The sequence below is a fragment of the Colletes gigas genome, unplaced genomic scaffold, assembly GCF_013123115.1.
Source record: "Colletes gigas isolate AHSC1104 unplaced genomic scaffold, ASM1312311v1 Colletes_gigas_Sc00021, whole genome shotgun sequence".
Lineage (NCBI taxonomy): Eukaryota > Metazoa > Arthropoda > Insecta > Hymenoptera > Colletidae > Colletes > Colletes gigas.
Window position 1 is genome coordinate 777542 of NW_025106650.1, and position 288358 is coordinate 1065899.

General features: G+C 37.6%; 14 protein-coding genes and 1 pseudogene across 56 annotated transcripts; 7 read left to right on the plus strand and 8 right to left on the minus strand.

Moving 5' to 3' along the window:
* Positions 1–725: 725 nt before the first annotated feature.
* LOC122401038 (indole-3-acetaldehyde oxidase-like) lies at positions 726–22129 on the plus strand. The gene is made up of 25 exons (XM_043402920.1): positions 726–925; positions 12145–12194; positions 12866–13046; positions 13597–13728; positions 13819–13975; positions 15956–16163; positions 16284–16504; positions 16572–16674; positions 16817–16941; positions 17015–17137; positions 17211–17378; positions 17685–17966; positions 18042–18146; positions 18419–18632; positions 19106–19289; positions 19394–19690; positions 19803–19885; positions 19959–20152; positions 20307–20465; positions 20541–20669; positions 20741–20871; positions 21172–21427; positions 21532–21628; positions 21701–21811; positions 21910–22129. The coding sequence occupies exons 1-25, from the start codon at positions 900–902 to the stop codon at positions 21975–21977; spliced, it is 3804 nt and encodes a 1267-aa protein (XP_043258855.1). The 5' UTR covers positions 726–899; the 3' UTR covers positions 21978–22129.
* A 118-nt stretch (positions 22130–22247) lies between these two features.
* On the plus strand, positions 22248–159875 carry LOC122401035 (plasma membrane calcium-transporting ATPase 3). 20 transcript variants are annotated; one of them, XR_006259415.1, is made up of 17 exons: positions 83880–84031; positions 84275–84567; positions 85523–85800; positions 85886–86083; positions 86484–86710; positions 87436–87571; positions 87659–87793; positions 89266–89301; positions 90591–90967; positions 91961–92445; positions 93052–94097; positions 94573–94787; positions 95487–95638; positions 105123–105255; positions 108851–108919; positions 117915–117999; positions 154899–156839. XR_006259415.1 is itself a non-coding variant. In XM_043402916.1 (16 exons), exons 3-16 carry the CDS (start codon positions 85644–85646, stop codon positions 156919–156921), a joined length of 3591 nt encoding a protein of 1196 aa, XP_043258851.1. In that variant the 5' UTR covers positions 83880–84031; positions 84275–84567; positions 85523–85643; the 3' UTR covers positions 156922–159875. The 20 variants fall into 20 exon arrangements, 16 of the variants coding, with proteins under 16 accessions (XP_043258846.1, XP_043258840.1, XP_043258842.1 ...); XR_006259416.1 differs by having other exon boundaries at positions 156697–156820; XR_006259417.1 differs by lacking the exon at positions 154899–156839 and adding an exon at positions 123408–125900.
* An 8102-nt stretch (positions 159876–167977) lies between these two features.
* Positions 167978–170855, minus strand: LOC122401048 (CXXC-type zinc finger protein 1-like). The gene is made up of 7 exons (XM_043402957.1): positions 170719–170855; positions 170209–170330; positions 170037–170127; positions 169748–169968; positions 169087–169663; positions 168538–169013; positions 167978–168200 (listed from the first exon to the last, which is right to left on the minus strand). Exons 1-7 carry the CDS (start codon positions 170746–170748, stop codon positions 168056–168058), a joined length of 1662 nt encoding a protein of 553 aa, XP_043258892.1. The 5' UTR covers positions 170749–170855; the 3' UTR covers positions 167978–168055.
* A 2801-nt stretch (positions 170856–173656) lies between these two features.
* On the minus strand, positions 173657–177630 carry LOC122401047 (kelch-like ECH-associated protein 1B). 2 transcript variants are annotated; one of them, XM_043402956.1, is made up of 8 exons: positions 177573–177630; positions 176525–177482; positions 176070–176372; positions 175744–175908; positions 175006–175673; positions 174688–174936; positions 174298–174596; positions 173657–174206 (listed from the first exon to the last, which is right to left on the minus strand). In XM_043402956.1, the coding sequence occupies exons 3-8, from the start codon at positions 176361–176363 to the stop codon at positions 174019–174021; spliced, it is 1863 nt and encodes a 620-aa protein (XP_043258891.1). In that variant the 5' UTR covers positions 176364–176372; positions 176525–177482; positions 177573–177630; the 3' UTR covers positions 173657–174018. The 2 variants fall into 2 exon arrangements, with proteins under 2 accessions (XP_043258891.1, XP_043258890.1); XM_043402955.1 differs by having other exon boundaries at positions 176525–177626.
* A 252-nt stretch (positions 177631–177882) lies between these two features.
* On the plus strand, positions 177883–197172 carry LOC122401046 (ubiquitin-like modifier-activating enzyme atg7). 3 transcript variants are annotated; one of them, XM_043402953.1, is made up of 9 exons: positions 177883–178099; positions 193906–194127; positions 194230–194701; positions 194767–195083; positions 195165–195465; positions 195527–195874; positions 195950–196065; positions 196187–196481; positions 196561–197172. In XM_043402953.1, the coding sequence occupies exons 2-9, from the start codon at positions 193931–193933 to the stop codon at positions 196621–196623; spliced, it is 2109 nt and encodes a 702-aa protein (XP_043258888.1). In that variant the 5' UTR covers positions 177883–178099; positions 193906–193930; the 3' UTR covers positions 196624–197172. The 3 variants fall into 3 exon arrangements, with proteins under 3 accessions (XP_043258888.1, XP_043258886.1, XP_043258889.1); XM_043402951.1 differs by lacking the exon at positions 177883–178099 and adding an exon at positions 193681–193832; XM_043402954.1 differs by lacking the exon at positions 177883–178099 and having other exon boundaries at positions 194034–194127; positions 194219–194701.
* Positions 179637–187729, minus strand: LOC122401043. 3 transcript variants are annotated; one of them, XM_043402949.1, is made up of 9 exons: positions 187545–187729; positions 186617–187143; positions 185531–186546; positions 184596–185463; positions 184162–184511; positions 183677–184049; positions 183535–183605; positions 182802–182939; positions 179637–182684 (listed from the first exon to the last, which is right to left on the minus strand). In XM_043402949.1, exons 2-9 carry the CDS (start codon positions 187097–187099, stop codon positions 182003–182005), a joined length of 3981 nt encoding a protein of 1326 aa, XP_043258884.1. In that variant the 5' UTR covers positions 187100–187143; positions 187545–187729; the 3' UTR covers positions 179637–182002. The 3 variants fall into 3 exon arrangements, with proteins under 3 accessions (XP_043258884.1, XP_043258883.1, XP_043258882.1); XM_043402948.1 differs by having other exon boundaries at positions 179637–182939; positions 183535–183602; XM_043402947.1 differs by having other exon boundaries at positions 179637–182939.
* Positions 188210–193337, minus strand: LOC122401045 (cyclin-G-associated kinase). Its single transcript, XM_043402950.1, has 7 exons — positions 192935–193337; positions 192208–192269; positions 191549–192134; positions 190700–191484; positions 189906–190631; positions 188736–189845; positions 188210–188649 (listed from the first exon to the last, which is right to left on the minus strand). Exons 1-7 carry the CDS (start codon positions 193056–193058, stop codon positions 188542–188544), a joined length of 3501 nt encoding a protein of 1166 aa, XP_043258885.1. The 5' UTR covers positions 193059–193337; the 3' UTR covers positions 188210–188541.
* A 101-nt stretch (positions 197173–197273) lies between the features above and the next one.
* Positions 197274–214413, plus strand: LOC122401049 (transcription cofactor vestigial-like protein 4). Of its 4 annotated transcripts, XM_043402960.1 has the most exons (6): positions 197274–197577; positions 197741–197770; positions 199288–199593; positions 211548–211718; positions 212569–212772; positions 213420–214413. In XM_043402960.1, exons 3-6 carry the CDS (start codon positions 199536–199538, stop codon positions 213497–213499), a joined length of 513 nt encoding a protein of 170 aa, XP_043258895.1. In that variant the 5' UTR covers positions 197274–197577; positions 197741–197770; positions 199288–199535; the 3' UTR covers positions 213500–214413. The 4 variants fall into 4 exon arrangements, with proteins under 4 accessions (XP_043258895.1, XP_043258894.1, XP_043258896.1 ...); XM_043402959.1 differs by lacking the exon at positions 197741–197770; XM_043402961.1 differs by lacking the exons at positions 197274–197577; positions 197741–197770 and having other exon boundaries at positions 199247–199593.
* An 8313-nt stretch (positions 214414–222726) lies between these two features.
* Positions 222727–228569, minus strand: LOC122400959 (sorting nexin-13-like). Of its 7 annotated transcripts, XM_043402759.1 has the most exons (11): positions 228422–228552; positions 228008–228251; positions 227782–227894; positions 227597–227696; positions 227441–227527; positions 227224–227348; positions 226372–226933; positions 224739–226292; positions 224488–224676; positions 224188–224402; positions 222727–223966 (listed from the first exon to the last, which is right to left on the minus strand). In XM_043402759.1, the coding sequence occupies exons 3-11, from the start codon at positions 227892–227894 to the stop codon at positions 223636–223638; spliced, it is 3276 nt and encodes a 1091-aa protein (XP_043258694.1). In that variant the 5' UTR covers positions 228008–228251; positions 228422–228552; the 3' UTR covers positions 222727–223635. The 7 variants fall into 7 exon arrangements, with proteins under 7 accessions (XP_043258694.1, XP_043258692.1, XP_043258696.1 ...); XM_043402757.1 differs by lacking the exon at positions 228008–228251 and having other exon boundaries at positions 228422–228569; XM_043402761.1 differs by lacking the exon at positions 228008–228251 and having other exon boundaries at positions 227820–227894; positions 228422–228554.
* A 724-nt stretch (positions 228570–229293) lies between these two features.
* On the minus strand, positions 229294–229437 carry LOC122401122 (annotated as a pseudogene).
* A 158-nt stretch (positions 229438–229595) lies between these two features.
* Positions 229596–231471, plus strand: LOC122401099 (general transcription factor IIF subunit 2). Of its 3 annotated transcripts, none has more exons than XM_043403038.1 (6): positions 229596–230111; positions 230184–230497; positions 230574–230698; positions 230765–230908; positions 231007–231174; positions 231390–231471. In XM_043403038.1, the coding sequence occupies exons 1-5, from the start codon at positions 229963–229965 to the stop codon at positions 231160–231162; spliced, it is 888 nt and encodes a 295-aa protein (XP_043258973.1). In that variant the 5' UTR covers positions 229596–229962; the 3' UTR covers positions 231163–231174; positions 231390–231471. The 3 variants fall into 3 exon arrangements, with proteins under 3 accessions (XP_043258973.1, XP_043258972.1, XP_043258974.1); XM_043403039.1 differs by lacking the exon at positions 231390–231471 and having other exon boundaries at positions 229604–230111; positions 230184–230335; positions 230408–230497; positions 231007–231334; XM_043403037.1 differs by lacking the exon at positions 231390–231471 and having other exon boundaries at positions 229597–230111; positions 231007–231334.
* Positions 231472–232391: 920 nt separating this feature from the next.
* LOC122401100 (mannose-6-phosphate isomerase) lies at positions 232392–234673 on the minus strand. 2 transcript variants are annotated; one of them, XM_043403040.1, is made up of 6 exons: positions 234377–234673; positions 233756–234086; positions 233378–233693; positions 233134–233301; positions 232747–232949; positions 232392–232669 (listed from the first exon to the last, which is right to left on the minus strand). In XM_043403040.1, the coding sequence occupies exons 2-6, from the start codon at positions 234071–234073 to the stop codon at positions 232463–232465; spliced, it is 1212 nt and encodes a 403-aa protein (XP_043258975.1). In that variant the 5' UTR covers positions 234074–234086; positions 234377–234673; the 3' UTR covers positions 232392–232462. The 2 variants fall into 2 exon arrangements, with proteins under 2 accessions (XP_043258975.1, XP_043258976.1); XM_043403041.1 differs by lacking the exon at positions 234377–234673 and adding an exon at positions 234273–234335.
* A 273-nt stretch (positions 234674–234946) lies between these two features.
* Positions 234947–236107, plus strand: LOC122400989 (60S ribosomal protein L30). Its single transcript, XM_043402816.1, has 4 exons — positions 234947–235056; positions 235145–235190; positions 235503–235648; positions 235889–236107. Exons 2-4 carry the CDS (start codon positions 235170–235172, stop codon positions 236064–236066), a joined length of 345 nt encoding a protein of 114 aa, XP_043258751.1. The 5' UTR covers positions 234947–235056; positions 235145–235169; the 3' UTR covers positions 236067–236107.
* Positions 236108–238821: 2714 nt separating this feature from the next.
* Positions 238822–240445, plus strand: LOC122401010 (O-glucosyltransferase rumi homolog). 2 transcript variants are annotated; one of them, XM_043402861.1, is made up of 6 exons: positions 238822–238948; positions 239012–239183; positions 239224–239446; positions 239566–239844; positions 239913–240145; positions 240234–240445. In XM_043402861.1, the coding sequence occupies exons 1-6, from the start codon at positions 238822–238824 to the stop codon at positions 240436–240438; spliced, it is 1239 nt and encodes a 412-aa protein (XP_043258796.1). In that variant the 3' UTR covers positions 240439–240445. The 2 variants fall into 2 exon arrangements, with proteins under 2 accessions (XP_043258796.1, XP_043258798.1); XM_043402863.1 differs by having other exon boundaries at positions 239245–239446.
* A 152-nt stretch (positions 240446–240597) lies between these two features.
* On the minus strand, positions 240598–281782 carry LOC122400960 (matrix metalloproteinase-14). 6 transcript variants are annotated; one of them, XM_043402768.1, is made up of 10 exons: positions 281099–281782; positions 257997–258120; positions 251716–251820; positions 250120–250271; positions 249719–250021; positions 249414–249579; positions 249185–249321; positions 248670–248990; positions 247786–247867; positions 240598–242508 (listed from the first exon to the last, which is right to left on the minus strand). In XM_043402768.1, the coding sequence occupies exons 1-10, from the start codon at positions 281204–281206 to the stop codon at positions 242363–242365; spliced, it is 1644 nt and encodes a 547-aa protein (XP_043258703.1). In that variant the 5' UTR covers positions 281207–281782; the 3' UTR covers positions 240598–242362. The 6 variants fall into 6 exon arrangements, with proteins under 6 accessions (XP_043258703.1, XP_043258700.1, XP_043258704.1 ...); XM_043402765.1 differs by having other exon boundaries at positions 247654–247867; XM_043402769.1 differs by having other exon boundaries at positions 242374–242903.
* Positions 281783–288358: the final 6576 nt, after the last annotated feature.

Below are 288358 nucleotides of genomic sequence, written 5' to 3' on the forward strand. Positions count from 1 at the left end.
TAATATTGACAATAAAAATGGACTCTAAGAAACAGATATCATTTGCAATATTATAAATAAAATAAACATGACAAAATCCCAAATTGAGTCAACACTATTGATTGGATTTAAAAAATTGTTAATATTGCCAGACACACAATTTCAATATTTTACAAATTAATATTTTTAGAAATTATGCGATTTAAAAAAGTGTGTTTTTCACGAAAAATAAGAAACTTTGTGATTTTAGCAATTATTTACCAAATGAATAATATTGACAATAAATTATTTACCAAATGAATAATATTGTCAATAAAAATGGACTCTAAGAAACAAATTTCAAATTTCATTTGAATTATTATAAATAAAATAACCGTGGTAAAATCTCAAATCGAGTTACTTCATTATCTTTAGTAAATTTATTTATAAGAATGTTAAATTGATTTTCATTTAATAATTTAAAACAACATTGATTGAACTGTTTCATCACTTAACAATCATGCCATTTGAGTTCAGTCTCAAATGAGTCGAATCTTGGTGTGTTATTTGCGATGATATTAATAAAACGTAGAAGAAAGAATGTTCGTGGATAATTTTATATATCGAACAGTTCTGGACAAATGTTTCCAATTTGCTACGTAACTAATTAGTTGTATGTTTGAAACAGAATCGGATGAAATATTCCATTTCTGCAACTATCGTTCTTGCAGGTGGTGGGAGATGCGACGCAGGAGCGCAAAAACAACTGCTGCAGGCACTTGAAATGAGTACCACACGTAACTTCCATTAAAGTAGTTGCTGTCTACGCGACGTGCGTGTCGTTTACAGTCGTTTCTGGTGAACTTTCAGTCACCACATTCACTTGCGCTTCTTTCCAAACTCGTATCCAAGAATAATTTGCATCGAATACACCAGCCAGCATGGATTGCCATAGGAACGGTGTTGGGTAAGTGTTCATTCTTCTGGATCGACTGCTACGTAACTCGAAATTTCGTCGGCAGAGAAATTCACGAGTACATCGGTAATACTAAAACTCTTCCCCTGAGAGTATCTATTATTTTATTAAGATGTTACAAAATAAATTCTTCCCTTGGTCCGATTTCAAGGAAATTAAATTTCAAATTGAAATTCCACTTGAACTTAAGTTCGAGTCAACTTTTAACATGTTTCTTCATTTAGTTTTAAATTCAATTTGTAAGTTTTGACTAAAATTCGAGTAATCTCAGCCCACGCCAAATAAGAAAATATACTTAATATGCAAATATAAAATGTAAAGTATAAAAAACTGGATATAAATTCAGAGATAAATCTATCTGTTCCTAGAATAAATATAAAAAAATATATTTCATATTTTGATATGATATATATTATCTTGTTTTGATAGACTGAGGTATCTCGAATTTCAGACGAATTAAAATTTTTTATTTTATTTTTTCGATTTGTTCGTGACAAGATTGAAGATTCTATTTCTCGACTGTTAATTTTCATGTAAAATTGCTATTCTAAAAATGCACGAATTTTAATTGTTCCACGGTCTTCGTTTTTATAGCAATGGATTCAGAGTTTCATTTTTTTATCATTTATTTGGCTGAAAAATAAATGGAGTCTAATGGCTAAGTAATCGTTGATCGACCTTTTAGCTATATTTCAGTGTCGATCGAAGTAGATCGGTATGCACGTTCTACTATAACGGAGGGATCGTAGAAAGGTGTAAGGTATACGATTCTTCAACAAGCTTCATGCACAATAATGCAAGAAGCAAAAGAGAAAGTCGCGGAGCTGCATTGATACGGAAACAATGATTTCAACGTGATTATGTTTTATGTAAGAACATTGTTCAGTGAGCGGACGGTCCTATTTAACCCTAATTCCACAGGAATGTGACTTTCTATTACATGCCAAGTTCGAGCAATTCCAAAGTTTGTAAATTTTATATATTACTTATATAACCTTTAATAAACTATAATACATAAAATATCATTGGTGCAGAGTAATGATAAATATTAATTTTTTATAAAATTTTCAGTAAATTAAAAAAATAGAAAAGTAAAAGAAAAGAAAAATAAAATACTAAAGGAAAGAATATTATTGTAACACGTATCTTATTAACACTTTGGCTGCCACGTCATCCATATATGGGTGACAGGATTGTTTACTATTAGAACAATTAATTCTCAGGATGAAATGTTAAAATTTAAATTTGAATAGGATTAATGAATTTTAGTGAGGTTACGAAAGTAAATGGTAAGACTTTTAAGTTATGTAGTTTACGATTGTTTAAAATCAAAGTTTTGGTCCCGTAAAGAAGTGTACAGTTTTGGTCTGGCAGTCATTGTGTTAATATGATAAGTATGATGTAGTATTTCACGAACTGTGAAAGTAGATTTTGACTCGCGCGAAATGATACATCAAGAAACAAATAAGAATTCTGAGTTTCGAGAGAAAAAAAAAATACTGCTGAGTTGTATCGTTGAATAACTTGAGTTAAATCGAATTTCATTCGCGATAAGATCGTATACACTACTTTATTTACCTTTTATTTTTTTTAAAAACCGATGGAAAACACTCTTACAGGCTAGTTTCGAAGCGATAAGGGCACTATGATTGACACTGGCGTAATCTTGAAAATTGTACAGTAATCGAATAGTATTTAAATTTTTGTTTTGGAAACGTAGAAGTGTCTAAAATAACTGACGTAAAAGATTGCAAACATTATAAACCATGAATATTTATATTCCTTATTAGTGATATGCAGTCTTGCTCCATAATAATTAGTTAAAATTTATGGAAAGAATTGCAAACATTAAACCGAACAAAAGAAGAAAACGTCTACAAGCTTCTTCTTAGGTAACTCGCATAGATACAGATAGTAATTGCATTATAATTGAAAACATTACAGAAACTAACAACACTAGTAACACCGGTTTTTTCAACTTGTTTTTACTACTGAGTTATAATTTATTCGAGACCAGAAACATTTTCTTTGTTCACGAGTTTGTAATGTTTTGATTATTGAATATAATATAATAAATTCTTTTACGAGTGTGTTGTTCTTCAAGTTGAAATCAATAGAGTGTAAATAAGTTGACAACAATAGCAAATTTAAAAGATCTCAACGAGGAGGACTAAGTAAAAATATTGAAAAAGATTCGAGAATTCCAAACCTAGAAATTATAAATAGAAATGCAAATATTACAGCTTTGATGACTGTTCGAGGTTTATCAACCAATAAAAAAATCGTTTGAAGTGTTTAAAATTCAAATAAGGGGAATATTTTCATAGAATCTAAATATTTAGAGTTTTCAGAAAATGGTATTTATGATCGCGAAAATGATTAAACTTGATTTTTCTCTAGTCTATTGTCGAGTTCGCCATTATTATTCTAAACTCTGTAAATGTTTCCAATCAGTTCTGATTCTCCGTCTATAGAAGGTTTATAAATATTTATGTACATGCAAATAATGTCACGCTGAATGACAACGATCAAGAGAAATTAATATGGAAATATGGTCGATATGTAACAAAGTTAACAGACATTTCCTTGTGAAATTGCTGTCGTATAATTTATAGAGAAATCTAAATTGAATTATACGATTGGGAAGCGGTGTGCAGAATATGAAGCAAAACATTTTGCAAAATGAATGGCCCTGGAAGATAACGAAAATAAATAATTTCACCATTGAACGTAAATCACTTGCTGGAACAAAAAAGACTGCTGTGGATGTAATAAATGAGCGATAAGAAAACATTGGCTATGATAATAATCGATGGACGCCAGATACGCCAAACACGTTGTATTAAATTTTACGGATCGCTCACATTTGTTTTTTTTTTTTAATTTTCCTTTTTAAGCTCCCATATCTGTTATTTCTTCTAAATTGCTACTGTCGAATCAAGACCACCATTTAAATTTATTATGATCTATTCGTCATTTACGATTCGCTTTAAAAATTGAAATTAGACATTCAACGAACGAAAGAAGAAGAACAGCGATTAAAATGACGACAGAAAGAGAATTTATAATGTTAATAACAAAGCGTTAGAACCAATTAAGCGTTCCACGAAATTCTTCTTTTCCATTGGCCGCCATATTTGAAGAAATACTAACAACAAACGAGGTCTTTGTCTTTGCTCGTGACCAACAAAATATTTTCCTAGCTCGACAATCGTTCAGTCGGTACTTTATCCTCGTTGCTATAGTTTTCGATCATCGTTTTACAATCTCTCGTGTCGTGCCCATCACCTGTGTCTATTACTACCTCTTTTTTTCTCAGGTTCTTCACTAAGGCCATTTTACTTCATAATTAAAGGATGTTTCGTAATAGTATTATCCATGTTGAAGTTCTGTAGAAAGTGTGCAGTTTACGATTAACAAACAAGTAAGACAGTTGATAATCGAAGAAATTGCATTCCATTTTTCTATGGTTTTTTTAAACATGTCTTTCTACTTTTTAACACACATGTGCTCTTTTTCACAAGATTCCTTTGCTTTATACGGTTTTCCTGTTTTTTCTTTTTTACACGAATGTGATTTACGGAATTAAATAAATTTTATTCTCAGAAAAATTCGTTGATAGATTCTAACGTACGAAAGAAACCTATATACAAGTTAGTTATATTTACGTTAGTTTACGAATGGATCGTCGAAAGATTATATATTATGTAAAAGAGTATCTCCTTGTAAGATGATATTACTGCAAATTACGTAAAATAAGAATGCTGGTTTTCGATGACAGTTAACGTCGGCTAGCAAGAAATGTTTATGGCGAGCACAAAGGTACAATTGACACTCCCATTGTTAGAATAAATTGCCTAGAAAGAACAACAAATTCATTCTGTCGTTATCGAGGCTCGCCAGTTAGACCCCTTCGATTAAACTGTAATGTGAGATATTACAGAGCTGCGCAACGATTACTGATAACCGCGGTATTGTTAAAACGAAGTTGCATTTTCATACACACCGGATCTTCGGACTGTAATTGGCTTTAGATTCAATCGTCGTAACAAGGACCAAGTGTACATCAGATGTTTATAATTTTATGTCGATGGTCGAGAAAAATACTGTTTCTGTTGCTCAATCGGCATTTTATGAACGTTGTTACGTTCATTCTGGATTCTAGAACCTTTCGAAAGCTACATTAAGTCTGGGAGTATTTGGATATTCAATAAATATTCAAACGGTACGAATAAATTTCGAATATTTTATACGGGGTGTTCGGGAACCCCTGGGAAAAATTTCAATGGGGGATTCTAGAGGCCAAAATAAGACGAAAATCAAGAATACCAATTTGTTGATGGAGGCTTTGTTAAAAAGTTATTAACATTTAAAGTTCCGCCAGTAGTGAATTTTTTTTCTCGAAAATGCGCAGGATTTCGGGGGTACGTCTATCCGCCAAAAGCGATTGTAATTGGCCCCCACAATCGAAAATAATTTTTCCAGAACGATTTGAAATTTTTTTTTCCGTCGAAAAATTTCACACCTTCTCGAATTTTTTTCTTGAAAGTGGGTAGGATTTTGGGGGTATGTCTATCCACCAAAAATGATTGTAATTGACCCCCGCAACTGAAAATAATTTTTCCAGAACGATTTGAAATTTTTTTTTCCGTCGAAAAATTTCACACCTTCTCGAATTTTTTTCTCGAAAGTGGATAGGATTTCGATGGTATGTGTATTCACCAAAAATGATTGCAATTGACCCCCGCAAACGAAAATAATTTTTCCAGAACGATTTGAAATTTTTAATTTAATTGTTAATAACTTTTTAACGAAGCCTCTATCAACAAATTGGTACTCTTGATTTTCGTCTTATTTTGGCCTCTAGAATCCCCTACTAAAATTTTTCCCAGAGGTGGCTGAACACCCTATACAGGGTGTTCGGCCACCTCTAGCAAAAATTTTAATGAGCGATAGTAGAGGCCAAAATAAGACGAAAATCAAGAATACCAATTTGTTGATGGAAGCTTCGTTAAAAAGTTATTAACGTTTAAAGTGCCGCCCTTACTGAATTTTTTTTTAAACTATACTATGTGGTCTAATAACGAATTAAAGTTCATTTTTCTTGAGGGGGAATGGAAGGAACATTTCATGGGGCTGCTGGGAGGAGTGGAAAATAGGGTAAGGGTGGGGGGAGAGGAGGGCAGGAGAAGGGGGGAGGAAGAGGGAATAAGTAAGGAGGAAGTGAGGAGGGTGGTGAGAAGGTTGAAGGAAGGAAAGGCAATGGGAGGGGATGAGATCCCGAATGAGGCTTGGAAGTACGGGGGAGAGAGGGGTTTAGAGTTGGCATGGGAGGTATGTAGGAGAGTGTGGGATGGGGAGGGGTGGCCGCAGGGGTGGAAGGAAGGGACTATAGTACCGGTGGCGAAGAAAGGGGGCGGGAAGAGGGTGCAGGATTACAGGGGGGTTACGCTGATGCCGACCTTGTATAAGGTGTATGCGGCGGTACTGTTGGGGAGGTTGGAGCGGGAGGTGGAGGTGGGGGGGGATGATTCCGGAGAATCAGGCGGGGTTCAGAAGAGGGAGGGGTACGGTGGATCATATCTACGTGTTAAATTTTCTGATTGGAAGGCAGGTCGGGAGGAGGGGGGGGAAGCTGGTGGCGCTGTTCGTGGATCTGAGGGCGGCTTTCGACTCGGTGGACAGGAGGACTCTGTGGGAGGCGATGGAGAGGAGAGGGGTGAGGGAAGGGTTGAGGGAGAGGGTAAGGGAAATTTATAGGGAGACGAAGAGCAGGGTGAAGGTGGGGGGGGGAGGTAGGGGAGGGTTTTTGGACGGCGAAGGGGTTGAGGCAAGGGTGCCCCCTGAGTCCGACGCTCTTCAATTTGTTAATAGCGGATGTGGAAGAGGAGATGAGGAAAGGAAGATGGGGAGGGGTGGAGGTAGGGGGGAGGAGAGTGTGTGCGCTGGCGTATGCGGATGACCTGGTGGTGGTGGCGAAGGACGAGGAAGAGATGGGGAGTATGATTAGGCGGCTCGAAGGGTACCTGGATAGAAAGAGGTTGGAGGTTAATGTGGAGAAAACGAAGGTGGTAAGGTTTAGGAAGGGGGGAGGAAGGGAGAGGAAGGTGGAGTGGAGGTGGAAGGGGAAAAGGATAGAGGAGGTGAAGGAGTTTAAGTACCTGGGGTACGTGTTCAGGAGGAACGGGGGTCAGGAGGCGCAGGTTAGGGATAGGGTGAGAAAGGCGGGGGTGGTAATGAGGCAGGCATGGGGAATCGGGAAAAGGAAGTTTGAGAGGGACTGGGGAAGGAGGATGTGGCTGTTCGACACGTTGGTCTGGACGGTGGCGGGATATGGGGCAGAGATTTGGGGGTGGAGGGAGAGGGAGGAGATGGAGAGGATGCAGGAGAGGTATATAAGGTGGTCATTGGGGGTGGACTGGAGGACGCCAGGATATATGGTAAGGGAGGAGACGAAGAGGAAAAAGTTGAGGACGTGGGCGGGGGGAAGGGCAGGGAGATATGAGGAGAAACTGAGTAGGGGAGAGGGAGGGGAGTTGGCTAGGTGGTGCCTGGAAGAGATAAGGGAAAGGGGAAGGGAAGGGGGAGAGGAATTGTCGGCGTGGGAGAGAGACAGGTTGGGGTGTAGAGGGTTGGGAGGATTGAGGGGAGGAGAGGGAGGGGCAAGTGGGCGAGCGGGCTGGGAGGGATGGGAGGAGGAAGATGGGAGGAGGCAGGAAGAGGAGAGATGGGGAAAAGTGGTGCAGTCGAGGTATAATAGGTGGTACAGGGAGTTGGTGGGACGGGAGTTACCGGGGTACCTGAAGGCAGGGTGGGGAGAAGTGAGGTATGGAAGGCTAGCTAGGTATAGGATGGGGAACGAGATGAGGGGGGGGAGGTACTGGGGGGATGAGGAAGAGAGGAGATGTAGGGTATGTGGTTGGGAGGAGGAGACATGGGAGCACGTTTTGGAGAGATGTACGGGGGATGAGGCAGAGGGGAAGGGGATCGGGGAAAGGATAAGGGAGATTTTGGACGAGGGAGGGGGAGGGGAGGGGTGGATAAAGAGGCTGGAGGTCAGGAGGAAAGAGAAAGAGGTGGAGAGGGGGGAAGGGGGGGATGAGGGGAGGAGTGAATGAAGGAATGGAATGCAAGGGCGGAAATGGAAGTCGACGGCGGGGAGGGCGAGCGGGGGTGGAGGAGTGGGAGAGAAGGGAGGAGGGAGAGAGGGAGAGAGCGAGTAGCGTAAGGTTAGGCTAAGAGCGTGCGGCGAAGGGAGATGAGAGAGAGAGAGAGAGAGAGCGAGTAGCGTAGGATTAGGATAAGAGCGTGCGGCGAAAGGAAATGAGAGAGAGGGGAAAAGCAGCGGGGGGAGGATGTAAGGGCAGTGAGGAGTAGAGTAAGAGTAGAATAAGTAGGATAAGTAGGATAAGTTAGGTTAAGGGAGAGATGGAAATGTAAGGTGGGGAGGAAGTGTAACCCTAAGGGGAAGCAGGAAATAAATCTATCTATCTATCTAAGTTCATTTTTCTTGAATTAAATATTTTAGGGGAGAGGGGGCGTTTATTAGAAGGAAGAAGAAGGCTTCTCAGATTTAAAAAAAATAGAAAATAATATCTCGAAATTGATTATATTACGATCGAAAGTGAGCCATTGATCCATTTAAAATGCGACCTGACAATTGCACAAATTTTATCACTACCTCTACAATATCCTGACCTTAGAATATATTTATACCTCATAAATTAAAATTCGGTTAATTATTTATATTACGGAAGTGAGCCATTGATTCCATTTAAAATGCGACCTGGCGATAAAACAAATTCTTTATCACTGCCTCTACGATATCCTGACCGTAGAATATATTTATACGTCATAAATTAAAGTTCAGTTTATTGAAATCTTCGAAAACATTGATTAGATACATAACAACACATAATCGTTTAAAATCCCTCGAATAATCCTTCAATTTGATTTTATCATCCAAAGGAAATGTCTTTAATTTAAAAATCAAGTTCTTCTTCTTTTCTTTCTTCTCTTACTTAATACTACATATTTGTGATACAACCTAACAGTGAAGTTTGTAATAGATTCATGGCTTCCACAGAGAAGACGAATGTTTCTTAAAGACACCTGTAATTATGTACAAGCAATTATTGCGCTGACGCTTATGGTTTCCACTACACGCACATGGCAACAGCAATCGTATGACTAAGACAGTATGTTGTACTTTGTATCATGAAATTCTTCAATCGTCCAAACCAAAACATTAACAATCACACAGCATGTCACGTTTAACAAATGGTTTATCAGTCCTTGTCTTTAAAAGGAACAAGAGTATCGCAATTTCTTCGAATTCAATCACTGACAAATACAAAGGTGTTTGACTCGTTGTCCAAAACAATCGATTATCTGAATCTTAATCGCTTCGAGCAATTTCGTTTCTATTACTATTTATAATTCTTCGAATCCCTGAAATTTCGAATGTTTTTCATTAATCTCTCCTCCTCTGAACTTCTTCGATATTCAAAGAATTATTAATATAGTTTTTATATCATAAGCATTGTTGCAATGTTGGTTTTCTCCGCACGATTATCGAAAAAATCAATTATCAGAACGGATAATCGACGTTCTGTTGCACTTATCGTCGTTGGACTTCTTCCAATTCGTCATAATCTACGTTTGTAGCTTATCGAGCAATGTGATGTAATCGAATAAACGTCGCGAATAAATTGCTACGCGTCGGTTTTATTCGTTATCAAACGTACGAATAAAATCTTGCCTATCTTTGGTTTACTGCCACTCGTTAGCCCACGTGATTTTCGTTCGTACACATCGGTGTTCAGAAGTGCTTCGTACCTCACGATAATGTGTACCCACTCGTTAGACATCATAAGTACTGTGGAGTCCGTTTCATCAAGATGACTCCTTGAAACCCGTGTGCTCTTTGTTGTAATATAAGCAGTGCGAGTGTTTGAATTCTGACACATCGATAAAAAAAAATGTTCAGGATAGGTTCAGATTGCGTGCTGAGCACCGACATTTTCGTCAAGTTAGTACAGTGATTTTTCATTCATACAGAAACGATTTCTAAAACATTTCACCGAAGCAGAATAAAAATCTTCGTTTTAAACTGTTCCAAATGATGGTGTATCGTGTTCCAAGTGTCGTGGAAAGCTTAAAAAAATAAAGTGTACTCTCGTTTGTAACTGTTGACAAATGTTTTATATTCGCAGTCACGACGATTTCATTCTGTTATATTTAGACACGTGTAACGATTTCTAAACTGAGTATTTTACCGGTGCAGAATACGAATTGTTTTTTTAAATTGTTGTGATGTTTTATTGTGTTTTGTTGTTATTATTCTCTGCTCGTATTCTTGTCTATGACTGTTGAATATAGCAATGTAATAGTGTTTGCAATATTGCTCACTTCACGCATGGAATACAGAGTTTTCCTTTCAATTGCTCCGATTTATTTTATTTTGTTTTAATTGTATATGATATATTTGTTTCATTTGTAATAATGTGTTTGTTTTTTTTTTATTTATTCTTTTTCACGTTGCCTCGACCGTTTGTTAGCGACGATATTGCATCATGGTGGTCTATATTTCGTGGTACATGTTAATTTTCCTTCAAGTACTCTAATGTGTTCTTCGATTCGTTTCTGTTAAGGCCCATGGGTCATATTATGTTTTCTTCTTAGCAATTCTTTTGTTCTGTATTCGTGTTCACTTTATAAACAGAGTACGGAGAACTTGAACTGTCGTAAGAATTGCTAAACTTCGCAATAGAATGAATCAGCTAAACCTAGAATGTCTATTAAACGATAAATATAAGATATCATCGTCTCAGATACATTTGATTGTATAAATTTTTATCGAGTAAATTATTAATAGCTTATCATATAAAACTGATAGTTCACCGAGTGCTTTAGGTTTTAACGTTACGTGGCTGTCAAGGTCGAATACCATAGATGAATTCTGCACCGCTTATCAATTATATAATTGCTCCATTATCGAGTTCGTTGAGATTTGTTACGCTCGATAGTAATTTTCATTATTATCGTTATCTCGTAGTTTCGCAGTATCTACAGCGCCATCTAAATCGTTGTAGTGGTTTAGAGTTTTTGAATAGAAATAAAAAGAAATCAATCGTACGATTTTACATTGTATAATAAAAGTATAAAATAGAATAATGAGAATAATACAAGGTGTTCGGCCACCCCTGGGAAAAATTTACATGAGCGATTTTAGAGGCCAAAATAAGACGAAAATTAGGAATACCAATTTGTTGATGGAGGCTTCGTTAAAAAGTTATTAACAATTGAATTCAAAAATTTCAAATCGTTCTGGAAAAATTATTTTCGGTTGCGGGGGTCAACTACAATCATTTTTGGTGAGTACACATACCTCTGAAATCCTATCTACTTTCGAGAAAAAAAATCGAGTAGGTGCTGAAATTTTTCGGTGAAAAAAAATTTTTCAAATCGTTATAACAAAATTATTTTCGGTTGCGGGGGTCAGTTACAATCATTGTTGGTCATTACACATACCCCCGAAATCCTAGGTACTTTCGAGAAAAAAATTCGAGGATGTGTGAAATTTTCCCACGGAAAATAAAATTTCAAATCGTTCTAAAAAAATTATTTTCGGTTGCGGGGGTCAATTACAATAATTTTTGGTAAATCGGCATATCCCCAAATTCCTGCGCATTTTCGAGAAAAAATTCAATACGGGCAGAACTTTAAACGTTAATAGCTTTTTAACAAAGCCATCAACAAATTGGTATTCTTGATTTTCGTCTTATTTTGGCCTCCAGAATCCCCCATTAAAATTTTTCACAGGGATGGCCGAACACCCTGTATAATTTATAAGCTTATAATAATATAAGCACCATCTAAATTGTCTTAGTGGTTTAGAGTTTTTGGATAAAAATGAAAAGAAATTAATCGTACGATTTTATATTGTATGATAAAAGTGTAAAATGGTATAATGAGAATAATATAATTCATAAGCTTATAATAATATAAGCACCATCTAAATTGTCTTAGTTTAGACAAATGTTTAGAGTTTTTGAGTAGAAATGAAAAGAAATCAATCGTTCGATTTTACATTGTATGATAAAACTGTAAAATAGAAGTGTAAGATTGAGAATAATATAATTAATTTTCCTGTATTTCGAACTCATCGAAAAATTTACATCGATTATTTCGTTAAATTTGTGTTGCAGAGATGTGAAGAAATCGGTGGAACTCACTATCAATGGATCGCCCTATACTGGTATATTTTCTAAATAATATAAATATTTTTAAAAACACGAGAGATCGCGAAATAAATTAATTAGATCGACTGCCGGACTTTTATGAAAGCAAAAAACGTATCATTATACAAAATCATTATTTACTACTTAAATATTGGAATTTAGTAAGCTATACACGTATTTGAATTGTGCTAAATTAAACTTGTACACCATTGGATTATTTTCAGTTATACTTTGTAGGATACACTTCATTTTTATTTGTTATTTCAAGATGAATGCAGACAAACTAAAGCCTTAACTTTATTTCAGAAAAATAATTGATTGCTACTAGCTGCCATTGTAAAAGTTACAAAAACTGTATTTAAATACTGTATTACAGTGTATAATAATTTTTTTATGATGCTGTAGTGTCGTCTAAAATAAAAGATTTGATATTCTGTAACAAGTGAAGTTAAACGAAAGCACGTAAAAAGAGCAATAGTATCGACGAAAAAATAATATAATATCTCTAAAATAGGTTCTCTACAACGTGCGCCGGTCACCAGTGACCACCATGGCGTTAATTACGCTCGTGACGTAGAAATAGGGATTAACGGATTTTTTCTTGAAAATGAACTAATCCTTTCCTGAGGATAATGATGGCAGAGGAAAACGACGACCATAGGAATTAAAATGGCGCAATTTTTTTCAGTCACGGAAAGTATACCTCCTGGAACATCCCTCAACGTCTACATTCGAAATTATGCGAAACTTTCGGGGACGAAATTTATGTGCAACGAGGGTGGTTGCGGAGCATGTATCGTGTCGGTGACTGTCAAGGGAGAGACTATGTCTGTGAATTCTTGCCTAGTGCCAGTTATAATCTGTGATGGGTAAGTATGATTGTTATACTCTCAAAAAATTATAATTTTTAAACTAATAAACTCTCAGACTCGAGCAGCGATAGATATGCTTTTAGAAATAATCTCTGTTTAATCTAATCGTTTCTCTTTACATTCTACATTACATTAACAAATTTATTGTAATTAACAAAAAATACATTGTTATGTAGCCTAGTAAGAAAATGCAAGAAAGAGAACTGATTATGTTTAGAGAATTAGGCCGACAAAATGAGACCCTTGATCCAGTAGAGTCTGGGTCCATTTCGAACGAGCTACTTTTTTCAGAGTCTTGCAATTTTGATTTTTGCTATATAACAATAATAATGTTAATGCTGAGTGAGCTTGCAAAATTAACGACATTAATGAATAATGAATTCACGAATACGATAACGGAAAAATTAGATCAGAATTCTTGTAATGAAATGCGAAATAGTAAAATTGAGATTTGGGTCAAAGTGGACCCGGTTAAGGGGTTAATTACTCGCACGCGTGCCAAGTCGAGTAAGCAAAAGGTTCAGATTCTTGAATCTTATTGTTATAGCTGGTGCATTAAAACCATCGAGGGATTAGGTAATAAAAAAGATGGCTACCATGTGTTGCAAGCATCACTGGCGAACAAGAATGGTTCGCAGTGCGGTTATTGTTCCCCTGGTATGATAATGAACATGTACAGGTGAATTATACTTATTTAGATTTTTTCTCCGGTGCACTTTGAATCAAACTAGTCAGGGGCAAACGTAATCGATAAGACGACACTATTTAGCCTTTTGCAGGGCAAACAGCTTACCATGAAGGAGATAGAAAATTCTTTCGGTAGTAATATTTGCCGTTGTACAGGATATAGACCAATTTTAGACACCTTTAAGGGCTTTGCTGTCGACGCTGACAAAAAACTCGCCAAAGATATTCATGACATCGAAGTGAGTACATTCCGTTTATAAATGCACTGCTGGAAACAATTTGGGTTAGTTCCTGAATGTGCAGGGTGGCGCCAAAATAGGTGGTTCTATTTTGATAGCGTATTGTACTATTCTTAACACACAATAGTTTAACTTCTAATAAGAAATAAAAAAAAAAAGGACAATGCAAATATATTATGACTTTAACGAAAACAAGTAATACCATATTATAGTAAAAAATCTCGAAAAAACGATTGTTATATGTATATTGCGACGAAAATTATGATGAATAAAACAACTATAAAATTACTGAATTTTGAAAAATACATGCAATACATGTATATGTTCGACCACTCCTGGGAAAAATTTGAATGGGAGATTCCAGAGGCCAAAATAAGACGAAAATCAAGAATACCAATTTGTTGATGGAGGCTTTGTTAAAAAGTTATTAACGCTTAAAGTTCCGCCCGTATTGAATTTTTTTCTCGAAAACGCGCAGAATTTCGGGGGCATGTCTGTTCACCAAAAATGATTGTAATTGACCCCCGTAACCGTAAATAATTTTTTCAAAAAGATGTGAAATTTTTTTTTCGCTGAAAAATTTAGGCATTAAAAATTTGTTTTTTATTTTTAGTAATTTTGTTTGACGTTGTATGGAAATTTTGTCTAATACTTTTTTGTAGGTATCCATGAGCTCTACTTCAGAAGAAACTTTCATTGAAATATGTTCACTATTGTAGGAGTTATTGTTGTTCGAAAACTGGTCCATTTTTATGGTGTTTTTCTCACTTTACGGGGTCAAGAAACATGTTTTTTAATATGGTTACAATTTCTACATATTCTACAGCAAAATATGCGTCGTTTGCTTTTTAAAACATTAAAATCGTCCAATCCGTTCAGGAGTTATGATGTTTTAAAGATTCATTTCTGGCCAGAAATTACATTTTCGGTAAGGAATTTTTTTCTCGAAAGTACGTAGGATTTCGGGGATATGTGTATTCACCAAAAATTATTGTAATTTACCCCTGCATCTAAAAACAATTTTTTCAGAACGATTTGAAATTTTTTAATTTTGTCGAAAAATTTGTCCACCTTACTGAATTTTTTTCTCGAAAGTGCGAAGGATTTCGGGGGTATGTGTATTCACCAAAAATGATTGTAATTTACCCCTGCAACTAAAAACAATTTTTTCAGTACGATTTGAAATTTTTTAATTTTGTCGAAAAATTTGTCCACATAACTGAATTTTTTTCTCGAAAGTGGGAAGGATTTCGGGGGTATGTCTATTCACCAAAAATAATTGTAATTGACCCCCGTAACCGTATATAATTTTTCCAGAATGATTTGAGATTTTTTGAAATTTCAGGGAAATCGGAATGTCAGGGTCAGACGTAGTTTCGGTAAACAATTTTTTTTCTCCAAAATGCGTAGGATTTTATGGGTATGTGTAATGACAAAAAATGATTGTAATTGACCTCTGTAACTAAATATATTTTTTTTAGTATGATTTAAAATTTTTTAATTTAATTTTTTAATAACTTTTTAACGAAGCCTCAGTCAAGAAATTGATATTCTTGATTTTCGTTTTATTTTGGCCTCTAGAATCTCCCATTTAAATTTTTCCCAGTGGTGTCCGAACACCCTGTATATCCTGCACAATACTGTTTGCAAATTATCTGCATATTCCTTACACATTGATTTCATATGTGTTTAATATTCAAAGATATTTTAGCTGCATAGAAATCCACAGTCTAATTGTCAGATAATAATATCATTCTATACTAATCGCACAATCTATTTCGGCGCCGGCCTGTCTATCGCTGATAGTAAGAACATTAATATTTTTACTAAATAGCTTATGAGATATCGGGAGCTTCAGAAATCCCAAGTACTTCATCGACAGATAAAACTATACGAGCATGTAATCCTTTAATTGTTTCGAGAAGTGTACTTATCAGATACGTAGTCGAAATTGTATACAATCGTATTTTCGCTATTCAGGAACTGTACAAGATCAAAAAATGCAAAAAGACTGGGAAACCCTGTACTAACAATTGTACCGCGGTCGTTCAAAACAGCGAGAGCAAGATCGACATGAAGTTAGACGGTGCAGAGTTTCACAAAGTATTGTCAGTGAGCGATCTGATGGAACTCTTTGAGAAAAAACCAAATGCAAGTTACATTTTAAACGGCGGCAACACTGCTAACGGTAAATAACCATATGTTTATCAAATGCTTAAAAAATATACAAATTATTTAATTAACGTGTTCTGTGTACGTCATCTTGTATTAACATATACTTATGAAATATTTTATCGTTTTGTTTCAGGTGTTTACCGAATACAACAGCCCGATATGTACATAGCCATTAATGATATCTCTGATTTACGCCGCATAAACAAAAGTGACGATTCCTTGACTATTGGCGGAAATGTTAGCCTTACAGTGGCAATAGAGACCTTCAAAAAACATTCCAAGGATCCAAATTTCGAATATTTGCTACAGTTGGCCAACCACATTGATCTAATCGCTTCCGTGCCCGTGAGAAATGTACGTACCAAGACTTTGAGATAACGAACGAAGTGCATAATAATTGTTTGGAATAAATTGGTCGCAGATTGGAACCGTAGCTGGAAACTTGATGATAAAGCACCAGCATCAGGATTTTCCCTCGGATCTTTTTCTGATACTTGAAACTTCGGGCGCACAACTGCACATAGGTAAACGGGTTTACTTACCCTTCATTTCAAACGAAGATTAAATAAATGTTTATAAAAAAGTCATCCTATATTAACAAAAAAGCATTTGAAGTACTTATCAATATGCTTACATCAAACTGTATCTTTTCTTTTTTGCGAACAGTGGACGCGAATGGCAAGAGCATTATGAATTTAATAGAGTTTCTGAATTTCGATATGAACCACAAAATTATATACAGTATTGTGCTACCATCACGTAGCAGCGAATACGTCTACAGATCTTATAAGGTACATCTTTCCTTCTTATTAAACCTTTGTGAAATTATTTAGAAACAATTTCACCGATAGAATTTGATCCTAGATAATGCCACGGGCTCAAAATGCTCATGCGCACGTTAACGCTGGATTTCTATTTAAATTGGACGGAGCTGGTAAGGTCTTAACGAAACCAAACATCATAATAGGTGGAATAAACACGGACTTTGTGAGTAAAAGAAACATTAAGTAATACGCGTAAAGAGGCGCCTTGCATTTGAGAACTGAATTGGTTCTTCCAGTTGCACGCATCTAATACCGAAGCCTTCCTGGTTGACAAAAATATTTTGAACAAGGACGTGGTCAAACAAGCCATACAGACATTGGACAGCGAATTACACCCTAATTACGTGTTGCCCGATTATTCTCCAGAGTTCAGGAAGACCCTTGCCGAAGGACTTTTCTTCAAGGTACTTTTTAGATGAAAGATTTCGACTCACGTTGAAGACTAAACAGCGGATTTTTATGCAGTTAAAATAATGGAGATTCTACTGTATTATGAATTAAATTTCTTATCAACTATGATTTAAACTTCGTTGTAAATAAGACTGATATCAGAAGAAAGTATGTAACACGCTCGTTTATGTTATTTGTACAAAATATGCAAAAAATATGTACTTCTATAAGAATTCGCTATCTAGTCGTGACAAATGATTTAGACTTGCGTTGATAGACTAGTCTGATTGTGAATCGATATTCGATGCGTTCTTGTTTAGTTTGTTCTGAGTATCAAACCGGAAAACGTGGATCCCAAAGCACGCAGTGGCGGGACCATTTTGCAAAGGGAATTATCATCTGGAAAACATGACTACGACACAGACAAGAATCTATGGCCAATGAACCAACCTCTGCCAAAAATGGAGTCTGTGTACCAAACATCAGGAGAAGCGCAATACACGAACGACGTCCCTCCCATGCCAAACGAAGTTTCCTGCGCGTTTGTTCTTACTACGGTGGCCAGCGGACATGTGGAAAACATCGACCCATCCGAAGCATTGGTACTGTATTTTTACTATGAAATCGGTTGAAATTTTTCTTAGAAAACTATTCTAAACTATTATACATTATTGCAGAAAATGAAAGGAGTAGTGGCGTTCTTATCTGCCAAAGATGTCCCTGGGAAGAATTTGTTTATCAGCGGGGCCACTCAGGAAACAATGTTACCCAATGACGAAGTGGTAAATCGAACAGTAGATTTACAATTTTTCCATGTTTAGAGATATCCCTAACGCTTGTTCAAATTATAGTGTAAAAAGTAAGAATACAGTGAGTCCTTCGTATTCAAGGTTTGATACAGTAAAAAAGAAAAGAACGTGAGCATTAAAATAGCTTGTCGAATTGCACAAACATTGTAAAACAAAATTATCGAATACGATAATAACACGAACATGGTAGGACACAAATGGGTTAAAATTTTCGAAATGTCTGACTCGTTCGTTCTGATCTGTAGTTGTTTGTGGATAAGAAAATCGAATATGCCGGACAGCCTGTTGGAATGATCGTGGCTACGTCACATACCATTGCAATGAATGCAGCAGGGAAGGTGCAAGTCTCTTACGTGGACGTTGCAACGGATAAACCGGTGCTGTCGATAGAGGATGCCATCGCCTCGAACGAAGAAACTAGATTTCTCCCAATGTCTAACATTGTCGCCCCGACCAAAGGTGCGGAGATGAAAACTTATTTTTAAATCTTATTTATTTGCTCCAAATACAGCAGGATTTATATTCCTGGATATTCTATTTTCTGCTATAATATAATAATATAATATAGAGGTATCAGATAGTAGTAAGGTACTATCAGGTAGTAGCAACCAATTTTTGGTTTTAAGAAGAAGATAAGATCTTGTCTTTTAAAACAAGCCTGCAATGAAGTTTTAGGCCTCTGCTAAACTCATAATTAAATTTGACATTTTCTTAATTGACTTTGTAATTAATAATTCACTTTCTCCTCAGTAGATTATTATTTGCTTCTATACTGGCTGCTCCTTCATCTGCTACAGTGAGCAGTTAATTGTTTTTCATTGAAAAAACTGATGAAAATCGGACCACGAATGTTTCAAATGCCTATGTTATACAAGAAAGTGTTGAAATTTTCATTTTCATTGTTATTCTCTATTTAATACTATACGTTGCAGGAACCGACACGAAACATGTGGTAAAAGGCGTTTTCCGATGTGGCAGTCAATATCATTTCACCATGGAGACCCAATCGTGCGTTTGCGTCCCAGTTGAAGACGGTATGGACGTCTATTCGTCGACACAGTCGATGGACCTTACTCAAGTATCAATAGCTGAATGTCTCAGTATAAAGAATAACAGGTAAAATATTAGTTTTTAAATTTCATACTTTGGGCCCCAGTTGGTATAGCATCGTAAAAGCTCTTGTATGGACGATGTTTGATTAATTGCAACAATTATTTTAGCATAAATATCCAGGTGAGGCGGCTGGGTGGCGGTTATGGCTCAAAGATATCGCGTGCCACGCAGGTGGCTTGTGCATGTGCGCTGGCTTGCTTCAAATTAAATCGTCCGGCACGATTCGTCATGTCCATAGAGAGCAACATGATGGCAGTAGGTAAACGCTACGATACACGCCAGGAGTACGAAGTTGGCGTGGACGACAACGGGTTCATTCAATATCTAAATTCAAAGCAATGGACTAATAGTGGCAGTAACTTTAACGAGTTTCACACGCCTATAGCGTCAGAACATTTCAAAAGGTGAGGATTGCTGAGCGTGCACAGCCTGAATTAATTAGAGCATCGCTAATAAATATAATTGTGAACTGAGAAAATGGTCAAACGATTGGATTTCATGCGTTGAAATTTCCAGCTGCTACATCTTCAACACCTGGACCATACAGGGCATTGAAACCAAAACCGATTTACCGTCCAATACTTATTGCCGAGCACCAGGTATATCAAATATTTATTTGTTTGCCTTTCGTTTGTTGGAAATGAAATTTACGTTTTTATTTGTGGGATGCAGGCTCTACGGAAGCTGTCGGCATGATAGAAAACATAATGGAACATATTGCACATGCTATCGGCAAAGATCCGTTAGAAGTTAGGTTGCTGAACATGGACCCGATCCACAAAAGTATGTTGCTACCTATGATAACGGAATTGTGCAAGAATGCAGACTATGATACGAGGAAGAATGCTGTAGAAGCGTTCAATAGCGTAAGACATTCTTACAATTTAATTATTTTATATATTATTTATTCGTAAACCTGAACGAAAGTTATAATGGCGCTACCATAACGAATGGTTGAAACTGACATTGTTTTAGTTATCTGGAGAATATGTACGTAGAAAATGAAAAATTCTGTTGTAGGAAAATCGATGGAAGAAGAAGGGAATATCTCTGTTACCCATGATGTATCCATTCGAATTAATGGGACAATTTCATTCACTTGTTTCAATCTATGCTCGTGATGGTACTGTTTCTATCACACACGGTGGCATTGAATGTGGTCAGGGTATCAATACAAAGGTATACAAAACAGGAAGTAATAAACTGATACGAATGTACAATACGAAATAGATAATATTATCTTTTTCGCGGCAGGTAGCTCAAGTAGCAGCACACACCTTAGGAATTGACTTATCGTTGGTTACTGTTAAACCAAGCAATAATCTGACATCTCCAAATACTTTTGTCACTGGTAGTAGTGTCACTAGCGAGACTTGCTCATATGTAAGATATTGCATTGTATCCAAAACTATAGGTTTCGTTAATATGTCTATATCGCAAGTATTTGACTGTAGGCAACAATGGTAGCTTGTCAAGAACTTCAGAAAAGGTTGGAACCTATCAAACAAGAGCTAAAGAATCCATCTTGGCAAGAATTGGTGATGGCAGCGTTTCAGAAGGACGTTGATCTATGCGCACGTCACATGTAAACTTGTTATAAACTATATACCTGATATTATGCTGCTAGTGTTTAATTTCGGCAGTAGCATTTCAGTAAAATGCTAATATTGGACTTCTTTACTAAGTAGTAAAAGGAGATGTTCCAAATAGTCTCTAGAAACTACATTTTTGTCGTTTCTATAATGCTCTTATATTTCGTTGTCGTGACTGTAAAATTTTATTATTTAGTATCAACTATAATCAATACTAAATACTACATATCCTTTTTATAATTTTTCAAGTGTCTCAATGATTTTTAATGAAATATTTATTGTATATTCTATAGGTATAGCCTGAAAGACGACGAGTTAAAGCCTTGTTCCATATATGGAGTCACGATTACAGAAGTTGAAATCGACGTATTAACGGGACAACAGATGATACATAGAGTAGATATAATGGAGGATGCAGGGCGTAGTATGAATCCAGAGATAGATCTGGGACAAATAGAAGGTGCCTTTGTGATGGGACTTGGATATTGGACCAGTGAAGATCTAATGTATGACCCAAACTCTGGGCAACTGACGAATTATAGAACCTGGGTTTGTTCTCCTTAACATTACATTATTGCTTCGACTAATTCTTCTGATTTAATACGCATTTTATAAAATAATTTATACATCATGGAAAATGTCTTCATTTACAGAATTACAAACCACCAGGGGCTAAGGATATCCCAATCGATTTTCGCGTATATTTTCGTCGAAATGCACCTAATCGTATGAGTGTGCTTCGTTCGAAAGGTAAAGATAAACACGAGCCAATGTACTTGTTTGTAATTATAATACTTATGCATTACGTATTACCTGTTACAGCAACCGGTGAACCACCTCTCTGCTTGAGTTACTCGGTACTAGTTGCAATTCACAATGCAATCACTTCAGCCAGGAAAGATGCTGGAATCAGTGATTCATGGTATAGATTGGGTAAGCATGCTATAATGATTATTTACTTTAGAAAATAGAGTTAAACGGAAGAATTACAAATTTTGTGCTTGTTAAATTACATTGAATTATTTTTATAGATGGCCCTGTTACTACAGAAAAGATTTTGTTACATAGTGTAACTAACAAGGATCAACTGGTGCTTTAAGATAAGAGTTGACTTTTGAAATAAAATATAACTGTTGCTTGGATTCTGTCCGAATCTATACCTATCCGCATCTCCAGTGTTTCAATTTATACTTTCTTAGAAATGATATTTATATTGATAAATGGAACATTTACTTTTCCAGAACTCTATTATAAAATATCATTTGATGAAATAAGCATTGAATAAAAATATTAAGCAAAACATTTATCATTCATTTGTATAAATTACTTAATTATATTTTGCGTAATAATTACTTTCAATTTATTCCAATTCCCGGGGGAATTTGGTTACAAAGCAAATTGTAACCAGAATTTCCTTAGCTCCTGTGTGACAATACAGATTATCGAAAATGGTGGAAACTAAACGTAGCGAAGTATTTTTATACAATATCGGGACGTCAAAAATAATTTCACGCGAAATTTTTGTTATGAAAATGGCCAATTCTTCCGTGGTTTTAAACATCATCGTGATGTTACAAATTTTTATCGTTGGTTAAGAGTTCGCCATTGTAGCTCGAAGTAGGACGGTTCTGAGGGAGTTGCGCAGTGCAAAAATTTGCACACACTGCGCAACATGCTGAGAGGTGTTCAGTTCGCGCGCGGCAGTCAGTGAGTGAACATCGTGATTGTTTTTTGACTTCTAACACAACAAATTTATGTATTTTTTAATGAACAAAACTGTATGAAGTGACAAAATTCACCTTCACCGTGAAGAAAGATCGAACAACGTTGCAGAGAACCAAGCAGAGTGCATGCTGTGGTCATGGAAAGCGTTGTGGGACATCATCGGTGAGTGACGCCAAAGTTCTAACCACGATATATTTTCATGTAATTCGAATACAAAATTTCACATAACACAGAATTTTGACGAAACGAGGAGACAGTGCATTTTATTTCTGAATTTTTTAAACATTTCGATGTTTTAATATGTATTGCTGTTGCTGATTTATTTCTTGACGTCAATGGTAGTCATTCGAAATGATACAAGATCTGCCATATTGTCCCGCCGAGTATTTGGCGGTTACAAGTTCGCTTCACACGCGCGAATGTTCTCAAATATCTGATTTTTAAGCGAAAATGTTTTTGGTTTATTTCTCATTATACGTTGGGATTATAAGAAATACTTGAATTTAGTGGATTCTGATATTTCGGAAAGATTTTACGAAAGCGTGTACTTTGAAACTATCAAATGTCTGGCTATGAATACCCGATTCATTTACTGAAGCAGTATTCTAATCTAATATATTAATATAACCGGAAACCATAATTGAATGTCGTAATCGTCATTGCTAATCACATCTTGAACGTGTTCATTCAAACACCAGTTGCTTTGTGTATATAAATTTATGTATTGGTTTAAATTCTTTTCGATAGTTTTGAAGAAATCGTTGGCAAATAAGATGGCGGTAAATTCAAATGCGATTTCCTCGTTACTTACTGATTTATACATAAATTATCTCTGTGTTAACTTAAACTTTATATTTTAATAAATTTATATTTTCTAACATAGAAAACTCGTTAAAAATATAAAACAATATAAATAATAATATACAAAATAGAAATTTCAATAATTTTAGTTTCGTTGGCAGCCACTCGTTATAGCTGTATCAACTTTTTTGTAAATATAGTTCTAAATGAAATATGTTGTATATCTTAACGTTTTTATGTGATATCACGAGCCCCTTTATGGAGGTGACAAAGTTCGATGCAATTACGCGAATACGTATAACTATCGGATAGCGTCGATGATCGAGAAACCGCGTGGTTTCGTTCCTAGGGTTTCGTTTTCCACGACGGATAGTGCTGGCCTTTGGTCCGTTCGTTCCTTGTGCTTTTATTCTCCACACACTCTATCGGCTATTTTTAAGCACTCGTTCATCACGCACCCAGTCTTTGATCCGACGGTTACGAGGCTTCGTCAAAGCGATTTTTCCGCAGGTGCTGCACTCGATCGAAATCCGACCATCGAATCTCTTATCTCGTATGCAACGTGTCCGATTACTTTACACTGCCAGCAATTTGCGAAGGGGGAACGTATCTCGTACTTTTGCAACTTCTTGGTAGGTTTATTGCATACTTTTCGATAACATTTTTCTATTAACTTTTCGCTTTTTGGCTGGTTCAACGAGTTTCAATTTTGTTCTCCTCCAGAATGAATACTTACCAACGAATTACTTATTACAATTACACACGTTTATCATTGGTAATCATCCGTGAACGAACAGGAATTTATTTTTTCTTTGAGGGTTGAGAATGAAGTCGATATTTTTCGTGAAAGACGAATTATTTTTTATTCGGATAAATTGTTTGCAAACTGTATGTTTCAGTTTATACAACTCTTACATAGATTTATCGTGGAAGTATAAACTGTATAAGTTTACAAACTTTGAGAACTTTTTCATCCAATTGACATAGACGTATACAATTTATAAGTTTTATAAATTGTTTCTTTTATGGCGTTTTCAGGGTAAATGCCCCACTGTGCGACACCTGACACATAGAAAGTTGTAAGTTTCCCCGTAAGATAGCGCCACATGCATCTTGCAAAAATTTCGCGTAAGCGATGGAATCCTCGCATACTTTTACCACGAGAGAAACGTGGTCTTAAATAGGTTATGTCCTACAAAAAGCTACGCTCGCAAGGAATGTCTCGTCACTTTCTGATTATCATTGACCAACAACAACGAAAATGCACGAACGGGTTGAATAAAAACTGGTACGTATTTCCTTTGTTCAGAAAAATTAGTCTCACGTGTCAGTGGTGTTGGTGTTTGACGTCATTGTGCGTCTCACTGGTAATAAAGTTAAATTAATTGTGTTAATTCGCGGCAATAAAATTAATTTCGCTATAGTTGAACGCGCGTCAAAATTAGCGGCGGAACGGCTTTAATGTATACGTTAACTAGGCGCGCCTGACGTCAGCGTACGTTGCGTTTCGTTGGTAACCTGTTTAAACTGGAATCAACTGATAGCGTATCATAGTTTTTTTTCGTTTTTTCATCCGGGGTCCGCGCTGATGTAAGCATTTTTCGACCTCATCTTTTATATTCGTCTTACGAAAAAGGCATACCGAGTGCTTTTCGATTATTGTCATTTTAATCGCTGATTCGCAAATAACGTGATCAAGCATTATCGAATATTTTCGTCAAGGTTAACAATTTGTAAATTATTTATAGGTTTCGTACTAAATCTTCGTGACAAAAGGTTTATCAAATCGTACGTCCGATTTAATAGGTCGGGATATGTATGTACGTTGTTTGTAGTTTCCAATTTTTCCGACGCGCGTTCGAGTATCGTGGAATCGATTCATCGTCGACGCAGCGTCCATAATTTATTAGGGTTGGGTACGTAATCGCGTAGTCGAATGGGTATCGCGTAGGAACCAGAAAATATGGTCGAGAAATTTTTCTTGGCAGAAAGTATTTTGAGGTTTCGGAAGGTTCGTCGCGCGTGCGCGTTACGCTTTCTGCAGACGCAATCAAAGATCACCGCTCTTAATGCGGTGATCCGAACGATTCTCTTGGAGAAATAGGAAAAGCTAGAGCATCGAATTTAGGATGTCGCATTGTTGGCCCGATTACCGTCTATTCGTCGACTATCGATACAACCATCGAACGACCAAATTCTTATTTTAATTACGTCAACGTCTAGCAGCTTAAAGAAGTCATCTTATGTACATTAACCTCTATGTCAATGACCAAAATACTCATGGTTGTTCACTAAACGAGACATATACATGGATGCTCAAAAATGCTTTGTTTGAATAAGTTCGAATAATGATTATGCTCTCATTCTACTGTTGTAACATTCTGCTTGAATTGTCAACGACCAATTAGCGAAGAGCACGCAAATTCATTTTTGAGATATTAGAATTGCCTCCCATTAAAAGTAAACAAATAGTTCTAATAAAAAATTTTTATTTATTTCATTCATAAATTGCGAGAGTCCTCCTATAACACGGCATCTTATAACACGATAAGAAAATTGCGAAAACCTTTATACAACACTGTACTTCTACAGCACTGGATAGCTTGATTTTTGCTTAACATATTTAAAAACTAAATTATCTTAAAATAATGACGCGAAGGAATAATGATCTAGCGGTTTTATATAAAAAAATATAAACAAATTACAATTTATAAAATTAAGGTTGCGTTAAATTAAAATAATATTTTTTGTTTTGTGTTATACATATTATACATTTATATTTTGCATAAAAATTAAGTTGCTTATGTAGAATTAAAAAAAAATTTTTTATTAAATTTTCAGAATGTAACTCCCCTTTTTGTACTGGCTCTGGGCCTCATATAACACGGTTTCACACAACACGGTATTTCTTAGGAACCTATCTATCGTGTTATAGGAGGCTTACCTGTACATATCTTTGAGAGTGTTATAAATATATAAACATAATTTGGCATATGTTCGATTAACTATGTAGTAACTTTTCATTGTTAAGATATTTTTTATTTTACTTTTCTCCGATTTTTAGTGATAATTAATGTTCACTATAGAGCAAAGTGATACGTAAGGAAAGATATAGAAACCGAAGAAATTTTATGAAAAAAAATAGCAAGATATTGGAATAGCGGTATGTAAGAAATCAACCATGAAGCTCATATACGGGTCAGGGACTTCGAGAACTTAATTCCGCGATGTCGGAGGTATTTTCTCGGTCAGCGTTAAAATACCATGAAACTAGTCGTCTCGGAAGCATCAAACAGTTATTAAGAAATATCTGAGATCTGAATCGTGCGATCTTTTCGCACTGGAAGGTTTTTAAGGTTTTTGACGTTTGTTCGAGCGTGCGCGTTCGGTGTTTCGTAGAGGGAGGGGGCCGGAGTGAAGCATCACTGGCCTTAAAGGACACACATAAACACGCGTAGAACTCGGACAAAAATACATTTTATCAGGGATACCGGAGTTTGATCGTTGGCAGAAAAAGAAGGAAGAAAAAAAAATATATTAAAAACTAATCGAGTCGAGTTAATTTCTGTATAAAAACTGTAACGTACGAAAGGGAGGATGCAGTGTGAATGGGGTAAAAAATGAAATAGTACAAATAGGATGGAAGAAGTAAAAGGAAGGCGGTAGAAAACGGGGGTAGTATGTTAGAGGGTTGGGTGGTCGAGGCGAGGCAGCGTACATGCGCACCGACTCGGAATGTCTCGAATAGTTTAGGCACGGCAGTCGAACGGAGACCGTAGTACCGTACGGACCGTGCAGTGAATTGCACCGAATTCGTGCGACAGACTTCGGTCTCTCCCTGTCTCGCGCGCATCCTCTGTCCGTGTCTTTTCTCTCCCTCGCTATACATCTTTTTTTTTTGTTCCTCTCGGTTTCTCACTTTTTAACACTGCACACGTACGTACACCATCGAGACAATTTACAAAGCAGAAAAAAAAGAGCAACGAAGGTTACGCGCGCGCGATCCAGTACTGTTGAGAGCTGACAAGAACGGTCGTGAAGGGGTACCATGAGGTAAGGGGAACGCTTCTCGACTCCGCCTGTGGTATACTTTTCTGTAGCGATGTAATCGACGGTATAATTGTTTATGTTTATCGAATATCGGTCGATAAACGGCATCCCGTAGGTGTTGCTTGGTTAATTTACTTTATTCAACGCGGTTTATCGCCACGGGTAAATGCTTTTTCGAATCTAACCTCGATATGTCGCGTGCGTTACGAAATAGAGGTCAGAGATTCCAACCAACGAGATCCATTTCCCTTCCGGAGCTATTCTCCTCAGCTTCCAACAGTACGCGAAGGGTACGTTAGGGTACGTGGAGGAAGAGAGGGCGATAGAGGGAGGAATCTGTATCTGATGGCTTCGTACGCAAACGGACACGAGGCCACCGAACATTATCTGTAAAACGGAAGCACGCTTGCGTGCGCGCGCACGCAAACGAGACTCGTCGATGCGCGGATGTCGTGCGGCTCATTGTTCGCTGATAACACGCGATAAGTCTGGGTTGGTCGGTCTATATGAAAAGGCATTCATTAAGGAAAAAGTATCGGCCATTCGGTACGCGAATCGTCGTCGAATCGTTTGATATATTAACCGTTGACTGGAAATGGAGAAAGAGGATCATCTTATTTTCTTTCCAGTCCCTCTACCTACCTTCCACCCTTTTTTATCATCCTGTCTCGTGGGTCGAGTCAGTTAGGGTGCGTTCAGACCCGAGTCGACCGCCAAGCCGAGCTATCTAAAGCCACATTCTCGCTTGTTGCTTATTATTCTTTTGACGAAATAGGACGGGTAGCGATCGAACAGGGAAATGTTTGTATCCGAGCTCTGTCCTAGCGACGATTTGCTTCTAGCTTGAGGGGAGTTTTCGTGTAACAGGTTCAGAAATAAATTAGGGATATTTTAAGGACGAATTTGCTACAGTAACGGAGGTACTAAGTATTTTATAGGCCACGTCAAATGGCAGTAGGTGTATCTTTGAAATTTCGTTAGAAACTTTAAACACGTTTTCCTCGAAACCACATTCTTTAAATCTATTATAACTCAGGACTAATTGACTGATCCATTTATTCGTTATATATTTCTCCACGAAACGAACCAAAAATTTCAATTTTACTTTTTATTTTTCTATCGATAGAAAGCTCACTTATGTAAGGAAGTAAAGTAATTTTTCTTTCAAACGTTACACTTTTTAGTACTTCGTTTTGTTATCTTAAAACCAGGTTCGATACCATAGACTATGTAATTTAAAAAAAATTGTTTTTTGCAATCGAATAAGTGTGACAAGTATTAGAAACAATGCAAACAGGGGCCACATCGTTGAGGAGGTCAATAAGATTCCACGTTAATTAATAAATAATATAAAAATTAATTTTTGTAATTTAAAAATGTCTCCCTCTACCCTCGAAGAAAATTCAATTCAAATTAACAATAGTTTCTAAAAAAAAAAATGACTGATTCAAAGTTTGATTTTTGAGACAAATTAACGTTTTTCTGACAACTAATAAACGGAATTAAAAATTAAAGAAAACACTGGGGAATCGACGCATCAGGTTATGTAATAAGTCCGTTTGTATCGACGGTGACATTTCAACACTTTATTATAAACTTTTACTGCACAGTGAAACGATTAAAGACACGGTTCACGACTGGATGTATTAAAAGCAACCATACAAAAGAATTGTGTCGGTTGTATTTAGAAAAGTAGTTGTTTTCTACCACGATAAACGTACGGTCCCTTATAGGTTTAACGACGGGGCAAAAGGGTATAGCCGAATAAGGGGTTCAAATGTGCCCCCAAACCGAATGGAACGAGCCACGGGTCATTCGATAGCAAAAAAAAAAAAACCCCTGTGTGCAAACTTTTAACTTGAAATCTCGACCGTGGGGGTAGTAATGGGGTGAAAACGAAAATCATGTTTTTGAATTATTTCTCTTGACCTATTGAGTAAAAAAATGTAAAAAAATTCAGAGACATTTCGGGTACCGGGGCACATACTTTGGGAGATTTTCAGATTTTTTGATTGAAGAACCAGGTAGTGAAAAATAAAAAACAGCAAAAAATGCCGAAAAATGCCGATTACGTATTGAAGGAGGCCCGGAACTACTTTTATACTTTTACAGTAAACAGGTATTACTATTACTATTACTCTCAATTTTTTTCAGATTTTTCATTTTGGTGCGCCGCAGTGAAAAAAAATAAAAACCGAGTTTTTCCTCGTTTTCTGCGTATTAGAGTAACTTACACGTTGAATTTTTATGCATCCTTCAATATATAAGTGTTTTGTAGACTGTTTAATGTTTCTACACTAAGCAGAATTACATAACAATTGAAACAAATAAAATAAAGCCAACCATTGGGTGTATATATCCTAAAAAATCAACGATATTTTCAACGGCGTCGATGGCGCAGCGTTAGAGTGTCCGACTGCTGAAGAACCGCTGGAAGTTTTTTACCGTAGGTTCGAGTCTCTCTTCTGGACTTAGTATTTTTTTTTCTTCATTATTTTTTTTTTCAAATTCTAACTATATAACAATATTTATTTATAAATGTTCTGATAGCATTTTACAAATATTTTAACCTGAAATATGTATAAATATAGTTTTGGAGTGTTTTTTGCGTTTTTATTTTTTTTGTCAACCACGATTATTGTTTAACATCTCTTACACTGAAATTAATGTGAAATGTTAGTTTTCAAATCTCTTACCTTTGACTATTGTGAATGGATCGGAGCAGAAGATTGTATATTGGCTTACTATTACTTCTTCTCGCCCTTCCATCAAGCAGATCTTTCTTTCTCGTTCTCTTCCTTTGATAAATATGAATGTTTGCTGCGGCTTCAGTATCTAACGTAGACATGTAACGGTTATTATCCTTTCCTTACTGCTGGTTTTAAAGATAATGGAAACACTTGTAGGACCAACCTCTACGGACCATGCCAAGTAATTATGTATAAATCTCATCGCATACAGTAGCTTGAACTGAGTAATTAAAAAATACATTGTGAAACCCGAACGCGACAATCACCCATTGACCTGAACGGTCTGGGACCCCACCCAACGAACCTTTATTTCCTTCGTAACGCAGGTAGGACAATTAATCATTTTTCCCCGTGGTTTCCATCGAGCAATGATACTTCATTCAAAAATAAGCATGAAACGATCAAACTGGTACTTAAAAATGGGTTTATTAGAAAAAAGTATCATTGGCAGAGAGTGGGTTAATAGATTTGGCGTGGAATGGCCCTTACATGTCTACGTTAGATACTAAAGCCGCAGCAAACATTCATATTTATCAAAGAAAGAGAACGAGAAGGAAAAATCTGCTTGATCGAAGGGCGAGAAGAAGTAATAGTAAGCCAATATACAATCTTCTGCTCCATTCACAATAGTCAAAGGTAAGAGATTTGAAAACTAACATTTCACATTAATTTCAAACAATAATCGTGGTTGACAAAAAAAATAAAAACGCAAAAAACACTCCAAGACTATATTTATACATATTTCAGGTTAAAATATTTGTAAAATGCTATCAGAACATTTATAAATAAATATAAAGCATTGTTATATAGTTAGAATTTGAAAAAAAAAATAATGAAGAAAAAAAAATACTAAGTCCAGAAGAGAGACTCGAACCTACGGTAAAAAACTTCCAGCGGTTCTTCAGCAGTCGGACACTCTAACGCTGCGCCATCGACGCCGTTGAAAATATCGTTGATTTTTTAGGATATATACACCCAATGGTTGGCTTTATTTTATTTGTTTCAATTGTTATGTAATTCTGCTTAGTGTAGAAACATTAAACAGTCTACAAAACACTTATATATTGAAGGATGCATAAAAATTCAACGTGTAAGTTACTCTAATACGCAGAAAACGAGGAAAAACTCGGTTTTTATTTTTTTTCACTGCGGCGCACCAAAATGAAAAATCTGAAAAAAATTGAGAGTAATAGTAATAGTAATACCTGTTTACTGTAAAAGTATAAAAGTAGTTCCGGGCCTCCTTCAATACGTAATCGGCATTTTTCGGCATTTTTTGCTGTTTTTTATTTTTCACTACCTGGTTCTTCAATCAAAAAATCTGAAAATCTCCCAAAGTATGTGCCCCGGTACCCGAAATGTCTCTGAATTTTTTTACATTTTTTTACTCAATAGGTCAAGAGAAATAATTCAAAAACATGATTTTCGTTTTCACCCCATTACTACCCCCACGGTCGAGATTTCAAGTTAAAAATTTGCACACAGGGGTTATTTTTTTTTTGCTATCGAATGACCCGTGGCTCGTTCCATTCGGTTTGGGGGCACATTTGACCCCCTTATTCGGCTATACCCTTTATTGCAGTTTGCTTGGCATGTTTTACACCACTCATTATATTCAACAGACCTTGCCTTATCTGATTTTTACTCATGTCGTTTTAGTACCTACCTGCTATAATCAAACTCATCTTAATTGAGACTCTTCTTTCATTTTTTATTTGAAATGTGTAGAATGGCTGAAACCATAGAAACAATTTAAAACAATTTCTTCGTATTTCATAAATATCGTAATAATAAAATAATAAGAAAGGTGTAAGAAAGATCTAACCACACGCGTTTTACAGTAGAATAGCTCCTTAAGAACCACTGGACTAACTGGTCTGATTAGTTATGGTATAATCTCCTTACTACAGACCAATGGCCTAACTGTAGGCCCAGAGTCTCGTATGGTTCTCGTAAACCTTCTTTCGATTCTCGTATATTTATACAGTTTATTAAATATATTATTTATTAAAAATAATACTTAACGAAATTAATTACGGAGTAAAAGTACTGAATATAAACTGAATTTTAATTAGTGTCCCAACTTCAAATTCATAAACCTTCTATCAGTAAGTAACGAAAGCAAAATATACATTTATACAGTAGAGATTTTCGTATCCAAACACAAATTGTGAATGAGATACTACGATCTTTGCAAGCTTAACAAAATACACTATACTTGCCAATAAAGCTTAAATTCCTATTTGATTGTAAGAACAATTTAGAAATGAAAATTTGTTAAGATTCTATCTTATCGTGATAGCTTTCTTCGAGACAATATATTAAAGTTTAACAACTAAAATAAATAGTTTTATGTCAGAATATTTTAACTAGTTATTTATTTTAATATTTTAAAATATGATTTTAATAGAGAATGAAACTCTCATGGTTCTATTATTTCATATAGAAAATGGATTAACGTATTTCCAATTGAATGACTTATTTCTTGTTTGTTATTTTTTATTTGTTATTTGATGTTGGGAAAAAATGTTACAATTAAGAAATAAATGTTATTTCCTCAAATAAGCAATATTTCAATTTACTCTTAATTGACCAAATGAAGAACCTCAATTGAAATAAATTATTTATGAAATACCAATTAACATTATTCGAAATGGTTAGTTTTAAATTACTATTTGAAATAAATGTTGTTCAGGCCTGCATTCGATCCATCTTCTTGACTTTGTAGGAAGGAGATTGTAGCATAACTAGTCAGACAATCCAACTTCTCCGTACAGTGCATATCAGGTGTTAGGGGTAGCAAGGGTAAATTCAACAAAGACGTGGCTAGAGAAAAATGCTTTTTAAACATTTTACATAAGGGCCAACTCTCCAAAAATATAAAAGTAAAACGAACACAAGAATCTTTTGTTAAGTTTGCCCTCATAGAAAATGTTTGTGACGCGTTGTTCTCTTACTATGCTTTGTTGAATTCGTTCTTACTACGAACACTATAAACAAGCAGGTTCAGAAGCAGATAAAGGAATATATTTATTAGTGTTTTAGTTTGCACTTGTACAAGTAAATAATTAATGCGTTTATACGATTAAAATATCAATAAATACATTAGTAACAAATTTAAAATTTTGCAAAATAGAGTCGAAAAATATACTTTTACGTATTTTGTTCCTGAGCAGGTACTTACCTTCATTTATCAGACAATGCATTATTACATTTGCATCGATTACATTATGTTCATTCCGTTAGACGTTTTCTTTACTTTACTATCTCGATTTGTGATTAAGAATTGTAGGTGTACAAATATGATCATAATTCGAGGATAGAGTCGATCCTCGTTTAGCGGGTTCTGGGTCTATTTTGACCCATGCAAACTGTTTATTTCAGAGTCGTGAAGTTCTGGTTTTCGATAGACAATTTTATAGTTAAAGTCTGTCCTCCTTCATTAAATTGTTTAAAATATATTATAATTTTAGGTTAAAATCGCTGTGTTTGAATTGAGAAAAACATCTTTCACAAGTTGATTCACAATTGAATTCACCAAACACATCACATATGTTTTTCACAGTATTTTTCACGCAAATAATGATTGTTGCTGTCCATCTTAAATATTAATTTTCAACAAACTTGTAACCCAAAGTTGTCACTTTTGATTGAAAATAACAATTGACGGTTTGAAATCTGCCGTTTATTAGCTCAAACGATTCAGCATCCAACTTTTGCCATTGTTTTTATGCCCCATGTTCACAACTGAAATAGTTAGCGCATATTATGAAATAACCTATATTTATTCACGCTATATGGGTGTGTGCCATTCCTCCGATGCGACGTGCAAAAACCGACATCGGACTGTTCCAGTTCGAGCGTCTTGGCGAACCATCATCGTGTATCATTTTAACTGCTACGAGGTCCCTCGAATAGCGTCACATTACAAACTAAATGACCGGCGTCATATTATTTAAATCTATTAAAATACCCATTTATGTTTCATATTCTTATCGTTACAAAATCGTCATTAATATTATTTTAACAGTGGATTTACGGCACCACGAGAAATCAGTAGTATAACACGCAAATTATAATCAGACTGGTATGGGTTTAAAACTAAATCGATGGGCGTTCATAGAGAATGGAATAGAATCATGAAAAACAATTTGATCGTATATTTATGTTTAATCATATAATTATTTAATTCAGTGAAAGTTTATTAAACTTTCGAAGAATACGAAGTTTAATTCCATATCTTTTCTTCTTTGCTTTCACGTTTCACAGTTGTTTGAAGGAGAATATGTATCTCGACCGTAAAGTTTAAAGCATCTCGTGTAATACGTAATTTCGAACAACCGAGACTCAACTGTACTACTTTTTTTGGCAATCCCAACACATTCGGGAATCCCGACAGGAACCGAGTCGTCCCGACTATCGGGGTTCTCGCGCACCTCTACTGTTTACTTCTATCCGGAGCATTCGAAACTATTCGAAATAGTCCCAGCCGTGGTTGAAATACGTTCAAGTGGTTCGCGACCGATGCACGCAAAGCGTGGGAGCGAAACGACAGCTATAACGAACGCGTTGTGCGCGCGGAGATAGGTTAGGAAGACAATGCATTCCTCGACTTAGGGTTAGTCGTTCGTAGTCTCGTCGGTTGGTCGTTAGGAGAAGTTAGCACGCGTGCACGCGCGGACGGTGAAGGATACGGGAGAATCGGTGTTGCGGAACGATGTCCTCGCCGCTTCTAAAGATACCAACATACCCGTACCGTAGGGATGCGATAAACCGAGTGTGCCCGGGGGTATAGGTGTTCTCCGAGTTTGAGAGAAGCGGCTAGTAGGGGATGGGGGGAACGGCGGGGGTGGGGGAACAGAGGGAGGAGAAGTGATTTTCCAACGGTCGTCGGCATAGTAGTGCATGCGCGGCGCGTCGCGACGCGGCGCCTCGCGGAGAAAGAGTAAGAAGTAGCGATTTCGTCCTCTCCTCGGTTTCTTCTCGTGTGTTTCCTCGTAGACGTCGCTGCACCACCATTCTTACGCGTTCCCTCGAGCCCGTTCAACCGAGTCCTTTTCTCTCGGACTCTTCTCCCCCCGTGTCCCTGTTTTCTTCCTTGCGAAACTCTCTCTCCCTACCCCCAGTGTTACACGTACCTCTCTCACTACACTACTTGGTGACTGGATTCTCTCTGGTACACGGTTATCTCGGTCGAAGGAGGAAACCTCACCTCTCGCGGGGGTCGTCGTGTGTATTTTCGTGCGTTGCTCGCGCACGGGGTCTGCTCGTTCCGTCACGTACGGTCGCGCGCGCGTGAAACGAAAGAGAGGCAGTCGATCCCCAGAGGCTGCTGCTCTTTTCTCTCGTGGTTTCTGTTTCTTTTTTTTTTTAAATATTATTATTATTATCGTTGTTAACGGTGCGGATAGAGCTCGGAGCGCAACGCGCGCGAGAAATCCGAGGATCGTTTTTTTGGCAGTCCTCCTCCGTCGTCCAGGCAGCAGCGGCGACAAGCGGCGGCAGCCGGCAACACCGAGCGGGCGGGCGGGCGTCCGTGACACGATCCAGGGAATCGAGCGATTCGTCGTTGTTCGTGGTTGCAAGTACGAGTGCTCCGAAAGCGCGAATAAATGTGTCGGTCACGGTACAAGACGTGAAGCGGGGGCATACACGGCAAGTGAGTATATTTTTAGTGGCAAGCGCCAAGCGCTAAGCAGAGTGGTATAAACGGCGCGCAGTGGCCTGATGAAGCGGCGTATGTGACATCAAATTTCTCTCTCTTGCCACCTCGAAGACACCGAGACATCTTGCAGACCATCCGCGGTGAGTATTGCCCGTCTACCGTCGACCAATTGATTCGCCATTCCGGACACACGCAAACAGCTCCCCTACCCCGCCCCTCGGTTCTTGCCCACCCAATACCAACCTCCGCAGCTCCCTCTTGCCCCACGGACCAACCGTCGTCGTTTACCTACCGTCTATGCATACACGCACGTGAAACTTCCTCTGTGTATTTCTACTTACGACGACCGTATCTCGGACCGTGCGTCTCTCTTTTTCTCTTAGCCGCGTGGACGCCTACGTTTCTAACCTATCTCTCTCTCTCTCTCTCTCTCTCTCTCTCTCTCTCTCTCTCTCTCTCTCTTTCTCTCTCTCGCTCCACCCCTCGCACCCTCTTCGTTTTAGTTACGTTTAGACAACCACCTCCCCTCCTCCATACCCTCTGGCGATCTTTCTACCGCCTTGTATCCGATCAGCAACCCTAACCCGGGGACTTTCGATACACACGATACGCGCAGGCAGGCGGATGTCGTGTGCACGGATCCCTCGCACGATAAAGACATTACGCGAAAAATTATGTAACCGGCGGCACGGGCGCACGGGCGCACGCTCTCTCGTCCTTCGGTTTCTTCCTCGTGTTCCTCTTCTCTTCCTCGACCTACCTACCTACCCCCAGAGCGAACTCGGTTGCTCTTGCCCTCCCTTCGTTCCTCTCTCGCTTCCCCTCCGTCCCCTCTACTCTGTCGACCGCCCCTACGGCGCTCCTCGGGCCTCCCACTTCTGCCGCCGTTCGCGGTTGAACATTATTTCGGGAGTGCCAGCCAGCCTGCCAGATCCCGAGAGAGACAGAGCGAGAAAAAGAGACTGGTTCTCCTTGTACGCTCTCTCCTACACCTCGTGTCCCGGGATCGGGCAGGCGCATTATATCGCGACGGCTCGCGCGCAGCTTTTGCTCCGCGCCGCGTTCTCTCCCGCATTGTTGCCCGCCTGCCTGCGTGCCTTTTCTTCTTCTCGTCCGCGTCTTATCCACCCTTCTGGGCGACGAAACCCGCCACCCGGACGTATTCGCGAATGGCTGTGTTGCCTCGCGGTGCCCGCAGGTTCATGCCCCCGCGAACCACCTCCGGGCCGTCGCGTCCTCGGAACATGTGCGTCCATCGACGCGCTTCCGGTTCCCTCGGCCAACCCCTCGCGTTGTTTCCCAGTGATCGGTACAGTGCAACGCGAACCCGTGATATTCTCGTCGTATCGGGGTAACGTTGGCCGTCGTGTTTCCTCGAGTTCTCGCGATCTTGGACGTCCGTCCGCGTCGCGGGTTACGTAAAGGGCGGGCGGGCCGCGGAATCGGGAGCAGAAACTGGCCGAATCTAGGAAGGAATACGCTGTCACGGCCGACCCTCGACGATTCATAGGTAAACCGAAACGAGACCAGGGAACGTTTTATTATTTCCAAATCGTTTCTTTTTCATCAAGAACCATGCTGTATTTTGATAAACAGTGCACGGCGTTCGTAGGGTTCCCGATGAATCGGGGTCGATAGCTAGACAAACCCGCCGGCCGGCTCGACACAGTGGAAAGGGTCGTGATTAGTCGGACCCGAGTAGTCTCCGTCCCTTTAACTCGGTCATTCTCGTCGAAATAATCGTACATAAAATTCCTACCCCCCTCCCCGGCCCCTCACCCCTCCCACGGTCGCGTCGCCTGCCCCCACTGCGAGCCCGCGGGCGCACGCCTTTGCTCCCCGATTCGCTTTGTCCTGAAATACATCGAAGGCTCTTTCTCTCTCCCTCTGTCTCTGTGTCTCACACGACCGCTTTCCGTCCTCCTCTTTGTCCTGCTTTCATAGTATCGACCCAATACGGTTGACCTAGACTCACTTGCAAGGAAGTGTACTCAACCTTTGACACTTACTCGCGCTGACGAAACCGGCCGCGATCGATAGCCCGTCAAAACTAATTACGCACGTGGAAATCGTGGTGGATGTTTGTCACCCGGTGCCCCGTTTCTGGAGAACGTGTTACTTTTTGAACGTACCATGGTCCCTCCCCTCTCTCTCACTTCCCCTCTGGTCCCCTCCACCTCTTTACACATCACTCGCTTACAAGGGGATCGCGTGTCGTTCGGATTACCAATTTGGCCCAAATCGTTCGCGTAGCGTTCGACGAAGCTGTAAACGTGATTTTTGGTAACGTTAGCCGTTCTTTAGACGCGATGTTATCCGAACGGCGAGCTGGGAAGGGTGGATACACGAGATATGTAGGTTACCGTCGTTAGAAACTCGGGTTATAGGTTCCAACGTGTTCGTAGATTCTGGAGATCTGTACGCTTCCACGAGAATAAATGTTTACGCGATAAATAAGGAAGAAAAAGCGATTAGGTGCAAGAATCTGTTTAGGGACTGGTTGATGTTCCATTACAGTTTTGTACGCCTTTTCGATGAAAGGTTAAACGGTAGCCATGAGTATATCGACCTATCGACCTATATTAGCGACAGAGGCGTGAGAGTATGGAAAGAATTACGTAGCTGTGTTGTGTGATTCGTGATAGGGAATCGAGAGGAATACGTACGCTGTGTAATGAAAAAGAAACCCTGAAATGAATTTGCGGTGATTCGATGTGGAAAGATCACGTGGTAATTTGCCCGCTTCTTTGTCTCGCGTCTGAAACATTTAACGGTTCATTACTTTCGGATATAAGCTGATGGAAGAACGCGGACGGTCATTTTTTATTTCGGGACTGCTTTTAACTGCCAATGGGTTAACGTAAATTTTTTATTATTCACAAATTCTCTACTCCAAATTCAGCTTTTTATTAACACTTTGACTGCCACGTCGCCCATATATGGATGACAGATCTTTTAACAGTAGAACTGTAATAATGAATTCTCAAGTTGAAATGTTAAAGAAAATATATTTTAATAGGCTTCGTAAATTTTAACGAGGTTACGAAAGTGTAGTTTACAATTGCCTAAAATGAAAGTTTTGGTCCTGCAAACAATTTTAGGATTTTAGACTGGCAATCAATGTGTTAATTACATTAACCCTTTTGCAAATGAAATTGATTCTCTTGTTTTAAATTACTGAGGAGATTAGTGACTTTAATATAGGAGCAGCTGAAGAAAATTAGTTGTTCGGGGCATATACAGTGACATATCGTTTGTAACAAACATAATAAGACTTACTTTAAAACTATTAGAGTGGGTGTTCTATTACTAGTTTGGAAACTTTATCGTCGTATCTACAACATGATTATCAATCGGTATTAAACAAATAATTCATGTACATCTTTGTATCGCGTATGTAGGTAAAATTTGGAATATTTTAACAATAAATTTGGGTCCAATTTTATTTTCATCGAGCTTAAGGAAACAGCTTTCTTAGAAAAACTTAATTCGACGACGAGGAAGAAAAGAATTCTAAGCTGGCCGTCTGTGCCACGACGATTCGTATGAAAATACTGCCCACGTTTACGCTAAGTTTATCATTCCTGGAAGACATTTCCTCGAAAAAAAGACAATAACGGAGGCCGACGAAACTAGAATACCTTGCGAATCGTGAACAACGCTATGTCGTCATCCCCATTTCGAATCGGGTTCTTTTCGCGTACACGTCGACGCGACTTCGTTCCAGGGCAAACTATTTCCCACGAGGAATACTTCCTACCGATTCGAACAAATATCCGTCGATTTCTTTGCGAGTTTCTTACGTTCCACTGCTTTTCGACTTACTCCCTTTTCCATTATGTTTCGTCGCGTTCCTGTTTCAATTTAAATTGAAGTCACAATAAATCTGAACGATTATGTCGTCAACCTCTCATTTCGTCATATGTAGTGTTCAATTAAATTTTAAAACAGTTTTTCGAACCTCGACGATGTAAAACAATGTTTTGTCCTGGCTGTCGTAGGCTTCTAGACCTGCAATATTTATTCTAGATCTTCAGATCGGTGGAGATCTGTTTAAAAAAAAGTTCCCGCAAAATTGCCCTTCGATCATTTTTTTTAAGATCTAATGTTTGTATTTTTTTTTATCGTAATTTGCACATCATGAGGAGTAAAAGTCATCGAGTCAAAGTTCTTCCAATAGAATTTTTAGAAAACTCCAAGAGTAGAACAAATGTATGTTTTCTCCATGTAATCAGTCATATTTAGTGAATCCTACTAAATTCCATTGTACCTTTGTTATTGTTTTCGTAAATTACGATAAAAGAGATATACAAATTAGATTGAACGATCGTTCTAAAATAAAATTTTAAATTGTCCGCCATTTTGGTAAAACCCATGATGTACAATATGAGTTACATTTCCTTTATAATATAATGAATAAATAAGTGTTTTATTTTATAATTTACATCGCTTCAAAGTATTAATTCGGTTATATTTTACGTTCATTAAGGGTCCAATACTCACGAAAGCTTTGCTTTAATAGTCGAAATGTGATTAGTATATGTTGAAATAAGTATTTCCGTAAAAAAGAACATTTTTTCGAAATTTCTCTCAGTTATGATACTCGTTTCTCGGTTATAGGTCGGAAGGTAAAAATTTATTCATACATTCAGCAATATTTTAAGCGAAAGAAGACCGAGTATTGGTCTAAACATTGAAATAATTCACAAGTCCCTCGCTACGCGTGCGCGGCAATTCCACACGACTGTCATCAGCAATTCTATCAGTCTTATTTTAGGTTATAATCGACAGTCTCGGGGTGGAATCGATCGAGACGAATGCACGTACCGCGAATTTATCGACATGCTAGGCGTTTCTCTGTTTCTCTCGGTGAAAACGTCACCAGGAAAACCGTTTCTCGAAAGAATAGTTAAAAAAGTTAAAAATACATAGGCAGTTTCCTCTTTATTTTAATCAAAACTGTGATATACGAGGGTTGTCTAAGTTTATTAAGACGTAAGACCACTATAAAAACCTGAAATAAAACGTTTTTTTGCAATTTTTTTTTTAATGGATGGAAAAGTAAGAGGATAATAATATTCAAGAATGTTATTAACCATGTTGTTAAGTGTTAAAAAAAAATATTTATTCAAAAATAATGCAAAATAGCGTGTTTTGAATGTGAGGCGCTCTATGACACGCAGTGTAACTGATGCAAATTTGTATCTGGAAAAAAACAAAAAATTTTCTCTTAATCTACATGAGTATAGCTAAAGAAATACGTAGGAGATTTTTGAAACATTAATTTTTGTGTGATTGGCAAGCATTTGAAGTAGAAAGTTCAATTTTATGCAAAAAATGGGGCAATCATTTGTCAATAAATAATATTAAAATTAACTTATCGAAGATCCCGTACATATTTCTCTAACTATACTCATGTAGAATGGCTCCAGTGTCGTTATTTTCCACTATTTTTGAATAAATATTTTTTTTTGTAACACTTAACGACATGGTTAATAACATTCTTGAATACTATTATCCTCTTACTTTTCCATTCATCAAAAAAATGCTTTATTTCAGGTTTTTACAGTGGTCTTACCCTTTAAGTCGTGTTATATGAATATGGAAACCATGTTTTCAAAATATCGTATTATAAGAGGGTCGAGTGTTTGTCAGAAAGAATTTGTATGCAAATGTTAAATTATTAATTTGTCTTGTGTTTGTCGGTCTATTCTTTCTTTCGTCGGTTTTCTGTCCTTCGTCCGCCATTTTAAATAAGCACGCGTTATGGAGCGCCCTGTATTTCAATTGCCAATTCATTCGAACATCCCCATCCCAGTCCAGGAGAAATCTTTATAACGCCCAGCGTAGCAGTTCCCAACAGGATATCCGATAATTTCAAATTCGCAGCGATCAAACGTTTCTCGTGCGCAGTAATTTTCGTTCTGTCAGCGGCGCGATTCCCGATGGTCTTCTTTATAGGTTATAATTATCGGCGCGCATGAAAAGTTGCGTTCCCGTTTCTCGAGTACCAGTATCGCTCGAGATTCCATCGAGACGAGAGTACCACGTGCCTGCAGGTACGAGTACACACAGATTTTTCGACGAGCTAAATTTTACCCGAAACCGTGCCCATGAATTCCATCATAATTGCGATCGAAAAATGACGGAGTACAGTAATTCTTAACTCCTTAGATCGAAGAATTGGAACTCGTAATTTCTCTCGAAGAGAGTACAGTTTGAATACAACATCGAGCATGTCGGGGATAGCGTAACAGGGAACGTATGTAACTTCAAAGCGACGGTGATCGATGCAAATTCAAATTCATCGTTGTATCTTTACCAGAGTAATATTAAAATAAACCGATGCGGATTTCTGACGAATACTAATGTACCACGCATTATCCAAATAATTTCTGTATTTTCAAGAAGCTTTCGACAACCTATGATTGAAACTAATTTTCATCGTGGAAACTTCGCGAACGCGCGTGCAGCGGATTTTTTAACTCCGCAGCCGGTCGCGGTCGTGCCAAAGAAACATAAACAGAGAGACGGTGGGGACGATCGAGCTTCCCCGATTCGAAATTCTAACTTGGAACGAGGGATTACCTGGCGCGATTATCCGCTCGTAGATCCCATCGTACGGCAGCCACGTGTCCACGGGGCGACGCGTACTTAACGGATTTCTCGAGCAGCAAAATTTTACCAGGAAGTGTATCTAGTTCCCGGCGCGGACACTCTCGTGCGGCTGGTACGCATCATGGTGGATTAAAAATAACTAGACACGTGTGTGAATCCGGCCGAGCGTGCGCCGCGTCCAGAAATAAAGCAGCGGCCCGACGATTAACTTTTTCGAGGCGAAACTTTACCTAGCCCGTTTTCGTGATGCATCGTTAGTCCGCCGCGCCGGTGGTTTTCCTTCTTCCGCGGCGATCCTCGTCGACGGATATATCGTTGTCTTCCTGTTAACAGGACGTCGGAGGTTATTTTAACGCCCGGGCCGCCGGCTCGCGCGCGTTTCGCGTTCCCTGGAATCGCACTTTTTCGGCAACTGCCCCGCTGCTCTGTGCGTTTGTGCGTGTCCCGCGCGCTCTGGAGCGGCGGTTGGTTCCGCTGTGTTCTCTAGCCGTTACGTTTTCGGTGGCGCGAGCAAGTGTACTGTGAAATTGGTCGATACTGCGGAAGGACCCGTTAGGTGGGGATTTTTAACGGTTTTCCACACTGCGATTATCCGAATCAACGTTCGAATTATCGCTCGACAGGTATATCTCCTTGTTTTTTTACTTTCCTCTTATTTTTCTTTCTTTTTGTTGGTCGTTTAATCTAACTATCTTTTGCGGACTGTGTGTATAGGGATAACTCTTTCATATCACGGTAGAAGTGTATTTGGAATATCGAAGCATTTGAAAGACTATTTCTATTTAATTTTTAACACGGCGAATTAACTATTATAAAATTTCTGAAAGAACGCTCGACAGGTATCTCTTTGCTTTTTTCTTTTCCTATTCTTATTTTTCTTTCCTTTTGTTGGTCATTTAATCTAACTATCTTTTGCGGACTGTGTGTATAGGGATAACCCTTACATATCACGGTAGAAGAAGTGTATTTGGAATATCGAAGCATTTGAAAAACTATTTCTATTTAATGTTTAACATGGCGAATTATTATAAAATTTCTGAAAAAACACTCGACAGGTATCTCTTTGTTTTTTTCTTTCGTTTTGTTTGTAATTTAATCTGTAACTACCCTTTGCGGACGGTGTGTATAGGGATAACTCTTTCATATCACGGTAGAAGAAGTGTATTTGGAATATCGAAGCATTTGAAAAACTATTTCTATTTAATGTTTAACATGGCGAATTATTATAAAATTTCTGAAAAAACCGTAATTTTAATATTTTTGACTAGATCTGCCGAGTAAGGAAACTTTCGGTCGTTGCAATGATAGTTAACATACAGCAAACCTGTAGAGTGTATCATTCAATTTACTCGTATGTGTATTAATTCTATGGTTTTGTGTCAATTTTGGGACCATTTCGAGAATATAAAATGTGTTATGAAATGTTAAGTTTAAGCTTAAAAGGATAATATAATTCGGAATACTCTAAAGCAAATAGTGCGATTGAGCTGGTTAGGACTTATGACTCTATTATGAATTTCTAAGTCTGACATGACACCCAAGAAAGTAATTTTTATTGTCTTTTTTTTTATTTAATTAAATGAAAGTAACTACACTGCTGTTACAAAATATCTGCACAGTAACAAAATGGTTACTTCACTAAAAATTTTAGATACTTTTCGTTTCTCGTTATTACTGAGAGTCTTAAGTATAACAATTTATCAGTTTCTCAATTAGATTATGCAATATTAGTTATTCTGATTCTTTGTTGTTGTGTAGAAAAGAAGATTATTTACTAGATACGTTCACAGAAAAACTTCGTTTTCATTACAATATAATAGTAACATAGATTTTAAAGAGAGTCTTAAGTATAACAATTTATCAATTTCTCTATAATATTATGTAATTTTAGTTGTTCTTATTTTTTGTTATTGTTTTAAAAAAAATGATTATTTACTAGATACGTTCTCAGAAAAACTTCGTTTTCATTACAATATAATAGTAACATAGATTTTAAAGAGAGTCTTAAGTATAACAATTTATCAGTTTCTCTATTATATTTTGCAATTTTAATTGTTCTTATTCTTTGTTTATGTTCATAGAAAAACTTCGTTTCCATTATAATAGTAACATAGATGTTAAAGATGTAAGGTGTTTCGAGAAATCCATTAGTTTGTTTTATCCAGTGTCTGGGTTATATTTCTGAGTATAGTAGGTTTGAAGTAGCAAATAGTGGAACTCAAGAAATCTTTACGTTTCCCATGCTATTTTAACCCCTTCCTATACAATTACGTGTCTGACTCGTTTCACAATAATGAGCCTAAACTCGCCTAATATATCAAAATCAACACATTTTCACACTCGTGAAATAAATCTGTTCTTATTTCACGAGCATTGCGCTTGTGAATAAATTTAAACAAAATTAAATAGTGTACTTTTGAAAAATTACTTGTAATTAAACCGTCATGCTTAACGTACCTTTTTCTGGGTACTTCTGGATACCATAATTATTATACGTCTCACTGTGTCCGTAATTTAATAAACTTTTTCTTAATCTCTACACTCGGTAATTTTAGTATTAAAAAATTCTCTCTAATTAGTAGGATACTAATGCAAACTGTGACAAGTTCAAAGCAAATTCTAAGTTTGACGCAGTAAACATACAAAACATAATATGTTTATAAAACTCGATACTTTCTAAAGCACCTCGGTACATTTACACGGAAATATTGTTCAAAATACTGCGAAAATATCAACAATTAACGTTGCATTTTCGCGTCAGGGTCTGCTAATGGGTCGAGCAATAATGCAGAACGCAATTAGTTTTAGTATGAAAGCGATTCGTTCTTGTCACGTTTGGCCTATTATCTGTATTACAAATGCAACTCGCTTGGCGATGTTATAAGACGAGGGATTAATAATAGGGAGGCGTCGCCTAATGCATAGCAGTCACTCATACTTATCGTATTTTTCGAAAAATAAGGATCCAAATTTAGTTACTGGCACACAGATCTAGTTACGAATTTGAAAAATGTTAACTGTAACTGTAAGGATTACCAAAATTTCTATTTCAATAAAACTTCATGTTACCATATAATATAATGTTTGTTTCACGTGTTTACGGTTTTCATAAAAGTAAATACATTTTTTAGAAAAGTAACTAGCCTGTTATACGGGTATTGCCAATATTAATTTGCGTAGAAATTAGCACTAAATAGGAAACATTATTTTAAGTGGATATTGACGATTTTTCCTTTCTTCGGAGCATTCGGGAACTATTTGCGACGAAAACTGAAAAGTTTCGTGAGTTTTTTTGCATTATTTACGTTTCTCGTGACGCTATATTGCTGCGGTGTGTGTGATCTCGGTTGACTGTAACGTGCTTTGCCTATAGTTTCTCAAGTTTCGTGATTCCGTTGGGAAACAAGTTTATTGACGGCGCCTTTAAGCAATTTTTCGCCGCATCAGTGACTTCCTCGTCGGTTAAAAATCTCTCCCCTCTTTTAGAGCTTCAGTCAATGGTCCCGACGTGCAAGAATCAAATCACTAAAGGTCTATTAGAAAATGAGTGCACGAAATTACGGGCACGACGATCTTTTTAAAAATCGTTCAAATGAAATACAAATAATACGTTTCCCAAAATTCTCAATTATATTTTCAATCGCACTATTTCGAGTACGTGCTGTTTCTGTTTTCAATTTTATTTAGCAATGTAATTCATTCCAGTTTGTTACGTTACATGTTTATCGTCTTTGAATCGAGCTTGAAAATAAATATAATTTTTATATATTAATTTGGGTCAAATTCAAGCATATTTTGTCGACACTTACTTTTTACGAATCAAATTTTATCAGTCGAAGATTGTGTAACAGACGTCATATTGTATTCACCTATTTTTGTAGAAATCTCGACAATTTTAACGACAATCTATCGCTCGATTGTTGGGTTATGGGTTGCGGGGTTGAGCATTAATTTAACGCCAGTTTTAGTTGCCAAAAATTTGCCCAAATAATATAATAAACGGATACACGGAAAATAAGAAGCAAATAATAGAAACAATTGTTAACGCGCCCAAGACTGGACTACACGGTATTAATTACGATTTAATCCCTTTTTCTGGCGATGAGCTCATTGTGCATTATCGACGATCGAAACGCTATTTGGTTAATGCACGGTACACGAGTATCGTCTCTTTTCAGCCACCGAGGCAAATGGCTCGAAAGTTTCGAGATTCCATCGGAATGAAATATCGTCTTCGCTTTGGCTGTAAGCCACTTTTGTACGAGAATGTATATTGGCGACAGAAGGGGGGGAGGGGGGTATCCTTTGCTCTCTTATTCGAAACTTTTCTATTCGTAAGTTTGCGCGTGCAACCGACAGTTATCGTCATGCTGGATCCTCTATTTTTCATATTTCTTCGTCTTTAAATCCCGCGATCGTAAAAGTTCACCTCGGGTAAATAGGTCAAAGACGATACCGCGGGAATTATTCCGTGAAATGCTCCGGGACATGGTTATTCGAGATTTTACGCGAAAATTTACGAAAACGTCCATACGTCCCGTATTTCTGCTCCCGATCTTTGATGCACTCGAGCTCGATTGCTTTCAATTCCATGCGTCGACAGTGAATTTCACGTATTCCCGTTCGACGTCGGTCGTCTTTGTATAATTAAAATAGAGAGAGAGAGAACAAAAAAAAAAAAATAGAACTCCTATTGGGAAACGATTACGAGAAATAAATACGAAGTCGAAAACGTCAATGTTTGCCGTGAACCCATTAAATCCCGTGCGGGTTGATTGACAAACACGATAGGTCTGGTTGTTTAGAATAACAAATACGATGATTCACGTGATCTGCCGCGATGTGTTTGCGATCGAGGGCCGTCCGGGAAAAAGGTCGACGTTCATACGATACAAATTTTTCGACGACTATGCGGCCCCGGTGCCATTTCGATAACGATTGCTTTTATCATTTCGAAGCTACCGAACCGAAACTAATCGAGTGTACAAACTGACGGGGCAATCACGTTGATGGATAATCCAGGATAATGTCAGGAGTGCTGGAAATGCTGCGAATTTACGTAGTTTCTTCGTATTTAGCATACCACTGCGCTCTCGAACGTAAGGCCTGTCCCGGAATAATTCAGCCTTTTAAAAGCAGGTTTGAAGGTTTAGTAAATGTTAACACATTGCCAACCGGGGATATTCTAGTCTGAACAAGGACACTTTTCGAATTTTATGAAAGAAAAACTAATTAAGATATTAGTTTGACATTTTACATTATTTGTTCGTATCTTGCTAAGTTACGTAACTTCCTACAAAAATACGTAGTAGCTTACTCAATCGTTGATAAAAAGAATCCGAAAAACGAAATAAACGATTAAACCACGCGAGTGTAATTATGGTCCGAATTTAGAGAAATTTGAAAATTCGGAAACTGATAAAATGGCGACGTTATCTCGAACATATTAGATACATTAGACCGTTTATTTTCGGAACCTAGATCCATTTAGTTTTTCAGTATCATAAATTTTCTTTTCCTAACATTTACTCTTTAGTTTTACTTCCAACGAAGTTCAAAAGCAAAATAAACGATCGTTTGAACTCGTATAGTTTTGTGAATAAAATTGTACCGTATCTAGGTTATAAAAAAAGTCTACTTTTTCTTATTTCTGGATCGAATTTTCTAGAAGACGTTTCAATTTTAAGGTGTCTCGAGTTCGAAGTGTTCGAATGAAATTTAAATTTAAATTCAACTTTCTCCCACTCGCGTGGAGTTTGAATAAATTGTCCGTTGAAAGTTAAATTTTAGAAAAGCTGAGAATATTGATCGAATGCGATCCCAAAAGGGTTGATGTATGTCGACTCACAGTCTCGTCTGTTGGTACTTTGGCACTCTTCGCGGGCGCAGACGCTTGACGCGAATGTCTGCCAAGATTCTTGATTGCCGCAAATCATCGTAATCTTTAAATATTTATACGCATCATTGGCCAGCTAGACTGTTTAAACGTAAGCGATCAATCTGCTATATCATCGTCTCGATGGCCCCAACGAATGATTCTATCATAATTTCAAAATTGAAGGGTCCGCGGGCAAACGAGAAAGCGTTAATTTTATCGAGTGTTAATCGCGAATGGAATTTTATTCCGAATTTCACAGCTACGGTAAAACTTCATTTATTGGAACGAAATTTACGTCAATGTTCGGTTTGATTAACTTTTGTCGGACCCCTATTATCCCACTTGTATGACCCACATAGGTTTCACCAACCAGAATTCATCGACACCATTTTTAACCAACATCGGTATTATCCAACAAAAGTATTAATCGCAAGAATAGACTTGTTTCCTACAAGTCTTTATATGCGTAGTGATTTATTAAAGCATCGATTCGATATAATGAACTTAAATTATACGGTATAACACGGTATTGTATCGTAGTAACCATCGTACGAGCGACACTGAAACACCCTGTATATTAAAATGTAAATTGTAAAGTTCCTTGTAACAAAAGACCAGCTGTATCGATCTGTGTATTAATAGATATTGGGTTTCGTTGAAAATGGTATAAAATTACGATATTCTTTATTATCTCAGATTCCTTCAATGGTTCTGCCTGACCCAGTTCTGTTTGTGGGGCAACCTATATTTACATACACACGTATGTATGGTTAATCTTCGCTATTCTGTTAAGTCGGTGCACATGAAATGTTAGATTTTTCAAAGAAAAATCAAGATTATTAATAGTAGTTTAGTGCTAGAAAATTACATAATTTAAACGTTACGATTTAAATATTTTTTCAAACATTATTTACAAGTTCATATTTTTATCATTTCTTACAATGTTGGATTTGTCGGAAATAATCTCTTCTGAATTTTTGTTTGTTCATTTGGTTACTTCAATCATAATTACATTTATTTCTCATGCAATTATACTCAATCGCCTTTCATGAAAACCTAATCACATTGCTATTATTCATGGTTTCTCAAAACGATTTTAATTAAAGTCCATAGTAACATGTATTTCATTTTAGCAAAGATTCAGATTTTTCGTAAAACATAAATTTTCAAACTCCCTAAATAGGTGATTAGCCTCAAATTTAATGAGTTTATAAACCACACGGTTCTCCATTAGATGGTAGGAATCAATCAACAAGTAATACTTTCTTTTACTTAACAAAAATGTACTGATCTCTTTATTAAAATTTTATAATATTTTAATATAAATTAACAATAGTTTTTACCAAAGAAAATTGACAAATATCGGTTATTTTTAGATCTATTACGCGAGGATCCCCTCCCTCGAGGCATTTAATTTGTAACGCCAATCAGAGTCGTCGTTGAACGAAATATTAATAATTATAATCGACGGGCAAAGCTGTATTTATAATACGCTCGGGATGAAGCCGTGTAATTACCTGACGCGTACGTTTTCAAGGTTACCTAGTTCGTAGAAAAGATTACGCGAAGATGGGAGGAGTTCCGTGAATTTCTTCGGTAAGATCGCGGCGCGAATTTTATCTCGTTTTCCCGTGCCAGGTAGGGATAATTCTGTCCGCAAGGTCGATAGCTGTTAAGAACGGGTCTGTTGTTGTTAAGAAACGGCCGATATATCCTTAACCCGGTAAACCAAGGAAAATCGGTTGTATTTCGTAATTCCGGAAACATCTCGAGACATGTTTAACACTTTTACTGCCATGTGGCCTATTCGTTTTCACTATGGGATTAAAAAAAAAATTTAATTCCCATGTCGAAAGACAGCAACCAAGATTCATGTATTTTAACGAGGTTACGAAAATAAATACTATCAAAGGCGGGCTATGGAAGTGAAAATCGGTTTTTAATCGACATTAAACAAACGTACTGTACACCTAATACAAGAAATCTCTCAAACTTTCGTACGTAGAATAATCACAATATTAATACAACTCAGTTGTGTAAAAATAATTTTTGGGCTATTATTTTTTACATATTTTCAGATTGTTTATATTCTATTTTATTCTAATATTTTTATTTTTTTACATCGAGTTTGCCTTCATTTTAAAGATGTAATTGTTCAAATTTTCGTACGCAGAATAATTACATGATACATATTAATATAACTCAGTTATGTGATATGATTTTTTGGGTTGCTATTTTTTATACAGGGTGTTCGGCCACTCCTGGGAAAAAATTTTAATGGGAGATTCTAGAGGCTAAAATAAGGCGAAAATCAAGAATATCAATTTGTTGATTGAAGCTTCGTTAAAAAGTTATTAAAAAATTAAAATAAAAAATTTCAGATCTTTCTGAAAAAATTATTTTTGGTTGCTGGGGTCAATTACAATCATTTTTGGTCAATACGCAAACCCTCGATATCCTACGCACTTTCGAGAAAAAAATTCTTTACCGAAAATATAATTTCTGGCCAGAAATCGTTTCCCGAAATTTCATGCGTATCTTTAAATCATCATAACTTTTGAACGGATTGGAGGATTGTAGTGTTCCAAAATGCAAACAACGCGTATTTTGGTGAAGAATAAGTAAAAAATCCAAAAATATTCGAAAAGTCGTTCTTTAACTTTGTAAAATTAGAGAAACCCCATAAAAATGGTTCCATTTTCAAAAAGCCATAACTTCTACAATAGTGAATATATTTCAATGATACTTTTTTCTAAAGTAAAGCTCATGGGTACCTACGAAAACGTATTAGACAATTTTTCTGTGGGACATCAAACAAAATTATTAAAAATCAAAAAAGAGTTTGTAGGAAAATCAACACGGGGTAACTGCTGAAATTTTTCAGTGAAAGAAAAAAATTTCAAATCGTTCTGGAAAAATTATTTTTGGTTGCAAGGATCAATTACAATCATTTTTGGTCAATACACATATCCCCAAAATCCAAGCCACTTTCGAGAAAAAAATTTGAGAAGTTCGACAAATTTTTCGGCGAAATTAAAAATTTCAAATCGTTCTAAAAAAATTATTTTTACCTAGAGGGGGTAATTACAATCATTTTTTGTCATCACACATACCTACAAAATCCTACACATTTTCAAGAAAAAAATTCTTTACCGTAACTACAATGTCTGACCCTGACATTCCGATTCCCCTGAAATTTCAGAAAGTTTCAAATCATTCTGGAAAAATTATTTACGGTGCGGGGGTCAATTACAATCATTTTTGGTCAATACACATATCCCCGAAATCCAACCCACTTTCGAGAAAAAAATTTGAGAAGTTTTTCGACATGACAATTTGAGAAGACAAATTTTTCGACAAAATTAAAAAATTTTAAATCGTTCTAGAAAAATTATTTTTGGTTGCGGGGCTCAATTACAATCTTTTTTGGTGAATACACATATCCCCGAAATCCTACGTACTTTAGAGAAAAAAATTCTTTACAGAAAATATACTGTAGGACCGGAAATGTTTCTATAACTTCTTAACGAAGCCTCAATCAACAAATTAGTATCCTAAAGAAATCTTATTTTGGCGTCTGGAATCTCCCATTAAAATTTTTCCCAGTGGTGGCCGAACGCTGTTTATTTTCTCTGATAAAAGAGAGCGATTTAACTAGATCTATAGTAACGAATGACTCGTAAAATAATTCCTTCGTTTTCACGTTTCGCGATAGATGTATATACAGTTAGATCGTGAGAATTAGAAAATCAAGGAGAACTATTAAAAAAAATAAACACCGAACGAATTGCATATTGAAGCAGATACGTAGAAACATTGCTATAAAAGAATTTTTCGTTCCCAGTCAAGGTAAAATGGACGATTTTTAGCATTGTTCTTTTAGCCCGGGAGCGCACGCGTTAAATCTCTTAAAATTAGCACGACAGCTGTTCGCTGGACTGCGCCCATTAAAACGCGTTGTTTCTTCCTTTGTTGGTGTTTCGCTTGGCTGAACAGGGTAAACTTTTCGTGTCCCTCTTTAAGTGATCCACGAACAAAGAAGCTTTTGAGAGACACTGGTTTACGTTATACCGGCGTGTGAAGAGAGAGCATGCTTTAAAGTGCAATTTCCGATACATCTCGAGGCCTCTTCGGCTGCACTAGTGTCCTTAACACGGCACATAGTTGATAGGGATCGATAGCTGGGAATTATTTTTGTACTGTCTTTGGTGACCTATTTTTCATCGTTGTCGTCGATTTCTGCCTGCCCGTTCGCTACCGATTACGCGATTTTTTCGTGGATCGTGCTGTACACGGTTACACGCCCCCTTCACTCGACCCTGTCCTCGAAGAATGACGAACCCGGTTTTTCTTTCTCTTTTCCGTCGTTACACAATCCAGTCTAGATTCGTAACCTGTTATGGAAGACCAACAAAGCGAAATCAAGGACGCCGCTTATTATTACTAAGGGCTTCGATACCGATCAATACCCGTATAATCCAGTAGCGTACATTTATCTGCTCGCTTTCTCTCTCTTTCTCTCTTTCGAGCCACCCTCTTCATCCACCCTCTCTCACTATCTCGTTATAATTAGGGATGAGGACACTCGAAATCTCGAAACCCGTCGAAGCTGAAAATCAGAGGTTTTGGAAAGAAGCTTCGATAATAATCGTTTCAAATTCTTACTCATTTACGAAAATCAAGAAACAATATAGTTTTTAATCAAGATGACTTCCGGTTTACATATTTACATTACACATTCTTTATTTACTTACAGTATTCTACCACAGTGGTAGGTCTTTTTTCATCATTTTTTGGCAAAAAATTATACAATTTTTTTTTGTCGAAATATCTCTCACATATTTATTGAAAATAGATGAGTTTGGCCATGATACTAAAATAAAAATAAAAAGTAAATTCTTACAAAAATGGTCATACTTTGAAATTCGATCATTTTTACAGACCACAAAAATATGAAGGAAAAAAACACTAAATTGATTTTATTACTGCAATGATACGTGTATCAATTTTGCATGAAACTTGTTATAACAATATAATTCTGGAATTGTCTAATGTTTCTTTTTATTATTTTAAAACAATGAAACATATTTTTCAAATCATGTATTATAGAAATTAACCCTTAAAGTCCTGTATATCCTCAAGGTTTCAAAATTTCAAATCATCCCTGTTGAGTCAGAAAACAAATTTCCTTCGTCGAATAAAAAATTGCTCGATGAATAAAATACAAGTTCCATATACATTGTACCGTTCATTGGCGACAGGTTGAACGTTAGAAAATTTCACACGAGATTGATGGCGCATATAAGAATAACCAGGAAGGTTGTATTGTTGTTTAGTTATAGTCTGTCGTGTCAATGCATAAGTGCATCTAGAGTCGACTGTTCGCGCAAGAAATCTATATTTGGCGGTTCAGCGGTTGAGAATTTATTATCAGGGACTAGGTTACGTTTGCGATTGCAAGTGCAAAAGCGCGTGGAACTATTTATTTCATTCCTCGGAGTGATGCAATAGCGCAGTATGGACTCGTTCTCAGGTGCCTTTACACCTAGTTAGAAACTGAGGAACAAATATTTGTGTCAACTTTCTGTCTTGTTTGCACGCGTACATACTTCAGAAAAATGTTCCCGGTCTTCATTAACACGTATGAGGAAGGAAAAGTTGCAAATAGTCTATAACTTTCTCGATCGTAGGAATCCTAAATTTATACACGAAGAGTTCTTGAAAATTATTTTTATTTTCTGATCCATAGGAAGGTATCGTAATTGAGACATTTTAAGATTCCCCCCGATCACAGTTTTAGTTGACAAGTTCAATAATTCTATTTTAATCACTGAAAATTTATCGAAAGAAGTTTAATCATACTTCCGTGAAAACTAAAATTATTTCTCGAAGTATCTCGTGACGTGGTTTTTGGATAAAAACTATTAAAACAGATGTTGATTTAATTAGATTCCACTGAAACTTTATATTTAAGTTAAATATTGTTATCATTCGTTACTGTTCTACATTTGAAGATTAGTTTGAAATTGCTTATTGATGTCGCAAGAAATCGCTCTAAACTTGCAAGTGGCAATATATCAGCCCATGGGGACATTATAAATAGTGCAGCTGCTATAAATACTACTGAGAGGCATTCTCTAAATTCTGTAGGCTCTCGAGAGTCCTTCCTGGTAAACGAATTCCAGCCCCTAAAGATACTTATTAAATTCCAAAAGCATTTCCTCCGATCGTGCCCGATAATTAAACGCAAAATGCCCCTCTAGTTGACTCGTCGACGTTGTTGTTGTTGTTGTCTATGTATGTCCGTGCCAGAGTAATGCACGTTTTATCAAAATTCCGTTAGACTTCGATATCGCGAACAATGGCACAATTTACGTCGTATCAGATTGAGTCCCGATGGAGAAATCGCGAGAAAGGGAACTTCTGAAGAGAAATTCCTTTTTATCGAATTTCTGCACTGCTTTTCCATCGATATCAGCGTTATCCGTTATTTTCGATACGCCCTCGTGTTACGCGAGCAATTCAGTTCTCGAACTAAGTCGTAACAACATCGAAACGATGAAGGAAAAACGAATAAACTAAAATAAAGAAAAAAAAAAATAAAAATGTCGCACGTCGATCGACGGGCAATCTGGATCGAATCAGCAAGTCGTAGATGAATATCCAAAAACCACGTCACGAGATACTTCGAGAAATAGTTTGATTAATAGGATGATTAAGCTTTTATTGATCAATTTTCAGCGATTAAAATAGAATTATTGGACAATTATTGGACTTGTACTGTTTGTCAACTAAAACTACTGTTCTAGAGATTTAAAAAATACCATTTTAGCAAGAGAATCATTTTTCAAGGGGGTATTGTCACTCGAAGACGTTGATTTTAGGCGATTTTAAAATGAAGGTCATAGAATTATAGATCAAGAGTTTTTAAGGCTTTCTTGCATGTTTTGAATGATTGCCACGATTTACCTGAAATACGATACAAGGGTAGGATATAACTTGGTAATGGATCGAATACGCTTAAAATCCCTGGCGCAACGCATGAGAAATCCGAGGGATCTGTAGGAGACACCAACGATATGTCGAATGTGAGGTACGAAGCACAATTTCGAGGTGAATTGAACTCCCAAATCGCAGGTTTCGCGAGTTAAGGGTATTGAACATCCACTTTAGTTTATAATCAAACCGAATAGGATCCCTAACTTTATGGGATCGTGTAATGTAACACTTCCGGAAATTAAGGGACATACAATTTACGCGGCGCCACTGCTCCAAATTCCACGGATCGCATTGGAGTTCGAAGCAGTCATACACGTGTCTAATGTCTTTAAATATTTTGAATCAAAGACCAACCATCGTACAGTTTACTCGGTAAATTATTTGTGAACGGTATAAATAAAATAGATCCAAGATGGGAGCTCCGCTATATTAAGGCAAATATACCAATAACTGGTCAGGATAGATAACGTTCTAATACTGTCTCTTCACTTAATGTATGTAATATTCGTGTTCATATAAAAGCTTGATTATAAACTCAAATCTAGTTTGTACTATGTAAGTGGTCCACAGTTTAATGTATTATGCCTGTGTTTTAAGAAAATGAAGAAAAACTTAGTGTTTCCAAATATTTGGACTAGAATGGTCCCCAAAATTGGGACCGTTTAGGAACGTGGTGAAATCGGTACGGACGATGGTTAGTCTCGCGAGAAGTGATCAGTCGTAAGCGGCGAGCGATCGGTTGTAGCTGTGAATCGTTTGTCGAACCGCAGTGACACCTAGCGACGAGGATAGAGATTCCTGGGGGCTTGTTCCTCTATCCTCGAGATCGATGCGTATTTCTGCGCGCGATCTGAAAAAAGACAAAGAAGTGCGAACAGAAGGCCGCCGAGCGGCGCGTCGGACGCTTTTAATTTCCTGTTCATTGACGTCTGATGTGAATTAACCTTATTGTCGTTTAACGGTTTATTTAGCATTCCGGTCTAATCTTAACCCGCGTATTAAATCGCTCATAATGGTGTCACGATTGTTACGTTCGTTGTAACACTTTCGCCGCCTCGCGCGATGTCCGGTACACTTGATGCCCGAGTATTTATACAGCGGCTGATGGCTTCAATAGGATGCGTTCCATCGAGTCCGATATTAAATTAATATTATCCATTAGCGCGCCGCGGTGACGCAGGAGGTTCTCGTTAACCCTGGACTGGTTAACTGGGTTACAGCAAACGTGGACACTGTACAATTAACAACTAATTGCTATGTGAACGAAAATTTATTTTACTCTTTGTCCGGGGTCCTCAGGAACTTCTCCTTCTTTCCTATTTAGCCTTTCCTGCTGCGACGAAGGTTGTTCGGGACAGGATGTTTCTTCAACAATGGCTGCCTACGGCTATAAGATTTGCAAAATGTATCTTTATTCGTTTTTTTTCTAATTATTTGTCTCCAATCATAAGATACCGATTCAACTGTAAGTTTGTATACTGATAGATTTCGACGCCATCTTTGCAAAAATATAACGTCGTAGAGCCACAAGTTCAATATTTGTCGAGTTATTCATATTGAAAGCTTCTTAGAGACTTTTAGGATCTAACCGATTTAAGGAATGGGTAAGTTTGATCAGACTTCCCCAAACAACTAACGAAAATAATCTGGGACATAATCTAAAATAGAAAATTACAAATTGCTAATGGAAGAACATTCACTATACAGAGTGTTCGGCCACCCCTGGGAAAAATTTTAATGGGAGATTCTAGAGGCCAAAATAAGTCGAAAATCAAGAATACTAATTTGTTGATGGAGGCTTCGTTAAAAAGTTATTAACGTTTAAAGTTCCGTCAGTACTGAATTTTTTTCATGAAAGTGGAATAGGTAGGATTTCGGGGGTAGGTCTGTTCACCAAAAATGATTGTAATTGACCCCTGTAACTAAATATATTTTTTTTAGTATGATTTGAGATTTTTTAATTTCGTCTAAAAATTTCAATACCTACTCGAATTTTTTTCTCGTAAGTGGGTAGGATTTCAGGGGTATGTGTATTCACCAAAAATGCTCGTAATTGACCCCTCTCACAAAATATAATTTTTTAAATATGATTTGAGATTTTTTAATTTCGTCTAAAAATTTCAGTACCTACTTGAATTTTTTTCTCGAAAGTGGGTAGGATTTCAGGGGTATGTGTATTCACCAAAAATGCTCGTAATTGACCCCTCTCACAAAATATAATTTTTTAAATATGATTTGAGATTTTTTAATTTCGTCTAAAAATTTCAGTACCTACTTGAATTTTTTTCTCGAAAGTGGGTAGGATTTCAGAGGTATGTGTATTCACAAAAAATGATTGTAATTGAGTCCCACAACCGTAAATAATTTTTTCAGAATGATTTGAAACATTTTGAAATTTCAGGGGAATCGGAATGTCAGGGTCAGACATTGTAGTTTCGGTAAAGAATTTTTTTCTCGAAAGTGCGTAAGATTTTGTGGGTATGTGTAATGACAAAAAATGATTGTGATAGACCCCCCTAGTTAAAAATAATTTTTTCAGAAAGATTTCAAATTTTTTAATTTAATTTTTTAATAACTTTTTAACGAAGCCTCAGTCAAGAAATTGATATTCTTTATTTTTGTGTTATTTTGGCCTCTAGAATCTCCCATTAAAATTTTTCTCCAATTTTGACCGAACACCCTGTATTACAAGTGGCCTATAATAAGGCACAGTAAACAAAGATCTAAATGATATAAATGCAATCTAATTTTCAAACGATCTAATAGTGTACGTCGCTGACCATAACAACCATTCAAAACAAATTACAGCGCCTGCTTGAAAAAATAAAATGTCACTACTCCAATTGAGAATTTAAAAGCACACGTTTTACCAGGCATTGGAAAAAATTCCAAAATAGTCGGTAGAAAATTCAAGAAAATTACGGTCATCAGTTTTCCTGGACTCGGCCCATGTAATAACCAGAGCACGCGAAAAGTGTTCCGAGTAAATATAAAATTTCTTTCGTCGTGGGAATAAATTAATGTCAGGTTAATCAGGACATTGTCCACGATTTTGTCAGTGTATTTGGCGGGGAGGGAAAAAGCATGACAGGAAGATGGTTGAATTCAACCAGACTTGGAAGTTCAGGTTTTTGTCGTACATGATAATACGAGCCACGTATCGATCGGCCATCCAGCCAAGATTCGTGACGTAATAACACTCTATGCGTCACGGTTCAGGAATACGAGGTATCCTGCTAAAGCTTCCAGTTAGCAAAACTGAATGTTTTGTGATTCGATTTTTTTTTAGGTCGACAATTCATTTCCCTTCGCTATGTGATGCTCTTAAAAAGAGTTGCAAATAAATGTATCTAAAATATAATGCTCGATCGGACCAGAGCACAAAAAACGAAACAATTTTAAAACCTCTTAACGCTTTGAATGCTATGGTGGTCACCGGTGACCGACACTCTGAGTTTACCGAATATTGAAAATTTTGAATCTTGGAATTAATGGAATATACATTTGTTGTTTTATATATCTATTCTATCCAAGATAATCTCAAGATAGATTGAAATTGCTCAAATAAAAAATATTACAAGGTTGTATTCTCTTCTGATTTTAAGCATCGAAAAATTATAAACGATTTTCGTTACAAGTAAAAACAGAGCCCAGACTTGAATAATATGTTTTTCGATTATACAAGTCTTCAGAAATGATTAAACGAAATATTTGTGATATTTTTTACGCAACGCCGAAGTCGCGGATCGTTTGTTTTGCAACGAAATATGCGCGTTCGCGGTGTACCGCGAAGTATTAATTTCGAAACGCGTCCCGATGTTTCGAGGATGTCTGTCAGCCCACGGTTTGTAACCAAGACCGATTTTGGGCGTGGACGATGTGGGCGACGGCCCAAACGTTAGGGCGGCCGGATAAAAATAAACAGCCCACCTAATCTATAGAAATTTCAAAACACTTTGCTGCACGGTCGTCGTGCACTCGCGCTCTTTTACACATTTTTCCAGCCAATAAACGATTTATATACTCGTTTGCTGCTTCCCGAAAAAAGGAACGCTCGCGGCGACAACATTTTCTCAACAATTTTTATCGATGACCAAAGCTAAACGATCGACAGTTTTTTTTTTTATTACATTACCACTTCTACGTAGAAAACATTTGAATTTAAAGAAAAGACTTCAAATTTGAATTCAAACAGACTGTTTTTAAAATACTCTCGAAATAGAGATATGTGTAGATATCATTGAATTTTGTTATTTTTTTCACTGGATATTAAAGTCGCGTCAATTGCTTGATTATTAGCGATTAGACTATTTTACACTATTTTGGTAACGTTCTTTTAGTGTCTTTTTTTCGCCACCGTAATAAAAAATATTGTAGTTGCGATATTTATGGATCAATGTACATGTGACTTAATTACAAATATTTCTAGATATTTTCATTTTCTATTTTCCTCGTGTTTTTTAATATCTTATTTTCGCTGTAGATTACATATTTTCACACTGATTGCTGTAGAATTCATATTATTATATAGTTTTCTTTTTCTTTCGTAGATAAGGTTGCACAAATGAGTATATTATTGTTTTCTTACACTATCAACTTTGAAATTCGTTTTAGTCGATGCTCAGCCATGTTTTAATTTATTTAAACTTGTATTTTCGTCAAATATTATCCGTTTGAAGAGACAGTTTTCTGTGGTAAACTATTTTTACGTAGTTTCTTCTTTATTTCTTTATATTTTATTTTAGATATGCATTCCTATATTCATGATAGGTAACCTATGATATTTTGAAGAGAACCTTCGATCTAGGTCGAGAACGTGAAGTGTATATTTTTGTTTACTCGAATTATCAACAAATTTAAAGCTGTTTTTAATTAGTGCTCGAGCATTCTTCGTGCTTGAATTTATTAAAATTTTTATTTTCGTCGAGTGCTCTGCCGTCCTAATCAAGATATAAGTGGAGGTTTAGTTCTTTCGCTATTTCAGCGATGGATCGATCCTTCCTCCGACAGAAGAAATATGTCTGAAAGGTCGGGAAGTTGGTTTGCTCCTTTTTCACTCTCTTGTAAAGACCACGTTAAATAGCAGTGGATACAGGAACTTTTCGAGCATTTCAATGCAATTTGAAGTGTACCTAGCTTTGCAAGACGCTATACAGTACTAATATCTTTAATTTTATATCAGTAACGAACGAAAATCTTATCTAGATATAAATAACGGTGATCGATTACTCGTAAAAATTAGAATCCGAATTACTTTTTCTGTTCTTTATTTTTATAAAGTTTAATACATCGACTACACCTATATGTACAAACTACACGAATTATGTACTATATAAGTTGAGTAGGAAACCAATATGGATCATTCGGATATAAACATTGTTCACAGAATTCTTATAATTCTCGCTTTATCGACGGCGAACTTTGTAGCGATCAATGAAAAGTGAATATCAAATTGAAACTCGTGACTTCCCTAGCTACGACAGTCATGCCAACATTGTAAATATTTATATCAGTATTTCGCAGAAACATTAAATTTGCAACTGTGTCTGTATGGTTTCTTTCAGTAAAAATGGCATATGCACTTGGGGGTACATTTTTTATTAATACTAATTAATGCAATTATTCCACTTTTCTGGTTTTTCGTAACCATTGTTTAGTGGCTTTAGACAATATTTAATAAAATATCGTTCCTCGTGTCTGATTTACACGCGTTCGTATTGTAAAACATAGCTACTGCTCATACTTTCGTTGGATACTGCAATGAACAAATTTCCTGCAGCTTAATCCCTCAGTTTGCTATTGAAAATCAAGTTAGTTCAAAGCCTCTAGATTTGCTAATACCAGCGAGTATAGCACTTACTGGAGTTGCATTGGGGCGCTAATAGCCAACGCTTGCTGGAAAGTTGGTACTTTTTTTTTTACGTAGGGAAATCCTCATGGACACCCCGAGGCCCCTAAATGGAGGGGGAGAGGTCCTCGAGGTAGTGCTGAACTCTTACTGGCTAAAACCTCACGGTGACCGGTGAACTCTAGGCATCACAGAGTGCCCCACCACGCCATGCCTGTCGAGGCTCATCCCGGGAGTGAAAAGTTGGTACAAGTGTCAATCAACCCAATCTGAAAGAGGTTAAACCAAATTCCAGGGACAAATCCACTCAGACCACAGGAATACCTATAAGGTAACCCAGGTCGAATTTGAGCCTGAAGAAAGAGTCAATTTAGAGATTACAAGTACACCGGTACTGGATAAGACATTTGCTACTACCAACATCTCTAGACGACTGCTATAATGCGACGTGACAGAGCTGCAATTGCAAGCTTCTGGGAGCTGCTGCCCGATCAAAGGAATGTGACGGACGCTGAGATCGTTGCCATTCTTGCACATATACCTGAGGAGGTGGAGTTGACTACTGATGTCTGGATTGAGGCTGTGGAGCAGCTCACTGATGACAGTCGTGCAAGTAGAATAGATTGCCTGGTTGGGGAGACCGACTGGTGAGCAGCTTGCCCATATGCTGTCACTGGGAGGATTGGGTAGCAGAGATTGGAAGCTGCTTCTGGATGCAGTGGTAGTGCCTAGCACGGCAGACTTTGAGCAGAAGGTGCTAAGAATGACTGATGCGTGTAAATATCAAGGTTTTGATCCATTGATACGATCGTTTGCGTTGCACGACTCGATGTTCGACTCGAGTTTTGCTGGGTTGCGCGCGAATCTCCCTCTCGTTCGTACCGTGATACGATGAATCGTCTCTCTTGGATTGATGAGATGCGTTTCGAAGATGCCTGAACATGTCGGCGATTTTTGGCATCTTCGTGTCCACGAGATATCAGTGCTGGTGAAGTTGACGTCGGCTCGGACGACTGTCGTTGATCTCTGCCTCAGCTGTTTCCCTTCTTCTTGACCCTTAGATCCGTGGAACCGTCGTGGAATCGTCTTCTCACTATTTCGAATGTTTGTTCCACTCACTGTTAGATCAGAAATGTTCGTGTCTTTTAATGTCTTGCATAGAGTGTCCACACATCACTGATATTCGGCTCGAAGGGCCATAAAATATGTAGCGACCTCGCCACTCGTGATCGCGCGGATTTCTTCCTCACTCAGGCTCGTAAATCCCCAGCCCACCTTACGGGTTCGCGGCGCGTTATTTTACCAAATTAATTTTAAAACAACTGTTGATTTTTTTGTGAATTGAATGATGGACTTCGTTCTAACTGTCTTGTGCGGTTCTGTTCAGACTGGCTCTGGGCGATCGGGGTCCTGTCCGGACATAAGTATTGGCACAGCATGGTTGTGGTGATACAAATGCTTATAACTACTAAACAAATTGATTTGAAGGAAAAACTTTTTGACATATTTGTTTATTATCTATTTTAGTTTATTACATAACAGAAGCAATAATATATGTATTTTGTTATTGATTCACAAAACAATAACAAAAATATACTTATTGAACATTTTATGAGTGGACAAAAGTATTGGCACATGCATATCAGCATTTTGTTTTTAAATTTTCGATCGTCATTTTAAAATGTAGGTAGGGGACTCCCCGATTGTCATTTTTAACAACGATCATCCCAAAGTTCAGTCATTTATCAACAGAAAAAGTAAAATAAAGTAATAATGTCAAGAAAAGTGAAAGATACCACAAATGAAGAGAGAAAAATAATACTAAATTTATATAAAATGCAAAAATCTTATAGTGAAATATCACAAATTGTTAATAGAAGTCGTTTTACTATTAAAAGCATCGTAAAACGATTTACAGTGGCTCACGGTGGAAATCGTCCACCACATTCACTTTCTTAATTTTAAAATGTAGGTGAGGGACTCCCCGATTGTCATTTTTAACAACGATCATCCTAAAGTTCAGTCATTTATCAACAGAAAAAGTAAAACAAAGTAATAATGTCAAGAAAAGTGAAAGAAACCACAAATGAAGAAAGAGAAATAATGCAAAAATCTTATATTGAAATATCAAAAATTGTTAATAGAAGTCGTTTTACTATTAAAAGCATCGTAAAACGATTAACAGTGGCTCACAGTGAAAATCGTCCATCACATTCGCTTTCTTAATTTTGGCCAAAATATGCATTATTTGAACATGAGATTTTTGTAATCAACGTAATAATGTTTCATCTGTATTGTTAGTTATTTCCATATAAAAAGAAACCCAAATATTAGCAAATATATGACGCAAAATGAATATGTGTAATGACATCTATGAAATTTGAGTCACACTAAAAATCGTCCATCTATAATATCCGGGGATTCCCCTAACATATGTGTGTTCAACTGTTTTTCACATTTTTTCGCTCAGTAAGCATGAGATAAGCATGGTTATATCACGCTATTTCATTAATTTATCGATTTAGAATCTCAAAGAAAACAAACAACGATGGAGATACGAAAATTAGTAATTATCCATTATAATGAAGGTAAATCTCAACGTGAAATTGCACGAATTCTAATTAGAAGTCGCACTACAGTAGAATACATTCTTAAAAGATATAAAAGTGAAAATCGCATATCAAGCAAATTTAAAAAAAATAAGAAGATTTTAAACAGTCATAATGAGCCCCAGAAATAGCTGCAGGTGTTGAAATACATTTAAATAAAAAGTTGCACCCAGAAAATATTCGTAGAATACTACGGAAAAATAATTATCATGGTCGAGTAGCAAGAAGAAAGCCGCTCATCAGTGCAAAGAACAAACTTAAAAGAATCCAATTCGCTCGAAAGTACATTAATCGAGGCTTTTCGTTTTGGAGAAACGTTCTTTTTGCAGACGAAAGTCAATTTCACATTTTCGGTTCAGATGGGAGGAAACCAAACACAGAATTAAGTGTGAAGAATATCACTCTCACAGTTAAAAAAGGCGGCGGTTCTGTATGTGTCGGTGCATTACATTTTACCGATAGATGGATGTACTTAGATATTTTAAGGAAGAATTTGAAAGAAAGTGTCGACAAATTAGGGATTTTGAATACATTCCATTTTTATTAGGAAAACGACACTAAGCATAAGTCTGCAATCGTTCGGGAATGGTTACTCTATACGCCGGATTTAAATCGAACATATATAGTATGAATTACAGACCAAAATTTGGCAACATTTTATAACAAACAAAGAACCGTTGAAAATAGAATGGAATAATATTTATTCTGAATATACCGAAAAATTAGTTAAATCGATTAATAATAGGCTTAGAGAAGTAGAGAACAGTAAAGGAAACCCGACGAAATATTAGAAATAAATTTTTTCATAATTAGTGTTTAAGTTTTTGGTTTATTCATTGTGAGGTTCATTTCATACATCTACATTTAAAATGGTGTAATGTAATTATTATTTTACAAAAATTTGTATTTTTGGGTTATATTACGTAATAATAAAAACATACATATTTTTTACTCGTATTTAGAGTTTTATAATGATTGATATATATTTAACCACGGTGGACGATTTTCACTGTAAGCCACTGTACGAGAGGATACTACGAAGGAGGTTTCCTCGAACGTATAAGTACGGTACCAGCTGCCATCTTGGTGCCGTTTTCGTGTGACTTCGTACACAATCGTCGAGGTTCGGTTTCTCGTGTCATGCCAAGCCCCGTACATAGTGATCCATTCCAATAGGTAACACACGGTTCCGTATCACAGATTCCAGGTTTCCAGTAGTTGTCTCTTTGTGCAATTCTGTTTGTCAGCCATCCTATTGCTATCGAGTAGCGTTCGAAGGCCCATCGGCTATTTTCGCCCGAAAATACGCTCCGCACTGGCATAATGTGTGGTGCAAATCATTATTAACCCTTTGTGGTCCGAAACATTTTTGCTATTTCGTTCCAAAAGAACCTTTTTACCCTTTACGAGTTTTAATCTCAAACGATTTATCTAATTATATAATTTTATGAAATTTAAAATTGCTATATAATTTACATAAAATATTATATAATTTTCACTTATTCTTAGAGTAGTTTATAGATACCAAATACAACTATCTATATACTAATATGAGAGCAATGATTTCGAAGAGTTATTACGAGGAAGTGCCATGTTTTAAATTGACCATCATGAATCAGAAACGAATTAACCCATCGACTTGAAATTTTGGCTACTTGTAAAATAAATATCAAGCTTCCGTCTGAAGCAGGATTAACTCTAATAAGGGCTCTCCTATCGGAGTAATGCTTCTCACCACGTTAAACATGGCGACTCTACCGATGTCATTTTTACCACTCAAAATTATTATCACTCAGTTGATTACAGCTATTTCATTCAACATGTGGTATTAATAGCAAGAATAACCAGTACACGCAATCGTGCTAGTCATTTCAGTAATTTGCCAATTAATACTAAAACCACCAAAGCAGTCAAAATGATCTCTTCGTAATTTCTAGTAAAATTTGTAAAAAATTTACTCGACCGAATTTTTGAAAATTTTCTGTAATCGAATGAACAAACACTTATTTCCATTGCATTGTATATTTCTTCACATATCTATCGTTTTGATTTCTTTGGTGCAAATAAATTCATTATAATTGTCGGTAGTTCTAGCGTTAAGAGACCATTGTTTCCCTAATAATGTAAAAAAAAAATATGGAACAGATCTGTGCATTTTTGAAACTTTATTTGAAATATTACATCGAATAACGTGAAATAACTTGAAAAATGCTGCTTTTGAGTTTGAAGAGGATCCTCTTCTTGCGACTGATGGTAAACGCTCCGCCATAAACACCAGAATTTGTCTTGGGGAATCCGAAATGCATCGTTGGGTTGCACGGGAATCGGGGCTGGACTCTGGGTATCTTTCACGGGGCTATTCGAAGCGATAAACTTTCGCATGCCATCGATACCGGACTTCCTATCGTTTCTTTGAAATGGGATCGAAGGTACGCCGGAGCGGAATAATTTGATTAAAATGGCTGGATTCACGCGAGTGAACTCGTTCGGTAGCCGGGCCACGTAAATGTGTTTATTGTTTACACGGAACCTCGTTGGTCAGCGAAATAATGAATTAGATTCTTTCTCCGTTAACGCCTAACAGTAACATAATGCGTCTATCGCTGGCAAATTGGAACATCAATCCCAGATTAACCCTAAATAGACCGAGCCTCCAGCCTTATAAAATATCAACGGGGAAGAAGGAAAACTCAACGAACTCGCGTCGGAAATAATATTCGTTACTGTTATAATTTTATTTACGCTTTTAAACAATTTTCCTCTATTTATTTTTGCATTGTAAATTCTTTGATCCAATCTCCGAAACTAGTTTCACGTAACGAGTCCGCTTATACGCTTGCAGTTCCGTCGGCATTTTTAATTTGCTTCGACTGAGATAATCTTTACATTTGGAAATGTACTGTTTAATGAAAAGTTTACTGTTTCTTCTTTTTTATTTTATAATCAAGTAGCGCTTTAAATGAGGGAAGCTTGCAGTCAACGCTAAAGGCTGAAACAAATTCGGTAAAAATGATAGACGCTATTAAAATGAAAATTTCTTTGTTGGTGTTTTAAAACAGTTTTATCAAATAGAAGTTTTTGACCTTTCTTCGTTCTAATGAACCAAAGTCGAGACACTGTGCTCAGTGTCGAGCGTTTCGCGATAAAAGTTTGTTGGCATAAAATGTACGGTACGCCCACCGGGTACAAAAACAATGGCGAAGCAGTTAATGCGCCAAGCCTGTTTAGATCCTACGATAGGAATTCTTCGGTTATGTATTCAACGGTGCGCGACTTCGCTATCATTGAACACGGATACGACGGGCGTACATTGTGAATCATAAATGTCGTTTCGTGTACGTGCAAGGCGCATGCCCCTTCCACGTTTCTCTCGTGCTCCTTTCAACGTTCCCCTAAACGCGTTCCCTCTTTATCTGTACAACGCGAGTCAATATTTGCTGCGCGCTTAACTGCCACGTGGTGGGGACACACCGTCCCGGAGAACGAACTTTTCATCAATAATGAGCGTTAATGAAACCGAGACAATCACGTTAACGTTGAACCGCGAATAATTAGAAAGTAAAAGGGAATCATTGTTACGCTTACGTGAGTTATGTTCTATTTGAGAAAATGTTGCTGGCCCCCTCTACCAAACTCGTAATTGTCGATTAATTAATCCGTTCCACTCGAATGAAATTAATCAAAAACAGGAGTGCAATTTTTTTTTGTTGGAAATTTTCAACGCGATGCAAATTAACGCTCCCTCTAAACGGTTTTAATTTAACTAAACAAACGTTCTTTTGTTTATTTTAACGTAGCTTGGTCGATGCTCGTTTCAAATTTCTCGAAATTCGAAATTTAAGAAATAAATAATATTTGAGAGCAAACACTATTAAAAATAATTATGTTTCATGCAATAATATTCATACTATACTTACGACTAACTATTTCTTCTGCTATGGCCAAATTCTTTGCCACGGTTTTTTTCGTACATTTTCGTCTGTTGCTCGATACTTACTCAAAATTACGTTTAATCCACTATTCCATGAAAAATCGTGTACCATCTATTTTGAAGCGCTCTGTACATTGTTTACGATACGAATCTGAATACTTTACGCCGTGTAAAGTACTGTTCGCGCGAAATACGCAGAGGATACGACGTCAGAAAGAAATCCCGGGAAAATGAAGTAGTTGGTAGGATAGTGAACTTCGGAAACTTTTAACAATGAGTCACAGTTTACGAGTCCACTCGCGTGTCGTCTATAGATTAGAGATTGATTTCTCGATACCGAATTCCTCGAGTGATGTTTCCCAGGCAGTAAAGCATTTTTGCGCGCGAAAGTAAAACTGTAACTAATATCGTAATACAAAGAGACGCAGATAAAAACCGCTGGGAAGATAAACTTATCGCGCCGCTGTATCGTCTGCACAGTGACGTGCAAAAGTATCGGGCAGTCGTATTTTTTCTTAACATATTATTTGTACTAATTTTATGAAACCTAAAACCAAAGTTAATTATCGAATGATATACATATTTGACTCCTTCGAAATCTGGATTTCTTGATCAACCGCATTTGTAGTTCGTACGATTTTTCACTTGTATTGTAGAAAAACAGTACATGATTTTTTATTAGGAGAATCTTATTTAACAGTTACATATAACTGTATTATCAATTTAGATAATATAGGATAAAGTCTCTACGCTTTTATGTTTTATAAATGTAGACTTCCCATAATTTGATATTAAAAAATTATCATTTTCTAGATAACACCTTCTATTGGTTCTATTTGACTCTTTTTTGACTTATTCTTTCTGTGCATAGAGGTTTACATTACTTAAAATTGCAAAGAAAATGAAACATTTTTTTATACAACTCGTGTGAAAAGAGTTGTTGGGAAAAATAGGTGAAAATATATAAACTTGCAGTAAAATTTCAGTTTCTTATTATTTGACGCGTTTGGCATTGTTCCTTCAAAAACACGAGGAAACAGATTTAATTAATGAAGATAAGAATGCTTTCGGAATATACCTATATTGCTTTCCCATCACCCAGACATTTTGTATATTTATATCGGAAGATAAGACTAGCTATGGTAGATCTTCAATGTTTTGATTACGAAACCACTCTTGCAATACGCGTGTTGAGTGTATTAGAAGCGTTATCAGCTGAAAAATCCAACTCCTGTATTCCATAACACGTTCAATTTCAACGAGTACACATTTTTTCTTTTACTTCGTCAATCAAGTTCAACACAAATTGCTAAATAACTAAAATTTAGTGAAAAATGATGGTTCTATCGAAGCTTGAAAGAAGCTCAAGGAAACTTTCTTGATTATGTGAGTACACAAATATTTTTGTTCGCGTACAATACAACCGAATCTTCCCTAAACAATTATAACTTCTAAGATCTTCAGCGAATAAGTGACTGCCATACGAAGAATAAAATTTAAAAAAGGTTTCGTACGAAGCTTCGATTCCGAGAAAATTGAATTCGAAAATTTATTTCGCGTATAATAGAGTTCGATTTGGACGTCGCTACAAGTAGAAACAGTGAGCAATGGACGGACGGGTCAGCCAAATCCTATTCAATCACACGCGTATCCGAGAAATTTTCAAGTACAATTATCTGGAACACGAAGGATTATAAGAAATAAATTCTATTCTATATTATCAATTTATTTTCGCGTAAGGAATCGCTCTCTGGTCGATTGGAAAAACTATCGGAACGAATAAGCGTAGAATATCCAGAATCATTGACGCTAGAAGTATCAAAGTGGTCAAAATTCGTAATTTCTAATAAAAATTGTACAATATTTACTCGACTGGATCTTCGAAAATTAACCATAGTTTTCTATAAGGGAACGACTAAACATTTATTTTTATTGCATTATACGTTTATTCAAATATCTATCGTTTCAACTTCTTTGGTACAAACCTCGTTATGGTCAGACCACGTATGGTAAAATGTTAAAAATAATTATTCAATAAAAAATAAATTTCGCAAATTTTTTTTATTATAATCGTCAAATACGACAAGTATCGAACCCGAATAAACATATAGTAAGTTGAATGGACGATGACTCGTAGCCATCGAAACTGGTGGAGTCACGTACACGCAACATTGGCCGTCACAGCGTAGAAACTACCGGTGTCGTTCGAGTATTTTCACGATCGACTGTACATTCCCGTACTTTGCGTAGGATTTTCAGTCACGATCGTTCTACGGTCGCGATTTCCATGAAGCCATTACGTTTAGCGTGACGAATACTGATTGGCCGTTTAATATCACAGTATCGGCGGACTCGCGTTCCGTGAAGAACTCCTCCTTTCAATTATGACACACGTTACAAGGAATCTATCGTGTTATTCTCGTTCCCGGTGAATCACGGGATCGGAGGCTAGTTTTATTCACCGCGGAGCAGGCGGCCATCGGATAGAAGAGCCCGAAAGTTCGTAAATTTTTGCGTCTCGTGCACGGATCACACGAGCCATGTATCATTTTTCCAAGGGTATCGCGATTTAGTGGGAGTAACGCGGATCGAAATTGTTGCAATTTAATGGCGGCAAATTCCACGAAGCGTTATTTTACTCGGTCGTTTGCAACGAATCCTATTTTTTTTTTTTTTTTCGTCGACGCGTTTATGAATTAAATTCACCCACGGCCATTTTATTTTTTCCCCTGTTTTATTGCCGCCAGGTAACCGAGTACACGCAAATTTAATCGAAAGTTTATCGAGAGCATTAAAAACTTAGTTGCCAGAGATACCGATTGCTGCAAAGCACAGTTGATCAGAAATAAAACGGCTCTTATCTCGCCTTATCAGAGACAAATCAATTAACCCTCGAACGATCACGCGAAAGCACAATTTTTATTATTTATTCGTGACGTCAAACGATGCTAGATAAAAAAAAGAAAAACGAGGGTAGTGTATTGTACTTATCGTATAATGCAAATGCTAAAAAGTATACAAGATAAAAGGAATCTTAGGCGCTGACAGGCGATACGATTCAATCTCCGTCTGCTAAGGAGATATTCTACTGCAAAATCGATTCTTTTTACGTTTTCTCGAGGAACAATTACATATTCAAACTCCTTGTTTCCTTCATATTTTTGTAGTTTACGAAAATGGTAAAGAAAAAAGCAATAACTACTTGCTCAATCGGTACAAAATTTGTACACGTATCATTATAATACTGAGATCAATTCGGTATCTTTTTGGTTCACGAAAGTGATCAAACTTCAAAGTATTGCCACTTTTTTACTTCAAATGTGTAGAATGGCAAAAACCATAATCGTGATTATTCTATTATAAAAAAATTTCTCAAGTATTAGTAAATACATGAACGTAAGAAATTCCAGGGGAAAAAAGGTAAAAAAAAATACGCGTTCGTCCTCTCAAATGTATAAGATAGCACACACGAAAGTGCCCGAATAAGAAAAGAAGTCTGCGATTCGTTTAAGAATTCGTAACGATCCTGCAGATGGGGCACATAAATCCGGAGTAGGTATTTTATGGTCAAGTCAATAAAATATTTTTATTGCGCGTTCGCGTCTGGCCGAGTGAAATTGCTTTATTTTCCAAGTTTCCATATTACGTTTAATATATCGTTTTATTTGTATTCCCTTCAACGTCCGCAATAAAAGAATCGCGTTCGAAAATGTTTCTATTTTCAAGATTCATAATACCATAACACTCCACGGAATAATTAGTTTATTTGCTCGAATGGCACTAACGTTTAGAAGGGAGTCTCCAGTGTTTCAGAGGCCCGATTTTGTGTACATCAGTCGATCGATGATAATCAATAATTCAACGCTAAATAAAGTACAAAATATAGCGTGTCTACTGTTCTACTATTTTAGTTATTTATTTCGAATGTAAATAATATTTTAATCGATGGGTATGGAACGAAAAGAAAATAAAATAGCGGCGAGTACTTGGTTTTTTAAGAAAAAATAGTAAACCTGTTATTTTGCAACGACTTGCTATAAAGTAAAACTAAAATTGAAACTAATATAGAGTGTCTACTGTTCTACTATTTTAGTTATTTATTTCGAATGTAAATAATATTTTAATCGATGGGTATAGAAGGAAAATAAAATAAAATAGTGGCAAGTATTTGATTTTTTAAGAAAAAATAGTAAACCTGTTATTTTGCAACGACTTGCTATAAAGTAAAACTAAAATTGAAACTAATATAGCGTGTCTACTGTTCTACTATTTTAGTTATTTATTTCGAATGTAAATAATATTTTAATCGATGGACATGGAACGAAAAGAAAATCAAATAGTGGCGAGTTCTTGATTTTTTAAGAAGAAATAGTAAACCTGTTATTTTGCAACGAGTTGCTATAAAGTAAAACTAAAATTGAAACTGATATTGCCTCGTAACAGTATATCAATTTTATGATGAGGTTGTCGTGTTACACAATTTGGTAATTTAATTACGTGTGTTTGCCGACAATTGCAATGGTCACCTCCATGTTACAGTTTTTAAAATAAAATTAAACGTACACGTAGGTATGTGCCAGAATCCTTGGGGAGGTTAAATATACCACTTGTCTCATTTAACAAGTGCCTTCATTCCTAAATCTTAGCTCAAGAAAATTCTACAGACGCGTCTACTTGCATTTTCGTGAATCAATAAAATCATTTGTGAAACTTTTAAATCACGTGTATATTCTCGAAACTACACGCAGATTAAAATTTTTTTTCAATCTTATGTCATTGAATTCTTCGTTCGATAACGTACAATAAAAAAAAGATTTTTTTACGCTGTTTAGATTCTGAAATACTCAAAAAACGTACTTTTAGCACCCCACTTTGGGGATATTTTTCACCCTTTCAAACTGTACATTTAACCGATAAAAAGAAATATATGTGAAATATATTTTTTAATTACTTTTCCTATAAATTTCATCAAAATTGGAAGGTTCACGCCAATTGATATGAATCATTTTGAATTCGAAACAGGAAAATGTCAAACAAATTTTAAATCTTCCACGTTCTCTGTGTTTACATTGTATTATTCATTTTTGATATGCTAATTCCAATTTACGATTCGAGCAAACACTCGCAGGAATGTTGTTTAGACCCGTATAATAACAACAAAATCGATGCTCCCGTCGTAGAAATGGCGACTTATCGTGCTACTTACATATTTAATGATGGAGAAAGGTTTATACTGCTTATTATATGAGCTGAACCACGCAAAACTGTTACAAGGTGGTTTCTCGGGGACCATTAGCGATGTCAACAAAAATTTTTATTAGCATTCAAAGAGCAAGACTAATTGTAAGATCTGAACACACCAAAATTATTCATGAATAGTTTATCAAGAAAACGAATTTACTTTAATTTCTTTGGATAAGCATCAATTCTAGAGTACCTAAGAAAATAAAATCTATCCAGAATGTACACCTTGCTGTTCTTGTTATCTGAGATTTCAAAATGTCAATAATTATAGAACAAGAGCCAATACGAAATTTATTTTAAATTAAATTAATAATTTACATTTCTGACGTATTTCATCATTGGCTATATACTTTTAGATATATCTGCGAGGTTGAGCTACGTTGTAAACAAGATCTGGTAGCATTTTAAGTGGAGGATGCTACTCAACGCTTAAACGTTGCAAATTACAATAAATTTGCAACACGACCTTCATCAATAAATTGGCAAATTCGTTAAAAATGATAGTATCAACATTCACATTTCCTTATTCGTATTTTTCCCTTTGCGAGTGACGCCCAAGCCGCAAAAACAGTTCAAACAACCACGTATTATGCGAACGTAGAACTTCGAAACCGTCAAGAAGAAAATACAATACGACTCCAAGCCACATCCTTAACGGAAAAGAATGAAATGAAAAACACATTGGATGACGCAAAAGAAATCAACATGTACCGCAAGATAAAAATCACCACAAAACAGTAGAGTCGATACAAGGTTCCAGTATCTTTAAAATTTTGCATATTTTTTTCTAGAAAGTGGGTAGGATTTCGAGGGTAGGTCTACTCACCAAAAATAATTTTTCCAGAACAATTTCAAATTTTTTTTCTCGACGAAAAATTTAATAAATTTGTTTAATGCTCTACAGAAAAATTGTCTAATACTTTTTTGTAGGTACCCATGAGCTCTACTTCAGAAAAAAGTTTCATTGAAATATATTTACTATTGCAGGAATTATGGCTGTTTGAAAATTGGACCATTTTTATAGAGTTTTTCTAACTTTACGGGGTCAAGGTACAACATTTTCAATATTGTTAGAATTTCTACATATTCTCCACTAAAATACGAGTTGTTTGCATATCGAAAAATTAAAATCCTCCAATCCGTTCAGGAGTTACCCCATTTTAAAGATTCGCATGAAATTTCATGGAAGCATTTCTGGCCTCACATTAGATTTTCGGTAAAGAATTTTTTTCTCAAAAGTGGGTAGGAATTCAGGGGCATGTCTATTCACCAAAAATGCTTGTAATTGACCCCTGTGACTAAATATAATTTTTTTAGTATGATTTGAAATTTTTTAGTTTCGTCTAAAAATTTCAGTACCCACTCGAATTTTTTTTTCGAAAGTGGGTAGGAATTCAGGGGTATGTCTATTCACTAAAAATGCTTGTAATTGACCTCTGTGATTAACTACAATTTTTTTAGTAAGATTTGAAATTTTTTAGTTTCGTCTAAAAATTTCAGTACCTACTCGAATTTTTTTCTCGAAACTGGGTAAAAATTCAGGGGTATGTCTATTCACCAAAAATGATTCTAATTGACCCCCGCAACCGTAAATAATTTTTTCAGAATGATTTGAAACTTTTTGAAATTTCAGGGGAATCGGAATGTCAGGGTCAGACATTGTAGTTTCGGTAATGAATTTTTTTCTCGAAAATGCGTGGAATTTTGTGGGTATGTGAAATGACAAAAAATGATTGTAATTGATCCCCCTAGTTAAAAATAATTTTTCCAGAAAGATTTGAAATTTTTTAATTTAATTTTTTAATAACTTTTTAACGAAGCCTCAGTAAAGAAATTGATATTCTTTATTTTCGTCTTATTTTGGCCTCTAGAATCTCCCATTAAAATTTTCCCCAGGAGTAGCCGAACACCCTATATAATAATTCGTATCTTTAACTATTTCTTACACATTTGCATATTAAGTGCATCGCGTAGTTTATTGAAAATAAAAATTTCCCGTAAACGCATATACGTCCGCAGTCCAATTATTAGTCATTTCGAGTGGGAGCACGTGGCGAGATGCGTCGAACGATCGGATCAATAAATCGGTCAGTGTCGTCGCCGTTCGAAATTCCGCGTCGCGTCGGGGACGCCCGTCGTCGCGATTCCCGACGAATCCCCGTCGAAAACACGAAATTTTTGGTTCATTTTCGGAGCCAGACGCCGGGCGTAATCGCCTCCCTCCCCCTCCCCTCTCTCGTCGAGCGTCTACGTTCAAATATATATCCGACGTCGTGTTCCCGTTCCTTTTACACGGCCCGCGCGCGCGATTGACGTCATAATACGACAGCGCCGAGCGCATTAGCGTCATGCACGTTTACACAATACTTTACTTCAGCACGTTATCAATCCTTTTGGTTTATAGTGGGAACCTGGTATCTTGAAATCTGTCAGGCCTTATTATCTGCTGGCTGTGAGAAGGTCGCCAGTCAGCTATTGCTCCTTTCGTGCTCTGTAGTGCCCTTACAGCTTGCACGCGCGCCCGCGCGCGTCCCGTGTGTGTGTGCGTGTGCGCCTGTGTGTTCAAATCCGTTGCTCCATCCTCTGGCCGCGAATATCCGTTTAACCGTGCCACCGACGGAACGTCTTTTTCCGGAAGACGATTTTCCCCAAGTCCTCCTACGGCCTTCGGTTTATAAATATTCGTGTGTGTGTGCGCGCCACGCGGGAGTCGCGAGCTGAAAATTTCGAAAATGTACTAGCTAATCTTTCCTCGTAAGTAGGATTCCACAGTCTACTTTGTTCGACGCTTGAAATATAGCTTTTGTTCGCGGTGGACGATATAAATTTCGTCTACGCGCGTACGTGTGCGTATAAATTATTGGGTACCATAAGTTCGTGCCGTGATTGATATTCTGAAATTTACGAGGATAAAATTTGTAATTTAATAGAAAACAAACAAAATTTGTCGGTTCGGGGGATTTCTGAAATTTTGAACGTACTAACATCGTGAATTCATAAATAGATTTTGTGTCGAGGCTCGATGTTTGGAATTCCCAATATTTTTGTCAGCATATAGTGCAACCAACCTTCATAAGCAGACGGATGTTTGTGCATTTATGGGAAATATTAAGTCTTAAAAAATTACAGAATGCACTTAATATGCAAAAATGTAAGAAATAGTAAGATACGAATAATTAAATTTGGTGGTTGAGACGACTCTCTATAAAGCTCTCATTTCATTAATTCTAAATAAAACTCTTCTTAATAAAAATATGAATTTGCATAAAGATCTACAGTCTACGTATAAGAAATAAATTACAACAATCTCCATACTTATTAGTAGGTAAATGATTTAAAGATGTCCACCTTTTAACGAAAAGCATTGAACTATATTTTGATAAAAGAATCAAAGAAATTTCGTATCAACGATGTAATAGCTTTGCCAAAGGAAAGGGAGATATCGAACGAAAAGAGGTTTACTATTTTTCATGAAATTCCATTGTATGTTTGAAATACTACTTTGAATTGTAGTACAAAACTTGGCACGAATTTATGAGACGACCTAATACGGAGACGAATGTTTGTGTATAATTGTGCGAGGGAAAAGAACGTGCGTTGTCGAAGCACGAAGCAATGAGAATTTTGAACGTTTTGAGCGACGTTTTTTCGATGAATAATTTGAATTTGGTAATTTATTAATTCTGTTGGAAAGGTAACGTTTTGAGTGACGATTCGCAGCGAACTAAAATTAGAGTCCCCCGGGCGGATGTGGAATTCCAACTGGGGGATTCTGGTGGTTTTTGGTGAAAGACAGCGAGTTTTTTTTTTTTTTCGTTCTTTATTTCCTAGACGGCTCGTCAGCCAGAAAGGAACGAGTAATGAGAACGTGAACAGTGAATGGATTGTATGGTTCTCAGTGACGCGCGACCGCGTATTGCACGAGTAATTGCATACGAATGCACAAATGCATGCAAATGCTTATGTGCTGTAAATCTCGCGTGTTCCGCAGCTTAATTATCACTCTCTGTAACCAGTAAGGCCGTACCATTCGATTTTCGAGCGCAAGCTTCCGGACCGCGACCATCCTCTTTTCAATTCCATTCGGAAAATTTGCTCGAATCGCGACGAACCCTCGAGCGGAAAGAAAATTTTAATATTTCCTCTATGAATTTTATCGCATATACGAGTGATACTTTTGCATATTTTATTCCTAGTAAAATAGAGGATATTTAGACGATTTCAACGATCTGACGAGGTCGTTTAACACGATTGCCACGGTGGTCACCGGTGACCGACACTTTGAACTTACAACGTGTTGCAAAATTGTTTACAACGAAAGAACCTTAATACTTGTAAAATTGTAAATAACGTTACTTTAATTTGGAATATTGTAACTTAAATTCACTATTGAATTATCGAGTGTTTCTATGTTTATAATTTGACCAAATGTTGAGAACATTTTTGGACATGGAAAACTGGTGTGGCGTCAACAAGAAATGAAAGAACGAAACAATGATTTCTACATTACAAGAGACACTTGAATCAATATTTGTTCGCACCAACCCAACGTTGCAATAATTGAATCGCGGAAGCCATTTTATCAGGGTTCGTTGAAATCGTCTAAACATCCGCTATTCTACTAAGAATAAACAAAGTATAGCGTGCTGTTCGATAAAATTTAGGTGACCTTGAAATCTCAAAAAAAAAAAAAAGGAAGCCTGAAAATGATTAACGACGCTAGTGTTTCTTCTCGAGAATTTCTCGCGACATTTTACAATTGTTTATTTCCTACTTCTCGAAAAATTCAGTATTTTCCAAGAATTTAAAAAAGATACATTTATTCAAAATATACAAAACAAAATCTAAACAGATGTTACGAAAAATCTGATACTAACCATGATTCCTATGAGGATACCGAAAAGCTTAGACCTTTATTATCGTAAAAAAAAAAACAATTAACGATAGCAGACGGCCTTAAAGAATTTAACATCGATCCAGAAGAGAATTTTCGAACTTTAACGAAGGAAGTTTGTATTTTTTAATTTACTGGTAAAAGGACACCCAATAACTGGTATATTTTTCGCATACAACTGAATCAACCTCCACTCGAAACGAAAAAAAATTTGTTATAGCTACTGAATTTGTCACAAAATAGTCAGCCGATTATGTTCTTCAAGAAATCATTTTAAAATAAAAAATGTGCATAATATAGATGTGTTTCGTTTGATACAAAAGTTTCAAATAAAATATTTACCCTAATTTCTTGAGAATTCCCGAGAAATATAATCCGATTTCTCGTTTCTCACAAAATACAAAATATCTCTGAAAGAATATAATAATATTCTATTCAAATATAAGATATTCGAGGCAGTCATTGGGCCAATCGTGTACTTTTTCTTAATCTTTCAATGCAACGTGTTTAAAGGTATACAATTTGTTATTGAACGAATTTCCCTGTCCAAGGATATCCTCGATATTTTTCCATAATAATCTTATATTTCTTTACAAAAATATAAGTCTCACTTATCTTACTTTTCTTCTAAATTTGTTTGCCTTATCCTATCTCTTCACTAGGCTTGTTTGTCACTGACTTTACGACGCTTCTTTGTCGTTTTCTGTTTGTCGCGTTCCTTTAAACGAAATTGCCATCGGATCATTCGTATCTCGGCAGAGCATTATCAAAATCATGAACAATTCCGTTCACATAGTTGCATATTACTTCATTTGAATGCTTCAAATTCTAAAATTTAGACGAAAATAACAGATAAAAATAGCTTAATATATCGTACAATATTGTATTGCAAAATACAGAAAAGTAAATACATTGCTTTTATCCATAATTCAAACTTTAAACAAATTTTTAAGAAAAATCGGCAGGGTATAGGTACTGAAATTTTTCGACGAAATTAAAAAATTTCAAATCGTTCTGGAAAAATTATTTTTGGCTGCGAGGGCCAGTTACAATCATTTTTGGAGAATAAACATACCCACGAAATCCTACGCACTTTGGAGAAAAAAATTCAAGTAGGTGGAGAAATTTTTCGGCGAAAAAACTTTTAAATCGTTCTGGAAAAATTATTTTTGGTTACGGGAGTCATTTGCAATCATTTTTGGTCAAAACACATAATCCCGAAATCCTACGCACTTTCGAGAAAAAAATTCATTACTGAAAATATAATGTGTGGCCAGAAATGTTTCCTCGAAAATAGGTTTGAAACATCATAACTCCTGAATAAATAGGGGGATTTTAATGTATTTTGGTGAAGAATATTTAGAAATTCTGTATTACAGTATGTAAGAATTACAAAAATTGTTTCAACGATGAACATAATTCTTTTTCGTGTACACGTTGCCCAATGATGTATTACTTCAACAAAATGAATCATTCATAATTGAAAATATTCTTACCGCGTAACAGAAATAATTTTGTTTTTAAAAGTACATGTACGGTTTAAAATAAAATATTATCTATTTATTAATTAAAATACTATTTTATCCAGGTCTGAACGGAACTAATGACTCACTGTAAGATGTCACTATTTATCATATCTTGAAACGCGAATGACGTCAAATGAAATCATTGAGAAGTTTAAATACGAACACTTACGTGGCTCAAGTTTAGCAATGCGATACGAAATCATTGCAACAGAAAAAGTTAAAGGGTTTATCTAATTACTTTCCAGATATTTATGAAATTTTATGTTTCGAGTATAGTTTACGTTCTTCCAAGCTACGAGAATTTTCTCGAGTATAAATAATTAATTTCGTAGCGCACAATATATACAAAAAGTTTATATTCATTGCTAACGTAACATTTGTTTTAACCATGTTAAAACAAACAATCGAAAAGACTATTATCTTGTAGCTAGCGTTTAAAATAAACTTCGACTTTGTCACCAAATTTTGGAACTTATATCGATATGTATATTCATATATCAAGTTGTCTTTAATTCGAACGATAGAACTTCTATTTATATGCGTGTTAAATTTCAAATTTATATTCGTCAATTTATAAAATGAGAGTTCGATCCAGAATCCTATAATATTGCCAGTTTTTCGAAGTGAGTCGCAATCTGTACAAGGTAATGCTTTTAGCACTTTAATCTTTAGAAAGTATGTAAAAAAGAAATTGATTTTTTATTACATCCAAGCCAAACAGACTCCTTAATCATTTCTGTTTCGTTCTGGTCGATTACAAAATTCGATAATGCATGTCGATGTCTTGCAATATTATTAGTCACGTTAGAGGCGATGATTTCGCCGATTACACTTATCAGTCATTAACATACTTTCATAATCATTCGCTTTTTATCGAACGGTGGCTGATAATCGAGCGTGAAATAATAGAAACGATCATAATCCCACGAGTGTGTCGTTATCTGTTCGTTTGTAGCATCGACCATTGCTATTTAATAGTTTTAAAATCACATCGATTGCAAGAGGCTACGATTAATTCGACTCCCGGTGTTGATTATAATCGCGGGATCGCTATCACCGAAATCACGACACGGATCGAGCAAGGAGCACTTAAAGTAAATTAGATGAGAAGTAATGGGCATAAGGAGATTAAATTTCTTTCTTTTCTCTCTCCTTTTTATATTTGCTCGGCTCAATCTCCATCAACGCAACGTCTCCTTTTAATTTCGACGTTAACATGCGACAAACGAATAAATCAAACAGACCGTCCGTGATTTCACCTTTCGCGAAGAACAGTGTAAAGGTATCGAAGTAATGAGAAAATTGTCCAGAGACGGTCTTAACACACTCTCGACCGCTATTTCTTCGACGAGATCGACGATTTTTAATTATTATAGTCATTTTAAAAAGCGCGGAATAAAATCGCTATTATTTTTTTTAGATTAATCTATACTCGAATGAGATATTCTTATATTTTGATATAAGCGACTCTAACTGGATCGATACTGGAAAATAATCAAGAAATCATACTCGTGCTCGAAAACGAAAAGTCTCGTTCCAACATTCGATACTCGATATAATTTTTCAATTAAACAAACGCTAGAATAAATACGAAAGGAATGCAAAGCTGACGTGCTGTGATTTGTAATTATAGTAATCAAAGCGAAATGAAGTTCTTCTGAAAGAAAACTCTAACGGATTAAAAGGAAGAGTAATAGTAACAAATTACGACACACGATAGATAATTTTTATTTATTTTTGTAACATTTATCTTTAAGTTTTTTGGAAAGTCTTTAAATAATTTATGAATAATAGCCTGTTTCTCACTTCTGTTTGAAGCTCCTATCTATTAATTCGTAATTGTGATTCGATTGCACCGTAGTTCACGATTATTCCAATTTAATTGTATTACTTCTATATTTACGTTCTACTTGTAATCACGAGATACGATGGCGATTCAATCATTTTGTAATTATAATTCCTGAAGTAGTTCGATTGTAATTGTGCACAGCAGTGTGGTGTGGATCGAGATAATGATTACACCGAGTTTGTGTTGTGCTTTACTGACATTGTTTGTAAAGTTTGGTGCTGGCCATTGGTTAGTTATCCGATAATTACATTCGGGACACGATCCACCAATACTAACTTCGTTTTTGTTACTTTCCCTTTTTGGTCCAAGCTTCCGAGAAGTAACGATGTGTGTGTGTGTGTGTATGTGTGTGAATCTTCTGCAGTCACGTGACCATGTGTGTCGAAAAATTCGTTACGTCGAGCTTCGAGGGGACAAGGATTCTCTGATTACAAACCATACAGTGCATTCTTACGTTACAGAGCACACCACGGCTTGTAATGCGAAGTTCGGGGACTCGATGTATTTGTTCTTGGATGACAAAGAGTGGCCCTTATTTTCGCGATCGCAAAAGCAACGACAAGTGCATTAGCTGGGCAAACACGCGTGATTAGTTCCCTGGAAAAGAGGCGTTACGGTACCATTCAGACCAGACACGGGCAAAGTTTATTTCAAATAGTAATTCGAAAATAATATTAATTGATATTTCGTAAATAATGTATTTGAATTGATCTTGGGTTCTTAATCGGGTCAGTCAACAGTAAACTAAAGTACTGCTTATATCAATAACATTTATTTCTTAATTTAAAAATTTCTTTTTCCAAATAATGTTCGCTAAAAGTATTGAATAATACGTAGAAATAATTGTACTAATATTTATAACATTAATATGTTAATATCTAATTATACTACACATAAGTAAAGAACATAATAACTATACATTATATAGGATATTCGGCCAACCCTGGGAAAAATTTTAATGGAAAATCAAGAATATCAATTTCTTGATTGGGGCTTCGTTAAAAAGTTATTAAAAAATTTCAAATCATTCTGAAAAAATTATTTTTAACTAAAGGGATCAATTACAATCATTTTTTGTCATTACACATACCCACAAAATTCTACGCACTTTCGAGAAAAAAATTCAATAGGTGGACAAATTTTTGTTATCTTTGATTTTCATCAAATTAGTATTAATCGGTTGGCAAAGTGTTAATAAAATATTCAGGAGTAATTTTGGTATATCCGGATCTCAGTCCAGCCATTATAGTTTATTGTTTTCTATTTGTGTTACGGCGGAGGATCTAATATTACAGGTTTATTTTTAATATGGCGTTAGAACAACTATATTTATAAATAATATCATGATAGCCCCGCGCGTGACTATTTAACGGTTAGGAAGATTCCATACGCTTTGTGAGTTCTCTCGATAACGAGAATTTTCCTCGATTTCGCCGCCATCGTCGGTTCGAGAGCTTGAACGAGTGTAAACAATAGAAGGGAATCCGCGTGAAAATACGAAAATAGTTCGAATTGGACGGCAAAAGGATTCCGTTTCTTCTCTCTCTCTTCAGTTCTCCTCTTGCTTTGCCGCTCTGTTTGCCTCGTATCGACTGTGGCTCTTCAGCTCAATCAACAATATCGACACGTTACCTCTCTTCCAACCCGAAATATAGAACAGAAAGTATCTCTCTTCTCCATGCGGCCAAGGAAATGGCCTCTGACCGCTTTTGAGACAATTCCTTTTAGTTAAACGACGCTCTTTAAACAGAAGAGGCTATCGAGCAAGAACAAATGAAAGAGAACGTCGATTATTAAACACGACGCCGTGTTGTCCTATTACAAATGAAAAATTGAAGCAGTCGTCGAGCCTCGTATTTAGTTCATTCGCAGGAACAGAACTGATATGTATAAAAATATAACAAATTGTATATACTTGATGGAAATTCAAACGTTGTTTAAGAATCGTTATGAAAAAAATTGATACGTGAAAACGTTATTTGTTGATTATCGAATAAGTTTAACGAGATTGTCATGGTGGTCACCGGTGACCGACATTTCAAATCCATAACATACTTTAAAATCATTTACAACGGTAACACGTATATTTGCAAAATTTTGAACAATACTGGCATAAGACACGTTAGAAACTAACTAATATTCGCATTGTAATAAATAATAATAATAGTAACTTTCTAACATTCGAACTATAATTTGAACAAATGTCAAGGACGCCATTTTTAGACATGAAAAACTAGTATGGCCGTGAACATGTTAACAAGATGTTTATGAGAAGATTGGATCATTAATCATAACTAAAACGATGAAAAAACGTGAATGTGACTTCATTTTTCCGACAAATTTGTTGTTAATTAATTAATTGAACGATTTATGCGATCACCCCGATTAGATCATCGTAAATTCTTGTGTGTCCCATTGCCTGTCACGCCTATCGTGCTCGTTGCAAAAGGAACTCGCAACTAAAACCAGTTGTTTAGCGGTAGCCTGAGTTGTAATAGGATGAAAATAGAGTTGTGAGTAAAAATTACGTAAACGCGATGAATGAATCAGGTTGAACTTTCCAAGTGAAAATGTGCAGGGAGCGCGATCAACTCAGTTCATCGCGAGACTCGACGTGCGATGTGTCGGCTCTGTTGTATTTTGCATCGCATTCCATGTTTCGCGATATTGTAAATCGCATATTACGAAACGTACGTGCCGTGACGATAAAAGATTTCACACCGGGGTGATTTATTCGCTGACAAATTGATTCGAACCTGTGCGAGAGTAATTTTTCATAGAATTTTTATTCCGTGTAAAAACATAAATCTGAAAGAACGATTCGATTTCGATATTACGATCGTCAAGGGCGTCCAATTGCTATTTTAAATAATTATTTTACATATTATTTAATATAAATATTACGAAACTTTTTAATTGCAATTCGAAACCGTTATTAGACATCGTAATTCTCGTTGAATTCGAATCGAATTTTTTTCATTTATGTATTGCGAATGTTGTTTTATCCAGCATTGGACAGGAGAAAACGAGGAAAATAGTGAAACTTCGCGCAGTACGCGTGTGAGCGGCTAGAGGGCAACACGAATCGATTACCACTTTGCTAATGGCTTATTTCACTTAACACGCCTTTCCGAGGCGATCAGGTTTCGCTGCTACTGGTTGTGTGGCAAGTAGGTTTCCAACGTTCAAAGAGGTCGACAGGGAAGAATGAAGCTCCAAGGCCCGTACTGGTGAAGAGAGATCGGTTTGCATGCCAATTCGCGATCCGCTGTCCGCGTCAACTCGTAGACTGTCACCAGAAGGTAAACGGATTTTCTCTCTTCCTCCCTGTCATCGCTCTGTCTCTGTTCCGCGGTCAGTGTTATTTTTAGATTGTCTATCGTCGATGCCCGTTCAATCGGTCGGTCCCGTTATTCTTCCTCACCGTGACATAATTTCGGAAGTAAACGTCTGGTTCTTTCGTCGTCGTGGGGAGTCTCTCAGTAACGACTCGTTCGTTAGGGTACATAACCTCAAAAACGTGTCGGCGTTTACTGACAGTCAGGAATTGTGTCTTGATTTTTCAAATTTGTGGATATGGACAATGATTTAACCGTCGTGTCCTACGCGTTTTTCGGCGATCTGAATCATCGCCGATCACGAGTCGGTAGAATTTTTTAGTTCATCGACTCGAGTTTTCTCTTGTGTCTTCGGAAGGCGTTCGCGCGTTATAGAAATGTCGTTTCGAGTCCAGTTTGCGATCATCGAAACGCATTTCAAAAATCGTTTGTTGGTTTGCTCAAGTTATGCATAACCTCTACAGTTGCAGGATTCACTGTGGTTGTGTGTGTCTCTTACTTGGCAGAATGGAATGTTCTGTGGGTTGTTGCTGAAAGTTCTTCTTAAAATTGAATTGTTTGTGTTTGTGATTTAAGTGTTATGAATTGTTTGCTTTAATGTTAAGGGAATGCCATGGAACAAGGTTCATATTTATAATCATTATTTGATTTTTTTTTTAACACTGATGGGTAAACTTTCAATGAAATGCCTACGAATATGATTATCATGGAATGACACAGCTATGAAAATATGTATGAATCAGATATTTAGCTTGTATGCTAATCAATAGTTTATGAATCAGTACCTATAAGAGGCCAATGATAAAAATGCATAATCAGTATGTACACAAATAGGACAGTTTTACACACGAAAGATAAAATCATTTCTAAATAATGTTGAATACAAAAGTTTTGAAGTTGTTTCTTTTTTGTGTTTCAGCTATTGGTCCTCCAATATCCTGGAGGCCAGTGGTGTCAGTGACACCAGAGAATAATACGAGCTGCTAGTGTAAAGAAGCGTAGTAGAGTTGGCTTAGGCCAACGTCGGTGGACGAAGCAAAATGGCAACAATAGATGGCCGACCGGCCCAATATGGTATCACTCTCAAGCAACTTCGTGAGCTTATGGAGCTCCGAGGACGTGAAGGTGTCAATAAAATCAATAGCTATGGTGGTGTGCAGGAGATTTGTAAAAAATTATATACTTCACCCAGTGAAGGTAAGATTCTTGTTGGTTGTGCGTTTTTATTAATTGTTTCAACATTTATGAAAAGTTCGTAACAGAAAATATTTTTGCTATGCAGGTCTCAGTGGATCAGCGGCAGATATCCAACACAGACGTGACACATTTGGTTCGAATTCAATACCACCAAAACCACCAAAAACTTTTCTACAGTTAGTGTGGGAAGCTTTGCAAGATGTGACGTTAATCATCTTGGAAGTAGCAGCTTTGGTTTCGTTAGGTCTTAGTTTTTATCATCCTGCAGATGAAGAGGAAAATTGTAAGTGCGAACTCTGATATATATAATCATATCTTTATTGATATTTCTTAATCACTGAATACAAGAAAAGAAGCACACTAATACTTAGATTTTATATACTTATAACAGTAGTATTGATAACATACACGATAAAGATATATTTCTCACATTTCACAACATATTATTACATAATGTCTGGGCAAGTAAATTAACCGTATATGTACATACAATATATATTTAATAACTGTGTAGAGTAGAATATTTATGTTGATGAATTGATGGTGTATTGATATAACCCTATGTATCTAGAGAAATTAATCGTGACACGAAATCTCTTAGATTGTATAAAATCAAAGATAAGAAAATTTTCTGGATAAGAAAAAAAAAAGACTCACACAACATTTTTTTTCTTAACTTTCAGCAGCAATGGAAGATGATGAAGCAAAATATGGTTGGATTGAAGGACTTGCTATATTAATTTCTGTGATTGTGGTGGTATTAGTAACAGCTTTCAATGATTATTCTAAGGAAAGACAATTTAGGGGCCTCCAAAGTCGGATAGAAGGGGAACATAAATTCTCGGTCATTCGGCAAGGGGAAGTCAAACAGATCTCTGTGTCCGACATAGTCGTTGGTGATATATGTCAGGTATGTGTATGGGTTACATTAAGTGTAGGGGTGTACGAGAACCCGATGGTCGGGACGATTTGGAAAAAGATCGAGCTCTCGAATCGAAAATCTCGATTATTTCGAGAATCCCGACTTCTCGAAACTTTCGGGTACCCGTCTCGATCCCCAAAAATATTTCGTGTTCCCGACCCGACCCGATATTTCGGGTTCTCGCGCACCCCTAATTAAGTAAAATATTTATATTTTCTAAGTTAATGAATTTTATTAGCCAAAGAAATGTCTCAAAATACAGAAAGAATATCTACACAATTAACCCCTTGTCAGTCACGGGCGAGTCCGACGTTCGCACATTAACTAGCTTGTGACAATCAGGGGTTTCTGTAATCATTTTTTGTTGTGTAATAATAATTTGGAGTTTGGTAAATAATAAATGTGTGTAGGAAAATCGTAAATCTTTGCTTTCGGTGAAATAGGGATTTTGTGGAGCGATTTCATTAAAATAACGAGACTGCCAAGGGATTTAAAGTGTACTCAGATTATACGTAAAATACGGGTTTTCTATACTTGACATTTAAAATTGGTAACTTTACGAGCATATTTTGGTGTCTTAAGGGTTTATCAAAATGTTTTATACATTGCTAATCAACTTTGACTAGCAAACATTATTTTAGTAGCAAATATCATTTTCTTTTGTGTCAAATAATAAAGAAGGTCTTCCTTAAATTGGACGATCTGCAATTCAGATAAAGTATGGAGACCTGCTGCCAGCAGATGGTGTTCTTATACAAAGCAACGATCTCAAAGTGGATGAATCCAGTTTAACTGGAGAGTCGGACCATGTTAAAAAGGGGGAATCATTTGATCCTATGGTACTCTCAGGTGAGGGGTTCTATTCCGCAAATCGAGCTTAGAATAACGATTTATTTGAAGTTACGCTGTCGTTGCAATCACAATTCTCTTCGAAAGGTACACACGTGATGGAGGGTTCTGGAAAAATGTTAGTAACTGCAGTAGGTGTTAACTCACAGGCTGGTATTATCTTTACTTTGTTGGGTGCTGCCGTTGATCACCAAGAACAAGAAATTAAGAAGATGAAGAAGGGTATGTAGACTTAATTTTAGCGGATAGCATTCAATGTCAGATGTCTGTTGGTTTCAAAAAGCTGGGGATGACTGAAGTAGTATAGTTTCTATAGATTGCCATTTTGAAAATAATATACCGAAAATAATCGAACTGATTGCCAAACTATGTTTATCTTACAACCCTTTAGGAAACAAAACATTTCAATTTAATGAAATTGTTTTGAGAATGGCATAGTTTATGAATTTTATACCATTACAGTATATTAAAAGTTTCTTCAGCCTGCTACTTTTCTGGCACAGAAAATAGGAATTGTTGGATAGATAAATTACAGGGAAATTTATTTATTAATTACGCGCGAGGAAATTGACCAAGAGTAGTAGCTGGTAGTAGGAAAGCTCTGCATGATACAAAGTACAAAAATAAACGTAGAGAAACAACAGGTGACGCATGGTATTTATTTTGAATTAGTGTGATGTGAATTTACTTTTAGGTATTTATGACCTTATGTTTTCTTGGCATGCGTTTGCAATACCTTCAAATAATGTTTGAACTATTTGCTAATTAGTATTTGAAAAAGATACTTGTATGTTGATTTATTTGCTTCTATATATGAAAAATTATTCATAATCATGTTGAACGAAAGGAGAAGAATAAATATTCCGTGCCTTTCAAAAAGGAAGTAAAAATTTAATAAACTGAGACATTACTCAAATTTTAAAATATTAAGGATGGTTAAGTGTGGTCCGTTAATTCTAGCTCTTGTTATTTCATTGTTACCTGATCACTTTATACAACTTCTCGAGATATTTACATTAGTCTGCGTATTTGGTTGTAAATGTTCGTATCTTTGTCTTACATATTTATGTACAAAATTGTTTTATTGGATGATTTAGGAATAATTTTTACCCTTATCATGGCGCAAAGATCGATCCTCGCTATTCGAGAAAAGAATAAAAAAACTTGAAAAATATTTTAATACGTTTAACTAAAGTATCGTTGATACTGTATAGACGAGCTTAGAAATATTAAATATTTTCTAAAATTAATATTTCCCCCGATAAAATTTATTGTTATAAAACATTTAGTACCTGACTCTGATAGCGAGGACCACTCTTAAGTTACAATAAAGAAGTAAATAGGCAAAAACACGGTATGCTTTTTTGTGATTTACGTTGTTGTGTATGTCTTTTGTTGTTGCACAACCTGGAAGGCCCTTTAAGTGTTGCAGAATGTTCCTTTTACACACTTCGCTAAACACGCTGTTCAGATGAAGTGAATTAATAGAGTAACGTAGCCCACGTCTTGTTTGAACGGCCAGAGTACAAACCATCTGGGCCGGTTCACTTAGAATTAAGCGTTTCACGAAACCAGAAACAGAACTTAGAATAGAAAAATATAAAATTACGAATATGGCGTAACTTACGACTGGCATATTACATTTTTAGATAGACTGCTAATCGATTTTGTTTTGCATGCATTTTTTTATCTAGAGGCTAAGAAGCAGCGGAAGAAGAAGTCATTAACAGGTGAATAAAGTACTATCATAAATTATTACTGTCCATCATTTTTCGGTGTTAAGCGTGTACGTGTACATTCAATGAGCACGCGCGCGTATTTAGTTTATTTCTCTTTTTATTTTTTTTTTATCTTATTTTTAAATATATACATATATTAAAACACACACGCATTATGAGAAATTGTATAATCATTTTTGAGAATCTTTTGATTTTGAATCTTTGACTTTTCACTCTGTCTGTTATGTTACTGCACACTCTATGGCCTATTTGTCTATACTTTGGATAATCTTTGTGTTCATCAAATCAATCTTTTACTTTTACGACAGATCTTACTCGCCTGTGTGGTCCATTTGTTCTTGTGCAAAATAAACAGAAAGATTTCTATAAAGAGAGAGACAATGGTGTCTCATCCCGTGCTTCTCTGTACTTTCTATCACCATCTCTAAGTGTTTCAACAGCAGCGATTTATATACTTAATGAATTTTGCGGACTACTTAATTCTGTACAGCTTCTGTTCTTCTGCATTTTAGCCATAGTTTTTAGATCTATGATTTTTACACATCTGTGTTTTTAAAATGTAACTGTTATGCCTTTTAACCATTTCTTTATTATCCTCTTTTTCGCCAGCTTATTGTACTACTTATATTTCTTCTTCCCTTTCTTCGGTAGATACTGATTATACTAATATTAGTCACCGATATCGTGGTACAAAATTAGAAAGTATAAGTGTAATTTAGTTGTAACTGTTTAGAAGAGTTCGATTCCTGCGAGTGGCCACCATTAGATAATCTAACAATACTCTGTGTCGAATCCAATGTTTCATAACAGATCAACCTAGAAGAAGGATAGCTATCGAACATTATTGGATTATTAACGCTAGATTTACGAGCATTAATTGCACATATTTTTATAGAAAGTCGTCACGTTGATGGTTAGATTAAAATGTGTGTTTTTTTTTTAATTGGGGTAAAATTTAACATAAATTACTAACGAATAATGTTTACGAGTTCTGTAACTTCAAGCATGGAATCTAACACTCGCCAAATCGACGGATTTCGTAAATCTGGTATTAATAATTTCGTTAAGAAAGAAGATAGTAATTAATAAATTCATAACTTTCTTATTTTTGCAATCGACTACTACTTTGGAGTTCCTTGTATTATTGCGAATATTAGAGAAAATTACAAGTACTACAAGCTATTTTCACTGAACGTAATAAACGAAGAAAAGCGCAGGCATCGAGCTTCGGAGCAGCATTTTCGAAAAAACTCAGACCAATCTGTATGTTGTAAATAAAGGAGATGAAGCTGCAGAAATAACCGGAAACAGCCATGTAAGTGGAGGAGGGGGCAAACACGAGGGCGGGGAGAACCACCAGCCAGCCAGCCAAGGGGGTGGAGGTGAAGGAAAGAAGGAGAAAAGTGTTCTCCAAGCCAAGCTAACTAAACTCGCCATACAAATCGGTTACGCCGGCTCGACCATAGCAGTGCTTACCGTTGTCATTCTAGTCATTCAGTTCTGCGTAAAAACGTTTGTCATAGATGGGAAAACTTGGAAAAATAAATTTGCTGGTGATCTAGTACGACATTTGATCATTGGTGTAACGGTACTTGTAGTCGCCGTTCCCGAAGGTCTTCCTCTAGCTGTCACCTTGTCTCTCGCTTATTCCGTTAAGGTAATTATTCAAATAATCTTTCTCCGTTATCCGACAATAGCCAGATTTTGGGTTTAAGGGATGGACTTTACAATGGGTAGACCAAAAACTAGAAAACGTTTTTATTTATTTATTCTTGTGTCAGGGTTAGTAAATCTCTGTAGACCAGTGGTTCTTAACCCTTTTTTTTTTTTTTTTGACTCCCGTGCAATATTACTTAGAATAATATTCTTAAATATTAGTTAAATCAGAATCCTCCAAAACTTGTTTAGTTTCAATTCTAGCAAATTCTTGGTTTTAATGTCAACGAGTTTATTCTTGATTAGATTTGCATCCTCGATAGAACTCATATTAGACGTTCAAGTTTAACACCATTGAAATCAAAATAACTGGTGAAAAAGTTCTGTAGTGTTTCTAGGTGTTTACAAAATTCGTTTTTCAAAAGGATGTTGTTAGAGAATTTTAAATTTCAACTGTTAGCAAAGTACTTCTATTAGCATTTGAAAGTTTCGAAAGACGTCAGCCTCTACGCTTCTCTTCTGCATCAGTAGCTTAGCTAAGAAAGCTTATACCTTTTTTATACAAGACATAACGTTAAGTTGAGAACATTGAATCAAAGTAATTATTTTCAAATATCTATCTACGGCCCCGTTGGGAGTCCGCGGACCAAAGGATAAAAACCACTGGTTTGAGCCCTATTTTGTACATTTAAAGCTTAAGCAATTCAGGAGAATGAAACAGGTGTCAGAGATAAGTGAAACACGGTGTATTTTTTATAGTTTGTTGGAGCTCTTAAGACACTGGACACCTCGATGATCGATGATCTTTTAAGGTGGTTCTTAAATTAACTTGAGTAGGAAACAGCTTTGGTCCCGTCAAAGATTTCTAAAGTTTGTTGCTAAATCAAGGGGAGGGAAGAAATTCATGATTGCAAATTTTCAATCTTCTCGTTCCTTAGCAATTCGATAAAAAAAAAATAGTAATACATGAATTTCTTTCTCGTGTGTATTGTAGAAAATGATGAAAGACAACAACTTGGTACGTCACTTGGACGCTTGCGAAACGATGGGCAACGCTACTGCAATTTGTTCGGACAAGACTGGTACCCTGACAACCAATCGGATGACCGTCGTTAATTCGTACATATGCGAGAAGATGAGCAAGACGATTCCAAAGTTCTCGGACATACCGAGCCACATTGGAAACTATATAATACAAGCTGTCTCTATTAATTCGGCGTACACATCCAGAATAATGCCCTCGCAAGACCCTACAGAGTTGCCGCTTCAAGTCGGCAATAAAACCGAATGTGCCTTACTTGGATTCGTAGTAGCCCTGGGCATGAACTATCAGACGATACGAGACGATCAACCTGAGGAAACCTTCACGCGGGTGTACACGTTCAATAGCGTTAGGAAGAGCATGTCTACCGTCGTTCCGAGGAAAGGTGGTGGATATAGGCTTTTCACCAAGGGCGCTTCCGAGATCATCATGAAGAAGTACGATATAGTTCGTTCGTAAACAAATACCATTGTTAGCCCTAAACTGGTAGGATGGACTTAATCGATATGCATTTGATACTAGTTTCACCCAAATAAGAGTATATGTTCGTCGCGTTATATAATAATATAAAATATATAAAATATATAATGAGTGTTCTTGCGTTAATACAGTTTCTCAAATTAGTTGGGGGAGGGGAAGAATTTCACGTGGAAAAATATGAGAAACGTAAACATGTATTTCTATAAGTACATTGATATCGGAGTTCAACGTGTCTTTTCTAAGTACTACATCAAACTAGTTATTTTAATGTCTTTATTAAAACGTGTACGACATTCCTTTACATAGTTTATCAATCGTATCATTCTTTGATCATTAAAATTATTATTGAGTGCTCACGATGAATTGTTGTATATTAAGTAAACTAAAATTCTAATTAACATTGATCTATTATGTAGTGTATCTATGAGCCCCGTGACAATTGAAAACATAATTTTAACATTAAGCGAGAGATTGCGTTTGATCATACCCTACCAGTGGAGGATTAGCAAACGGTACATCGCATAAAGAAGAGTAGATTAAATGTCGTGTGTGGATCGTTGCAGATGTGCCTTTATATATGGTCGCGATGGTCATTTGGAGAAATTTACCAAAGAGATGCAAGACCGTCTGGTAAAGAACGTAATCGAACCAATGGCGTGCGACGGGCTTCGTACCATCTCCGTTGCTTATCGCGACTTCGTTCCTGGCAAGGCAGAGATCAATCAAGTTCACATCGACAACGATCCGAATTGGGACGACGAGGAGAATGTGGTGAACAACCTGACGTGTCTTTGCATTGTCGGTATCGAGGATCCGGTTCGTCCCGAGGTGCCAGACGCGATCAGGAAGTGTCAGAAAGCGGGCATAACCGTGCGAATGGTGACGGGAGACAATATTAATACCGCACGATCGATCGCTCTGAAATGCGGGATCTTTAAGCCGAACGAGGACTTCCTTATACTCGAGGGCAAAGAGTTCAACAAGAGGATCAGGGACAGCAACGGCGAGGTGCAGCAACACCTTTTGGACAAAGTGTGGCCGAAATTGAGAGTACTGGCCAGATCGTCGCCCACGGATAAGTACACGCTCGTGAAAGGCATAATAGACAGTAAATCGAGCGTGAGCCGCGAGGTCGTCGCTGTAACCGGCGACGGAACGAACGACGGTCCTGCTCTGAAGAAGGCGGATGTCGGTTTCGCCATGGGTATCGCCGGTACCGATGTCGCCAAAGAAGCTTCCGATATCATTTTAACGGACGATAATTTCTCCTCGATCGTGAAAGCAGTTATGTGGGGTAGAAACGTCTACGATAGTATAGCGAAGTTCTTGCAGTTTCAGCTGACTGTCAATGTCGTCGCTGTTATAGTTGCTTTTATCGGAGCATGTGCAGTGCAAGATTCTCCCCTTAAAGCGGTGCAGATGTTGTGGGTGAACCTAATCATGGACACATTAGCGTCTCTCGCTTTGGCCACCGAATTGCCTACGCCTGATCTTCTTCTTCGCAGACCGTATGGTCGCACGAAACCACTCATCTCCAGGACAATGATGAAGAACATCCTTGGTCAAGCAGTCTATCAGTTGACCGTTATTTTTATGCTTCTTTTCGTTGGTAAATATCCTTTCTGCTTTTTAACTTGAGTCATCTTTAATCCAAAAGAAAAAAAAAACAAAATAGTATCTCAAGAGTTAAGTGTGCTACTGTTCAAAAATTTGTGTATGCGTCTTGCCGCGCGAAGGAAGCTCCAAATAAGAAACGTAGCGATGTATTTTCAGTATTCAGTACTTTAATAGCTCCAACATACGCTATACGAGTTAAACGTCCAGTAAAAATATTGTAAAACGTTATATTAAATACACGGTGTGTCTTTGTTTACCAATTAATGCGTGAACGAATGAAACGTTTAGGTTCGTTGTGTTGCTGTAGATGTAGTACCCAAAAGTTTGAGCTTGGTAGTACGTATTCTTACGTGCGACGGGTCGATGTTCGTCATTTGAGAATGATTTCTTTTTGGATTTTGAGATGACCGAGGCATCAAGACGCTTCAAGAGCTACATCCTTCTAACGATGAACGTCTGATCGATAGGTGATAAGATGCTCGACATCGAAACAGGCCGAGGGGCAGCACAAACTGGCGGCGGTCCAACGCAGCACTTCACCGTCATCTTCAACACGTTCGTCATGATGACTCTTTTCAACGAATTTAACGCCAGGAAAATCCACGGTCAGCGTAATGTCTTCCAAGGAATATTCACCAACCCCATCTTTTATTCTATCTGGATCGGCACGTGTCTATCGCAGGTAACTTGTGTAACTTACTATTTTCATTGCAACATGTTCTCTCTCATTTTTCAAATACGATAACCATGTTAGAGCCGCAGCCAAATTTCCAGTGAAATATCTCTATCGATTTTCAACCGTTTCATTATTAATTGCACCAATGACTTTCTTGCCTATCAAGAAAAGATATCGCAAAGTCATTGCGTCTTAATAAACTTTTTGTACTGTTTATGGTTGGATGGTCTGTGTGCATAATCAGAGCCAACTCTTTGCTGTCAAATGTGAAAAAGGTATTTTAGACCGTGATGCTCGAATCGTTTCATTTATTGTTATAACATTTATTTTCAAAAGTGCCTGTCGCCAAGACAAAGTTACAAGCCGGAAGCTCGCCTTCAAAAATCGATCAAGATCGCAAAGGGTTCAGACTATTCCCAAAGCATGGGAAACGTCTGTCTCGTTAGAACCAAAGAAACATCTTTATTTTGCTTCGTGTAAAAAAAGAAGGGGAGTTCGATGAATTGGAAAGTAGCTATTTGTATCGTCGACAAATTGCATATTCTAATCAATTATACAGATAATAGGTTCGCCGAAAGAGGAGAACCGATTGTTCCAGCCAAGCAGAAACGAAACGCAAGCACAAGGAGACGTCCTTTTAACACGGTGACTGCGAGGCCGTTGTTTTCTACGTCCTCTTAACAGAATCGTATGTCTCTTTTCTAGGTAGTTATCATACAATACGGTAAAATGGCGTTCAGCACGAAAGCTCTCACTTTAGAACAATGGATGTGGTGCCTGTTCTTCGGAGTCGGCACTCTATTGTGGGGCCAAGTAGTTACGACTATTCCTACGCGCAAGATTCCTAAAATCCTTTCGTAAGTGATATTCACGTATACCAATTTAGTGTGTCTATAGATGATGAGAGATACTTCTGTTCGGTTCAGCGGGCGTAGCCGAGGCGATTAACGATCGCTCGTTGTTTATTTAGGAAGTCCGGAATAATTATTTATACGCTCCACCTGTAAATAGGATGTTCGGTTAGAAACAAGTTGTCTTATTATCTTTGCTATTTTAAACGATAAGAAAACGCGTTGCTTGTAAAACGTGCACGGTTTTGCGGAGGACACATTATGGCGGCAATAATGTATTCATAAATAGTGGTACAAAGGAGATTCGAAGGTCAATTTCTTTTATAACAGAATTCGATAGAACCATTAATTTCGAAAATAAAAGTATCATGGTAGGTCTATTTTAAAATGACTAATTTCTGGGATATTCCCCTCCAATAATATTCTATTATTTTTCTGATGTTTTTTTCGCATCCGAGTTTCTATATTTCGGTAGCTGAATATTTCGGAAACTTAGTTTCAAAATAGATGTAGAGCTCCCCGTATTCGAACGCCAATTTTCTGAACACTATCGGATCGTTCTGTTATTCGAACAATATGGTATCAGCTTTATTTAAATAACAGAACGTTCGGATAATAAAATACAGTTAGATGATCAGTGTTAGAATACGAGGATTTTTCCTGTACCTTTACTTTCGAAATTTATTGCTTCACTGAATTTTATAATAAAAAAAATTTTCGTTCTCGAATCCCTTCTACGTTTCCACCAACAGAGACACTATTGCCATCATGTTACATACACCTCGAAATCGTTCAAACTTTTGCCAGCGATGCTTCTTCCTTGTATTTAAAATAGCAAAGATACAAGGCGGTCTGTTTAAAACGGGACGCTCTGTACACTCCTTATTTTTCCCCCTTACTTTCTTTCTACACGTTCTTTTTTTATTATTTTACTTTTTGGTCTCTTTGATTTTCTCTCGATCGAACTCGAAAGCGAGAACGACCGAAGTCAGCGTGCGTAACCAAGCATCTTGGAATTAACACGACTAAAAACAGGCATAATCCATCCGTGTACGCATTTACTAAACGAACGAAAAGAATCTAATATATGGAAACTGGATTTTTTTCTTGCTTTCTTGCATCGTGCGACGCGACAGGAACGCGCGTCGCGCCAGGGACATGTGAAAAAGGATCACGAGCTTTTGTTAAGAACGTACAATTTCCGATCTTGTTCCGAAGTAACTGTTGGCGATCAAGTGTCCTCTGCTCAGATCATTCTGACGTGCGATTAATTTACACGTTTCGGTTCGAATGTTATATCATACGCGTAGCTTTTCTGAGTTTTTAACCGAGACCCTCCTTGGTACACGATAGTCGCCTTTGCATGAACTTCAGTCGATATTGACAAATACTTATTAATATGTTAATACTTGGATACTGTTCTATAATTCAGCACGATTATTCTACATTGATTTATATAGTAATACCATTCGATTGTGTCTTGACGCTAGTTGCTGGTTGTATAAAGGATAAATATTATGCGAATGTTATATGTAAATCTTGATGTTAATATCGAGCAATCGTTCGTTCGAGTATCTCCAATTAAATATTAATAGTAATGTGTAACGCGTTAGAAGTGAAGTATGTTACATTTAATACTAATATTTGATATAGCATGTTGTTGAGACTGAGCACGGCTTTGGATATTAGTGTCGAGTTTAGTATATTTAATTCCACAAGGTTGTTAGCATTAATATTAATATATACTTGTCTCGGTTAGGAATACTACGCGATAACGCTTTAAACATCTTCGTTACTCTCAATACTGATCTCAAGAGCTTTGAATGTATACCACGTACATACACCACTCGTACAATCTTTTCGTTATACAACCAGTGCCTGCCGTTATCATAATTTCAACAACGTATTCGAATACGACGACACGAGCAACATCAATAGCACCGTCTAAACGATCAGAATTCGAACCCGTGACGATACTATTTCAGTCAAGATAAGTATCATCATAATCGGTATCGTGTAAAGGTGTAATAGAAGGGAGGCATGCAACGTGGAACTCATTATTGTAGTTGTATAGCGTAGCGCTTCTGTTGGATTATGTTCTCGCTTTTCTACGAGTCCTTTCTATTGCTTTGCCAGTCATGTTTATCTCCCCGTCTCCTCTCCCTTTCTCCTCCTCTACACTGGATTAGCATTATCGCTTTACGTAGAGCATGGTCCCTAGACGCCCAGACACTAAGACGCCCAATCGAAAACGAATTGGTCGCTATAGCCGCGACGGAATGATTGCTCCCCGATGTTCCCTCGCTCCCCCTTATCTTTTGTAACTGTACGTTTAGTGCTGGTCGAACGACCCGATCGCTGCTGGAACGTCCAAAGTCTTGTCGCGAACAGACGCGTTGGACCATCCAGAGAATCGGTAGAACGGTGCAACACGGTGTCCGAACGGGAACTCACGTGAACTTATAGATATCCTTGATAAACGATACATCATCGATTGCTTTTGTTTTACAGAGAACCAAAGACGACGTTGAGAAACAAGAATCGAATACGAATGACAATAGAACTTGACCCAGACGATGAAACGACCCTCGACGATCAGAATTTAAGGATATTTATGACAGAGAGTTTCTTTCTCACGTTCGGATACCGAAACGCACAGCATCTTCGGAACCTGGACCACCCGATCGTAGGCATAGTCGTTGCATGATCGAAAACCACCCTGTCCAACGTCTACGTACTTGTTTGTTGTAACTAACGAACGAACGGCGTCCCGACGGCACACTCTCGTGTCTCATTATATATTTGCGTTTTCTTTTTTGGTGCAAGGGTTCTTAGCGGCGCGCTCGAACCGGTTAGTCCTGGCCGGTTCTCCAGATCAGTTCTCACGGACACGTCTCGGTCTAAACCACCACCACCACCCCAGAACAAAAATTCGAGACGTAGCTCATAAGTGGTACTTGCGCTTAGCACTTATCTGTATCACTCTGCTCTTTCGCTGGAGCTGTTACGACTTATCTCTGTCTGTCTGTATCTCTTCCCCCTCTGTCTATCTCCCATTTGGTTTTCGTTCTTATTTTCTTGGTAACCGTGTATCTCTCTACCCCCATCTGTCCATCACACGCACGGAGCCAACCTCTCTCCTTCTGAACCGGTTTTCCGTCTCTGCATCTGTTTCTCTCTGTCCGCTTAGGTTGCCTCCCGATTCGCGGGCACGCAGGGGCGACGAAACGGTCAGGAAATTTGCTAGCGTTCCGATCACGGGGTCGAAGTTCCGACGAGCAGTTCATGCCCCGCGAATTGGGATTGGCAATTACTCGCTGCTCTCGCGTCGAGCTCACTAACGACACAAAACGAGAGTCCAAAAAAAAAAGAAAAGCGACATGGTTATCGATACAGGAAATGTTCTGGGTGCTTCTGTGGTCGGCCTGGTCCGCTGTACGTGTAACGTGTTGGGAAAGCGAAACGTGCGTCGAGAGGACAGACGGCGCACGTACGTGTTGGGGGTTCTCACCTTTTTTAATCTTCTGCATTCGCTTGTTGAAGCTTTACGAGCCACTTGTCGTAGGACACATAGAGACGTAGTTGCGGTTCTTGAGCTTACTCGAGCTGTCCCTCTAACAGGTAAGGGAGACCGCATCGCTGGGCGACTAACGAGATCGCAGGGAACCAGAATTACAGGCTCGCGCGTGACAAATCGGTCGCGATTCGGGAAAGGAAATAGAACCTGGTCCAGAGGAGAAGGAAAGAATTCAAGATCACTACCGGTCCCTACCCGTAACCACGTATCCGTCACGCGTGCATCGTTCCTCTGTGATCCACCCCCATTCCTCCTCATCGTCATTGCGTTTTTCGTTTCCTTCTGTTTCGTTTCATCGCTGACGCCCTTCTCTCCCGACAAGTACAAAAGTATCTCTTTCGTCATCACCGCACACACAACACACGTACACGTACATGTACACACGCTTTTCTACGAGTGTCATTCGTTCTCCGTTCCATTCAGCAGGTACCGCATTTATCGCTCACTTTGTCCGCATTGCACCTCATCGCATCCCCTCGTTCGTTGGCTCATTCTTACACGCCGCAACATTTGTTTCTTCTGTGTGTGTATATCTTACCGGCTGTTTCAGAGCTATGGGCGCTAAGTTCACGCGTGATACACGCCTGACCCTCACTGGAAGCAGAATTTGGTAACATTTTATTCGGATAGTCGATTGGGAATAACATTTCATTTGCCTCGACGAATTAAAATGTCCAACTCTGACTAGAAGTGGAACATACAGGACGAGACGCCTAACATGCACACCTTGAATAGTTTGTAACTTATGCGCTGTACAAACAATTGAAAACGTTAATATCAATGACTGCCACGGTGGTCACTTGCCATGTGTTGCAATGTTGTTCAGAATAGAAGAGCCCTAATATTTAAAATATCGCAAATAACGCTGCTTTAACCAGGAATGCTGTAAAATAGCAAACTATTGAATTATCGAATATTTCTGTCTCATATTATAATTTGAACAAATGTTGAGGACATTTTTAGATATAGAAAGTGGCAGTCAACGCATTAAAAAGCAAAGGTGCTTTGGAGATTTGAAGTCTTCTATTTTCTGTGGTAAAATTTAGTAGGTCCATTGTTATATGAATTTTATTTCATGTGTCGAAAAGGAAATTGTATCTTGGTCATTCATGTGTCCATACTTTAATTAATAATTCAAGCTAAACAATAGGTACAGGGTTCTTAGATGTGTCCATACCAAAATGTTTCTATTTTTATTCGTAATATTTATTATTTTATCAAATTCTGCCATGAAAAGGTAAAAGTTTGTCTTCCAATCTCCGAAACATTTTCACTTAGAGAGAAAAAGATTCACGCGTCGTCTAATGACATCCTCGAAACTATGCAACTTACGTATACTATGTATACATCGTTCTACTGTGCATAATTTACAAGTTGGTCAAGGTTAGCATGTTAATTACCTCACCCTGTATACTGCCGTTCAAAAGTTTAGAGCATCCTTCGACTTTTAAAAGAAACGAACCTCGTCTCGCCTATTCGCAAATGTTTAGTGGAAGTATTATTTTTATTAATTGGTCATTAGAACATTTTCGAAATCAACGTGTTATTACAAAACTATCCCCTGCAGTTGTCCACATTTTTGCAGATCTGCTATAAGCAGTGTGATGTTGCATGGCCCATAAACTGAAAATTCGACCTCGAATGTGTTAAATATAGTAATTGTAAATATATAATTGTATTTAGTTTTAGACATTTCATCATTACGAATTTTTAATATTGTTTCTTCAAGCATCTTCAGAAAAGTGATACAAACTTTTTTTTAGTAAGGATAAGATGCTATCACTTGTCTACAAAATATTATCGAAGGCAAGACAATTGTAAAATTTATTTACGTAGGAGCAGTCTATAGAACAAAAAAACAATAGAGTTTTATCTTTGTTTGCTGGTCAATATCCAGTGGATTAAATGACAAAAATAGTGCAGTTTTTTACTTTTAGAGCAATATCCATAGAACACACGTTTATTTGAAATTCCTTCAACGTTTTGACCATATGTTTTGGGTCCTTTTCAAGAAATTAAAACGTAAATATGCCATATTTTAATTAATTCTGAATTCATGGACAATCGCCCATGAATTGTTTATAATGTTCATATCAGAACTATGTACTTCCAGACCATGAATTTACATTCTTCTTATACAAAAATTTACTTACTTGTAATTTAAACTGATAATTTTAAATTAAATTATGAATGTAACAACGATAGTATTGAAGTCACTTATTGTGAGGATCTAGGCAAAATACCTTCTTCTTAAATTGAAGAATATTTCTTCAGTGATAAAAAAACTTCATTTCTATAAAGATCGAAGGGTACTCTAAGTTGTTCAGCAGCCATATACATAGATTAGGAAAGTAGCTACAATCTTTGGGATAATATTAACCCTCAGTTAGTTAGTATAGTAGGATGAAAATTTACAGTTTAATGTGATTCTTCTATCCAAAGTAAACCCCCAACGACGCTTAGTACACAATTCAGATCTAACTAATGCCGTTTAGAATCCAAATGACTGATACTTGTCGTCAACATAACTGCTTCAATATACAACGAAATATTTACTCCCTTTATTATGAACAAAGCTATATCATAATATAGTACAAATTGCACACTATCCAGATATTGATCGATTGTAATTACAATGTTTACCAAATGCAAATTTATCTTACAAAATTGACTTTGAAGCATAGTAAAGAAACAGTTACGTTGAGGGGTTGAAATCGTCAACATAACTGCTTCAATAAACAACGAAATATTTACTCTCTTTATTATGAACAAAGCTATACCATAATAAATGCACACTATTCAGGTATTGATCGATTGTAATTACAACGCTTACCAAATGCAAAATTTAAAAAATTAACTTTGAGGTATAGTAAAGAAACAGTTACGTTGAGGGGTTGAAATCGTCAACATAACTGCTTCAACAAACAACGAAATATTTACTCTCTTTATTATGAACAAAGCTATATCATAATAAAGTACAAATTGCACACTATTCAGATATTGATCGATTGTGATTACAACGCTTACCAAATGCAAATTTATCTTAGAAATTGACTTTGAGGCATAGTAAAGAAACAGTTACGTTGAGGGGTTGAAATCGCCAACATAACTGCTTCAATAAACAACGAAATATTTACTTTCTTTATTATGAACAAAGCTATATCATAATAAAGTACAAATTGCACACTATTCAGATATTGATCGATTGTAATTACAACGCTTTCCAAATGCAAATTTATCTTAGAAATTGACTTTGAGGCATAGTAAAGAAACAGTTACGTTGAGGGGTTGAAATCGCCAACATAACTGCTTCAATAAACAACGAAATATTTACTTTCTTTATTATGAACAAAGCTATATCATAATAAAGTACAAATTGCACACTATTCAGATATTGATCGATTGTGATTACAACGCTTACCAAATGCAAATTTATCTTAGAAATTGACTTTGAGGCATAGTAAAGAAACAGTTACGTTGAGGGGTTGAAATCGCCAACATAACTGCTTCAATAAACAACGAAATATTTACTTTCTTTATTATGAACAAAGCTATATCATAAAGTACAAATTGCACACTATTCAGATATTGATCGATTGTGATTACAACGCTTACCAAATGCAAATTTATCTTAGAAATTGACTTTGAGGCATAGTAAAGAAACAGTTACGTTGAGGGGTTGAAATCGCCAACATAACTGCTTCAATAAACAACGAAATATTTACTTTCTTTATTATGAACAAAGCTATATCATAATAAAGTACAAATTGCACACTATTCAGATATTGATCGATTGTAATTACAACGCTTTCCAAATGCAAATTTATCTTAGAAATTGACTTTGAGGCATAGTAAAGAAACAGTTACGTTGAGGGGTTGAAATCGCCAACATAACTGCTTCAATAAACAACGAAATATTTACTTTCTTTATTATGAACAAAGCTATATCATAATAAAGTACAAATTGCACACTATTCAGATATTGATCGATTGTGATTACAACGCTTTCCAAATGCAAATTTATCTTAGAAATTGACTTTGAGGCATAGTAAAAAAACAGTTACGTTGAGGGGTTGAAATCGCCAACATAACTGCTTCAATAAACAACGAAATATTTACTTTCTTTATTATGAACAAAGCTATATCATAATAAAGTACAAATTGCACACTATTCAGATATTGATCGATTGTGATTACAACGCTTTCCAAATGCAAATTTATCTTAGAAATTGACTTTGAGGCATAGTAAAGAAACAGTTACGTTGAGGGGTTGAAATCGCCAACATAACTGCTTCAATAAACAACGAAATATTTACTTTCTTTATTATGAACAAAGCTATATCATAATAAAGTACAAATTGCACACTATTCAGATATTGATCGATTGTGATTACAACGCTTACCAAATGCAAATTTATCTTAGAAATTGACTTTGAGGCATAGTAAAGAAACAGTTACGTTGAGGGGTTGAAATCGCCAACATAACTGCTTCAATAAACAACGAAATATTTACTTTCTTTATTATGAACAAAGCTATATCATAAAGTACAAATTGCACACTATTCAGATATTGATCGATTGTGATTACAACGCTTTCCAAATGCAAATTTATCTTAGAAATTGACTTTGAGGCATAGTAAAAAAACAGTTACGTTGAGGGGTTGAAATCGCCAACATAACTGCTTCAATAAACAACGAAATATTTACTTTCTTTATTATGAACAAAGCTATATCATAATAAAGTACAAATTGCACACTATTCAGATATTGATCGATTGTGATTACAACGCTTTCCAAATGCAAATTTATCTTAGAAATTGACTTTGAGGCATAGTAAAGAAACAGTTACGTTGAGGGGTTGAAATCGCCAACATAACTGCTTCAATAAACAACGAAATATTTACTTTCTTTATTATGAACAAAGCTATATCATAATAAAGTACAAATTGCACACTATTCAGATATTGATCGATTGTGATTACAACGCTTTCCAAATGCAAATTTATCTTAGAAATTGACTTTGAGGCATAGTAAAAAAACAGTTACGTTGAGGGGTTGAAATCGCCAACATAACTGCTTCAATAAACAACGAAATATTTACTTTCTTTATTATGAACAAAGCTATATCATAATAAAGTACAAATTGCACACTATTCAGATATTGATCGATTGTGATTACAACGCTTTCCAAATGCAAATTTATCTTAGAAATTGACTTTGAGGCATAGTAAAGAAACAGTTACGTTGAGGGGTTAAAATAATTCTACACTGTCAGTGTCATGGGTTGAAACTTCAAAAGCTGTCGGTTCGAATCTCAGAGGAGAAATTTCTCCAGACTCATCATAGTTTGAGCTATCGTTAAAACTACTTCTGCTTTCAGTGAGTGGCGTAGCTTGCCCGCTAACTTACCGTTTGTCGTCGAAGTCGAACAAGACGTTTCTGGATTCGAGGGTTCGCTAACTGAAATTACCATAAATTGCACTGAAACAGCCTGCGTATTTCTTTGTCCGTCTGCTTTCCTTTCTCGGCCACTTCCGATCACCGTTGCGCCGCCGCCGATCGATTCTCGCCAGTAAAAAAAAAAAAAGAGAGAGAAAAAAAACAATAATAAAATTAATAAGATAAATTTGCCAGCATCGTCGACACCGTTAGAGACCGTGGTTAGGTGTCCAAGCTAAGGAGCGAGGGGAAAACGTAAAACAGTGAAAATTTCGGGTGCAGTGCGTCGAGGAGCCGGCTCTGCGAGCTTTGACCGATGCGCATCATCAGCCACAAAAAAAAAAAATAATAATAATCCAAAAAAAAAAAAAAAAACAAACAAACAAAACAAAAAAAAACCTACCTACTTTGATTATAGACCAATGTAACAGGGATCGAGTGATGAAGAATTGGTTTCATGTTTTTTAAAAACAGATGGGGCCGCGGCCAGCCGGATGATATCGGTGCGATCAATCTCGGAGATGAGAAATTCGACCCCGACTCGGATAAAAAGCCGCGCAAAGGACAAATTCTATGGCTCCGTGGTCTAACACGACTACAGACACAGGTAACTATCCCTATCTCTCACTCTCATGCCACCATCACTCGAAGTCAGCGTTCTCTCGGGTCCCCCCTCCCTGTCCCCGGGAAAGCTAGAGAACATGACAAGAACGACGATGATAAGAGAACAGCCGCGCGACGCTTCGACATATTCTTCGGGCCTCGGGTCGACGATCCTCCGTCGACGCCCTGGCGCCGCTTTCTAGGGGTGACGAACACCATTCGTCACCGCCGGCCGGCTGTGTTCAACGTTCTTAAACACGCGTACACCACCGTTGTGTGTATATTACAACGCCCGAAATACCATGTTATCGCAACAACAAATTGTTCTCTTTTTACCATGATCGCCTGTACAGAGTGCACGGCAACGTATGGACGCCGCTTCCTCCGGGTCGAAGGTCGACTCGGAGACGCCAACGATCGTTACAAAAATTTGCACGACCATGCGTCTCGGTATTTGTCCCATTGGGACTTTTCCTCAGAAATTGGAAACCTGCTTTTCTCGATAATGTGTTCTACAAATTGTTGTGCAATATTTTGTTCGTCGGTTCGATGTCCCGGATCCTTCCCCGAAGCGGCGAACATACGCTGCACTACACCCTGTATACGTGTACAGTTAAAAGTGCATTCGCATATAGAACGGACATTTAAATGGGAACGTCTAAGGGTCTCCGTTGTTTATAAATATGTGAGAGACTATTTGGAACAGGCAAACGGAACAATAAGACAAAACCTTTCTTTTCTGAGATTTTAAAGTCATCGATATTTTTTAAATGGATACTTTTATACTTTCAGACACAGAATGGAGAACTAATCCGTCAAATGGTTTCGCTAAAAAAGACATTGATCCTCTTAAAGTCTCAAGAAAGAACAACCTTTGGGATGATTTTGATCGTTCCTGACAGTTTGGCTTTGTTCTAGATGGTGTTTTCGCATAGATATGAAACACGAAGATATTCAAAGCGTTGCCGTTTAAACGATCCGTCCTGTATATACTTTGTTTCATACGTTTTCTTTAATTTTATTTTACCCGGTTGTTTTTATAACGTTATTTACCTTGGTTTGCATTTTCATTTGAGTTCTTTGCCGTGTTACCTCGACGATGCGTACCTTACGTTACCCTCTTGGCCGATCTTGCGATTCTGTGTTAGCCACGAATAATATGTTCGAGCGAAGGAAGAAAAAAAAACAAAAGCTCGGCGATGAGAAGCGAACCGTCCCAAGTTGAAGTGGTGGAGAGCCATGTCCGGATCGTCTTCAGGACGTTCTTGCATTTCCCATCTTCGAACGATCGTATTTTAACGACGAATAGATCTTGCGATGCTCGTTTCGCGCATCTAAGTTCATCCCAGTGTGTCGACGACGTATCCTCTGTCGTGACTGAAGTTAACCTTTAACCCTTTATAAGGCGGAGAAAAACTTCAGTGGCGATACGCTTCGTCCCTTGAACGATTCTTTGCAACATTTCAAACCTCGTTGGTGGAGGTTTGAGTTCCCCGATCGTGGTTGATTATTTTCTAAGAGAACAAGGGACTTAACCGTGTTCCTTTCTATTTCAGAGCGAATAAGCTTCCCCAGACTCAGGACAAATATATTTCTAGCAAGTCTCGAAGGTCGAGCCTCTGTTGTGGACGACTTATAAAGGGTTAATGCGCTCACTGCCACGTAACGATCGGTGAACGTATCCCGAGATTTTTCAAGAAACAATCGTTGTTCTCGAAGAACAACTTTCGTGTCGCACGATCAAGGATGTCTCGATTAATCCCTTCGAGAACAATCCCCCTCCTGTTTTGTGTCGTCTGTTGAACTCATGTCCATATATTTTGCAGGAGACCTAAGTTCCCATTAGGAAGGCGCTCCTTCGATGAACAAAATTATGCTTTTTGGAACGACGATTCGAAGGAGTTGATTGTGGCGCGGGGAATCGGTCGGTGATTTAATCGAATCGAGGATCGAGCAGCACGACCGCGAGATCGTTGATCTTTGCCCGTTCCTAAAAGCGATTACCTACTCGGACCACTTTTTGGGGTCGTTCGGTCCGTTGATCTCTGCTTCTTTATCGGGCCACTGTAAATCGAGAAAAATACTTTTAAAGCGAGTTCCGTTCGGTCAGTTTGAGCTTCGTAGAGTCGCTAGGAACGAGCAAAGGTCGTCGTAAAGTTCGACGACGAATCCACCCGCTGTAGGGCTTTAGAAACCGCTATGGTAGATCTCTCAGGCTTGTGTCTAATCGTTGAGACCCCTAGAATCTGAGCACGTAGGCCTTATAGATCTCTAGTCATCAATTTGCTCGACGTAGCGGCACAGATCCGATCAATTGTTATCAAGTTAGCAGTGGTCCACGCAGTCCTCGACCCATCTTTCTGTCCCAAAGCTTACGTCGGATCACGCTCTCCTTCGTCAACGGGTCTTTCATTTCTCGGATCACGGACGGTTTTCTGTAACTGTGATTTAGTACTCTCGAACTCCTTCAAGATATTGTTTCAAGGGATCCTGTGACCAAGGGACACAAACGAAGAATCGAGAAGCGATACGTGGCAGTTTCCAGGAGGAACGCTTAATACGGAAAACGGTGTTTAAAGGCTCTCGTTAACGTTGTTTACAGAAACACAAGAATATGTTTAACATGGACAGAGAATTTATTAGGATCTCGTTAACTGACAGACTCGTTTACCGACACTGTTAATTAATATACAAGGAATTTTCAAGATTCAGACTGTGACAGTAACACCACAATGCTCTTATTGTACAGGCTGTCGCATTTATCACGTGAATTTGAAACGTCTCCGCTGCCATCGAACACACGAGACCAAGAGGAAGTTGCACGGTTAGTCGGTTTCGCGTATCTTCGCTGGCATCGGAGATATTTAAGGCATTCGCGATAAATGGAACACTCTGCACGTGATAATTTTAATGCACCAAACAAGTTTAGCGATGGAATGAGGACAACTTAGGAATCGATGCTCGAGCGAGAGTCGGAAAGGACAAACAAGCAGCCCTTCCTCGTCGACAACGCCTGTGTCTTGTATTTTTCTTTTCATTTTTTTCGCCCCGCCACCCCATTTTTTGGTTTTTCTCAAAGGGAACGGGTTAAGTCTGATGAAGCTAGCGCCTACTTGATCAAACCGCGACTCGCGATCGTGTAAACGGCATTACTTTACACAGTCGCGAGGCAACCGATTTTAATTCACTGTGAGAACGCCTTTGGACATGCGACGTACGCCATTCTTTCCCGAAAGTGGGAACCGATCTCTCGATTACAGTGATTCGTTAGCGCGCGATGGGACGTGTTCGCATGATCCAAGGCAATTACTACGAAAGAGGAATGATAATCGCGACGATACTCGCCAAGATATCTTCACTTTCTTTATTCTGTTCACTTACTTCGCTTTCTGTCTTATTTCCTTTCTTCTTACTCTCGTAACACTATTCTCGACCTAGCGCGGCAAACAAAGATAAATAAATCATGAAAAAGAAATTAACACAAATCACCAATTGCGTCTCTGCGAGTTACCATGTAAGCCATAGAAACAAAACACAAGTATTATAGATACCACTCAGTTAAGCTAATTATGTAAATTGAATGTGTAACCTACTTTCAGACGAGCAATAGAACTCTGGTGCAGAATGTATCTGTGACAGGCAGATCCCCCTCTCAGGATTACTATATGGTTAGTCCGCAAGTCCAATCTCCGCACTGTTTGACCGTTCTTAAATATTAATTCTTTATTTTTTTATATACATACTATATATATATTTACCTTTGTTTTTCCATTAACCAGTTTGTCTCTTTTTTTTTTTTTTTTTTTCTTTTTCTTTTTCTTTTACTGTTGCTTTCCAGTTTGACGTACTTGGTTTCTCTATTTACCAGTTTCTCTTCGCTCTTAACATTACTACTTTCTGAACGTTGATTCACGCTCACCTTGACTTTTTCTTTCTTATTGAAAAAAAAGACAATTTTTTATTTTAACTCTGTCTGCCTCTTTTGTTTTTGTCCAGCCCTAAGTTTTGTCTTCTGATTGTTTGTCTCTCCAACGTGTATATCTATTTCGCCTGTCTCTGTTCTGTTTTATCGCAGTTTTGCTTGCGAGTCGCGCGAGCCTCTACTCGCTTGTTTCGCGCAGATCCGTGCTGTTTTCGTTTTTCTTTTGCCGGGTGCCAGTCGATGCTCTGACACAGCGAAGAGACATTCATTCAAGCCGTTGGGCATACTATTTTCCCTTCGTTTGCGCTGCTGCTCCCTTCTAAATCCCCCCCTCTTCTCTCCCGTGTTCGTATTAGCCCTTTGATGCCTCGTTGAATGCAAACATTCGGAACGAAGTGTCCCTTTTGTGCTCTGCTGAAAGAAAAGATAACTCATTGCTACGGCATCAGAAGGTTAATTGTCCCAAGTCGTTCAAACATTTCCCGGTATCACCTAATTACGACTTTGTTCTCGCTTCGACTCGTATTCTTTCAACCCCTTGCTTTGAAATCGTTGAACGACTCGAATAATTCATTTCATCGTTACGGAAACGTCGATCGTCAAGCTCGCGCCGAAGGTGTCGAGGTGTGGAGGTTTATAACGTTTTAAACAATTTAAAGATACGCGTTTTCGAACAACGAACGAGGCAAGGGGTTTTGTCTGGCCTTTTTTTTTTACTTGCTTCTTTTCCTTTCCTCGACTCCGTTCAACCTGGCTGATAATTTTACTACAATTCACACAATGCAAATCAACTATGTTTTTGTCCTCATCTTTAATGTCTTCAGTTTGGTACTTTGCTGGCTGTACAACATACGACATATAGTTTAAGGCCAAATGTATATAGTTGCTCTTATTCTGCTTTCAGTGTGACAAGTTATTTTTATGGACAATCAATAGTACTTGCATATTCGCAGCAAACATAGGAACCGAATAGAGTATTATCGACTTATAAAGTTCTAGGCTCACTTGTACAAGACGCCTAAAAAGAGATGTGCTACATCGACGATCACTTTTAACGATAAGATTGTCGTCGACTGTTCTGAGCATTTGCTTTGTGAAAAATTGTAGCACCATACTAAGGGCCAGCAAAGTGTTAATGGAAGATAATCCACTGTGTTGAAGGAACCTACATTTAAAAAGCTAGTTTGGTAAAAACTATTGATACAGTGAAATATTATTGACAGGGATGGGCAAAACATATCTTCGAATAACTCAGTTGATACATTAGCATTTGGTATTCGATAGCTGAATAAATACAGAATACTTTGGTTTTAAATATCTGTCATAATCGTAGATATATTGTATTATTGTGTTTTTTTTTTAATTTTATACGAACGCATAACTTTCAAATAATATATATAAACCTCAAATTTGCAAATTTTATTGTTCATGAATAACGTACAAATTTATCAATACATCAACTCATGCAAAATTTATAAATTCTTTATTAGTTATGAATACATTTTAACTGAAATTTAAAGAACTTTTATAATGCATTAAATATATTTTTGAAAGCAAAAATTGTAATTCAATTGTTCAAACGTGATACCGAATACAAGTATTTCTATTTTAATTGGATTTAAAATATGAAATACTATTACATTCGGTATTCGAGTCTTTGAATACAAATTACAGGAGTATTTAATACTCTATAGCATAATATAAATATAAAAATACAAAATGCTAAGGTATTTGTCTATTGATCTATGTATTGAATACAAGTATTTAATATTTTATACGTATTTCAGTTAGACGGAAGAATTCGAAGCTGCCCATCTCTGATTATGAAATACTTGATGATCTAAGTTGAACGTGTTAACACATTGTACGCCACTTCTGTCGGTTTAGAAGCGTTACTATACAAGATGTCATACCTAAATGTTTCTTCCAATCATGGTGACACAAACTTGTACAGTAATAGTTGGATATATGTCCGAACTGTGGTCCACAGCATAAATGCCTCGTGTGCATCCCCATCACTCAGAGGAAATTATTTGATTCACCACAAAGCTCGACTTGCTGTACTTTTCTACATTCGATAGTCGACTCAGGCTGTCTCTATAATTCAAATTTATCCATCTACTTCACAAATGCTTGAGGTATAAATTTTCTGGCATAATTCCAACTTTTACTGTATACGCAATTTTGAATATTTTCAAAACACCAAATGTTACAAAGACTATTTCAAGATCATTGTTATTGGTCTCTTGATAACATTTAAATTGCGTATTTTCTGTGTCGTCACTATTGAAGAAAATTTTCAGATAGCCTGACTTGGGTGAACATCCTGTATTATACAGGGTATTTCTTTTATTTTGCACATCTTAATATTTTGTATAGGATGTGAAATACAATGCTGCATTGTATTATATGTTAACGTGTGAAAAATAATCTTGTTTTGTATCAACAAAAATAATGAAGATGTTAAGATGTGCAAGATCAAACACCCTCTATAATAACACTGCTAGTCCATTCGCGTGTTAAGGAATAAAATATAAAATGGTTCGCATAATAATTCGATTTGAAAGTCACGCTAAATTCACAATATCTTCGTTCCCATAAATATTCTAAAAAAACAATGCCTTTTAATGGAGCTTGTTAAGTTAATGGTGGCGTACAAGATGTTCCTTTGTCAAGTTTAATTCTCTAGAACCAACTGCCCCTGCTATCCCGAAAGAAAATACAACACATCTTATCTCTCCTACCTGTGATCGTCTCTTTTCTTCGGATGTGGAGCACAGAGCAACTCTCTACCTCCAGATCTGACGCCATTTTTTATTTCACCTTACTAAATCTGTCAATTAACTTATTGTTTCGTTACTTTGTTGTTCCCCCCGAGAAAAGATCGAATCAAAAGGCCCGACGAATACAATCCGAAAATCTCCTACGCCGGTTACTTTTCTCCCAGCCAATAAATTTTTAAAAAGTTTTCTTTTATTTTTATTGATACTAAGGTGTTGCATGCACGTCTGTGCGTATGTATGTACGTATATAATTTGCCCGTATATACGTGTATATGCGTAGATATATGCGCCACGTACACACGCGTATGTGTATCCATATATGTACGTGTATGCGTATATATGCGTGCGGGACACACATACACGCGCGGCAAGGTACGCTTTTGCAGTTTATTTCTTTACTTTGTCTCTTTATTGGACACACTTTGTCGATTACTCGTTTGTTTGTTCCGTTGACGGAATCATCGTGGCGATTTTCAGTTACGTGGGGATGTTAATTTTTACGGTGCATCGCGGTATTCGGTGGTTCCTCACACAGATACATCCCCCGATTGATTCATTTCACTTTACTCTTTTGTTTTATCCGTGAACTTTAGTTTCAGGGAATATGTTGCATTTACAGTCTTTACCAAGGTTTTAGCGATTCCTAAACGTACCGAGAGTTTTCCATTTGTTTTTTTGCTTCTCGTCGGACATTGGTCACGAAAGTAAACATTTTTCTCCCCCAATTTTTGCAAAATCGAAATCGAACAGTTTTAGCGTAGAAATCTTGTGGCCAGTGTCCCAAAAACTTCCGGTATCGTTTACTTTCCACGAAGGGTCTTTAACTCTTTGACTGCAAAAAACATGTTATTTCATCCCTTTATAACTATCTTGTTACATTTCGATCGCGCTGTAAGGCCCAATGTAGACGAGTGTCTTTTTGCCACGCGATTATACATTTGCTTTCGTTGTTTTCAGTCGGACAAACAAGGAAGGGTATACGATCGTGCATCATTTCTTATTCTTTCTACTTGAAAACAACGAAAACTATAATTGTGCGACAAAACGTCTTTCTTCTGTATCAGGCTCAATTCAGTCCCAATTTAATCACAAAAGCGATGGTTCCGAGTCAGAGTGCATCGCGGTCAAAGGGTTGATTTCTCCGGAAGACTATCCTTGGTAATTCGAACAAAATGACACGAAAAATCCATCTCCGGAGAAAATATCAAGCACTTGCAAGGAAGAGCCGCGAAGACAATCAAAAATGATACATACGTATTTTTTTCACTCAAATTTGAGGGCTAAAATCACCCTGTAAAGTTTGACCCCGAAAGTGCCAGGGGTTAAAGATAGAAAAGAAATATTTTGACAAAAATTGAATGGTTTTTAAAAATGTTTTAAAAAAACCATACTCATACCATACTTATCTGAAAAGTTAGAGTAATTGTTCATAAAACACTTTTCGAATAAGCATGGTAGACATTTTTGAACATTTTCTTCTCATAGAAAGATCATTCAAAACATTTTTTTCCTATCTTTAACCGTTTCCGAGTTAGCACTTTCAGAGTCAAAGTTTGAAGGGTAATTTCACCCTTTGAACTTGAGTTAACGCAGCTGAAGAAAAAAACGTATGAATTATTTTCGGTTATTTTTGAAGTCTACGCGGCCCTTCCTTCTCAGACATTAGACACAAGTGTAAAAAATGTTGTACCCCGCTCGCAAAACGCTATTCCATTTCTTGAAAGGCTTGCCAAGCTGCGCCGTCGTGCATTCACGCGTAACACGCCCCGGAACAACATAAAGCAACCACAAGTATCGTCAAAACTCACAGAGAGAAAGTTTCTCTTGCAGAAGCTTTCCTAGATCATCCCGTAGCGAACCCCGGACGTCGATTCACGAGAGATGCACCTGCGAAAAAGCAGCCCCAGAGTACCTTGTACGTGTGCTATGCGTGTGTGAGCTCGCTGCATGCGGACCTTGCGCGGAAGTCCTGATCGTACAAAAATTGGGCAAACAGTGCCGGCATTGACAAGATTAACAAGAAAAACGCTCTGTTAATCGAGCCACGCTCTATTGCATCCTGTGTTTCTCTTGCCGTTGAAGAACACGAGGCTTCGCGTGTCCGTCAGGACACACCGGTGTGATGATTCCGTTGGCTGATTTGCTCCTTGTGTCTCTTATTTCTGTTCTTAATCGTTGCAGTGTGCCGTTGCTGTGATACCATTAACATTTATTAATGGTGGTATGTGCCAAATGCATCGTGTGCCTCTCGATGTGCGTACGTGTGCTGTTGCGTATGATGTACGTGCACAGTCTGTTTTGTCTGTCTGTCTGTCTGCCGTGTACACGACAGCTGAAGCTCTCACTGAACAAAACCTTCACTGGGGATACAAACTGGCAGTCAGTTTACATGTACACGTACACGACATATTTCAACCATAGACAAGCTCTCTGACGGGAGATCACGACGGGAACTCGAGGCGGATGCGCATACACTGTACGGGGATGACCCCCGTTGGTCAGAGGAGACCGAAAAAAGAGTACTTCGAGTCCGTGGAACGTAAAGAACCGACGAAAAAATGAGCATCGTTAGAGTCGTTGGAAGAACTGTCTGCAAAAAGGGACTCCAAGACAATTTATCAGCATTTTTGCGCAGCTTTTTCTTTGCATTGTATACGTAGAAGTCTGAGGGCGCTTTCTGTTTTAAATGTCACAACATTTCTGTCATTTTTAGTGAATCGTTTTGCTTTAGATTTGGATCAAGCGTTCAGCGACGACGTTAACGATATTACTTGGCCGGGAAGCTTCCCTGGCGGACTCTGTGATGTTTCAAAACGGAGGATTTTTCTGTACAAGGTAATTCTAGAAACTAGGACAAGCATTGGATACGATTAATTCATGTAAGAGAAAGATGTATCTTGCAATAGGGGATCATTGGATAACATACAGAGTAGATCACCAGATATAACCACTTAGATTTCTGTCAGTATTGTCAGACTTGAAGTTTAATTACTTGTGAGCATCAAGAAGGTTTCAGTTACAAAAATATTGCAAAAACATACGCCATTTCAACGAGTAATATTGGAAAAATTATATGAAACTTAATACCGTGGCGAAAATGAAAAGTCGATTTTTGAGTCATTGAATGTAAAATATAAAATACGAAATATCTTGCAAAGTATTATATTTCCAAAATTAATTTATATAAAAACACAGATATTACACTTGCACCATTGCACCAAAGAAAAAAAGTATTTATTCGAAAGATAGTTCCCATTGCGGGATTTAATTTTTTTACTCTATGAATTTGTTGTATCTTTTTTAGAAAAATGTTGCAGCTTGTCCTAGTGTGTAGAATCATCCTGTATATAAATATGAAATTTTGCTCGGTCACTTATGAGAATCGACAACTCCATTGTAGTTCTCTTACGGTAGAATTTCGTCTGGGAGGTTTCGCCGTACTTTACTAACCGGAAACCAGGTGGTAACATTCTTGAAAATGAACCTGTAACACGCGATGTCGATACGAGTCGAAAAATGCACTGGAAGGAACATTGTGAGATATTTGAGACACACTTATATTGCCAAACTATACTTAAAGTTGATTTTTATCTAGGCATCACAAGTCTATATTGTATTAATACGTATAAATCAATTTAATATTGGTCTTCTTGGTATTTCACCATGGAAGTTATACATCTTTTGAGAATCATTACTTCAATCAGACTAGAAAATTAAAGAAATTTATTGTTAAAAAAAAATTAGAATAAAGTTACAGTGAATTTCAAGTAACATTTAGTCTGTCGATAAGGAAATACTTTTTTAAGTGTCTTTTAAATAGAACACTAAATAGACAACTTCTTAGGAAGTAAGAACACATTTAGCAGCTTGTAAGGTGTTAAGAAAATTAATTAACAAGATGAGATGTCACAGAAAGTAAATAAGATAAATTTTACTTCCAGCTTTTTAAAAGCAAAGTGCTGGTCTCGTGGACAATCTCAGAGGTTTGTTCTGGCAGTCAACATGTCAACAAACCTTGTGTGCCTTAAATAACGCGCTATATTTGTTCCGCCAGCGATACATACATCTGTTCGTAGCGGCTGTGGTAAATTTTAAGTTACAGTGTTTTGCAATCAGAATTGCTTGACCGCGTTTTATCGCGTTTATATGGTTCTATAGAACTTGTAGGATTCGTTGTTTCTTTATTGAAAGCTTCACATCTCGTTGGATTCAGGAACATTTGCATGTGGCAATTAGAGTATCCAGTTCTGTTCTTTGTAAGCTTTCAAGCTTCGATTCAGTTGTGCGAAGGTTCGAGTCACTTTAAATATTGTTCAAAGTTAAACACATTACCCCTGTCTTGAGAATATCGTTAGACATTGTTTGAACAGTGGAGGATCTTTGAGAAATAATGATGAAGTTTCAACTCTGTATTAACCCTTAAACGAACGCTTGCTGCGGAAGGCGCTTATAGTACCGTATTCGTTGTAGCGGCATGAGATTTGGAAAATTGGTCTTAGAGGCACTATCTTGAGAATTTATGGTCTTCGTAGACTATCCAACAAACTTAAAGTAAGATAAGATACGTGTACACTCTTATAACTGCAAAATGAACTTTTCCTTATTGATAAAGCCTGATTATAACTACAAAATGAAGTTTTGTAATCATAATCAGGCTTTATCGGTAAGGAAAAGTTTATCACAATTGAATTTAGCCCTAAATTAGAGTTTACGTGGGCCTCGAATTTACGTGAAAAAATTTTGTTCAATGTTCTGAGAGATACTCGGAAAAGGTAAGTGGCCTCGAGCTCTTGATAAAAGATTACTGTGAAATCTGCGTTTTCCCTTATTCTTACAAGGAGGAGTCGTATCTGTGGGGTCACCAATTTTATTCAAACTCCTTCTGATGATTCTAGACCAAAATAAGAACTTCTTTGCCAATGCTCAATGATTTATCAAAAGTTTAATTCATTATAAATGACATTGTTATGCAATGATTTTATACAGGAAATTGAAAATTTGTCCAAATACAAATTAGAATTTATTTGTAATCCCATTACTTGTTGGAGATCTTAAAAATTTAATATTAAATATTTTTTGCTCCAGAATTACCAGGAAAAGTTTCAATACAGTCGGCGTCCCCGCAGATGGGATCTCTCCTTGTGAATGTAAACGGAATAACTGCCCCAATGAATAGACTATTAATTAAATAATACCTTTTTGAAATTAATGAGTACGGTGTCTGTAGCCACCGAAATTTATTACAAATAAATAAATTAATGCACTGCATTTCGGTAACAAATGCAGTGTTCAGGAAACCACCAGTTTCCATTAAAGAACCAATTCTTTAATAAGCGATTTCTTATCACGAAACGGTGTGAAATACACAAGGTATTATATGATCGAAAGCAAGTGAGTGTTAATCAGCCCAGATGTCGTTTAAGGGTTAAATTTAAATATTATTCCGTCCAATGTTCGTAATTACACTGTTATTGTTCGTCGACCACCGTTACGGAGAGGTTCACATGAAAATTCAAAATTAAATTTCGTAATTGCAGAAGATTCGTACTGTCGTCCACAGAGCTCGGAGTAGCCTCTCAATTTTGAACAATATTCCAAGTGATTCGAAGCCTCCTCTTGAGCCCACAGCTACTCGCACGACGCCTCGAGTCCCGGAGACCCTGCGACTCTTCTGGGGACTGACATCCTGACACACAAACACGGACGCACATACAAGCCCACTCGTTCAGCGGGCCCTCGATAGCTGGAAAGCTTGGCCAGCGAAAACGACACGCTCGGCAGCATACAAAACCCACCCAAAGACAGAACAAAAAAAAAAAAACAAGACACATACGCCACCAGCGTAAGCAAGGATTTGAATACTGACGTAAACGCCAAAAAAAAAAACACGCTGTAAAAGTATTGATGCTAAGGAGAGGATAAAAATTAAGACTGATGGTATGATTTGTGGTTTGTTAGCCAGCGGAACCCATTCGGGAGACTGAGGTATAACGGGGCGGCAGTCTTGCCCGCCGCCACACTTATCCTGTCGGAGTACAAACAAGTACGTAGCTCATGTAGATCGCCTGCCGTTAATAATACGTTGTATCATCAACTTGCCATACGTACGCATACACAGGACGGATCGTCGACGTACGTACAGTGTGCTGATTTAAAACCGTCGCCGTCGGACCCTGGCTGATTTTGGATTTCTTATTGCACTGCTCGATTGACACACGCTCGCCCTTTCTCTACCGTGAATGTCGTTAACACGGCGTGCCTACTGTCTTGACTGTTTGTTTTGTGAACATGGACAGCTTATGCAATTGCTTTACGAGCTGACACGAGCCGCTGCCTGTAACGGGTCGCAATGGAAACACTCGGGAAACGAATGAAATCTGGTAGCGAGTGACCAATTGGAAACTGTTCTAGAAACTCGTTGTCAACGATCAAGATGGAGCAGAACGGGAGGTTCGATACAGTAGGAGATGATTCTACGTGTGAAAATGATTTGAAAAGAAAGAATAGTATAATAGAATATATTTGTTGTTGAGATCATTTCTTGGATTAATTACTCTTTCTAGCTGATATCTAAGTCTTGCTCCAGTGCATTCTCAATGAATTTTCAAAGTCAATTTAAAAGTTAATCTATTTTTTCATGTAGAATCGTCCCTCTATTCTGGTTGTACCACCGGTCTCATTTCATCTTGTGTACTAAGGGTGAACTTAAAGATTGAACTCGACTTACATTAATGATTATGAATTTTGACTTATATGGCCGGTCGGGATATTATTTTAAACTAGCATAACCAAATTATCTTAATTGGATTAGATTAATTTAAAGTATTATTCCAGTTGGCAAGGTAATCTGAAATTCATTATTATTAGAGCAGGGAACAAAAACAAGTTATCTTGTATATTTGTGAGGAAAAAGGCATCGCCAAACGCTGTTTGTTACTTAAGTTGAGAATAAGAATTATAAAGACTAGAACAAATTAAAAAGCAGTACAATGTTTGGTTCGAATTACTGATAACCAGCATCAATAACAAATACACATAACTTTCGTTTATTTTGATTATAACATAGTCCCTGTATTAAAGTCGATTAAACTCAATCTTTAGGTTCATCCATGATACATATAGCATCGAGTTGCGTTTACAGAAACAGTAAATCAGGCCCAATGCTAATTGTATTAGTATACGTTATCACGAGCGTGTATGTGTATTTAGGATTCAATGTAATAGTAGCAATTCTTTTGCGAATTTCTCAAAAATTAAAGCCGAGTGGCTGTAACATGTACAGGAAAAAGGTACTTGGAATACCTAACAACATAATTCAAGATCGCTGAAATCGTATTCAGAGTGTCCAAGTTGAAGCAGGCCACCTGTCTCCTGTGTTTTTAATGACACAAAAATTTCAATAATTTCGAATGAGTATTTTTTTTTATCAAAGACTATATCTTACAGACCTTAATATGATTTTGAACACTAAAAATGAAAAACTGAAAGATTATAATATAAGAGCAGAGTAATGCCCACCCATAACAATGTTATCTTCCTCAATAGATACGAATCTAATTAGTCGTAACAATTTAAACAATTTCGTGTGCCACGAACGATTTTCGCGTCATTGCAAACAAGGAAAATATTTAGGTAGTCTAATTCAACTTGTACACCCTGCATAATTATTCAAAGGGTTGGCCTAGAGCAGCTAATGTCGTTGGAACGTATCTGAGAAAAGAGGATTTGTGTTTGATTCTATATCTGCTTGCATTATGTAGCTTCGCGAGGTACATTAATTTCGTACCAACGTTTGGATCACTAAACGAAAGAGATTGTCTGTAGTAGCGAAAGGGTCGTAATGTGTGTGTCGTCGTGAAAGAAGCTAACGAAACTCGAGCAGAAAGATACCAAAATCTGAATAACGCTGTTCGAGGAAAAGATCTTAAGCCTCGGTTCAAATTGCCACCGTTTCGTGTACATTCAAGAGGAATAACGTTGGAGGGAATGGTTGACCATGGACGACGGCGACGATCGATCGCACGGATACAGTGAACGATGTTTCGTCGCACAACTGTGTTTTTGTGTAGTTGGTGTGGGCTGGCCAGTGGGAGCCTTTTGTGCCGGTAGACCACTGACTGCCTGCGCTCTTTTTTCAGTAGTCTAGCTGTCTGATTGTGTGCTGCGTGTACCCCCCCCCCCCTGTGTCATTTCATATTGTCTTTACGATAATATTTGCAATGATTAGAACGAAAGCAAGCAACTGATCGTGGCAGCCGTGTGAACTCGTACCTGTTTTACCCAGCCATCGATACTCCCTTCTTTTGGCATCGTACGTACACACTCGCACGAGGACGAGAGTGCCCGGAGGGGACACTCTCTTCGTCATGACCAGCTTAAGCGATTTTGCTTTTGGTCGAGCAGAGTTCATCTTCCCTATTCCTCCCACCTCACTCTGCTGCTTGTTTCTGTTTTGCGTTTGTTCTCCCTGCATTCTCTCTCTCCGATCAAGGATCTTGGACCGGGTCGTCCTCGGTGACAGTCCGTGAAAAGTCTTCTTTGGAACATGTTTGCAAGCGTGTGCGTTAACTTGCTTTTGCCTTTCTCTTTTACAGATACTTTCTAGGAAGATGCTTCACGGTGTCCATAGTCAAACGTTGTCTCCTGTCCCTTTTCTCTCTCAATCTTGCCTTCGAGAACACGGTCCCGGTTACCCCGTTACCGGTTACAGGTAGAGTTCGCTTCGTTTGCTGTTTAACGAACGAGCTGGCCGATCATCGGCGAGCAGCGTTGCTTGATGACTGGCAAAAGTAATATAAAAAGCAACAAAAATTAGTAAGAATTCTTCAAGATCATCTTATAGATCGATATAATTTAAACTCGGGACGGAAATTTTATTGCTGCATCCACGTGTATAAAGAGCAATTGTAAATGCAGAGAAAGAGAAGAGAAATTGACAACAATTTTATAAATTTTGCAAAAAAATATAATAAAGAACGTGTCGTAAAAAAAGTGGAACAAGTGAATATTTAAAAATAAAATTCGTAAGAACAGGAAGAAAGGTAAGTAGATATCGATAGGAACTAAAAGAGTTTAGATCCTTTACTTCCTATTGCGTCTGTGTTTCTATTTTCCTGTTCTTACAAATTTAATCTGTAAGTATTCTTATCTATATACAAACTGTGAGAGCTTAATCGAAAGGTTAAAATGCGTTACTTATCTTATTCATACAATTCTTTGTTTTAACTCTAAAACAAAGCGTTGATTCTTCTTTTGATCTCTATATTAAATTCTCGTAGTTTGGCAGAAAACCACGGGGCACCCTGTATTTAACAGCCAAATTTTGTCAGCGTATTCTTTGAATGTAAAAGTGTAAAGATTTTTATGTAAACATATGACATTTATAACTTCATTTAAAAGTTATAATACAAATATAAAATAGTAATACTATGTTACAGTGTGGGTGGCGTGAGATTGGGCGATATTGGAGGCCATAGTATTAGTCCTTCTCGATCTATCGATCTCTGTGGAATGGATAACGTTTGATGTCGATTTTTAAAGTAAAGAATTACTTTGCAGTTACACAGTAAGGATTTTAAACTTTTTTTCATGTGTTTAATCACTATTCAAGGTAACGCAGTATAATTTTCGCGCGGTAATCTTCATTATTACTCAAGTAATTGCATGTTTCCTGCAATCTATTGCTTTTAATGGCCATCGTGGTATCTTAAAAATGGATCGATGAATCTTTTTAAAATTTTATACATATATTAACTAAAGAAATTAAAAATTGTATAACTTTGACTTTGTACGATTTTCATTTTCAATGGCTGGTACATAAATTAATACCGTATTCGAATCTTTTATTTCAGGTTCATATAATAACAAATTGACGTAGTCATTTAAAATATCATACCGTAGACTACATGAAATTATTTAAACAATAATAAAGATAATATTGTACCAATTTAAATGCGTTATCTAGAAACATGATCAAATACGTGTGCAAAGTTTCACTCCTATTGATCTATAATTATAAAAAGTACTTTATTTATCCAAGTAGGAATATTTATAAGTGGGAGATCGAGATAGACTGAATATAAACATTTACATTTAGACTATCTTTATCTAGGCTGTTGCAGTCTTACTATTGCATTATTATCTCGTTTTCCCATTATTGAAAACTCTAAACGACATATATTTATACAACATTTTTTCTTTATTTACATTCAAAGAATAAGCAAACAAAGTTCGGCTGTTAAAATCTATCTTTTCTTCCTTTTTGTAATACTACTTGTTTCACTTTTATTATAAGAGTCTTAATTATATTTATTTGTAGAAAGGTCAAAGCTGCGTTTAGTATTGCTCTCAATACTAACCAATTCATACAAAATGATGCACCACTAAACTACTGAAGACCCATCTGTTATATGAGAAAATGTTTGAAACAAAAGTTGCAGGCAGTACAAAAAAACATACATTGTCGTAATTAGTTCTGTTCTACTTTACTTTTCTATTGAGATTTGAAGGCCACAGCGTTCATTTAGCGTATATTTTCCTTATACCTTACAACTTCTGTTTAAACCAATTTCGTATAAGGGTTATCAAGTAGTTTGAGTGGATTGAATATTTATTGAGCCAAAAAAACCGAGCAGCGCTGCTGGTTCTCGATGATCGACGCTATTGTTCGTCGCAAAAGGAAGCTGTCTACCTTATGGTGGGGTGTAGGGGGGGGGGCAAGAAAAACAACCATAAGTGCTATAGGGAGACGAAATGTTGGCACATTAGAAGCTAAACGACACAAGGGACGAAGGGGATTGTTAAATATACAAAGTGTTCAGCCACCCCTGAGAAAAATTTTAATGGGAGATTCTAGGGACCAAAATAAAACGAAAATCAAGAATAGCAATTTGTTGATTGAAGCTTCGTTAAAACGTTATTAACGTTTAAAGTTCCACCTGTAGAACGGCTATCTGCGAACAGCTGCGTGCGCATGATAGTGCAGATTGCCGTTCTACAGGCGGAACTTTAAACGTTAATAACTTTTTAAAGAAGCCTCAATCAACAAATTGGTATTCTTGATTTTCGTCTCATTTTGGCCCCCCCCCCAGAATCTCTCATTAAAATTTTTCCCAGGAGTGACCAAACACCTTGTGTAATACCCTCCACTGTTCAGGGACTTGGTTTCTGATTGGTAAACCCAGTAATAACCAAAATCCTAAGAAGTGAAGGGGATTTGCATGGATCGTGCAGACGATTTCCCTTCTTTTCTTGCATCGTTTAGATCGTAGGTAGTCATCGTCTCGTCTCTCAATAATATATCCCGATATCCGTTCCACTAATTCGTTTCTCACGTTCGGTGTGCGAGTGTGCGTGTGCACGATTGCCAGTGTTTGCATCGACTTTGTGTTTGCCCGACCCTCTAACACGGCATTGCGCGCGAGTGGCATAGAAAGGTTGACTTTGTTGCAGTGGTTTGCGCGTTCTCCTAAGGGTCTCGTCAAGCAGAAGCTTCTAGTGGCTCGTGTACGATTACCTACGATGTTGTAACAGCTAATTGCCGGCGTGTAATCTGGTCCCTTCCGGTGTCCTGCGTCCTCGTTCGAACGATCGTGATCCGTGTTCTCGATCGGTCGAGCGAGATTAGACGTCCCCGGTACCGATTTTCGAGGGACGAGTCCAATCCGCACGGTGCGTCTTATTACGGACCTTGGAGTTCAAGAGGCTAATTCCCAGTTTCCAGTGCTCGATCACGGGAAGAAGTACATTCGTTCGGTCTCGAATGGACCTAGCACAACGAAAAAGAATCCCCCCGTTTCTGGCGCTACGAATGCACAGAAGAATATTCGACTACCAACGACTTTCTGGCGCCGAGACTGGTCTTTGTTGTTGGTGCTCGAATGCAAGGAAACGTTTATCTACTTGCCAGCAGACTGCTTGGGATACTCGAAAGTATTTCTCGCTCGTCTACCGATGCACAGCGACGTCCTCGGTCTCGTAGAACCGACGGATCCGCGATTAGAATAGTCGATCGTTTTAGGCTTTATAAACGAGTTTGGGAATTGGGAACTGACTACCAAATGCAAATTGAGACGACGACGAACGGGGATCGATGAAGTTGAAGTTGTGTTGCTCGCGCGGCAAGTTAATCGATCCCTCGGATTCGTAACAGTTTGCCCACGTTGTACACCATTTATTGATCTCGTAGCTAAATCGTGCTTTCGATAACGGATTTACAATGCACTCGGATCTCTCGAATGCAACGAAACGACTTCGTGAATTTTGCTTGTAAAGTTGAACGGTCCGAAACCACGACCGATTCGCAGAAATAAGGAAGTTTTTAACGGACGGTTTGTAATCTGTAAGCTAAGACACGTCCAGCACAAGCGTGGAAAGGAAATTATCGGAGCAGCATCGCCATCAAATTAGTACAAAATTCATTAATGCTCTCAGTCTGTAACTCTTTTACTCTCTATGTGTCTTTTTCTCTTCACAGTGTACATTCTCTGCCTCTCTTCCTTTCTCAACACTTCCGCCTGACTCTATTTTGCCAAACGGTCACGCTATTCTATTTCCTTTCTATTCGTCGTACGGATCCTCGTGATCGTCGATAGGTCGCGGTTCAAGCGTGTGGCTTCATCAAAATTAGCCTCCACTTTCTAGCTCGGTTCAGGACTGTCGCGGACCATTCCTAATTGGACAGAATCCAGCAGGCTTCTAGTGCTTGAAACCGCGCAAGGGACGTGTTTTTATTTGTCTCGCGCAAGATACCATAGTCACCGGGACACCTGTCTCGATTCCAAGTTGTTCGAGGCAGGCTCTTAACTCTTCAGTCTGGAATCAAATCGTTCTACCGTTTAAATAAACTCTGGGGTGCGTTTGCAAAGCGTTAACTTTTAAGTTTGGATGTAATTTTTGGTGCTCTGTTGGTAGAAACCGGGCTGAAGGGTCGACGAAAGTTAACCAGAAGTGTCCTTATTCTTGCTTCGAGTCTTCTACCTTGTTCGTTCATGGACGATGAACCGATCAACTGGAACGCCGAGAATAGGGATGATTATGTTCGCGGAAGTCAGTCTGCACGTAGCGAGACGCAGATTGTTCTAGGCTAAGTAGTCTGTTAGCGCTTTGTTAGCGAGAACGGAAGTCGATCAGACTCGGGAACAGGTTTGATCGACGTCGAAGGAACTGTTTTGTTTGGAATCGTTGTCGCGGTACATAGCGAACAACTCGATACTATCCCGTTTGTTTGGCCCCCGTTGCGAATCCCCGCCGGCTTTTCCAGCCACCCTAGGTAGGTACGCACAGTAAGGTAGATGCGCGCATGTATGCCACAGTATAAGTTCGCCACCTAGGCTAGGCGGTAGAACCACTCGCCCCCGAACGCAGTCATTTAAGTCTGAACTCGGGTGAAATGCAACCAAGTCCACGTCGAAGAGAACAGTCCAATGTGCACCAGAGACACCATTAGAGAGAACGAACCACACACGTGCGCGCACATATACATACACAGACACACGTATACGAACAAACGTACAGACATATTAGCCCCGCAAGAACCGGGTTAAACGTGAAAGCACAGAATGGCCGAATACGACGACGTGTATACAGCACCACCGCCATCGTACAGAACGAACAATACAGCACGAAAACGCCATACGAACGTACACGTTTGTTGGCTAATACGTACACGTACACATAGACGCGCGCGCGCACCGACACAAGATTTAGAGACACACAACGAGATACACGAGTATGGCGTGCTTGTGTGTCGCTGGCTTGCCTCCTCGCTTCCTGATAGAACATCCTGTTCCCTGTTTTTGCAGCTTCGAGTAATCAGAGCGTTCAAGTCGACTCTGGAAGATTTGGAGGAGCGTCGCTCTGTCCATAGTTTACACAGCTTACACAGTATGCGCAGCTCACGCAGCCACACCGGGCCCCGACCACTATCTGACTTCACATACATTGACGAAGACCCGACAAACACCACGCTGAACGCCGGCAGGTTGCCGTACAAGGCCGCCGACCAGAGTCTGGACCATACGGGAGCCAGGATGATGCAGTCGGTGAACAGCTCGACGTCGCCGCTGTTGCTCAGCGTCGGAGGACCGGGCAACGCATACAACCATCATAATACCATTAACAACACCACCAATGACAATAGATCCTCGTCCAGTAGCGCCCTAAACCAGGCCACCTTGAGCCCCAACCATACGCAAATGCAGAGTAGCAACAGCAGAGACAACACCATCGGAAACTCCCCGCTTCTCAGCTCCAATAATCTGGCCATCCCGGAATTGACGAAGCTCGTGCATGAGACCAGCATTTAAGGCAGCTTTGCGTGTCGCCACTGTACACCCCCCGACCTACCCCCTTTCTCGTTACTAACCTCCCCAAACTCCTGCGTCTATCTTTTTCGAACCGCTTTTCGTTTTCTTTTTTAGTTTACTCCTTTGTTGAGCGGCTCGGGAACTCTCTCGAGCGACGATGAACTTACTGTATTCGTAGACGGTCTCTGTCTCGTCTCTCTTTGCCTTGCCACCCTAGGCAAGACGTCGTATTGTTCTCGTCTCTTTTTAAACGCGACTTATCGATAGTCCTTCGAATGATACTCAGCCAGCGTTCGCGAGCTTTTAGCAAACGCGTCTCTTTATTATCTCACGTATCTTGGGGACGGATAGTTGATCGGTCGTACGAGGCCCGTCGGGGTCCACCGACCTTGTCCCACGCCGAGGCCTCTGGACGGTGGTCGCCCCGTTCCGTTTTTTGTACGAGGAAAGGAAACTTTCACAAGCGCCACCGGCGTTTTTTTACTTCTTACACTTTTAAGGCGATTGTTCGCTCGGCGTCGCGAGGGTTTACACAGTGTACGAGCCCCTTGTTTTATAATGCTATCAACTCTGTCCACGTTGGACGCTGTACAGTATTTTTCTTTCCCTCTCAGACGGAAGTCCCGGGGGACGTTCGTGTACCAGCCTTTATCGAGAGGCCGTTTCTTACTCTTCGAACTCTCTTCTTTTCGCGTCGAAACTTGTCGAGAGTATTTAAAAATGGATAAAAAAAAAAAAAGAAAACACGAACTCGTAGACGACGCGTTGGATGTATCCGTATCTAAGTTTCACGGCCGTGGAAGTCGCGCGATTTTTAAGGCGATCCGATACACCCCGAGTGGTCGACCAAAGTTATTAAACTTCTCAAGTTGTGTACAGTGTTTTGCCGTTCCCTCGAAATGGAAAATGGACGAAACCCTCTCGCTTTCTCGTCCTTGTTCTCCCGCCCCGACGTGACTTCAGACTTTCAGAGAATGCGATATTCGAGGTGTCTTCTATCCGATTAGTGGGAGAAAGAGAGAGAGCTACTAGTACTTAAACGCTTGTTCGGAAGATAGAGACCTGTTCAGTCCATCCGTCCGTTTCACGCGGGCTTCTTCGCGGGGCGGAAACGCTTACGAATGACGCGTTTGCGCACCAAGTGGCCCCACCCCCCCAACCCCCCCCTTGATTATATTGCTTCTGCGCCAAGGAACCGAGCACAGAAGCTAGCGTGGATCTTGACTAACCCGATACGATGAATTTTCGAGACAGCCAAGCGAAGAGCATATCGTTTCTATCAGACCTTCGATGATCGGAAAAAGGCTTTGGTACTTCTAGGCTATTCAGGATTCCTCCATCCTGTCGTTTGGATCCTGGTATCCGAAGAAAAAGGACACGGTTTAAGGAAGGACGCTTCGCGGCGAGTAGGCTGGGAATTTTGCTGAACAGGTGAATTATTCAGATATTTAAAGAGTACTTGATGGTTTAATAAAGAATTATTCGATCCATAGGTTCCATCCGTTTCTTCGTTGAAAGATTTTCCACGCAGAAACGAGAACGCGAATTCCGGTAGAAAATTTAGCAATCGTTGGTGGTCTTGTCCAGACCCGAGTTTAACGAAGTAGAAGCGGACAGTTTGTTCCAAAGACAAGATCTGACGTCAAACGGATGGAGGAACCCTGGAGGCTGCCTTCGTGTCTCGGTAACTTCTTCTCTGCCAACCCAGAGTCTTCGTTCTTTGATCGCCTCGTTCCATTTGTACGTCATACTTTCCTACCTAATACCCCGAAGTACGTTTTACTTAAGACATTTTATATTCCCGACGCGTGAATAAGAAAAGGCCTGATACAGTTTAGCGACACTGTCGTCAGGTAAACGTCGCCTTCGGTTCTTCAGCTTGTCCGTTGCGTCTGCTTCGACGTCCTTTGAGAAAATTATCCGATGAATCGAGAATAGTGAGTTTATGACGTACATTGGCCGTTCTTAGAATCTTGAAACAGCTCTTGTCTCAATAGAGAATGTACTTACTTTCGTTTCCTTGCTCGAAGGCCTCCGTTCGTCTTCGGAAACGAGCCTTCTCGAACCGAGGAGACCCCAGACGAGGTATTCAGGGGCCAGCGAAAAAGCATCGGAGATTACTGTGACTTAACGCTTCTTGTATGTAACTGTCATCCGAATGTTTGTTGGTCGAGCGTACGCTCGAAAATATTGTACAGGGTGTTTGTACAGTCCCGCGTTTCCTTGGGCCACTTGTTGCAGTTTTGTATGCGTGATCGATCATCGTGGTACCTTCTGTTGTGTTTCGTTATTGTAGCTAATGTTTATGTGCGAAAATTTCGTTCGGGAGCGTCGAAGTCGCGTACGATGGAAACTCGAAGCGTGGCTCCATCGTGTTCAGCTCGAATACTAATATCGAAATACGAGATACAGACTAACGGATTGTTGATCGCTATATTGACTTTGTATTATATGAATTTACCTGAATCTGAATGGATTATTTAACAATTTGTAAGTGTATTAAACTGAATTTGTGAGCACACCCGACGTGTACTTTAGTGTAAATCGTGTAAAGATTTGAACTTTCAGTTTGCATGGAATTTTACGTAATTATTATTCGTCGACCCGAATAGATCGAGACTTTATAAGCACCCTGTACCATCTTCGATTCCTTTCATATCCGTGTTCGAGAGACATTTTTTCTTCTGTTGCTCGGTATCCAGACAATCGCGAAATCGGTTGTAGCAATTGCGAGATCGACGATTTCTCATGCCGTTGGAAAGAAGGGCCTCGCGAGAAGCACAAGTGAACGGCGATGGCAAAGGACGTACTTAATCGTGAGATCAGATCTCGTCGCTGTCCTCTTCTCCCCCTTAGTAGTTTTTTATTCTTCGGAGGGGCAATGAAATCTTGATCCAAAGTTTCTTTTCGCGAGAAAAAATCGACTTACCGCGCGAGGAACTAAGTGACAAATAGAAAAATGTTCTTTCTTTTATAAGGGATCACTCTTCGTTCGCTTGTACATATAATTCATGCAGTTTGAGAAAACAGAAGATCATATATAAATGTTATTCGAATGTCGATACGTGGCTTTACAACAGTTTCGTAATAAAAATAAGACGTACGCGATTGTTGAAAAAATACATACTTCTAAAGACCTTGTGTCCTCTGAGTACACCTTTTCTGGGTCTACAGTTTGCAGGACTTTTAAGTTAGCGAAATGTTAGAAGAGAGAAGCATATTACCGAGAAGAGTCTTAAAGAAAACTAAACGGAAAAAGCAGGTAGCCTAGATAAAAGGAACCGTAATGTATCCGAAAGAGAGTGATCAAGATTTCATCTTTTCATTATTTCACAACGACGCGTGTCATCATTTTGGCCCTCTTTGCTACCCCACGACGTATGGTGAACGAGAAACGCGGCACGTACGCTACTCTTTAACACGTTAAACGCCGAGCCAAGTTGATATTTCCGTTTACGTCAAACATGGCGACGCGATGAGCACTCACCGTGGAGCAACAGTACATTTATACCGAGTTAGCTCGATTCGATAATATATTTTGTTGCTCGCAAAAATAAAAGAACGTCATTAGAAGACGATTCTTCGAGTCGAATGTATTTTCAATTTACTTAAAAATGCTGTTAAGTTCTATAATTTTCATTATCAGAGAATGATAAGTTCGATTGATCAGTCATTGTTACGCTATGTAAGGAAACAGCTTGATATCAGACTTATTAATATTCAGACATTATAGTATTTCATCCATCATTGCACTGCACTTCTGTATCCTCGTTTAAACCATGTGACTTTCTTCTATGATTTTTAGAACACATATTTATTACTGTTTTATGTATAGACATTTTTTTTCAACTGAAAATATTAAGAATTACTTATACTATGCGTAGCTAAATATGGGTATACAGGGTGTTCGGCCAACCTTGGGAAAAATTTAATGGGAGATTCTTGAGGACTAAATAAGACGAAAATCAAGAATACTAGTTTGTTGATGGAGGCTTCGTTAAAAAGTTATTAAAAAATTAAATTAAAAAATTTCAAATCGTTCTGAAAAAATTATTTTCGGTTGCGGGGATCAATTGCAATCATTTTTGGTGAATACACATACCCCCGAAATCCTACCCACTTTGATTAAAAAATTCAGTTAGGTACTGAAATTTTTTGATGAAAAAAAATTTTTTCAAATCGTTCTGGAAAAAGTACTTTCGGTTGCAGGGGTCGATTACAATCATTTTTGGTCATTAGACATACCCTCGAAATCCTATCCACTTTCGAGAAAAAAATTCGAGGTGTGAAATTTGTTGACAAAATTAAAAAATTTCAAATCGTTCTGGAAAAATTATTTTCGGTTACGGGGGTCAATTACAATCATTTTTGGTCAATAGACCTACCCCCGAAATCCTACCCACTTTCTAGAAAAAAATTCAGTACGGGCGAAACTTTAAACGTTAATAACTTTTTAACGAAGCTACCATCAACAAATTAGTATTCTTGATTTTCGTCTTATTTTGCCCTCTACAATCTCCCATTAAAAGTTTTCCCTGGGGTGGTTGAACACGCTGTATAAAAAAAGCGTGCAAGCCTCGAACCGCTCTTTTACTTTATAACAAAAAAGCAAAATAGAATTTTGATCAGGTGATCAATTCAATCAAGGTGAAGAGTTATATTCAAAAAACATCAAACTATACTTAGTATCCGAATATTATTTTTGCGATGCAAGTATAATACATTAGTAAATCATTGAACCCATATTTTAATATTTTAAATAAAATTTACGTTTCTATTCAGTAGACTATATATGTTTTAATATAACATAAATAGAGAAATATCTTAAGCTGATTATGATAGGATACTATAGTGTCTAAATATTAATTAATATTAAAGTCATTGTACAACAATGAGAGTTGGGCTAACGAGTGTATAGCGACAATGTTTGCGATTATGGGGGAGATAATAGGCTATAAACTAAGAGTGGATATGCAAGCACTCGTTGGATGCGGCGTTTAACGTGTTAATCGCGAAAACGAAATCCGAACGGAGTTTTGCAGTCGGTTTTTCCGTTCCGTTTCGACCCACTTAATACAACACCATGAGCCTCGACGGTTAGGTGTGCGCATACGTCGACTTCAAACTGCGTCCACTGCCAGATATACTCGTGCGGTCAGAATAAAACAGGGATGTTCGATTTTTAACCGGTTCATTTTTCTAGTTACTAACTATATCTTACATAATATTTCGAAATCATTGTGTTAGTTCTATATATTTAGTGGCTCGCGAAAGTATTCGAACAGTATTCAAATTAAAAAATATGCTCGGTAGACTAAAGTTCTGAAAGTAATTCTGTAACTACTGTAAGATACAAAAGTTTATGATTTATTCAACAAATTTATAGTATTTCTCTATAAAAAGTATTCGGTACGAATACAACTAACATTCTTTTATAGTAATATATTCTAAACGTTCGTTATATTTTTTAATATGTTTATTGTTACTATGTAATATCGCAAACGGTTTTTAAAAGACGGAATAACTTCTTAATTCCTTCTCGAAATTCGATGTTAATGATTAAAAATATTTTAAACAGTCTATGGAATTCCACGATAACGAAACCCACTGTTAATTATGCGCGCCTTATTTTATATTAATATTTAATTAGAACTCTTTCGATTATAGCTTTGGGACGTTGTATATTATGCACTTAGCTTTCCAGTTACTTTTCATTCCCTTTTTTTTTTTTGTATTTGCTTTTTATTTCTCAATCTATCTCATCGAAATGATGATGTAATAAAAGTTTCTATTTTTTTACTATGAAAAAACTTGTAAATAGGACCCCGAAGGCATTAATGTTTTCGTTATCTGAATCTTTTAACCACGTACTCATTATTCTGCGTATTTTCTTATTCACATTTAGTAATTTAATATTGTTATTTAATAATGCCAATTTCATCTTTGGAATATTTCCGTTGGCTTCTGTATTGTCTTCATTATAAATTTCCTCTTCATCGAACACAGTATCCGCATCACTGCTGTCTTCTTCGCTTATATTACACTTTCTCCTCAATTTTCGGGGATTGCAAAAATCTTAATCTACCGACGTGTCCAGCTTCTGTACAGAAACGTTGCTTCAGCTTCTGTATACATCAGGGCTAACAATCTTTTTTCAGATCACGTTACGTATGACAAAAAGTGTGTGATAAAAAGAAAAATGCAAAATGGTATGTATGGCTCGATTTGGTACAGCCTTGCTCTGGAGTCCAGAGTTTTAAATGTAGAAAGTAACAGAAATATACGTAAGAATCAATATTAATTTCAGTCTTTGTTTGAATTGTACACAAGTATACAATTTATACGATCGCCGTTTAAATTGTAACAGTTATAGCGTTCAAATACTCTCACAAGCCACTGTATACTTAAGGTATTACGAGATTAACCAGAAATCAGTTAACGAATTAACCACGGTTCGTCAGCCATTTATCCCCTAACACTTCGAAAAATAGAAGATGCAAAGGTATTCCCTGGCAACAATTATTAACGATGGATAAATAATTCTTAGGGAACGTTCGAAACGTAGAAGCGTGAAAAAAAAGAACTATTGATCTTGATCCTGAAAAGAATAATCGATTCGGAATCGAGCATCCCCAGAAAACATAAAAGACGACCTACAGAAAATCACGGAATCTTCGAAAAAATTGTCGTTCGGTCCTCTCTCGTGGTTGTTTCGATTCGACACTATCGAGCAGTAACATTCTCAGTGATCGACCTCGACGATTAGGAATTTCTCGCGAGAAGAACTGGCTCCCCTCGGTCGATACGACGAACTGCAACGGCCCCGAAGAGTCTCTGTAAATATTTCAGTGCTGGCAAACCGAACGCCCAAGGAACAACGTGTTTCTAATTCATCGTTCGGGACATTTCGAGCTGTTCGGCTAGTTTTCCCCCTCAAATCGATCGTTACGGGATCACCAGCAGGATGTGGAATACTTGGGCCTTGAAGAACTCGAGCCTCGAAGCCTGAACTTTTTACGCAACACGGTTCAACGATGGCGACGCACGGAACGCGAAATGTTTCAGAAACGCTTTGATTTACTGGCGATTGATAATCATCGAGTTGCTCGAGGCCTGACGGTAAGTGGAACGAAGATTTTGATGAAAATTCGAGCACGAAGATTTCCAATTTGGAGCTAATAACGCGAGCGACTGCGTCAGAGGCGGGCAAACTTGCTGTTCGTTAGACAAATTAAAATGATTTTAGAAGCTTGCTTATTGCTTGTTGAAAATCATAAGATACGTCTAAGATTGGAAAAATTAGTAAAAATCGTTCTACCTTAGTTTTATTTACATCAATCGTGTGTATATCGATGCAATAATTCTCTATTGATCCGAATGAAGTAAAGCTAATTTTGCTCAGACGTTGCTGTTAATATTATTTGTTCTTAAGAAGTGCATAATTGAAATTCTAATTCTTATTCGTTGCTCAAGATATTCTTAGGTAAATAAGAATTTTGCCCGTCTTTGTTTTCGACGATTGCTCGTTCAATTTTTACCAGAATCCTCCGTCCATTCGCTGCAGCCATTAACCGTTGCGTCGCCATTTGCAAACGCAGGACCACGGTGCGTTAAAGTGTTAATACGGTCCACTCAAAAAGCAAAGAAACTAAAAATTTCACTGTCACTTTGACCAAAGTATCGCTGTACATAAATCTGCCACGCATTTCTGTTCTCCCCGTCCGCATAATCGTCTGTTCTTTTATACCTGTGCTCGAGTTCTTCGAGGATTCAGGTAATCGACTTTCCATTCGTCGTTCCGTCGTCGTGAATTCGAATCCGATCTGTTCGATCGTCAGGGTCGTACGAGGATCCATTTCAATTCCATCACCGAGAAACAGATACTCGATCAAGATGACGATCATCGATATTGTGAAATAGAACTTCCCTTGTCTCTGTGAATGAAACGATCAATTCGTATTCGCGAGTCGTTGTCGTTGAACGAAGCATTTGTCCGGTGCAGATTGCGTTATTAATATTATACATATATAGAGAATTAACACCGACAACGCGACCGTTGTAAACGTGAAAAAAAAAACGTTCGACTTGTTTCTTTTTTTGATATTAGCGCACTGAACAAAAAACAAAAAAAAAAATACAAATAAATTAATCCGTGTTACGTTGGAACAGACAAGAAATAATACCGATTGTAACGATACACGTAGGGAATATAATATATACATAATATAACATATATATATATATATTTATTTATATATATATATATATATATATATATATTTGTGTATATATATATTATTAATTTTTAATTAATTATTATTAGCGACTATTATTATTGTTATTATATAAAATAAAGTTTAAGACACGTTATCCGAATGTTAATTGATTGAGGCCGATCAGCAGAGGGCGCGGTGAACATTCCTTCGTGCGTGTTTCGTCGATCGTTTCGCTTTCTCTTCTTTTTTTTTTTTTTTTATTTTCAATTGCACGAAAACCGTGCCGTTAGTCGTTTGCAAAACGTCGCCATTAATCCTCTGCACACTCGCGTTTTTTGTACAAAGAGGTTTTCAACGGGGCGAGCCCCCCTTTGACCGCTTGAGCGACATTGTAAATACCTCACTTGTAAAGTTTCGTTTTACGGCATTTCGTAGCGTATAATCACTTAATGTATAGATCGTTGTCGTTTAGCTGCTTCTTGGCCGAAAGGGGTGGTTTTTTTTTTCTCTTGGAAGTTAACACGGATCGTTGTACAATCTCTTGTGCATTTAGAGTTCCGAGTTGCCGCGCGAAAAAAAAGAAATGGTGGAAATTGAGATTCTCGGTTATGCAACAATTGCTGTAAAAACGGGATGATATTCCACTCGCCGCTTTCGAGTAAAATAAATTATAGATTTGCGAGTGAAAAGATGGCATCCAAGTTATCTTAAAGGGGTATTGCTGTCTGAAATGTTGTTTCTTCATCCTTTGAGATTTTTTTTTCAATGATATATCAATATTTCTTACGTTCAAAAATATTAAAAATTGTGGAAGTTACAACTTCTTGATTAAGGAGTCTTTTGAAACTCCCATTGACTTTGCCATCTGAAACAGAAGAAAACTTTAAAAAAATGTTTATTTCTGTCTAATTTAAAAAAAGAAACAGACATTAGATGGAATCGATCAAATTTGCTTAATACAAAACAGAACAATACTCATTTGTTTTAAAATAGCTTTTTAATGCATCTGACATTTCTTTTCTTTTGTAACAAAATCCGTGGCTATAATAAAATTTCTTTTGAAATTCCTTAGAGTTCAGGATTTGTCTTCTTCTAAGATAAATAGTTCGCTATACATTAAGGTGATATAACTTTTAAACTATTAAATTTAAGGCATAAGTATCTTAATACCTTTTTCCAAAGATTAAAAGACTGCATCGAATAGTCCAATCAAAATTGTAGAGTTTATTTTTAAGAAGGGTGCAGCTTCCTCTTTAATGGTAACAAAATACTCATTACTTAATTTAGTGTTCGAATCTTCTTTAATTAGATTTATTATTATTCGTATAATAGGCAATCTTAAAACGATATAAAAGAAAAGATGGATTTTTTCGGAATTCTAGACCGCAGTACCCTCTTAAGGAGAAAACGTGGAAAAGCACAAGGTTGAGCGACGGTGTTAATTTAAGAGATATTATTATTATTATTATTATTATTATTAAGATGACGACAAGAAAGTTCAAGTGGTTAAAATGTAAAACCTATTGTAAATATCACAATGGTAACTTAATCGAACCGTTGCAGAGGATTAATCGTTCCTCTTGACGATTCATTGGTCCCTCTGCTCAACGGAGATGACGAGAGTGCGCGTCGTCGCGGAAGTCCGTTTCTCGATTCGCGTTCTCGCATTGGAAATCTGCACAATTATTCGGTAAATAAAGCAAAACGCTTTTGACTCTGAACGACAATCGTTGCTCGTCCATGCATTCTGCTCCGAATGAATCTTTCCCTCTGTTGTTTTTCATTTTGCCACGGTGTTATTGTATAATCTGTCTTGTCTTCCTTTTTTTTTGGACGACCCCAAAACGACGAATCTGTTTTTTTTAACCCGTTCTTAACTGAACATCTGCAGGCTTTGTTCTTCAAATCAACTTTCTTGCAAATCATATTCACCCTATTGCAAATCAAGCGTTTCTACAAATGTTTCTTGAACCATTCTGATAAAAATAAAATTCGACGTGAACCATTATTCTGGAATAAAAGTATTATTGCATATATATAATAAAATTAACGTAAAATATTTGTAAAATGATAGAATAAAGCTTTCTGTCTAATTTTAACTTATTCTTTTTGCATTTACCGTGAAAGACAATACGATAAATTTTGTTTCTTACTAATTTACAAACTTGATTTTCGCTAATTTAATAATTAAACTATTGACCGAGAGTTAAATCACAAAAAAAACGAGAAATTGATGTATCACTTCGTTTTCGAGTTACTCGAAGATTAATTTGTTTTGCTAAAAGGTAAATATGATCTACGAAGGGGGTTAATTTAAAGTAGAAAAACTGTAGGTGATTTTTCGCGAGTGTTACGGGAAAGTATGGGGGAAAATCTCGCAGCGAGGAAAACTTTGAGGAGGAATATTATCAACTGTAGAAAGAATTTTTATTTTGTAACATTTTAGAGTTACACCTTACGCCGTTAACTCGCAAAGGTCTGATCAAATAGGAATTGCCATCCGTCTTTAGAGAGCTTTATCCTTATTCTGATTCTTCCAGGTCGAAAGGAAAATGGACGACTGTGTTCCGATCGACTTCTTAGGTACTGGCGTTCCCTTACTCTGTCATGTATACAAATAATATATGGAACGCTTTGTACCTAAAGAGTTCACTGTTTATTAAACGAAAATTGAAATACCACCTAAAGTTGTCCGCTGTATATGCACACATACACACGTACACTGATGAAAGCATTTCTGTGGTCTCTATATATGCTTGGCTTTGAATTTAGACTCTCTGGCACAAATTCACTACTGTTCCTTTACGATCGAGAAAAAACAGTCTCAAGTATTCACCGATAATGCACAAACGATTCTCTCATTGTGATATTCTCGGAACTGCTCTGTTTCTAGGTATTTTACACTTTTGAGAGTTACAGTGGCCCACGATAGTCCTTCAAAACGTGAACGAAATTCGTTCGACTTAGTTTTATTGGGCCCTCGATAATGTCTTTTAAAAATTAAAGCAAAGTTAATCTTTAAAATGGTTTAGGTACTCAAGTAAAAGTATTTTTCGTCAAGTAAATGAGGAATATTTACATTGAGGAGTTTTTACAAAAGTCTTCGTACGGTTAGTAGTAATATATTAGTATTATAATCATTGTTAATTAATATTTTTCAGAATACTATAGGTTGTAATCCTCTCAACATGAATTTTAACAAGTTGAAAGTAGTTTCAGTACTAATATTGCCCCATTTAGATTGTAACATCTGCTTTTCTAATTTTTCAATCTAATTCTTCTCAAGGAGGAGGGGGGTCTTATGTAACAGTTCAAAAAGTAACTGATATTCATGAATTTTTTTTTAAACACTAATGGACATTTTTAAACTACAGAAAACAATTTTTCTTGTACTGATTATTTTAATTGTTTATTATTTAATGCAAAATCTTATTATTACGATGTGCTCCAAACAATTTTCTTAATGTTAGATCGGATTCAAAAACATTGTATTTGCTTTTTGTATTTGCGTCTGTATGTGTATGACAATTTTTTCGATGCATCGTCCTACGTACAATTTCTGCATGCACATCGATTTCAGCATATTCTTTTTATTCTCTAGCGACTGTAGAGGATTAGTGTTGCATTAGTAAGCGGATTAGCTTTTACTTGTCACTCGTTCCAAGCTTTTTAAGTTGTCCACATTTTACTAGCCGTATAAAAAGGCACAAGAATTCATCTTTGTACCTTTTTACAAGATATTTCATCACACAAGCTTTCCCAACAGTATAACTTCCATGAAAGATTTTTTCCTTTTAAATAAATCAACGACAATTTCTCACCAGAATTCTTTATTGAATCAAGACATTTGAATGTTGATTTTCAGTATAATATTCCTCAATTTACTTAAACAAAAATAATTCGTTTCACACCTCTTCCATTTCGAAGAATGAGAATCCTGCTTTAATTACATATAATAAACTCTAAAAAAAGACTATTAAAGTACCAATAAATGTAAGTTCAGCAAATTTTATTCTTCCATAAGGGGACTTTTGTGGACCACCGTATATCAAACTATTTTCTGATCGACGAAAGCCTTGCTCTTTCCAGAGAGGCAAAAATAAGTTATTAGCTTAACAGGAGAAACAAACTTACGTTTGATCGATGCGTTTTTGGACCGTTCGCTTGGCCAGTGTAAATGGACAATTAATTACATTTACGGAAGAATATTTTCAATGTACAATTTGGAATAGTTTAAGTCGAGGGGATAATTTGTGCCAAGCGAACGATCGAAACTGCACGCGTTCCGGAAAGCTCTTCGGGGGCACTGTTTCCGACTAAACACCGGCACGTAGCTTTCTTTCGATTTATACTCTTTATTTTTGTTGTTCACGCTCTCGCATATTTCCTAAAATTTTTACTCTTACGACTAATAGCCCCGTGTGTTTAGTAACTCGCCGCTCTCGCTCGTAAATCGATTTATTTCACGATACACCTCCCCTCATTCGATCGGGTACGAATTAATTGTAGATGAGTAAAGTGGATCGCACACGGTCGTGGAGCTTTTGCACTTTGTATCGTGACAGACGTAATCGGTTTGGGCAAATTTTATTCTCGACCGAGGAACTAAAATTTCAGATTTACATCAATACCTTAGAAATTAATTTTTATTTCTATTCCCGTCGATTCTTGAAACTAATATATGTTTTTAAATTACGGTCCCAAACAGTCATAATTCTATACACTTCTCGCAATTTCGCTTGTCTGAATATCGCGATATAAAGAATCTGTTTATTATTAAAGTACGAGTGAATTTGCATAAACAGAAGTTTGCTTAAGAATGAATTTAAATATTTGTTATTCGCGAATAGAATTTGCTCAACTTTGATCGGTGGAATACCGTGTGGCCGACCAATCGTTGGGACTTACTACTAGATTTTGTCTGACTGGCGTTGGCCGTGCTACTGAGCGGCGTCTGACTTATTTTCGATACTTACTACTCGCGGCGCGCCGTCTGACCATTCGCGCGGTTGTTCCACTGTCACTGGGGCTGACTTATTATCGATACTTACCACTCGTGTCGGTCGGTGCGCCGTCTGACCATACACGCGGTATTCTACTGTCGCGGGGGCTGACTCTCGTGAAACGTTCCACTTAACCGTGGACGTTCACACACGGAATGCTCTACTTATCGTTGGACGCTTAATTACGGAAATATTCTACTACCTTCTGTACGCTTTGATCAGTGTTTCACTATCTCGTGACACGATTCGCAAACTATTCTATCACACCACGTAATAAAATTATTGTTATACGTAAGTTGATCAGTTGTCTCGTGAATCATTGTTACATCGTAGTGCAGTGGTGTCAAACTCACACACGAGCATGGCTCATCGAATATTATTTAAATTTTACGTTTAGTTTCGTTAACACGTTGTCAGGAATATTCATTTTTTAAAATCAAATATAAATATTCAACGATGAACTATATTTGTTGTTTTATAGTATCAATATTTACTGTAAACGTTTTAATGACACTGCAATATGTTTACAAAAATTAACAAACGATACATGAAGAAATACATTGATTGCAGGTATTAGTATCAAACGTTACGATTTATTTAGAAACTGGAGGAATCGAGAAAATTGATATTTTTTAATAGAAACTGTGCATCCTTTGGCGGAAATTATTTTACCAATATCGTTCAAATATAAATCGTCACGATGTGTATTTTTTAATACATTTCGTGCGTATCTCGTGATCTTTAATAAAAATACACGGATCAAAGTTCGGTATTTTTAATTACACGTGTAATGGAAATTTAAATCTTGTGGATCCGCGGATTTGACACCACTGTCTTACAAGGGAACAACATAAATTGTTCGACTTTTATATACTTTCGAAGAACGATAGTAAAGTGATCCCTTTTGATATAATATAAAATATTAGAATAGTTTTTAAAATATGAATAATTAAAGGGGTATTCTCCTCTGGAGACAGTTTTTAACAAGTTAAGGAATTTAATATTTTTTGTACTTATATTTACTATTATAGTTACATGTTTGCTTGTATCATTTCAAATTGCTTCTTTAAATGGAAAATCAACTGAGAAGCTAAACAGTCTAAACTTCCCATTGACATCAATATTGTTGCACTGTTGTTTATAAATAGCAGTAGAAAATCGCTTTGACGTCAACTCTAATGGAAAACCGTATGAACTTTTTTCCAGTAACTAATGCATCGTAAAGGGATCGCTTCACTATCGCTCTTCAAGAACACATTAACAATTGAGAGCTGTGGGTCTTCTTAGACCCGAATCTTCCTCTTTTAACAATTACAAGAAAGGCTTATTTATTCATTTCTCCGTGACTAAGCTTTGCAGTATAATACACTAAAGTACTATCTTTCACTAGTCTCTTTTTAAGAATCGGTTGCACAATATTTACGTCTAACACGAGTTGTTTTTTAATATCCTTGACACAAAGATTGTCTAAAACGACTCACCAATGGCTCTGCAAACGTTGAAATTGAAGTCACGTTACTTCGTGTTCTTTCCTCGTTATTTCCGGCTCGAAATATTTGAGAACGCGTCCTATTCGAAAGCTGACTTGTGCGCATAGTTTTTGCTTTTTAATTCGCCTCGATCTCCGCGATTACATCTGACATTACGAGCATCGGTGATTGGCGGGTAAACAGCGAACGATCGAAGGATCTTTATCCATCGAAGGAACACACAAAGCCATCGATGTAGATGGAAGAACAAACATCGAACCAATGGTTCCCGCGTTGTCGAACGCAGTGGTGGTCGTTTCGAAACGAGTGTCTCACGTGGCTGGAAATTTAATAGCACAATCCACGCGAGAGGTGGAATCCCGACGATTGTTATATTACCTTGCGTTGCATGTTACGAGCTGTCCTCGGTTTTCCGCTTATTTCCGATCTCTGTTTACCTTTTTTGATTTCGTTTTGTCCATATTTTCACTTCATGCGACCGAATTACGCAGGCGTACGCATTCAGATCACGATAACTAACACTGAATACATGTCAGCAGGGTACTGTCTTCGTAGTACAGTCACGTCTGTCGGTGGTTACCGACGTTCAGGCACTTTTTACCTTGGCCACGATGAAAAGATTCTTTCCCTTAACATAACGCGTGTCAAACATTTTTCTTTGAAATGATCCTCTCGTGATTTCACCGTTCGATCGTGTTACACGAGCAACGTGAAATTACGTAGAAAATGGCGAGTTAAAAGGTGCCTAAGGCGGAGCGGTGTCGTTCGAGCCGGGCCGAACGTTTACGGAACATTAAAGAAAATCTTTTGTTTGAAAAAAAAAAGAAAGAAGTGATTTTCGAGAAGCGGTGTACTGCTAAGTGCGTATTACTCGTTGCATCCTGTTATAACCATGATATTATCCTTTGCTCTTGAAGGTAATAGGTGGCGAGTTGCAGGAACGTTTGATACCAGTACCCTACAGCAAGAGTTCGACAGACCAAGCTGTAAGCGCTCCTCTCTGCTCTATCTTTCTCACTTTCGCTAACTCTTATCTTTTATTCTGTACTGTCTGTCTGTCTTTTATTCTATGTACACCAAGTACACACACACCTACACGTGCACAACACACACACATACACCCACACGTACAAAGTTTCTGTCTGCTGCCTCTCTCTCTCTCTCTCTCTCTATCTCTTTATTCTACCTGTTTCTATTACGTTTCACTGTTAAGACCCACTTTTTTACTACTCGCTCTCTGTGTGATACCGTCTGTTCGCCGCTGTTATCTGCCCTCTATTATGCTTCGATACGCTTCCATCTTCTCTGAACATTTTCTCTCCGCCTTTCTACGTAGGCCTACTGTATTCTGCTCGACTCTAGCCTTTTCATTCTCCCTCGCCTCGGCCTTTCTTCTCCGTATTCTGCATTACGGTTCATCTTCAGATTTATTTTCTAATTTAACCCTTTTTTTTGCTTGGAGTTCAACTGGGTGTGGTAGGAAGACTATTAAGTGTCCCACCTATTGGACTGAACACCTATTCTGGATTTCATCGACAACAATTTCAGCCTACGATATTCGGTTTCGTCGATTTCTCCATTTTATTTTCAATCGTATAATAACAATAGATGTATAAGTATTATCTCTAGCGTGAACCACGATTTTTCATCCATTGGCAGCCATCTGGCGCGAGAAGTTCACGAAAAAAATTGCATGATAGAAAAGAAATTTCGAAAACAGTTCATTTTTATAAATAGGAGCATATTTCTTGTACCATATTTTAACATTTTATTCGATTTACAGTACTGGAAACGAGAAACATTTAGCTGACATCTATTTAGAGATTTATTATACACCTCAAACAGTTTCATTTTTGTTGCAAAATTTAAATGAGTCACTCTGTAATATACAGGGTGTTCGACCACACCTGGGGAAAATTTTAATGGGAGATCCTAGAGGCCAAAATAAGACGAAAATCAAGAATATCAATTTCTTGACTGAGGCTTCATTAAAAAGTTATTAAAAAATTTCAAATCATTCTGAAAAAAATTCTTTGGTCGCGGGACTCAATTACAATCATTTCTGGTGAATACATATACCCCCGAAATCCTACCCATTTTTGAAAAAAGAATTCGAGTAGGTACTGAAATTTTTAGACGAAATTAAAAAATTTCAAATCATACTAAAGAAATTATATTTAGTTACAGCGACCAATTACAAGCATTTTTTGTGAATAGACATACCCCGAATTCCTACGCACTTTCGAGAAAAAAATTCTTTACCGAAAATGTGATGTCTGACCATATATTGATATGTTTCACTGAAATTTCATGCGTATGTTTAAAACGTTATAACTTCTGAACGGATTGGAGGATTTTAATGTTTCAAACGGCAAACACCGCGTATTTTGGTGAAGTATATGTAGGAATTACAAAGATATTCAAAAATTTGCTCCTTAACCCCGTAAAGTGAAAAAAAAAACCCATAAGAATGGTCCAATTTTCAAACGACCATATCTCCTACAATAGTAAAGGTATCTCATTGAAATTTTTTTATGAAGCAGAGCTCATGGGTACCTACAAAAAAGTATTAGACAACTTTTTTGTAGAGCGTCAAACAAATTTATTAAAAATGAAAAACAAATTTTTAAAGAAAGTCGACGCTTAAATTTTTCGACGAAAAGAAAAATTTCAAATCATTCTAGAAAAATTATTTTCGGTTACAGGGGTTAATTACAATCACTTTTGGTCATTAAACATACCCTCGAAATCCTACCCACTTTCGAGAAAAAAATTCGGGGTTTGAAATTTTTCGACAAAATTAAAAAATTTCAGATCGTTCTGTAAAAATTATTTTCGATTCCGGGGGTCAATTACAATAATTTTTGGTGAATAGACCTACCCCCGAAATGCTACCCAGTTTCTAGAAAAAAATTCAGTACAGGCGGAACTTTAAACGTTAATAACTTTTTAACGAAGCCTCAGTCAACAAATTAGTATTCTTGATTTTCGTCTTATTTTGGCCTCTAGAATCTCCCATTAAAGTTTTCCCCAGGGGTGACCAAATACCCTGTATTTTTCATTCTTGATTTTTTTAATTACACGTTTCAGTCTATTACATCAAGAGATAAACGAATAACAAATAAAAATATTCAACAAAGTTCTAATTATGTTTGTAACATTCTTATATCAATGAAATTATTTAAGAATACATTGTACCAAAATTGTTGCGGATGGAAGTAATTTGGCCAAAATTGGTGTCGATGAAATTTCGGTGAAAATGTTTCGAGGCATGTAGGAAACCCTTTAAAAAATTCTCCCCGCGCCTCTTATTCTTCTCTCCCCACGAAAATATTCAGTACACAATTTTTTAAATATTTTTATATGAAACATAATCATTTTCATCTTCTTAGCCCTCCGTGGGCGGCCATTTTGGAGAACGAATATTAAGGAAACACAGAAAATTAACGTGTATTTAAAAATCACATTATTCAATGCATAAACTTTGTTTCAATTCATTTGGTACACGTGTACCAACGAAATTAATATTTCATCTTTTATGAAAAGATTCTTCCTTTTATTTATTAATAAAATTACCACAAAGGGTTAATAATATTAACGCAATTAATAATAACGTTTCAACGCATAATCTTCAGTGATACCCAGGCTTCGACACATTTTAAATAAAATATCAAACAACGTGAAACAATCAATTATTTCAAATACAAACAACTTGAAAAAGGTAGCTTCCATTTCGTCTTTATTTTAGTTAATCCACGTATGTACGCTTGTCACCATGTAATTACACGGTAATTCCCGTCCAGTTGCGGTGTAATTATAATTGTAAATAATCACAGCTTGTAAAAACTATTTAATTATCGTGGCAAGTGTTATCAGGTTATTCCATCGCAAATCCGTAACAGAGCGTTAAAGGCAGTGGTCTATTAATCCAGAGTGCAAAGTAGACAATGAAAAGGCTAGAGAGAATTTGTTTTTATTTTTTTTTTACTCCTTGCTCAATTGCAGTTATACTTATACGATCCTCCCACGCTCCTTTTCTCGCTGGTTCGCCTAATTAACGTGCACCGCGTTCTCCGTGTCCTCTGTGTCTCTATGTGAACTCGAGATTATCTCTCCTCGTACGTACACCCCACCACACACACAACAGAACTCACACGACACAGACACACGGAGACACTTGTACACGCGCGCGCTCGCTGGCTTTTGTTTATCCGCTTCTCTGTTCGGTTGTTTATTGTTCTTCGTTTCTCTTCGTGGACGCGAGACGCAGTCCCGGACGACCGTTGACCGTTCGATGCGAGTCGATCTTTTTTGCTCCATTAAAAAATAATCCAAAGACGATCTACAAATCAAAATTTACAACCGTGTCGAAATTACCCTCGTAGAGTGAAAATAAGCATAATTTTAGGCACCGAAATTAGTTAATATTAAATAACAATTGACTTGTTCCCGGTGCTCATCCTACAAGTAAATTTAAAAAATGGTATTTAGGAACAGATTTCCTAAAAAGAGAATTTCATTGTAAATTAGTGGAGTATTCTTTGATAAGGGTTGTTCGGTGATTCTTGTCTTAAAGGCAGTTCCTATATTTCATTAAATAAGATTTTTATATCTTTTTAACAGATTATATACCATGTCTGAATAAGTCGATTATTGCATGTAATAATTATTATTACACCGTTATACTTGGGGCAGAAAATAATGATTGAAAGCTATTCGAAATAAACGCTGTAAGGGAGCACCGACTTTGAGACTGAGAATGTTTTATACACGAGTTTGCACACGATATTTTATATCACCCTGGCCCAACAACTTTCAATATTTTGGGGACAATCAGAAAATTATATTGCATTCATTTGAAGTATCTGTTTCTATTAAACTATTCTTAGAACTTCATTGACTATGCTAGAGGGGAGGCATTAAAATAACTTTGGGTGAGGTACCAAGTTCGAGTAATTACTGGATCAGTAGGTAAATTTACTGCTGACGTTTGATGTTGTTAAATATATTTATTACTAAATTATAAAGTACACGAAATGCCATTAGTTAATAAATTTACTTAGAAACTCTACAGTTTAGATCACGTACCAAGTTTGGGTAACCAAAGACTCAATAGACAAATTTATATGTTAATGGCATTTAAAGTAGCATTAAAATACATTTATTATTGAATTATATAATACCTAGAATGCCACTCCAAAATCACTAACAAACTCTACAGTCTGGATTATGTAAGAAATTTAAGTGACTGTAGAGTCTGCAAGTAAATAGTAATAGTATTCTATGTATTTTATAACTTAATAATAAATAAAATGTTATTGGTATACAGGTTCTTTTACAGACCCTATAATTAGAGGCAGACTACACGAAACAAAGTAGTACTGTACAAATTTGAATAACTATAGAGTCTGTAAATAAAGTATTGCAATGGCATTCTATATATTTCGTAACTTATTGATAGATAAAATGTTGTTGGTATAGAAATTCTTTTAGTGAAACTTAGTATGTAAAACTACTATACTAAAATACTCGCAAGTGGAGAACCCCAAATATACCCTTTCGTTTTCAACGATTTTTTCTAGGATGATAGAATTCATATCTCTAGTGATAAATGTGGAATATTTGGTGCATGTACTGGATAGTTTTCAAAATTTAATTAAAACAAAATATGTTACACACCTGATGGTTTATTATCAATAAATCAGAATTCCATGCATAACATTTTTTTTTAATTGTGTCTTTAAAATTGTCGAGTATCTATGGCTGATATTTCAAACATATTATTAGAAATATGTATTTTAGCATTCTGTGATATAAAAGATCGTTAGAATCGAAGTGATACAGTTGAGGTTTGCTTCTTGTCAGTGATCTTCCGTTTGTAAATGAATTGATTTTACTTCAAGACTAGTCGAGTATAGAACATGGAGGGTTAGATAGAGAATGGAAAGGCTTCTGATGCGTTAAAGAACGACTCGCTCGAAGATCACCGGCATCGAAAATGCACCAATTGCTTAATCGATAGTTAAAACGAGGATCTCCTCGCGACTCTTTCAGCAGCACGTTGCACTTGCGCTCTGTTACTTCGTACTCACAGTTTACCCTATCTCTCTCGCTGTCTCTTTGGGAACGACGATATAAGCAGTGCTGAATGATAGTCGGCGATAGAATTAACCGATACGCCTCGTTTCGATGGCAAACGAAGCTATAAAAATATTAATAAACATCATAGACATTTTGTAATTTCGAATTAAACGTTCGTCGTCAACTGTTTTCCATCGAAACGAGGTACCAGTAGTTCCCGTTTTCGAGTTACGCAACGAATCCCTATCTTATTACTCTTTCATGATAATCGAATTTCAGTAACTAATGAAAATTAAAATTTCTATATTTCTCAGTCATTTGAAAGTGTATGCTTCGTTTTTATTTTGGGTAATGAGAGCATCAATGGAAACAAACAACGTTTCAATCTCTAGTATATTTACCCTTTTCTTATTTGTACAAAAGTAGTTCTCCAGTGAGTAACAGTACACAAGAAAGAAAGGGTATAATATACTAACTTAAATTGACAAATAGATCAATTGTTTCTATTCTTAAAGATCACTGCTACACAGATAACTCGTTCAAATTGAACAATACAGTAAAAACTTGAGTTTCGTTCTTTCATACTTGAACTACTATTTGTGGCACATAATTGTCATAACTCATTAATAATTATTCGTTCTATACTACTTTCATTTCTGTTTCAATTGATTCTCTCACTATTCAAATAAACAAAATGCATATATTTAAATAACAGAACAACAAAAAACAAATTATTGTATTTATAGAAAATATAAATACTTGAATTCGTGAGGTTCTCCCGATGAAAATGAGTCCAAACTCGGCCATATTCCGATTACTTTTAATTTTCTATAGTTGGCAGTTTTTAAAAAACGACTCGACCAATATATAATTCAAAGTAGTCCAAATGTCATCGTGTTTGGGCTCGTTTTCATCGAGAAAACCTCGCCAGGTTGTTAATAATACTTTCGTGAACGTGTAATACATAATGTATGAAAAAAATTAAGTTCTGTCTCGATTTCGGTCACTCGAGAGCGGGAATTAGTGTGCCTAGTCGCTAGAGTCGTTGGGAAAGGGCAGAGGCGTAGTTGAAACGAAACTTTTTCTTTATTTTTCGCTCGGAGGGATCACTTCCTCTTTCACGAGGCGTTTCTGCCAACAAGTCTCCTGTATCAGTAGCGTTTGGTCGTTGTTCGATTGAAGGGCAACCATTTTTTACTGAACGGAGTTGCTGGTCCTTCGGCTAATTATGCTTACATGCAAGCAAGTAGCGACGATACCTTTGATTGCATTTACGATACGACGTGGTTCGCGTACATTTCTCGTCGCTTCCACTTTTATTCGAACACTATAGCCCCGCGAGACGTAAACAATAATTTCATAAAAAAACTATTTCGAACGTATACTCCACGACAGGATTGATCATGCCAATGGACGTTTTAACTTATTGTCGCTGAAATTCGTGCCAAGTTTTGGGGAATATAAAAATAACGCAGATAATTGTAATTTATTTGCGCAAACTTTTCGACTTCTCGAAGCAGAAAATTATTGTCTTGGACGACACACTGATCTATCGTTATATTATAAATAACAAAAAAGTTATGAGAGCCACAATTACATAAAAAAATATTGTGGTAATAAAAATATCTCGTTAACTACTCGTTTCTCGATAATGTTACCTAAACATTTTTTTACGTGTGTAAATAAATGTAGATATTTATATTTATATTTATATTTATATTTACGCTATCTTGTACAATTCTCTAATATTTTTTTCTCTTACAATTGAATAAATCGCCGAGTATTTATTTGCAAGTTGACACGAATTTCTGTGACCGTGTGCTGGACGTTTTTCGAATTTAATTTACGTTTTCGTTTTTCCTGGTCGTATATACGCACACACACACAAACACACGATCCACGTCGTGTCCACGGGCACGTTACTATTGTTTCATGCATCACGATATTTGCCACATCTAGTACTTGTCACGTACTTTTTTTTAATAAATCGTGTTAACGGACTCACGAACACCTACTTACGCGTAAAAATTGTTTAATTGCAGTTTCGAACGACGCTAGTCGTATTTATAGAAAACCCTCGGACCACATGACCCGTTCTCACGATAAATATGTTTGTTTTTCGAAACGAAACAGGTGTACAAGATGTAACATCGAGCTAATTTCTTAACTCATTTGCATCGTACGACAAAACGAAAGATGAATCTTTATCAGTAATTTTTTTATTTATTAAATCAAACGATCTGTGTGAAACGATCACAAAGTTAATGTTTCGGTGATTTGTTGCAAGGGGGAGATTGTTTTTCGATGTAAAAGATTTTTTTAATGGTGGAACAGCTGAGGATATTTCAAAGTGAATAAAAATGTGTATTCGTGACTTTGAAATATCCCTGGCTACTTCAGCTAGCAAAAAAAAAATCATTTAGATCATACAATATCCCCCTCCATACCAACTTTTATACATAATTTTACGACATTTTCAGTTAAACGAAATACACTGTATATACGCCAATAATGCAAATGGGTTAACGCTAGATTTACGGACATTGTTTTTATACATATTTCTATTGAGATCAGTCGTATTAACAAGCACGTTACAATGATTTTTTTCAGTTATAGTATGTATTCGTATCGTTACATTAATCAAATTCGACATGAATTGCTAAAAAGTAATATTTACAATTTCTGTAATTTTAATTGTGGGTTGACAGGCTCCGAAAATCTAGTGTCAAAGGGCTACGGTAGGGTGACGGGCTAAAAGATAAGGCAATTTTATAAAATATTCCACTCGTCGACTTTGAATTACTAGAAATCTACTTACCGCATAAAATAATATTTAAAACAAAAATTAAACGTTTTCAAGGGATACAGAATTTTATGTGAAAATAGATTTCTTCAGGTGGTCTAAAGGTGATACAAAAATTTGTTTTTTTTTTAATAGAATTATCAGCATTTTATGGTAGAATGAATCCTGAAAGTAATAGGATTTATTTATCCTAAAACTACTGTTTTCAGAAATGTTTATGTGTTCTATCTGGAAATTATGATCACAAAGACCAAATCTTCTGAAACCGGAAAATAAAGAAATTTTGCAATCGACAAAACTTCTAATATTTTTTCTTTTTCTACTAAAAATAAAAATCAACAAAAATCTGTACCCCTAACGATAGCTATACTAATCTGGATTGTTGTATAACCTTTTGGCCTCAGATAACTTGGCTGTTAGACCATAACTTTTACAGAAATCAACATTTTTTAATAAAATTCAGTGAACTTGCACTTTGACATTCATCCTAAATAAAATAACGTACTTATTTCGATGGAAAAATGTTCAAGCTTATCATTTGGCCCGTCACGAGTTTCGTGGCCCCATAAACAGTATTTTTGATCGAATTAACGTTTCCAAGGAAGATGCTTCGCAGTTTTTATCGACGCAGGGGCGATAGACTCATAAATTCTTCGAAGAAGTCAGGCATTTTACTTATTTGAATGGACAAGAAACTCAAAACGGTTAACTCGAGAGACTAGTTTTCTGTTAACTTTGAAACCGTTAACGTTCTTTTAATGAAAAATAGAAAGCTTTTACCAGTCCTCGGACAACTATATACAAAGTCATTGGTTAATTGGTTTTCCAACGAAAATCGGGTCCAAATTTCACGCGGGATTCTAATGGAACATTATAATAACGATCTTCAACAGTACACGAATTCATGCTCGAACAGGGCTGCAATCGTGACGGATTATTACGCGCTACAAACCGACCCTTCTTTTCTCTACTTCGCCACTATTCGCCTTTTTCTTTCTCTCTCTCTTTCTCTCTTTGTTCTCTTAACGTCTATTGTGGCTGATTTTTGTCGGACGATCGATACGACTTCCTTCCAGAACGATTTAAAATGAACAAATAGAAATGATAACGATTAAAACAAACTCATAGTAATCTATTCGTGCCTTTCACGAACGAGTTCAATTTTTATTTGCTCATCTTGAAATATTCCATTATGTAAATCAGACTTTAATTTTCGTTCAACGAACAGAGAATATTTCGTTAAGTTACGAACAGTTTATTTCGATAAGAATTTTGGCTATCTCAGGTTCATCGACAAATATTATTTGAATAGATAACAAATGAAACCAACTCGTAACAATTCGTGGCATTTGTGGAACAGTTTAATTTTTATTTACTCGTTGTAAAATATTCCATTATAGTAGAGAACTAATTCTTTGTTCGAAATTTCCATCTGAATAAAAATTTTGACTATTTGTGGGTTTTCAATAACTATAATTCAATTAGATAACGAATAAAATACAGTCAAGACTTATTGGCATTGACTATTATACGATTTATAAAATTAAACCGTACAAAATAATATAAAACGCCTAACGGATAAAGCTATGTCTTCTAGTAGTTAATCTAGGTATAAATTCGTTAAAAAAGTGTACAAAGTGTCCCAGTAATCGTGGTACAACTCAGAAGTGATTAATTCTTCATGCAAATATAAGTCGAAAATGTAGAATAAAATTTGTTTCTAAGACTCCTCGTTATCGAGAAAAACAACTTTGAAAATCTGTAGACTGTGGCGCACGAGTGTAACTGTAGTTTCCAGTCACAAGTCCGTATATTGTAACGTGACAATCACTTTAATTAAATTGTCCTTAGAAACCATTTTGATAAATCACAATCCATGCTAAAATTCATTATTAGTAAAAGAAATTGACAAAAATGGTGTAACGTTGCAATCGGTCACCTTGCGCCGCATCCCACCGATTTTCAAAGCTACGTTTCTCGATAAAGGAAGGTCCTGCAAAAAAAATTTTGTTACACATTTTTTACTGGTTTTTGCACGAACATTACCGTAAAAAAAGTGGAAGCCGAAACATCCAGTTTCCCGGGACTGATCGCGATCGGAAGCGTATCGTTCGTCGTGTCAGAAATCGCCGGACGCGCGTCGAACTTGTGAGCTGCTCGAAAGAGAAAAGAACGAACGAAAAGAAAAAAACGAGCCCCGAGCGAAGGGACGACACGTTTTGCCCCGTTACGGGAGTGTTTAATTGATCAGCAGAGCGCATTGCGCGACGTAGGCGTGCATGTTTTAAGTACCAGAGTGACGCCAATTTAGCGAATACGCTAAATCGGATATTCGGCCAGGTTAAAGAGTCTGACTGTCAGCCTGGTTAGGGGACCTCTCCACCGACGCATCGTGTAAGTATTCCCTCTATGTTTTCTGTCAAAACCAATCGAAATCGAAAAAAAAAAAGAAAAAAAAACCTGAATCGACGCGACACATTTTCCTGCCACCTCCATGAAAATGCAAGAAAGGAAGGAAGCAAAAAGAGAGACATATATATATATGTATATATGTACACATATAATATATATATATATGTATATATGTATACACTGTAAATGTGAAAAATACGCATACGTGGCGAGAAACGGAAAAGCGTACTCTCTCGCAGGTGTTTTTTTGGATTTGGGAGTCCTTTTTCCGTCGGGGTTAAATCTTGGCTGATTGATAGCAATGTTCGTCGAGTACGCGATTCGCCATTTGCATGCCAGTTCGCAGTCTCTGCAATCTGTCACGCTGTATTACAGCTACGCCGTCCGATGCAAGTGTATATGCGCTGGGGATTTTTCTTCATCCTGTTTTCACGTGGACGATACCCGTTGCCAGGATAAAATTAAAATGGCCGTTCGAGGTCACAGAGGTCAGCCCTTACTTACACGGGACATCTCGCTATTGATCCTCGCCGATTTTAATTATAGAAACCTAAAAGTATGGATGGAGACATCGTTTTTCAGATTAAAAATATGTACGAATCCACCATTATTTACCATAAGAATGAATAGGAAAATTATTTAAAAAGATATTGAAGTGGATAAGTGTATAGAACAAGAAACTGAAGATTGTTTACTTTAGATGTTTCTAACTTTAAATGAAATATTTGAATTGTCGAAATTGAACAATATTTTATCGATGAAAGTTGATTGCAGATGGAAAAAATAACTGGCAGATATGTTACTTGATACTTGTGGGAAGAGAATTAGACAAATTTAGTAATGATGAAATAAATGACAGATATTAGAATCTACTTGACTGATCATCTGCATCTATTGTATAATTCTGATCACAATTGTTAAACATGTGGACCTACGTATAAGCTGCTAAATTTCATTAAAATTGGCGAGTATCAATACTGACATTCCCTTTGTTAGAGATTTATTTGGGGACGTGCCCTTAAATATGGCCGCTTAAATCTGAAGCATTGTTTATTTTCTATAACTGTTATGAAGAATCTAAATTCATAGAAATATCGGTTTCCATATTGGTTTTATTAGGCGTCACAAAGGAGAGTAAATGTACATAGTTTTCATACTATATTCAAACATAATTAAGAAGTTCATATACAGTGTTAATTGGCAATTGCTATTAAACAAGTAATTCGTGTACATCTTACATACAGTTAAATTTGAAATACTATGCACAGTAAATTTACAAAAGCTTAAAAAAATGAATTTTTTAAAAAGACTAGATTTGCAAAAAGTTGAATTTGGGAAAAGAAATTTGAATCCCTATATCTAAGGGCCACTCTAATGTATACCTAATGCATTGTCAATGAAATTAGTATACATATTGTTGCTGTAAGCCTGAAAATTGAAAATCCTAGATTTTAGTGGATTAGAAGTGCTACAGAATTATAATGAAATTAAAATAAAACTGATATGGAATCAATAGAAAACCAATATAATAAGAGGCTGGAACAGTGTTTCTTGGGCAATTTTTATTATTACTGAGGCATTAAAAAAAATTCTATTTAATCAAGAAACACTTATTTATATTATATTTCTTCAGAACTTGGATACCACAAGGGGGCATCCAAATCTTTGAGTTATTCAAGTGGAGCAAGATGAAAAAAATTTTGTGAGATACTAAGCAAAAATCATTTCCACTCATAACAGTTATCGTATCATTTCTGTTTCGAGGATTAAAGCCTCTATCGTAACAGTTAAGAGATCCTGGTTTGAAACAGTTATTTTCAAAACCGTTTCTCTACGTTGGCCAAAAAGAGTCGCCATGATTGCGAAACGTGGCCTCGAACGACCAAATAATTTTGTTCCCGATGTAGCTATCGCCTGTACCTTTAACAACAGCGGCGACGAACTCATTGCAAAAGGTATTTACTTGCTGGCTTGTTTGATCGTGTAAGTGGCTCAGAGTATTTACTTATTTGTTTTTTCTTTTCTTCCTTTTTTTTTTTTTTCTTTTTGTTCGAAGAAGAACCAATAGAGATTCCATTGGGGTATCCAGCGTGGACAGATTTGAAACTGCGCTTGAAGCAATCTCGAGGAATGTGAGAAGCTTCTCGGCAAAGCCTCGCATATCCGCTTGCTGCATCGAGTTCGATGATCGCGTCCGCGACAGTTGGCGATTTCGCCCCGTGTGGACGGGTTTCCGTGTTGCCGCGGAAACCGGATACGGGGACGAAATCGCGCGTGAAGTTTCCGGCGATCAACGGGTGCATGTGGTGTTGCGTGACATTGCAAGCATTATTTGAGGCGGTGACGTCGATGGACCGTGAAATTGGCTGTCCTGTCGAAGCACGAGCGTGTCCAGAAAGAAATATTGAATGTTCAAGAAAGTTGGAAAAATCGAATCGTTCAGCCGCGGGCGTCAATTTCGATCGCCATCGACGTCGTTTCTTTAAATTCTGTGTTTAACTATTGCCTTGCTGTGCAGGGCAACGAAGCCCCGCTAGTTTTTCTAGTAATTTCGTGTGGCCGCTGCTTTCTGTCTCTTTATGCATACACATAATTATATATCTACATGATTGTTCCTTAATCTGTTTGCAGAGGTTGATCGTCGTATCCCCTTCAGAATATACAAGAAGAAACGGGATTCTATTCGTCGATGTTCTGTTCGTTCAAAATGGCGGCGAATATTGGCGCGCAGGAGAGGATTCGAACTTCCGTTTAGATATTAACACGTTCGCTACTCGCCGATTTTTGTGTTTATTTGTTTATGGGAGAATCTTTTTAGTACATATAAATGTAACGAGAGTTATAGTGTATGTTTTAGTAACTCTGATTATTTGGAAAATAAGTAAATTCTGTTGCAGAATAGATTTGCTGTGTTACAATTTTGTATAACTAAAATTGCAAGAGTTGGGCAAAATGTAATCCGATTACATTTGTGACGATACAATTATATGGAATCCCACTGTAATTGCATTGTTATTACGTGGTAATTACCTGATAATTTAGAAGCGTCTTTAGAGCGAATTTTGGTATAAAATATTTATTATAATTATAGATGAATAATGTTGAAACGTTGCATAACACGGATAAATTTTCATGCTATTATTCTTATTATTATTTAAATAAATGCATGTTTCCTGCAGTATGGTATTTTAAATTGCTGACAAAATGGCGGCTGTATAAAGTAAAAAGTTATAGAATTGTTTACTTCTTCGGGTGATAAATAAAAAAGACTATTATTAATATTAACATCATTTTGGTTCACACGTTAAAGGAACATCCACATAATAATAAATATCTGACAAATTTGAAGAAGACTCTTCGCGCCATTTTTTAGATACCATAGCAGCCATTCAAAACAATACTCTATAGGAAACATGCAATAACTTGAGTAATAATAAAGATTATTGCATGGAAATTGAAAAATGACTGAACACGTGAGAAAGATTTTAAAATCTTTGCTCTATAATTACACAATAATTCTTTATTTTAAAAATCGCCAGAAATAGATACCCCCCAAATGGGAATACTTCCTTAAATATTTACAGTGATAATTGTGAACATTAGTGAAGAAGATTTAAGTTGCTTCGAGTCTATAAAATGGCGGAAAAATCGAATTACTTCGAATTCGAATCGAAGCCTAGAGGTCTTGAAAGTCTTACAATTCTTACGAATTTCTTAATAATTATACTCGACGCTAAATTTATTTAATTAACACGTTCCGTGCCAAGTTGTTTTTGCCCGACTTGTCGGTCAGTCCATGATGTTTTCAGCGCATTAAATAAATATGTCTGCGTGTGCCATTAATGGTACACGTGGCATGGAACGTGTTCAACAAAACTAAGAATAATAGAAATACCTCAATTTTTCAGATATTCTTTAATATTCTACGTCAATATAATCTTATTATTAAACTTATCGAAAACTGGAATATTCAGGATTAGATTCGAAGTGTTCCAAATACCATCGCTGGTGGTAGCGAACGTGTTAAGGCCAATCGATTCGAATAATTAACAACGGTATTCGCGAAAAGTTATTATTGATTTAAAAAGAATCACAACTCTCTCGCGAAGGAGTTGGTCTAAGGCTGGTACACAGAAATATTGTACCAAAGACAAAAATGTAGCTTTGCCCCTGTGAAGGCCAAGTTAGGCTTATCCTAGCTTGGTACCATTTGGTATCCCAATTGGTACCGCATGTAACAGCTGTCTCGAAGTTTTATTTGATGTGAAAAATCAATTTCGATGTGGGGGCGAGTTGTAGAGGGGATGGAAGATCAACCTCGCGTCTCCCTAAATGGATCTTTGACGGTGTAATTTTCCCACCGTGTGTTGGAACGAGACAAAACGCCCAAGGTCTGCCACGCCACTGACAGAAATGTTTCCGTTTGCAGATCCGCGTAGTGAACGCATTTCGGCAGGGCCTAGACGCGCGCTACACGAGCGAGCACAGCAGCACTACCTTGGCGGAGGTACTGAGAAAGCAGTCGTCCTTAAACAAGCGGCTCTCGCAGACGAGCAGCATCGAATACGCCGACAACAACCCAGACGAGCTGACCATACCCGAGATAGACGTCGAGAGGCTCTCGAGTCACAGTCACACCGAGACCGCCGTTTAGAATGGGGACAGAAAACCGCTAAAACGAGAGTCGTCCAGCAGCCACGACGGTCATCGCTGTGTGTTACTTTCGATCCACCTATGACGATGCAATTAATAATCTCCTCGTCCTTGTTCTCTCGTGGCCAGCGCGTTCGAAAACCGCGTTGACCGTTTCGAGGAGCCGTGCTTTCGATCCTCCGGAACGAGGTGGAAGGGGATCCATTCCTGACCTAGTCAAGCGAACGATCGGTGACGCGAGTTTTAGGTCCTCGTCATTCGAGCACGACGATCGATTTATTCAGGCGGCGACGACGATGACGATTTAACCGGGTCATCGTGCGACGTGTTTACTCGAGGAGGGACGACGTGACCCGCAGAAAAGAACGAATAGAAAACAACAAAAAAAAAAAAAAACAACAAAAAAAAACACCCGGGAATTAAAATATATATAAGAGAAAAAACCCAAAAAAAAAAAAAATACCATAAAAAAAAATATAATGACGATGACCTTCTGCCCACGAGACAACGTCGCGGACCTCAGTCGATCCGTGCGAAACACCAATTATAAGATACCAAAGTAACGCACCACTGCCTTCCCTCTATTTAGTTGTTACTTAAGTTTCTTCTTGTCTCGCCTTGTTTCCCTTTCTCACTCTCTTCTCTCTCTCTCTGTGGTCTGTCTTTCCCTTTCTTTTCCATCCCATCGACTATCGTCCATCATTCTTTGGCGTCGTTCGATACTTTCCCGCCATCCTTCGATCCCCCCCACCTACCCCCATCCTTCGTGTGTGATACCTTTCGTTTCAAAGTTGCACCGCCATAGAAACGTTTTTAGCCGAGGAGGAGAAAGCAAGAGTATAGAGGGAAATCGGACGGAAGCCCCCGCCCCTCACCCTGACCCCCCTCCCCCACCCAGCCGGAAGAACTAAATCGGCGCGACGCGGGACGCGCGTTCGAGTCGCGTTCATTCCCCCTGGGATTCGGATTTTTCGTCCATTCTCCCCCTTGATGCTGTTCGTTTCTCGCTTCTTCTCCTTGTTTTTTCGTCACACTACCCCCCTCTCCCCTTCCTCTCCCACCCTCGCCCCTCGCCGTCGGTCAGTTTCATCCGTTCATCGTACGATTCACGGGAGTCACCGTTCATCGTTCATCCGCTTTCTTCGTCATCCCGTCTGTAATATCGTCCTCCCCCCTCCCTTCCGCTTGTTGAAAAAAAAAATGAAAACCATCCCGAATCTTCTGTCTTTCTCGTTACCTCGCACAATACTCGCGACACTCTTTTTCCTTCTCTCGCTTCCCCTTATTTTCGCTCCCCCTTTCCGTCTTTCTCGCGTGACTTAAGGATGATCTAGTCACTAGTATGTATCGCTAAATACTTCCGTGAATATACTCAGCCCTGGGGGTGCCTTACCGAAAACAAAGTTTAACAAAAAAACGATAAAAAAAAATACGAATGCGCATTGTTTTTTAGCCTTACTTCGCGTGTAAAGGAAAAGGGTTCGATGGGAAAGGGAATACGGAACGGGCGTCGAGAATTCCGAGCGCCGTGTAATATAATCTTGCCGCCACGTCGCGTGATTCGAGGGGAACCGTGAACCGGAGATGATTACGTTTAACGAATCGAGAACACGAGGAAAGTGGCACGACGAATAAGCGAAACGAAGGGAAAAAAAATAACGGACGCCCACGACATTGCCATTAATTACGCTTAAATCGATACAAAGATCCTGATAGTAAAGACATAATTCACGCCACGGTACGAAAACTCGCATGTACTTTTAGTAATAAATATATAGCTACGACCTATCCAAAACGAGAAGACGAAATTCTTTCGACGAGATACCTTTTTTGAATATCGTTCTTTTTTTTTTCTCTCTCTCTCTTCTTTTTTCTCTCGATACACCCGAACCCGGGATGAAAGGATAAAGGATCACGTTTTCGTTTCATTTTGTCGCGTGGCTATACTGTAATTATTCTCAGGACCTGTCGATTTCAAACGGGAACGAAGCACACGTGTTTTAAAACCATCGGTCGGTCAGTCGAGTCTATGAATCGAAACATCTCCGCTGTCCAATGCTGTTCGATCGCGTGATGCGTTAGAGATTTACACACACACACACACACACGAACACGCACATGGATCCAAATCATGTACGACGTGCGTCGCTAGAGAAACAGAAGGGAACGTCTCGATAGGTTGTTACCCTTCGAACAAAGTTACCTTAAGTTGTACATGTTTTTTCTTCTTTTTTTTTTAAGTGTAAGAATATTCCTTCCGATTAACAGCCGGAGAGACAGTGCGATAGAGGTGTTCAAGTAGCTTGAAAATATAGTCAAACCAAATCGATGCAAAGTTAATTGTCCAAGCAAACTTGATTATGCATTCTTACTTAATTATAATATTACACTTTAATAATAAAGTTTGCACGGACGGAGTTAAAAATAATCGTTACTCTAGAAGTTTAAAAAGAAACTTCTTAAAGAAAATCTTAAAACGATACATCAATTTAATGTTTGGACAGTTTGCTCGCTTGTTAAGTATTTAAGTTTCTTTGAGTTTAGAATAAGAGGATTTTCATACATAAGTATAACTCTTATAATCAATGTATAAATTTTTCACTTATTATACGTAGTCGTTCTACCGTTCTGTATAAACTTGTATCGTACAAAGGGATGTTCGTCGGACAAGTATGGTAAATTTATATATTCGTATTTGTGGTAACGCGAAATGCAATAAAGCTGTTCAAACGTTTCGACCAGATTGAATTATTTCAAGCTATTTGGACGATCGAATGCTTACCTTTGGTTTGAGTTTCGAAGTACTTGGACAGCGCTTAAAACGCGACGCGTGTTTAACCAAGTCTCTATGAAGTCAGTAGCCGGAGTTGATCGAGACGCGTGGCTTTCAGAAATTCGTTCGTGTCTCGCGACGTATTGGAATAGCGAATAAAAAAGAAAAAAAAAACGAAAAAAAGACAGCATATAAACGAAAGCGAAAAAGAGAAATGATAAAAAAAAAAAAAAATCGGTCATCCACAGGGGAGAGCGACGAAAGATCTCTTTCGCGCGCGCTCGAGTCACGGGAGCTCGTAAATAATTCGTCGTTGCGTTAACGCGGACACATTTTTTCGTAGGTCCGTTAACATATATAGGACTTAGTTTGAAAGGCTTTAAGAGGCCTATTTACTGCACTATATTCTAGTCTTAAGCACTCTGTATGCCTTACACTGCCAGTTATAAAAACGCGCTGTTCTTACGGATATCTTCGCGGTACACACAAACACACACACATACACGCATATATGTATGTACAACGATGTAGCGTCGTAACGTCGCCTCATGGTCGTTTTTTCACCATCCATATCGTCGGCCATTGCTTCCCGCTATGTCTGCGCACTCTTTCAAAACTTCCACTATCTCTCCCTTTACTCTTACAAACTTATTTTTTTATTCTGTTTGCACAGTTACTTACAAATAATTGGGCCGTGTAATAAGTCCGTTCGCGTTTCTATGAATATTAAATACTGCCAACTTTGTACAAGACTTAGTTAATCAGTGACATGCGCGCCATTTTGTTCTACGACCTTCTACCTCCTTTTGAGTAATTTCGCTAGAGAATCGTTCAATGTACAAAATAAGTAAAAGATGAGACAAGGTGTGGCGAATACAATGGTTGAATCAAAACATTCCCACCGAGCCGCAATAATTGTTGTCCCAATTTCTTCTCTAAATATGAGCGACGGCCATTTCTTTTATATGGCTACCTTCGGTTTATCCAATTATAAATGATATCTTTCGCTATTACTTACTCTCGTTATGCGGTAAAAGTTTATAATAAAGTAATCATGAACGGACTAATTGCACAACCTAATATATTTGAGGCAGAAAATATTGCCTTACAACCTTATCCTTATAAATATTGCCCTCTTGTATTAGTATCCTCCTGTCTTTTTCTACTTTTATTTCGTTCGTATTGTCTGTCTCTGTCGTTTTCGTTCACGTTTTATACTTCAATGAAGACTTTCTCTCTTACACTCTCCGACCTACCACGTCCATCTTGTTTTTTCTAACGGTTTACTCATACATGCACACGTACACCCTCTTTCTCTTTCTCTTTCTCTCTCTGTCGCTCAATTTCGTTATATTTGTACTCTAAACGATGATCTCTGTTTGTCCTTTTAGTCAGGGCTTAGAAATGCACAAAAAAAAAAACGAAAACGAAACGACACGTCTCGCGAAAAGTCCAACCGAACGACCGCTACTAATTTCACGTAGGCTTCGATAGACACGGTTGCGTCTCGCGAACGGTGCAATACATCGAGCCGGAGAAACCTGGCAAAAGAGCGTATGTTACGAACGTTCGAATTATTGTTTACATCTTAAAATAAAAAAAAAAATCTTTAAATTGAAATAGGTCATAAATGAAATACAATTAATAAATAATAAATTATGAAACGTAACCGTGCGCCTCTTTTCCAGGTAACTGTTCGATGATGTTGAACGGTAAAAAAAAGAAAATGAATTAAAAATGCAGGAAATTATAGCGTCGATCGCGACTAAATAAAAGATCGAAGAGTAACGAGAGACAAGAAATTAAAAAGAAAACATTACACACGCGCATACACACACACGTACAGGAACACACGTTAATGATATCTTGCTGTTATCGAAGTCTTTTGCATGCTCGGCACCACCGTTATCGTTATTGCCGTTAATCTCACCCCATCGTCATCCCTCGTTGTACCTTTTTTTTTACGTTTTCGTTTTTGCCCGCCGTCGAGATCGCGCCGATCATCCGAGTGAACTCTAAATCGACTCGTCTCACACGTCCCGTCCCAAACTTTGCATTAAGCATCTTTTTATGCTCCGGTTGTTCTTACTCTGTACTCTATATTTAACGCGTGTCTCGCGACTATTTAAGATTGTGTAGATTAATCTGTGCGCAAGAAGAAGAAGAACAAAAGGAAAAAAAAAAATAATAATAATAATAATTAAAAGAAAATACAGAAAATAGTTTCGATAGTCGACACGGACGGAAAACAAACGGGATAAAAAAGAGAAAAGACGAGAACCACGCTTTCCCCCGTCTCCCCTTCGACGATGGATCGATGTTGTATCAGGTGACTCGCGTGTTCGTGCGAACGATCGATGTGGGGGAAAGAGGGGGACGAACGATTCCACGGGGTGAAACTTCGAGGCACAGGGAGCCCCCTAAAATGCTTAAAAACGTCTACCGCGGTAACTTGATTCCACCGAAACACCGATGGTCGTTTGTATCGGGTTACGGCTGTTCAAAGAAAAAACAAAATGATAACCAAACTGTCCTTGTATATACCTCGCGACTAATTGTCACCGGTGCGAATCCTGTAAATCGGCCGCTCTGCCGGGGGGACATGTACATCTCGTACCCAGACCCTTTACTTCGTTTACTTACGATGTTTGCCGCGAGCAAGAACGAAGCCGACGAAAAACGAAGAACGAAGATGGAACGAGACGGACGACACACGCGAGCGAGAGGGAGAAGAAGGACGAACAAACAAACTGATTATACGGCGTGAATAAAAAAAAAAAAAAGTGAGAGAACCGTTCGCGCTGCGGTACGATATTGCACCGATCCGTAACGTCGTTCAACGTCTCGTGCTTCGAACTAATTTATTGATCCCGAAACGAGATCGAACCGTCTTCATCTAAAAAATGTACATATACTATATATATTCAGGGTGTTCGGGCACTCCTGGGAAAAATTTTAATGGAGGATTCTAGAGGCCAAAATAAGACGAAAATGAAGAATACCAATTTGTTGATAGAGGCTTTGTTAAAAAGTTATTAATGTTTAGAGTTCCGCCCGTACTGAACTTTTTTCTCGAAAATGCGCAGGATTTCGGGGATATGTCTATTCACCAAAAATGATTGCAATTGACCCCCGAAACCGAAAATAATTTTTTCAGAATGATTTGAAATTTGTTTTTTCCCGTCAAAAAATTTCACACCTCGAATTTTTTTCTCGAAAGTGGGTAGGATTTCGGGGGTATGTCTATTCACCAAATATGATTGTAATTGACCCCCGCAACCGAAAATATTTTTTCCAGAACGATTTGAAATGTTTGAATTCAATTGTTAATAACTTTTTAACGAAGCCCCCATCAACAAATTGGTATTCTTGATTTTCGTGTTATTTTTGCCTCTAGAATCCCCCTTTAAAATTTTTCCCAGGGGTGGCAGAATACCCCTTATATACATATAAGCCTGAAGCCTTTAATCGATTAGCAATCGTCAGGCCCTTTTCGTGCTCGTGATTTGTTCGACGGTGTTAATGAAACGTGTGTTATACTTTTTCTCTTTACTTTCCTCAATTTTTCCAAGCACCGTGACGAGCGTGAAAAGGACCACGGCGATCGACCAAACGTTCGGACGTTTTTCCCCCTTTAACGCGGTGATTGTCACGCGCCAAAATTCGAAAATCGCGTAACCTAAACTCTATCGTAACAATTATTTTTGTAACCTCATCGAGAATCCGTGAACTCTATTAGGATTTCTTTTCGTTGATCGATCGCTTTAAGTCGTTTTGAAACACTTGACGAAAGAGTACGGACGACGAGGCAGCCAACGCGTTAAAGGAGCTCGATGGAGGCGAGTAGCCGCAACAACACATTGTATATCCTTGTAAAGTAATCCTCATCGCTGTACCAGAAATTTAAGAGAAACGGCCAGGCGGGCGCTGTCTTGGGGCACGCGATGCGAACTTCCTCAAACACAAAACCGAAGATCGCGTCCCCCTGCGCCGAACAAAGTGTTCGTCGGTATTCCCAGATTGCGGGATTAATTCTTTCGCCGTGGGTGTTCGTCGACTTGCGAAATCGTTGGTGCTTGGATATATCGCGACTCTGTATGTTTCAATTAAAAAAAAATATTTATTTGCGAATCACCGATACCGTATCTGTTTTCGATCATTGATCGCCTATCCGATAAAGACGCTGTCGTTCGGTTTACGCGAAAGAATTAATCTTGCGAGGGTGAACTGTGGCGCATGCGCGGACAGAAATTTCGAGCCAGAAGTTTCGTGTAATATTTTCCTCGAGTGTGATTAATCTTTGACGCGACGAATCGACCATGGATCGAACGATAGAAAAGTAACGTAAATTTCTGTCGGCCGCGCGCGCGCACGTCCACAAAGATCCTGCAACTACAATCTGGCATTCCCGATCTATCGTAGAACCGAAACGTGCCACTGCCTGCGGAACCGAGACGCCGGATATTGACACTTTCGTACTGGCATTTAACGTACGCTGCAATTTCTCTTGGTTTTACGCTCCGCCGTTGTTCGATAATCGCGTTTGCGCGTCTCAAACTCCGTGCGTCGATCACCTCCTCTCCATTATCGATTTCTTCTTCCAGCTGTACGCCCGAGCGTACCCCAAACTTAATCGTCGAAATTCGTTATAAAACGCGGTTGGGGGAGTATCGACGCACGCCGTCGGAGAGATCGACGCCTGCGTCTAACGACGAAAAGTTGAATGGCGTTAATCGCGTCCTTGTACCATAAGCAATAAAAAAGAGAAAAAAAAAAGATGAGAACGATATGCGAGACGATTCGAGGATCGAATACCGTCGATCGATAACGCTGCAATATCTTACTGCTAGATCGATTTTAGTCACTCGTGGCAGCGACGGAATGGTTCTGAAGCGGTGGGCGGGGAGGTTAGAGGGAGGGGGGTGGGATTTCGCAGAGCCGTGACGAATTTTCTTAGACAAAAAGCTATACCTTTAGACGCGTCGATTAACTTGTATTTAAACTATACGCGGATCTATCGAATAATTATATTTTACACACCTAGCGACGTTCATTCGCCCCGTTGTTAGAATCTTGTCGTTTATTTTAGTAAATTAAAAGTACAAGATTAAGTACGATGAGATGTTGTAAGAGACAACCTCTGTAAAACGTTCAATCTCTCGCCGACACTGTCGCGTCTTCGTCATTATCCTTGCGGCCATTAGGCGAATCACCGTTCTGTGCATCCTTTCCCGCCGTTTTTCGCGACCACCGACCGTCCCACGTCGATACATTTATCGATCGTCGGTCGGTCGATTATTCTTCGGCTGTACTCTTTTGGAACTTCGATCGCGACGATCGATTGCCGTTAATCGATTATCACGTTACACGCGAAGGGCGTAAAAAGAGACGGGGAGAACGGAAGAAAGGAGACACCGATTTTCTTCGGTCACGTTCAATTACGAGTCCGGTAATTGAAGTTTTGAAAGAATACAGCTGTCTCTTTTCTCGCTCGAGACGTTCATCCTTTATTCTCGGGGCGAAGTAGATAGCGAAACGTTTAATTAGAATTTTGATAGAGAAGAAAACGTTATTGCCGTGTTACGTGAGAACGTTATAAAACTGATGACTCTTTTTGATATTCGAACGTTGATTCTCGAGCGAGGAAGAGGTGAAAGATCAAATCGAACAAAAGTTTAAGTTTCAATAAAAAGAAAAGGAAAGTTCTGTGAAGCTTTGCGATAACGTGTACATACATAATCGCTCTCCGTCTCTCTCTACCTGTGTTCTCTTCGCATCGATAAATTTAACATTTGAACCGTATAACGTTATCTCGCGAGGGAATCCTAGAATTAGTGAACAGTCATTTTATGAAACGTCAAAGGGTGAATGGAAAAATTGAACGATGACATTCTAATGTTAGAGTTGCATGAAGTTTCGAGGTTACCAACGACAATGAATTTAAACCAAAAATTATAGGAAATTTACTCTAAAAATAGTCAGACAAAATTCCCACTAGTGGTATAATCTTGTTTATAAGAAATGTTTTATAGAATGTCATCGTTTTATGCTATATATTCTTCCACGAGAAGAAGACACAGCGTGTTTACACCCCCACTTCTGTTGCAGTCCGCTGACTCACAGGTATTGGTCGAAAACGATGACGAAGATCGGTGACAGCAAATCAGCGAACAGCAGCAAGAGTGGTGATGTAAACACACTGTCTTCTGCTCGTGAAAGGACGACACATCGCTCCAAATTTCGTTAAAATCTCTAAATCGCTAATTATATGGATTCCCCATTTTTTAAATCGAGTTAATATAACAAGGTGATTCAAAAGTGGCGTCATAAAAGAACAGTCCTAATAACACGAATCTGTGAAACCTTTGTTACAATTTGTGTAGATCGTCTACTAAATTATTACAAATGACATCACTTAAAAAAAAACCATAATATACACGAGTGGAAAATTTATAAAAACTCTGTCAGAAGTGCTGGAGATACGCGTCCACGAGTTTTGTGATAATTTTTTAAATGCTTCTTTTCGTTCCGTTGCTTTCCTTTTTTATTTTTCTAAATTACAAAAGAATGCAGCCGTTGTTGATCGTGGGTGTCGACAAACGACCGGGATTTCGAATCGATGATCGATCGTTATTAGTGGATCCAGAACGACACGAGAAAACTCATCATTTGCGGTTGGGACCAAGTCTCGACGATCGTCAAGAGTATGTAATTAGAATTCCTTTTCGGCTGCTTAGTCGTGTCTCGTCGTTTCTAAATAAATACGTAAATCCTATAGATACCGAATATCGTGCACGCGCTCAGAGCCGAGATACGAAAAAAAATAATAACTTAATTATATATTTCCGTCGTTTTCTCCGACTGGATTTCCGGGCCATCGATCGACGCTTTTCGCCAATCACACGGAAGCAGATAATGACAGCTGATAGCGTCAGTAATGCGCATTGTTCAACTTGCGAGTAAGTCCTTTGACGCGAACGCGAAAGCAAGTTGAAGGGTGTCGTTTTAGTCAAGGGGGGAAAAAAGTGGAAAGAAACGTAGGAAAGGTGATGATGAAACCACATTTTGTGTATAAATACTATCCATCTGTCGTGCGGGAAAGAAGAAAAAGAGCAAAGCAGCGAAGGAAATTGAAGAACTGAATCTATGTCTAAGCCTTCGTTTCCAAATAAATGAAAACTAGAGTTACGCAGATTGTTTTTTTGCAAACATAATGAGCGCAACACTTGGCAAACACTAAATATATTAAGCTAGTTATTTATAGAGAGTTTGACCCGAACGTTTTGGGGGGTATTCGAGTTTAATTCCATTGTCGATGGGCTATGCCAGTACTGATGCTGAGAGGAAGTGAGAGCGTGCGTTTTAATTCTTACAGTTTGCATTAAAAATATACACAAGCAAGAGCAAAGGTACAACACGTATAAATATATATATATATATATTTATGATGAAGAAATATATATATATCTATACACATGAATACACACATCCGCACATACACGTACACACGCGCACGCACACAGTATATATACAGATACACACACACACACAACACTGGAGAGTTGTACTGTGCCAGAATATGTAATATCCTGTGTTACGATTGGAAACTGTTGTAATTCAGAAGTATTTTGAGAGAATATCCTTTCTAGCGACGAGTCGGAACTTAACTGGTTACAATTAAGCAAGTAATATATTTATTGAAGTTAAAGTGTGGTAAATTTTAGAAACGTTGGAATTATGTTTCATATAACGAGTTATTGATTTGTTTCACATGTACAATCATATAATGTGAAATGATATATTGTGAACACTAAAATAGGTAATGGAAAATTATATTATGAATTTGAATTTACAAAAGTTTAATTGAACGTTATAAATAAAGAGAAATACACAATTATACAAAGTCAGGCTAGAACGATTTTTGCTATTTGCTGCTTCTAGTAACAAATGCACTTGTTTTAAAAAGGACCCCAAGTACATTACGATAGAATATTTTATTTACCGAATAGTACCTTAATCCCTTGTATTTACAGCATCGATACTCCGATGATTCTATTTTAATTAATTTCCCTTTAATTATCTTTGCATGACAAATAAATTTCAGACGAACGCCCATTATCTTTAACAATTCAATTTCGATTCGAGCGAATTGTATTAATATAAGCACTACAGTATCCGCGGTCACAATAAAATAAAAAACAAAAAAAAAAAAGAAAACATCGTGGACTTTGACAAAATTTTCCAAACCTTGGAGAACGAAAAATAATTAAATATAATCCTTCCATGGAACAAAATATTACAGAAGTATGAAAACCTTTGCAATATCGCTGTAACTAGTTAAAAGGGAGGAAACCACTTTCAATCATTTTATAAAAGACTCCTGGAAACAAATTTTCCACCACTGGGGATCCTCGATCATCGCCATCCTTGTTGCCCGATGAACCAGAGTCATCCAAAGTAAATGATCCTTCTGACGATTAAATTGCAATAAATGTCTTGCAGAGATCCTATATTCAAATAATATTATGTATCATATATGTATGTTATTCAGATAATAATTGCTATATTTTATTACTGGTTATTTTTATTATTAAATGCCTTATTATACTTTCTAAGTGAAACTTTATATATATGTATATAGTATATACATAGAATTACATACAGGGTTCGCTAATATCCGCGGAAATGCTTGGAATCGAACCCCCGCGGATACGGAAGTTTCACTATATACAGAACACGTTATGGAGAAATATTAGAAGATTCGATGCACCACCAATTCCACGCATCATGAGAAGCAAACACGATCACTGTTCCACAGACTGATCTTTCTGTAGCAAGCCGTACCTACGATGGAGCTCCTCCTCCATAGCTTCCAGTTGCTCCCTGTTCTGTTCTTGCGTCATCTGTTCCATCAACTCGTGGTTGTAAGTGGAGTGCAGCATGAGGGCCAGTACACCGGCACGAGTGGCCATGTTCGATCTGATTTGCCTTTCCTGTTCGACGAGCTCGTCTATCTTCAACCACTGTCTCACTCGCTCCATGTCGATCTCCGCTCGTCGCAGCTTCTCCCAAACGTAATGCTTCACGCAACTTTTCTTCGGCGCCCGACAGAACTCCCCGGTAGTATCGAACACGTTCGTAACCAAGGGGCAACCGCACACTTCCATTTCACTGATCTTCGGATCCTTGCAATGTTCCGGGCAGAGGACCCGCAATCTTTTGCAATAAGTTCGATTCACGGGGTTGTAGAAATCACAGAACATCACCTGCCCTTCGATGCGTGTCTTGAAGATCGAGCCAAACGACGCTTGAGACTCGTACTAAAAGAAACAAATGTAATTGAATTGATTAAAACAACGAACGACCGTGCCGGAACGACCATGATGGATTTACCTTATTGAAGCATTTTTCCATGTGTTTTATAGCGGTTCTCGAATGAATCTCGTGTCCACAAGTGATACAATACATGCTCATTTCTGTATCGTCGTTGTCATCCACTTCGGCTTGCGGATCGATCGTCGCGTGCTTCGCTCGTTCAATAATTCTGTCCAGCTCCGCGTGTCTTTTGTCCAGTTCCTGAAGTATCCTTCTAACGTCGTGTTGTTGCTTCCTAACGGACTCCAAAGCCCTTCTGTTATTCTGCTCCGCGATACACGGCGTTAACGACCATTCTTGTATCCGTTGCGGTAGCACTTGGTAAATTCTATTCGTTGCCAATTTCAAACCACACTCATCCGAGCAATACTTGCTGCCCGATCGTGATTGTTTCGTGCAAGCTGGCCCGTAACAATGTCTCGGTACTTCCAGGTGCTCGTTCCTCTCGTTACTAGAGTCCCTCTTACGTTTCTTGATGAATTTGGAACTTTTACTGAAACTCTTCGAGGGCTTCAACGGATCGCCCAATACTCGACAAGTTCTTTGTACGCATCTGAGTTTCAATCGTACCGAGGGTCCAAATTTTTTCAAATGTCTACCAATTAAACGTTTAATTAATACGAAACTTACAGCGATTACCATTTTTCCAATTTCTACCAATTTCTACGTTAATTTTTACCTGCATGCGTCACATTTTCCACAGTTCTCGGTTCTTAAACAACCTGTACATTCTCCACAATGTTTCGATGATTTTTTTACTACGGTTGGATCCCAAGGTGCATCATACTCGTATCGATGAGCTCGCTCCTTTTCCTTATGTTTCTTGTACTTACGATCTTCCTGGTCCGTTTTCCGCGGTTTGTAACGTGTTATCAAAGTTGGATCCTCTTCTCTACAACGCTGCAAATATGTTTAATTAACATGATATATTAAACGTTAATTATTTATATCTGCCAGGAAGTTCTTACAATACAAAAGAATTGTTTTATGTGCTTGGCATCTTTTTCAGTTATATTTATACAGTCACCGTGATACCATTCTTCGCACGCATCGCATCCTCTAAAATGAAAATGTACATCGATCATTATTTATAAGCAATAAAGAAAGTAATTCCATAGAAAAATTATGTCTGTTACTTACATCATGAAACGCGAGCTATCGGAACTTCTACAAATACAATATGCTTGTCCATCCTGTTTCAGTAAGGTAGCAATCTTACTTTTTCTCTCTGGTAGCATAAACTGTTTTGCTATTTCTTCTTTCTATAAAATATAATGTCACTTTCATGTATGAATTTCGTAATTGTAAGAAAGTTATTATTATCTTTAGAAAGCATCAATGCCAAAAACAGTTTTTCGCAAGCAACGATACGAAATAATTTTATTCCAAAAATTGAAGAACATTTAAATTGTGCACGATTCTTTTTTAATCACCCGCTTCGATTGTTATGAAACTATTTTCAAGCTGACACTTCAATGTGAAACAATAAGTTTCATATCTATGATTAAAAGTATGACTGAAAATGTCATTTTATTTGTTAATTTTTTAAATCGATTATTTGGATAGTGCGGGACGAGTTGGAAATTAACACACGTGTAAAAGTGTATTTGATTAAAAATTGACATACAGTATTAATATGTAAATACATACCGACAAATTCTGCTGCCTTTTATCAGCCATGACGATATATTATTATTCTACAAAATATTCTATAAACCTGTATCTCAAAAGGTTTTATTCTATGTAGAAATATCGTATTTTCAATTCTATCCTAACGCAACGAAACAATCTGCGGCCATGTTGAAATGCATACTGCAGTGGTGCGCAACCATGTCGTTTAAAGGGTTTAATATCTTGCCTTCGAAGTTGTATTAATTTTTATTTTTTGTTATACAAATATTATACGGCATTCGATCACTTTTAAATAAAATAAAATGAATCAACGGATCGAATATATTTTTATGAAACTAAATTATGCTTATGCTTCGCTATTGACTACAAATACAAAAGTCTGCTTCTTCACATGCGCGCAGCTTTATACTTGCAAGCATATGGAATTTATTTTTTTATTAATTCACCTTTACAACAATGTGGTGGGTTATTTTATATAAAAAACTGACTTGGTAATAATATTTGTACACTTCGAAAGAGTAAAATTAAACAGAATTAAGTAAAGTACAATTTAGGAACGATCCCTTAAAAAATGCCTAATATTGGATTTAACATATCGAGAACAAAGTATGTATATACAATCAGTCACGAAAGTCTTCATACATTCCCTAAAAAGGTCATTTTCATCCTTTGTGGACGATCGACATATATATTATTCATATCACAGCCGACTGCAGTATTAGCCATGCTGAACGAGAAACAGGAAAACCGCGAGAGTTTGATTTTGCACTTGCAATATAAAATGGGACTCTACACTGTAGAGCCGTAGAGTCTATAGCTTTATTGTCTTTCACCCAGCCTTAACCCAGCCTTGACGTACTCACATATACAGACAGGACCGTGGCTAAAATTTACAGCACCCTGATGCAACTCTCAATTTGTTGCCATGAATTAAAAATAAATGTGACCAGTGTTTTAAAATATAAATCATTGTGTACCAACGACGTACTTGTAAAATGTGTATTCGTACTTTATTTATTATTCCCATGTATGAGTGCATATATGTATATTATTTCAGGTATCACTTGTAACATATGTGGCAACGTATAACCATTACTACTGGCTACTGCCAGCCTCTCCCAGCCTCTGCTGGCTTCTGCTGGCCTCTGCTGACCTCTCAGAGGCTTTGCCAGCATGTGCGGGTCTCTGCTTGCCACTGCTGACTTTTGTTAACAACTTCTGACATGATGTATATATGTTAAAGCTTTGTATAATGTAAATCTATGGCAATAAATGATATAATTTCAAAGAATTTTATGTGTTCTCATCATTTTCACCTTTCTTTTCCTCTCCAAATCATTCCCTTAGTTATAAGAAACCGTTTTTCCAGTTAAAACTGTGTGTGACCCATCGGTGGTACATGATTTGCACAGGTATCTACAGGACATTCCACGACAAACTTGGGCGTTTTAGCACCAGAGGGTTTGAGGTTGTAGGATTATACTCTCGATGTGTAACGAGGCGTGGCCTACTACCGCCGGAATACCAGGATGGATACTGGGTGGAGAAAATACCGCCGTGCTTACTAGAGCAAAGACTTTATTATACGAGGAATACTCCGGAGTCCGGATCACACACGCGCTTCTTCTCTGGCCGCTGGCACGCAAGAGAGGAGAAAGTTCTCCGTTCGCACGCGGCTAGTTGCACGACGCTAGCGCCGCGGCAGTCCCTACAAGGTCGAAAAATGAGCGCCATCTATCGTTGAAAATAATGAACTATTTCACGACAAATTGGGTGTCTTGCCGTAGAAGGATGTGCAAATCATGTACCACCGATGGGTCACACACAGTTTTAACTGGAAAAACGGTTTCTTATAACTAAGGGAATGATTTGGAGAGGAAAAGATAGGTAAAAATGATGAGAACACATAGAATTCTTTGAAATTATGCCATAAATTCATTTGTTGCCATAAATTTACATTACATCATGTCAGAAGTTGTCAACAAAGGTCAGCAGTGGTTAGCAGGGGCCAGCAGAGGCCAGCAGAGGCTGGAAGAGGCTGGCAGTAGACAGTAGCAATGATTATACGTTGCCACATATAACAGATGTGATACCTGAAATAATGTACATATGTACGCTCATACATAGGAATAATAAAAAAAAATTATTTTGTCAGTAATTAAAAAATTTCACAAAATTTTGTTTTCATGACGGGTACTCTGCTTATGTCCGTGTACATACATAGCTCGGAAAGTAAAAATGCCTGGGCAGACGAGAATCTCGACTTGAGATTCCAAATCGTATGCCGTTGACAGGAGGTCGGATTTCTATTGTTCAAGAGCAAGAAGACAAATGTGAGCCTATCTCTCTCGACTCCCACGAGGCGGTCTGAAATGACTTTAGTAGCTTCGGAGAATCGAGAAAGAGAGCATGTGTCAGTTTGCCTTTGTCGACTGTCCGAAACTCGTATGAGCTCACGTACGCGTGATCTGACATAGCGGGAGAAAGTGCCTTCGGTGCACTTCTGGCATCTCTGCCTACGGCCTACGACTCCGTTAAACGCTAAGGAAGTTCGTCGTTACTAGTGTCGCCATCGAACACTCAATTATACCAAATCTAGCCACACTGGTTGCAACGACGACTCCATGTGTAAAAAAGAAACAGAATAAACCTAGGCCTTTCCGTCGAATCACAACTGTATACATACTCAGAATTATCGCTGTGCCTTTCGATCGTATACTGACAGGAGATGTACATAGTAGGTATGTACATAGTGTAGACATTTCGACTGTATATAATAATAATTCCATAAATATTTATAACTGTTAATACGAGGGGAAAGGTATACTTATTGGGACTATCCATCAATATCTTTAATTAATGAAATATTATTTTAACATATATTACAAATATACAGCAATTCAAATAAGAAAATTCTATAAAAATTTCTCAAAAATAACACTAGACACGCGCGCGCACACATATACACACACAATTGTTTAGGCCTTGTGATTTTTTATAAGAACACATACATTATACTAAAATCCTATTTTTAATGGAAGTAAATCACTGGTCCTTTTGGGAGTAAACTTAGTTTAATGATGAATGTCAAAATTTTCAAATTCTGTGAAAACATATCTAAGATAACAGGAACTAGACTTAGTTGACGCGTCGAAGATAATCAGTCTGTGGTAATTGAGAAGAAATTTCTTTACTGCTTTGAGTGTTTACTCTGACATTTCTTGCTGTGTTTCTCCCTTTCTCCTTGTATAAATCTTTCCTAGTTACAAATTTCTTTTATATAGCAATAGATAGACTAACATCCGACAATTACACGTATCACGATGGTGGTTTCTCTAATGATATATTGTGATCTAAATGATCGCAGTGTATAGGACATTGGTGATAAGATACTGCGCTTGCATGACCCGATCTTCCCGAAGTCATAGGTACTCCTTGCTCCCAAATATCTTTTGCAGGATCGTAAATTTCTACGATGTTTAAAAAATGTTCTCCGTCGTATCCTCCTGAAAAAAGATAGACAATAAAGTATTCAATGACAACGTTATAAATGTAATGTAAAGTAGAATTTGTGTATTAAAATTCAAAAGTTCTTACCCATTGCATATAATTTTCCATCTAGTACAGTAACACTGAGCGCGCTACGAGCAATAGTAACGCTACTAACGTACTCCCACATATCTCGTTCCGTGTCATACCTTTCGACGGAATTTAACTGCTTATTTCCATCGTATCCTCCTACGACATATATGTACTGGCCAAGACTAGCTACCCCTACTCCTGAACGACTACATTTCATCGACGAAACCATCGTCCATTCATCGTTTTCAGGGTGATAACATTCCACCGAATTCAGTCGATTTGTACCATCGAAACCACCAATGGCATAGAGTAATCTGTTACCATTATGATTTATATGAACGTTGCAATTTTATTTAAAAATTTTCAAGCATTAAGTTACACAATGTAATTACATATTAGTTTTACCTATTAACCATGGCTACTCCGACTCCCAATCTCTTTATGTGCATTGGTTTTATATGTGTCCACGAATCTACATCTGGATCATAACATTCGACGCTACTATGATATTCTGCACCTGCACTACCTCCAACAGCATACAATAACCCGTCCATCACAGCTACTCCTACACGATTTCTTGCCACAGACATTGGACTACAAGGTCTCCACTGATCCGTTACAGGATTGTATCTATCCACCCAATCGCTATCGTATCTGTGAATTTAACAAAGAATCATCAATTTCGTATACATCCTTATATTGTTTCACCTTCCATATGCTCACCTACTCTCGGGTGAATTGTTTCTGCCACCGACAGCATAAAACATGCCTTTCAAGAAGGCTCCGCCCAAACCAGATCTAGGAACAATCAACTTCGCGTGTTGCGTCCACGTCTTGTCATCTGCATTATACCCTTCCAATACATCTAGCGAATGTATTAAAAACCCACCCGCAATATATATTACCCTTCGAGTATTCGGTGTTCTTTCTTTTACCACTGGTTTCTTGTGAAGAGTCAGATCTTTGAAGACTTGAGCTAGATATTCCCGGCATGCAGGTACTTTTTTTAATACGTCACAGTTTTTCATTTGTTCCCGTAAAAAGTTTGGAGTCAGGTACTGACACCTTACAGCATGTAATATATGTTCCATTTTAGGTCCTCTCGCTTCTTCGTTATACTTTACCCACTTTAACACAGCATTGTACACTTCTCTCTCTTCTGCCACGTTTAGTTCATCCTTTCTCACTAGTGCTATCAGTTGTATTGCCGACAATTGCAGAAACTCCTCTTCCTGACATATTTGACTAAAATGTTGAACAATAAACTGATTCGCTTTTTGGTTTAAACTGTGACAACCATGTTGTTCAGCAAAATTTGCAATTCCAATAGCATTTGTGGGATCTAATTGTTTTTCCAGAAAAACGCAACACGCATCTATGACATTACTAACCTGCATTGTACATAGTAATTAATACACATAGCAGAAATATATATAATTTATACGTAGCATAATTCGATACCTGGAACATGGTGGCCGCCGATAAAAGTGAACACACAGTAATCTCTGTAACCCTTATTTGACCAGTGTACATAAAATACATTAGACGTGCCATAGTTGTTGGACAAACACCTTGAAGTTTTACCCTAGTCATTTCAGATTCCTTTAAACCTCCCGTAAACATTGCCTGTAACATTACAAGTTATGTAACAAATTCGAAAAAATAAAATTAGTATTTACTTAGATTTTAAAAGTTTCAAATTACAAAAATAACAAAAAGTTTAGAGGTTTCGAGCATCACATCCATACTTTATACGAATTATTTCTAGACACATTTACGCAAATTACCTTAAAGTATGGACTCGCAGCAGCTAAAATAACTTTGTGTGCATAGAGAAGTTCTGATCCTACTTCGAGTATGACATCAGTGAGCATATGATGACTACGCATTATGAACATCATTTTCATGGCATCTTTAATATAATTAGTCATATAAAATGTCATGTCTCCAAGGTCTCCATGTTGTTCTGTTCCTTCCAAATCTTTTTCATCGTCTGTCATGAAGAACAAATTGGATCCAACATTTGGTGATTGGAAGCTACTTCGAGCTCCTTTCCTTGCATAACGATCTTCTTCATCCATTAAAATAAACTGAAAAACATTAACAATATAACAGAGAACATCATCCTTCCTACATATTATCCGTTGATAAACAAAGTTTTAATTGTTATGAGATTAATGCATATTTGTAATTTACTTTCTTGGAAACGATTGCAAAGATCCCAATGCAAGCAGACACTTACTCAAATGATTGAAGAGCCCCTGGTGGTATATAGTAATGTCAATTACCAAAGGAACTTGTTGTCCAATAATTTTCTCGATGCAAACTAAATTATGAGGGGGGGAAAAAGGTGCGACCGTACGATCATAATTCGACGCTTAATTCATTGATGTTGCACGATGACGCAGGAATTAAACAAATACACTGGACTCCGTCTTGATAAATACGATATATTGCTGAACATGGGCACACGTCAAACACAGAATTAACATACGCACGTGCTTCTACAAGATCTTGAACACTGACAGTTTTCACCTTTCTCAAGAAACAAACATTAGACGTTCATTTTATCACTGCACAACATATATATACAGACTATATCCTTCTTTTCTAATGAATTGTCATGTGTAATGATCACACCTGCACGTCGAAAGAGGTCGTTGATGAATTTGCTTGCCTATTCCCGATCGGCTTCTCAACAATGAGTCTGTAAACCACCCATGCTCGACTCATTTGTATACAACGAATCAGGAAACAGAAGGTAAAAAAGGCGCGATAAGAATGAACAAGAATTAACGCACCAAACACAAGAGAAATATCTATTTAGGTATCGCTATAGCAGCAATGGTAAGCGAACGAAGACGTAATTGAAAACTGATGACACCAAAAGCCGCGCATAAAACAGTTACGAAGGAAAGTTCGACCGTGAAACAGCACTCGTGATCGTAGGTGATGCGGATGACTTGCAAATTCTTTCGTTCGCTTATTCTGCTCGATGAAGTACGTAGCTATCGCGTCGCGCGTTGACTCTGTACTTTTTCAGACCACTCATTCTGTGCACCTTTGAACCACCGGTTCCGGTGATTTTTACATCTCACGTTTCAACTTCTAGATCATTGGGCGGTGTACCATCCGCTATTGACGTTCTTCGTTTATTACCGACTTGAGAATTGTTAAAAGTAATTTGAATATATAAAATGCTGTAACGATAAAGCTGGATATTATTAATGCATTAAGAATATTAATCGTACGAAAATCATAAAATTTCGTTACACGATAGTAATACGAACGTCGTAAAATAAATAATTAGTCATGAGTTTACGTTTCGTAGAATTAAGATTTATGTACAGTCCTCCGCTGACTTGTAGTCTCGCGGGACGACACAGGGTTAAAGGGAGTCGGACCGCCCATTTATCTATTTCGCTCTCTTGCTCTCAGACAGTCCACATGTGTGTGTAACTGCCACAACGAATAGCGAGCTAGAGATCAATGTGTGCGTGGGTATCCCTTCTACTTCTCCCGCATTCCTTCCGCGAGACTTCAAGTCAGCGGAGGACTGTACCTACATTCCTCTTCTTATGTTCACGTAATTCAGCGTAATCCGTCGGTAAACACAATATACAGTAATGATGTATCATGATTAGTAATGGAATGTATTCTTAAATCCTAATAAGCATGAATCTAGTACATTGGAAAGCGAATGCGGTCTTTATAAGTGAAATCGTAGTTTGACAGAATATTAAACATTCAATATTCATTTGTTTTTGTGGACGTTTCGATTCTTGTAAAATTTCTTCAGGAAATAATAATTTGTATTGTAAGTCAGTTTTTTATATTTAATATTTTGAACGTTTTTTTTCATTGTTAGGGTGAATTGACGTATCGTAGAATCATTAATCATTTTTCTTATGGTACAAATGTTTCCGTGATTAAAATAATACAAAATTTTCTTTGTCACCACTCATGATAGTTTATTTAAGGTTTATAAATAACATTAGAAGCGATAGTTATTTTGAGACAATATATTTATTTCTTATTAATATGGAGTTTTCAACAATAACAGTGTAATAGTAGGTGTAACAAGAGAGACGAGGTAGGTTACGAGGAACCTAACCTAATACCGTACGCCAACAAGTCACCGCGATAACAGAATATTAATGATTGTTACAACTACATATGTTTCTCTACTTTATGACCTAAAACAGTTACTATTTCACTAAAGTTGCAATCAAACGCAGATTCTGCAACTTTAATGTAATTCGAGTACTAATGGACTTCAAATACTATTATCTCCCAAATTAGAAGCACAGTAACTGTGCGATATTAACTAAACTGTACTTAAATTAATGAAAATCAATATATACAGTATGAAATTCCAATGGTAGTATAATTTTATATATCTTAATCAACAAATCTTGAGCATTGCATTCTATGCAATTAATATGAATGCACTACCATGCTGTACAAAGTTTTGTAACAGTGGTCATCGAACATTACATTTTGTAAATGTTAAGAATCTTGCTTTATGATGTGATCAAATAGTTTATATGCATAGAATACAATGATTCTGTACTTTTTGTTTTAAATTGTCATTTTTATTTATGTTTTTTGTTTAAAATCTACCTTAATTTGTGATATAGTTCTTATAACACAAAAATAGTTTGTGCTTAAAACATGTTGTATTAAGCAATGAATTAAAACAATTTATTGTAAACCTAAACAAGACAATTTTGTTTGATCATAGTAAGTTTTTATAGGGAGCTTACAATTTTTCATAGTTTATGTACGCATGTTATTCGAGTTTTGTTGATAAATTTTGAAAATTTGAAGAAAGTTTGTTAGTGAAATGAGATTCAATGTGGTAATAATGTTTGGCAGCATTTTGAAATCAATGTAACAATAGTTGAAATTATGGCAGTGCTTTGTAGTATTTAATACTCTTATTGCCATTAAAGATGGAATTAATATATTATAGCTCATACGATGCTAATAATAATATTTAAGTACTAGTTATTTCTAAGAACTGAAATTTAAAAGTTTATTTTAGACTTATCAAGCAGTAATAGCTTCTAGTCTTTTTTTATGGCAATTTCCTGCCTTTATTTAAATTTTTTTTTTTTTATGTAATTTTATATCTATCGCTTCTATTTTATGCATTTTATAAACAATTTTGCATTCAGATAATACGTTTCAAATAGTATCTGCTGTTTTCAAAATTAGTGCAAGTACTTTATAATGTTATTTTAGTTATTGGAAAGAACAGAGCAATAAAAGGTTCAACAGTTTATATGTAATTTAATCAAAAAATTGTGTTAAAAATAAAGTATATTTATTTTTTAAATTAAGTAGGCCGATTTATACTTTTAAGCATTAAGAATAATTATTACTAACAAGATAATTTTGTGCAATAATTTTTGAATTACTTGTTTGTTTTTCTTTATTTGTTAGCACAAATAAAATTATAAGAGGTTGCATATTTTTGCTCTAATCTTTCCATATAAATGTTCCAACTGTATAGGTTCTTGTTGGCGCACAATGAAGTAGGGGGCTCAACCTTTAATTCAGTGCAATAATGTCTCTTCAGGTATCTAGTAGAAGACATGTATGTACAAGGAGTTTCAGGATACAGATTTGTATTATACACGCTGGAACAAATCATAAAGAGAACGTATGATCACTACTGAACTAAATTATTGGTAGAACCCACTTATCGAGAATTACAGCTATAATTAATTTAATAAGTCTATCTTTGATTTATTTAGGCTTGGGTGACTCTAAACTGGCCCCCTATATTTGTATTTTGATTACTTCCTGAATAAATTGCAATCAATTTTTACGCAAATTAAACATTTTTCCAACCGAAAAAGACACAGAAAAAACATCGACACGTTTGTCATTTGTAACTCGCAATCGATGAGTCAGATGTAAGGTACTCTGAAAAATTTGAGAGATAATAATGTAGGCGCATACGTATGCGTTGATGATGCAAATGATTCAAATGAAAACGGACTAATTAATGCAATTATCCAGGACACTTTCATCGGTAGCAGTCATGTGTTATCATGCAGTAAAATTGAAACTGAAAAGTGCACGCAATTGCTAAAGGAAACACTTGTTCGCTGTAGAAATTGAAACGTGAAGTTCCGACGTTCAATGAAATTCACACAACATACATTCACGAGAGTCTACTCCTTAACACTTTCAGCAATTTAATTATAAGTCCGAATACAGCAGTCTAGCGAGAAACTAAATAACTATCTCTATGTAATTGTAATATAGTGAATTGTTCAGAATACAATAATGCTATTCAAGTAAAGAATTGGGCGGATCGACTACTCCTAAGGCCTCGCTCATGAATTATTTAAAATTAATTTAGTCCCACACATTCACACTACAGTCTAAGTTTGATAGCAGGATTAAACGAGAGATAAATCACTTTCGTTCGATTGAAAGGATTTCGTCGTTATAGGAGAAACAGAACCAGGATACGAACATCAATCGATAACAGTAGTTTTCAATTCCGACGATGTCTCGCGTGCAATTCCTGAATAAACTTCTCACCTATCAGTCTAACAAACCGACAAAGGGTACGCTTTCGTGTGGATACAGCAAACATACGATTACCATGTAATCTAAGATTATTTTCGGAATAATAATCGTGATAATCACGCAGTGAAGTCATGAATAATGAATCGCTATGAGCTTGCATGTTTGCTGATTACGAGTTCCCTGTGGTCGGTACAAAAATGACTCGGTCGATTAAAATTTCATCCGCCTGTAACATTTTTTTCTTCAAAATGAGCGCGATAGTTACGAGATTATGTGTATCTTCGTAGTAAGTGGTCATTCTACGCCGAGAGTCCTTTGAGCGAGTCTCTCCCTCCATGATCACGATTAAAATGGCAGTACGCTATCCGTTTCAACAAAATTCTGTAGACCAGCGGTTTATTAAACATTTATCTTTGTCCTATCAATAGAATTGTCGAATCTCCTGTATGCGTTTCATCCTGAATCTACTAGTAAATTTTTCGGTAAGGTTTAAACCTAAGAAATCCCGCCTTAGACGCAAAGATTCAGTGGTTGGTCGAAGGATGAATACGTAGGAATCGATGGCGGACAATTTTCGAGATCAAGATAAAATGGAAAGCCTCTATTGGTGAATGCGCGAGGTCCAGTATTACGTGCAATTACCTTGATTTTTAAATAAAGTTAAAAGGCATATCAATATAAAGTTTATGGAATATGTTAATAGATAATTGAAATGAAGTTGAGAAACACGGCAGTGCATAATATTAAACACCATTACAATCAAGAGAGACTCACCCAGGCTGACGGTTAATGTAGAGTTAAAATGCCAACAAGAAAATATTTTAGTATTCGTTCAAGTTCGCTACTCGTTAAGACATTTCTACTAAAGTTTATAGCACTTTTTTCTTTAATCAACATATCCTATTATATTATCAATGTACGCAACAACGTGAATAGACAAAGAGATTCTTCGTTCTTCGTAAATCTCTCTCTCGTTATTACACGACCCCCGCAGATTGCCTATGTTTTAAACATTTTTTTTTTTTTGTTTTTGGCTTTTGTTAAATTGTCGGATTCTTCTACAAATTGACCTATAAATCTGATATTGCTTAAATCAATCAAAGCCCCTCAGAGGCAACGATCCTCGAAGTTCTGTTGCTTTCAAGAACTCTTAAAGCGGCGCGTCGATCTATCAAGGAGGATGTAAGTCGCGATGATGAGCCCTGGCACTTAAAATAGCTTTCAATTCAGATTCTAATTGTTTTTTGGTTCGTTCGCTTACCGATCGGCCTCCCACCACCGGTTGCGCGGTTAATCTTGGCGATGGTAAATCGGCCATCAGTTTACCACTGTCTCTGTTTTCGTGACTTCTAGCGCGTCGTATAGGCTTCTTTAACGGCAACGCGTCGTCTTTAATTTTCTCGTGCGATGGCCGTTCCAAAGACAATGTCATTTCTTGGTTTAAAGTGTACGACGAACCGCCTCCGACGGCTTCGGTGGATCTGCTGAGATCGACGGTTCCGGAGCCCCATTCACGAGACGGCTTTCGTCCGACGGTTGACGTTAATTCGTTATTCGGGGATAACAAGGGACTCTTAGACATTTGATAGCTAGACGAATGGGGTGGTCTTAAAGTAGCGAATACTGGGAAAGATTGTCCTCGTTTTGCTGGACTTCGAGAGTATCTCGGTGTTGGCGCACCAGCTCCACCGGTTTCACTCTTAATCGTGGTAGTTCCGGTCGAGTCGCTCCTAGTCGGAGCCAAAGGTCGTAACGTTGCACTACCTCCAAAGTGCGAACCAAGACGTGGAGGTGGTGAGCCACCATCACCGTGACTCAATCGCCGTCCAACGGTTTCCAGTGGACTTCTAGCCCTGAGATTAGTGCTGCTTAGTGTGAATTCTCTCGGTTTCATTGGGGTTTCCAAATTTATAGGGGATAATCCGAGCCTAGAGCCCGACAGATTAGTTGAACTTCTACTTTTCTCAGACCTTTTTGGGCTTCGAGGCATCAAAGGGCTTTTACTTCTACTCCTTTCGCGTCCTTTGATTGTGTTTTCATCTTTCTTAAATGTCGATAATTTCTCATGCTCCTCCGCCACTGTCTCGATCTTCTCTTCTTGTTGGACTCTGTGAAATCGAAATGACCAAATTGTTACTTACAGTGAAGAGCAAAACCGAACCAATAATATATTTCGTGAAAATTAATATTTATTATCGTACGCAATGGACAATAATAGAAATGAATATAACCAGTGTACTTGGATAATTTTGTAATGTTTAAAATGTTTGTTTATTTACAATGATAGAAACTAATAGACTCAATTTTGCATCGTATTTCGAGTAAGTTCTTCAATTTATAGCAACGTATTAATATTTTTTATAACATTTCTCATCACAGAGAAACTTAAATTTAACGTTTTGCCAATATTTTAATAACTCTAAACTAAACTAAAAAAAACTAAACAAATTTTATTTATTTCCCTGTGTATCTTGGTAGCTATGGTAAATTGAGAGATGTAATTATGCCCTTATAATTGTGATCAAGATATACAAAAACGAGTAACTGTAAAAAGTTACTACTGTGCCAATACTTTCTTTACCCACTTTTTACGAAGATCGATAATATTTTTTAGAAAACGTACGGTTATTGGTTAAGTTGTGCTCACCGCTGCAATTTGCTCGATTTAAATCAAAAGAAAAATTTTAACGAGTCTTTAATTACCTTCGAATTTCCTGAATCATCTCGAAGAATTGAGCTTTACTTTTGCGTCTCTGGCGCTGTTCGTGTTCCTTCTAGAACATGGACACCTTGTAGATATATGAAGGAAAGGTAACAAGATTCAGAAAGAAAAAAAATCACTTACTCGTTTAACGCTTTTTTGGAACAGGGAAGCAATTTGTCCTTGTCGTACTGTGTGAACTAATTCCCTCGCAGCATGATGCGGCGATACCAGTTCCACACAATTGATGAATCTGTACAGTTTTTGCGAGAAAAACATGACATTACGGCTGCGCCATATAGAGTCTTCTGGCCTGTGTCTTAATCTAGGCAAGGTGTATTTGTAAAACAGGTGTTCTCCAGCTAGTATAATTGTACCAAGTACAACACCCATTCCAAGTAAACAAAATACACCGGCTACAGACGCCACACCCAAAGGTCTGGGTTGTCCACCTTGTTCGTGTTGAAGACCCGTATCCATATCTTCTCTTCCTCGAATACATGGTAAACCACCATACCTACAACGTTCAACAGCAGTTTTTAAAATTTTAAACTAATGATTTAAAATCCAAATTCTTTGCGTTCAGCAAAGAATCAAAGGAAAAAGAATCAGAATGCGTGGATAGTTACCATTTTTCTTGTAAAATATCGAGTAAACCGGTACTCGTATAATTCGCTATCACTTTGGATATACTTTCTTTCAAAGGATGGCCTTTTGTAAGCGCAACAGCGTACATGTCCTCGTTTATAGTGTCTCCGATTTTTTGTAAACGGCAGCCGTCGTCTATTGCTCGATAGTAGTCCAAAATAGGAGTGTCTGCTATAAGAATATCTAAACTACCATTTCTTAGTCTTTCTACACCTTCAGCGACATTTGCTAACGAATATCGTGCCATGTGCGACCACAATTGTGGGCTTGCTTTTTGTACATAATAGTCGGCCGCAGATGCTCTCGGCGCGCCGACTTTCTGCAGCAGTAACTGTAATATCATTTACCGTTAAGACGAGAAATTCGTGTAAATGTGTGTACAATGAGAATTATAAATTTGTTTGCAAATACTCACGCTTTTATCGTCATAATTGCTTACTGCTGAATGAAAAAAAAGGCCCGCGATCAGGGCAGCTATATTGGCTGTATAAGAAGCCACGAAAATAACAGAAAAACCTCCCCAAATGTTGATTAGAAACTTGTTAGGCCAAGATTTTGGAGCTTTGAAGGCAACCAGATGCCCGCACAGAAGACCCCACATTACCCATAAAGCAGAGGCAATTGAAAAATTCTTGCTTCGTTGTCTGCCCCAGGGATTCAAACCGAAGGGGCTGAACCATTCATACAACGCTACTGCTATGGCAGTAAAGTTTAGAAATGTGAAAACAGCAATCCATAGTTCCGTACTGAATGGAAAAAGAAATGCAAATAGTGATATTTCGGATTTCAGCTTTGGCGCCGTGAGAAAGCTTACTCCGCTGAAGAAGTACGGTGTCGTGAAGTCAACTACTGCGGCTCTATGAGCAGACACGCTTAAAGGCGCGAACGCCAGTTGCGCTCGACCAGAAACCAATTCTCCCATAATACCATTCCATGGACCACTTCTACCGTTTCTTTTTCCGAATAGACCGTCTTTCACTAGATATAAGTCGTATCGAAATCCTAATTCACGTGATACCAAGGACATCAAGTCTATACTTAAACCGTAACAACACATCACGATATTTCCTTGGCGACAAAATATTCCTCTGAGACAAAGACCTTCTTGCAGGTTCGTTACCGTAGTGAACGGTGATGCAAGTGCCGTCACGACACGGTACATGGGCATGCCAATTTTTTCACCGCCTTGTTCAAGGTACGCGGGTACAATTCCACCTCCGGGCCAGATGATGGTATCGAGATGAACCTCTTTTCCACCTTTAACGGTCCCCACTTTGGTCCATCTATAACAGGAAGAATAAATGTAAATCAAAATATACTTAATTAAACAGTAGTAATGTTTGAACAAACCTCAATTGCGTCTTATTTCCAGGGAACCTTATTGCTTGCAAATTCAATAATTGGAATTTAGCTTTGTCTTTGGAAATTTGACCTACAGAGTTCCTCAATTTCTGAGTCAAGATCTTGGAAACATTACTTCTCATTTCACTTGTTAAAAATTTTGTCCTTCTTTCTGGAAAACATTCTGGTATAAAGTTTTCTTCAAGTTGTGACTCTCCTAGACGATTTAACTTAGCTTTTACTTCTACAAAAGTTTCATCCAAAGCCTGGGATGTTTCTCTTATCATTCTGGATAGTATCGTATCACTACCCATTAACTTTAGGCCAGAAGGTCTCAATGCAAGCATACCGACTGGCATAAAATCTTTCGAATTTAATTCTTTATCCGTCATTACAAACTCTTCATCGTCGTCGAAACTAAAACTTTTATCTTCCTTGTTAACTACAGTTTTTTCATTCTGCCATCTGTATTCTTGTAATCGATGTATATCGTTAGCTAAACTTGGTAAAGCATGTAACGTTAATTGGTTTTCAGATATAAGGTTCGCGTTTTGATTTATGTTTTCTATTGGCACAGGATTTTCAATTGTAGCAATCGATGCTCTCGAACTGTGTATAATATGCGAACTGATTATATTTGGTTCATTAGGTCTTAATTCTGCCTTAAGGTCTAGCCAGAGCCATAAAAATCTTCCCGCGAGCATTTCAAATTTACCAGCAGCAGCAATTATCCTTCGTGCATTATTCAAATCACAAGCCATCACTATGACTCCACCACTTCCTCCTTCTTCTGCTACTCGTCTGAGTCTCATTCTTAAGGTCTTGTCATTTGTTGGAAGGTATATGATTGTTCTCGGTGTTAAGGTAGGCTGATTAGATTGTAAAAGATGAGCAACTGGGAGTAAAGTGGTATCAATGAGAAGAGTAAATGCATGCCAGTTTGCCCTATGCATTAAAGCAGCTGCAGCTGCCCCTACTTCTTTTGTACTCGAGCCTATGCGACTTTCAAATTGCCCAAGATTTCCCTGTAAAGTATAATAATTTTTGACAAGTTGTATGCAAATTACCTTACTAGAAAGGTAAACTCAAACAGACCTGACGAAGAAAATCTTCATGTGTAAACGGTAGCCATAGTGCTGGAAGATTTAAAGCAGCTGCAGCTGTCACAAGAAATCTGGCTGCTGATCCTCCTCCGATAATGAGACTCAACACTGTCTTTCCACTTTTAATTTCAGTACAGAATTTATTCAGTAACGATAGAGGATATGACAGTGAATCTATCTTTGGTGGTGCCTCTATATAGGACACATTCATATCCGCATGAGATGACTCTAGCCTTGCTTTTTCCCATGCCTTTTGAATATCTGTCTTAAAAGAGCTTTGTGATTGCGTCAAGCATAACACAATGCGCCACGAAGCATAAGATGTTCGAAGTCGTCCCTTGAGAGCTCTCATAGACCTGCTCGTATTTGTAGTGCAGGAGGCTATCGAGCAAAATGAAACTCCCAGTAAAAACAAAAATACAACTTTCCAAGAGAAGCCGAACATCTTCAAGTTTTCTGTACTTTTTCTCTTCATTGTTCACTTAGCTTTCTTGACTATTATCCATATAAGGTTCTAATCTATAATTGTGACAGAGTTCAGAAATAATACTCTGTTAGTGTTAAGTAAATATAATATATGTATATATAATGGTATCCTTTGGCTACTGTTATTTGTTAACATATTATATATCAGAATTATTTTGTTGATAGTTCCATGAAATAACATTTTATATTTCTAATATTTCTGTACGAACATCGCAAAAGATTTCGTCACGCAAAAAGCTAATTGTGTTTTTATGGAGAATTTTTTTTATCTCATACTTTTAGTAACATTGCGCTTCCGTTTTTGACAGTTTACTTTTTTATAAAATTTACACATTTTTTTCAGTTAACAACATATTATGCACAAATTTTGGAAAATTCGTTTGATTAATTTATTTTCAATTCTGATATACGTTCAATTATTAAAAATAGTTTACCTTTTACCGAAGTGAATCATATGTCGTAGATTCGGGGGTGGGTGAAGAAGAGCCCGAAGATTGCTTTTTAGCCGCCACATAATAGCTATCGATTAGGTAACTGTATCAATTGTCGTAAAATAATGTCAATTGGTCAATGTGGAAGACAGGGATGAACCGTCACTTGCCCTCTTCTGGACGTCCTACCCAGTGCATAACAGCCATTTTCGAGCAGCCCCTCCCTTTAAATTTCACACCTATACTACTCGTGCATACATATATCTATATATGCAGTTTTCGCATTTGCTTCGCCATAATCATTGAATAATAATAGCAGTTTTCGTTTTTCAATTTTGAAAATGTTATATTTATTCTAAACTCCGATGTTGATGTATAAAAAATATAAGCAACCAAATTCTATAACTGAATTACGTTGTAATAATTATTAATCATTTTTATATAGTTACTATAGTTTTAGGAATTAGTGAAATGTCATTATTATTAAATCTTCAATTTTTTAAGACGACAAGATTTAGAACGGTAATAGGTTCTCAGTATTCCAATTTTCAGATGGTATAATGTGTGGTTGACCTTGAGAAAATTTTGAACTATTTATGCAAAGTAATTTAGTTTTATTGTAATAATAGGTACAGGATGTAAAAAAAAGATGTAAACTGTTTGGCCGGAAAATATCTTTATATATTTGGAATCTTCCTTAATTTACATATGCGTTATATACATACATGTTATGCCGCAGTACGCTTAATACAGTAAGTGATCTTACAAGGCTTTATATGATAAAGATGCATGTACATACACGGTAGCCATTCAAATGCAGCTTCAACTTTGCCTCTGCTATGAATCCGTTATTTTGTTGCTACAGCTAAGATAATATAGCTGGAATGTAACACGGAGTTGTCTTACAATTAAATATAATATTTTCGGGTCTTTCCGCTAGGAACTACCTTGATTTATGGACATAGATTTTATTTTCTGTAACAAGTAACAGACATTAAAATTAACTAAATAAATTTTGTTGCGACGCGTCGTTTTCGAACGTGCTCCAGGCATTATTCAGTTCCATAAAAATCAGTTTTGCTATATTTTCATTAGCCGTTCCCGCTTGCTGAAAACGTATAAAAAAATATGATATCCTTTGGATAAATATGTATCAGTACTTATACTTGAAATTAAATGTAATGTATGTGATACCTTGTCTGGATGCACAGCCAAACAAGCTTTCCTATACGCTTTCTTAACATCCGCAGCTGTAACTAATTGGTGCATTTCGCAACGTTGCCATCTGTCAGCTTCTGGCCATAAAACAGTATGCATCGAACAGAGAAGAGCACGTAAATTTCCCTTTTTACCTTCCGTCCACTCAGCTACTTTTAATCGATCTGGATCCATAGTTTTGGCAGCTTCTACTTTCCTCATTTGATTTATTGTCTTTGGACTATCCTTCTCTGCTTTTCTTGAACTAAAGAAGTTATATCCTTGACTACCCAGTAAATCCTCAAAGGCATCTCCGCTTGATTTAGTCGTTTTATTGCCAGCTGCACCGCTGTCTGCGGTATTGGTCTCGTTAGTTGCGGTGGATTTGTGCGTATTAGGACTCGAATGGATCGGCGTACTAGCCGGCGCAGGGCTAGTAGACTGTGGAGTATTTGAATTCCTCGGTGTACCATTCCAACTAGATGTTAGACCAGCCCCTAAAGAACTGGCGAGATTTGCAAATGGATCTTTACTTTGTGCTGCGAAGTTTGGAACGCTCGAATTCCGTGGAAAGTTCTCCTCGGTATTTGGAGACTTTGCAACGTTCGATTTGGCATTTTGCATATTCCCCAATAGATTTTTTGCGGAGTTTCCAGCCAATGGATCAAACAACAAATCGTTAACTTCTTGTTTAACGGTAGGTTGAGTTTGATCAAAGAATAAATCGTTTATGTTTAAATTATTATTAGTATTATCGTTCTTAGTAGGCTGATCGTGCTCAAATAGTAAATCATTCTGAACAGGATCGCTAATCGTGGGAACTGTGGTTTTTGTTTCTTGCTGAGTAAAAACACCAAAACCTCCTAAGAGATCACTTTCGTTCTGACTAGAGTTAGAAAAAATATCTAATTCTGGATTCGCTGCACGTTGCGGAGTATTTAAGGTACTGGTGTCTGGCATTCCTAGGTTCAATAAATCGGCTTCTTGGAATTTAACTTCTTCTTTTGCTTCTTCTTCTACGTTTTCTATTTGCTGAGGTACTTCTTGTTGTACGTTAACGTTATCCGGTGTTTCGACTGTCGGTGCAGCTGGTGCTTCCTTTTGAACCTAACGTAATTAGAATGTTAAAGTAATCACATTAACTGATTCAGTTCTATCGGGGCTTACCTCTTCTGATCGAGCGGTTCTAAAGTTCTCCAATGTTTCTTCCATTTCCAAGGTTGATCCAAATAACGGATCAGGTTCAAGGTTCGACGAAGATAATTCTGCTTCCCATGGAGCTGGAACTCTAGCTAATTTTGAATTCTCTTCGGCTACGGTAATATTTAAAATTATACTGAACTTGCCACCAATTTCGGGTGCATCGTCTAGATCTTTCTTCTTAAACGTTAAAGCGGATTCAGTCAAAGGTATGTAGCCCGTATGAAAATGAAACGATGCGATTTTAATTCCGATCACGCGACCAAGTTGTTGACGGGCATGGAATATTACAACAGTAACGTCCCCGCGAACCGTTGCATTACCCAATACCAAAGGAACTTTTCCCTCCATCATACCGAACAATCTCATCTCCTCGTACTCTGGTCGCTTAGTGGAGTAAACTAATGCACCGTTGCTATAGATATCAATATATGGTCGGCAACCGTCTTTCGCTCTTGTGAACAATGGTACTGGTTGTATAATTAAAGTTCGAAGCGCCAATGGTTTCGTATGCGGATGTACACCACGACTCAATAAGCTCATGTAATTAATACTGCGCAATTCTGAAGGTTGTAACTGAGGCGGCTGACAACGTCTTGTCGTAAACAATGCTATCGCCTCTTCGGGGGTTGTTAATGCTTTAGCATAAATCAGTAATGTACACGCAACTGTAGCACTTGCTCGATATCCGTCCTAAAATTACATAATCAAAGATATCTCTTAGTTTGTACGCGTTCGTACATTATTTGAAATATACTTACAGTACAATATAACACTACAACGTGATTGAAGTCGGCGTTCAAGTATCGATAAATGTCTTGACATATTTGATATAATGCAGATAGTAAAGGAGCATTTGAGTCCGACGAAGCATAGGCGAATGAGCAATCAATATGTCTACCAGAAAGCCTAGATACGTTTGGCCGTCCACGAGATAAATTGTATAACTGAATTCGAGCGGGAGGTGGATGCCGGGCTTGAAGAAAAGCTCTAACATCCTCCACATGATTGGCTCGATAGGCGGATTCTATTCCATCCGCTGGATAGGGCATTATTAGTATACGAGACGTTAAGTAACTTGCATCCAATTCAGTTCTAGCCATGCTTTGCTGCACGGAATGCATCACTTTACTCGAGGTATCCTTTAAGTTACGTAGAATACTACCAGCACCACCTCTTAACGAACTAAATAGGCCTGTTGGTTGAGCTACCGGAATTTTTGCCACAGCCGTTTGAGCCGGCGCAGGTCTTGGAGGTGGCATATTAACTGGAGGAGATGGTCGCGGTGGCGGAGTAGGTGTACTAGGTGGTGGAACCGGTCTAGGAGGTGGCGGAGTTTTAACTACGATTTCTACTTTTGGGGGTTCTCTGGGATCGAAGTTGTTAGATTCGGCTATTGCTGCAAGACGTTCCAGAATCATTGATGTTGCAAATCTTCGAACAGGAGACACATCTAAACATCCCTTTACTATATCATGGAGACAGGCTAAACGAGGATTGGCAGGAAATGGTGGATAATTGCCATTAACAATCGCAAGTTTGTTACCTGTAAATACAATAAAAACGTCAAAAATATTGACTCTATCCCTCGCATAAATTCAAATGCACACCTTCAGGAAACGGATGCCTTAATGTTATTAAGGAATACAAGATACAACCCAGTGCCCAACAATCAACTGGTGGACCAATAGGCTCATTACTCCATGTATCCATCATTTCAGGTGCACGATACATGGGTGTTGTATTTTTTGCCATTTGATCTTCTAATGTAGCACGTTTCTGAGCATTCCATGATGGATTTGGTAAAATTTGTTGAGAAGAAACACTTCCAAAGTCACAAAGTTTAACCAGACCATCGCTTCCAATTAAAAAATTTTCTAGCTTTATATCTCGATGTATAAGCGGTTCAGGCTGTTGACTGTGCATATAATGTACAGCCTTTGTTGCCTGGTACGCTATTTTACAAATTTGGGCAAGATTCAACGAATTTGGCGGCAAATTTCTCAGTAAATCTGCTACTGTCCCACCTGGACAATATTCTGTCACCAATAAATACTCATATCCATTACGATCCTCGCGTTCCAAACGCTGAGCATATACATATTGAATTACATTTGGATGGCCTGATAGCCTTTTTAAAGTCTCTATCTCTTGTATACTTTTATTGTTAGCTTCTTCGTCAACCGCAATGAGCCTCTGCAAATATAGACATATGTCACAATAAATTTGGAATTTGCTATGCATATAAGATAAATATAATGTTGCTTACCTTAAGTGCATACTCTTTTCCTGTTTGAATATCTTCTACCGCAAAAACCAAAGCCCAGAAACCTATTGGCACAATATTAGTCACATATTATCTAAACATTAACAATAATGAATGTCTTTAAAACAACCACAAATTTTCCTTTAATAATAAAAAGCAAAATAATGCAAATACAAGCGACAGTATGTTTTTTAAATAAAACACAAAACTGTGTAATTTTTCACCTTTGTAACATTAAATATAAATTACATACAAATAACATGAGTTGCAATATTGAACTTTTTATATATTAGTAGCTAATCATTATGTATGAGGTATTTGAATGTACATCAATAATTAATTTTTTTTCGGCCATGTCTGGAAATATATTGTAACAAGTATGTATTATGATCTCTAATGGTATGAAAGGAATATGAACTACATCTGTTATCTCTTAGAATGTGTCTCCTTCATAGAATTCCAATCAAACTTCATATGCTGATAAGTTCATTTGATCGGGAAATTTTGTTTGCACTTGTAATGCACAACTATATGTCAAAACAAATTTGACACATGTCAAAAAGTTTGATAGGTCGCAATGCTGGCATAATGTACGCGATCATTTCATATTGTGTTTAGATAATACAGTGTGAAACTGATACTTTACGAAGTGTTCAAGAGTAATTGTTAACGAAAAGAGACATTATTTCAGTGAAATAGTGGTAAAATGAAAGGGTTGACAGAAACTCACCCTCGAAAATTAGCCTGGTCACGCGTAATTTCACATTGTTGATTTCTAGTATTTTTCCAACGTATTCATTTGTATTTGTCGCTCCATTCAAGTATCCAAGAGCAGACTTCAAATAATCCGACATATTTCTTTATAAATATCCCTCAGAACCCCCGTAAAACGTTCACCTAAAGTTACAATGCAGACAGCCGATGCTGTCCGGCCATACTGTCTTTGTGACGTCATCACCAGTGCTGTACATACACATTTTTCGCATTGATGACTGTGAAACCATTGTTGATAAATGTCTGTTTGTATAAAATATATCAGTTTCAACGATATTAATAATATGATTGTTCCACAGACTTGTTAACGACAATAAATCGATATATGTAGTCGGGAACTACGGTGGATACAATTGTGAAATAGAGTCACTCAAACGAAAATACAGATAGTAGGATATTATGAAATGAAGCAATTAATATGTTTATATTCTATTATAGATCCGAGGACCTGTTTGCATTCTTGATTGAATATTTACAATGAAATTTATCATATTAAAATATACAGTGTACATTATAAAGTAGCATTTTTCGATGGAAGTTCATTGTTTACGTAGAAAATTCGTTAAGATAGGAAAAAGTTAATGCAAATACTTTGACGATACTTTCACCTTAATTTTGAACAGTAAACTATTTTATTATTTCGCATTAAACATACGCATGCGTGTTCCGTGGTGTATGACAAATTTCACAACTATACAATATAAACTATTATAAATATATTGTCTTTTCAATCGCGTAAATATTTTTTAGATGCTATTTCCATTGATTTAAATATTATCGACAATTAATAAGTAGTTTGTATAGGTTATTAACATAAGCGGACTTGTTCTGATTTGGAACAAACATATATATTCGTATGTTGTTTTTATTCTTCAGCCAAACAAACATACTTCATTAATTGTCATAATACTGTTCATTTATTTTCAGATATTGCCTGTTAGAAAGCTTAAAAATGCCCAAGTTGGTAAAATTTACAAAACTTAGATCTACCACGGATCACACATTTTGGGCAAAATTTGCAGAAATGAAAATAGACAAACTGAAATTGGATGAAAAGGCAGTAATTAATTTGTGGGGAAGCTACAGTCTTCAATCACCAAATGAAGACAATGTCAATCCCTTAATAATGGATTTTACATCATTCAATGAGTAAGTTTGTTACGTGTATGGTGAAAATGATTACTAGAATTTATTTATAAGTTAAGTAAAATAAGTACTTGTTGAAATCAACAACACCTAGGTCATTTTTAGAAACATAGAAACAGTTTGTCATAATTCGTTGGTAATTTGTTGCGGGAAAATGATTAATACAAATACTTATGAGGCATTTCGACAAACCAATCCTGGAACATTCATTAATGCCTTGGGAAAGGATGTTATGAACAGCATTGTAGATGGATCTAGTTTACAAATGCCATGGAAACTATCATTATTTTTAGTACTGGCATATTCAGATTTAAAGAAATATAGATTTCATTATTGGTTTGCTCATCCTACTCCAGTAAACTTACCTGAAATCTATTATGAAGAACCCTCAAGGTCAATTAACGAAGAATTTATAGTTACTCACGTAGCAGACCTATGTGAAGGATTTCTCAGACTGGACAGCAGATCAAAAAATTACTTTACAGTTTTAATATCTCGTGAAAATAATATACATATTGTTGATCTGGCAGTAGGAATAAAGTTAATCAAGGAATCTAAAGACTACGAAGAACTACAGGTATTGGTGTACTTTTATGTAACTATATCGTGTATGTTTTTTCATGTATTTAATTTATGTTTTAGGCACAAAATGAAATTTATTTTGCATTTTACGATCCTTGTACAAACACTGAACCAGGATGGCCTTTACGCAATCTCCTTTGTTTATTATTTTGGCATTGTCCCGTGTATTATTTTACAAAGCCTATTAAAGTCATATCTATAAGAGGAAACAAGGCCCAGAAAAGTATTGTTTTCAAACTTAGAGTTCAAAAATATGCAAATAGTAAAATAATAAGAGACAATTTATTTGAAAGTCAATTGGTTGGTTGGGAAAACAATACAAATGGTAAACTAGGTCCAAATATAGCCGATTTATCAGACGCTATGGATCCAGCCAAGTAATCTTTTTAAAAAAATAAATTTGACATAAATTGTATTTGTGTATGAGATTAATTATTTTCATTCTTACCATTTACTAGGTTGTCAGACAGAGCTATCAATTTAAACTTAAAGTTAATGAAATGGCGTCTCGTTCCAAATCTAGATTTAGACAAAATCAGTAATCTTAGATGTCTTCTGTTGGGTGCTGGAACTTTGGGTTGTTCTGTAGCAAGAGTACTTTTAGGTTGGGGAGTGAATAACATAACTTTCGTCGATAGCTCTAACGTTTCTCACAGTAATACTGTAAGGCAAAGTTTATACAGCCATCAGGATGCTGTAGAACATAAATATAAAGTTCATGCAGCTAGAGATGCGCTACTTAATATAAGACCAAATATGGTGAGTATTTAAAAGTTTTCTTAAATAAAATTTTATTATACAAATTATGTTAATATCATAGAATGCAGAGGGTGTGATCTTACATGTTCCAATGCCTGGGCACGTTGTTGGTAAAAGTATGATGGAATCAACGAAACTGTCACTGGAAAAATTGGAAGAACTTATTCAAAAGAATGATGTAGTTTTCTTCCTTTTGGATTCTCGAGAAGCTAGGTGGTTACCCACTGTATTATGTGCAGCAATGAATAAGATTGCTATTAATGCTGCTTTAGGTTTCGATTCGTTTACTGTACAGAGGCACGGCACTCGCAATTCTTCTATTCCGTCTTCTCCAGATTTAGACATAAAAAATCCTTTTGGTTCGGATCTAGGTTGCTATTTTTGTAACGATGTAACGCAGCCGGGAAATGTACGCATATTAAGCATTGTACTAGTTTAGTTTTTTATCAAACAGTGTTTTAATGATAATCGTTTTGTTTTATAGTCTCAAACTGATAGAACACTAGATCAACAATGCACTGTTAGCAGGCCAGGTTTGTCGCAAACTGCTGCGGGATTAGCGGTTGAATTGTTGATGGCTTTGTTACATCATCCTCAAAGGTAAATAAGAAAATAGCTCATATTTCGTTCTATATATTATTATTCATGTTTATTCTTTAACTTTTCGTATAGTTTGGAAAGCTTATTCGATCGTTTAACGATTTATTCCTATATTTAATAGTATCGAGGCAGGGGCATTAATGGGTAATAACAGAGATAATATTAGTCCAAACCACACCGAATTGTTCGGTTTGTTAGGAGGTGTGCCGCATACGATACGCGGGTCTCTGTGGAATTATGATATGCAGTTGACGATAACGCACAGATTTACATCCTGTACGGCATGTTCTGTGCCTGTCATCACGGAATATAGAAATCGTGGTTTATCGTTTGTACTTGATGCATGTAACATTCCAAACTATTTAGAAAAATTATCGGGTCTAGAGGAATTACTTAAAAGGCCCGATTTGGACGAGGTATATATTTATTAGTTTCCATGTACACAGAAACATTTATTGGTATTATTGCGCGTATATTTAATTCTTTAAATTTTAGCTATGTTACGCCTTAGATAACTTAAGCGACGGCGAGGACGATCAGTTAAACACTACGTCGTAAAAACCAATCTGTGCATTTATACGCTTTTAACTCTGACGAAAATGTCTTTGTTACATGAACAGAGCCAAGATGAACTTTACGTGATGAATAACCGAATAACTATTCGATAATGTCAGTATTTAAGGATCTAAACGAGTGAATTTTAAAAGTACAATGCTATATGCATCTGTGTTGTGACGTAACCTTGGAATTATGTTATTATAAAATATGACGTTTAAATAAAACTTTTATACAAATCGCAATGTATAAGAACGCAATACACAATGTAAGAGATTGTAATAAGTTTTTAAATCTCATTTTTATCGATTGAATAGAGCAAGCATAGGAAAATGAGCAATGTTGAATACAATATTGAAATTGCCTGGCAATGCAGAGAACAAATGTTCTTCATTACATTTAAGAATAGCTTTATTCCTCGAATCGCATCATGCACGATATAATTTCCACTACCCGGATATTCAGAAAATAAGAATGCAAGTCAAAGAACCGAAAATTTATCAATTTATCGATCAGGTTTTCTTAATCTGCATCGGTAATATTTTACTCCTAAAATTAGTTGCAGTTTTCATCGAAAAAATATTTTTTTCTGAAACATCTACGAACATAAAGAAGAAAAAGCATTGTGGCTGAAATCGCAGGCATAATCGAGGAAGGGTAACACGGAGATCGGACCATATTTACACGGAGCGTGGTATAAAGCATAGTTAGCAGTTTTGCCTGTAGAGCGCGCCTGAACAACCGAATGCCATGCATTCCAGTGTAATGTTCAAGTAGTAGGGGAAGCGAGGCTACCTCTCGTGTCAAACAGGCCGTGTTCTGCGTGTCCGCCCGCATACCATTAGATTTTCATCGTTTTCAATGAAAATACGTGCCCTATCTCAGCTTGACATGCCAGGAAACGTCGCGCCGGATGTTTGATCGTGTGTTCAAGCGAGTGTCATCGCTCAACGTTCGGTGAGTAAAAACATATTCGAAAGGGAAAAAACCGTTCGATTTTACCTCGAGGAATGCGTGCCTTGTTCTTTTTTTCCATGCTACGCCGCATTCCTTTATCGATTCCTGTGACCGACGGACGCGATACTTGAGAGAAAATGCCTTCTTTTCGTTGCTCCTCGAGGAAATGTGTTCTGAAAGTTCATCGATTATGGTATTTATAAAATCTAGCTATTCGTTTTCTTGCCAAGTTCCCTTATTCCACGGCGTTTTCACAGATTTTTTGTTCGTAACGCTTCACACCACTTGCCAAGGAGCTGAGTTTGATATTTACGCGGCACATCATTTTTTTTAGCTCGTGGTCGCCTATGTTTCTAACGTGTGTGCCCTTGTTACGCGAACTGAAACATTTTACGTTTCGTTGGTTCATTGCTTTCAATGAATTCCATTTATCGAACCACGAATTGCCGACCGCGATAATTTATAATCCACTTAACTCTGTATCAAAGCGTTTAACGATACACTCCGTGCCCCGCGTTCAAACTCTACCGATCTCTGAAATACCACTGTTCCAATTGCTTGTTCGAAGTGTTACCGATTTTCATTCGCTCGATTAATAATTACGCACACGTAACGCTCGGTTAAATTCTGATAAAAATCGAGGAAATGCTGGCGAGTATTCGGCCCGGGGGTAGGGGTAAAAGTATTTCATCAAAATTGCGAGATCGTTAGCTCCTTTTTCTCGAGGGAAAGGACACGTATTATTCCCTCTCTGTCACTTATTCCCCATATTGAAATATTTAGCTCTGTCGCTGATTAAAGAAAAAACTGTTCAAATGTTTTATTAGTAATCGATGTAAGAGGGTTTAGAAGCATTCGCGAACTACATAGAAAACGAACAAAATTCGTAGACTTTCTCTCGGGTAGATCGTAGATTTAGTCATTGTTTATATGTCATTAAGATGAAATTGCGATGCTATACGATTGGCGCCGGTTGCGTGGAAGTTTGGAAAGGGGCAGGAGCGGCGTGATACAGGAGTAAGAAGTACGGTGTCTAGTGATGGACTTGAGGCGTCGCAGAATCAGTGTTAAAGTCATTTTCAAAACTACTCTTATATTAATAATTTATTCGAAGCGATTTGTGAAACTGTCGAGGCGGTCGCGAGACTTTAATCTTTTCACTGCTAAATTAGTGGTAAGAATTCAATTTTACAATTTATTATTTTATAATTAAGCTTATCGATATTGTTGTGAAAATTAAATAAAAAAAAAAAATGTTACATAATTGTTCATAGAAACTAAATAGCTTGTATGACTGTTGTTTTTTTTTTTAATTCGATCGTCTGATATAATATCGTTGAAAGAGGTTAGGGTTAACGTTCGACGTGGTGTTTTGTAGGCGTTAGATTTAGGGTTAGGCATGCTGAATATAGGAAAACGGAAACTCTGGCTGGATGGTCGAAAAGTGTGTTGAGTCTATCGCTAGGCAGCAGTAACGGTGGGTGGAGTGGGATCGGCCGCCAGCACGGCGGGCGGGGTGTGTGTGGGGACTCGCGAAGCAACGGAGGGTGGGTGGGATGAGGTGAGGAAAGAAGCGAGAGGCGGGCCTCTGGTGAGGGGTCCGCATTCCACAGACAATGTCACGTTTTTTAATCCCCGTTTTACTTTATTTGTGCTGGCTTCGGCCGCGAGGAAGTCCCCCAAACAGTTAAGTTCGACTTCTGTCCTTAGAGAGCAGATTTCTACAACCGGTGCCGGGCTTCCACCGATTTCTCACGGGAACCCCGAACCGCGGTGAACACCTGGTGCCTCCTCAGGTCAACGAAGACCTCTGCGCTTGGATTTGCTCGTTGGTCTGGGGAACCACCGGACCAACCTGTCAGGATAAATCTTGATCTCGCCGAACGGTGGTTCTCGAGGGTGCAACCATCGAGGAGGATCCACGACCGAATCGGGAAATCATCGAGCACAGAGAGGAGATGTCCGCCGTCGAGAGCGCCTTGGACGTCCTCTCCAGGGCAGCGACGATGGTGCAAGGTCAGTTTATACCGAGTAATTCCTCGCGATCTAGCGAGATGTTTTCGTGCTGCCCGTGCTAGCTTGCCGAGGCGTTCGTTAAATACGTTCCAAATCGCGGATTCGGTTCTATCAATGTCGGAATTACGTTGTGCGCGCACGATGCTAATTAGTGATCCGAGTACGTTTATTTCTGTTGGAAGATTCGACCTCATTGTGTAACGATCAAGATTCTCGGCAGAGAATCGCGGAGGATTTATGTAAGAAGAGGAGAGGTGCTCCTGCGATATTTCGTCCCAGTTCGAGCCCGCATTCCTACGAAATGCCAATTTCACGTCGAATTAGATAACATTGTGCAGTGTTTATTTTAGATTCCTCGGCCGGCACCGAGTGCCGTTTCCCCAACACGCTCGTTGGCAAGACACTACTCGAGGCACCTCTTCCTGCGACACGCATATTCGTCTAGCACGGGCGAAGCTACGCGCACGTGACTTTGTCCGGAGTCATTGATTATCATTGGTATCGTAGCGATCTTCTCTTCACTTCCGTTTTCCTTCGACCGGTCAGCTTTTCTTTCTATCGTTTGGTCCTGCCCCTATATTTGCTCTCTTCTCTTATACTTTCAGAGTGGTTTGAAAGATAATGATTTTGATCCGGTACTTGGACCGTTTTTTCAAAGTAATAGAAAGAAAAAGGAAAATCCGCTTCTCACGATGCCGTGAAACGAATCGCTCGCAAGTGTGTCGTTTTCGCAACGCGATACGGCGTAATCGACCGTAAACAATGGGAATAGTTAAATCGCCGCGCCGCGTATCTCCGCGCGCGCGTTAAGCTTCGTCTAATTGCAGCCAGAGGAGCGCATCAATTAAGCGACGGCCCCGTCTTTTCTCAAGATTTTTCTTGAGAAAGTCTCCGACCGCATAAGGTAAACGTAATTATAACTGACCAGAATAAATAATATCCCCATAGCTGACCATCTAGCAATGGACAAAAGTAAAAAAATTCAAATCCTTCTTTTAGAAATTCTTACATCTTAAAGTGCTAATGAAGGAACTGATAATAAAGTAGATTTTAGTACTAATTTTTTTGCCATATTAATGTTTCGACTAACACTAATTTACTCCAAGCTCCCAACATTATTCACCTTGTAATTAATTTAAAACCAGAAATGTATTTACTTGTTTATATGCTGAACAATTTTTAAAAGATTTATTTTCCTCTATCCTTTCAGTAACGTTTTATCAACATTTGAAACATTCAATCTGAAATCATTGGTGTTTTGTTATTAATATCCTTGTTATGTTTCTCATAAATAAGGATAATTCTATTACTAAAATCTACTTGTGATATGAAACAAATTTAGAATAACATAAATTTTATGTATAATATTTATAATATACTACCCTGGGTGTCTTAAACTGGCCAGTTATTGGTACATTTACCTTACCGTCCAAATTCTTTAGATACGTACGATCGCTTATCTGAGATCGAATCGCTGAAGCGTAAACGATACTAGCACACGATAAAACGCACAGATAAATCTGTGTGTTCAAGCTTCTCGGGCGTAGACATCAAAGGACGACCAAAATTCTCGTTCTTCCGAAACACTCGCTTAAAATTGATGCTTACGTATAAGATCCGTGTTTAGTACAATTATAGTGAGTAACGCATTGACTGTGACGTTGTGTGCGATAGTTAATTATAGAGGAAATGAACTGGAAATCGTTTCTTACGATATTTTGTTAATCGTGACAAATACATGTAATTTATTTATCTAATTTAACGTAATTATATTGTATTAAGGATTAAATGATATCATACACATTTGTCGCGTTACAAAAATATTCAGACAACGTACAAAATCTATAATTTCTGCATCATTTATAGTTATTTTGTAATACTTAATACTTAGTAGGGTAACTTTTCTATTTTATTACACACTTTAGTAAGCATGTTGAACAAATTTTTGTTTGGATATTCTGGACTTATTCGCTCTCGTTCGGCTTTTAATCTCTTTCTAGGTTTTTCTTTCGAAAGTACTTGGTATCAGCCGTGTCCAGCGATTCAAATTGCACCATAAATTCTCAACGGGATTTAAGTCTGAAGACTGAAGACAAATGTAATACTTTCGGACAGCGATAAAGTATCTGCGTGATCCGTGCTTTGTGCTTTGAATCGTTATCGTCATAGATCTTAATAATTCTTTGAACACTTATCACAATGAAAAACATCGTGTCGATTGTATGTTACAGTAATCTTTGCATGTCCTTCGAAAATTGACTATGTGTACACAGTATTATATTGTATTCATACAATGAATATAAACACGTTTATTGTGCGTTTATAAGTACACAATCCTGCGTGGTACAACGAGGAAAATCTCTTTGATCGGTTGTTGATGCGTTAAGAAATAATTTCCAATTCGTTTCCTCTGTAATTATTTAAGGTGTACAGCGTTAAAGTCAAACGTGCTGCCCTACTGTCCAAAATATGTTTGCAGACAATCCTCCGATAGTTTTGATCGTAGTAGAAACTGTCTTAGAAAAAGTTGCACGGAAAGAAAGTAATTTTTCCGTGCAGCGGAAAGGCGTTACTCTGAAAAAGGAAGAAACACGTTAATAATAGTAGGATATCCGTTGTGCCGTTAATAAGCTCGCAACGTGGCACGAAATGTTCGCGATGATTTCCATAAATCATTGGGTCCTATTGGACGAAATACCAGGTTGTAACGAGCTCTCATTCGGTTGTGTTACGAGAGTGTGTGACTCGTTCGTGTGGTGTTTGTTGTGATGGAATGCCGAGCTTCGAACCTGTTCCGAATACCAACCGTAGTTGCACTTGATGGCGGACGATGGCGCGTTCAGTGATTTTCACGTATCAATTTTACCGCTACGAAAATACTTTTTACCATCAATTTTCAAATTATTAATAAACGTCTTCCGACTGAAAATATCCGACGTGGTATTTTTAAATCTTCTCTACTGAATTTGAACCCGTGAAATTGCTTCATCCGATAAGAATAATTATTTGGCTGATTTGGTTCTTCTTTGTTTGTTTTTTAGAGGTTGGGGGCTATATATTATTTTCTTAAATGATTTTTTAATTTAAATACTTGTATCGAATATTTAGGACGAACGACGAATAATGATATTTTCTATTTTTAACAATCAAATATCTTTATAAAGGTCATGTAGTTTAGCTAAAATTTCGCAATTTTGATTATTGTTTTACAATACTAGTTTATACGATGTCCACAATTGTGCAGGATAAGGATCTGTTCGATTTTTTTTTTTATCAAATAACCACAACTGCTTGTCTGATGACTCATGGACACCGTCAAACTTTCTTTTTTGTCCTTCGACACAATAGTATTATAACTCGAGAATGAACAATGATTAATGCTTACAAAAAAGTATACAAGTATTTGAATTAAATGCACAAATGTATGTATCATTATTTAAAGATAAGGCTAAACCGGACTATCTTTAGATCTTTAAACTTTAGTAGCATATCGGGGAATTGTATATCTCAACCATGAGAAGGGATAAATATAGTTTAAATGGTTGAAAACCTGTTTATAAACATGCGTTTGCCGAGTGTTTACCATATTAATTTTTTTGCTCCAAGGGGGTATTCGTTAATCGTTGTCTGGATAAAAATATGCCAAGTATTCTTTATTTACCGAGCTACTGAATACGAAACGCCAGCGCATTTGGTATTCATTGATGAGGCAACCACAAAATACCTGCGTATTTTCTATTCGACGACACAGCCGAATGAAAGTATTCCTGTAGTTGCACACCTATTGAATACTGCACGCGGATACTTTTCATGCCTTTTCAGCATACACAGCTGACCCTCGAATAACCATTAAAACACGTGGCAAATAAAAAAGAAATACGATAATTGTCGAAAATGTTTTCAAAGTATTTCTTCAACAAACTACTTATAAGATAGAATCATCAGACGTAGGTCCTCGCGAGAACAAAGGACTCCGTTCTGTTTCCCTACGAAGATATTCATGATATAATTTTTACCCTAACTTTCGGGCCGTCCTCGGAGGTATTCATCGTTGGAATACTTTTTCAAATACGATCTACCCAGACCCTGATTTCCGAGCGACGTTTCATTCTCGGGGCTTCGAATTCAGCGCATTCCTAAAGCATTCCTTGAATTATATGCTCGGCGGGCACGAGCCGCGTGTCTCATTAGCTCTTCGCGAAATCTGCGAGCATAGTCGGATTTAGGGAACGAGGAAAATTTAACGAAGCGACAAAGCTGTCGACGCCGAGAGATAACGTCGGTTTTCCACGAGCCGCGACTTTGACTCGGAGCGTTACTTTGCGGCATTACGTTCCGCGAATTCACGCCCACCAGCCCAGCGATTCGCTGTTAAACGAACGTCTGATAACTGCGCACGATTACCTGGACGCGGTGCTATTAAAATACCACGGATTCCTGCACGATGCCTCACGATTCCTCGGGTATAACGTGGCACCTTGATCTTGCTCGAGGTATTATTATTGCGCGAACAATAGAGGAGAGACCGAATAGAGAGCCTCTAGAGAAACGTGGGAGTACCAAATTGATTTTCAAGGTCTATTTTGTTACATGTCCCTTCCTCGCCCGGGTCATTTGTGACCCGCCCGTAAAGAGAATGGCAGAAAATAATCTAGGTCGATCCAATACGTAAAATTATCGATAAACCATAGCTTTGTGGCTTTAAGACATTGTAAAAACACAATTATTTACACGGCAAGCGTTGGGAAAGTTGTAAAATTCCTATTCGAAAATCTAAATCTAAATTGTTATTTTTTCCTTATATTTCTAAAAACTGTCCATTTTGTTGTTATAAAAAATCGATTTATAAAATATAATGAAACTTTGGTAAATTGATACGCTGTGACTTCATGGGCCAAATATTTTTAAATTTATTTTGTAGTGCATTTTCTTCAATTTTCACTCGTGGTGTTTAAAGATAAAGGATCAAAATATTTACCAACACTCTTAGGTTCGAATAAAATTTGCAAAAATAAATGATGAGCGTATCAACTTGCTCCCATTAGAGTTTCTGATCGGAAACTTTCTGCCAGGGGTTGCAGCTATCTGTACTCGTCTTATGTAGGTTCGTGTCTGCTCGTAAATACTGCTTTTGTTTCCCGAAGTACTTATAGAGGGTTGCTCGATCCCATTAATAATCAGAGCGCATTGATAACACCGAATAACGAACGAGGAGATATAGTAGAGCAACGAGCTTGGGGAAAAATATGGGAGCGCGAAATTGATCTTCGCGGCGACCCTTTACTGAAATACCGCAAATTTTTCTCTGCATTCCTAAGATCGCGTGATCGTTAATTGCTCCCCGCTAATTACTCAATAATCTTTGAATTATTGCTTTTGTAAAAACGATGAATTGTCCGAGCGTGAGTCGCCGTGACAGGTGTTTCATCGTGCCACGTGTAAATTATCGATCCCAAATTGGAAACGCAGAAAATTCGCGTTTCTGATTCAACGAAATTACCATTCGACAATGTTATCCTTTCAAAAAGTTAATTCACGGTTTACCCACCAGCAATACAAAATTAAATTAACGCGTTAATACTTATGGTAGTCATTAGTTATCATGGATGGTTTGTAATGGTTAAAATGGTTTATAATAAACGAACCTTAATATTTGTCAAATTCATAACAACGTTACTTGTTTTTATAAAAAAGAGATACGTGGGGCTTGCACAGAAATTTGTTTGGTCGTTGATTCACTAAGAAAAAGATTATAACCTTGAGATTAATCAAATTATCTTTGACAATTTTTTTTTTTATTAAAATTCAATTGAGGAAAAATGATTGAAGTTAGAAAATAATTTTAAATACTCTTTTTTATGAGTTGCCTTTGGAAAAGTTTGAAAACCACTGCTATGCAGCATTTATGGGATTACATAAAACGACGGTTGAGTTCACGGTTATTCAGTAACAAGAATAAATTACTTTAACAAATTATGAAGCCGTGGTCACGAGTGCCATCGGACGGCTGCATAAAGTTTAGTCGATTCAATATCACGTAGATGACGTGCTATTATTAAAACAAAAGGGCTTATCGATATTATATTAACTCGGGCTGGGACTACTTGTCGAATTTTTCTGTAGTAAAATACTCGAGTACTCGTCTATACGCGTATTTGGACTATAAATCAAGTTTTTAAAGTTCTGTAAAACTGTATGTACATACATTCATACTATATCATAAGTGTATCATACCTAAACGCCAATTTCGGCAAAGATAGACAAAGTTAACACCCATTATCAAAATCGGGATACGAGTTTTTGTTTTTATTAGGCTTATACAAGTTTCCATTCCATTTTCCTTAAAAATTCGTTTTTGATTTTTAGTAATTTTATTTGACGCCCTATAGAAAAGTTGTGTAATACTTTTTTGTAAGTACCTATGAGCTCTACTTCAGAAAAAAGTTTCATTGAAATATATTCACTATTGTAAGAATTATGGTTGTTTGAAAATTGGACCACTTTTATGTGGTTTTTCTTATTTTACGGGGTCAAGGAACAACTTTTTCAATATTGTTAGAATTTCTACATGTTCTTCACTAAAATATGCGTTATTTGCCTTTAGAAACATTAAAATCCTCCAATCCGTTCAAAAGTTATGACGTTTTAAAGATAAGCACGAAATTTTGAAGTGACCTTTCTGGTCGGAAATTATATTTTCTGAAAGGAATTTTTTTCTCGAAAATGGTTAGGATTTCAAGGTTATGTCTATTCACAAAAAATGATTGTAATTGACCCCTGCAAACGAAAATAATTTTTCCAGAACAATATGAAATTTTTTGATTTGGCTGAAAAATTTTGGCACCTACTCGAATTTTTTTCTCGAAAGTGGATAGAAATTCGAGAGTATGTATAATGACCAAAAATGATTGCAATTGACCCCTGCAACCGAAAATAATTTTTCCAGAACGATTTGAAATTTTTTAATTTGTCCGAAAAATTTCAGCATCTACTCGATTTTTTTTCTCGAAAATGGGTAGGATTTCAGGGGTATGTGTATTCACAAGAAATGATTGTAATTGACCCCCGCAATCGAAAATAATTTTTTTAGAACAATTTGAAATTTTTTAATTACGCCGAAAAATTTCAGCACTTACTTGATTTTTTTTCTCGAAAGTGCGTAAGATTTCGGGGGTATGTCTGTTCGCCAAAAATGATTGCAATTGACCCCTGCAATCAAATAAATTTTTCCAGAACGATTTGAAATTTTTTTTTTCCGTCGAAAAATTTCATACCTTCTCGAATTTTTTGCTAGAAAGTGGCTACGATTTCGGGGGTATGTCTACTCGCCAAAAATGATTGTAATTGACCCCCGTAACCGAAAATAATTTTTCCAGAACGATTTGAAATTTTTTTCCCCGTTGAAAAATTTCACTCCTCGAATTTTTTTGTGGTCGAACACCCTGAGTAGAAAATGAATAATTAGCTCAGATAGTTATGAACGTTGTCCCTAACTTCTATTTTGTAATTGAGCGGGGTATACTTCGGCGTTTGTAATAATCTGATCGATAAACAGCTTCTTCGAGACTCTGTAATGGAATGGCGGAGGAATTCGAAAATTCTCAGTGAGAACTCTTAACCGACGTTTTTCACAAACGTGCTGACGTGGATCGTGTGCACTCAATGCATGCGTGCATAGATGCGTGTGTATCGATCGACTCTGCCTACCTGTGGAGGAAAAAAGGGAAAAGGAAAGAGGAAAGAGACGAGTCGGTTGAATAAGGGTGTAAGTATGTGTATGCATCGCATGCGTGCGTCAACACGCTTGCATCTTGTAGCGATGGCTTCAAATCGTTGCTCAAAATTACGAGTTCCAAAGATGCATCGATATTTTCGATTTAGGTATTAGGAGATCTCGAGTAACACTGGTCAACAAATTATAAACGATTACAGAATAATTTGTATTTTTTATGACTACGCTATCTTTCTCTTTATTTATGTATACTGAGATAGGAAATAATAGAAAAAAAATAATTTGATTCTGGTTTAATAAACATGAGGCATGATTTATTTCATTCAAGTGCAGTAGATTAAAATATGCATATATTGAAATAAAACGCATGTTATGTAATCATAAATTTACTAAAATAATGGAGTTGAAAGTATTACTTTTGCATGCGTTTAACTTTGCTTAGTGTCTTTTGCGTTTAGTTTCCAGCAATAGTTTGCTAAAATTGCAAATCAGGTAAAAGGCTTTTAGGAGGCAAAAATGATTCTTTTTAGGTATTACAAAATTTCCACTTTTAGTTAGCGTTTTAGAAAAACTAAAGTTACTATTTTAATTTAATCATAACAAGGATTAGAATTTTTCATTTTTTTCAAAAGAAGTTTCAAAAAATTGTTCTTAACGATATCAATTATTTGAAATTAGATGTGCAAAATAATACGTTAAATAAATAAATTAGGAGATCTTTCCTAGCTACATGCTTAGTTTTCCTCTGGGTATCACTAAGTAATTCAATTATTCCCAGCCATATCAGACCATATAGATAAAATATCCCTTAAACAAAATCCAACTAATGAAGTACTTTAGAAATTAACGTGTTCTTTATAAAACAATTGATTGTTTACTCGGATGATTTTAACGCTCGTCGTATAACAATAATTCGTCGAATAACAAAAATTAATTTAATATTCAGGATTTAATATTATTTATTTATTTCCATCCCGTTCAAATAAATTGATTTTAGTTTCATCCGAGAATATCATCTTATTCTGAACATTTTTGGCACAATTTACAAATGCTTTCGCAAATTCTAAGCGTTTTCGCCTATTTACGTTATAGACACATGGTTTCTTCCGCGCAGTTCTACAATGAGATACTTATTTCTTTAATCCTTTCGATATTTCCATGTCTTTCGCCAATATGCTTCCATTATACGGATATTCAAATCGTGAATACGACGTTTGATGCAAATACACACATCACCGCGGATAAAGTGTAAACCACACCGCATGATAACCTTTTGTGGATACAAGGATCGCTCGACTATTGACCGAGGATTAACATCTCCCTAAATCCGACAATTCTGCTTATCGACAAAGCCATTCATCCAAACGTGAGTTTCATTTTCCCAAATTGTTCAAAATTAGGATCCAAGCCCAATCAGCAAACTCACGATGCATACGAATGATCAGCAGGCTTCTTCAGCCAACTGAATCTTGTAAGGACGAAGACGTAAGACTACTAAGAATTCGTCACACAGAAGTCTGAGGAATGCTTAATTCATAAGTACGTCGCTGAATCGATGAATTTGAATTTTCAGCAACACTTTCCCTTAACGGTAGCAATATTTCCTTCGCTTCTTGGACCACGTTGACGCATTCAAACGTATTGATCAACAACTGAACAATAGCTCCGAATTTTAACGAATTTGAAACGTTGTTCGAATTGGACAAAGCAAATCACAAATATGTCAGCTATGATGATTGAATGAGTTCTGTTGCTCTTATTGGAAAATCTTAATCTCGCGAAAGTCGTCGAAAATATCAAAATAATAAAGCCGATTGCTTCAACGAACGATGAAATAATTTGTTGATGCATAAGCCCGAGCAACTAAAATCCAAATCTGACCCCCATTGCCCTCAGGAACTCCGGTACCTGGGGCAGCCATTTTACTCGGTATTCTCCGAGACGTTGAAAAATTTTCACCTATCGTTTTTAAATTCCTCGCTGCCGATCAATTTGTTCGAGGAACAGCAACATTGGGCGAGAATCGAACACCCATCGCTACGGCCGTGTGTGCAGGTTCTGCATGTGTAAAAGGCAACCTTCTCCTCGCATCGTGGAGGGGGCAGACGACGGGACGAGGCGGATGAATGAATGAATCTTAAGACAGTCGTGTAAGAGGGGCATTCACGAATCCACGGGTTCTTTTCAGGAACGTGTCTCTTCCTCTGGCAAAAGAGAAAGAGAGGAACAGTGGTTGTCTCCGGCGTGTTTCCGCGGGATCCGCGTGCATCGCGTAATCGTTAGCGTCGATTATGGTTCTCGTTCCTGCGATCCTCGACTCCGTTTTCGATTCCCGACCATCAGGATCACCACGCGTGCCTCGTCGACACCTAACCGAGACTTAACGCCGATCGTATCCTCGAGACCGCGTTCGATTCTGATCGTCGGTCGTGGACATCATGGAGGCTGCTTTCTTCGGCGAAAAGAAGATCCCTGGATGGACACGGTCCCGATGATCCGCCTCGCCGCGAACAGGACGATCGTGTTATCGACGTCGTGCACCGATTCGAGCCAGTGATACGCGTTACCTTTCGCCAAGGAACCAGTCGCGGCCCGAAACTCGAGGAATTTTGCGGTGCTCGCTGTTCTCCGAGTTCTGCTTTTGGCAGAATTCGCTGGTTTCACTCTCGTTCCGACCGAAGGTCGCGAGCATGGAGGTCTCGTCCAGGAGAAGCTGTTTCTGGCAACCGTGGCTCAACACGGAGAACCTCCGACCGGTGTACAGGCCGGGTGGTACGTGGTAGTCTCAGTGTTTCGTCCGCGAACAATTGTTTTCGATTGTTTTTGGTTGCCAGTCGTTTGTTACTTTTAAAATTGTTTTTTTTTTTTCTACGATCGACACGGAGGACCGTGAGTCAAGTCCGGGCCTACCGGTGTGTCTCGTTAGCGACATCGTGGCGTGGTATACAATCGAGGAATTTTGTGAAACGTTAGGAAAAGAATTCGGGAAGTTAATTGAACGGAACGATTGCGTAGCATGGCCCATTCATCTTTTCCCTGCTTTGTACCTCGTCCTTTGCCTTTAAACCAGTTTGACCGTCTTCCTGACGATCCTCTCACGGCTATTAGGCACTTCCTGCCCCGACCTGGGAACCGGACTCGTCTCTAGCACCCCTTCTCGTCCTTCTTGTCTACTCTTTCGCCTCCTCTCGATCCTTCCGAGGGTTGTCGTTAGATCGATTTCCAATTTTAGATATCACGGCGAACGGAAATAGCTGACCTCTGATATTTTATAAATAACTATTGATAGCGGAGACTCCGAGAATGCACTTTTCTATCTATACGTTTTGCACTAGAAATTCAACTTTTTTTTTTTATATTCAAATTCGCCCTTTCACAAATCAAGCTCTTTCTGTAAATTCGTTTTCTTGTTCAGAAATTTAAAACAAAAGTAAAGAAAATTTAAACGATCGAACAGCACAGAAGTCGGGCCATTTCTGTGTTTTTTTTCCGAGCTGTGTGTGTCGTAACTTTAATTAAAACACGATATTCCTTTGTTAATAGATCGAAGGCAACCACGTGTAAAAAAAACTTTATTGCTAATTTCAACGAGCCTGCAGACATTTTTTTTTATATAGTATTAATAAAAGCGAACGAGTATTGGAAACATTTATTTTTATTTTTTTGCAGTACATTATAAAAAGCTGATCAACCATTGATTTTCAGGTTTATTTTTAAGTTCACTTGCTTTCTCGTGATGTTATGGGTGTACACTCGTACACGAGAGTAGAACGAATATTCGTACGAACAAATAAAAATGTTTAAAATACAACATTTGACTTTGATATAATTAACCGTTAATAACTTAAAAATTTCTTTACTATCGTTTTAATATCCAATAAACACGTTCGATTTGTGCAAGAAGCGTGAAAATCCATACCGATAGATAGGTGTATAAGATTAATTAATTCTACGTCACAGGAACAGCGACCAAATAATAAAAATAAGAATAGTATGCGTTAGAATAGTGTAAAAATCGACGGTCTGCTCGCTAAAAATTGAGTCGTTGCGTGCGCGTAACGCCTAACAGCAAACGCGTTAAAGAAATTGTGCAGAGGGAGCGTGTGCGGGGTGAAGCCACTGATCTTGGCAATCTCAGCAAGTTTCCGGTACAATGCACAACGCACATCGATCGTTCTTTATACGGACGTGTCTGAAATCGCCATTGTTTTTTTACGAACAGAGGAGAGACCGAAGGCGACAAATCTCCACCGGAAGCCAAGCAGCGCGTGGCGTAAAGAACGCAGGAGGGACCCGATTCAGAGCGAGGCGCTCGACATGTCCGCAGCCAGGGTTCATCATCACCATCATCACAGCAGGCCCAGCGTGATTGTACCCACTACGCCACAGGCTGGTAAGTGGAGAGACGGCTGCAACTAGGTCTCACCGCGAATTCGTTAAGCGCGTTGCGTTGTTCTTGGTCGTAGGGGGGGGGGGAGGAGGGGGTCCGTAGGCCCCTATTGTCCGCCATGAGGGGTGACTACGTCCTCTGACAATGCACCATGATGCACGAGGCGCAGATGCGCGCGTAACCGTGCCCGATAGGAACACGGTTAATCTCTTGTTACGCAGAATTCCATCGTGACCAGCTTCCTGGAACACGAATTGTCCTGTAATGTCCAGGAACTCGGTAGAATTATAACAGACAGGATAAAGTGTTCCTTACGGAAGTCGTAAAGCGACTCGAACGCCAAATTCCTATTGCACCGTCGCGCAGCGGGATATTAACCATGAAAACGTGTCAAAAAAATATTTTTTTACTCGAATCGTTCAGTCACAGAAAGAAATATCCGTACACATGCAATTTTTAAGTCTAGAAATGAACGCTATCGATTTACACAACATTCTAAATGTTAGGAAGTTATATTAACAAAGTATCGCTAAGTAAATAAAAAATAGTTTAAGCTTTTATAATATATTTCACTTTAAAATATCTGTTCAGAAATAAATGTTCCTTTAGAACTTAAAATTGAACTTTTATAACAAAATTAAAGTGTTAAAAGTCAACTTGAAACAGAAAAAAATATTAATGTGTTACATTTTCATTCAAGCCTTGCTCTTGAATTTCCCAAAAACTAGGGTTTACTTTGATAAATGTTTATAGGATTTTTGTGGCACCCGGGCGTATAATACATCTGCTCTGATTCTAAAAACGATTGCATCTACCTTTCTTCTTCTAAGAGTGAAAAATTTCTGTTTACCAGGCACGACGATCGAGGACACTGCTGTGGCTCCTACTCCAACGCTGACGCCATCCGCGGCAGCAGGAGGCCAGAGGACCGGGCTTAGGACCGTGGGCGGCGTAAGCGATCCTGCAATAGACGAACACTTCAAGCGATCGCTAGGGCTAGAGGAGTACGCAGCTGTCTTCAATGCGACCACCACTGACAAGGAAGCTGGTCTCAGTGGTACGACACAGACTATGTTGCAAGATACACTAAGGAGCATAACTGAACCCATAACCACAATAGTTTTACAATGTTTTTATTATATTACAAATATTTTATAAATTTTTGAATCCTATTATTCTAGGATTGATTTTGGTTGGGAATTATATGAATTCTCCATTTTTCTCCATATTTTTTATGCATATAAAACTTACTTTTCATATTATATATTCTTTACAGCAATAAAGTGATATACTAAAAACTTCCTTACATTAGTTCAGTTATGCTCATTAATGTATACAAAAATGGAATCACTGTTTTAATCCTTTGCACTCCAAATTATATTTCAATTTTGTTGCTAGTAGCTCCCAACGCTTTTAAGTGTTTTATTTGAAATTTACGCCAAGTAAAAAATAGGGCAATTGAAACAAATAGAGGAGCAAGCAAATTCAATTAAATATCTATTTTATATAAATTATTGTTGATAAAGGAGTTCCTGAGATAAAAACTGTTGTCGAGTCACACTCGACATAGGAGTGCAACGGGTTAAGCTACGTTTTACGTTGACCAGTGACATGATATTAATACTCAGTACGACAAGCAACCTTTGTATGAATTGAAACGAAATAATCTCTTATTTACGTAACGACCTTATATTCTTATCGCAGTGGACGACCACTTCGCGAAGGCGCTCGGTGAAACCTGGACGAGGCTGCAGGCGACCAGTCGAAGCAAGGATTCCACTTAACTGCGGGACAGTTATCACGAGTTTCCGCTGGGTCTTTGTCGTTGCTGTTGTCTTCGAGGCGCGGTCAATGTTGTTCGAGTACTCGCTGACAAATAGTGTTATGTCGTTGTTGGTAGAAGAAACTCGACCGATCGATTTGACGAACCGCTCTACATTGTTATTCGCGCGCAAAAAAAGCGGATGGTTGGTAGAAAACGCGTGGCTCGTCCGTGGAATTTCGCGAATTTGTCCGCTTTTGTTCTCCAAATTTCTTGGCGAAAGGAAAACGTACACAAGTGTCCTTGACCGCCCGAAATCGGCCGAGCGTTAATTCGACGACGGAGACTGCCTCGTTCGAATAGAAAAAGAGAACGTTTAGGGCGCGAATGAGTTTGACGATATTGTATATAGATATGCGTATTCTTTTATTATGCCATCATCGCAGTCATAATCGCAGCCCGCTCGTAGGGGCGTGAAGTTATTTATTACGATGTTCCATATTGCCTCGCTAAATAGTTATAGTTGATCCGTTTACACTACAACTTATTCTCTTTGTGATCGACAGCCTTGATCGCGTGCATGATAACGAACCGCAAAACCAGTAAGAATATCAAGGTGATCGATGAAACATTGCACAATGTTGGCGTTGCGGCGGATTGCTCGTGGATGTAAACGGATGGATGTGTATATAATAATTATTTGCATAAATGTTAACTTTATGCATATATATATGCGTATACATGTGTACACATATATATATGTATGTATGTATGTTGTAATTATATAAATCCGAGAGTCTTTACAAACGAAGTAGGGAAATAAGCGCGAAACCGTATAACAAACCGATCGTCGCACAAACCTTGTAAACACGTGTTCGCGTCAAGCGACGAATTATACGTAAATATTGTACTAAAGACAAAGAAGAGGATACATAAAACGACTGGTAACATTTTAATACCAAATGTCGCTTTGGCAAACGTGTCTCTGCTTGACCTACACACGATACGAACCATTGTCCAGACATGTTCCTCGAAATCCCGGTGTTCGTAGATTGCTAAGAAGAGTAGTACTGATTTCAAATGGTGCTAGGAAGTCCAACACAAACCCAAGCACGCACAGAAGTCAGTACCTCTGCCTTCTTATTGCCTTCTACTCCTCCTTTTCCGTTTCTGTTCTCCAGGTCTCTGATTACTGTCGTCTCGACGAAAATGCGGTTCTCACGGTATTCTCTGACGTCGAATAATATTCGACGTTGCGTCTCCTCCTACGGCAGCCTTACAAGTCCACTCGCAACAAGAAAGGCCAGAGTTCGAAGAAGATATCCGCTAATCACCACACGCGGCCACTGTGATCGCAGGTGGAAGAAGATTGGAGGTAACTACGCGTTCCAAGATCGGTGGTTCGCTTTTAAACTGTACACTGTCGACGGTGTTCTCCATTTATATCTCTACTACCGATTATACCAGTTACGTAAGTTAAACGATTGTTCGATCGCCCGAACGAGACCCGAACCAAAACCTTTGAGGGAATGGTTTCGAAGAATGGTCCTGGACCGAGAGAATCGGCACGTTTTTCGGGCAAACAATGCAACGATCGAGAATGCGACGGGCACGGAAGGTGGCCGGAGGCTTTATGTGTCGTAGGTGGGCCCAGACGGGCGAGCCAGACTGTCCCAGGAGCGCTCGGATGGCTTCCTATATGCAGGCAGCCTGTTCACTTGCCGTAAAGCAAAATGGTAACTTAATATTAGACTTGAATATAAGTACGGTAATCCCACACCAGAGTCCAAAGTAAGCCTACACCTACCCGCCGCCCCGTCCTACCAGCCAGCCAGCCATCCCTGGACCTCCGTTCCCCCTTACGAACGCCCTCAAGCGTAATAATACGATGGGATACTAGATATCGGTGCTCTCTGTATTCTAGGTGCAAATTGCGACCACCTATGCTTCGTCTCTTTCTCCCATCGCCGCCTTTCCTGCCCGTCTCTCTTCCTGTCAGTACCTCTTTTTCATCGGGAGACGATTCTTTCGGATCTCCCGCACGTGCATCGTTACTTTCGTCGATCAGAGGCTGGACGCGCGTTCAGTCCTCTCGCTCTTTCGCGTCGAACGGTATTGGCAGGAACAAAATTGTCCCGTGTCGATTGCATATCTTAGGGTCGATGGATTTTTCTATGGAACGACCAAACCCAATTCCCTCTTGCAATTATTGGGAACACGTCCCTGAGACTCGAGTGTGTACTGCTCGCGACGCGAAATCTCTGAAACTCGATTCCTCTTTTTCAGCGTGTTTTTCTTTTCAGGTAAACGGGAGTAAAAGTGCTCCCCGAAGTGCGACGACCTTCGCGGCGAGAAGAACTAGGATAAACCAGTCGTCTGCGTGTCTCTTTAGAGGCGAAGTAAGCTAATCCCCGCCGCGTATCATGTTTGAGTCCCTTTAAACGATACTGATACGTCTCGCTCGCGAAAGCAGACGACGTTTCGCGGACTTGACTCGGTGTCTCGCACCGCGCTCGAGTTTCTTTCGATGCGACGTTAGTTTCGCCTCGTCGTTTCGTCGCGCGACAGATGTCCGGGGGATGGTTTCCCAATGGTTCCGAGGCTTTTCTTTTTCCAGGACGTGACGCGATCGCTATCTACCGGCATCGGGGCCACGTCAGCCACGCACGAACGATCCACGGATAATTTCGAATTAATCACACTGCGGGGTGAAACGCAGCTGGAAATAGGCCGGCTAGACTGCGGGCAGATGCTCGATCAAACCTATTTTACGGCTATGCAGGTGTTTCTATGAGTGTCTCCGACAGCGAGTGTCTTATTTGTATCGAGGTTGATTCACGGATGGGTCCCCTAACGTCGTCTCGCTTACCGATTTTCCGTTAACACTAGATCCGCCAACGGAGTCGAAATAATTTGTTTCGTCATTTTGTATAATGATTATACCCATTATCAAGACATCTCGTCTTCTGAAATTTGTTATGACTTTTATGGTAGTATATACATGAATGATTTCATTTTTTTCTTGTTTCTTGTGTAAAATTTACCGAGATGAATAATTTTGACCCCTTTCAGAATTTAGGTAAACTGTTGATTTCATTAGAATTTCATAACTTCCACTATGCTTCTTCCATGTTTTCCATAGCTCTCGCGTGCCCATAAAAACATATAACACTCGTATCTGTCGATATGCTTTTCTTTGTGAAGCAAGTCCATTCTTTTAAAAAACAAATCGCTATAACCCTCTGATAGATGTAGGCAGATGTCAGTCGTTGTACGAAATGTTTTTGCGATTCTCGTTAACCGTTTGAGTAGCTAACAGCGCGATCCATTTCGCGTAAAAAAATGTCGATGTATTGCCCCGATAGGTGCAACTGACAGTGCGTCTGGATTCTACTTGCTACAAAGTGTTCATTATACAAGTTGTTCCACGCAACTGGCAAAAACTTAGAGATCCAAAAGAATGTCATAATGCAAAATTGAACGACATCGAATGCAATGCACAAACGGAATATAATTTTACTCATTTTTATACATTGTTGCCTGCCCAGTTTACTTATCAAATATGCCACACCAAACTACACTATAACGCACGACTATTACGATGATTATAAAGGAGTTGCATTCTAATTTGTAGAAGTATGAAGGCAATGGTTGTTTTCGATGAGAACACATTTTTTTGTACAATTTTTCAGCACCACAATTATTCTAACTACATTCAATAAACAAAACAAACATATCTACTCGGTCACTACTCGTAAATGCCATAATGACGCACAGAGTTATCAACGAGGAAGTAAGCTAATCTTATACTGATTTATATTAAACGTAGACTCATGTTTCCAAACATTCTAATACGTATGTACTAATGCTCGAAATTGCTTCAACAAAAATAAACAATGATATAATAAAATAAATCAGTAAACTATAATGTGTTATAACTCTTGAACTATTACATACAGTGCGATCAAAATTCTAGAGTTTCGTTTTAAAAATGAATAGAATTACATTCAGATTTATGCATTATTCGATGTTGTTTAATTTTGCCTTATGACATTTTTCTGTATCTCTAACCATTCAAACTGTTAATTACTAAAAGTTTACGTTATTAATTTCCACCGTTTTTCTCGCAAATTTTAGAGAAAAAACTGGAGGAAAGAGATTTAAGACTTCCGCGGCCGGAGTTTATGTAAGTATTCATGGCTTCCGGGTGGATTCTTCTGAGAAAGTGCATATACTTTCAGTTTCACTATCACTGATATCGTTACTGCTATCTTTTAAAGAAAATTCTATGTTTGCGTTTCTTTTTGCCATAATTATGAATATATTAAACATCGCTATATTAACACATACATTGAATCGTTGAATTTATAATATAATCTCCGTTATTTTCTGCCACTTTTATATGTTGTTAATGTACTACATCAAAATGAACATTAATTCAATGAATTTTTCATCTTCCATTCCACTTTGTTTAATGTTCACTCTTTAATAATAGTTCGTTTACGACGAATCAAACGAGAGGCCCGTATGAGCCTCGTTGGCATAGCTGTAAAGTTAATTCGGTCATTGGGTTTTATATGTATGTATTAATAAATAATTAGAAATAATTCTAAGACGCTATTAATATACGCTTCAGTGATTTGGAAAGAAAACCATATCGGACATCTATTAACGTATCGAACCCATTCCTGAAGTTATGCTCACCTAGCCCAGATCTTTCGAAAAATTAAGAAAACCACGTAAGTACCTCGAGTTCCCTTTATCGTAAATAAGTTTCTCAACTTCCAACGTAGAATTATCCCGTCCGTCTAATTGAAACTTGACGATTATTACAGCAGTACGGTTGTATTTGAAGAAGGATGCCTGTCACCTCGACGGAATATTTGAAATTTCGTTTCAACCGAGATTCTTTGATGCTGGATCAACGATTACACCGAGCAGATGTTCTTCCTGGCCAGCCAGTTCAATCGACGCAGCCCTGGTAGAAAGATATCGGTCCGTGTTCGTATTTCACCCTCGATCGAATTAGTTTAAAAGATTTCCTTCGCACCATCTTGTCCGATCACATTCGCGACCAGTTCCGCTCTCGAGGAGCGCGCATCTCCTTCGAACGGATCAGAATCGATAGCGGATCGAGCTTCGATCGTGTTCTAGATTCTATCGGTTCGTGGACTCGCGGCATTACTGTTTGTTTATTTTAAGTCCCAGGCGTATCTTGTTTCGGAGCCAGACCCAGCTGACCGCAACCCGGCATCGTTTTCTCCTTTTATTCGGTTGCGTTACATGTCGATCTGGCGTTCGTGCGAATTAATCGAGAAAAATCGAGGGGCAGCTAAATAGACAAATATACGCGACATTTTCGAGAATAAAAGAACATCGTAGAATTTTACAGGCATAGATTCATATAAGTTCTGCAAAAATCTACGCCCATTCTCTTTTCAGCCTAACCGGGCTCTGAATATACAAGGAAGAATTGTTAGGGTTGCAGGAACAGCTCGGATAATCTCGTACGCTCTTGGTTCAGAGGTAAACGGGGATTAATGCGAAATCCTAATCGAAGAGAAACGCAACGACGGGGCTAATCGACGCGTAGAACCGTGCGTCACGACGCCTCACGTTGCTAGCCTTGCATCGAAATCCCCGAGCCATCCTCAGCGCTGAGAAAAACGTGATGTTGTTACGAACTGAGCGACCTAGTTTCATTCTCTGTTAAACTTTTTCTATTTCGTGGCTCCTTGTTAACGCGGAATATTTTTAACAATCGAATCTTCAAGTATCCCAACGCTTATCGTAGCCGATTATAAACCTAAGCGCTTCGGAGTTGAATACATCCAGGACCATCTACGACTCCGTCCAGAGCATAGGTCTTAAGATGCAATTTTACCTGCTCGACGGAGAACGACGATATCTTAAAGAATCTCAAGAAATAGACGCGCAACGACGCAACGATAAACTGTGGCTCCTTGTGTTTCTAGAGAATAACTGGCACACCACCCGTGGATAACATTAGCACGCACTCGATGGATCTTCCTCAACACGATCAAAGCAAGAAGAACGCACGATCATCGGCGGCGTTCGCGCACTTGGAGGTCCCAGACCGAGTCGACGCGTCATTCGATTCCGCGGCGCGGGTAAAACAGCTCGTTCAAATACCGGAAACAAGCTGGCACTGGACCCTCGAGCAATTATGGGTACGAATGTGTATCGAATAAACGCGGACTAATCGTCGAGGTTTGATTAGCTCGATGTCACGGAGTGAAAAGATGAAGATCGCGACGGCAACGGTCGTAGCGCATGGTTTCCAACGGCATGGGACTTCGGACACGACTGATCGAGTGACCGAGGGGGTAGCATTGTAAGAATACCCCTCCTCGTGCGCTTGTATAGAATTACGTGTGTGCCCGCTCATCGCACATAGAGCAACTCTCCGTCCCCTTGGTTCGAGCAAAAGGGAGAACCGAAGGGAGAAGAGTGGCTCTACGCTCTCTCTTCCCCTCTTTTTGCGTTCCTCCTGCCCCGTCGGTACGCCTCTCCTTTCACCGTGTCTACCCACCCCTGGCTCTCTGCCCTGTACCCCTACCCTCTCTCCGGATTCCCCACGCACGTCTCTCTCGCGTGCGTGAATCATGCATATCGATTTTCTTTCGTTTAGTACGCCGTTCGGTAGTTGTTCGCCGCCGCCACCACCGCCGCGCGCGTACGCCCGTGGCAAGATCCCCTCTTCTTTCAGAAAAGCCCGGGGGCCGAGTAAGCGGACGAACCCCTTTCTGAAAACGCGTACGCACGACCGCGATGTCGAGCGAGCGCGAGCGCGCAACCCAACAACACCGGTGCCCAATTCTTTTACACACAATGCCCCTGTCTTCGTTTAACTCGCGTCTCGCCATAGTTTTATCTAGATAACAAATAAGTATAACGAATAATCTTTCGTCGATAACTTTTCATCTGCACGAAACTCTGTTCGCTTTGTTAACTATATCTTTATATAAATAACGAACAAGTTTTTCGTATATTTCATCTAGATGGCCTATAGTTGGGGATCACAAATGAACTTTCATTTTTTCAAAAGCTGTTCGTTTTGTCCCCGTTTAACTTAGGCTTGATTATATTTCTATTTCTATATCTAATACGTACAGTGAATGTTTCATCTGGTAAGTATATACAGGGTGTTCGGCCACCCTTGGGAAACATTTTAATGGGGGATTCTAGAAGCCAAAATAAAACAAAAATCAAGAATACCAATTTGTTGATGGAGGCTTCGTTAAAAAGTTATTAATAATTAAATTTAAAAATTTCAAATTGTTCTAAAAAAATTATTTTCGGTTATGGGGGTCAATTACAATCATTTTTGGTCATTACACATACCCCCGAAATCCTACGCACTTTCGAGAAAAAAATTCCTTACCGAAAATCTAATTAGGTGCCTAAATTTTTCGACGAAAAAAAAATTTCCAATCGTTTTGGAAAAATTATTTTCGGTTACGGGGGTCACTTACGATCATTTTTGGTGAATAGACATACCCCTGAAATCTTACCCACTTTCTAGAAAAAAATTCGAGAATGTGTGAAATTTTTCGACGGAAAAAAAAAATTTCAAATCGTTCTGGAAAAATTATTTTCGGTTGCGGGGGTCAATTACAATCATTTTTGGTGAATAGACCTACCCCCGAAATCCTGCGCATTTTCGAGAAAAAAATTCACTACGGGCGGAACTTTAAACGTTAATAACTTTTTAACAAAGCCCCCATCGACAAATTGGTATTCTTGATTTTCGTCTTATTTTGGGCTCTAGAATCCCCCATTAAAATTTTTCCCAGGGATGGCCGAGCACCTTGTATAAGTAGACGATTCGTTAGACGCAAATTTCACTTTAACGAAAAACGTCTACCATCCGTTTAATTATTTCACGTACAAATAATTGATATAATAATCTTTTGCCTAAGTAGCTCACATTTGTGAAATGCGAATAAGCTCTTATCTAGCTGAAACTGTTTTCGATCTGGCTTTGTTTAAATCACTAATTTTTATGTGAATATTGAACAAATACATTACACATTTCCTCTAGATAACTCTATATTCATGAGTAGCGAAAATACTTCCATCTGGACCAGACGCGTCAAACACATTTTAGCTCGATGGTTAATTAGCACTTTGCTATTATATTTGGAGCTACATTTGTTAAACATATTAGATTTTAGAAGAAATAGAAAATTTAATTAAATTCAAGAATTATCAGTTTATTGTTCACATTACGTTTACCGTGTGTTTTTTTTTCACACAGTAAACACGTATTTTTTATTTCCTATTATTTGAACTGATGATTATCGGAATAAATTTGCCTCCTGATTAGTTCGAATAATCGACATTCTACTATAGCTGCAATTGAAAAATCTCTAATACTTAAATCTGCTGCCCCCTCCCCCTCAATCACGTGACGCTCGAAGCCCTCAAAGAACCCCTTCTTCATCCGCGACGGTTTTTTGCTCGAGCAAAATGTCCCCGTATAACGCGAAACAACGATGAGACGATGCTCTTGTACCCGGCTCTCTAGCCCCCTCTTTTCTCCTAATGTACCGTCTCCCCCTAATCTTGCAGCACCCCGTACTCTCCGGCCAAGCTCGGTAATAAACTCTCTTTGTTTTTATCCACTCTTTTCCTATGGTGGTACACCCCTCTGTTTTCGCTGCTTTTTATCGGTGGCACGGTTAGGCCAGGCCGATCGAGGGTAATTATCGTTTTTAAACGTCCACCTCCTGTTCTGTTGCAGTTACTGCATCGAGTTTCTCGTGTAGCCATCAAGTTTAGGAATCTTTGATCCTTAACCCATCTACATCATTGACATATACATAGCCACATGAAAATATTCGAACGATACATATTTATAATTAAAATGGACTCAGATCGTACAGTATAGAGAATATTTTGAAATTTCTGTGTGTATCGTGTATAGGAAACATATACGGACAAAATATATTAACACTCAAACGAGATCTGATTTTAAAATATTTATAAAAATACATGATCTTTTATCTTGAAAAATTCGGTCAAGATTAATTTTACGTCAGTTTCCACCCAACCAAGGGTGTAGAAATCATTTATGGTAAGTACTCGTGACATATAATTTAGTAACACCTTATAGTTTTTATTTGCAATGACCGACAAGGGTCGAAGTAGGCAGGGATCGGAATGGCAAAGAACATCGGTTTATAAACAATTCCTTTAATAAGTAAACGTGATAGATATGACGCTTCAACATGATAGAAATAACTTTATGTACAATCATACGACATTTACAACAATTTTACACCGTCGAAAGGTTAATCGTCGACAGAGATAAATTAAATTTAAATTTAAATTTTACAGCCTATATAGTTCATAAGAGATTTCAGATTCGAGTAATATTTCAAGTAATAAATTAATAGACGCCCCGCGGATGGCACGAACGTGTTTGAACGTTTCGAAGAATTAACTATAGCGTCCACGATAATTTATGCTAACAGATTAATCAAACCGTCATCACATTCTCGTTTGCGTTAAGTGTCGCGTTGGTCTCCTAGTATATGTATACGTGTAAAAAGAGAATCGCTTTAATTTGAAGTACATCTTGAAATGCAAATGGAATGCGTAGTTCTTAATACGTGTTCCTACGAGGTAATCACGAAAAGTTTATAACATTATGCTACGTAATATCTAGAAGGATTCAATCCTAAGACGAATTCGGTTAATGTATTTGAATTACTCGTATAATCGTATTATTTGGCCACTGAATTACTGTGCTTACTTATCACCGAATATACATATAAGTCGTCGTCGAGATTGAAAGCCTGTAACTTTCATTTTGTTCCCAGTTGATAAATGTTTCTATTTGCTGCATGTTCGAAATAATTTACTTTGTTGGTTTCACGGGCTTGATGCAAATATTGACGGCCGGGTGCATTTATCGTCGCCCTTGGCGAAGTTTCAGTACTTTGAGCATCGATAGGATACGATAATACTTTAAGTAGGTGTCTTGTATTTTACAATTCTCGTGGACACAAATTAACGCGTGTCATGACTACCTGATTGTTATGCGTTTCTTTAATCTATGAGAAAAATTGTGTATATTTCAAACTGCAAGTATACCGAATGGAACGCCGGTCGTGTTTTCTTCCTTTAACATTAAGACTTTTGCATACGTCTATTTTGCACCCTCGGTGAAACGGAATAAAGTTTGCGAAAAATGTCTATTAAATTGTTCTGTGGAAATAACGTCTCTATTATTCCCTCCAAAAGTACGTATAACAGTCTTCTGTTCAACACAGGACGTTGGAACAATTCAAACACTCTTAAGAGTCCACGCCTCGTTGTCTCGCTACCTATGATATGCTTTAACTCGTCCGAAAAGCAGGACAGCAAAGCAACCTTAGCCGCTACTCTCGTTCTGTTTTTTATTTCCGTGTCACGCGGTGGTTTCTTCTCGGCCTTAACACCATTGGGCCAAAAGCTATTTCTGTAAGACAATGTAATCGTTGAATAATCTGCAATGGCGTACCTGTTTGACATAACCTATTAAGCTGTAAACTAAATTTCAGCACTATAATATGTAACTCTGTTAGTTTGGAAGCTACTTAAAATTAGTTTCTTTTCTTCATCATTTAGAGCGTATTTTATCACTTATTCAATAAATTACCGAAATTTAGTTCACAACTTAATACGTACAACTTTACTCACTTGAACATCTTTAGATACCCAGCTACTTTCGCTGGACTGGTCAGCAGTGACACGTACTCTACTATTCTCCGATTCACTATGTCCCCAAACATAGTACGGATAATTTGTCTCAACAGCGTAATGATCCGCCGCCTGAGCCACTGATTTCGCACTTTCAAATCGAATATCTCATCCATCAGTAAGAGCATAATACGTAAAGGAATATTATCGTCAGTCTAAATCGCGAAGGAATTTAATTGCACAAATTACTTTCTTGAAAAAGAAGAAGAAATAAATAAAGGGAAGAAAACAAATATGTACCTCTACGTCAAGACCAGCACCAACTTTAGTGTTCTCGTAAAAGGCGTTAGGTTTCTTTGGATTGCCAAAAAATTTGCTTATGTTATCCATGACTCCATCTACAGTGTTCAACATGTTGTCTGGCATAGTTTTAACGGCTTGCGTCACAGTCTTCATCGATGTTTTCAAGGGATTCATGAAACTATCTATCTGCATTAAGGCAAATATTATACTTATGTAATCCTCTTATAGGCGTTAGATATCGTACTTACCGTTCTCGAGATCTGTCCACCAGAAATTCCTTTATCGTAATCCCCTTGCTCCAAGAAATTCAACAGTAAGTTTTGCAAGCCCATATGACCGTCGACTACTGCCGGCTTTGTCAACTGATGCAACCAAGCGTTCAACATCAACATTCTTCTCTCCAAAACTGTCCTTTCCATATTGTGAAAAGCTTTCTTCGCTGGAAAAGGTATCTTCGCGAGATCGTAATACTTCTCTTTTATTTTCTGATACAGATCATAGAAATCGGAATATCTCCTATAAATGTGCCATTTCTCTTGATATCCTGAATCGTAGCTCTTCGTTACAGCCACCGCATAGATGCCGTAAGTTTTTCCACGGTCATTCACAATACCGGTTTCTATGATTTTAACGTTAATCTCGAATCGACCTTGTTGCAATTTTTTAATCGCATTCTGATCATACGTGTTCTCGTCCAGTTTGATAAACTGTTCCACGTTCGATTCTACGTAGAACGACACATCCTTACCTTCGCCAATGTGATCGGTTTCGGTGTTTACCACTTTTCTCGTGCTTTTCATAGTTCTAACGTTTATCTCAGAATCAGTCTCATCAACCGTCTTACCTTCGTTAGAGTCCACTATGCTCGTAGATCTGATCGACGAGTCCGACTGTAATTTGCTGTCTTTCGTTTCATCGGGTTTGTACAATTCGGACATCTCGTCCAGAGTCTCGAGTTCGTTGTTCGTACTAGATAGGCTGACGCTGTCGAGTGATTTTGTATCCTCCTCCGAGGCTGGGTCCTTGAGCAAGTCCAATTCAGCGAGGAGTTTCACGTAGGCAATCGACCTTTTAAAACCGGGTAGAAATCGATCTTCGTTCTGTAACTTCTCGTAACAACAAACTCGAAGGTCGTCGAACCATGTTTCTTTCACAGACTCGGTTCTTATTCTAGATAATAAAGTCTTTACCAAAACATCGTCTAACTGCAATTTTGACGAAGCTTTGTCGCTAAGGTACTGTTGATAAATCTTCGTAGCTGCTTCCTTTAAGTTCTCCAAATTAGTATTTTTACGCTTGGTGCCCATGATACTAGAACTAGCATGAGCCGCGTGTAGCTTCTGCAATTCTATTTCGGATATTTGCTGCTCGGCCGACACTCTCCAACCATATATGTTCAGATAAAAATATAAGTATGATTCTGCGTTTATAGAAGTCATGTAGTCGATAAAGTAACTCAATGCAATGTTATTCTTCAGCAACTCATCCAATGGTAAATTCACTAACTTTTGGCCCGGTATTAACAACCTATTCCAATCTGGTTGAGCACCAATTCCATCAGTTTCTGATTCCAAACCCTCTTGCATTCCAATGATCCTGGTCTCCAAGATTTTCTTTACATAGAGTAAACTGTTTAGCTGCTGCTTGACGGACAAATCGTCCTCCCTGCCTAAATCCTTAGAGCGTAAATGAGCTATTTCTTTACAAACTATATTCTTCGTCGCCGTTAATTCGTCTAAACTATCCGTAACTCTGATCACTGTTAAAAACACATCACTCGGTAAACCAGCTTCCTTAACGCACTAGAACAAAACAACTTACATGTATTTTTACAGTCTTCATTTGTACAATTACGATTTATCGTTGGAATGTTGTGCTCACCAGCCATATACACGCCTGATTAATATAATCAGGATCGGAAAATAAATCCAACAGCGGTCTAATTACTATGTTTACTAACAACTCCCTTAATATAAATCTCACAGTTAAACAATCGAAATCCTCCTTTGGTAATACTAAATACAACAGAATTTCCGATATCTCGCCCAAAAATTCAAGTTCCTGCATAGTGTTGGAACACACCAAATCTCTGCATATTAGATTATTTTCCATCTGCACCTCTAGGTCAAAAAATATTTTCTCCAGCGACTCATCCTCCTTCTCTTCGCCAGTTTCGATTGGTTCCGTGAGTGATGATAAATTAGGAATGTAAAACTTTGACTGAGAGTACCATGATATATCGGTTTCGCTTTTGTTTCGTCTGTGAGTCGGCGTTTTCTTTGGAGTCCCGCTCGACGTGCTTGAGCTTGCGCTACCTTTCTGCAGCTTTTTCGATCGAAGTTGTTTTATTCTCTCTCTTGCTTGCCGATACAATCTCACATGGGAGGCTGCATCGTCGACGAGACGAGTTGTTAAGTAAGATATCCAGTCCACGCCTTTTACTCTGTAGAAATATACAATTAGGAGAAAGCAAACCACACCTTAACATTTTGCCAACCGCACACTTTTTATAAACAACACGCATAAATTTACTTAAACATCTACCATTTCTATAATCTTAAATATATATATATTCTTCAAAAATTAACTCTTATCTAGATTCTTTTAACACTACTTTTAATTTTCGATTGAATGCAATACGATTGACCCCCAATACAAGGTCATTCGATAACAGATATCATGATTGGTTGGCATTGTGTTAAGTAAAACTTTGTTGTTAATAGTGTCACGTACCGATTTGCGACATTGATAGCTATTTTTTGAGCAGTATCCCGTACAGAGTATATGAACTCTTCGTCGTCTGTAACAATGCTGTACCATGGTTCCACGTAATCTCTGATAATGAAATCTAATATCTCCTATATAAAGGAAGTTGCAAATTGCTAAGTTACTTTTATTATAACATATGAAGGTACATAATAGTAGTGAAATTTTTAAATCGAGTATGTACTTGCAGGGACTCGTCAATAATACGGCTACCAGTGATTCTTCTATCTAAAGTAAAGTTCAACTTCTGCTTCGATAGTTCTAGGATGTACTGTAAAGTAACAAAGATATAATTAGGCAGAGCCAATCAACTAGACATTTTTCTTAAGTATTTGTTTACCTGACGAAGCTTTTCAGTCTTCTTATTTAAGTCTTCCCTTTCAGAATTAATGACATTGTCAAGATTTGGGCCATATGTTCTAAATACACAAGTGATTGTTCTGCAAGGAAGTATGCATAAGTATCTGTTATCTATATATACGACAATTCTTAACATTAAAGTACTTGACATCAACTTCATTGTACCCTAAAAGTAAGGCGATCAGGCAAATGAATAACTTTACAATTGTTCCACATCCAACAAGATATACGAACAGAGCTGCTGCAACTCCAAGAAGTCCATACAGTGGAACGTTCATCTGCAGAAAATTACAAATCTTTCAAACTGAATCAGTAAGGGAGAATATGCTGGAACAAGGTACAAGAGTCACGACAGAGCTCCTGTACAGATAATCACGGAAAAATACATTACTGGAAAGTTCCTATTCGATGGTCCTTATCAATTGTGTAGTGTGAAAATATAATGGTCAGCACTACCGCGTGATTCGACTTTCAGAGGGCACACTCGTTTCACTATACATCACGTTTTGAATTTCATTAAAAAGTTTCTCTTGTTTGTACATCTTTCGTTCGTGGGTAAATAACTGTCACGTTGACGTATTGACCCCGTCCACATAAATACAAAGTATCGTGCAAAACGACAGTAGGTAAAAAGTCTTGAAAAGAAGAGAGATCCAAGAAAATCTTGAAAGAAATGCTATACACTCGACGAGTGCGTGCTCAATGACGAATTTGCGCACATTAAAGAGACATAAAAGTCGATTGCAATACGTATGTTCCGTCTGCTATACCGCACCAGGTCCGACGTATTATTGCATGCACCCACCTTTGGATTCTCGGATAAACAGCCGTACATACAGCTACACACATATTGCAGATTTCGTACGATTCGTCGCACGAACTAGTCAGCTAAACAACAACAGTTTATTTACATGTTTGCAAGATAACATTAATTTACCGAATATGTCTGGCGACATGTCTGTTAATTCTGCATACGAATGGTAGAGGCGCTTCAACTCACCGCCAATTTTATGCTCGACACGTAGCAATGGTTGTTCAAATTTTTCACATTCACAAATTTTTAAGCAATGCGTAATTTGTGAAAAGCAGTTTTTAATGTTTCTTTTTCATTGGACCCCTTTTGGCAGTTTAATAGCGCTCATGGACTGTTTCTTTGCAACATTCTCCAGAATTACGTGTTTAAGTATTAGTTAAATCAATGTTTTTTCAATTAAGGGAGCATTCTACTATAAAATGCGTATTTTGAAGTTTTCTCTCATAATTTTTAGGTTAAGAACTACACAAACTTTTTTCGTCGAAATTTCTCACACATATTTATTGATATCTAGGAAATTAGAATTCCCCGCTTAACACGTTGATGGTTACGGCAGTTTTCCTTGTCTATAGATGTCCTCGACATTTGTTTACGATTATAGTGTAAAAAATAGAAATATTCGATATTCAATGGTGATGTACTTATTATTTTACAGCAATTCTATGTATAGTAACGTATTTACAATCCTAGTAAGGTGTACTAATATGTATAATCAAGTATTGTGGGTTCGTCCCATCGGAAACAATATTACAACATGTAAGTTTAAAGTTACGGTCAACACAGTGAGGCTTATGACAGTCAACGTGTTGAATAACATTAAATAAATCATAGAATGACCATATTTGTAAATTATTTTTTAAATTATATTATGAGTAAATCCTGGCGGTAGTGCAATGTCAGGCCGACTCGCGACAGAGGTGGAGCAAGCTCCAACTGCTCCGTCTATTTCCAAAAATCAGATTAATATTCGGACTCCCCAATATGTATAAGCAACACAAAGAAGTAAAAAGAAAAAGAAGATAAAAAGATAAAATGTAATAGTAGCAAACTGTTCAAGAATTAGCTCATTTCTTGGCCGTCACGAGTATCATTAGCAGCACCTCTCGGGCACAGTGTGGCCAAATCGGGCATAATTGAGCGCATCGAAATCGACGATAGTGACGACGAACTTCCTTGGCGTCTAACGGAGTGGTGGTTCTGCTGTGACTGTGACTGTGAGACTGTGACAACAGACAGTTCTCAAATCAGTGCATACAAATGCATGAGGTGTAACTATCGTAACTTGCACGATAAGCATACGACGCGAGTAAAGAAATGATCAAAAATACTTATTTGTCCCAATAATAACCGAATAATTATTTATATTGCATGGTCTCAAGCCAGAGTGATTAAAATTTGTTATTCTACATTCCTCGAAAGTATTTTTATAAAATATAAATATATCGAACGTTACAAGCGATACATACAGTCTCACTCGTTTCACAATACGGTTCCCAGCTTCTTAGATAATTATTTTCCAACAAAAAGAAATCATGTCCGCGAGTACTTCTCACACAGAAAAAGAATTAGATTTAAGTAATGCTGGCAGAGGTGTGTGGCTAGTCAAAGTGCCTAAATACATTGCGAACAAATGGGAGAAAGCACCCGGCAATATTGAAGTTGGGAAATTAAAGATAACCAAGTGGGTTTCAGCTATATTCGTATTTTAATGTCGTGGTATCGTAAGAATATTAAAATTTGTATGCATTGGTAGAAACCCTGGCCAGAAAGCTGAGGTATCTCTTAAATTATCAGAGGCTGTCTTGGCTTTAAAGGAGCCAGGAGAAGAAGAGATTCCTAAGCAACATAGATTAGACGTTACGACAGTAACGAAACAAATGTTAGGTGTATTCTCTCATGTTATGCGTAAGTTTCCAACAGATATTTCTCGAACGATTTACTCGAAAATATATTTCGTAAGTGTATATTCTTTTCTAGCATCAAATAATTCTGATTCTATTGTTCCTGAAACTGAAAAGCTTTACATGGAAGGAAGAATTGTACAAAAATTAGAATGTCGACCATACGGTAAGGACTTTGTAGCGAAGTAATTAAAAGGCCTTCAATGTAGGATATACTTGATGTATGGATGTATTGTTTACAGCGGACAATTGTTATATGAAATTGAAATTACAAAGCATTAAGAGGGCTTCTGTACCACAAAGACAGGTTCAGCAATTAGACAGGGTGGTTCAAAATTTCAAGCCTGTTTCTGACCATAAACATAACGTAAGTGTTTTATTTGTAGCACTTGAGCATGTGTATATTATGTTAACGTAATTATATATTTTTTAGATTGAATATGCAGAAAAGAAGAAGGCAGAGGGCAAAAAGATGCGAGATGACAAGGATGCAGTATTGGATATGTTGTTTGCAGCATTTGAGAAACATCAGTATTATAATATTAAGGATCTTGTCAAAATTACAAGGCAACCAATTGTAAGTATTTTTTACATTTATAATGATTGTGAATTATAGTATATATTTGTAAATGTCCTCGTATTAAACAGCCTTATTTGGTTCTTTTATCTTATTAGGTATATTTAAAGGAAATATTGAATGAAGTTTGTAACTATAATCTGAAAAATCCTCATAGAAATATGTGGGAGTTGAAGCCAGAGTATAGACATTACAAGGAAGAGGAAAAGCCTGAAAATGCTCAGAAAAAATCTGATGATTTGGATGATGATTAATCGATGAGATTTGTATATACATTTATTTTTATTCTGTTCGTTCAATTGAAATATAGTTAGAAATAGAATATTTTATATAATCTGAAACTCGAGGCTGTGCGGAATTTACATGATTCTGTAAAAATTTTTAAAATTTTCTACATTTACAATAATTTCGTTACGTTCTGTTAATAAGGAATAGAAATTAAGATTATAACAAATACGTTTTATCTTTATTTTTTAAACAGATACAATTTGCAGTTGAGACAACTACCTGTACTATATTAAGAGTCAAAATCTTTTATTGTTATATAAGAGAAGATTGTAAATTTGTAAAGTATATATTTATACTTCATAACAAAATGCATTGTGTTTAAATACACAGTTGTTATAAAATCTTGAAATATTTTTTAAATTGTAAATAAGAGGTAACATATTCTATACATACATTCAAATATTTTTTAAATAATTTCTTCAAGTATCACTATCTTAGTCACGATAAAAATAGTGACATTTTTATTTTACTTTTTTTTCATAAATAAGGCATTGCGGAGTAATTTTTAAATGCTGACTTTACATGATTGAACTGTTTAAAACAAGAAACTTTTGTTCAATAAAATATTGTACAGATTCTTTCTGCATATTTAACAAAGTATGTAATAGTTAACAAAAACTGACTAGAGTCGATTGCACATTATCTTTTGTTTTTACATACTGATAAACAATAAAATTATGCCTTTCTTGTAATTTTATAAATTGTACGATTATACAAATATATGTATTAAAATAATGGAATACGAAAGTACAGCTCTTTCTCAAACTATTCGTAAATACGTATTACTTGATCAAATACAAGTTACAAGGAAGAAGACTAAAACTGATGGCACTTCTAATATACATATACGAGTACTATTTAACAACGAAAGTTAAAAGTTTATATAATGCATATATTATGGCAGGAATTGCAAATAACTGGTTCTAGTAGAGACTAGGAATGTTTCTAATTTTGTGCATTAATATTGTAAGTATTATTACGAAAACATCAACTCTATTTCCTAGCATTTTCTGTTATGAACTATGGAATGCCTTACTATGGAAATAATATTTTTAATCTATTAGGAAAAGTATAATACTCTAAATAATTGATATAGGAGTCGTTATGACCAGCTTCATAATTAATATTTATAACTACTAATGGAGGTCAAAAATCAACGATTCTTACTTTAAGCTAATAAGCATTTAAATGTGCAGTAATACTTTGTGCGTATAATTTTGATGTTACCGTTTGTCACATTTTCTTTCGAGCATCGAAAAATTACCCTTAAACATTTACAAAGGCTTGGAACATCAACATTGGATGACATCCGCATAAAACTTTGATTCCAATTTTTTCATTTGCCGGAATAAATATGACGGAGCCTCGATAAAGAATTTTCGACGATGAAATCTCACCTTTCCCGTTTATAATAATCAAAATACTAGCCGTACTTCTAGGAATTATATTATACGAGGATCGTCCAGGGGGTATCTAAAACATGTGTGTATAGTTGATAAATTTTATGATGTTGAAAATTAAAAATCTATCGATTTTTCTACGAGACTTACTGTAATTTTAGCAACTGCAAAATCTGTTACAGGAGGACGAAATACTTCTGTGCATTCATCTTCGCGGGAAGGTTGAAATTTTTTTGCCGAAATTGGTTCGCAATTATACATTAACATTTCGATCAATGTTGACACATCTTTCAGCTTTGGAGTCAATCCCGCGCGTACTACATTATCAGAGCACGCCATACATTCTATACAATCTGTAAATGATTTAATTATTTAATAAAATCTGTAAATTTTGCTATACAAAGGATGGTGCGTTAAATAGATCGATATATACTATTTCGTGATAAATAATTTTAGGAAGAGAGAACTTCATTTCGTACAGCAATTTGAGAGACTCGCTGTAATTAAAATACAGTAGAAAAGTTATGAAATATTTACCACCAGAAAGATATGCGTGCGGTTCATTTGATCCAAGGTATATAGCTTCACCAGGCTGCATTGTTATAAAATTAAAAAAGTAAATACCAAAACATCCTACATCTCCCGGATAATCCGAGTACAGTCTTTCTAACACACTAGCATGTAAAGTTTGCCTCAATGATTCGTCTAAAGTCAAGGAATTATATTCAGTGTTATCCGTAGAAATATTTTTCTTGAAGTTTAATTTGTTAATGAAATTTACCCAAGTTAGACAATCTATCAAGTAATTTTCTAAGTTGTAGCGCTATTAAACCAGGATCACAAGACATGAGACTATGGAAACACGTTTTCAAGGATTTAATAATGCCCGTTTCGTCGGTTGTCATAAATTTAAATACTTTGTCTGCTCCTATTACGGCACGTAACTCTGGAAGAACTTTTAAAAACTCTTTTATCTCTCTAATTGGACGGAAGCCACAGAGAGCCTCGAAAGGTGTTAATGCTATTGCAAGCTCAGGCTTATGATTTGCGTCTTTGTAAATAGTAGGGTACTGCTGATGCAATTCTTTCGCCTTCTCCTGTGATAATATATGATATTTAACAAGACGTTATGTAAAGTACATATTATTAAAAGATATACCTTGTTTGGATGTGCCTGAATTGATAATGCTTTATTCACAGATAACACCTTAAACAAAAATGGCAAATTTTGTCCAAATATTTTTTGAACATCGCTGCCTAATACTTCGCTATTTTCTTTTATGTATTTCTCCAAAGGCATATTCAGTTCTTTCATGTATGAAGGCCCATTGGGATGTGTGCCCATCCATAACTCAGCATATGGTTTCTTCTCATCCAGTATAAAGTCACAATTAGCAGATTTTGTTAATGTCGCAACCATACTATCAATACCATACTTTCCCCAGTCGTAAGTTTGTATTTTACATTTCAGTTCCATTCTGTGAATATTTCTGAAACACAAAACAAAGAAATGTTATCTAAAATTTTGACATAAATACTGGTAATATAAATCTTCTTTATATGGATAAAAATATAATATATTCATAAAAAATATCATTATTAAATGGAAATTTGTTAATATTAATCTTTATTTTTTTAATAAAATAGTTAAATATGTTTCCTATTCAAGCGTTTACGAGTAGAAATATGTAGACGTTGTTGGAAAGTTTCAACGTGTTGATGACGTTTATACAAACTAGAGACCAGATAAAAAGAAGGTACAAATAAATACGTTTATTACCAGTCCTTTGATAACACCTGCAACATTCGCACACATCTGTTATTATATTTACAAAGCAGTACTCCGACTTCGTCGTTTCATTTTGCTTTTTCGTGCGTATCTTATCGATCGCATTGATTTCTAAAACATTTCCTTATTTAAATTTATTTCTTTGTACGTTTCTTCATTCATTTTACATGTGTAATAAGCTCGGTTATTCATAATTTCGCGTTACATGTCACATAAAGTTACAAGTATTTGATTACAAGCATAAAGGAGGTATTTACAAAACTGTTATAAATAAAATATTGCAAGGGGATTCACAAGTAACATTAATACTACAATACGAAACAAAAAAGTATACATTTAATTAACAAATATCAATGATGTATGTATAAAATACATTTTTTATTCTCTAATTGATTATAAGAATTATAAAAATTCACAGTAATCGATACAGGTGTAAAAAACTTTGTTCGAACATATTTATAGTTATGTTACTTCATTGTAATAATTTATTATAATATTGCATTATAATATGTGTTTCAATGAATGAAACAAACTGCACATTCAACAGAAGCGCCGTTCTATGTCATTTGTATTTCGTGGCAATCTCGAACTCGACACGTTGCGAGTTACGAGATACTAACTCGGTCTCTTTCACGTTAAGCGTGTTCCATAGTGTTACGTGTGCTAGCAAGGTACCGCAATTATATTTCAATATTCTGTAATAATACGTTTTATATACAAGTGAAAACCTTACTAATAATTTTCTAAATACTTTTCCAGCACTAGTTTTAATTAAACTTTAAAAATGGTGGCCCAAAAGAAACAGGTAAATATTTTCATGCAATGCACGTGTTCCATTCAATTTTCGAAGCACATGTTAAATTCATATTTTCGCTCATGCATCATAGATATCACATAATAATGTTTATGCATATCACTATTAAATTCGGGACTTCATTTTTAAAACTACATACTTTTAAAACCAAGATAGTCTCTTAGAATGTGTAATTGGTGAGGTTATGTTAAGTCGACGCGTGTGAATATCAGTTCGATAAACAAGAGTCCTAGAGTAAAAACTTAATATATTTTTGATAGTATAGCATTCCAATGATACGAATTATTTGCTCTTTCCCAACAGAAAAAGTCCCAGGAGGGTATTAACACAAGACTAGCTCTGGTTATGAAATCCGGGAAATACGTCTTAGGCTACAAGCAAACGCTGAAGTCCCTCCGGCAAGGCAAAGCAAAATTGGTCATCATCGCGAATAACACTCCTCCTCTAAGGTGAGACTGAGATGTAGTGCTCCTTCTGGAATCACAAAACAGTATGAAAATTATAGAATTATGTAAAGTGAATGAAATCTGAAATTGTATTTTATAAATTTTATATTTTTAATATCGATTTGTGTGTTCATAATGGGAGTCCTACGGAGTAGTCTCGCGTCTCTGCTTGTAAGTGCAGAGACATTGATGTTCAAGGCGATAGAGTAAAATCTATATATTTTTATTTTCTTTTTTTAACAGGAAATCGGAGATAGAATATTATGCCATGTTGGCGAAGACAGGTGTACATCATTATGTCGGAAACAATATAGAATTGGGAACCGCGTGTGGAAAGTATTTCCGCGTGTGTACCCTTTCTATTACAGATCCTGGAAACTCCGATATTATAAAGTCTATGCCCACTGGTGATCAGGCATAAGTATATATTTTTTATTTAATAAAAATTCAATAAAACCTAAACCTTCCGTGTATATTCTACCGCCATTTTTCCTGTTCCACGTTAATGACCACCAATCACAAAGTATTGGAAAGATGTTCAGCAATTTGTTTATGACGTTAATTGTAATTCTAATTTTTGTTTGACAACTAACAGATAAGTTACTTATTTTTTATTTGTTCTACTTTCCTAATCATTTTAATTTGTTCATTTTTACAGACAAGATATCGTTTGTGGTATAGTGTAAGTTTGAAAGTCCTTACAGGTGTCACTAGTTTCCATCAGTTTGTAGGGGCTACACGCTTTGCCGCGGCGCTAGTGTCGCGTGTCTAGCCGCATGAGCAGCGGTGTCTTTCCATCCAGCTCAGAGATGCCAGAAAAGCACCGTCGGGTGCACACGCACACATGCCAGATACCGTGAGCTCGTGGAGTTTCGGAAAGTCGACAAAGGCAAACTGACGCATGCCCTCTTTCTCGATTCTCCGAAGCTGCTCGAAGTAATTTCGGATCGCCTCGTGGGAGTCGAGAGAGAAAGGCTCACATTTGCCTTCTCGCTCTAAACAACTGAAATCCGACCTCTCGTCAACGGCATACGATTTGGATTCTCGAGCCGAGATTCTCGACTGCCCAGGCATTTTTACTTTCCGACCTATGTAGGCGCACATAAGCAAAGCACGTTTTAAGAACTCCTGATCATATTTTAATTATTGAAAAAAAAGAAATTTTTTTTTATTCCCATGTATGAGCACATATATGTATGTATATTATTAATACGATTTTTGAAAATCAAAATACTTTAAGATTGAAAATTAATAAATTAAAATGAGATTCCACTCTTTACCAATATTGTGCATGCTGTGGTATTTTTCAATAAGAAGAGTTCTTACTTTTATAACATAAACAAAACAGTAGAATTAATAATTGCAGAAATTAATTAATAATGATTTTCCTCGATTGTTTTGAAATAACCGTATCAATTGGTTATGACGAACTAAATAGAACTAACTAGAAACAAAGGAAAAGTGATCCCGTTTGCCAGTTTAATACAAAGTATGGGTTGTATCTTAAATTTTAAAAGGACATAGTCGAATATTTTTAAAGGTACAAAACATAGCGTTTCATTGTAGAACAGTAACATAAGTTAGCAGGTAATGTCATAAAACTGTTTTTCCCAGCTATATCCCTTTTTACCTGAAGTATAAGGTAAAAAGTACGAGCTACAAGGTACGACAATCCGAAAATCGTTCACATTTTATCAATGTAAATGAAGCGGCCTTTCCATCAGAGTTAAATACAAAATTTTGTAATTTCTGTGAAAACGAAACTTTCAGTAAATGTACGTGGTGCTTGAAATTTTTATGTTTTGACTGTTTTTGTGAAAAGTACCATCCAGATTCATGTACTTCGTACATTGAAAATAACATATGTTAAATGTAATCGGTTAAATTTAACTTTAAAAAAAAATATTCGAAGGTCAGACAAAAATATAATGTCATATTTAGTGTACGATTAAAGTATGATTGAATAAATAAAAAAAAAAAGTTCAAGCAGGGTTCGAACCAGCAGAGCAGAAGAAGTTCGGAACTTGCAGGCAAAGACCTCATCACTCACGCCACGCTGATTAGTGGTGAACATAGTTCTATTTCTGAAAATAAGTACCTGTAATAACTTTAATAATATCTCAAAGTAAAACCTAACCCAAAACCTGGTACCATTCCAACTTTTCCTTGTTAGAAACGAGTTTTCAATTTGTCTTAGCGAAAATCGCAATCACATTTTGCACATTATTCTAAAACATTTGTGATATTCGTTTTCAATGCGATTTAAGTAAGCATGTAATGTATAAGATTTCATTTAATTTTTTCTTTTCTAGAGAAGATAGAGAAAAAGTTTATATAATTTTTTTTATATAAAATTTAATTCGTCCTAAGATTTATATGAAACATTTAAAAGATTTTTTATACATTATGCCTATATATCGGAACAACTATGAAACAAGAGGTATAATCATTATTATCCATGGACTGATTATAGTCAAAGTCTAACCGGACTTTGAAATGAGAACATAAAACTTAAATTTAAAGTTTCATTTAAATTCATTTAGCTATTTATACTCAATCGTATTAATAATACATATACATATGTGTGCTCATACATGGGAATAAAAAAAAATTTCTTTTTTTTCAATAATTAAAATATGATCAGGAGGTCTTAAAACGTGTATTTCCGTAAAATAAATTTTACAAAATTTTTTTTTCATTATGGATACTTTGCTTACGTGCGCATACATAGGTCGGAAAGTAAAAATGCCTGGGCAGTCGAGAATCTCGGCTCGAGAATCCAAATCGTATGCCGTTGACGGGAGGTCGGATTTCAGTTGTTAAGAGCGAGAAGGCAAATGTGAGCCTTTCTCTCTCGACTACCACGAAGCGGTCCGAAATTACTTCGGACAGCTTCGGAGAATCGAGAAAGAGGGCATGCGTCAGTTTGCCTTTGTCGTCTTTCCGAAACTCCACGAGCTCACGTACGCGTATCTAGCATGTGCGAGTGTGCACCCGAAGGTGCTTTTCTGGCATCACTGATCCAGCTTCCTGGTTTCCCGGCGGTTTAGGCTGCAGCCTAGTTATTTACTAGGCCATAGGCCATAATCCTACAAGTTTACTCTTAGTATAGCTAAATATTGTCGATTGTATTTATGCTTTGTTAGAATCTGTCATGTTTGTATTTTTGGGGGAATATGCTAATATTAAATTACATTTTGTTAATATTTGTTGTTTGGTCAGGTCGTTGCGAGGAACAACATTGTTCCATCGACAATGCAGAATTTTGTAACGATGAGAAAGAAATTAATGTGTACAAGAAAGGTATTTACATATATTTCATAAATAGTCCGGTGCAGCAGTATTAAAAATTGTTTTTCTCGATAGTTTTAAATGAACAATACAATAAATATTATCATGCGATCGACGAAGCCGAAAAAACTTACGAGTCGTGTAATAATACGAACAACGGATGCTATAGAGATGTTATTATATCTGATTTAAATCCTTTTAGAGAGAAAGGTATAAACAAGGATCTAGTGAATACGGCAAAAAATAGGTACAGAACAATTGTAAATCCCGCGATAATTTTCGAGAAGTTTAAATTTATGTCCTTGTAGAGGAACATTTTATCAAATAATACAAGGAAAGGTGTACAGACAAAAGGATTGCATGTTTCCATCAAGATGTTCAGGAATAGAGCATTTTCTTCTAAAACTTGCTTCTGATTTACCAGATGTGGATTTAGTAGTAAATACACGGGATTATCCTCAGTCAAGTAAATATTTCGGTGGTCCATTGCCCATTTTCTCGTTTAGTAAGGTAAGTTAAATATTAATAAACACTTTATGTATAATAGAATTTATTTAAAGCCATCGTATTTTATAAATTTATTCTTTGTATTAATCAAAATTTTCGAGTGTTAAAAAATGTATTTATAGACGCCACAATATTATGATATTACATATCCAGCATGGTCATTTTGGGAAGGTGGTCCAGCAATTTCTTTATATCCTCGTGGTCTTGGAAGGTGGGATGAACATCGTATATCTTTAGACAAGGCCAGCAATAGCACTCCATGGAAAGAGAAAAAAGATAAAGGGTTTTTTCGAGGCTCTAGAACAAGTTCAGAACGTGATAATTTAATACTTTTGAGCAGAAGTAAACCAGATTTAGTAGATGCTCAATATACAAAAAATCAAGCATGGAAGTCCAACGAAGTAATAATTTTTTATTCCTGCATTTATGTATGGTCGTATAAATTATATAATTTTATGTTTTATTGCAGGATACACTGTTTGCACCTCCAGCTACTGAAGTTTCTTTTAATTCTCACTGTGAATATAAATACTTATTTAACTATAGAGGCGTTGCAGCATCATTCAGGCACAAGCACTTATTTTTGTGCAGATCTTTAGTATTTCATGTTGGGGACGAATGGACTGAATTTTATTACAATGCAATGTTACCTTGGATTCATTATATACCTGTTCCTAAGGATGCCAATCAAACAGTATTAGAGTAAGATATTAGCCAACTTTAATTGTGAATATATGATAAATACTTTGGCACAAAGCATGGTATCTGTGATATTGTTTTATGCATTCAGGGAATTGATACAATTTGCAAAAAGTAACGACAAGTTGTCCAAGAAAATTGCAGATCGTGGAAGGGATTTTATATGGGATAATTTGAAGATGTCCGACATTGTACAGTTTTGGAAAAAACTTCTGTTAAGGTATTCTAAACTTTTAACATATAAAGTTAGTTTAGATACAAGTTTAATCCAAATTAAGTCAAAGGGAAAATTTTAATAATAGTACAACATGCATTTAATATAAATAACTTTATATATATTTTTATTAAAATTTCAATGTTACGATGTAAAATATTAATTAATAAAAATAATTTAATGTTAAGTGGATGTCTATTAAATCTTCAAAATAAACATCGGTTAAAATGAACATGTACGTTTTATTGATACAGTATGTACAATATCAGGGCATAGCACAATGTGGCAAGTTTCAATATGAATCATTTTATTGCCCTGACAGAAGATCTAATGCAAATAAAGGCCTTGTACATCGCACCGTGTTAATGATATGCTGCATTTATGTATAAAATTCAAATTTTAAACAATGATAATATAAAACTTTGCGTGTGTTGTAGGTATTTGTTTTTTTAAACAATTTATTTAACAATCATTAGAAAACTGTACAAGGCTTTTTGTGCTTCGTTCATTCTTATATACTAGGTAATTCTTAAGTACGCAATTATTTATTTATAACAAACTTACAGAGATATTCCTTAGAATATAAAGAAACATATGGTAATGTCATTAATGTTTCTACAATTGTATATGTATACTATGAATTGTAAATACTTTTCACGCCTTTACTACAGTAATTGAAAGTTATTTAACTATTTTTTTATTCTTACCCTAAATTTGAAGTAACATATGAAAGAGAGATGTCTTGAAAGACCTAATTCATAGTATACTTATATTCACGTAGCGCGTACAACATACACTATACATTATTGCTTTTAATGTCATTTTGGTTTCAAAGCATAATACAGATAATTAGTTTATTTTCAAAATAATAAAAACTATTGTTCTCGCGTACTATATTAAATCTCACATTTCATAACATTGTCATCAGAAATTAATATGTACCTATTATTAATATTATTTATTATAACGTTTTACTACATAATGAGACATACTATTGAAATGAAAAGAAGCTTGTCGAAAGAAATGGAAAACGGTATATATAAGATAAAAGAATTTGCAAGTAAAGAATCGTTTGTGCGGACAAAAGTAAAGTGAATAGTTATAGCAATTATTCTTTAACCAATGTACCGATAACAACAAATTGTAGATATTTATACAAAAAAAGGGTGTACTTTATTACAAAGTTTTGAAGACATTTTAAGGCACTTGTACGGAAGATAAATATTTTTTTGGTACAGTTACTACTATGAGTATTACAGATATCTTTATATAGGTTTCAACAACTTTTTTCCAACCTTCTTGCTTCCATACATCCCGAGAATTATTTCTATTCTACGCGAGAAATAATAAAAATAAACTCTATAATACTCATAATACTGTCAGTCGAAAAACCAATTCACCGTTTTCTTTATTCGCTGTTTGTCGTGTCCCGATAAACCTTGGGGTCTCGTTGAAATTTATGTTTTGCATGAACCCGCAAAATAAGTGCCTTCGACGGTAACGTCTTTACAAACCATGATGTACGAATAAAGAATAAATAGGCAGTGTAAAAGGTTTGGTGACACATTATTGCATGCGACTTATAACATTATGTATAAACATATTTTACATGTAATTGTATACTTTACATATATACAGGATGCCTTGTAAGGTGCGTCGTATTTTATCGATTAATAAAGAAACTCGGAATAGTTGCGTAAATCGCACATCTCAAGACATACTGCAAAACACTTACAGTTACGATAAAGCAACTGGAATGATTGTTTCACGGGAGATTGAGGGGGGATAACGAACGAACTTTCGTAAACGTGTTCGTTAACCCAAAAAAAAAAGAATTAACGCACACGGTACGCGAGCATAAATTAGCACATTGCCGTTTTGGCACTGTTTTCCCTCTCCGTGCTCGGAGCACATTTAATACCACGGTTTCCCTGTTTAAAAGTTCAGTTCAAACGTTCCTTTCATCGATGATTCTGTCGCTCAATAATCACCGTCGAAAGATTTCTTTACGTAGTGGCGATTATTCTAGCGACGATTATGGTCATCAGATTGAGGGAAATGTACCACCACGTCGACGACGATTTGAAAACGCTTTCCGCCGCAGAGCCCGCGTCCTGATTGGAAGACGTGACTAGCTGCTCGTCCGTCTCGCCTGTTGAATTTTATAGAAAATCGTAGGAAGGGGCTTTACGATAGCTAAGAGAATCGTCGCTGATTGGATGGCTCACTGCGTCGGTCGCGCTTGCACAGTTTCGCGCGTGAAACAACAGAGGGTAACACGTAGGTTACAAATCGCAGTCTCAGGTGTTGTTTGGAACTTATTCAGTTTGCTTTGGATCAGTTTTCCCCGTTAAGGTCTGCTTCGTGAACCTGCCTCGTAATCTCGTATCTAAAGATATTTTATTTCCTTTGAAAATTTCTTGTTCCATTTTGCTGCCTTCTAACCCGAGTTTACGACCCAACGATTCCTCGAACAAACAAGTTTTTCATTCTCGTTCGTTCACTTTTTCCCGAACCCGCGCGATCCCGAGTGTAGAGCGTTGTCCTCTGGAAAAAGTGATTTTTTTTCCGAGTTAATGGAAAACCGCGACTCTTGGCGACCGCAGTTCTCGCAGCCCCGTATTTGCGTCGAAATCTGTTAGTGCTGTACCGCGTAAGGATTTTACCACCGACGTGTCAACATCGCGTTTCGCTAAATCTGAATAATTATAATGCATAATCGTATATCGGCCCGTAAGATTTTTGTGCCTATTAAAATTCTCCTCGATCAAACTTTGGAATGAAAAATTTCTCTTTATACTTTCACTGCGATTTAATCTTGAACAAATCGATAGATATCTCTACCTCGAGAAAGAACAAACTGTATTAACTGCGTGTACATATTTGTATCACCGTGTTGGGATGATTCGAAACGAAAAATGTGCGTCAAACAGAGTCAAATCAAAACGATAAAGGATTCTTAAAATAGGGAAGATTGCAATAAAAAAAAAAAATATCTAACGAGAGCCTCGGAACCCACGAAAAGATTCGTGAGAAGCTTTCCTCCTTTTCAACCTTATACGACGAAATAATCAGCTCGTTCTCGATTTACTACACTTTTTACTTTGAATATTTTTGTACTCTGACACGTGTCTCTTTATTTTTGAGATTCACCAAAAAAAAGTTGATTGAAAATGACGACTCCACTGCTGTGGCTTCCCGTTGTTAAACGTAAATTCATCTTATGTTAAAATTCTCTGAAAGCAACAAAACGTGATGTTTGTAGAAACAAATCGACAGAATCGTAATTTTTTTAGCGCACAAAAATCTTTTGTGATTAACATATACAAGGTGAGCCACGGGCTGTTTTCGTAAATAATATTAAGGATGGCGAAAATGTTTAAACTTTCCGTATCTTTTAATTATCGCTACGACGTATAAATTTAATGACGTTCTGTACGGCCCACGTTGTATAGTAATATTCTTTAAAGAGAAACAAGCTACAAACGAAAAAGAATTCCCGAAATATTGTATCAGAATACAGTTTAGAGGAAAATTCCTACATTTCCAGTAGCTTCCACATAAACCTTACCAAATGAAACCACCCGAAAAAGTAGAATGGGTGCAAAGGGAGACCGAAAATTTGACATGCCCTTGTACCAAACGATTCCTCGTCTAACGAAACCATTAGGATTGAAAGTAGAATAATCGTGCATTTGTAAACCGTGTATATGAGAAGTAAACAAATAATACGTGCACGCGAAAGTGGAGATGGGTAGAAAAGAAATCTTGAACGAAAGAACAAAGAATCGTAGGGAGTGCGATAACACATGAAAGAAATAAACGAGGACGGGTACATCAAGGTCGATGTTGTTTGGGTTCGAAAGATGGTTAGGGAGAGAGAAGTAGATGGAGACATCGTCCTACGGTAGATTAAGTTCCAAACAACGTGTAACCGTATTCCGTACAGTTTTTATCATGCACCTCTTTTATTTCACACTCGAGTGTAGACACGTGCATGTTACACACACGTTTCTGTGCGTTTCGTGCTGTGATACATCCTTCGCGTGTGGTTCGTGAAAATTCGTAGTTCGTGCAAAACTATCAGTGAACGTATAGTTATGAGATATACAGTTTCATTTAACCTCTTCAGGGACGATTCTTTTTTTTTCCTTCTTTTTTTTTGTCTATTTATTATTGACAATAACTATAATTATACTAAACGTCCACATATGTGGCCAAGGGCGTGAAGAGGTTAAAGAAGACTCGTCCAAAAGCGAAGCTCGTTACATCGTTTTTTCTCCCATCATGCAGAAGTTGTTAAAGAAACAAGGGTACAGATTTTTGTTAGAACAATTATATCAGCTATGTATATTTCACGCGTTTAACTTGATTAATAAGTTTATAGGACGATAACGACGTATCTTGGACGAGTCTATCCTCGACGTTAAGGTAAAATACCATTTGGCTCGTGACGTTATTCGAAGCGATTAGTAAACGTAAAATAGAGTCACTTTGTGCAAAATAGTACATTATTTTTTTCTTTACAGTTTTAAGCTACACAGGTGGTGTTAGACGAATAGTGTTAGTAAAATGGTGACGTGCAACAGTGGAATTCGTGTCGTATGCGATTAGCGGTGATTCCTCCCCGTGAATGAATGTTAGGAATGGTAACACCGAAGGGGGATGTACGGTACACGGAACAGCCAGAAGAAGTAAGAAGACGAGGACAGAAATACGAGAACGCAACATAAGTAAGAATACGCAATACACTAGGAAGTTCGTAGTGCGATTTCGTGAATAAGCGAGACGAAACAATAAACGAAGAAATATGAGAAACAGGGAAAGCTTAACGTTGTAATATTTACTGTTCTTTTTCGGCAAACTGGGCCCGGCGACGGTGACTGATGATATTTCAGGGTTTATCCCCCTCTCGTGTACGGTGTTTCAAATACGAGTAACTGCTATTTTTTTTTTTTCTTTTCTTTTATCAGAAACGTAAAACTTCATTTGCCGCCTGGCTAGTAGATACTCTGGGCGATCACACGTGTTCAAAGACTTTGCTTAAAAGTCTGGAATTGCGGGGAGGGTGATCGCGTTTGGACTCGACTCTAGGAGGACTTCCGGCGTTTCGACTTGTTCCGTGCGTTTCTACTTTTCATTGTGCAACATTTTTACAATTAAATAGTCGATCATATTTATCGGATACCAACCCATCTGGCAAACAGAATGATGTGTACACTGAATACAGATTTCCTATTTTTACTTACCCCCTGTGGATAGTAAAGATCCACCTAATTAAAATACGACAAAATTTAAGTTCTTGCGAGTCTGGTTTAATCCCAAAGATTAAACACAGCGGAAGTTATCCTAGGAGTGGATCGGATTTTAGCGAAATGATAATTTTGCATATTGGCAGGAATGGAAATAATATTTTTCATATTCAGGAATATTAAATTTCTTGGTATTACTGCCGATTTGCGTACATTTAATGGGGAATGAATAAAGACAAAGTAATCACGGCGTATGGAAGCGATTTTACGTACTTGTAAGCAAATTAATCGAATGATACGTATGTGCTGTGACATTGAGAATATGACGATAATTGATCGATTCGATTACAGTTACTTTTCGGCTTTAATGATACCACCACCACCATGTAATACCCAAATTAAGTGATTAACGCGTTTTTGAATTTTTCTATTCACCGAAGAAGTTTGTGCAAACAACCTGTATTAACGTAGTTAATCGAAGTAATCGTAGCGTCGTTCATTCATTGTTGTAACTGTAAACTCACTATGGATACTGAAGTGCAATTTATGTTTTATGATTACATGGACTTGTTATGTATGGAAAAGCTATCGAACGAGAATTGTTACTGTTTTTCTCGCGTTGTTCTATTTTGAATCTCTGTGTAGCTTGTTCTCCGTGCATTATACAGGGTGTTCGGCCACCCCTTGGAAAAATTTTAATGGGAGATTCTAGAGACCAAAATAGGACGAAAATCAAGAATACCAATTTGTTAATGGAGGTTTCGTTAAAAAGTTATTAACGTTTAAAGTTCCGCCTGTACTGAATTTTTTTCTAGAAAGTGGGTAGGATTTCGGGGGTAGGTCTATTTACCAAAAATTATTGTAATTGACCCCCGCAAACGAAAATAATTTTTCCAGAACGATTTGAAAATTTTTTTTTTTCGTCGAAAAGCAATTACTGAATTTTTTTCTTGAAAGTGAGCAGGAATTCGGGGGTATGTGTATTCACCAAAAATGATTGTAATTGGCCCCCGCAACCGAGAATAATTTTTTTAGAACGATTTGAAAAATTCTTTTTTCGCCGAAAAAAGTACCTATCTGAATTTTTTTCTCGAAAGTGGATAGGATTTCAGGGGTATGTGTATTCATAAAAAATGATTGTAATTGACCCTCGCAACCGAAAATAATTTTTCCAAAACGATTTGAAATTCTTTTTTTCGTCGAAAAATTCAGTACCTTTCCGAATTTTTTTCTCCCAAGTGGGTAGGATTTCGGAGGTATGTGTATTCACCAAAAATGATTGTAATTGACCCTCGCAACCAAAAATAATTTTTTCAGAATGATTTGAAATTTTTCAATTAAATTTTTTAATAACTTTTTAACAAAGCCTCAGTCAAGAAATTGATATTCTTGATTTTCGTTCTATTTTTGCCTCTAGAATTCCCCATTAAAATTTTTCCCAAGGTTGGTCGAGCACCCTGTATTTTGATGAAAATTACATTTTCAAACAGAGATGGAACAAGGGAATAACCGCGTTTGTTCTCTTTTATCACATGCACAAATTTCCTCGATGGATGGAAGCCCTAGGTATGTAGTAGCCAGGTGTTCGAGACATCAAATACTGTATTCTCGTCTTTTATAATTTGTAATTCACTTATTCCCACTTCAGATTCCTATACAGAGTTGGAATAAGTTGAAAGTTTCAGTTTGTCCACTTCTACAAAGGCCACTGTGCTTACAATTTATTTACTCATTCAAGTAACACTCTGCCATGCAAAATTTTGCTGGACAGTTAGCCCTTTGATTCTGCTTTGGAGGGGAAAAGTTAAAAGTCCGAATCTATTTTTTATTTATATTTCGAGTTTTCTTCTCCAATGCAGATATAGGAAGACGATTATCTAGAAATTATTAGTTACCATTGTATATTTTAGCAGTCTATTGATATTTAAATAACTATATTTATCACAGTCTTCTTTCACAATTATTTTTATTACACAGAAGTAGACCACTGAAACTTTTCTAAGACGAGGTAAGAATTTGGTTCGACTCCAATGAAGCTTTAGTACCTGCGTCTAGAATGATGTCTCCTACGTCACCGTTTCTGTCACCGTCGTCCTCAAAGTCACCGCCGACGGTTTCCAGGATGCCGGAATTCGAGAACGCGTCTTCAGGATTATCGCGTAGCCATTGGACATTACCTAATGTTCCTTTGTTTGCAGATCTGCACCCGAACCACCAGTAGGCCGTCGACCTTGGAAACGCCGGATCAGCAACGTCCACCTGAAGCATCGCCAGAAAAAGCTTATTCGACCATTTTCTTGAATTATTCAAAATCATTATGAGTCGAATCTACCCATACTGATGCAAGCTTTAATTTATTCCCACTTAGGAGGAGTTGCTGAATTTAAAGTATCGTGGAAACTCTAACAACACACTCTATCATAGGCCAGATAGAAAAGAGCTAGACGATTCAAAGTAAGCTTATTCGACCATTTTCTTGAATTATTCAAAATCATTATGAGTCGAATCTACCCATACTGATGCAAGCTTTAATTTATTCCCACTTAGGAGGAGTTGCTGAATTTAAAGTATCGTGGAAACTCTAACAACACACTCTATCATAGGCCAGATAGAAAAGAGCTAGACGATTCAAAGTAAGCTTATTCGACCATTTTCTTGAATTATTCTAAATCATTATGAATCGAATCTACCCATACTGATGCAAGCTTTAATTTATTCCCACTTAGGAGGAGTTGCTGAATTTAAAGTATCGTGGAAACTCTAACAACACACTCTATCATAGGCCAGATAGAAAAGAGCTAGACGATTCAAAGTAAGCTTATTCGACCATTTTTTTGAATTATTCTAAATCATTATGAGTCGAATCTACCCATACTGATGCAAACTTTAATTTATTCCCACTTAGGAGGAGTTGCTGAATTGGAAATATCGTGGAAACTCTAACAACCCACTCTACCAGATACGAGAGAGCTAGACGAGTCATTCTGGTAAATACCTGAGTTAATTTACCGAACGTGGATTTGTCAGTATGCTTTATTGCGTGTAAAGATAAAGCACTTACGGAGAACGTCCTGTCGTTGAATCGGTAATAAGCGTCGCCCTTGAAGAAGTACGTGTAACCGCGATAAACGATCGAGGCATCGAGATTATCCGGGATGCCTTCCCAGTTCGAGGTCAGCTTAGGATACGTGTTCTTCACCGGTGGTTTCTGCGCAGGGTCGAACCTCCAGAATTTGGTGCCCTTGTAGAAGTAGATCTTGCCGTTTCCGGTCCACACGGTCGCGGTATCGATGTTGTCCGGAATTCCTGTGAAACCTTCGCTGATCTCCTTCGGGTAATCTCCATCCATTCTCTTGCCCACGTATCTCCAATATTTCGAACCCTGTTACAACGAAATTGCTCTCAGAAATTGATGTATTATAGTCTCCGCTGTTTCTCTTTTCCAATCTCGAAATTCTATTCATCTTAAAACATTTAGCTGGCTGTAGAAGAGACAGCAATCGTAGCAATGATATAGAAGTTAGAAAGATGAAGCACTAGTAGATGAATTGGATAGGTTTGCAACAGTTTTCTTACCTTGAAGAAGTAAGTCTTTCCGTTCTTGTAAGTGAAGGCAGCGTCTATGTTCCCTGGCAGACCTTTCCACGAATGAGAAATGAATTTCGGATAGCCCACCGCCACGCCGTCCGCGGTTAATCTCCAATAACGATCACCTGAAGACAAATGCAATTCAGACATTTATTCCAATCTGAAATCTTCGACGTTTCTGTCCACGTTCTTCTATAATTGTAATTCCAACACTCACCTTTGAACACATACATGTGCCCCTCCGCCGAGTTGAACATTGTGTCGACTTTTGGGTCCGTGCACAGTTCCGAGTCTTCTTCGCTAGGCGGCGCGGAAGTCGTCGTTCCGAATTTAGGCCCAGTCGGGATTCCACCGGTGTTCACAGTCTTCTTTCCGTACAAAGCCTGCGGCAAATCCACACAAAAGTCTAACCGATATAAAAACTACTGGATTAAATCTAGATTGAATCTAAATAACGTCTATCGTACCTTCAAATTGCAGAGTGAGGCGGGACAGTTTCATTGATCATTGCTTAGCGCTTACCTGAATACCCTGGATGTCGTCGTCGTCCAACCGGAAGTAGCGCTCGTAGCCGCGATAGAAGGGCGCCATAAGGGCGCTTTTGACGTCGCTGTGGCTCAGACCGAGGGAATGACCGAACTCGTGGGCGGCGACTTGGAAGAGATTCGTACCACGGAAGCTGTCGATGGTCCACAGTTCGGCGTCGTCGAAATGGGCATCGCCACCGTAAACAGGGAAGTAAGCGTGGGCCAGAGTGCCGCCGCGTCCATCGAAGGGATCTCCGTCACCGTGTTCGCCAGTCTCGAACTTGATCTCGATGTGGACCTAAAAGCGAGGTACGATTTAAAAATCTGCTACTTTAGAAACTTTCCTGATAGGCCTACAACTCTTGTTTCCCCCCAGGTAAATAGCTCCCGACTCACCTGGCCCGATTTCTTTTGGACGAAAGTGAGATCCGTGTAGTCCGACCACACTTTGAACGCTTTGCTCAGCTCGGTGTCGACTTTGTGCTGCGGCAAAAGTTGCGGATACTTGCTGATCTTGTACGTCAGTTTCTTTACGCGCCATCTCGAGCCTACGCATAAGCGACGACGATGAAGAAACGGGAATTGTATTTACGGCACTACGGTGTGAACAGCAACGACGTTTCCTTTCTCTCGAACGATCGTCACGTTTAGCGCCAACCTTCGATCGCGACGCGCTCCGCACGCATTTATCATAATTTATCATTTTTATGGAGAACATCTTCTCCGCTCCGCGATGTCCATTTATGTAACGATCGCTACCGCGAGTGGCAATTATTGTTCGAGCGTCTTGTTCGTTCGTTGTGCAACGATTTATTTTTAAACGCGTGGATCGCGGTGGATGGACACGTTGCTCGATTTCGATTCGCTGAAGATTAGTTGAATCGTCAAGACCCACTTTGATAGAACGTATATTATTTTTACTAGAAGAATTTCAGTCGGAACTTTTCTTCTTTAGCTTTGTTTTGTATATTTGTATTTACGATCCGTTAGGTAGGTTGATAACGAATTTGTTAAATGAAGGCGACCGATAGAGAAAGTTTGGGAACCGCTGCTCCAGTGGGTCACAGTTAGTCCTCCGTATTACGCGGATAGAATTCCGGTAGGATTCACGGATCGGTGATTCCGTCGCCGCGGGTACGTTCGATGAAAAGCAGGAATGTTCACGCGAGGTTCAAAGTCACGGTTAGATCGAACCCCGCGACTATGTCCCCGCGATTCGATCGAGATCGATACGGCGGGTTAGGGCACGAGTACGATCGTTTGGAATGCGTCGTTCATCGATGATTTCTTTTATTCCGGGAAACGTTCGTGATTAATTAACGCTGTCACGGGAAAACCAGTGATCGCAGGTAATTAACTGGCGTGACTAGCGGTCAAAGGGTAATTGGTATGACTACGGTCGAAGAAAGTTCGAGAAGAATTGTTTCGATTGTTCTCCGTGAATATGATCGTCGATTGTCTGGAAGCAGGGTACTTAGTAGGGCGATCGGAAATGTATTTGGAACAATTTCGATGCCTAAAAAAAATGCATTCAGAGTATCCGGCGAATAGCTGCGATACAGATGCGCGTGACCTGTTTAGGGTGACTGACTTCGCATTGACGACAAACTAGGCAGGAAGCCAAGAGTAACACCTGACTGTTAAACATTTCTTGCGCTATGAAAAACTGTCGCGTTGCAAAATGTAAATATTCTTTTGTTAGGATCGGGGTCTCGAAGAATTCATTTTTTGATCGAACTCAAGTATGTCGAGACGAACAGTTTGATAACTGTTATTATCCAACGTAATGTTAATGTGAATCTGTTTCTATGAGGTCGGATACGAAACGATAGCGAGCAGCTTCTGATTCTAACGTACAGATCACTGGCGATTAGATAATCAAATACTCGATCGAATGTTATGTCACGCGTTGAATCGCAGCTAAATCCAAACTTGTTTCTATATTATTGTTCTTTCGGTACTCTTTTCTAATTTAATTTTTATTCTATTTACCTTGAAGAGCATAACGCTTGGACCTTGCAAATCCGGGGCCAACTTTGTCTTTAACGCCACACCTCGGCAATGCCATCAGCTTGTAGGTCTCCTCGTCAAAGTCACCTGAAAACGAAACAATATTCTTAATAACACAGTTCACAATATAGTAGCGCATCTAGAAAGTCAACGAGACAAATGTGATTTGTAAAAATAATTTTATCAAGTGCTTCGTAGGCTGGTCTAATATTTATACTTGTTAAATTGTTAAGCCCTAAAACTGATACTAGTTAAGATATGTAATTCAAATTCTATGTTTCGCTCGACGAGCAATGTTATCTAGATGTTCGTGTTTTATAAAATGTAGCCCAACTCCGGCCACGAGAACGTTGTAAAATTTTCGCGCGGTTAGCACGAGCGTTCGTATCATTCGATTTCACGTAATCACAAGTTCAGATCGCAGGATCCGCGGGTATCGATCCCTCGGCTATGCCGCCACGCTCTATTCTCCATTCCCGATTCCGCCGTGCACGTGTGCGTTTCCTGTATCGCGGTGCATATGCATCAACGTAACATGCACGCGTATATGCATAATATGCGGAGCACGCGAAAATATCAAGCTCCTCGCACACTCGCGTACCAACCGGGAGAATACATTACTTTCAACAACCACCACGTTGGGGAGAAATAAAATATTTTTATCGAGGCAATTTACATAAAAATTACAACCTTCAGAATTTTTAACATTTTACAATTTTTATTCTCAGTTTCCAATTCAATTTTTAAACCGAGCGTTGTAATTTGTCTCTATTTTATTATAGAATTTTTTTATGTTTAAATCTTTCGTATCGTCTACCGATTCTGTACGATTATATGTAGGGTCAGAATTCGATCGAGTGTGCGGTCAGCTTTATCCGTCTCGCCACGTGAGAACGAGCCTGAACTGTGTTAGCGGCGGTCACGCGACTGGGAAGTTGTACGCTTATTAATGCCGGTTTGCGTGAAAATTGTAGCGTTCGTGGAACGATCGTGCAGATCGATTTGAATACGAAACGATCGAGTCACACCGGGCTCCGAATCTTGTTGCTTCCGACAGAGAAAAGCGCAGCGTACGGGCAGGTTTTTGCGTGAAACTTCGATCGTTGGTTGCGCAAACACGGTGAAACCTCGGTCGACGATGACAGAATTTCTTTCGTCTCGCAATAAGGCGAAAATGAGCGTCTAACGATTCGTTGAAATATTTTTTTTTTTTTCTTTCGCCGCGTCGAAACAACTTTGTCCACTCTTGTGAAATATTTTTCATAACTATCTGTTCTTTTTTTAGTGACTCTGTTACGTGCGGCCGTGTTACCGGAACCTCGACGCAGAGAGTCGATGGTATCCAGCGTTACTAGGAAGCACAGGATGCGTCGAGCACGTGGCAGAAGATTACTGTCAATAAACGCGTTTCATCTCGAATAATACCGTCACCGGCGGTGTACAATTTTATAGTTAGATAATTCTTCCGTTCACCTTCGTTTTTTATTGGCGACTATCGAATCGCCGCTTCCGACCGCGGATGCTCAGCTCGCTTGGATACGTTTCGTACCAGTTCTCGCTCGTTTCGCAACTACGCAGAGAACAGCGGCAATAGCAATATTTTATTCAGCGCGATAAAGATACGAGCTATTTTTTAAATTCTTATTTTAACCATTTTCCAATCGGTCGATTTCTTGCGGTTATTTTGTAAACGAAATCTCGTGATGTAATTTTGGGGTATCGCGAGTTAAAGAAACTGAGTTTACCATTGGTTTCTGGGGTCTGGATGAAGCAACAACGTCGGTGATCCAAGTAAAATCATTTCTTCGTGGTCACCGTTTCAAAGATAATCGACGTTCTGCTTCGAGATTACAATTCTCTAATAAAAACTGTATTGATCAATGCCTCAGGAAACGAGCACGCTTTTATCCTCTTCGATCGAGATAGATTTAATATTAGAGTTTGTTTTAATGATTTTCACACGCCTGATAAATGTTGAATCCGCAGTTCGAAGTTCGAATGGAAGAACGTGCCTTGGCAATAATGTTGTAGGCTGTGTGAATCATTTTGTTAAGCGCCACTGATGAATCTATTGCACATCACCGAACTCTGAGTCATCGTTCAGCATCATCTGCGTGAATCCAAAAGGGAGACCGTTTTTCGTTATTTTCTCACTTAAAATACACACGTCGTGTTCTCCACTGTGCCATTATCCTTTATACTCCAAGTAATTCTCATTTGTTCGTTTCAATTCTCGTCCTCATTCCCATCGACGACGTTATCACAAAATTGTTAAATATTAAAAATTGCATTCGAAGAAAACATTTTGCACAACCGTGTTTCAAACGTTTTTTTTTTATCGCGTAGCATAATTTTAACTACCCACATCCATAAATATGTATTTTTTAAAGTAGACTGTCCTGTTAAAAAAATTGAGTTATTTATCTTGTTACAAATCCAATGAATTATTTAAACTATACTCCTCGATATTTTGTCCTCGAATTTACTATTGTAAAGCGTTTCGTTGTTGCATCACCGACAGCAAGTTGTCTTCGCCGATAACGCTTTGTAATATCGGCGACATCGGTTCGAAATCCCCGCCGGAAGTAATAATCCGTTTAGATACAAAAGATTTTTGCGACAATGGGTGTGAATGAACCGTGTATAGAGATATTGCGATTTACGTTTCGACGTTATTATTCTCGATTATTAAGCGTATTACAAAGAGAGATTGTACAATCGATGACATTGAAAGGATATAAGTTTGTGATGCACGTTTAACTTCAGTCTAACCATATCAAAATTTTGGGCAAACTCTGTATACAGGGTGTCTCACCCGATTTTGACATCTTGATTTTCTCGCTATTGTTACTCGTAACAAAAAATGTTTCAGCGGAGTCTTGAATGGTATCGAGTGGAGTATATTCTGATGTTATTAGTTTTTTCGTGAGTGAACGCGTAAAGGTCATATAAAGGTCAACTTTGTTTTTTTAAATGAAATGAGGTATTTTTTAATACATCAATCGATTCAGCTGGACAATCGTTATAAAAAAGTACTAACTATGTAACGTCGAAAAATTAGTAGTTCAGGAGATATTTCAATTTAAATAATTCTAAAACACCATTACTGTTGTACTAAGACGTTAGCGTTTATTTACAGGAATGGTTCAACGGTAGGTGCGGTAGTAATGATGCCTTAAGAATTTAAATAATTTAAATTGAAATATCTCCTGAACTACTAATTTTTCGACGTTACATAGTTAGTACTTTTTTATAACGATTGTCCAGCTGAATCGATTGATGTATTAAAAAATACCTCATTCCATTTAAAAAAACAATGTTGACCTTTATATGACCTTTACGCGTCCACTCACGAAAAAACTAATAACATCAGAATATGCTCCACTCGATACCATTCAAGCCTCCGCTGAAACATTTTTTGTTACGAGTAACAATAGCGAGAAAATCAAGATGTCAAAATCGGGCGAGACACCCTGTATATAAAGTATGTACAAAGTCCCTGTTAGAGCAGAAAAATGTTCCACTGTCAGTTTTACAAATATTTAAATCAAATGTTAATCATGTATTCTTAAATGTGCATAAGAATCATCAATTTTTAGAATAATATACATTGTAGATCTGAAGAGGGTCACGCGCGATCCAAACGTCAATTAATTTAAATAGTTACGCGACTCCAATTGCTGTTGCTCGAAATAATGTACAAACAACGCCACTATTTGCGTTCTATTTAGCAATTTGTTTCTTTGTCCGTTCTCGTCGATCTTATTTGTCAAGTTTCAAGGCTCGAGCCTCGATGGTTCCGTTTTGTTTTAATAGCCTCAGGCCGCTAAACGGTTCACGCCAGACGCTTTGGGCGTCTCGGGTGATTGTTTGACGTTCGCTCGTCGATTTTCCCGGCGCTGTTTTTTTCGCTACCGATTTCTCGGTCGACCGTCGCGAAATTCCACGTGTTTTCGAGCGAACAGCCGCAAAGCAGCGTCCGCCGGCCCCTCAAGGTCTAGAAATGTAAAAATGGACTCTTTATTCAGAGCCGGTCGGACAAGTATCGGGGAAGATGCAAGTGCATGTTTTGCAGCCGAGGATTCGTAGAAACGAAATCCGTTTTCGAACCAACTAGCGTTCGACGCGAATTATAACGTCCTGTACCCGATTGAAATTCTCTTGGGAAATATTCTGCAATTTGATTTAAAAAATGTAGAACAATCGTGGTCGTTGGAGATTTTCGAGACGAATTGTTTCTTGACGGAGCGTCACGTTTCAAGGCTCGTAATGATTTTCACGGTTCGACTGCCATCAGAATTTTCTCCCGATTCCGTTCCCGGTGGAATAATAAAAATTTTCTCGGTAACTAGTATGACGTACGGAATGTTTTGACGTATAGGAAACGACTTTTGGAATCGGACTCTGATACCGTGCGTGATGCCTACCAATACGACTCGGAACAATTACTTCGATCCAGCAAATTTGATGCTGTACGCGAGCCTCGGTGAGTCAGCGGAGCACCGCGACACCGAACGAATGCATCCACTCGCATGATTCACGTACAAGCACCCACGAGAACTATTAAACTCAATTACGGTTAAATATAATACGGGGAGGCGATCGCAAGGACGTAAATAAACGTTAATTGACGATGGAGACGGAGTTCCGGAACTCCAGCCCCTTACAAAAATAGTGTAACTTGTACAAAAGTCGAAATACAATAGTCGAAAATACACCTATTCGTGTAAATAAAATTGTACAATCTTTAGGCGATCTTTATATTGACTGAAACTTAGCTTGTGAGGTATTTGTATTGAATTACACGTCCTCAGAATTTTTATGAAAGAACTTTAATTGTAAAATAGGGAGTATGCAAATAGCAATAGTCGAGAATATACAGGGTGTTTGGACACCTCTGGGAAAAATTTTAATGGGAGATTCTAGAGTCCAAAATAAAGCGAAAATAAAGAATACTAATTTGTTGATGGAGGCTTCGTTAAAATGTTATTAACGTTTAAAGTTACGTTTGTATTGAATTTTTTTGTAGAAAGTGGGTAGGATTTTGGGGGTAGGTCTATTTACCAAAAATTATTGTAATTGACCCCAGAAACCGAAAATAATTTTTCCAGAACGATTTGAAATTTTTTAATTTTGTCGAAAAAGTCCGCCTTCCTGAATTTTTTTCTTGAATGTGTGAAGGATTTCGAAGGTATATATATTCAACAAAAATGATTGTAATTGGTTCCCACAACCGAAAATAATTTTTCCAGAACGATTTGAAATTTTTTTTTCGCCGAAAAATTTAGCCTACCCCCTGCCGATTTTTCTTAGAAATTCGTTTTTCATTTTTAATAAATTTGGTTGGCGCTGTACAGAAAAGTTGTTTACCATTTTTTTGTAAGTATCCGTGAGCTCTATTTCACAAAAAAGGTTTCATTGAAATATATTCACTATTGTAGGAGTTATGGCTGTTTGAAAATTGAACCAGTTTTAGGGGGTTTTTCTCATTGTACGGTGTCAAGGAACAACTTTTTTAATATTGTTAGAATTTCTACGTATTCTCCACTAAAATACGCGTTGTTCCCATTTTGAAAAATTAAAATCCTTCATTCCGTTGAAAAGTTATGACGTTTTAAAGATACCCATGAAATTTCAGGGTAGGATTTCTGGTCTCACATTAGATTTTCGGTAAAGAATTTTTTTCTCGAAAGTGAGTAGGATTTCAGCTGTATGTCTATTCATCGAAAATGCTCGAAATTGACCCCTGTAACTAAATATAATTCTTTTAGTATGATTTGAAATTTTTTAATTTCGTCTAAAAATTTCAGAACTTACTCGAATTTTTTTCTCGAAAGTGGGTAGAATCTCAGTGTTATGTGTATTCACCAAAAATGATTGTAATTGAGCTCCGCAACCAAAAATAATTTTTTCAGAATGATTTGAAATTTTTTAATTTAATTTTTTAATAACTTTTTAATGAAGCCTCAGCCAAGAAATTAATATTCTTGATTTTCGTCTTATTTTGACGTCTAGAATCTTCCATTACAATTTTTCCCAGAAATAGCCGAACACCCTGTATAATAGATTCTCAGGGAAAATTTTATATTTGTATAAATAAAATTGTACAATTTTTGGGCGATTTTTATTATGACTGAAACTTATGTGGTACCTATAAATTACACATTCTTAGAATTTTTATAAAGGAACTATAATAGTAAAATAAGGAGTAATCGATCATTTTTAAGAAATTGATGATTGTAAGATGAGTTTGTAACGCTTACCTGTTATGTTCAATCCGGCGAAAGATTGGAACTCTGCGATTGCTTTGGATAGTGTTTCTTGCGATATGATTCCACCGCTCGTTGGATTTATAGGTTGCAGGTAACCGAAATGGGACAGGTAGTTCTGTAACGAGAAAGTCATTCATTACAATCCGAAACCACCACTTTTATTCAGTATTAATCAGAAAGAAGAATGTTATTATTTTAAAAGCTATTTGTACACCAAGAATGTGGTTCCATTTTAATTTACATATAATTTACAATTTTCTTGGCGCGGTCTGAAGAATTCTGAGCCAATCGGTTCGAATTATACTCCTCGTCGGAACAAGCGTGATACATACGCGTGGATTGTTATTACGCGTAATTCAGGGTGATATTACATTTACAGTACGGATTATCTTTTTAAAAGCGAGTCATCTTTCGTTCCACTTTTAGCATCCGTGCTCGATATCTATCTAGGTAAAATCGTACATCCGTTATCGAGAAAATCAAGATCTTATTATAGTTTAATAAATTTGTATAATCGATCGCAGGGGATCATGCGTGGAGTTTCGAGCGTTCGTAAACTGTAAATGGAGGAGACGACGATGCTCGAGGGGATTGACCCGACCGATGACGGTATTCGCGTTATGATACTGTTATTTAACCGCGTCGAGTAAAGGCAATTAATATTCCGGCGAATAGGACGTGCCGCGGTGTACGTGTTTCCGTTTTCCTTGTCTATCGTTCGGTGATGAACCACAGGATATTCTTAGCTCGAAAAAAGTTTCTTACGTTCGTTAAAACGTTTGCAAGTGCTCTATAAATTAAAAAAAATTTTAAACCACGAACAGTGTAATGCAAAATCTCCTGAGGCTACAAAATATTTAATTTTTCACGTTTCTATATTTCCAGGCAAAGTTATTCACTTTCTTCGAATGTCGAGAAAACATCTGCGAAAGGAAGGGACTCCAAGAATTGGAAATAATGAAACGTTTGCAATTAAGTGCTCTATAAATTTTTAAAAATTTTAACCCACGAACAGTGTAATGCAAAATCTCCTGAGGCTACAGAATATTTAATTTCTCGCGTTTCTATATTTCCAGGCAAAGTTATTCACTTTCTTCGAATGTCGAGAAAACATCTGCGAAAGGAAGGGACTCCAAGACTTGGAAATAATGAAACGTACGGGGGCTCTCTTGTGGACAGACTGTTTTTTGCCGCGAGACGATTATCCTGTAATGGGCAAAAAACGCGACAGTGCAAAAAGATAATGGCACGTTGCTAACACGATTAACAAAAAAAACTACTCCGTAACGTGACGCGGTCGTTTGAGGACGTTGACGAGTTAAATATGGCCGCAGGAGTGCCTACTTTATGCCTGCATAATTTATCCGCGCAAAACAAGGTACGGGTTTTTAATTCAAATGCGGTTTCTTCTGCGAATACGTCGTTACAGAAATCCAGTATCACGTGCTCCAAAACGTATTCTCAAAATATTCTAATTTACATCGTTTGTCTCGGATAGGATTGAAAAAATTCATGAACTTGGACCTAAGAAGACGTGACAAAGATGGTATATTATAAATTAAGTATCTTCAACACTATTTTGTACTTATAATTTCATCCCCAATTAAAAGTATAACGTTTTTAGGTTCGTGCAAGAGTTAAATCAGAGTGTGTTGCTGTGTGATTCATCGTTTCCAGATTCCCACAAGTAGATCAACCTGACAGTGCACGCTCCGCAGCCACTAAATTCACTCCGAGAGCGAACGATACGTACGGTAAGCAATAAAATGCATAATGAAAAAGCAATCGCAGCCGCGAACGGCGTGCAGTGAGTGTAAAGTTATTCCGTGAGTCACAGTCGCACGATGGAAGAGCGGATAAAGAAGATATTCATCGGAATATTCGATTCGTACGGAGTAATTCAGTGCATCTTCGCTCCACTCGAGCCACTGTCGCAAATCCGTTAAGACGGAAGCCTTGAACGGCCATGATTCAGCATTGAAATAAGCTCTATTGTGTCTCCTGCTCGAGTAGCTCGTAATTGGTCGGTGCAATTGACGTTTAAGATATTTTGGACCTCCGTTTCTCAGAACCAAGACGCTTGGAAAACCAGCGGTTATTTTACTTAATGTCTTTGTGGTACAATTATGCAAACATCGTCAAGGGCTGAAAATTTGTCAAGCTTTGTATTTTGATTGACAGTCCCTCGTTTGTCAAATAGGTAGAATAGTAATTTAAAAATAATTATTTCAAACAAGCTCGATTAGTCAACTTTTGGCAGTCACCGTGAAATTCTTGGTATTAAAAAGCAGATTACTACGAGTATTATTTTAAACGCAGTGGTCGATCCTTTCTAAACAAACAGAATTTATCTCTTCGAGCTTTCTCGAGCCTCGAAGATCGTTATGTAAATCAATCTGCTCTCGTGGGATGAAACGGTTCAGTCTAGTGCTTCACTTGGACGAAAGTAAACATATTGTAATTCGCCTAAAGACGAGCCCTGGGAACGCGATTTCAAGTTACTGTTACAGTAATAGAATTCAGCTCTAAATTCTTCGAATTAAAAAAAAAATAGAATATTATCTCAAATCCAGTTCGAAGAGATCGAGTTAAATTCCCATGCAATTATGGAAGATTTTCACCGATCAAACTGGGATTAAATCGATCCTCTGGAAAGCGTAGGCGTATTCCTGTTAACAGCTCGTTAAAGATGGAGGTTCCCCGCGGTAGATTGCGATCCGCGTATCCGGAGTCAATGATTCAAACGCTTCCGTGTCTTACGAATCTCGTGATTCCTCGCGAGCAGCATGGCTTCCAGGAACGGCGAGATTTTTATGAATGAACGTAAGTGGAATGCGCGCGCTCGTACTCTAGCTCGTGTGTCACGCGTGAATGGACACTCCTTCCGACGCTCGCGCGAGTCGGACGAACTACGATTCTGAATCATCGATGTCGTCCCCCGGGTATTTCGATTGTGATTCGACGTAATCCAAGGATCTCGCGTTGTCTTCCAGCGAAAGGAAACGCCGCGTTCGTTCGACCCGCGTGGGCGAAGATAAGAGGATCGCTGTCTCGCCAACAAAACTCTCTGTCACGAGTTCAAGCACGCGTCTGCATCGTTCTATTTCGCGACAGAGATATGTCCATACTATATCACCCCAGGGAAAAATTTTTTTCGAGAGGCCAAAATGGGACGAAAATCAAGAATACCAATTTCTTGACTGAGGCTTCGTTAAAAAGTTATTAAAAAATTTCAAATCGTTCTAAAAAAATTATTTTTGGTTGCGGGCCTCAATTACAATAATTTTTTGTGAATACACATACCCCCGAAATCCTACCCAGTTTCGAGATAAAAATTCGTTACCAAAAATATAATGTCTGATCATGAGTGAATGATTTCCCTGAAATTTCATGTTTTTCAAATCGTTCTAAAAAAATTATTTTTAGTTGCAGGGGTCGATTATAATCATCTTTGCTCATTACACATACCCCTGAATTCCTACGCATTTTCGAGAAAAAAATTCCTTACCGAAAATTTAATGTGAGGCCAGAAATGTCATGCATCTCTTTAAATTGTCATAACTTCTCAACGGAATGGAGGATTTCAATGTTTCAAGCGGCAAACAACGCGTATTTTGGCGAAGAATATGTAGAAATTCTAACAATATTGAAAAAGTTGATCCTTGACCCCGTAAAGTTAGAAAACCCCTATAAAAATGGTCCCAATTTTCAAACAGCCCTAATTCCTGCAATAGTGAATATATTTCAATGAAACTTTTTTCTGAAGTAGAGCTCATAGGTACCTACAAAAAAATATTAGACCACTTTTCTGTAGGGCGTCAAACAAAATTACAAAAAATCAGAAACGAAGGTTTAAGAAAAATCTGCAGGGGAGTGGTGCCTAAATTTTTGGACGAAAAAAAAAATTTTAAATCGTTCTGAAAAAATTATTTTCTTTTGCAAGGGTCAATTATAATCATTTTTGATCATCAGACATACCCTCGAAATCCTACCCATTTTTGAGAAAAAATTTCGAGAAGTCGTGAAATTTTTCGACAAAATTAAAAATTTTCAAATCGTTCTGGAAAAATTATTTTCGGTTGTAGGGGCCAATTACAATAATTTTTGGCCAATAGACATACCCCGGAAATCCTACCTACTTTCAAGAAAAAAATTCAGTAAGAAGTGCCTAAATTTTTCGACGAAAAAATAAATTTGAAATCGTTCTGAAAAAATTATTTTCGTTTGCAAGGGTCAATTATAATCATTTTTGATCATCAGACATACCCTCGAAATCCTACCCATTTTTGAGAAAAAAATTCGAGAAGGCGAAACTTTAAACGTTAATAACTTTTTAACGAAGCCTCCATCAACAAATTACTATTGTTGATTTTCGTCTTATTTTGGCCTCTAGAATCTCCCATTACAATTTTTCCCAGGCGTGGCCGAACACCCTGTAGAACAAATAAATAAATTTAAATAAAATAAATTAGAGACTGTGTTTAGAGAACTTATGTAATGTTTACGATGCTGCAACAATTCAGTTTAAATTGTTTCGTCACAACACGAAGCGATCAGTCGCGAGTTCCCGGACTATGTGACGAATCCCGGGCGTGTACAATCTTGCAAATGACTGTCTCATTGTCGTATCTCCGGTATCTCTTACGTATCGAGCACGACATAATTAAATATACGCGAGAAAACTAGTGGATGGTTTATCGTACATGGAATCTAATTCGTAAGAAACACAAAGGTTTACAGTTTCTTGTAACCGAACGGCGTGATGTCATATATGTTTGTTCGGAAATTTGTGTTTGCAAGCGTGGAATTACGAAAGGTACCGACCGATTCGTTACTATGTGGCGTGTTCGATGCGAGATAAAGAAAATTTTGAACCGTTTACATAATTTAATGCGACGCTAAACATCGTACGCGAGAGGAATGAATCACGAGTTAGTTCCTAAAGCAGATCGTAGATTAAAAACAGAAATCACCGGGTACTGTGAATGACGGCGGTGGCTGTGCAATCAGGCGACACGTGCAAATTCACACGCGTCGAACAAAGGATGGAAAACACGCGTGCATGATTGCTCGTTTTTCACGGCCGAAATTACCACCGTGTTCGAACGGAACAAGGAAAATTAAACACCGCCTGCTATTTTTCCGTAGCCACCGGTTCTAGGAATTTCTTTATTACCGCTGTGTGCTCGCGTGTGTGTGCTTTTCTTTGCATTCGTCGCTGATAATAATATGCTAGCGATGGGAACGAACGTACTCAAAGCAGATGCAATAATTAGAGTTAATTCTTTCACTCGAACATTTCAAAAATCAAATATAAAATATAGAGATAATTTTGTCTGTTTTGTATTGTATAGAATCGAACATTCTTGTTAAAAAAGAACACTTGTATCGCGTTTCTTGTTGATTGGTTCGTCAAACACACTTCGTGCACCTTCCATTACTAATTTCTGACTCACTGTATTTGCATTTCTCGTAGTTTATATTTCGCTAAAGTACTATGTTAAAGACTCGTCATTGTAAATACATTTGTTCGAGCACGACGTTTACAGACTATTTCGCTGTTACTATTACGGTTCGTATTTGCGCAACACGCAACATTTATTGTACTTTCAGGCTGCTTAATTGCGGCTTTTCTCGTGCACGTTCGAACGTTATTTTCAAGAGAATCTGCGTTTATTAGCAGGTTCTGCGCCGAGTGGCTGGTAACTCGCGATATTTAACGTGAATTTTAATGTAAACGCGTTACAACTATCAGTAGTAAATATCGAATCGCAATTACTGTCACCTGTTCCTTTTTCCCTTGAATGATTCGAACAAGTGAATTCAATTATATAAACATTCCAATTTCCGATGAGAACAGATAAACAAAAGCTCTACTTTGAGTACGATTCTTAACACTTTGACGGCCGCTGTCACGTATACGTGACTTTGCGAGCTAGCAGACGTTGGCCACTGTCACGTGTGCGTGATCTACTGTATCAGCCACCATACATTCAACTTATTACGTTTGTTAAGGGAGGTTACACTTATAATTCCTTATAATAATATTCCTAGCATCTTCGTGTATCTCACTTTGGTTTACAATATCAGTGGTGACTGACAACGGTATACGCGTGATACTTGCGGCCATTAAAGTGTTAAGAAATGAAAATAAACATTCTGGTGCAACAGAAACATACTTATAATATATTTCATACTAAAGTATATATTCTATAGTATCATATCTGTTTTCTGAATTAAAAAAGATGGAACTCGAACCATCGATAACGCGGAGGATGAAAGGCATCGCGTTCGAGGGAACGATTCTCGACCCAAGATGGACAGTATCGATACCGAACGAGGTCTCGAAAAATTGTTCCGCGGTCCCGTAATCCCCGCGAATTTGCGAATCGATAATCGTCGCCGTTGACGTAATTACTGTGGCGGCTGTTAAGGCGAAGCACGATACGTTTTATGTTCGAGCTACCTTGAGAGCCGCCTCCGAACGAGGAACGTGCAGAGCACACGATAATGCAATTTAAAATTACGGGTTACGCTGTTGTTAGTTTAATATTGCGGCCTTGGAGAATTTTAATAATTTAGACGGCGAAGATAGCGAAAGAATGCTTTTGCATCGATCGCGAGGCTGTTTAGACGGAAGCCGGACGAGCCACCGGAAACTAAGGATACACCAGAGCGTGTATTCTTCTTAGCTCTGGTATACTTCGTGGCTATTAATTATCGCGATTCTCAGATCACGAATTTCCCGGTCGAAATTGTGAAACTCATTTTTTCCTATTCCAAGAACAACCAGTTCTGTTCGTTTGCGAGACCACCGCGGTCTTGTCCTTCGCGATGAAAATTGGTACCTTGCCCGTACATCATCAATTACCCCTGGTGGAATTTAATTGCTTCTGTGGAACGTGATTACGCTTAATTTTTAGCGAATTATCATGCGTAGTTTGTCTTTCACGATTCCCAGCACTTTGCTTCCTGTATCGGCCATGTTAGATGCATACTTCCAATAAATTGATAGAACAGCTTTCTGTATCGTAGATAGAATCTTAATCGATTGGTAAATAAATTAGGAAAAACATGTATGGAGCTGAGGGGTTTCTTGATATCTTCTGGTATCTCTGGAGAACGTATGAATGAGGACATGTTTTTATTTCATGAAACACGTTTACGTTCTCATCTATCGAGCCCCCTTTGGGTGAAAATTGTTAGATAAATGAGTAAATATGAGTCCAGATACACAGTGATTCATTGATGAAGTGAAACTTTTAAGTAGTACAGAAAAATATGTACAAAAGAGGTTGAGAGTGGGAAGTCTCGAGAAAGAGTGAAACCCCCACTTGAGGGATCATTTAATTCCCATTTCAAAAATTACAAACTTAGATATTTTTGTAATTTCAAATATAGAATTCACAAGCTTATACATGGTGTCCGGCCACCCCTGGGAAAAATTGTAATGTGAGATTCTAGAGGCCAAAATAAGACGAAAATCAAGATTAGCAATTTGTTGATCGAAGCTTTGTTAAAAAGTTACTAACGTTTAAAGTTCCAGTCGTTCTGAATTTTTTTCTAGAAAATGGGTAGGATTACGGGGGTAGGTCTATTGACCAAAAATGATTGTAATTGACCCCCACAACCGAAAATAATTTTTCCAGAACGATTTGAAATTTTTTAATTTGTCGAAAAATACACATTCTCGAATTTTTCCCTCGAAAGTGGGTAGGATTTCGGGGGTATGTCGAATGACTAAAAATGATTGTAATTGACCCTCGCAATCGAAAATAATTTTTCCAGAATGATTTGAAACTTTTCAAATTTTCCGAATTTGTCCACATTCCTGAATTTTTTTCTCGAAAGTGCGAAGGATTTCGGCGGTATGTGTATTCACCAAAAATACTTGTAATTGACCCCTGTAACTAAATATAATTTTTTTAGTATGATTTGAAATTTTTTAATTTCGTCTAAAAATTTCAATACTCGAATTTTTTTCTCGAAAGTGAGCAGGATTTCAGAGATATGTTTATTCACCAAAAATGATTGCAATTGAGCTCCGTAACCAAAAATAATTTTTTCAGAACGATTTGAAATTTTTTAATTTAATTGTTTAATAACTTTTTAACGAAGTCTCAGTCAAGAAATTTATATCCTTGATTTTCGTCTTATTTTGGCCTCTAGAATCTCCCATTAAATTTTTCCCAGGTGTGGCCAAACAACCTGTATATTTTTGAAATTTCAAATATAGGTTTGTCAAACCACGCCCTCCCCCCCAAGTTCTAACTCAAGTAAAACATTGTATATTTGGTTTTCAGTTTCCAAATTCATCATGCGTTTCGTTTATTTTTCCACGTCCAAAGTAACGTCAGCGACGAGCAAACAACAAGTTTAAAGTACACTTTCCGTATCAATGCGGTGCATAAATCCGGGCCGGGCAGTCCGTATCGCGTTCACCTGTCGAAAAGTTGACACTTTGATTGGGTCGAGTTATCGGAACCGACGTGCGCCTCGTTCCCATGACCTGAATTTAAACTCGGTCGGATTTCGTGCCTCCACCAAACGCGCGTCGTAATAATCGTTGTTTTCTGTTTCGTAATGATCCCTGTCGTATCTATCGCTTCTATCTGCCGTCAAAAGCATTGTTGTACGCAGTCGGCCGCGTAACGCTTGTAATAAACGACACTGGAAAATCGAACGAACGTCGAAACATCGAGCGATCGTTCGCGCCGGTTTTTCGAACAAGCCGCCATGTTGAAAAGAATCTGCGACTCGTAACAGAGAGACACACACACACGCGCGATCGATTTCCCGCGGAATTTCTGCGTAGGCAACGCTTGATGAATTCACTGGTGCAGTAACGAAGCGAATAGGGTAACTGGGTCAACCGATGCATCAACCAGCGACCTTTACGATTAGAAGATACCGAGACACCTCAAAGGCCAAATGTCCGCCGCGAATATGTAAATTCCAGCGTCTGAATCCTGAAAAAGGACCGTGACTTTTAAGCCGGTATCCTCGTTACGAGGCGGAAACGTCGCGAATTTTTTGCGAGGAGAGTACGAACCCGTGCGATTCGAGATTTTAACGCTAGATTGTAGAACGTATCTGCTAAACTTTGACATTTTTTAACGGTGAAAATAGTCTGCAACACCGCGGAAATAAAATTTCCAGTGCATTCGTGTGCATCGAGTTTCAGCAAGGAAATCGGTATTTATCGACGGTCGATAAGAAAGTGCAATTGCTTTCGAATGAAACGATTTAATTTCTTTATCGACGGGGGAAAGTATCGCAGGGTGTCCAACAGGTTTTCGTAGATCGTAATCGTCTATTTTACAAAATTATAGTCGATAATCCGTCTCTTCAATTTCTCGTTGCTTTTTCGTTATCGAGGTCGTCGTACAGGCTCGATAAGATTAAAAATCCGAGAGATTGCAATGAGAGGTACCAGATTACGCGATGCGCGTGGTCTCGTTCCAGCGTGTTTGCAGAACCGTTGCAAAACTTTAAACAAATTACGGTTCTTTCTTCGAGCTCTTGAAAAATACAAAGCGAAATTTATGTAACGTGAGCACACAGAAGATAAAAGTTCCGTAAAGCGTAATAAATCTGTCGGTGTTCCATCGACTTCTGAATCCCCGCGAACCTACCTAATCGTACTGAAATAATGTAAACAAAGTATCGTTAAGACTTATGTGATCGTTGACTTAGTTCTGATGTTTTAATTTTGGCTGATTCGATTCTTATTGATTCCCTTTACGTTCCACCTGAGGACCAATAAAGAATATTCGATATATAATTTTTCCCGAATTCGATAAATATGCGATCAGCTTTTAAACAACATTGACAGATAGGTCGATAGAAAGTTCCACGATATTCATTCTTACTACCGGAACGTCCATTATCTTCGATCGAAGCAGCTGCTCGCGTAATACCATTTACGGCGATCGTTTCGATAATCGGGTACGGCGAGCGTAAAGTGTCGCTCGATAGTTGCGTTTGTCTACTCGCGGAACCTTATCAGCTCGTGTTATCGCTGATAAGGCGCGCAGGAAAGCGCGTGCCTTTCCAGGGAAATGTAGAGCAACGCTTTTTCTGAAAAGAGAACGAAAAGGACGCGAGCAATGGCCGCTGTTTTCGAAGGCATTATTTCTGCGCGCTGTGTCGCCTTTCGTGCGAGTATAAAGCGTGACTCACGGCCTTAAGGGCCACCGGATGCATAAGGTATGATGCACGGTCATCTGAAATCTCGCCACGTTTTCTCGACTAGTTTAAGATCTAGGCTGTGGCAGAATTTAATGGAACTTCTGCGCCAGTGTTTCTCAAACTTTTCTGTCTACCGCTTGGACGATCTTCCATTTTGACAATAGATCGTATTTAATTATTGGAATCTAACAAAACCGTTGTTCGAAAGTTTCTTGTTTCGATATCGATAAAAATCAACATGGCGTGGCGCCCTCTGCAGTCTCGACTACACTTTTCATTTGTGAATTTATTGAGAAAGAGTCAGCTTCATTAGACGTGAGTTAAGTCAGACACTTGAAAGTATAACCGAAATCACATATTATTTAATTTTGTTTTTGTTGTATTTTCAATTATTTCTAAACATAACCTCGAAACGAGTTAATCGATTGATGTCGATCGGTTCAGGGGAAAAGAAGTCAATGTTCTGGAAATACGTTCGACGGTATATCTTAACAGAAATTACAGAGTGGTCAATTTCATTAGATAATCACCGACACGAATGGTTTTTTCATTCGATGCTTCGAAACTCCAATATGTTACATAAGTAAGACATGAAATTTTTCGACAAAATTAAAAAATTTCAAACCGTTTGGAAAAAATTATTTTCAATTACAGGGATCAATTACAATCATTTTTGGTGAATACACATACCCTCGAAATCCTACTCATTTTCGAGAAAAAAATTCGTATAAGTGAACAAATTTTTCGACGAAATTAAAAAATTTCAAATCGTTTAAAAAAAGTTATTTTCAGTTGCGGGGGTCGATTACAATCATTTTTGGTGAATACACATACCCTCGAAATCCTACTCATTTTCGAGAAAAAAATTCGTATAAGTGAACAAATTTTTGCGACGAAATTAAAAAATTTCAAATCGTTTTAAAAAAATTATTTTCTGTTGCGGGGGCCGATTATAATCATTTTTGGTGGATAGACATACCCTCGAAATCCTACTCATTTTCGAGAAAAAAATTCGTATAAGTGAACAAATTTTTGCGACGAAATTAAAAAATTTCAAATCGTTTTAAAAAAATTATTTTCTGTTGCGGGGGCCGATTATAATCATTTTTGGTGGATAGACATACCCCCGAAATCCCACGCATTTTCGAGAAAAAAATTCTTTACCGAAAATGAAACACATGTCCATCGCTAAAGTATTTAGTATACTTTTAAGTTTTGCATCAATTGCGACTAGGTCATCGACATATTATTTCTTATTTATTGTCACGTGCATAGGTAAGAAACAAGTACCCTGATTTTCAGTAATCGGACGATCGATAGTCATAAAATCGAATTGCTTTGAGACGTATGCACCATTTGCAGGAGTGTGTCGCTAGGTTATCGATTAGGCGAAGGCTAAAAGTAGCACACTGTTGAAATTAAGAAGTTGAAGCGATAGAAAAGTCACCAGAAGTTGCATTGAAACTGTAGCTTAATTATCAGATGTTCTTTCATTAATTTTTTATTTTCTGAAATATTCTATACAGTGTTCAGTTCGAAAAAAGTTTATATTTAAAAAAAGGTAACTAGTGTCTCATCTAAAATATACGACATAAACATAATTATTAATTCATTTTTGTCTTCCATGCTGGTTAGTAACTGAAATGAAATCGTTACAACAGTCAAATTTTTCGAAAAACAAATTGCTCTCTGAGCAATGGCTCCGAGCGCGTGCGTTGTTCGTCTGAAGGTCCCCTGTCACATGATAAACAGGAAAATAATAAATCGTAATAAAGAGATCAGTACTATCGTCGAACCCACCACGAAGTAAACAGTAAACCCATTAGCGAGAAGTTGCAGAAATAGAAAAAAAATCGTTTAACCCTTTAACCTCAAACTTATGGCCATCAGGTATACTACATCGTACGAGTTTGTGGCTTCATTGTTTTCACGAGGCACAGACACATAATATTTTGTCCGCGGGCATTGCAGCTTACCGGTTTACTGTTTATAGAAACCGAGCATGTGTACGTCATAGTAATTTAACGACTGACGTCAAACAAGATCAAAGTAAGAATTTTTATAAGGTTGGTCGTTAAAGTAAACAAAAATAGAATTTTAAGACGAACAGGAAGTAAATCGGAAACTCGTAGTCCATATTATTTATTTCTGAATAGACTACATATATCTTATTATTATTTCAAAAAATATTTCGATGTAATCTGCGTAACATCTTAAATGTGTGCATCGAAACTTGTACCGTCAACTAAAGTGACGGCGCCACCGTCGTCCCAGATTCCCCAATTAATTTGAGGTTAACCAATCGTTTCTTTGTTCGAACAACGCGATAAAATTCAAGTGGATAGTAAGTTAGAGGTACACGGCAAAGTAACGGATCAAATTGGTCGATGTGGCGTGTAAGAGTCGTGTCGGGAATGACGGTCGCGCGACGTTAAAAGCGACCATCGGCGTCGATGTGGTCGCGGTGGTGGATAAAAACATCGGTACAAAGGGAATCGCGCGACCATTAACGCGAAAATATATTGCGCGGTCGTACAAAGCCCACGGTGGACGATCGGAGATAGCTTTTGTATTCAATGGACGTCTTGGAAGAAGATGCGAAGGCGTTGAATACTGATGTCGTTCGCGTCGACAAAGACCTCTTCAAGGTCGGGGTCGCTACTCGACACTTGTACACCTTCTTGCCTCCTCTCGAGTAACTGATCATCCGATGCATCCTCGTTGCACCGTTAAGCGCGATGCAACGACGCGTTCGCGTGTGCAGCCTCGAAACGAAACTTTGATTCTCTACGATAGCGTCTTTTCGTTTGATAACGTTTCATGAAAAATAAGTAAAATTTTAGGTTACGTAGTTTACAGTGCTCTGATATCAAAATTTCAGTCTCGAGATTATTAATTTTCTGTAGGCGAGATTAACTTTAGAGTAGACTCGAGCATTATCAAGTTAAGTTTAGAAAGAATTTTTGTATCGAACCGTGACGTATAATCGGGAGTCCGTATCTATCGTTATTGTTAATATCGTCACGTTGTCCTAACAGGAAAATGCTGATTTGATCCGTCGAAGAAATTAATAATTCAATTTTATACATGCATTCAACGCTAACTCTTAAAAATTCCGAACTGAGTTCGATATAGTTTCATCGATGAATCATTTTCCACCATTTTTATGACCTTTCTTACTATCCTCTGATAATATGCATGATAAATTCGAATGACAAGTCCAATAAAAAATAACGGTCGTTCCGTTTTAGCCAAGATTTTTGATATGTTTATATTCGCCATTTGCTCGATAGGAATTTTAATTTCGCGGTTTCCAGCGTTTCTCGGACCACCGAACATGCCCAGGTGTTTGACCCTAACTGACCTTACCCGTCCATGCTCCGCGGCGGGTCAGGTAAGAGGCCAATTTAAAATCTTGCGTGCACCTGTTCGTGGAACAGCTACGAGATAACAGATTTCCGAATAAATCCGAGGCAACGCGACGCCCGTTTTCTTAATTCGTTTCCGCGCGAAATTAAAATGTATCGCGCAGTTGTGGCTTGGGAATCCACGAACGACCGCGAGGTCGAGATTTATTCGAATTCATCGTCCATCTTGCGTCCACGAAACTACTTAAATCGCCATTAAAGTATCTTTTGACAATGGTTCGTGTAACCCAGTCTGAGGGCTGACTTTTCTTGTTCCAAACTATACATTTGGTACACAATCTTCCTCGCGGGAATAAAATAAAGATAAGATCCTGCGTGTATTGCTCCACCAAAAACAAAAATTGAAGAAACGCGTACAAAGTGTGTACGAACGTTTATCTAAATACGAATCCGCGTAATACGAGACCATGCAACTCGAGGACTCTTGGGAGTACTCATCGTCAGACCAGAGACGGGCAAAGTACTTCGCATGAAAGTTTTTAACAACGAATACAAATTCTTTCACGTCAATTTGTCCGAATAATTGAACAAAAATTTCGAATAACTATTATCTGGGACGTAAACGCTTTTGAACTTCCACTCTGCGATCGCGTAAGTTCAGGTTCCCAACAGTGTGACTAATCACGCGATAACATATGGTGGAACAACTCATAGAAAAGCGAGAATTTGTATCCTATCGTGCTGCAAGTTGCATCTTTGTTTCAGAGAAAAAGTTTGTGGGGTCTTTCGCCTTCAGTACTCGCCGCCAGAGGGACCGTTCTTCTCGCAAGCGCTCGACCGATCTTCCATCTGCATATACAGGGTGTTAGGCTACCCCTGGAAAAAATTTTATTGGGAGATTCTAGAGGCCAAAATAAGACGAAAATCAAGAATATCAATTTGTCGATTAAGGTTTCGTTAAAAAGTTATTAAAAAATTAAATTAAAAAATTTTGAATCATTTTGAAAAAATTATTTTTGGTTAAGGGGCTCAATTACAATCATTTTTGGTGAATACACATACCCTTGAAATCCTATCCACTTTCGAGAAAAAAAATTCATTACCGAAAATATGTCTGATCATGAACGAATGATTCCCCTGAAATTTCACGTGTTTCAAATCGTTCGGGAAAAATTATTTTTAGTTGCAGGGTTCGATTACAATCATCTTTGCCCATTACACATATCCTTGAAATTCTACGCATTTTCGAGAAAAAAATTCCTTACCGAAAATCTAATGTGAAGCCAGAAATGCTACCCTGAAATTTCATGCGAATCTTTAAAACATCATAACTTCTCACCGGATTGGAGGATTTTAATGTTTCAAGCGGCAAACAACGCGTATTTTAGTGAAGAATATGTAGAAATTCTAACAATATTGAAAAAGTTGTTCCTTGACCCCGTAAAGTTAGAAAAACCCTATAAAAATGGTCCAATTTTCAAACAGCCATAATTCCTGCAATAGTGAATATATTTCAATGAAATTTTTGTCTGAAGTAGAGCTCTAGGGTACCTACAAAAAATAATTAGACAACTTTTCTGTAGGGCGTCAAATAAATTTATTAAAAATGAAAAACAAATGTTTAAGAAAAATCGACAGGGGGTGTTTTTCGACGAAAAGAAAAAATTTCAAATCGTTCGGGAAAAATTATTTTTGGTTGTGGGTGTCAATTACAATCATTTTTGGTGAACAGACATACCTCCGAAATCCTACGCATTTTCGAGGGAAAAATTCAGAAAGGTGCCTATATTTTACGGCGAAATAAAAAATTTCAAATCGTTCTGGAAAAATTATTTTCGGTTGCAGGGGTCAAGCACAATCATTTTTAGTCATTAGATATACCCTCGAAATCCTTCCCACTTTCGAGGAAAAAATTCGAGAATGTGTATTTTTCCACAAAATTAAAAATATTCAAATTGTTCTGGAAAAATTATTTTCGGTTGCGGGGGTCAATTACAATAATTTTTGTTAAAGAGACCTACCCCCGAAATCCTACTCACTTTCTAGAAAAAAATTCAATACTGGCGGAACTTTAAACGTTAATAACTTTTTAAGGAAGCCTCCATCAGCAAATTAGTATTCTTGATTTTCGTCGTATTTTGGACTCCAGAATCTCCCATTACAATTTTTCTCAGGGGTGGCCAAACACCCTGTATTCACTCCTCGATCTACTCCCAATATTTCTATTTAAGGCAGGGCCTGCTAGGATTGCCTTATTATAATTGGGTGTAAGTTAACGAAAAAGATTCTCTGTCAGTCCAATATTTAAAATTGTAATTATTATTTGACCAGTAAACGTAGGGAGAATTTTTTCCGATCGACGAAGATTTATTCTTTCTATTATTGTGTTTACGTTTTAGAAGCAGAGGATCGCTGACCTACGGCCTCTTACGATGCAAAACGCGCGGTTGCAATCAGTCAGAGACGTCGCGGCAAAAACGCATCGATAAAGCGAGAAGTGAGTCACTTCGAGGAAAAAAAGAAAAAAGAAAAAGCAAAAGGCTGAGTCAACAGCTCCGGAAGTAGTTCCCTTTATGCGCGCGTCGATTTCACAAAGATGTGCGCATATCGAGGTAAGCCGGAGCGATCCAATCGCGTATCGTACCGTTTATTTTTCTTTCTCTTCCGCCGATAAGGCGCGCGTTATGATCACGAGTCGATATAAAATGCAAACGAGGGTTATCGAGTATGTTAAAGGTGACATCATTAGAGATGCATCGCTGCATAATCGGTTGTGGATGTCGAAAGGAAAACGATTGGATCTGGACGGATGATGGATCTTTTAAATGACACCATCTCTTGTGTCACAGTTCTGTCGTAGTTCCTTATCGTCACGGAAACATAAGTTCGCCATGTATTATTCATAGTCTAATATTAATATTCATTTATCGAGGGGGCATCGCGAGTCGGGGCGATTTTATGACTCAACGATTCCGCGCGAGTCGAAAAATATAATCGAGAAACTAGATTATCTTCTCCACGCTGACATAATTTTAAACGTGCTCGATCGCGTAACGCCACGCGCGCCATCGTATAGAGATTTTATTGATCTCGAATATTACATTCGTAATATGCAATTATAGCGAATCGTTTTAATTTCAGAATCTACGAGTTTTAAAAGTTTGTCAGGTTCAGTGTTCCTAAACGAATGACTGGAAAGTCCTGGAAACTTGCATTTCATTAACGTTAGTAACTGACTTAATTTGGATACAATATTATCTTGAAAATTACTTGTTTAAATACTAATATATGGAATATTGTAATCTATGCAGCGTAACGAAGCGTAAGTCACCAAACGTGTATCGAAAGTTTCTCGAGAATTTAAATGCAAAATAAATTAGGCAACAAATAATATCCAGAATTTTTCATTATTTATTTTCAGATCGTTAATTAGACAGCTCGAATAATTCACCTGTAGTAATTTGGATTTCTTCTTCAAGGTATTCCGATATTAGAATTATTATTCCAATTTGAATTTTTACGTGTTAGTACCTGTGTACTCGTGTACAGAATTCAAAATATTATTCTAGCTTCGGATAATGTAGAACAAAAGCGTTGGAACAAAAGCTGGGGATCGAGGCAAGCAGGAAAGCTTCCGCGACAACGGGACAATTGCATCTTTGCCAAACTCGTATCTTCTGACGTCACACACGTCTTGCATATCATCAATGTAACGCAACCAGACATTTCTCCAGTCGCGATTCGCGTTTGCGCAACGACGCGAGCCCGATTCCGCGACTAATTAGTCGTTCGAGGCACGTCGTGTAATGATCAGCTGCGATTAGTAATTGTAATAAGCCGTTGCCAAGATCGTTGCTATCTTTGCATCGACACGTATCTTCCGTAAAGCTCGATAAGACGCGGAAGGTGCTCGAACCGATCGACAGGCCGCATTTATGAGTCAATCGACGATTTTCCAAACGCGTTACAATTCGAATCGGTTTTCACTCTCTTCAACACGAGTTTATTTTATCTATTTTATCGTAATAATTTCACGATCACTATCTTTGTTAATTCTGTGTTTCGTGGTAACTCGAGTCTATGAAATGATCCCCCCAGGAGTATATTTCGTGCAAACGTTTCGTGAAAACCAAGAAAAACAATTCGTTTTTATGATCGTGATTCCCAAAGTTAACTAGCAATTTATACGTGTGTACAAAGGACCCTTTGTACGAACGATAATTTTAGCTATTCATACCGCGCGATTCGTGTGGATCGTCCTTTGTTTCATCTGGCGCGACACCGTGTTCCTTAAACTATCAAGAATCAAACACGTGATGCACATGTAACTCCAACATCGAACGCTATCTTCTCATCGTGAGACTTTATATTATTATGAAACATTTAATTGCAACGGAATTTGGTATTGCAGTTATTCTTAATATGTGCCTGGAGCACTGCAACGAATTTACAAATTCTACAAATTACTGTTAAATTCGTCGTTTGAATCGATTTCTTTAAACGCCACAACGGGGGTGTAAAATTTCTCAACGTTGACATATCCAGAACAGTCATTTTGCTCGATGGTCCTCTTCGTTGCAAGGTACTCGAAGCGAAGCATTTTTTTTTTTTGCAACGATTTTGTCGAAAGCCAGAGACGATGGAAAAATTTACTGTTGGCAAGGTGCCAAGCCATCGATTCTCCCGCATCTCTTTCTCTCGCTGGCTGGATCATACTAGGAAATGGTAAATAATGTATGTGCCTCGACACGGAAATACACACAGCGTAAGATCGCGAATGTTGGCCTTCGTCGTGCACGATCCGCAGTCGGTACACGATTTAACCGTCATCGGAATATTAACGATCGAACGATAGATATTCTCATCGTTCCTCGATCCAGCGATCGTTCGCTCTTTTACGTATCCACTGTCCGCTCGACTCTCGTCTCTCTTTCTTTCTCTCGAAAGTTATTCTCCCCTCGATCGAGATTTAATCGACTCGTTCAATTAGTCGTGTTACTCCTGCATGATTTATAAACCCAACGGTGGCTTTTCGAACGTTGCTTCGCATTGTTCTTAAAATACTTTGTGTATTTTATTTCGTTTCGATAGAATCTTAGAGAGATCGAGCAACGAACTAGCGCAGTGGATATTAAAACGATTAGATCTTTCAAACGATCTCGATGAATTGTTATTTTTCCAAAATATGTACATAGATCGAAATCTTAATTAATCGAGTAAGTTTGTCGATAAGGGTCCCACGACATTTGTTGCAAAGAATCAGCCGTGTGAAGCGTAGAGTACGAATACCGTTATCTTTTTATCGATTACAGTATTCGATGATCATCGATACAGCTAAACGTGGAGGCTTGTATCTATCTAGGGGCATTTTTTGGGCAATTTAATCGAGTAAGTTTGTCGATAAGGGTCCCACGACATTTGTTGCAAAAAATCAGCCGTGTGAAGCGTACAGTACGAATACTGTTATCTTTTTATCGATTACAGAATTCGATAATCATCGATACAGCTAAACGTGGAGGCTTGTATCTATCTAGGGGCACTTTTTGGGCAATTAACGCGCGTTCGATCCGGTAATTTCACTGGTCGAACACGTGTAAAACCACCACCTGTCGTTTTTCAAGCCTCGCTGGAACACGTCGTCGCGACGTTCGAACGTGGCCGGTGCTTGTTTTAGTTGGCACGATGCCCGTGGACATAAATTCGTGTCAATTACGGGCCAGATCGCTCGGACAAAGTATTACGTGTTCAGTGACATATCACGATTACATTGCGATGGCACAGGACCATAATAATTATTTCAATGAATTAGCTACACGTCGACGCGATCGCGTTTCTACTCGAACAATCGATTATGTTTCACGCGTCGACGATCCTATCTCCACTTATAGAAATTTCCTATTTCCGTTCAGACGTGTAATTTGTTCAATAATAAATACGATGACTTCGATAGTGAAGTGGTTTCCTTCGAACAGGAGTAAAAATAAAAGTACGTACCGTTTATTTGAAAGCAAGAAACAATTTTAAATTATTTAGTTGAGAATAAATAAATCATAAGTAGATAGTTTTGTACTAAATAATGAATGTTTTTTTAACTGCTCAGTATCGTATATTTTCTACGTTTTGATTTAATTCTAACATTTTTGTTCGCTAAAAAGAAGCGTACTAATTTAAAAAGTCCCTCGAATTATTAGAAATTTTAAAGCAGTTTGATTGAAATTTTTATTCGCTAAGGAGAGCTTGCGTATTAATTAAAAAATGGCGCTTCTAATTGGTGTACACAAAGGGGCGAACAATGATCGCGCTCCAGCATGTCTGATTGAAGCAAGTATGATTCTACTGCCTACGTTCCTGACTCTTACTACTTGGAACGAGCATTTAGCCCAGTTTCCACTTACGCGGCTCGAATGTATCGTCAGTCTATCAGAATTTCGTACATCTTCTCAAACTTTGCTCCGTTATTGTTATAACAAAAAGTTTCCAGCGACTCTTATTTATCTCTTAGAGTTAAATAGCAACAAAGTTCTTATACGACACGGTAATTTCCGCTATCTTCGAGGCTCTCGAAGACATTGCGCGAGTCATTAGATGCACTCAACTTCCAGTAAATTACGTGTAATTTGATCCGTTAAATAATCGCGGTAAAGACGCTTTTAGCTGAAACATTGGATAATTTTATAATCGAAGTATATTTCTCGTGAAGCAATACAGACACTTCTTGTTTATTCTCAGACGTATTAAATGTAATTCCAGTCTAAAAATAGAAAGCCTAATGATATTGACGAAAATTCGCAATTCTTAATGTGTAAAAGTTAAATCGTTTTCTCGCTGCAAAAACACCGTTCCGCGAAACAAAGAGAATTTTAATTCATAGTTGTGTGCGGTCGATGCTTAAAAACATCGTAAAAACTCGAGACGGAATAATTATAGCGCGTCGGTATTCATGGTAAGCGGAGTGCAGTATCTTATTAGCTTTTTTCACGATGAAAACAATCGATCGATGGTCGTCGGGGTAGGCCTGGAAACGCACGTGGCTAAAACTTTCCTTCGATGTCAGTGTCGTTAATCTCGAACAAAGACGAGGCGTAATTAAGGTTGCGAGGTCTCTTTGGGTTTTCACGTACCGCAAACCCCGGCGATAAAAATGTTCGCGTTTGTGTTTACCTGTACAGATAATTACGACGTTATCGTTCGTCGAGATTGCCCGAGCCGAAGCGTACGAAACACGCTTTTTAGAAGCGTGATTTCGATGACCGTCGTTCAGACTAGTTTTCAGACAAATTTTTAGAATTTTCTGAATGTTGGAACATCTAAAAAAATGACTTGACAGAGTGTAATTGCTTTGCAGAACTCTGGACAGTCATCGAGAAACTTTTGTGGCCTTCTAAAATTCTGGAAGATGAATTCTGTGATTCGTAGAATTTTCGTGAGTCATTTGGCAATCTTCATCGTCTTTCTAAAAGAGTTAGCTCTGAGAAGCGTTGAAAGTTAAACGGGAGAATCTTATCACGACATTTTGCAAAAAGATCGACCTGCCGTTTGATTGGAAAAAATAGTTGAAACGAGTGTTAGACACTGAGTGAAATTATCTTATCTTACGAACGTACAAGTTCTTCTTCGGTAATTTTGTGAAAAAGTCCCATCGTCAATATTGACATTTTCACACCTTAACGTTAATAGCAACGTTTAATCGCGATTTCTACGGGTTTCCAGTCCGATGGAAGTTTCGAAGTCGAATCGATCTCAGTTTTCCACCCATAATCGATCATTGAGATATTCCGTCGAGTTCAGCTTCGATCTCGATCTCGATCGCGGTTGGTTTCGATACCTCGCGCTCGAACCGCTACTTTTCAATGAATCGAAGGTCAGGATCGAGTCAGCGCGCGTACCTGAACTTTGTCAGCGAAGGTAGCCACAGTGACGTCACATAGTCCAACCTTATGTCATTACGTCGAGAACCGGTCTCGCTGTTTCTGCATTATACTCCGCATACCAGCGTCGATACGTCGAATATAGAAAATTAGTTATGCGACATTCTTTTCATTCCGGCTAGCGTTCTTCTCTTCTGACGGAGTTTCGCGAACGTTCAATTTGCAGATGATGTTGCACAACTGCGATCAATATGAATAAAAAAAAAAATACTCTCAACGTTAGAATCGTCGAGGCTTCGATCGAGAGGACAATGAATCGTTTCGATTAATATTTATCGAACGTAGCTTCTGAAATTCCAGCGTCCACTGTTCAATAATAATAGTTATCATTTGGAAAAACAGTGCATCGACTTTAAACTTTCCTTTGGGATTTAGGTTGTTACTCTTTTATTATGCATATTTCAATCTCAGAGAGAATTGAATATTACGTAAATGCTCTTATCTTCTTCAAGAGAGACAAAATGAAACGTGATGGTTTTCCATAGATTTGATGAACCAATAAAAATGGTGGTGCAGCTGTTCTTCTCAGGCAGCTAGCGAAATGGGAAAATCGTGTTCGTATCGAGCAAAAATCAATGTACGAGCAACGTGAATCGCGTCGAAGATAACTCGGTATCCATCGTAATCTGTATATCAGTGTCATAGAGATAAAACGTTTCCTCTGGAATGTTGCTCGCATTGTCAAAAGAACACGTACCATTAATACGCTCGCGTAGATATTACTCACTCGCGTATGACACACTGCAGACACGGTGGATTTCGCGCGAAACAATTTTCCCCTCAGAATCAGCCTCTGTGGCAGGCATTTTCCGTCGCGGTGATACTTGTTGCGTTCGAAGCGTCCAATTTTCTCGGAATAGCCGCGAATACGCTTCCGATTGCGCAACAGAGGAATTCGCGATCCTCCAGCGAACTCGAAAGACCCGAAATGGGCACTCGTTTGACCGGTATAACGCTTTACTTTTTGCAATCTGTACTCTCGGTTCGTCCAACTCTCGATCCTCGAACCGAATTCATTCAAATTTCTATCGATCGTCTAGCAACCCTCTTGTACTATTCTTTAGGAAATCAACCATCTTTGTACTTCTTCTCTAGGAAATCCTTGGGAAAGCCATAAATCAATAAAAATTGTCTTCTCTAATAGATTCGTAACAATCGAGTAAATTAAAGCAGAATTTACACACTAGCTAACGTATGTAATTTTCAGTTCTCTGCATTCTGAGTATTATTTACTAATAGCATTCTTCTCTAACAAAAATTTGTCTCGTGTTTGTAGGTTTGAAGAAGTTTGAAGTAGAATGGTACGTTTCACCGAGTGTCTGGTAGCCACCCTACTCTTAACGTTAAGTTTCGGGAAGATCGACGATCTGTTTGCTTATATTTGAGCAGGTTTGTATCGAAAACGAGCGGTTCCCTTGGGGCGATCTGCGAGACTGCGTACATATAACTAAAAATTGCCTCGTGTTTGTAGATTTGAGGGAGTTTGTAACAGAGTGTTACGTTTCCCTGAGTGTCTAGGAACCACCGTACTCTTAACGCGAAGTTTCCGGAAGATCGACGAGCCATTTGCTTACGTTTAAGCAGGTTTGATCGAAAACTAGCTTACCATAGCCGCGGTTTGTGAGACGGCTGGGACCTCTTCCTCCGTCCTGGCGCACGAAACGACGACCAGGACCGCCAGCAGGGCACTTCCGGTACACCTCCTGTTCGCCATGTTCGTCCTCGGTTTCCGTCGCGATCACAAAGTCGGTGACACTGACTGCACACACGTGTTTCCCTGGCTCCGTTTCTCCGTAGATCGCAGGATGACGCGACGCGTTGGCCACGTGTCCTCTCGATCCCGATCTCGCGTACGATCCACACGGCGCGTCTCCTCCGTTCCTCCGGCGAAACCCGAGCGTTTCGAAAGGCGCGGACACCGTCGGTTAGCCGCGCGCCAAGCAGGGTCAGTCCGAAACCTCGTTGCCACGACACTATCGATTTCGTGTTTTCCCCGCTGGTTATTTCTCCGGTGACGTCTCGCCAAACGGCCAAGGTGCCTCTGGACACGCACCAACGACGAACAACCGATCGTCTGAGTCTCGTCTCGTTCGCTCGACTCGGGCCAACGCCGATTCCCGAGTCGCCGGACGACTACGCGAAACGGGGAATTGTCGTTTGTGTGTTTTTTCTCTCAAAATTTCGATCTCGATTTCAGAGGTACCGCACCGGGGAGCAGACGTGGACGAAGAGGAACGAAAGAGTTTGAGGCACGAGGATGGACGCGCGACCGTACGGGGAACTGGTACCGGTGTCTACCGCCACTCTGAATTACAATCAGTCTGCCACTGACTTTTATTGAGGCCTCCCACCACGCGGCCTGGCGACTTCCACCATCGGCGTCCGCGACTCCGTACAGTGCTACGCAAGTGTGGCCGCCTCTTGGAACTCGTATGTCCGTACCTCGCGGTACGGACTCTCCTCTAGCACCTGGACGATCCAGGATAACGGTCGAACTTGGTTAGAAACAGTTTTCGACAGGATCGGTTGACCGTCCATCTGGTTAATTGGTCACGTCTGTAGTTAGATGATACAAGGTTGCATCAATCGCAGAGTTATCAGGAAGCGAAGAAACTTTGTTTCTGTATCTTAGAATAGAAATTGACTGAATAATGTACACTATTGTGAGAATTAATGAGAACTATTTTAAATCTTTATTGGCGGCCGCATGCTCGTCATTAGCAACGCTTTAGGTACTGGAACGGACGATGAATAATGCAAAACAGTGGCAGGAATAATATTTAGATCGAGCGTTGGAATACGTTTCTCCTAATGACTGAGCAATTTTCCAGAATCCGTGTCACGCATCAAAGTCTAGGGAACTCGATCTGAACCCTATCGAAGTGGAGTATAAGGCCCACAGTATTTAAAGTGGATTGCATCATTGAGAAAACGGAATTTGTATTGTATTTGTATTCGTCAGTCGTGAACAGAAGTAGATTATAGTGGTTGCTAGTAGACGCAGTGGTTCCAGCCATTGGTTGTCAGACGTAAATCGTTGGTATCCAGAAACCTTTCATTTCTAATTATATTGTCTTCCATTGAGTGCTTTGAACACTAAAAATTCAGTGAATATAGTTCATTAATAGTCAAAAGTCACTAAGTTTGAACTTCCAATTCACAGTGCATCTATTTTGTATGACGTATTGTTTGACGTTGTACCAAGTCGAGTTAGAACTAAGAGTGGATGTAAGAAATATGTTGCAAGCTAGAACTCTTTAACTCTTTTAATTTTATTTTATTTTGGGCCTCGTGAAGAAAATATTGGTTAATAATAAGCAAATTGTCAGTAAACTGTAAGCAACCACGTCGAAGGGGGCGGAAGAGTCGTGCGTGGATGGACGAATTATGACACCAGTTCTGTCCACTGTCAAGAACATGTGCGTAACATTGCGCACACGTGCTTGGACTAACTTCGTGGGACAGTGGGTGTAGGAAATATCCTTGCGGCACTGTGATTCGATTAGAATAGGGGAACGATGGCTACCGTTTGAATTACTGAAGCGAACAGCGTTTGGATTTCGATCGAAACTTGCGTTTCGGTGTTTGAACAGATTCTGTTCCTTACAAGGACGCGTGGATGTCTAAAAAATATCAAAACTAAATAGAAGAATCCACGCGACTTTGGAGTCACCCATTACCTAAATTTTGAAATCTAATTTAATCCCCCTGTTAATATTAAGTAAAATATAATTTACGTTGTGGAGGGTCGAGCAAAAATACGAGAATATTCGTGAACTTGATGTAAAAATTTGATTTATTTCCTGATGAGTAAACGATGTCAAAAGGAAGATGGACGCATAATTTATTCAAGAATGTTTTCTCCAGCGTCAGAAAACAATGTATCTATGAAGATCATAAAAATTCTTTGTCGCTCCGCGAGTGTATTTTATAAGATCGTGGAAAGGAAAAGTAACATTTCAGCTTTCAGGGCACGTTATATATTTGTATTTCGTAAGAGTCGATTTAAATTTTTTCTCCAACGTCCCGACGCTTATTTTTAGGTGCACTTCAGGAGAATTTGGTTTGTGGTCAAGTAGCCACGTGTATAGTTTTTTAAATGAGACTGTTAGATGAAAAAAATTTTGTTTTTCGCATTCAAAACGAATTGTGCCACGGTAGATACTTTTAAATTTGCCGTGGATACGGTCGAGCGATTAAAAATTGAATAATTTTTGCTACGATGGAGACTATGGAATATTTGTTTAGATGATACGAACACTCGTTGTACTTTTCCCACGGCGAAAGATTTTTTGAACGATGATTTCGTAATTTTTACTGGCAAACGATAAGAATTTCCTCGGTTGTAAGATATCTTTATGATACTGCGACGAGGATGATTTTCGTGAATTCTTATTGACACATGCATTTTTAGATAAATTTTGTTTATATTTTCCATACGAAATGATTCATTACACAATTAGCAAGTAATTAATAAGATTCACTTTTATCATAACTAAAAAAATTGCTATTCAAACGGTGACGAAATGTTATTGTTTACTGTTTGACTACGCTCGATTGTTCAGAGAAATGGATACATTATTTTAATCAACTATTTATTGTTCACAGTCAGAAACGAAAGTGTCGCAAAGACAGGCGCGTGCTTTCCACCGGAAGTGTTCTCAAAATAAAATTATACGCCAAATGTCTGATTCATTCCTGTTTATTGGTAAATGAATCAACGATCGACAGGTCACTCGTTGAAAAGATCGTTAAAATAACATCGTCGGGGACTATAATTCGCTCAGATAACGTTTCTTCATTGCAGTCGTAAAAGTTGTAGTACATACCAAATTGTAATAACAGAAATTTAAAATTATTCATAAGAAATTCCTTCTGTTTATATGCTCATGACTAGTAAAGATGAGTACCATTTTGAGAACACTAGGCTATCCTAAAACTCTTTTTAATCTAGACTAAATCTTAGTGTCTAAACAACTAAAAAATACTTTCTTTTTTAATGGATAAATTAAGTTTTTCATTTTTATAGAATTAAAATAAATTACTTATCCCAATAGTGTGTTAAAGGATTCTATAATATTTCAATAGAATGTTGTTGGATTTCATTAATTAAAATCCAACAACAAACAGCGAATAGTTTTCCTCTTCGTGCGCATCCTCGGTTATCTCGATCGTTGTCCCGATCGATTGCGGTTATCATCGCGATACGCGTTTCCGTGTTATATATTGGTGCACCGTATTGTTCCGTATATTTTTCTCGGAAACACGAAAAACGATTTTCCTTTTCAGCCACGAGTTCTTTGTTCGTACATTTTTCTACACACAACGTTGTTCTCAGGGGTATTAATCCCGCGAGCTTCTTCTCGAAAACATCGACGATCGTTGTTTTCTGCGGTGCATCTAACAATTCCGCGAATACCTCGTGCGTGCCGCGCCATGAATAAATGATCTAGCGATGCCGAAATAGTCGAGTGTCTCTGAAAATAGTTTCGAATCAACGACGCAAACAATACACGGCTGTGGACACTCTTGTACCGTTTACTTTTCGTCCGTTGTTTCGCGTCACGAGAGTACCAGATAGCCATGCTAAATAGTGTTCGTACTTTTATTCATGCAACACATAATACAAGGATGGTGTGCACAATATATGTATAATTTATATTTCAGTATGTGGATCAAAATAGTCGCGTGTGGTCCATCGTCTCCCGTACTTTCCGCCAGAGGGACCGTTTCTCTCGCAAGCGCTCGATCGATCTTCCATTAGTATATGAACCATTTATTTTGAAAGTGGCCTAACTCCATTTTTCAACTTTTTCCGGTTACCATGGTTACATGTACAACTTCATGTTACTTATATTCCGAGCAAATACGATAATTCTTGACACATAAGTTTTCAGAGTTAGTTCAATAATTGAACCGTGTAGTTTGAAAGTGGCCTAATTCCATTTATACTTAAATCAAGATATTTACTATTGATAATGTCGGAAAGCTAAGGCAGGGTCTGCTAGGGTTGCGTTATTAATTAATGAGTCTCTCAGCATTGCTGAATAAAAAGAAAACGGCTTTAAAGAAGGATCTTTAGATCTACGTTTATGTGACCTTATGAATACCCAATTTTGGAGTTACCCTGTACGTTTATTGAACCGCATTGTAGTCAAACGGTTTGCCTCTCAACCAGGAACACCCCAAGGCTCCCGAAGTTTGAAAACTTTGACCCAAAGAGACAAAGAACAATCGTACTTCATTATTCCTGCGTGGAACAATGGTCGTTGACGAATTCTGCGCGAATTTCATTGCTAGGGAGGATCAAGGAAGTGCGGGGGCCCCCCCTACGGGGTTCCACACATGATACATTTGTGAATCACTCGCGGGGTTTTGAGCCTCCTCTTTCCATTCCCGGGAATCCTTTTCGCGATGCCGACGACCGCAGGCTCGATTCTGAATCGGGATTGATGCACGAATTCCGAATGCAAATGAACTCACTTGTGGAGAATGACTAACCAAGAAAACGATTTAGTTGAGTCTTGCGTGCCTCGGTCGAAGCAGGTTGCAAATAATTAAGAAAATGTCCAAAAACTGCCCCCTGAGCGTGTCCCGCCATTTTAAAGGAGTAAGAGTAAGTCAGGTACTGTTTTTTATGTCAGCATACTGGAGTAAGTTAAATGTATCATTGGTTTGTTTTTAGATCGGTTACTCCTTGCACGGCTGAAGACTCAAGAACCAAACTCAGATATGCAAGATAGTTGTTACATTAGGTTTACTTTAGTACTTCATTATAAAGTTTCCATAACCAAACGATTAATTGTAAAATATACTATCGACAACTATGTAAATTATAAGTAGCCATCATGGCTGTATATGTTCAACGACAAGACTGAGATTTTTCCATTAATCGTTCAAAAATACTGCTGAACTAAATACACGCGTATCTAGATTTCACTTAAAAACCTACAGACAAGTTCCATCATACAGAAATACTTAAATTACTGAAAATATGGCGGGAAATCATAGACCAAAATGGCGCACGTGAATCGTTCATCGAATAAGTTCCATAAAATTGGCACTCGTTGCATAATCTAGTCCGAGGCACGGTGTAACTCTTTTCCAAGCGATGGTACGGCAGATTGGCCGCAAAAAAAAATTGTAAAACGTCTCGAAGCGTTCTATGGGGCCATTTTCCCTCCGCGCGAGAGGAGGGTCGGTTCCCAGAAATCGATTGTCCGCTAATTTCCGTGAGCCGGCCAGCGAGTTTTGCGCGCGTCTTTTCATCGAGACGTTTCAGATGCGATTGACAAACCCGACCCGGCTGCATTTAAATAGGTTTAGGACCGAATTAATGCAAATGCATTCCGAGCCGGCGATGCTGTCCCCGGGTCACGTGGGTCAGGGAAAAAAGGAGGCGTACGTCGGTTCCCCTTCAGCCTCGAATAAAACAACGCGAACCGATCTCTGCCTCCAACCGCCCTCGCCGTGGACTCGCTCTTTGTTTCTCTTTTCACCGCGTGTTCCTTCTATTTTCATTCAAAATAGGATCGGCTCGGTTCTTTACGTTCGCTCGACTCGTCACGCGGGTCACGTCCCTCGCGAATGGAAAGCCTTTCATTCACGGTCGCCGAAGTGTTCGCGTTTCTCGTCGGTTTTCCTTTTTACTTTCCCGGCTGTTATTAAACGTAACAGGGAGGGGAAGCTTTGAACTATCTTTCAAAATTTAGGGACAATTTTTCTTCTCCATTTTAATGGCTATGCATATTTATAGTTATAGAAATGTTAAATTATACTTTGTGAAAGCACTTACTATATTGTTCACTTTCTGTTATTATAGAATTAAATCTAAGTTTTTGTATTTTTATGACAACCGATTAATAGACTACCTGATCGGTGAAATGTTTAACACTAGAACCAACAGACAATTATAGTGTGTTTATTTGTACCAAGGAAATTGAAACGATAGGTGCGTGAAAAAATGTATAATGCAATGGAAATAAGTGTTTATTCATTCTCTCATAGAAAATTATGGTTTTCCAAAAATTCACGCGAGTAAATTTTTTACAAGTTTTATTTGAAATTATAAATGGGTCATTTTTACTGGTTTGGTAGTTCTAGTGTTAATTTTGGAGTAGAAATGTTTTTTCAGAGGGATGCTTGTATCTCGCATCGAACAGTTTGATCAAATTGGATTATGACGAATTGCTATGCTCGTTATAAATAAGCTTGACCGTGGGTTATCTATTAATCGATTAGAACATTGCTCGTTCCTGGTCCCAAGCTCGTCCAATAATGGCGTGCCCTATTCTCACGCGATTGCGAACCTATTAATTGTATTGTTCTTTGTTCGACGTTTCGATCCGATCTGAGTCACTATCGAGAAATTGTTTCTTTACAGAAACGGTCGACCGCACGAAAGAATTTATTGTCCGGCATTATCATATCGTTAAAGCGTCGGCGCGTGCTGCGGCGCCTCTGTTCTATATTTCTCGCCGAGCCAGCATCTTCCTGTAAATCTGAAACATGCTTTCTCAAGGAATTGCGATTAATTGCGAGGAAACCGAGTTTCCCGTACCGTCGTCGTGTTTTCAAAAAAGCCACGAACTGCCGCGATACAACAATCACACGTTCATTACTCCGAAAGTTTATTTATTATCTATAAATCCACAGGTTCGCTAGAAACTGCCCTCTGAAGAGTCAGAGCAATTAATTCATTTTTATTTAATTCCAGGGTTAGAGAAAGCAATTAGCATCGGGTCCAGATAACTCCAGACTCTCCATGGTAGGTCATGGAATTTTCCTCATTAACTATTACTGTATTTATTATTTAAAATAGCTCCCATATTGCGGTGCCTTGTTTCTAGCGGGCCACCCTGTGTAT

Coding starts and splice junctions, on each gene's coding strand:
- LOC122401038 (XM_043402920.1), top strand. CDS start 900: ATGGATTGCCATAGGAACGGTGTTGG. Junction 16,164..16,283: donor CGGCGGCAACACTGCTAACG/GTAAATAACCAT, acceptor GTTTTGTTTCAG/GTGTTTACCGAATACAACAG. Junction 16,675..16,816: donor GGGCGCACAACTGCACATAG/GTAAACGGGTTT, acceptor TTTTGCGAACAG/TGGACGCGAATGGCAAGAGC.
- LOC122401035 (XM_043402911.1), top strand. CDS start 85,644: ATGGCAACAATAGATGGCCGACCGGCCCAATATGGTATCACTCTCAAG. Junction 85,801..85,885: donor ATATACTTCACCCAGTGAAG/GTAAGATTCTTG, acceptor TTTGCTATGCAG/GTCTCAGTGGATCAGCGGCA. Junction 92,446..93,051: donor TCCGAGATCATCATGAAGAA/GTACGATATAGT, acceptor GGATCGTTGCAG/ATGTGCCTTTATATATGGTC.
- LOC122401048 (XM_043402957.1), bottom strand. CDS start 170,748: ATGGCTGATAAAAGGCAGCAGAATTTGTCG. Junction 169,664..169,747: donor GGAAAATGTGACGCATGCAG/GTAAAAATTAAC, acceptor TTTAATTGGTAG/ACATTTGAAAAAATTTGGAC. Junction 169,014..169,086: donor TGGAAAAATGCTTCAATAAG/GTAAATCCATCA, acceptor TGTTTCTTTTAG/TACGAGTCTCAAGCGTCGTT.
- LOC122401047 (XM_043402956.1), bottom strand. CDS start 176,363: ATGGATGAAGAAGATCGTTATGCAAGGAAAGGAGCTCGAAGTAGCTTC. Junction 174,597..174,687: donor GGAGTAGCCATGGTTAATAG/GTAAAACTAATA, acceptor TAATGGTAACAG/ATTACTCTATGCCATTGGTG. Junction 174,207..174,297: donor TGGAAAATTATATGCAATGG/GTAAGAACTTTT, acceptor ATCTTTTTTCAG/GAGGATACGACGGAGAACAT.
- LOC122401043 (XM_043402947.1), bottom strand. CDS start 187,099: ATGAAGAGAAAAAGTACAGAAAACTTGAAGATGTTCGGCTTCTCTTGG. Junction 184,512..184,595: donor GCAATTATGACGATAAAAGC/GTGAGTATTTGC, acceptor ATGATATTACAG/TTACTGCTGCAGAAAGTCGG. Junction 183,606..183,676: donor TCCAAAAAAGCGTTAAACGA/GTAAGTGATTTT, acceptor TCCATGTTCTAG/AAGGAACACGAACAGCGCCA.
- LOC122401045 (XM_043402950.1), bottom strand. CDS start 193,058: ATGTCGGATTATTTGAAGTCTGCTCTTGGATACTTGAATGGAGCGACA. Junction 190,632..190,699: donor TTGTAGTGTTATATTGTACT/GTAAGTATATTT, acceptor ATGTAATTTTAG/GACGGATATCGAGCAAGTGC. Junction 188,650..188,735: donor TGGCTGTGCATCCAGACAAG/GTATCACATACA, acceptor ATACGTTTTCAG/CAAGCGGGAACGGCTAATGA.
- LOC122401046 (XM_043402953.1), top strand. CDS start 193,931: ATGCCCAAGTTGGTAAAATTTACAAAACTTAGATCTACCACGGATCAC. Junction 194,702..194,766: donor AAGACTACGAAGAACTACAG/GTATTGGTGTAC, acceptor TTTATGTTTTAG/GCACAAAATGAAATTTATTT. Junction 195,084..195,164: donor GACGCTATGGATCCAGCCAA/GTAATCTTTTTA, acceptor ACCATTTACTAG/GTTGTCAGACAGAGCTATCA.
- LOC122401049 (XM_043402958.1), top strand. CDS start 210,016: ATGGAGGTCTCGTCCAGGAGAAGCTGTTTCTGGCAACCGTGGCTCAAC. Junction 210,098..211,547: donor ACCGGTGTACAGGCCGGGTG/GTACGTGGTAGT, acceptor TTTTACGAACAG/AGGAGAGACCGAAGGCGACA. Junction 211,719..212,568: donor ACCCACTACGCCACAGGCTG/GTAAGTGGAGAG, acceptor TCTGTTTACCAG/GCACGACGATCGAGGACACT.
- LOC122400959 (XM_043402757.1), bottom strand. CDS start 228,451: ATGTACGGCTGTTTATCCGAGAATCCAAAG. Junction 227,895..228,421: donor GTTTATCCGAGAATCCAAAG/GTGGGTGCATGC, acceptor AATTTTCTGCAG/ATGAACGTTCCACTGTATGG. Junction 227,697..227,781: donor CTGATCGCCTTACTTTTAGG/GTACAATGAAGT, acceptor ACTTCCTTGCAG/AACAATCACTTGTGTATTTA.
- LOC122401099 (XM_043403038.1), top strand. CDS start 229,963: ATGTCCGCGAGTACTTCTCACACAGAAAAAGAATTAGATTTAAGTAAT. Junction 230,699..230,764: donor TTTCTGACCATAAACATAAC/GTAAGTGTTTTA, acceptor TATATTTTTTAG/ATTGAATATGCAGAAAAGAA. Junction 230,909..231,006: donor AAATTACAAGGCAACCAATT/GTAAGTATTTTT, acceptor TTATCTTATTAG/GTATATTTAAAGGAAATATT.
- LOC122401100 (XM_043403040.1), bottom strand. CDS start 234,073: ATGGAACTGAAATGTAAAATACAAACTTACGACTGGGGAAAGTATGGT. Junction 233,694..233,755: donor TTCAGGCACATCCAAACAAG/GTATATCTTTTA, acceptor ATATTATCACAG/GAGAAGGCGAAAGAATTGCA. Junction 233,302..233,377: donor TGATAGATTGTCTAACTTGG/GTAAATTTCATT, acceptor CCTTGACTTTAG/ACGAATCATTGAGGCAAACT.
- LOC122400989 (XM_043402816.1), top strand. CDS start 235,170: ATGGTGGCCCAAAAGAAACAG. Junction 235,191..235,502: donor TGGTGGCCCAAAAGAAACAG/GTAAATATTTTC, acceptor CTTTCCCAACAG/AAAAAGTCCCAGGAGGGTAT. Junction 235,649..235,888: donor AATAACACTCCTCCTCTAAG/GTGAGACTGAGA, acceptor TTTTTTTAACAG/GAAATCGGAGATAGAATATT.
- LOC122401010 (XM_043402861.1), top strand. CDS start 238,822: ATGCTAATATTAAATTACATTTTGTTAATATTTGTTGTTTGGTCAGGT. Junction 238,949..239,011: donor AATTAATGTGTACAAGAAAG/GTATTTACATAT, acceptor TTTTCTCGATAG/TTTTAAATGAACAATACAAT. Junction 240,146..240,233: donor GCCAATCAAACAGTATTAGA/GTAAGATATTAG, acceptor TTATGCATTCAG/GGAATTGATACAATTTGCAA.
- LOC122400960 (XM_043402765.1), bottom strand. CDS start 281,206: ATGGCGAACAGGAGGTGTACCGGAAGTGCCCTGCTGGCGGTCCTGGTC. Junction 249,580..249,718: donor ACGACATCCAGGGTATTCAG/GTAAGCGCTAAG, acceptor GATTTGCCGCAG/GCTTTGTACGGAAAGAAGAC. Junction 242,509..247,653: donor AGACATCATTCTAGACGCAG/GTACTAAAGCTT, acceptor AAAATTCAACAG/GCGAGACGGACGAGCAGCTA.